The sequence below is a fragment of the Cydia amplana genome, chromosome 19, assembly GCF_948474715.1.
Source record: "Cydia amplana chromosome 19, ilCydAmpl1.1, whole genome shotgun sequence".
In the NCBI taxonomy this organism is placed as follows: domain Eukaryota; kingdom Metazoa; phylum Arthropoda; class Insecta; order Lepidoptera; family Tortricidae; genus Cydia; species Cydia amplana.
Window position 1 is genome coordinate 2935491 of NC_086087.1, and position 231826 is coordinate 3167316.

At 38.5% G+C, this 231826-nt stretch overlaps 10 protein-coding genes and 2 non-coding genes across 15 annotated transcripts; 6 read left to right on the plus strand and 6 right to left on the minus strand.

The window, feature by feature from the left end:
• Positions 1-5164: 5164 nt before the first annotated feature.
• LOC134657278 (carboxypeptidase D-like) lies at positions 5165-61013 on the minus strand. The gene is made up of 26 exons (XM_063512860.1): positions 60379-61013; positions 51657-51898; positions 50933-51102; positions 50316-50512; positions 48455-48567; positions 47597-47688; positions 38016-38075; positions 37037-37240; positions 33105-33299; positions 32215-32300; positions 29727-29927; positions 29220-29302; positions 28689-28845; positions 28000-28166; positions 26246-26356; positions 23705-23861; positions 21979-22212; positions 21413-21563; positions 20704-20854; positions 18542-18666; positions 16490-16662; positions 13887-14022; positions 13105-13316; positions 11116-11215; positions 8460-8597; positions 5165-5351 (listed from the first exon to the last, which is right to left on the minus strand). Exons 1-26 carry the CDS (start codon positions 60826-60828, stop codon positions 5227-5229), a joined length of 4230 nt encoding a protein of 1409 aa, XP_063368930.1. The 5' UTR covers positions 60829-61013; the 3' UTR covers positions 5165-5226.
• A 5671-nt stretch (positions 61014-66684) lies between these two features.
• On the plus strand, positions 66685-66792 carry LOC134657341 (U6 spliceosomal RNA). The gene has a single exon (XR_010097602.1). It is a non-coding gene; the product is annotated as a U6 spliceosomal RNA (small nuclear RNA).
• Positions 66793-81591: 14799 nt separating this feature from the next.
• On the plus strand, positions 81592-83737 carry LOC134657030 (uncharacterized protein KIAA2013 homolog). Its single transcript, XM_063512584.1, has one exon. The coding sequence runs from the start codon at positions 81774-81776 to the stop codon at positions 83649-83651; it is 1878 nt and encodes a 625-aa protein (XP_063368654.1). The 5' UTR covers positions 81592-81773; the 3' UTR covers positions 83652-83737.
• A 6025-nt stretch (positions 83738-89762) lies between these two features.
• LOC134657224 (merlin) lies at positions 89763-104289 on the minus strand. Its single transcript, XM_063512794.1, has 13 exons — positions 103954-104289; positions 102591-102720; positions 101680-101885; positions 100858-100982; positions 98527-98629; positions 98103-98309; positions 97397-97501; positions 96419-96550; positions 95145-95291; positions 93423-93623; positions 91573-91748; positions 90429-90533; positions 89763-89868 (listed from the first exon to the last, which is right to left on the minus strand). Exons 1-13 carry the CDS (start codon positions 104038-104040, stop codon positions 89763-89765), a joined length of 1830 nt encoding a protein of 609 aa, XP_063368864.1. The 5' UTR covers positions 104041-104289.
• A 312-nt stretch (positions 104290-104601) lies between these two features.
• Positions 104602-138350, plus strand: LOC134657277 (RRP12-like protein). The gene is made up of 20 exons (XM_063512859.1): positions 104602-104897; positions 105823-106075; positions 106500-106626; positions 107616-107912; positions 109206-109289; positions 110153-110305; positions 113116-113258; positions 115268-115360; positions 115978-116092; positions 116538-116699; positions 117502-118149; positions 118779-119242; positions 120642-120814; positions 121573-121784; positions 122913-123169; positions 124074-124297; positions 134396-134572; positions 135296-135455; positions 136823-136960; positions 138239-138350. The coding sequence occupies exons 1-20, from the start codon at positions 104762-104764 to the stop codon at positions 138327-138329; spliced, it is 4107 nt and encodes a 1368-aa protein (XP_063368929.1). The 5' UTR covers positions 104602-104761; the 3' UTR covers positions 138330-138350.
• A 2688-nt stretch (positions 138351-141038) lies between these two features.
• LOC134656797 (ataxin-7-like protein 1) lies at positions 141039-143987 on the minus strand. The gene has a single exon (XM_063512320.1). It carries the CDS (start codon positions 143501-143503, stop codon positions 141467-141469), a length of 2037 nt encoding a protein of 678 aa, XP_063368390.1. The 5' UTR covers positions 143504-143987; the 3' UTR covers positions 141039-141466.
• Positions 143988-144210: 223 nt separating this feature from the next.
• On the plus strand, positions 144211-145090 carry LOC134657044 (mitochondrial inner membrane protease subunit 2). The gene has a single exon (XM_063512597.1). The coding sequence runs from the start codon at positions 144346-144348 to the stop codon at positions 144838-144840; it is 495 nt and encodes a 164-aa protein (XP_063368667.1). The 5' UTR covers positions 144211-144345; the 3' UTR covers positions 144841-145090.
• Positions 145091-146233: 1143 nt separating this feature from the next.
• LOC134657205 (threonylcarbamoyl-AMP synthase) lies at positions 146234-146980 on the minus strand. Its single transcript, XM_063512761.1, has one exon. The coding sequence runs from the start codon at positions 146978-146980 to the stop codon at positions 146246-146248; it is 735 nt and encodes a 244-aa protein (XP_063368831.1). The 3' UTR covers positions 146234-146245.
• Positions 146981-147013: 33 nt separating this feature from the next.
• LOC134657207 (DNA-directed RNA polymerase III subunit RPC10) lies at positions 147014-147645 on the minus strand. Its single transcript, XM_063512762.1, has 2 exons — positions 147367-147645; positions 147014-147199 (listed from the first exon to the last, which is right to left on the minus strand). The coding sequence occupies exons 1-2, from the start codon at positions 147505-147507 to the stop codon at positions 147014-147016; spliced, it is 327 nt and encodes a 108-aa protein (XP_063368832.1). The 5' UTR covers positions 147508-147645.
• Positions 147646-149644: 1999 nt separating this feature from the next.
• On the plus strand, positions 149645-183416 carry LOC134657243 (ceramide synthase 6-like). Of its 4 annotated transcripts, XM_063512814.1 has the most exons (10): positions 149645-149972; positions 150617-150737; positions 154807-154827; positions 173191-173412; positions 176667-176888; positions 178223-178264; positions 181948-182066; positions 182445-182589; positions 182881-182972; positions 183137-183416. In XM_063512814.1, exons 1-10 carry the CDS (start codon positions 149794-149796, stop codon positions 183144-183146), a joined length of 1173 nt encoding a protein of 390 aa, XP_063368884.1. In that variant the 5' UTR covers positions 149645-149793; the 3' UTR covers positions 183147-183416. The 4 variants fall into 4 exon arrangements, with proteins under 4 accessions (XP_063368884.1, XP_063368887.1, XP_063368886.1 ...); XM_063512817.1 differs by lacking the exon at positions 178223-178264; XM_063512816.1 differs by lacking the exon at positions 154807-154827.
• A 9194-nt stretch (positions 183417-192610) lies between these two features.
• On the plus strand, positions 192611-223413 carry LOC134657292 (ceramide synthase 6-like). Its single transcript, XM_063512874.1, has 8 exons — positions 192611-192898; positions 193852-193966; positions 198517-198738; positions 206332-206553; positions 207349-207467; positions 220697-220841; positions 222395-222474; positions 223392-223413. The coding sequence occupies exons 1-8, from the start codon at positions 192720-192722 to the stop codon at positions 223396-223398; spliced, it is 1089 nt and encodes a 362-aa protein (XP_063368944.1). The 5' UTR covers positions 192611-192719; the 3' UTR covers positions 223399-223413.
• Positions 221271-221342, minus strand: Trnat-cgu (transfer RNA threonine (anticodon CGU)). The gene has a single exon. It is a non-coding gene; the product is annotated as a tRNA-Thr (tRNA).
• Positions 223414-231826: the final 8413 nt, after the last annotated feature.

Sequence of the window (231826 nt, forward strand, 5' to 3'; positions counted from 1 at the left end):
CTAGAGGTTGGATTGTCTGTGGCTAATAGCCAAATTACAGTAGGTATAGTGTGTAGCTTTCTAATAGAGCCCGACGGCTAATCCTATTGTCTATTGTTAAGTAAAACCGCTCGTGCCACGTGCCACAACCACCTGCATAAAAAATCGTTCGTTCACTTTACCCAGGTAATTGAATTACAACTCCTATGGAAATTGCAATAAGATTCAAAATGAACTAATGGATAAATATTTTTGTTACGATGTGTGTGGTCCGTTCAACTCGCCGGCGGTCAGTACTTCGGTTACTGAGTGCCGGCGAGTCGAACGCTATAGAACCAGTCTAAAATGTGTCATCGAGATGCGTAACAAAGGCGCGTTATCGGAGAGCGCACCTACACTGGTTTTTTGAGCGTTGGACTAGCCCGCGCTCAGGTGCCAAATAGAATAATTAAGACCCTTTTTTGCAGGTAAGTAGCACGTGCGGTTTTACTTAACAATAGACAATAGGATTAGCCGTCGGGCTCTATTACAAACCTACAAACTATATAGTCCGTAGATTTGAAACGGGCCCTGAACGGCTTGGTCTATTGTGTTAAGTAAAACCGCACGTGCCGCTACCTGCGAAATAAGGCCGGGTAATTCTAATTGACACCTGAGCGCGGGCTAGTCCAACACTCAACAAACCAGTGTAGGTGCGCTCTCCGATAACGCGCCTTTGTTACGCATCTCGATGACACATTTTAGACTGGTACTGTAGCGTTAGACTCGCCGGCACTCAGTAACCGTGTAGTTTTTAGGTGGTCCCTGCCACACAAAGTGCAAATTATTTCGGGCTACATTTGAAGTAATAACGTCCTAAAAAGACCAGGCAAGGAGACGATCACTTGCGCTTCGTCATCGAATCGCTTTGTGTCTCCATCACTCTTACATATTAGTCCGTGACAGTTGCGTTATGTTCGCTACGTAGCGTTAGCGATTGTCATGTTGTGTACGGGGCCAGTAGCCTAGGAGCCCGTGTAAATGGTTGTGGACCAACGGTGCTTTAGACACAAGGTTTATTTGAGTCAGATCAGTGCGAAAGTACAGTTTTTAAGTGATTGTAGTGCTAGTTATTTATATGGGGCATTATCTATGAAAAGGGACCTTATTGTCGATGGCGCTTACGCCGCACAGCGTCGCGCGGCATTGTATTTATATCGGCGCATCGTTAATAATGGCGTAAGCGCCATCGACAATAAGGTCCCTTTTCATAGATAACGTCACATATGTGAACTCTAAACAGCATGACCGGTAAAAACTCTTAAGTATATCCTAATCTAGCAACGATCCTCGATAAATGTAAAGTAAAAGTTCTTTTTAAAGCTATTTTAAGTTCTATCGCTATTTTGTTTTAAAAAAAAAAGAGTTAAAAAAGGGATACCTACTTTAATGTTGCCTTCAAAATTATCTTTAGAAAATATCGAGCATTACGTGTTCATGATTGCCTTATGAGAATGAGTAGTAATTCACTGTCATTCTATAACTTCTATGTATATTTTGGTTTAAGATTACCTTATTAGTATTTAATAGGAATTAGAGAATCGCGAAATGTCGTTGATTATTTATAGGCTTTTCAAATGGTTTAATTTTATTTTAGGATTCTTTTTATAGGATGTCAATTCGACATTATAGTAGTTAACGAAAGACAATTTCAGGCGGCCTAGCCAAGGTGACAATCGCTATCGCTTCGCCATCGAATCGCTTCGTGTCTTTTTATCACTTTTCCATATTTGTGTGAAAGTAACAGTTGCGTTTCGTTCGATACGGAACGTTAGCGATTGGCATGTTGGCTACGGGGCCTGATTGTCTTTTCATATTTTATATGTAAAAAGCTTTAATAGTTTGCTAGAATTGAAGTAAACGTTATAATATTGATGGAAAGAATTCAATACGACATTGAGTGCCTTATTTCATTTCAATATCTTTCTATTGCATTTTGTATGTTTTTACATGTTTGTTATATTGTTCCTTATATGCTCAATGTCTTTTAAGTGTCTATATATATGATATAGGTATAGACGAATATCATTAGGGGCTAGTTACTATATTTAAATAAACTAGTAATGAATGTTGCATATAAATTATTAGTATTCCGCCCAATTTAAGGAGTTTCGGTAAAAATATGCTTAACTTTGGCAAAGCCTACGCAGTTGAAGTTTCCATACTGATATGTATTTAGTAATTTATAAAAAAAAAATGTTTTAAATTCACTTTGATGCCACAAATTTCCATTTTTTTATTAGAAAGAGAATTCCGTCATTGTATTGTATTGTAAATGGTATAATAGGATTGTATACAAGTAAACTTACATACAAAAGGGTCTATATTCTGAATTATATCTCCATTGTATATTCTCTGATTCATTTATACGAAGCTGTGCCTTAAGTGTCATATTGAATATAATGAAAATGAATGTACATACTTCTGTTATTATTATAAGCTCACATGTGAAATCGTATATTCCCCTTAATATGTATTACGTCAATATCAAATAAAATACAGTTGTGCCACTCATACCTCATATTCAATAGAATATTTTGTAGTTTTGTACATTTTTTAGGGGCTAAAGAGAACGATTTCATAAAGTCGAAAATAACAGTGACATTTTAAAATTTGTACGATTTAAAAAACGTAACGTGGTAAATATTCTTTTGCCCAACAATATGAACTAATCTAAAAAAATATTTTTAATTTAACTTTTTCAAATATTCGCTTTTGACCAAGAAAAAGAAAGAAGAGTTGATTTTAGAAAATGTAAAAGAAATAATAAAATGAAAGGAAGCTTATATAATGAATTTAATAAGATTTAAATGTTTTGTAATTAAGTAAGTCATGGTGTATTTTTAAGTTCCTGTATGTTAGTTAGTTATGTGAAACATGCACAATAGGAAGTTGTGATAAAAGTATTTTAAAATAAATGCCATTTATATTACTTCTTGTCTTTCAACCGCCCAATAATGTCCTAAAGGTGTATAAGCTGAATAAAACAACAATTCTTTTGATCATATTTTAAATATAACCATTATATTTAATTCTTATACAATAAAACTTAGAATTAATCACAATATACTTCATAAAATTTTAGTAAATATCAAAAATACATGTATAGAGCACCAAATATATGTAGAATATTTATAAAACAAAATATTATACATTTTTATTCTATTAATTTCTTTAGTCTTCACATCAAGACTAATTTACCGATTTACATTTTATTTTTCTACAATATAATCCTTGGAGATTCTTCAGTAAATTCGTTATTATAATTATTATCTTAGTCATTGAGTAAGAATGTTTAAATGTTGTAATAGCTAGTATGAATCAATAGAAAGCCGTTTCAATTATAACGATACGTGTATAATTATTTGAAATGGATCGATTTAAGGCACATCATGACATCATAATATCAACTTAGGATATGAATTCCCTACATGTAGGCATTTTGATTTATCCGTACATCATTCGTTTGAACAAAATTATACACTTTATAATATTATAAACAATATACTTAAATTAGGAACAATATTTTTCGCTAAAGTTGTTAAAATAAATGCACCATAGAATGTATACATAGAAAATATTCAGGCAAAACGACAATTTATAAATTTAATGTCATTTAATAAATTCGCGTTATATCATGTTAATTTACAATATAAAATGCATTAGATTTGGAATAACAGTTTTATAGTAAATAGAACATACCAAATTAGAAATACAAATATAATAAAACTTCTTTTAAAATAATATACCGATGTCCGAATTTAAACACATCGTCAAAAATTAATAAAAGTTTAAATCTTATTAGTCTTAATACTGCTACGTAAATCGACAGTAATGGAAATAAATAGAGATCTTTAAGTATACATATGAAGATGAGTTAAAAATAATGAATTAGAACTATATTTAAAATTAATTACACTATTATTCACAGTGCCTAGTCAGGCTTATATTTCATATACTACATTCTGGAAGTGACAATAGTTAAATGAAAAAACTTTATGTTCATTACAATTTAGATACATGTTCTACAACCGGTTAATTCTTTTTATTGTCATTATTACATGAAGATTAGCATAGCATGTGATGTAAAATGGACCTTAACAACTACTAATTAGGTAGTATTTCACTTGGCCAATCGTATTTTTGAGCCATTCGTAGCAGATGTCTTGTCTTACGTGTTAAGTAAAAGTAATATTCGATATAAAATATTGCTAAAATATATAGAGTATAATAAACAAGATTTATTAAGGGACCAATTACGATGTCGTTATAAAAAGTATGTTCCATAGAAAACACCTCTAATGTTCTGGAGATTTGAACCCATGTTACCCTAATAATTTTGAGTTCTGGTAACATAGCACTATTTTAGTCGATGAGATTGAGATTACACGATGTAAAATGAACCCTAATCCCTACTAACAAGGCACAATTTCCTAAATCGATAAGGTTCTACTTCACGGGTTATCTATGTTACATTATACGATGTAAAATGGACCCTAATCCCTACTAACAAGACACTATTTCCTTAGTCGATGTGGTTCTGTACGAGTTTAATGTCTTATGTAACATACGATGTAAAATGGACCCTAACCCCTACTAACAAGACACTATTTCCTTAATAGATGAGGTTCTGTACGGGTTTAAAATGTCTTATGTAACATACGATGTAAAATGGACCCTAACCCCTACTAACAAGACACCATTTCCTTAGTCGATCAGGTTCTCTACGGGTTTAAAATGTCTTATCTTATGTAACATGATACGATGTAAAATGGACCCTAACCCCTGCTAACAAGACACCATTTCCTTAGTCGATCAGGTTCTCTACGGGTTTAAAATGTCTTATCTTATGTAACATGATACGATGTAAAATGGACCCTAACCCCTGCTAACAAGACACCATTTCCTTAGTCGATCAGGTTCTCTACGGGTTTAAAATGTCTTATCTTATGTAACATGATACGATGTAAAATGGACCTTAACCCCTGCTAACAAGACACCATTTCCTTAGTCGATCAGGTTCTCTACGGGTTTAAAATGTCTTATCTTATGTAACATGATACGATGTAAAATGGACCTTAACCCCTGCTAACAAGACACCATTTCCTTAGTCGATCAGGTTCTCTACGGGTTTAAAATGTCTTATCTTATGTAACATGATACGATGTAAAATGGACCTTAACCCCTGCTAACAAGACAGTATATCCCTTAATCAATGAGGTTCTCGACGGGTTTCCAGTCGCGGTCGTTCCTGAGCAACACGATCTCCTCTTCAGAGTCTGTCTCGGAAGGCGGCAACTCTTCCACGTCGTAGTACGGCTTGGACACTATTTCTGTAAAAAAATAGTACATTATTGTCGAGGTTCGGAAGTAGCTACTTGCAGGCTGAGGATTCGTTTTAAACGGACGACCTTGGGAGTCCGTTTAATTGAATCCGAAGCCAGCAAGTAGCCTTCCAGCCGAGTCATATATAGTGCTTTTCTCAAAAATGGTGCAAGAAATAGAAATATTTTACAGAACTTACAGAAGCAACGTTCTAATTTTCCATTAATTTTCACAGAAAAAAATACAACCATTTAAAAAATAGCTTGCCGCCTTAAAAAAAAAGAAGTGTATTTTTCTGCTGAAAATACGCCAACCTATTTGAGACACCTAAATAGTCGCGGTACCAACATTAAGCCTGTAACAGACTATCGCACCGCACCGCGACCTTGGAGCGTCGCACCCATAAGTGAGAGCGAGAAAGAGATATCTGTTTCTCGCTCTCACTTATGGGTGCGACGCTCCAAGGTCGCGGTGCGGTGCGATAGTCTGTTATAGGCTTTATAATAATAAGTGCTGATCATCTGTTTGGCTGTTTAAGGGACCTATGCCTTCATTTGATATGGCCATTTGAAGTTTTAAAAAGTTTGGAACTCGTTAAATAATGGAATTTGTATGCGACATTGCAGTCCCGAAATCGAGACTGCAATGTTTTTAACTTTTTAATTTTTTGAATGACCATAAACTACGCACTTCGCGACCTATATTTTAACCGGCAACGTCGACTTTGCCGTCCATTTTTGAGAAAATGTTATTTACTTACTAGTTTTACTACGGAGCTTCGACCAACACGGAAGGGACGCGGCATTCGCACTATTTCCCCTCTGCCGAGGTACAAGATCAACTGATCTAGCGCGGGTAATAAAACTAGTTGCGCTCGGATTTTAAACTAGACCGAGTCCAGACGCGCGAGTGAACACCGCAGCAGAAAAAATGCCAATTGCTCGGTTTTTTGTAGTAAAAAGAGGTCGAGGACATCAAATTTACAAAAAGAAGGTGTTACATTTCACATGTAATATTTTTTTTTACATATCATACGTTTAATTACATTTAAACACAATTATTATATTTTAGTCTCATGTAAATGTTGGATTTATCGATTTTGCTCGCCCAGTACAAATTGCAGATCCGTCGAGCGACAAATCCGACTTCTTATCTCTCAGAAAACAATAAAATTCTTCGACGAAAATGTGTTAGTGTGCGTGTTGTGACACCGTATACAAAAACAGATCGAGGTGTGCAAGATTCGTCTGTGTAGGGTGTCATTTTCTATGTATTTGTGTCGTCATTACAGATTGGATTTTGTACGTAAGTGTGTGAGAAGTGCGACTGTGTGCACGTTCCCCCCCGCGAAAAATGGCAGAATGATTTGAATGTCAAGATATCGCTTGGGCCTATCCCTTCCGACGTGTCGGAAGCCCGTGTTGATCGAAGCTACGGAGAGTTTTATAATGCGATAGAGTCTGTGCGGAAAGAGAAGAGTCGTGGAATGTATGGGGCCCAATACATTTCATGACTCTTCTAATTCCGCACAGACTCTATAAACAATGTTATTTGCAACTTCAATTTTAAAATAGGGTTTTTTCACCCGCGATAAAACAGAAACGGTGGGTGGGTATGTACGTTTAAGCTCACAAGTTGTTTGTGGGCTACAGACCCCATATCGTACATGAACTAAAGGAGGCAGAATAGGAGCCGTCAGATTTTTGGCGCGAGATGTAAATGTGAAGTTTATGCTTCCGATGTAGCCCACAAGATGGCAGAACCACAAGAAAAGGTACGAAAACGTTAGATGATAGTACTTGCTTTGGCAATGTACATGTTAATGTTTCCTATTCAGACCACAAGATGGCAGACCCTCCAACGCGCACGGTCCATATAGGTAAACACTTTGAGCGCTTGTTTGGCAGGGTCACTATCGACAAGGCTAATATCGTCGCTGGCTAGCTGCGTGAACATGTACTCGCGTCGCGGGTCGCGGGTGCGACGGCAGCTGAAGACAGACAGACAGACACACATACCATATTTCCCGTCGTCGGTGAACGGTCGCTTCTCGTCGCTGGCTAGCTGCGTGAACATGTACTCGCGTCGCGGGTCGCGGGTGCGGCGGCAGCTGAAGACAGACAGACAGACAGACACACATACCATATTTACCATCGTCGGTGAACGGTCGCTTCTCGTCGCTGGCTAGCTGCGTGAACATGTACTCGCGTCGCGGGTCGCGGGTGCGGCGGCAGCTGAAGACAGACAGACAGACAGACACACATACCATATTTACCATCGTCGGTGAACGGTCGCTTCTCGTCGCTGGCTAGCTGCGTGAACATGTACTCGCGTCGCGGGTCGCGGGTGCGGCGGCAGCTGAAGACAGACAGACAGACACACATACCATATTTCCCGTCGTCAGTGAACGGTCGCTTCTCGTCGCTGGCTAGCTGCGTGAACATGTACTCGCGTCGCGGGTCGCGGGTGCGACGGCAGCTGAAGACAGACAGACAGACACACATACCATATTTCCCGTCGTCGGTGAACGGTCGCTTCTCGTCGCTGGCTAGCTGCGTGAACATGTACTCGCGTCGCGGGTCGCGGGTGCGGCGGCAGCTGAAGACAGACAGACAGACAGACACACATACCATATTTACCATCGTCGGTGAACGGTCGCTTCTCGTCGCTGGCTAGCTGCGTGAACATGTACTCGCGTCGCGGGTCGCGGGTGCGACGGCAGCTGAAGACAGACAGACAGACACACATACCATATTTCCCGTCGTCGGTGAACGGTCGCTTCTCGTCGCTGGCTAGCTGCGTGAACATGTACTCGCGTCGCGGGTCGCGGGTGCGGCGGCAGCTGAAGACAGACAGACAGACAGACACACATACCATATTTACCATCGTCGGTGAACGGTCGCTTCTCGTCGCTGGCTAGCTGCGTGAACATGTACTCGCGTCGCGGGTCGCGGGTGCGGCGGCAGCTGAAGACAGACAGACAGACAGACACACATACCATATTTACCATCGTCGGTGAACGGTCGCTTCTCGTCGCTGGCTAGCTGCGTGAACATGTACTCGCGTCGCGGGTCGCGGGTGCGACGGCAGCTGAAGACAGACAGACAGACACATACCATATTTCCCGTCGTCGGTGAACGGTCGCTTCTCGTCGCTGGCTAGCTGCGTGAACATGTACTCGCGTCGCGGGTCGCGGGTGCGGCGGCAGCTGAAGCACCAGGCGGCCAGGGTCACCAGCGCCACGCCCACTACGCCTGAAGATGATAAGTGTTATATTTGTCTACCGTTCTTCATCAATTCTCATCTACTCAAAGGTTAACTGGAAGAAATCCCTTAAAGGGATAAGTTCGCCTTTGTACTGCCTATCCTGTGCCATACATTTGTGTTTTGTACAATAAAGAGTTTATACCTAAAGTCTATTTTTTTATTCCGTAGACTGAAATGACAGTTAATTGTATGAACATGAAATGTCATTTCATACTATTAACTGTCATTTCAGTCTACCGAATAAAAAAATAGACTTTACATACATACATACATAAGTAAACCAAGTGTTTATAATGGACTAATGACATTCAAAGTTCGAACATCTCTCAAAAACAAGCAATTCGATTTGCCCGCCATTCTAATATCAGTAGAGATGACGTTTTATTCAAAAAATATCTGGGAGCAAAGCTCGGAAAACATATAAAACTCAAAAATGCGCGTTTTCCCAGAGATAAGACCGATCTAGATCAATTTTTCGCCCCCGAAAACGCCCATATAGCAAATTTCATCGAAATGGTTAGAGCCGTTTCCGAGATCCCCGAAATATATATATAAACAAATAAATATACAAGAATTGCTCGTTTAAAGGTATAAGATAAGATGAAATGTAGCAACACTGGATTGGGTAGTTTCCCACAGTGGCCCATTTAAAATATCCACCCAGTGTATCTCTACCGTTCAACTTAAAAGTTTACCAAATTCCTCGCTAGATGGCGTGCGAAATCATTTAGAACTAGCTAACGTTTGTCGTTCTCCGTTTCTAGGGGATGCCTACAGACATAGAGTTAGTCGATACATAGACACTTACCATGTGCCGTATGCTTGTTTGTTTCTATTTTTGAGCGCTCACGTGTACTATGTACGCATTGAGTGTGATATTAGTTTAATCAAAGATAATAGATAGTATTGGGACCGTGCACGATGGCAGCGCCGCCTAGCGTTCACAACGTGGTCGGCGCTGTCAAATAGCGAGCGCAACAAAATAAAGATTATTCCTTAAAAATATTTACTATAATGTGCGGAATCTATTCGTATTTAATGTTAAATACACCTGGTTTTTGCTTTAGTGAAAACAGTAAGAATTATCTGTGTATTTTATATTATTCGGTCAATTTCCTTCGTTGTTGTTTCAATGAAAAAACGCATGTTTCACTTTGTTTTGATGACTCACTTAGTGATCCTCTTCCTGGGGATACGTACGATGCTTGCAATTATAAAAACTTTGACCTTTTTCACAGGTTTTAATCAACACATTTTATGTTAAAAATTTATGTTCTCCCGCTTAATAGGCACAATGTCTGTTGTGACACTTGTGTGACTTGTGACAGACGACAGATAACCCTACATGCCAAAAGTGTGCTTTTGATGGGCTTTCAATAACTAATATTACAATCACTTAATGTTGGTACACTGTATTAGCCATACTATTTTATTAACATACAAAAAAAACTCTGTGTTGACATAGACTAGATAAAATGTTTAGCCATTACGTTGTTAAGCCTGGAATAGTACTATATGGTATAAAAGGCTAATATCTAGCTCGGCGTTGAAAATATATAAAATTTACTATTACTGTTTCGTCCAGTATTATTGCAGTTTACCACACAATAGCTATCGTGGCCCATTTTTAACGTAAGTATGATTATAAAGCTAAAATAACTGAGAAGTATGGGAATTGACAGAAACACGGTTACCAATCTTGTCAATATTGGCCACATCAAGCGCTGCGATCGTTTCGGCTTCCCCAACCACCCGCTTTGCACGGAGCGAATACACTCTATTCACTTTGGTCTTTAGTTTAGTTTACTAAAATCATAGAGAAATAAAGACAAGAGTGCTCACTCCATACATCAGTTCAGACTATTAATTTCAGTATCTACATCTAGCATCGAGTAGCGGAACTATCAGTACTGCTACTTGACAATAGATGTAGCACCGACCGGAAAGTCTTATGCTGTTGAGATAATAGTCTTTTTGGTACTAAAACTGATGTATGGAGTGAGCACTCTATGTATTTTTTTCTCTATGCTAAAATGTAATTCTATGGAACTTGCTAACTATGTAAACAAACCCCCATATTAAAAAATTAAAATTGTCTCTGAATGTCAATTTACTAGTGACTTTTGTCATAGAGAAAAAAATACATAGATTACTCACTCCATACATCAGTTATGGTACCAAAAAGAATATTCAATAGATAAGATAAGATAAAGATAAAAGATAGTTTATTCAAGTAGGCATAATTACAATGCGCTTATGAACGTCAAATAAAGCTAGGTAGACCGGCTCCAACCCTACACCTCTGTGTACAACCTACAATTCAGTGTCTACATCTAGCATCGAGTAGCGGAACTATCAGTACTAAAGTCTTATGTTGTTGAGCAGTCTTACTATATTTCTCTATGCTTTTTTACATAGCAAGTTCCATAGAATGACACTTTACCACCGGTATGACGTACTTACCGGTGACCATGACGTACTTACCGGCGACCATGACGTACTTACCGGCGACCATGACGAACACGAGGCGCGACATGCCGAGGACCTTGTCGTCGGATTCCAGCTTGAAAAGCACTTTGGGGGTCATGTTTTCGTTCTTGTTTATCTGAAATAGTACATTATTGTCGAGGTTCGGAAGTAGCTACTTGCTGGCTGAGGATTCGTTTTAAACGGACGACCTTGGGAGTCCGTTTAATTGAATCCGAAGCCAGCAAGTAGCCTTCCAGCCGAGTCATATATAGTGCTTTTCTCAAAAATGGTGTAAGAAATATAAATTATTTACCGGAGCAGCGGTCTTATTATCACAGAAAAAAGTAAAACCATTAAAAATATTTGCTTTGCTGCCTTTAAAAAAAAAAAGAAGTGTATGTATTTTTCTGCTTAAAATACGCCCACCTATTTGAGACACCTAAATAGTCGCGGTACCAACATTATAATAATAAGTGCTGATCATCTGTTTGGCTGTTTAATTGGACCTATGCCTTCATTTGATATGGCCATTTCAACTTATAAAAAGTTTGGAACTCGTTAAATAAATTGCTGTCCCGAAATCGAGACTGCAATGTTTTTAACTTTTTAATTTTTTGACTGCTTCGCGACCATTTTTTAACCGGCAACGTCGACTTTGCCGTCCATTTTTGAGAAAAATAGATTTATGATATCAAATACACGATATTCGTTGATGTGATCTTAACTCTAAGGGCCGTAATAAACAGGTATTCGTACGAACGAAATTAATAACGGTTTAAGAGCGATATCAAATGGTTTTTGAGAACCGTTCCCGATCAATGCTTGCACCATTAAACTAACCCCGGGTTAACCGGTTAAAACCTGGAGTTACCATGGTTACCAGTACAATTTGACACTGGGTTAAGAGGTTAAACCGTGGCGCTAAGAGTTAGAAGATATTCTGATACATTTACATATTTTATTTTCTCTTCACTGATTGGGCTTTTGGGGCCATTGTAATAATTGTGACTTGTGTCATAGAGAACAAAATACATAGATTGCTCACTCCATACATAAGTTTTTGTACCAAAAAGAGTATTCATTTCAGTGTCTACATCTAGCATCGAGTAGCGGAACTATCACTACTGCTACTTGACAATAGATGTAGCAGTACTGATAGTTCCGCTACTCGATGCTAAATGTAGACACTGAAATGAATATTTTTTTTGGTACCAAAACTGATGTATGGAGTGAGCACTCATATCTTACTATATTTGTCTATGCTTGTGTACGTGTAGCTATGACTATGTTGACAAGTAGCCGTTCAAATATTAGGTATAATGTAAATTATGTAAATAATATTTAGATGTGTAAGTAAAAATTTTGCGAGCGGCGAGATGTGCTGAACATATATGTATATAGAAAATATAAACATCTAATTTGTTCTACCACATTTCACGCAAATAAATATATTTCTATTTCAATTTCAAATGTGTTGAAAATTTCGGAAAAAATACGCATTATAATGCTTCTTTAGATTAAAGAAATATTTTGAAAAATTGCAAATAATTGCTTCCAGCGGTCACGAGCATTGTGTTCTCTGGCCATATAAGGTTGGTATTCTTCATGTCCAATTTCTTTGTCCAATGTGCATTGCATCTCACTCTCTCATTAAACAAAATGTGAGATGCAAATACACATTGGATATAGTATATTAGACAGATGGAATACCACCCTAACATTTTGGACTTTATAGTTATCCTACCGAGTGCGCCAGTAGTCTAACTACAAAGATAGCTAAACTTACCATGACGTGTCTCTGTCTAGAGATATATCCGTCCTTCTCAGCGGTCATAAGCACCTCTCTGCCCATATACGTCACCGGTAGGGACACTACAAAGCGTCCACTAGCGTCACTGGTGTTAGTAGCTACTGGGTGGACCACAGCTTTTTACAAACTTCCATACTGTATCTCTAACATTTTGGACGTTATAGTTATCCTACCGAGTGCACCAGTAGTCTAAATACAAACACAGCTAAACTTACCATAACGTGTCTCTGTCTGGAGATATATCCGTCCTTCTCAGCGGTCATAAGCACCTCTCTGCCCATATACGTCACTGGTAAGGACACTACAAAGCGTCCACTAGCGTCACTAGTGTTAGTAGCTACTGGGTCGACCAGCTTTTTGGAGCCGAGCGGGTATACTAGTAACGTAGCTGTGTTTAGGGGTACGCTGTTGTGGTCGAGAGCTAAACCTGAAACAGATAGGTTATAAGTTAGGATACGGGATGTTTTTAATGACTAGCCAAAGAGGTTAATGTGTCTCATACTAAACAACTTTATAGGTCAACGATGAATAGCAAGAAAATGGACTATTCCATAGAAAACAACAAAATATGAGTAGCTGAAATGTGCGAGATTTTTTATTGGCGATTTTATGGTTTACCAAATAGTTAAAGTTCAGTATAGCCTACATATTCACTTGTCAGAGTATGGCTAGTCATTGAAAATCAATATGTCGTGTCGACTTACTTATACCTAGCTGAAAGCTTCATAGCCACTTTATGAATGAATTCCATTCATAATGTGTCCATGCAATTTTGCAGGTCGCTGGTCGTAAATCAAATATATTTGTACATATTTTCACGCGGCTTTCACCTATCAACAGTATCAACAGAGTGATTCTTGGGGAAGGTTTAGATTTTTTAAGATTTTGGGTAATACGTGCAAAGCCGGGCCGGGTCGCTAGTAACTAATATATATGACATCTTTAGCTGACTTTATTATTTATAAAAAGTTTTTTTAAACCGTTTTTAATGCTTTACCTGAAATATAGACCATGTTGGGGTCATTGTACAGGTCCTTGTCGTCGAAAGTACCTCCCGGTACCTCGGTGTTGGTACGGCGCAATATGATGTCTTTCTGTTTCACTTCCCCTTCGATAATCCGCCAAGTCAGTGCCTGTCGGTCATGAAATATAGTTTGTCAAAGGACTGTCTCATTTCAAACATATACAAAGAGAATCATACTATCTTTCTCTTACACTAGTACTAGCACCCAAAAGAAAAGGATGAGTATAGTTTTCCTGGTTCTTACTGACTGACAAATTGGTTTGACCAACTATAAGTAAATTACAGTTTTGCCCTCACTAATGTCTAAAAACTTTATGGACTACTTTATGGACGTGGTTCTTTGTTTTGTTTGGGTACTCTAGGGCAGTGGTTCCTAACCTGGGGGTAATTACCCCCGTGGGGGTAAAACTGGTATTTTACGGGGGTAATAAGCTAACCTAATATAACAATCCAACAAACGTACACGTTTTATTTTTTTATTACCATTGGGAGGAGGGGTAAAATCAGGTTCCCTAGTTAGTCATAGGGGTGACCGGAGTGAAAAGGTTAGGAACCACTGGTCTAGGGTCTCGATTTTTCGAAGACGGGTGAATTGATGGGTCACTAATATAGGTCGATTTTAGAACATGATCTGGCCCCTATTTCACCAAGCTGACAGGTACGACAATTGTCAAAAAAATGACAGACCTTTGTTTCACCACGCCGACATTTGTCAGTGACATATGTCGAGTGACAATTGTCAAGTGACAGGTGACAGATGACAATTTCGTAAATTGTTTTGTATAGAACTTCATATAAACATGACAGGTAGTTTGGTACAATTGTCCATATTAAATTTTATGACAATTATTTTGTGAAACAAGGGTAATGTTTACTAGTCGACATATTTATCAATTCTTCACAAGAGATCGTTAATTTTTTTTCGATATGCCGTGTTCTCATCACTAACATGATATTGATTGAGATCCCATCTGTGTCCCGACCCCATCTAATGCAGCGTATACCTACATTATTTGTTGACAAGGCGTCAAAGCATTATTTTTTGTTTGTTTTAAGTAATTTTTTCTGCAAATGCAAAGTCAGTGACGTCAAAGTAGGAATCTATTCGTACTTTATATTCCCTTGTATAAGAATATCACCACTATTGCTTTCGCGGAGATTCATTTTCTAACTAACCAAAACCTTAACTTTACTGTTAGTGCCCAACTTCGCCTAAGTAAATTATTAAAAAAACAATACCTACTTAAACATACCTAATTACGCTACGGGTCCCCAACTTCGCATTATAATTTTTTTAAATTATGAAAACTTTACTGAGACTTATTCCAAATCCTAAATGTTGAATTACTAAACGCCTTCATAGGCAACAATTACAATTTATAATGGAATTATGATTTAATGCTAGTACATAAAAATGTAAAAGCGATTTAAAGCCATTTTTATTTGTACCCTAAAGGCGAATTTAGGGTACACAGTTTTGCTAACGTTTATTTTCAATGAACTGCAACATTGATAACGGGGTTTGCTAACAACGAAAACACTACAATTGTCACCCAAGCCTGACACAGCTCCGATCTCATGTCAAGAATTACCGACAAATTGACAAATATGTCGACTTATAAAAACTACTCTTGTTTCACCAAATCATTGTCATTAAATGAAAGATGGACAATTGTAACTAAATGCCTGTCATGTTTATAAGCACTTCTATACAAAAACAGTTTACGAAGTTGTCACTTGTCACCTGTCACTTGACAATTGTCACTCGACATATGTCACTGACAAATGTCGGCATGGTGAAATAGGGGCCTGGTCAAAGTATCCTTTAGCAGAGAAAACGGCCTGGGGCCCGTTTCTCAAAAGCTTGTAACTTGTAATACAAGTGGAAGTCCATTTCTAACAAAAGCTGTCAAAAAGTGACAACCGCTTGTATTACAAGTTACAAACTTTTGAGAAACGTGCCCCTGGTATTCAGCAGGCGGTAGTGAGCAGCGTTGCGGCTGGCGCGGTAGGGGCAGTAGAAATGTGGACTTTACCCCGTCGTAACAAGGTTGTACTTTGTAGTCTTTTGTAGGTCGATCTTTACAAAGAGTTTTGGCCCGAGTAGTCTATAGAGTAGTAATTACCTGGTCCACGTATCCCTTAGCAGACACAACGGCCTGGTACTGGCCGGGCGGTAGTGAGTGACCAGCGTTGCGGCTGGCCCGGTAGGGGCTGGAGAAATGTGGACTTTACCCCGTCGTAACAAGGTCGTATTTTGTAGTGTATGTGCGATCTTTTACCAAGAGTTTTGGTCAAAGTTGTCAAGTCACACCTATACCTAGAGCAGTAATTGTAATTACCTGGTCCACGTATCCCTTGGCAGACACAACGGCCTGGTACTGGCCGGGCGGCAGGGAAGCCCGGTAGTGGGCAGTGTTACGGCTAGCGCGGTAGGGGCAGGAGAAATGTGGACTTTACCCCGCCGTAACAAGGTCGTATTTTGTAATGTGTATTCCAATCAGTATCTAGCGATCTTTTACCAAGAGTTTTGGTCGAAGTTGTCAAGTCACACCTATACCAAGAGTAGTAATTACCTGGTCCACGTATCCCTTAGCAGACACAACGGCCTGGTACTGGCCGGGCGGCAGGGAAGCCCGGTAGTGGGCCGCGTTGCGGCTGGCCCGGTACGGACGAAAGAAACCTTTCACGACGATGGAGGCATCACGCACCGGGCCGCCGGACTCACTCTTTATGTACCCCTGGATACCTATAATCAGAAAGTCAATGAGTAAAAATATCTAGGAGACATAAAAACTCAGAAATGCAGCGTTCCTAGAGATAAAGACCTAGAGAAATAACTTATTTTAAACTAGCGACCCGGCCCGGCTTCGCACGGGCACAGGGCGGACACGCCATACATCAAAAATGATTTGCGTTTGCGTTGATGTGTGCGCGGCACGTCTGTACACGCGTGATTGAGTTTCTGACGGAATCCTGACATGTTCTCAGTAGAGCGACTTACGCACACATTCATGTCGCGGCCTGTCGCGGGCGAGGTAATCCGAATCGGGGCGGGGCGGTGCGTGTCCGTTCTGTATGATAATACTATTACTTATTCTATGGCACGGGTAATTTATACATAAAACCTCTTCTTGAATCACTCTATGTATTTTAAAAAACCAGCCAAGTGCGAGTCGGACTCGTGTTCCAAAGGTTCCGTACATTACACAATTTTTTACAATATCAAAAACTAATTAAGTCCGACTCACGCTTGACTGCATAGTTCTAATAGGTTTTCCTGTTATCAATAGATAAAGAACTATTTTGTGTATTTTTTTTCACAATTTTAAACCCAGTAGTTTCGGAGATAAGGGGGGGGGGTGGTCATAATTTGCCTATTTTCTTGAATTACTTCTAAATTGTTTATCCTAAAATTATAAAAAAATATATTTGAGATTCTCATAATGAGCTCTTTCATTTGATATGTAACATGATATAGTTCCAGTAGTTTCGGAGAAAATAGGCTGTGACAGACGGACAGCCAGACGCACGAGTGATCCTATAAGGGTTCCGTTTTTTCCTTTTGAGGTACGGGACCCTAAAAACGCATCAAAATCCGTTGCGTAGTTTTAAAGATCTGAGCATACATAGGGACAGACAGACAGCGGGAAGCGACTTTGTTTTATACTATGTAGTGATCAATAAGGAATAGTAGTTATAGTTTGTAGCTTTCTAATAGACCCCGAAGGCTAATCCTATTGTCTATTGTTAAGAAAAACCGCTCGTGCCACGTGCCACAACCACCTGCATAAAAAATCGGTACTTCGGTTACTGAGTGCCGGCGAGTCGAACGCTACAGAACAGTCTAAAATGTGTCATCGAGATGCGTAACAAAGGCGCGTTATCGGAGAGCGCACCTACACTGGTTTTTAGGGTTCCGTAGCCAAATGGCAAAAAACGGAACCCTTATAGATTCGTCATGTCTGTCTGTCTGTCTGTCCGTCTGTCTGTCCGTCCGTATGTCACAGCCACTTTTCTCCGAAACTATAAGAACTATACTGTTGAAACTTTGTTAAGTAGATGTATTCTGTGAACCGCATTAAGATTTGCACACAAAAATAGAAAAAAAACAATAAATTTTTGGGGTTCCCCATACTTCGAACTGAAACTCAAAAAAATTTTTTTCATCAAACCCATACGTGTGGGGTGTCTATGGATAGGTCTTCAAAAATGATATTGAGGTTTCTAATATCATTTTTTTCTAAACTGAATAGTTTGCGCGAGAGACACTTCCAAAGTGGTAAAATGTGTGTCCCCCCCCCTGTAACTTCTAAAATAAGAGAATGATAAAACAAAAAAAAATATATGATGTACATTACCATGTAAACTTCCACCGAAAATTGGTTTGAACGAGATCTAGTAAGTAGTTTTTTTTTAATACGTCATAAATCGCCTAAATACGGAACCCTTCATGGGCGAGTCCGACTCGCACTTGGCCGCTTTTTTGAGCGTTGGACTAGCCCGCGCTCAGGTGCCAAATAGAATAATTAGGACCCTTTTTTGCAGGTAAGTAGCACGTGCGGTTTTACTGAACAATAGACAATAGGATTAGCCTTCGGGGTCTATTAGAAAGCTACAAACTATACCAGTATTAGCCAGCTCGACGAATTTCATGATCCCGCGCAAGTTGCTCTTCCAAACGTAGGCTATGTCGCCCTCGCTCGGCATCTTGCAGCAGCTCAGACCCAGAGACACCACCGGCGTATCGTACCTGTACACATAGTAGTTTATGTGACTGATACATAATGAAAGGCATTAAAACACGAGTGTGGGTTTATAGTATTTTATGCAACCGTTGTTTAAGAGAGGTCAAAAAAGGCGAGTGGCGTGAGTAACAATTTGAGGGGAAGCCGAAAATTGTTAATAAAGACGCCACGAGTATTTTTTGACTCGGTTAAACAACGTTGCATACAATACTTTTTCTACGACCAAGCACTTTGAAATAAAATTGCAAATTTAACAAATATTTTTAATTCAAGACAAATAAAAGTACGGGAGTAGAAAAAGAAACGAACGTTAGTGAGTTTCTTAATAGGATCACACGAGTGTTTCAATGCCTAATTATGTACAGTTACATACCATCAAATATATCGGAGCGGCCGAAGTTCTCAAAAATATCTGAACACGCACTATAACGCCTTGACAATAGAGGCGTGTTCAGATATAAGTGAGCGCGTCGGCCGCTCCGACATATCTGATGGCGACTGTACAAAAGCAAGATGTAAAAATGATAAAAGAGTTTGTGGGTGGTTTTCACATACCCAGCCTCTCTCTCCGGTACGATGACATTAGATAGGGACAGACTGACCTCTCGCACAGCACATCGAGCAAGTTCCCGTGGTTGGAGGGGGTGCTGCGGCACTCGTATTTGGCCATGGGTGTCGTGTTGTCCTGGTATGTTTGATATTAGAATGAGACAGCATCTCACCTCTCGCACAGCACATCGAGCAAGTTCCCGTGGTTGGAGGGGGTGCTGCGACACGCGTATTTGTCCATGGGTGTCCTGTTGTCCTGGTATGTTTGATATTAGAATGAGACAGCATCTCACCTCTCGCACAGCACATCGAGCAAGTTCCCGTGGTTGGAGGGGGTGCTGCGGCACTCGTATTTGTCCATGGGTGTCCTGTTGTCCTGGTATGTTTGATATTAGAATGAGACAGCATCTCACCTCTCGCACAGCACATCGAGCAAGTTCCCGTGGTTGGAGGGGGTGCTGCGACACGCGTATTTGTCCATGGGTGTCCTGTTGTCCTGGTATGTTTGATATTAGAATGAGACAGCATCTCACCTCTCGCACAGCACATCGAGCAAGTTCCCGTGGTTGGAGGGGGTGCTGCGGCACTCGTATTTGTCCATGGGTGTCCTGTTGTCCTGGTATGTTTGATATTAGAATGAGACAGCATCTCACCTCTCGCACAGCACATCGAGCAAGTTCCCGTGGTTGGAGGGGGTGCTGCGACACGCGTATTTGTCCATGGGTGTCCTGTTGTCCTGGTATGTTTGATATTAGAATGAGACAGCATCTCACCTCTCGCACAGCACATCGAGCAAGTTCCCGTGGTTGGAGGGGGTGCTGCGGCACGCGTATTTGGCCATGGGTGTCCTGTTGTCCTGGTATGTTTGATATTAGAATGAGACAGCATCTCACCTCTCGCACAGCACATCGAGCAAGTTCCCGTAGTTGGAGGGGGTGCTGCGACACGCGTATTTGGCCATGGGTGTCGTGTTGTCCTGGTATGTTTGATATTAGAATGAGACAGTATCTCACCTCTCGCACAGCACATCGAGCAAGTTCCCGTGGTTGGAGGGGGTGCTGCGACACGCGTATTTGGCCATGGGTGTCCTGTTGTCCTGGTATGTTTGATATTAGAATGAGACAGCATCTCACCTCTCGCACAGCACATCGAGCAAGTTCCCGTGGTTGGAGGGGGTGCTGCGGCACTCGTATTTGGCCATGGGTGTCGTGTTGTTCTGGTATGTTTGATATTAGAATGAGACGGCATCTCACCTCTCGCACAGCACATCGAGCAAGTTCCCGTGGTTGGAGGGGGTGCTGCGACACTCGTATTTGGCCATGGGTGTCCTGTTGTCCTGGTATGTTTGATATTAGAATGAGACAGCATCTCACCTCTCGCACAGCACATCGAGCAAGTTCCCGTGGTTGGAGGGGGTGCTGCGACACGCGTATTTGGCCATGGGTGTCCTGTTGTCCTGGTATGTTTGATATTAGAATGAGACAGCATTTCACCTCTCGCACAGCACATCGAGCAAGTTCCCGTGGTTGGAGGGGGTGCTGCGGCAATCGTATTTGTCCATGGGTGTCCTGTTGTTCTGGTATTTTTGGGCGAACTGCTCGAAGAGACGGCGAGACAGGTCCGGGTATGCTACGTCTTCCGTGCCTGGAATAAAACGGTTGGTTAAACACTGAGTTCCAGAAAAAAAAAACGGGACCAATCTGTATGCATATACATACAATCAAAAAAAAAAATTTCGAAATCGGTCCAGTGATGACGGAGATATGGAGTAACAAACATTAAACAAAAAACACAACCGAATTGATAACCTCCTCCTTTTGAGATTTGGAAGTCGGTTAAAAAAGAGTAATTTGACGATTGCGTAAACCACGGCAGTGTTTCAATTTTACGTCAGACATTAAAGGTTCCATCACACAGGCGCATTTTCCGGGCGGGGCGTGAGCGGGGCGCGCCACTTTTACATATAAAACGCTCACGCCCCGCCCGGAAAACGCCTGTGTGACGGAACCTTAAACAAGATGACGTACGATTCTGCCGTTTTAAATTTATTTCGCTTATAATTATTTTTCTTCGAAAGTAATGGATGTTGTTTAATTATATCATTTCTCGTGAATAGTTGGTCAATGGACTGAGGTTGGATTTGGTGATGTAGTACAGGCTATCGCCAAACTCTTCTAGGGGAGATAGAAAGAGACAACATACCTGAAGACAGGTCCAACACGATGTCATATTTCTCAGCCTTGAGTAGCTCTACGAAGGCCTTCTCTCGAGTGTAGTTGGTTAGTGGACTGAGTTTAGTTTTGGTGATGTAGTGGTACAGACTATCGCCGAACTCTTCTTCTAGCGGCGATAACTGAGACAACAAAACAACAAGTTATATGATTGACAATTTGTACGGAGTTTTACAAAAAAAAACTCGGGAATTTTGGGAAATCATTACAAGAAATAAAGGTATTTAAGAATAAAAAATTCGTCCCCCATAGCCAAGCTGACAATCGCTATCGCTTTGACAACAAAACGCTTGTGTGTCTCTCTATCACTCTTCCATATTAGTGCGACAGTGACAGTTGCGTTTCGATCGCTACGGAGCGTAAGCGACACGTTGGCTACGCGGCCTGTTTATTCAATTCACTAATTTATCTTTAAATTAAAACTAAATTATATTTGTTAGAATTATCGTAGCAAAATCTTGGTTGCTACGTTTGTTTGGTGGCTCATGAGGGGAAGGTGTGGCTAATTGTTTGTGGAATTAATGTAAAAAAAGCTACCTGGCATTGTTCCCCGCTAAATTGGCGCAGAATCTTTTCATACAACGGATCCAGGTTAGGTATAAAGTGCAATACTGCATTTTCAAGTAGTCTCTTGTGTCTTGGTTCGCCGAGGGAATACGCTGTTGCTATGTGGCGGGCGAAGTTTAGAAGCATTTCTTGTCCGACCGCGTGGGAAGCGTACAGGTTGCTGATTATAGCCATATGGAGCTTGGTCTCTTCGGGAGCGCCGACCTGAAAGTATTTAGAAAATTAGATATTAAAATAGTGTAAAATAGGCAACGAAGAGAACTGGAAAAATGAAGTTGAATTGTTTTAAATCAATATTTTTGTTTTAGAGGGTAATCGATCTTCGGTGCGGTGCTAAAAAGATCTCTCAAAAAATGTTAATGTTCATACTATTAACTGTCTTTCAAAAAGCCATTCGTTCACGATCGAGCGACCGGATCGATTGCTTGTCAATATTCCCTCTCACTCAAATCCGTCATCTCTCAGAATTCAAGGCGAACGCACGCTTGTCACCGTCGCGGGTGATTCATTTGGTATCGGATTGTAGCAGCCATATTATTAACCGCATGTAGTAATGCAAAATTAAGTTTCGCCATGTCGTAATCAGACGGAGTTGAGCCGTGTTGTTTTTATTGTATTTTAAATTATCAATTGTACCTGGTGAACGAAACACACAGTTTAAGGCCTGTGCACACCGGCTTGCGTGTGCGTGACGTGCACGTGCGCGTGCGCTAAAATGTTGGAGCCGCACACGCACACGTCACGCAAGCGGTGTGCCGTCTCTCATAAGGATCTGCATACTACAACGCTGCACGCACACGTGCACGTCACGCACACGCAGCCGGTGTGCACAGGCCTGTATTGTCAAGACTTGTGTTAAATTCAATAACCATCGTCCACGCCTGATCAGTTGGAGCTAAACTTGCCGCAAAATTAAGTGGCGAGTCAGACCATAATATAATGCCATCTCTTTCACTCTTGGTTGGTCTTATCAAGGGTAAATGAGATAGCATAGTCATCACACCTTCAGGTCTGTGCAGCGGAGGCCAGTCTTGAAACAATGCTGGACGGAGCGCTAGTGCAACTACATACGTTACCGGGTTGCAGGAAGATTTGGTAACATTTTTTGGTGGCCCATGAGGGGAAGACAAACTTAAAGCACAAAGATCTAACTCACATCACGATAATGACGATTAGGGTTTGCAATCCGGATCCGAAATGTATGACATTATATATTACCATGGATATTCCCATACATTTCGAATCCGTCGTGCAAACCTTAATGACGATTGAAGACGCCATCGAGAAGCTTCGAGATGCCATCGATAAGCCGTCTATAAAGGAAATACAGGGTTGCAAGGAGATTTGATAGCACTTACGTTTTCGGTAATCTTGAGCTGGTGCAGCGAGGCGGTGAGCAGGCTGTCCCCGGCCCGGAACTCCGCAATGCCCGGGAACTTGTTCTCCAGCTCGGCGTACAGCTCGAGGGTGGAGTGGTACCGCGTGTGCTGCATGTTGTCTAGCTTGCTTCGTTAATGTATCACTTACGTTGTCGGTTATCTTGAGCTGGTGCAGCGAGGCGGTGAGCAGGCTGTCCCCGGCCCGGAACTCCGCAATGCCCGGGAACTTGTTCTCCAGCTCGGCGTACAGCTCGAGGGTGGAGTGGTACCGCGTGTGCTGCATGTTGTCTAGCTTGCTTCGTTAATGTATCACTTACGTTGTCGGTAATCTTGAGCTGGTGCAGCGAGGCGGTGAGCAGGCTGTCCCCGGACCGGAACTCCGCAATGCCCGGGAACTTGTTCTCCAGCTCGGCCAGCTCGGCGTACAGCTCGAGGGTGGAGTGGTACCGCGTGTGCATTATATTGTCTAGCACGCTGTCGGGTTCGGAACATCATAATAAATATATCAGTTCACGAAGCTGGTATATGCGATCATAAAAAAATAACTTATATATCTAACATTAATTAATAAACTACAAAGCTAAATAAAATATTTGAATCTAAGAGAATTAAGAGATGTACTGGGTGCAAAGGTGCCCATCACGCTTGCCTCGTTACCACGTTGTATAGCGTGGCTAGGGTTTGCAATCCGGATCCGAAATGTATGAAATTATCCGGATCTGGATCGGGATCTGCGGATATTCCCATACATTTCGGATCCGTCGTGCAAACCCTAAGCGTGGCCATCGCTATTATTCGAAAGGTACTTAAATACAAAATACAGTTAATAGCGGCCCCTTTTTTAAATATCTATCGTTAAATTTAAATAATCACAATTATTTAGCAGTGGCGCTAGAGAGTACGTTGATGGGCTCTTAAGCTTATAATACTCCTCTTTTGGAACTAACACAATTTTACATTCATAAGTTTGCTTTCTTATTAAAGTTGATAGATAGCAAACAGAAATATTTTATAAAAAATAAAAGTTATATTAACATTCTGGGTTGATGGAGCTAATAGTTAAAATCTTCTTAAGTCTTTACGACTTAAGAATATTTAATAGAACTTTTCTTCTAAGGCATTTTCATAGATCTTTGGGACAATTATAGGTCCTATTTTTAGATGAATATGATAGGACAAATAGACGTTAGTAAGATTAGACAGTTAATACAATAAATAATACATGAGATGCGTGCATACATATTTATTGATTAACAGTATACAAGCGGTGCGTCTACTTATATAAGTGCGTAAAACATGTGTAAGTGATGAATGAGTATTATAAGTTTAACAAAAGATAAAATGGTCATTAATTGTACTTTTACCAAATAGGAAAATTACCTATCTTAAATGACTTAACCTCAAGTATTAAGATTTAGAAACCGAAAACATTGCTCTCGCTTCTTCAACAAACATGGCATGTGTGTTAATTTTGAACCCCTGATTTGCAAAGCTATTTCTGCTCCTGACTGTCCTCAAAATTGAAAATTGACGATTTTCCATTCTCAAGTAATGACCACTTCACAATAAACAAACGTGATTTTCTGAACGGAGGTAAACAACGAAACATAAAAACTAGTTCTTGATACTCTTATGTGGATCTATTTTTGACGTTAATTGTCAAAATCATTAAAATCATATATGAATGTTATAAAACATCTATAATGTTTTTAACTCTTATCATAAATGTACAATTTAACTGTGTAAAATGTAATAATTATTATTTTATTACGTAAGGCCAATGTGGCTAATGCCATCATATTTTGGCTTATATTTCTTTGATTTTCAATCGTAAGAAAAAAATTCCATCTGCGTTTGATTGCTGAAACTAAAAGCAATCGCTGTTTTGTCGATGAAATTATCAATTTTGTTCGTTGTTGAGAGAAAAACGCTAGTAGACGGAATGAGCGACATTGACATTACCTAAGAAAATTCCGTATAATTTTAAATTTCGTAATTTACCCCATCATAAAACATAAAACCTTATACAACACACACATTACAAAGCTACATACGAAACGTGACGTATACATGAAAAGCAAACATAGAAAGCATTAAGTAACATTAAAGTATAAAGCAAAAATCAATCTTATCCGTGAGTCAATAGAGTTTACTTTTCACAAACCTTATGTTTATGGCTTTTAGGTATGCATGAAAGAAGTAAAGAATCTTAATAAAATAAATTATAAATACTAAAGGTACATATACACATAATAATCTCTTGTTATATGTCAAAAAAAGCCGGTAAGTAAGTTTTAATCAGAAAACCTTAGTCAGACTCAGAGTATTTACTATATTTTATAGATTAGAAAAAACTTATTTTATCGTTTTATCAGTTCATATTTTTTATAATAAAAAAACACACCCGCATTTTTTCCAAGGATCAACTCAGTCAAACTTATTATTTAATATAAACAGTTTTATATCGAATTTCATCAAAATATGTTTATTCGAAAATTACAATGTGTTTCCAATACTTTTACATCCAATACTTTATGTAGAAATATAAAAAATCGAGATCTTAAAATCAATTCGAAGAAAGTATAAAAATAAAATGCCAATTTTATATTGAGATCATACAATTTGAGATCAAGAAAGAATAGATAATATGCCAATCGAATACTCGGACCACGCTAACTCTGCAGGGCATTTGCAATGACAACATGTAAGGTTATGATTAATATCAAATTTCAATGAAAATATGACACTCCCACACTTATGCCGGTACAAATACAATTGTCATGAAGAAAGAATAGTAAAGAAGTTGCCAATAGAATATAGACCGTATCGCCATAAACACAAGACTGGTATCAGCTTACCGGAAGTCGTAGGCCGAGGACCAGTGTTGCGGGTCGTCGGGCATGAGGGTGAAGTTGAGGCTGACGGAGCCGGATTCTGGTACGACCACCTCTTCTGTCACGCTCTCGTAGCTGTTGGAAAATTAATTGTATTTAGTTCGCGGTAAGGTCGCTTTTTGTTTGGAGAAGAATGAGATCAGCCACAGTTTATTCAGGGGCCCGTTTCTCAAAAGCTTGTAACTTGTTAGAAAGGGACTTCCAATTGTATTACAAGTTACAAGCCTTTGAGAAACGGGCCCCAGGGGGCCTCAATTAAGCCAAGGCCAAGTAACAATCTGGGGGCACGGTAGTGCCCCCGCCAAGACGAGCAAGGCGAAGCGCAAGGGCACTACCTACCTTTTCTCGAAGCGCTTCGTCGTTTTTTTGAACCCTCTTAACTTGGGGTTGGATTATACCAGATAAACAAAACTCTCGGGATATGATGTCAATAGTGGACTTATTAAGCATAAAAAAATTCAATTGCATAGCTCTTATACTTTAGATTTTATTAATGTCTAAAAAACCCCGATTTCGTCACTGACTCACTCACTCACTGTTGATCATCAAAATCTCTAGGGTACTTCCTGAAGTCCTAGGAAGCTGAAATTTGGTATGTGAGATAGTATTAGTCCACAAACAACAAAACAATTCAAAATCTTGAAATTATTAGCCCCTAAGGGGGTGAAAAGGGGGGTGGAATTTTGTATGGGAAATCAATAACCGCGGAACCGATTTTGTGAAATTTGGTATGTAGATAGTTATTGTTATGGGGAAGGATTTAAAATAGTTTCAACCCCAAAATCACCCCGTAAGGGTGAAAAGGGGTGGTAAAAGGCGTTAAGGGAAAAAAGGTGGAAGTTTGTATGGGGAATCAGTAAAAAGCAGATAATATATAAAAGATGTCCCCAGGTACGTATTTCAGGATTTTTAATAGTAAATCACCCGCAACCCTTTAAATCAGAAGATTGTCATAAGCAGCTTACAAAAAGATGTGAAATCCCACCAAAAACATTTTCATGTAAAATGTTGCCAAGACGAAACCATAAGGCTCGCACTGACAAAAAGTTATCAGATCTCTTGTAGAGCCAAGCTTCTAACTCTACAGGCCCTACCTTCACAGACTCTACACCTTAGTCAAAATATGTGGCTTGGCCGTTTCATTATTACAAGCACTACTACTACTAAGTGTATACATTTTTCACCTTACGCCCATGTGACGAAACGGTCAAGTCACATATTTTGACTAAGGTGTAGAGTCTGTGAAGGTAGGGCCTGTAGAGTTAGAAGCTTGGCTCTACAAGAGATCTGATAACTTTTTGTCAGTGCGAGCCTTATGGTTTCGTCTTGGCAACGTTTTACATGAAAATGTTTTTGGTGTGATCATTTTATAGAAAAAGAAACTCAAAGTTCAACTATCACGTGAATATTCATTTGACCATAAACAATTGTGATTTCTGCTTCAGCCCTGTTCTATCACTCAATTCGTCATGTTGCCATGTGTATGATGGCTGTTTGCGTGTGCATGTGTGTGTGTGTGTGTGTGTGTGTGTGTGTGTGTGCGTGAATGCGTGCACGCGCGTATATGTACACCGTAGCTCTTAAAGGGATGAACCCATTTAGATGCGGTTTCTTTATTCGATAGCAGTTTTTCTAGCGCTGGTTCGACATATTTTATCAAACTCGCTCCATCCGTTTCATTGTGCTGAGGGGTTGATTTTAATTTTTTATTGACATACCCGTGCCTGCTGGCAGTGACATTATAGCGGCCGGGCACGAGCAGCCGCCAGTAGTCGCCGTCGCGCGCCGTGCGCACGTTGTGTCGGACACCGGACACGGACACGGTCGCGTTGGACAGGTTCCCACCTATATGACTGTGAACGAAGCCGTGGACACCCTTGTGGACCTGGAAAAAAAAAGACTGGTTGATGGATATTTCACGGTCGGTTGAATTGATGTAACCTCAATGGTCCACAATGTAAGTAAAATCGTATACGAGTTCGCGCGCCGTCTAAATGAGCCCCCTACCAAGTCGCAGGGCAATTTGGTAACATTTTCTGGTGGCCCATGAGGGGATAGAGCAAAATCTCGACAACTTAATAAATAATTAGTAAAAAAACTCAACAAAGTTCACACAACACTCCCACCCGCTTTCTCTGTTACAAATGCCTCAAATTTGGAACACGAATGTCAAATACATTAGCGTCTCTTTTAGTCTCCAACAACATTAATAATTAAGAGTTTTTGCGCTCTTTGAGATCCCTATAACTGCTGATGTCTACTGCGGTTGGGTTTTTTCAAAATTTACCCTGCGCTAATGTATTGTATTACCTACTAGCTACCTAGCTTTATTTGACGTTCATAAGCGCATTGTAATTATGCCTACTTGAATAAACTATCTTTTATCTTATCTTATCTTATTCTTTACCTCTTCAATGTAGGCCAGTAACGCCTCCCGGTTGTCCGCCCAGTAAGTAGGCAAGTCGGAAGCGGGGGGGAACTTGAAACAGCCGAGCTCCAGTGTGATTTCCATGTCGTTTGTGTGTAGGTAGTTCCAGTCTTGCATGCCGCCTGCCAGCACGTACCTGGGAAGTTCAAGAATTAACAATGACCAAGATAAAAATAACCACCCTATAACTAATTAATAATAATTAATTAAATTAATTAATTAATTAATTTAATTTAATCATAATTATTATAATTTATTATGTAATTAGTTTTAAATATTTTAAATATTTTAATCACATATGGAATATTTCTGGAATACATTTATTTCATTCATAACATTATCTTTTTTGTATTTTTTCTTATATATTAACTTTTAAGACTTTAAGGAGGCGATGAGGCAATTTTTCAAATTTCTGTCATGCGAGCTGCAAAAGTGCATACCCACTTTATTAATGAATTACATTCAGAAAGTGGGTATGCATTTTTGTTTTATTATTGTATGTAATCTTACCATTTAGCACCATTGGTAATGCCCTCAGGGAACCGCTCAGGGTAGCTCTTGCAGGGTTGTCCCAAGTGCATTTTCATATGGGTCTGAAACAAAATAAGTATCATACTTATAGGCTTTAGGGCACCATACGACGCTGTTATAATTTCCCACGTTGGCGTAGACCGCATAAAACGGCGAAGAACCCATAGGGGCGTCGTAAGAAGTCGTGCCCGTGGCGCCAAGAACGCTTAACCGAGGTTTAGACTCATAAGAACTTTATTATAAGATACGATAAGATACATACTTTATTGTCATAACAAGGTTTTTAAATAACAATTATTTTTACACACTTAAGCTATACTTATCCTAGACAATATATGTATAAATAAGCTCAAATTACAATCTACGTGACAATAGGACAGTCTCAGCTAATTTGCTGGAAGCCCCGCCTTTTAATGCGTGGTTTCAGCGCTGGTTTTTTTAATAATAAATATTAAGACATATTATACAACCTATTGTAAAACTTACGTCAGAATATGTATGGGCAAGATGCAGAAACACATTATGATCAGGTGCCAGATATTCGTCCCCACTGTGCATGGCTGGGTTGCCGTCGTAAGGGTAGTTGGCGACCAGGGAACCACCGTGCAGGTTGGCTGACAATACGAAAGGAATGGAGAGAGACCAGTCCATTACTGCCTTGGTCTCTGGCTCGGCTACTTGGTTGTCCTGAAAAAGGCAGGGTTTTTTGGAGTGCAATTCAAAATGTAATTATAGAATAGAATAGAATAGAAATAATTTTTATCTACCCAAATATCATAAACCCTCCATGATGCGTCCAAGAACCACACATTATGACCACCATAAAAATATACTGTTTTGTTAGAACAAATTTCTTATCTGTAACAATGTTATTATTGCTAAATAATAACATCGATTTCGATAATATTATGCATTCAAATTTCGAACATCTTTGAAAAACAAAGAAATTTGATTTGACCTCTATTCTAATATCAGTCGAGATGACGTTTAGTTCGAAATGAATTGTTAATTTTCAAACAAATTTGACAAATGTCGCACGTAAGTAAGATATCGAACGATATGATAGTTGGGGCCGACTCTAGTTTGTCTCTGAATTAAAAAAAAACTATGACAGCTGCCAGAAAACTTTTCAATACTGCCATTACAGGTTAAAATTTGTTTTGTTGCATAAAATTGTTCAATTTGTTGAATTTAAACCATAAAATGAGCGATCAAGGTGATATAGATATTTCGGCGACGCCTCCTGATATCCGTGACAAAGCAACTAACGTTATAAATGACTTATTACCAGCTAAGTCAAGGAAACAATACAAAGGAACATACTTCTGTCCGAGCTGGGCAAGTGAATTATAATAATTGCACCATCCAAACTGTAGGTAAATAATTATTATTCTTCTAAATCAATTTCTTCATTTTCGCATTTGTTTTCTGTTTTATTTTACTAATAATTATTGTTAGTGGCTCTGAACAACACCGCGATGCCGGTCATAATATGCGGCTCCTGAATGCATCATGAAGGCTTATGATATGTGGGTAGATAAAGTAGTGTATGTAACTGTACATAATTAGGCATTAAAACACTCGTGTGATCCTTTTAAGAAACTCACTTCGTTCGTTTCTTAAACCCACACTCGTGTTTAATGCCCTTCATTATGTACAGTCACATAAACTACTAATTGTTTACCGTGTACAATAAGGTGGAATACAATGTTATGCACATACAGTCACAACGGCAACCCATATCGGGTATACAATATTATATTTGCTAGGTACTTAACTAATAATTTAACTAAAACTGCATGCTTATTTGTTGACATGCTAATTGGTTTCATACATAAAGTATTCATGCAAATCATAAAAAACACGATCAATCAACCATCCCTTTAGCTGTAGCTTGAATTTTTTCCCACTTAACATTTTTATGCTTGAGGGTAGGTGATTGAAAACTTTAATTGCTGTTATAAATGTGCTCCTACAATAAGCTGCATTTCTGACTGCCGGGAGCAATATGTTGTGTTTGTATTGCGACCTCACATTATCACGTTATTATGGTATTAACTAAAGTTATTGGAGGTAGAGTTTGCATTTCCAATGCAAACTCGAGAATCGCAAGCCCTACAAGTCGACTTCTAGGGTTTGACCTCCCAAGAAAACAATGGGGTCGGCTTAATAGACTCAGAACGGGTCACGGCCGATGCAACTACTTTTTGCACAAGTGGGGGTGGAGGGATTCAGCTCTGTGTGATTGCGGAGGATCAGATTATGGAACATATTATCCAGCACTGCCCCCTCCATTCATACCAAGGGCCACCAGAAGATCTGCTGTATCTCACACCCGACGCAACTGTTTGGCTCAGCACCCTGAATGTTGACGTTTAAATTTTCGTTTTAATTTTTTTTCCGTTTGTATATTATTGTACAAATATGCCTATTTTTGTATTTATGCCATACGATTAAATAAATTGGAGATAGAGCAAAACTACACTTAGACGCTGAATAATTCAGAAAATACTACGAGATCTACCCGACTACAGAGAGGTTCACGAATGTTACGATTGTAACAGACTATACGTACTTTTGTATCGTATATTCCTCTGTAGGGACCACTGAGCTGATTTTAGGCAATGAGGTGTCATTAGTAGTATTTAGTAGTGATATTTTAAACTGACTTTCCAAAAGGCGGTTGTACATAGAAATATACTTTAACCTATATGAATTAGAACAAATTAAATTATTGTCAGAAAATATTTTTATTTGTTTTTATTTCAAGTAGAAACACTACTACCTATGCCGCAGTGGCCGTATGGCAATAGGCACCTGCCGCGATAGCAGAGGACGCTGGTTCGATTCCAGGCTGGGGCACTTGAGGCCTGGGTCACTTTTTCTTAGTATATGACATTTATTTCAGTTTATACTTTAACCTAGCTAAAAATTTAAATATTTACTTGTCAAAAGCAATAATGATAGCACTCACCGGGGTTTCACCAAACTGATCGGGGAAGTTCCTATTGAGATCGACATTGTGTGCATTCTCACGGCCGTGCGTGCTTTTGTAGTCACCTGAAATAGGTTACTCATTTACACATCTTGCTTTAACTATACATATAAATAAATAAATATTATAGTTATTCTTACACAAATTGACTGAGTGTCACGGTAAACTCAAGAAGGCTTGTGTTGTGGGTACTCAGACAAAGATATATATAATATACAAATACTTAAATACATAGAAAACACCCATAACTCAGGAACTAATATCTGTGATCATCACACAAATAAATGCCCTTATCGGGATTCCAACCCAGGACCCAGGACCCGATGGTCCGCTCGTCAATTATAATTATTATAAATCCCACACCAAGTATAAATTAAGTTTAATTTCCACCCGGCGATAATTTGTAAAGTGGTTAAGGGAGATGCATCATGATGTCTTGTGAACGCCAGCTGTGCCTCCGTTTGTATGTTAAGGTTTTTTCGTACCTGATGTATCCTGGTGTTGTTCAGCATCTTCTGTATACGTTCGTTGTCGTTAATGTATTCTTGGCACAGATATTTAGTATATTGGCACACTTACCTACGGTACTCTTCTCATATCCGTCCGGGTTTATAATCGGAATGAGATGTATCCTGGTGTTGTTCAGCATCTGTGTCATTCACCATTTTCTGTAAACGCTCTTTGTCGTTGGTGTATTCTTGGCACAGATATTTAGTATATTGGCACACTTACCTACGGTGCTCTTCTCATATCCGCCCGGGTTCATACTCGGCATGAGATGTATCCTGGTGTTGTTCAGCATCTTCTGTATACGCTCTTTGTCGTTGGTGTATTCTTGGCACAGATATTTAGTATATTGGCACACTTACCTACGGTGCTCTTCTCATATCCGTCCGGGTTCATACTCGGCATGAGATGTATCCTGGTGTTGTTCAGCATCTTCTGTATACGCTCGTTGTTGTTAGTGTATTCTTGGCACAGATATTTGGCCAGTAGGAGAAGCAACTCGCGACCAATCACTTCGTTCCCGTGCATGTTGGCTACGTATTTGAATTCCGGTTTTCCTGTTGAGAAGAATTTTTGGTTAAATCTTGTTTGAACATCAGGTACATTGAATTAGGCAATGTTGAGATATCCAAAACTATATAAGATTCAGGTGAACTGCCGATTCTATTTTCATTTCTTATGCAAATATTTTGTTGGTAGGATTTTCGAATTTTAACACTTAAAAACTCTCGCGTTTTGTACACACCATTAATGACATATATATTTAACTAGCTGTTGCCCGCGACTTCGTACGCGTGGATTTGTATATTGGTGGTTATATATTCTACATTAGCTTAGAACATTATGCAGCAAAAGATAGCAGTAGGGACTGTTAATCATTTGTTAATTATTATACACAACCTGGCTACGAAGTTTCTAGCCCCTGAGTAAAATTGTTCTCGATATAATCCCTCTGAACCCCCAGCATATTTTCAAGTCCACTATTTAGTAAAACCTACTACCTAGAAGTACCTGCGACGTCCCACGGGTAAAGGTACCTTATGGCGGTTGGCGCCTACGCTATTATTAACGCCGCTCCAATACAATTGCGGTGCTATGCGACGTAAGCGCCAAGTGCCATAAGGTACCTTTTCCCGTGGAACGTCACCAAGGTCCTATTTACGAAGTTAGAAGTTCCTAGCTTTAAATACAATTTGAACTCTCTACCAACTTTCAACCCCTTCTTAAACCTTTTAGGGGATGAATTTTTAAAAAGCTGAAATTACTTTTCATGTATTCTAATAATATGCCTTTATACAATGATTCAAGTCCCACACTCAAATAAATGTTTGACCTCCATACAAATTTTCAACCCCTTTTTTACCAACTTGAGGGATGAATTTTCAAAACTGCCGAAATTACTTTTCTTGTATTAATATGCCTTTATACAAAGATTCAAGTCCCGCACACAAAAACATGTTTGATCTCCATAAAAACTTTCAACCCCTATTTAATCCTTTTAAGGGATGAATTTTTAAAAACGCTGAAATCACTTTTCTTGTATTCTTATAATATGCCATTATACAAAGAATCAAGTCCCGCACTCAAAAAAATATTTGATGTGCATACAAACTTTCAACCCCTTTTGCACCACCTTGGGGGATGAATTTTCAAAAACGCTGAGTTTACTTTTCGTGTATTCTAATAATATGCCTTTATGCAAAGATTCAAGTTCCGCACTCAAAAGAATGTTTGATCTCCATACAAACTTTCAACCCCTATTTCCCACCTATAAATTTTCAAAAACGCTGAAATTACTTTTCTTGTATTCTTATAATATGCTCTTATACAAAGATTCAAGTCCCGCACTCAAAAAAATATTTGATGTGCATACAAACTTTCAACCCCTTTTTCACCACCTTAGGGAATGAATTTTCAAAAACGCTGAAATAACTTTTCTTGTATTCTTATAATATGCCTTTATAAAAAGATTCAAGTTCCGTACTCAAAAAAATGTTTGATCTCCATACAAATTTTCAACCCCTATTTCCAACCTTGGGGGATGAATTTTCAAAAACGCTGAAATTACTTTTCTTGTATTCTTATAATATGCCCTTATACAAAGATTCAAGCCCCGCACTCAAAAAAATATTTGATGTGCATACAAACTTTCAACCCCTTTTTCACCACCTTCGGGGATGAATTTTTAAAAACCCTGAAATTACTTTTCTTGTATTCTTATAATATACCCTTATACAAAGATTCAAGTCCCGCACTCAAAAAAAGATTTGATGTGCATACTAACTTTCAACCCCTTTTTCACCACCTTGGGGGATGAATTTTCAAAAACGCTGAAATTACTTTTCTTGTATTCTTATAATATGCCCTTATACAAAGATTCAAGTCCCGCACTCAAAAAAATATTTGATGTGCATACAAACTTTCAACCCCCTTTTCACCACCTTAGGGAATGAATTTTCAAAAACGCTGAAATAACTTTTTTTGTATTCTTATAATATGCCTTTATAAAAAGATTCAAGTCCCGCACTCAAAAAAATGTTTGATCTCCATACAAATTTTCAACCCCTATTTCCAACCTTGGGGGATGAATTTTTAAAAACGCTGAAATTACTTTTCTTGTATTCTTATAATATGCCCTTATACAAAGATTCAAGCCCCGCACTCAAAAAAATATTTGATGTGCATACAAACTTTCAACCCCTTTTTCACCACCTTCGGGGATGAATTTTTAAAAACCCTGAAATTACTTTTCTTGTATTCTTATAATATACCCTTATACAAAGATTCAAGTCCCGCACTCGAAAAAAGATTTGATGTGCATACAAACTTTCAACCACTTTTTCACCACCTTGGGGGATGTATTTTCAAAAACGCTGAAATCAGTTTTCTTTTTTTTTATTATAATACCTTTTTACGAAGTTTCAAGTTCCTAGCTTACAATAAAATTTGAACCCCAAGACAAACTTTCATCCCCTTTTTAATCCCCTTAGGGGTTGAATTACCTAAAACGTCGCAATTCCTGTTTTTTGTCATCGGCTATTATGTCTTTCTAAGAAGTTTCAAAGCATTTTTAATGGATTCAAACTTTCAACCCCTTTTTAACCCTGTTAGGGGATGAATTTTCAAAAACGCTGAAATTACTTTTCCCATCTTATAATAATATCCCCATATACAAAGTTTCAAGTCCAACACTCACAAAAATATTTGATCTCCATACAAACTTTCAACCCCTTTTTCACCACCTTGGGGGATGAATTTTCAAAAACGCTGAAATTACTTTTCCCGTCTTATAATAATATCCCCATATACAAAGTTTCAAGTCCAACACTCACAAAAATATTTGATCTCCATACAAACTTTCAACCCCTTTTTCACCACCTTGGGGGATGAATTTTCGAAAACGCAGAAATTAGTTTTCTTGTTTTTTAATTTAATACCTTTTTACGAAGTTTCAAGGTCCTAGCTTAAAATAAAATTTGCACCCCAGGACAAAGTTTCATCCCCTTTTTTACCCCCTTAGGGGTTGTATTACCTAAAACGTCGCAATTCCTTTTTTTTTGTCATCGGCTATTATGTCTTTCTAAGAAGTTTCAAAGCATTTGTAATGGGTTCAAACTTTCAACCCCTTTTTAACCCTGTTAGGGGATGAATTTTCAAAAACGCTGAAATTACTTTTCCCGTCTTATAATAATATCCCCATATACAAAGTTTCAAGTCCAACACTCACAAAAATATTTGATCTCCATACAAACTTTCAACCCCTTTTTCACCACCTTGGGGGATGAATTTTCGAAAACGCAGAAATTAGTTTTCTTGTTTTTTAATATAGTACATTTTTACAAAGTTTCAAATTCCTAGCTTAAAATAAAACTTGCACCCCATACAACCTTTCATCCCCTTTTTAACCCCCTTAGGGGTTGAATTTCTCAAAATCGCTTCTTAGCTCTTATACATTTTATAAATGCAACCTAGTGTCCAAATTTCAACTTTCTAGCGTTTGTAGTTTCGGCTCTGCGTTGATGAGTCAGTCAGTCAGTCAGTCAGTCAGTCAATCAGTCAGGACACGTGCATTTATATATATAGATTTCAAAATTGTTATCAAGTTTGAGTTGTCATAAAAACTTCAAAATCAGCATGAGCATAAATATTTTAAATGTTGAAAATAATTCATAAATAATTTCATTGCATTGTAGGAACGATAAACAAAACATCAAATTGTGACTTTCGTGGCCGATCCAATTTCATTTTACAAAACATGAACATTTTATGACAGATATCTAGGTACAATTCTTACCAGGAATATGTCTCCCAGGATCTCTCGTCACCTCCAGTACATACAGCTCTCGTCCTTCCACACTCTTCCCAATGCTGCGCAGCTTCGTAATCTTCGGATACAAAGCTGCCAGGTTCCTGAGGAAGCTCTCCATCTTCAGGTAGTCGTGGTGGGTGAAATCCGCTGCAGGGAGATTGGGCACGTCACGGCGGTGTTGCTTTTGCTCTGGAGATTTGCCCGGGAATGTGGACTTTATTTTATGGGGCGTTGGGTTGATTTTTTACTGTGATTGTTAGCTGTGAGCTAGGCCGAATTTCAAACGAATGTAGACTATATTGTAGGTCTATCTGTGAAAGCTACATATACTTTATAGTGCTGGATTTGAATTCTGAAATTTAATTGTGACGCCACTTCATGCATTTGTTATATATGTGCTATATATAGGTAGAGTTAGACCAAGACAAGTCTGCAACGATTTTGATAGCACAGGCAGTGCAAGTGTTATTTTAAACGTCAAACTTCTATGAAATTATGACTTATAAATAACACTTGCACTGCATATGCTATCAAAATCGTTGCAGACTTTTCTTGGTCTAACTTTAACTACCTAATATTTTATTTATTGCTATCAAAATATAAGGTGCAATGTGCGATTATGTTTTTTTATATGACACAAGAACCAAGTGGTTTCTTTTACGATATTTTAACAAATAGCATACACCATTATTTATTTTTAATTCCAACTGTGCCTATTGTTCGGGACACAATTTGTCCTCCAGACACTATTGCCTATTGTTAAACGGATTTGACAGACATATGTGTACCCTTAGTGTAAATTTCATTCGATAGCGTGACGTGACGTACGCGTTTACACTATGGGTTCTGCACAGGTTCTGCACTTATATCCCCAATTATAAACTTCAACATTATGAGTTTTATCAAGTGAAAAATGTAAAATAGTGCTGTAAATGAATGAATGTTTAAATAATGAATGGTTTACCCGGTTTCTCTTCAGTGGTGACTACTTCAGGGACTTCTATGTTTTCTAACTTTACTCTCTCTGTAAAGATAGGGTTCGCACCTTAATTGCTGGTATGTTATGTTTCATTTTATGGCTAATTAATATGTACAAATTTAGTTATTTAGAAAAGGAAGTTTAGTGTGTAAAGAAGTTTTAGATTAAGTGTTGTACTTACTGTAACTCCAGATTAGTAGGAAACAAGAGGAAAATATTAATTATGTTGCTTTGTATGTTTATTAATATTTATGCACCTATTAATGTTAATCAAGTTGTTGTCTCGGTAACCTATAAGATAAATTGTGTTTTCTGTGCATACATACAAGCGAATGTTCTAATTTATCGTCAAAATGGATTAACCGATTATTGCACACATGAGATACTTGCGTCTCATACAGATTTCGTAATTATTTTGTAAATGTTCTGTATGTTGTAAGGTTGTAACATTGTCAGTACACAAAATTGTCTAATCTCAAATTGAACCGCACTCATGATATCAGTTTTATGAAAATACACAAAAATACCTTTTTGTGGTTGGGTAAAATAACATTTTTAATTTTTTTTTGCACTTTCATTCATATAAAAACTGGCAAAATTCTCTTATATTCATCGTTATATTCACTGACGTCACTGGATACAGAAAAACACATTCTGACTTTCCATTAAGTGATTTTGACTAGGTATTAAAATACCTTACTTGTCTCCTGACGTCTGTTATTATTATCGCACACATTTTCGACAAAATTATAAGGGGAAAACTAAAAAGAAAACAGAAAAAGGATTACTAAAGGAAAATAAAAAAGTCCAGGCAAATCTTCAGAGCATGCAAAAAAGCAAAAAAGAAAGAAAATAGAAAATTGTTAATTAAAACAGCGTGTAAGTAGGTAAGTGTAATCATAAAGTAAGTATAGTATAGAGTAATCGGCCCATACAAGCCTCGCTTAGTTCCACAAAAATCCAAGAGATGTCACTCAGAGCACCATTGGGCCTAAATATATATTTGTGTTATTTCAAATCTTGCCAATTTTTAAATTAACATGTATAGTTCTAATTTATTTAGCATATTACAACAAAAACCTTTTAAAACATCCATTTACACATAGTAAATCGACGCAGAAAAAAATAAATAAATAATGGCATGAACTATTCTAAGCGCCATCTATCGCATTACTAGACAGTTAGTTTCTTGCCGTTGTAACACACTAAATAGCTCGATTGTTTGAGAAAGACTATCAATAGATGTCACTGTAGTAAATCCTCATACTTTATGATCATATCACAGACAACATATCAACATTATTAAGTAATAAATAATATAATTTTTCTCAAAAATGGACGGCAAAGTCGACGTTGCCGGTTAAAAAATAGGTCGCGAAGTGTGTAGTTTATGGTCATTCTAAAAATTAAAAAGTTAAAAACATTGCTGTCTCGATTTCGGGACTGCAATGTTGCATACAAATTCCATTATTAAACGAGTTCCAAACTTTTTAAAACTTTAAATGGCCATATCAAATGAAGGCATAGGTCCATTAAACAGCCGAACAGATGATCAGCACTTATTATTAATATAATGTTGGTACCGCGACTATTTAGGTGTCTCAAATACGTTGGCGTATTTTCAGCAGAAAAATACACTTCTATTTTTTTTAAAGGCGGCAAGCAAATCTTTTTAATGGTTTTACTTTTCTCTGTGAAAATTAGAACGTTGCTTCTGTAAAATATCTCTTGCACCATTTTTGAGAAAAGCACTATATATGACTCGGCTGGAAGGCTACTTGCTGGCTTCGGATTCAATTAAACGGACTCCCAAGGTCGTCCGTTTAAAACGAATCCTCAGCTTGCAAGTAGCTACTTCCGAACCTCGACAATAATGTACTATTGTTCTTAGAAACGTGATAATAATTAAAATATATTAAACCTACATGGTATCATCAGCCACACTGTTAAGTGTTAACTGTACCGATGTACAGTTAGGAGTGTTGCTGTTTGTATATTAATTTACTTAACCTTACGCATTACAAAATTGTCCTCATATAGCTATACATATATTTTAGGACAGTCTTACACTAATCGACCTACTTGGTAACAAAACATTGTAAATTCTTGAGTAGTTTGAATAGCAGGGCAGGTGACAAAAACTTGCTCAAAAGCATAGAAGGTAGCATCCTATAGAAGTGGTGTACGCGTGCCTCCGTGAGGGACAAAACATGTAAATTCGACCAATCATAGCGTCGCATTGCGCCGCTATGATTGGTCGAATTTATTTGTTATGGTGGGCAACAAATGAATTCGACCAATCACGGTGGTCAATTTACGGTGGGGAATAAAACAAGATGTGAGACTGTGACAAGGACAAACAATAATAGCGCTTTCGCTGCTACTCCTACTGAAAGATACATAAGACTATCCCGTTCTGTCAGTTATCCCCTGCTTCTATTCATGCTCAAAAGAGAAGAGACATCCGACATTTAAAAAAATATCCCTATATGTATGAGAGCAATAATACAATGTGTAAATGTAAATACATACATATCTTATATTTTATGATCATATCAAAGCTGGAAGTCCTAGGTTCGGATCCCCCTAAAAGTGTATTAATATGGTGTCCCATGGTGGTGGCCCATTTGTCCCCGCCGCCATACAAGAGGTGTGGACAGATGGGAATAGATATAGACCATTAATATATACACACACAATTAAAAAACAAATAAATGTCCTATGAGGATTTGAACCCAGGACCTCCTACTTCATAGCACATAGCAGAGCAGGGTCACTGTCACTACTGACTAGCTAGGAGGCCGTAGAAATAATATACAATTTATATATATTTAAATTAAGTACAGTCAGCGTCGTATAGTAGGTCGCATCCAAAGTATTCAAATAGTTCAGTACGCCATACAAATAATATGGTGTACCGAACTATTTGAATACTTTGGATGCTACCTACTATATGACGCTGACTGTACTTATATAACAATTAACAAATCAGACTGGCAGCCACAGTTTAATGGCTAATCTAGGATTAAAACTTTTTAGTGGCTTGCCATTATGTTCAAAACATTTAGCTTCATACCACATCAAATATTTAAGTTTACCGCCATTGCCCGCCAGCATTGAACAAATTGGTTGTTAGTGGGTAGACAAAATAAAGTCACTATCATGTTAAACATTGAATTTATTAATTGTATTTTATTATTTTTAAGAGAATCTTCATAGCATGTGTCTGTCCGTTGAAACAGGAATCAATCTCAACCATCTTCCACTCAAAATATTTTACTTGTGGTACAGTCGCCATCAGATATATCGGAGCGGCCAAGGCGCTCACAAATATCTGAACACGCCTCTATTGTCAGGGCGTTAGAGTGCGTGTTCAGATATTGTGAACACCTTGGCCGTTCCGATATATCTGATGGCGACTGTACAGAGATGCATTGACTATTTCATCTTCACTCTCTTGTTGCATACATTGTAACTTCTAGTGGCTAGAGGCTGGGTCCTGAAATCAGAAACATATTTTTTATATATAAAATGTAATAATATCACAATAAAGTTTAATACACATTGCCTTCACATTGGAGTCTGTTTGCAAACACTAACCATTGTATAGATTTAGACCAAGAAAAGTATGCAGCGATATTGATCGCCTGCGCAGTACATGTGTTATTTTAAATGTCAAACATCTTTGAAATTATGACGTACCTTTCTTCTTTCTTGCTCTAACTCTAAATACTTTGGAATCTTTTGCTTGCTCGGGTATCAATATTAGCATGGGGGGTTAAAATAAAACTTGACAATAGTTATTAGTGGGCAAGGGGGCAAAGCAGTTGTTTAACCGCTCATGCTAATGTTGATTCCAGGGCAAGCAGAAGATTTGAACTATGAGCGTAGCGAGTGGTTCGAGAAGTGGAATCTTGAGCGTTGTGAGAATTCAAGGCACGAGGGTTAAACAAACATTGCCACCTAATGAAACACAGAATTTATCACCATGCCAATGCAGGGAAAATACCAACTATAAAATACCAAAAAAATCAAATCCACATGAACATTATAAAGAATTTATAATTCAAAATCATCATTTAAAAGTAAATTCTACCAGCTAACATAAGGAAACTCAAAATTTAGATCTGATTACTTTGCCCCACATGTGGGATAAATCATAAATGCAATTTTCTCATTAGTATTTGAACAATCAAGGGGGCCTTTACCAGTTGGTGTGGTGATAAATTATTTAATTAACCTTTGTATTCAAAACAAACTTACCTGAAGTGTTAATTTTTTATCAATTTTATCATTTATTGGCAAACAGTAGACACTGTCAGATTAATATGTAGGTTTTACCATTAGTAGTGTTCCGTTACTACATCGGCAATTCACGTCATCATCACAGGTCTTTTCGTCTATTGCAGACGATTTATGCATTGCTGTTTAGACAACGGGTTTGGTGATTGTGGAGGCCGATGCGTGAGCGGCACGACCTCCCACATTTTGGGCACATGTCACGCTTAGCACAGTCTTTAAAGCGCCACATCGGTCTTCCAACTTTCCTTTTAGCATACCTACGCAACTGCACCAAGCAAGACACGTCTAGGTATTCTATTCACGTACTTGTACTATAGTTCAAATGAAGCTATAATATGAAATTAATAAGTTTGTATAAACAGAAACAAAGCAAAGGCAACCAACAAACGCGGTGCCGCTTTGTGGCGACTTGACTATTTGACAGTTTATTTTTAGTGTTGCCGTTGAAAGTTCTTTCTTGTCCCTAAATAGAGCTTTTATGATTTATTATTATACAATATTATTAGTTCAAATAAAATATGATATTCCAAAAGACTACAAATAATATTATATAGTACTTAAATTCCAAAATAATGATAATTATGCCTCAGTGTCCATTTCTGAGGGCCTACCGCGAACCACGTTCGACGTGTTGCCTCTCTGTCGCACTTGTAAATTCGTACGTAAGTGTGACAGGGAGGCAACACGTCGAACGTGGTTCGCGGTAGGCCCTCAGCTTTTTTAAGGAACAGGCGTATAACATTACCCTGAAGTAGGGGACTAATTTTAAAATAGCAATAATCATTACTTGATGCCGTTTTTGACGTTTCTGTGCACGCTGTTGTCTGTCTATACTTATAGGTCACATAATTAGTGATACAAACACCTGCCTGGTCAATATACGCAAAATTAGATATATTTATTCTAATTATAACAGAAAAAGTTTATTAAAACAAACATTAAATGCTTTTGTATAATAATTTCAGGTTTGATAGGTACGGGTTTTGCCATGGGAGAAGTTGAAAAGGAACGTTATGAAAACATATCTTTGTATGTATAGGTACTAAGATGGTACAAATCATGTACAAATCTGTTGCTTAAAAATAAAAGCACGACGCGACGTTGCCAAACTGCTATGAGTTACTGCGAAGCGAGTCCAGTTTAACTCGACAACGTCGCATCGTATTGTTACAATAGGGTATTTTCGTACTAGTCAAATCAGTTACTTTTTTATAGTTATTGCAATGCAACTTGTATCGTAAATTTTTAGAAGGCACGATAAGAGTGAATTGAGCATGAATTGAGGTATTTTATCTCATTAGGATCGAAAGAGCTCGTGAATTTGAGTACAAATAACACAAAAGTGGCAAAAAAGATCACAATATAAAAAATGGCAAAAAATAGTAGTTTTCGATATAAGTGCGAGAAGTATGTCATTTTGCACGAGTACCGAGCTTTCGATTTTTCCGGAAATATACTGAGGGGCTACCGCCAAAACCGAAATTCGCAAATTGCGGGGATCTTTCTCTTTTACTCCAATGCAGGCGTAATTAGAGTGACAGAGAAAAATGCCCGCAATTTGCAAAATTCGATTTTCGCGGTTATAGCCCTGTCACTTACAACGGATGCCTTTGCTTTGATATCTGGTGGCGTTAAATTAACTCCAAAATCGTCTGAATCACTCATTTTTATTTAATAACTTATGCTTTCTTGGCAATTACTTACAAACATAAATCACTTTAAATGTTGAATAAAAAAGGCGGGAAGGGAATAAAAAAAGTTTTACTTTTAATTGCCATTTTTTTCAATGTGGATTCTGTTGTCACTGTTGTCAGCATTATGCCAATTGAAGAGAAATTGTATTATTAAAATTAATAAAATTAATTTTCAGAACATATAATTATACATGGTCAACCAGATCTTGACAGTAGAAAAAGGCGGCAAATTTGAAAAATGTAGGCGCGAAAGGATATCGTCCCATAGAAAATTTGAATTTCGCGCCTTTATTTTACTGACAAGATTTGATTGACCAGCTATATGTAAAAAAACATGAATCTTTTGTTATTTCATTATATTGATATATATCTAATTAATTACATTTATATTAAGTGTATAAAGTGTATTGTACGAACGTCAGCTTCATTCTGTCGCGCGTTTTTCAAGTAATACTATTGGGTCTCGAATAATACTCCTTTATGCCCAATCGCGCGTTGTTCAGGTGGGTCATTTATAAGCGGGTCTCGCATAATACTCATTTATTTAAAATGTATCAATCAGATTACTTTTTAGCACTAGTGTAAAAAAATCAAACTTTACGCACGATTTGCAGCTACAAAAACTAAACTTTTTGAGCAATTGGATTAAAAAAATATAAAGAAACGCTCAAGTACCAGTGGCATGGTGGCATATAGACGGACTTACGCCAGTAGTAATGTCTAATCCTTTTGCCATGCACCAATGGTAGCATGCGCAAAATTATTATGACAGGTATTTATTTTCAGCCGGTTTAAATAGTTTCGGCAAGACTTATGTAGCATTCTTATAATATATAAATATTATCATCACCACAGTATCGTTTTCCGAAATTACTTTATGGTTATACCGTTTGGCTACGCTATTTCTCTGTACCCTGCCTCTCCCTTCCCTCCCTGTACTCCTTAAGTGCCCGAACTCTCTTTACTCATACTGAAAGATACATAAGACTATCCTGTTCGGTCATTTCCTTCCACCCCTCATGCTTGATCCAGTTTTAAACTAGATTCATGATTTATTCAATACGCTATAAAGCGACATCTGTTGATTACTTCTAATCGTTGGCAACGACATATGTCTACTAACTTTCAATGAAGACGTATAGATGTCGTTAGGAATTCTATGATTTGGATGTGACACAGCGCCATCTTGTATCCATGATAGGCAACAGTGCTTTTTCAGTGACGCCATCTGGTAATGGTGCGCTTTTAGGCGGTCACATTTGAATGTATGGGATAGCAGCGTCTGTATATATGTAGTCTGTGGTGTAATATTTACATTTGTTTTATTAGTATAAGTATCTTCTATTCAATATTTGTCCTATTTTTATTTATAGGTGTTTCTGTCATAGAATTTATAACGACTGAGTATACACATGACGACTGACATACTAAGACTAAGACACGTAGTCATAAAAAAATTGTACGTATGTACATTGCGATCTAGTTTAACTTTCGAATAAGCGCAAACAATATTTTGCACTTGGTTTTACAATTCACTAATAGAAACACCCACAAATTTCGGTAACATCCTTTGCAAGCGCGTATTTTGACATTGAAAAGTATACCGTGTTTCTTCAGCTTAGAGATCATTTTAGAATATCAACAAAATATAAATGCTTGCAAAGGTTGTTTTCCTATCTACGAGGGGAGGCTGAAATATTCGCGGCCTAAGCTAGAAAAAAAAAATAAGGTACTTTTTTCCCCGCCTCGTTGGCAGTTTAAATATTGCCGCCATTACTATCGATTATTAACAATTAATAATTTACATGTACTTTAATACTCTTTCATTTTTTTTCTAAGGCCGCGAACTATTCAGTCGTATATTATTAACCTGTGGTCAATAATGATGTATTGTGACAATTATAGAAATATCTTAACCTATAAAATAAGTAGGTACCTAATAACATTTCGTCACGTGACAACCAGAATTCACTAATTACAATTTTTTTTTTACCTAAAATGAAACTTATTTTGGTTCACTATAGCTCTTGACTTTGTGATAGTAAATAGTGAGTTTTGATTGTGACTTGACGATTTCATTCGTCGGTATTAAAATATACATAACTGGATGTAATCCCATTTTTTTTCCAAAATTGACGGTAACCTACTGTAACTCATATTGCCTATAATTTGTACTGTTCTAAAAATGTTTTACCCTTAATAATTATTATTGCTTTGATTATAATAATTGATCTACACAAACTAGTCTTGGCACAAAATTAGGAATGTAAAAAGTATTTCCTAGGTGTAAATAAATGCATAATTATTATCACGAAAACTTAAACAAATCTATACAAAATAATCTTCCAATGTGTTAATCTTAGTATAGACTTGTATGATCTCGACCCTGTTCATGAAAGATTGTAAAATTGTAATCTAGTTAGGCAGTTGACTAGATTTCTAGACATTAAAGTAAATATTTGACACGAAAATTGAGCAATAATTAATAAAGTTAACTGTAGAAACACTTTTTCTCACTTAAACATTACATTACATACATTGCCATAGATTTTTAAATATGAAGACAAAACATATTTAAAGCCATATCACACTACCGCACCGCGCGAAGGACGGTGCGGTGCGGTAGTGTGTTACGGCGATTACCTTGGTAAAGTTTATATAATAGTATCAATACACAATCCGTTGCAATCTAATTAGAATCTTTCATAAACCAAAAGTTTTTTTTTTGTTTTATCGCTTTTTCAAACGATATTCATCCCAATTTACAAAACAACAAGGTTCATATTTAAAATAAGAGATATTTGTATGGAGAGCCTTACGAGGATATGAATCAATTCGATGATAAAGCCTTAGGCCTCCGTTTTCTAATCTAACGTCAAGTAATAACAGCAACAACCCACTTCACTATACATTGGTAGACCTTATCTCCTTGATATAAGGTTCATCTTCGGTCAACTAACATTTCCAATTTGTCAACGATGGTACAGTCGCCATCAGATATATCAGAGCGGCCTAGGTGCTCAAAAATATCTGAACACGCACTTAAGTACACATGTTGCCATACTAATTGTAAAGAAAAGTAGATACTTATGTTAGGGACCCGACTGTATTATCATTATCAATGACAAATATTTGTAGTAGTATGTTGTCAATATGGCAATGTTAATAGCTCTCTTGTTTTCTTCTTATTATGAAGACAGAGACAGAACTAGAATGTTAAAAAACAGGCTGTAGGTATAGCTGGTCATGCAAATCTTGTCAGTAGAAAAAGGCGGCAAATTTGAAAAATGTAGGCGAGAACGAATATCATCCCATAGAAAATTAGAATTTCGCGCCATTTTTTACTGACAAGATTTGCTTGACCAGCTTTATAATACATTAATCTGTCAGCTCCCACGGCTCATATATGAGCCAGAACGCTTATGGTGACGTCATATCGTGGGATTCGACAGGTTAATCCCAAGATTTAAGTTTTTATAATATAAATAAAGATCGCATTGAGCATCAACACCCAACACAGGCCTAACGAAGAGGCCGCGTTATCGTATTTGTCGATGCGACGGGACTTACCGACGGCGCGGCGGCGGACCACCAGCTTCAGCGGCACGGCCTCGGTACGGTCAGCCGGGACCGTTACCGTGGTCGGGGCCGGGGATTCGAAGCTGGAAAGATTAGGGTAGTATGAGTAAAAAAGTAACAAATAAAATAGGTACAAGTATTAAATTATGGTCAAAGGGTCAAAGCCAAAAGTGTAGGTATTTTATATCAAAATCAAAAGAATTTTAAGTGTTAACTATTCATAAGTGCTTGTTGCTATGCCTACATGAATAAAGAATATTTTAATCTTGAATGTATTTGAAACAACCTTTCGACTTGTTTGTCTTTTTATTTGCATTGTAACGAATATGGACAGTCGATAAATCGAATATCGTTAGGGTTGTGTGTCGACAGAGTGACATCCCTAGTGCGCAAAACGTGTAAGCTGATAAACAAGACCAAGTGCGGTTAGTTCGAAAAACTCGCGCGGCTAGATGTTGATGTCAACTTTAGCCAGTCTTCTCCGAGACCACGGGGACAACGCCGTCCTCGAAACGTCGGAGGTAAATTTTAAAACTTAAATACGCAATTAAGTCCCGTTGTACAAATCCGCGTTCTCTGCCTACCCCTCCGGGAAATAGGCGTGATTATATGTATGTACGTATGTACAATTGAATAATGTGTAAAAATCGTAGAAGTTTAAATCAGTGCATTGTACTCGTAAAGTCATAGGACAATGGTAGATAAAAAGACACTTAAGTCTATAAATAATTTCGTTTGCGTCTTTATGCCTTTGATCAAAAATACGAGGCCCATTTTGGCTTCACAAGGCAGCATTTTAGGGATCTTAACAGTACCTATGGATAGGAAAAACAAATGTAAATTATATACCCTTGAGACAAAGCGGTGATGTTGTACTGCCCCGGCAGCAACAATCTCCAGAACTCTCCATGTTCTGTTGTCTTCACGAAATGTTGAAGGCCTTCCACTTTTATGAATGCGTTCTGAAACGTAAATATACAAGATTGAAATCCAAGATGGCGGATATGTACTTTTCCACAGAATAAATAATACGAGTAGTACTACCGTACAGAAAGGACACTTCCTACAAAACCGAAGTTTGACAGCGGTTCAGGGACGAATCACGCTGTCCCTTTTTCTAATGCATGGCACTATCCCTTTCGGCTATTTAGGGTTGTCAAATTTCACGTTATTATCTAATCTGTGGTCGTGCACGCAAAGGGACATCAAGTTGTGTCAACCCTAATAATTGCTCGGAGCAATGCTGAGCCGAACGGAGCCGAGAAAGCCCGAAAGTAGGAGTAACCCACTGCTTTTTCGTAAGTCATCATGGATATCATTTTCTAGGTTTCCGGGGGTGCAGATTACGAAAATGATGACGATTTTGGAATCCAAGACGGCGAAAATGTTCTGCACAGTACATATGGTGCTACTTTCCCGCACGAGTGCAGGAATGAGCACTTTCCGTGCCTATGTCGAAAATGTTAAGGGCCATATGACTGTAAAACGTTGTACGATACATGTGCGAAGAGTAATTCGCAACTCGTGTCGATTTAAAACACTTCCTTCGGTCATGTTTTAATTTATCACCACTCATTGCGAATTTCCTATTTTTCGCACTTCTATCGTAATGTACTATTTTTGAGTACTGTTAAAACAATATTTTGCCAAGAATTTCATGCCATTTGCCATGAAAATGTTACCTTAATAGGCTTTCCATCTTCATCCACCACAAAACCCTTGACGCCTGTGTGTGTCTGCTCAATGAATGACAGCATGGCATCCTTGTTAAGCCTCCAGAAGCGAGGCAGTTCAACGACAATAGGATACTTGCATTAAAATCAAGGCTCCCTTCGATGCGGTTGAAGTGAACGTAGTTGAAACAATTGAAATGAAAGTAGTTGAATACCTTAATAGGCTCTCCATCTTCATCCACCACAAAACCCTTGACGCCTGTGTGTGTCTGCTCAATGAATGACAGCATGGCATCCTTGTTAAGCCTCCAGAAGCGAGGCAGCTCAGCAGCAGCAGGATATTTGCAGCATGACAGCTCGAAGGTCACTTCGATGCAGTTGAAGTGAATGTAGTTGAAATGAAAGTAGTTGAAATGTTACCTTAATAGGCTCTCCATCTTCATCAACCACAAAACCCTTGACGCCTGTGTGTGTCTGCTCAATGAATGACAGCATGGCATCCTTGTTAAGCCTCCAGAAGCGAGGCAGTTCAACGACAATAGGATACTTGCATTAAAATCAAGGCTCCCTTCGATGCGGTTGAAGTGAACGTAGTTGAAACAATTGAAATGAAAGTAGTTGAATACCTTAATAGGCTCTCCATCTTCATCCACCACAAAACCCTTGACGCCTGTGTGTGTCTGCTCAATGAATGACAGCATGGCATCCTTGTTAAGCCTCCAGAAGCGAGGCAGCTCAGCAGCAGCAGGATATTTGCAGCATGACAGCTCGAAGGTCACTTCGATGCAGTTGAAGTGAATGTAGTTGAAATGAAAGTAGTTGAAATGTTACCTTAATAGGCTCTCCATCTTCATCAACCACAAAACCCTTGACGCCTGTGTGAGTCTGCTCAATGAATGACAGCATGGCATCCTTGTTAAGCCTCCAGAAGCGAGGCAGTTCAACGACAATAGGATACTTGCATTAAAATCAAGGCTCCCTTCGATGCGGTTGAAGTGAACGTAGTTGAAACAATTGAAATGAAAGTAGTTGAATACCTTAATAGGCTCTCCATCTTCATCCACCACAAAACCCTTGACGCCTGTGTGTGTCTGCTCAATGAATGACAGCATGGCATCCTTGTTAAGCCTCCAGAAGCGAGGCAGCTCAGCAGCAGCAGGGTATTTGCAGCATGACAGCTCAAAGGTCACTTCGTAACAGTTGGAGTGGAGGTAGTTGAAATCTTGCATGCCACCTGCAAAATGGAGATTTTGAAATAGTTAAAACAGTAGGAAATATTAACAACTTTCTGCTTTATTAACCAATCGCGCATTTTTAAGCGTTTTATCACGTCAAGTCGTCGTTAGTGTTCCCGTCCTTGAATTTCTCCGGCGGGCACTTGTTGCCTTTGTGCATCACCTCGTTTGTGGACGCATATATATACCAACAAGGTATTTCTATTCTAACATATACTCTACTAGCGACCCGCCCCGGCTTCGCACGGTTTAACAAATTATACATAAGCCTTGCTCTGAAATCACTATCTATTTAAAAAACCGCATCAATATCCGTTGCGTAGTTTTGAAGATTTAAGCATACATAGGGACAGACAGCGGGAAGCAACTTTGTTTTATACTATGTAGTGATTATAATAACACATATGATTTAAACTTACCTTTAACAGAGTACCAATCGGCACCATTAGTGATGCCGTCCTTGAATTTCTCCGGCGGGCACGTGTCGCCCCGGTGCATCACCTCGTTCTTGGATGCGTATACCAAAGCAAGGTGCTTGAAGAGCTCGTCATCTGGCGACTGGCTTTCCTCACAACAGTCTTTACCTGACCTGGAAGAAATAAGCAAATTATTGTGACAAATCTGTGGCCCTAGCCAATAAGGGAACAGTACAAGTCTCGGGCAGCGCAGATGTAAAAGGTGTAAGTTCCACGTAACGCCTATGCCCTTTTACACCTAGGCTGCGCGAAACTTGTACCCTTATTCACTAGTGTTACTAGAGTATTAGGACCAACCTAACTCTGCAAAGACTTTGCTGTAACAAAATTTGAATGTGCCACAATAAAAGTGGATTTTTTTATGAAAATATGACTATTAACGTCATATTTCCACAATCCACACTTTGTGAATTCATCGGCAAACCGATAGGCATAGTCTGAAAGTTTACCGTCTAACTGTAAAAAAATCTATTATAGTACTAACTTCAAGTCATTATAAGAATAGCTCGCGACCACAGTGCCTCCATGCAGATTGCCGGACAGCACAAACTGCTTCCCCGTGAGCAACGTCATGAGTGCTACAGTCTTAGGATGGTTGCCGATAGGCATCATCTAAACTTTTAGACTTTTACCGTCTAACTGTTAAAAAAAAAGTATGTTTACTAACTTCAAGTCGTCATAAGGATAACTAGCGACCACCGTCCCTCCATGAAGATTCCCGGACAGCACAAACTGCTTCCCCATGACCCATTTCATGAGCGCCACTGTCTCAGGCTGCCGGTTCCGGAACAGGTAAGCTTCATCCTCGGAGCGGTGGCGGTCGAACTGGTCGGGGAAGTCGCGGTTGAGGTCGATGCCGTGGGCGTTGTGTCGGCCCAGGCCGTTACCGATGGAGTCGCAGCTGCCTTCCTGGGATTGGAGAAGATATGGATAATAATGAACTTTAGTATTGAACATATAAAGCACTACAATAAGAATAATCACCATTCGTTACATGGAAATAGTGGTGACCCAAAACTGTAGCGTAAATAAATGAATTTTTAACATGAGGGATAAATGAGAAAGTTAAATAAGTTATTGGCAAAAAAAATATTTTTGGTACAAGCTTTTATCGCTGACTGTACTTTTCTTACGACAGACAACTAATACTCATCGAGACAATTTTAAAAACCCCTAACACAATTAGTTTGCGTTGTTTCATCACAGAGTTCCTATGGCCACCTCCTGTCTCCATCATCAGATCAGTTCGACAGTACCATATTATTGTATTGTCATCAGAACTACATACAGCTGCCAATTTTCATGAGGCTACGATGCTTGGAAGATGGTTAAATTAGTTACCTTAGATTCCATTACATAGTTACATACAGGTCGAGCTAATAAAAGCTTGTTAAAAAGAAAGTTTTTCAAACTATATCGTGTTACATATCAAATGAAAGAGCTCATTTTGAGAATTTCAAATATTTTTTAAAGTAAATAGGTTACAAGTTATTCAAGAAAATAGCCAAATAATGACCTTTGCCCCTTTATCTCTGAAACGACTGGATCTAAAACTTTGAAAAAAATACACAAAATAGTTATTTACCTATAGATGACAGGAAAACCTATTAGAAATATGCATTAAAGCGTGAGTCCCTTGGAACGCGAGTCCGACTCGTACTTGGCCGGTTTTTTATTTAGAAATGTAACAATTAAGTCATAAAACTATAAATGTATTTCTTCCATTATTGTTTTAATTAGGTGTATCCAAAAGCTATTGTCATAGGAATCATCTTTCGCCGCATCAATAAGTAGGTACAGTCAGCAGCAGAAGTTGCTAAGCGGGCGAAGTGTTTAAAATGATCTTGATGCGACTTTATTGTTAAGAGAATAAGAGCTTGTCAAGGTAATTTTGAACACCTCGCCCGCTTAGCAACTTCTGCTGCTGACTGTACCAGTACCCACGTGTTTACCTATACATATATGCTGTACGCAAAGTAAGTTATAATGACAAAGTTTAAGTAGATATACCTACCCACTACCTACTCGTGAGGGTGACCCGTTAGGTTAGATCCGTTAGATCATTATAAATACTTATTCTATTCCAAACCTTACCCCCTAGACATAAGATCGACAACGAATAGGTACATATACAGACATAACAAACAAACCCAGTGCGTTATGTTATCAACAGCCCCTTGCACTTTGCGAGCCTAAGTGATAACAACTACCTATACAGCTCAATGCACTCTTGCATGCATACGATAATGGCACTTACTCCTTTATCATAAGGTGTAATATCCGTTTTCTACTATATGCTTTGCCCTAACTTAACACAATCGTGTGTTAATAACTTCGCAAATGAACGCCATAGATCGAAGTAAAATGCAAAACATCCAATTTTATTAGAGGCCGAACCACAACGGATCGGTAATGCAAGGCTCAACACCATGTTTACGTCTCGGCCACGACGTTGAGCGACTTGCGACGGCGACAGCGACAGCCATAAGTGGGAACGAAAGGTCCGTTCGCTGTGTCTCGCTCCAACCTATGGTTATCGCTGCCGCCGCAAGGCGCTCAATGTCGTGGCCGAGCCGTTAAGCTTCCGTTAACGTGATTTCTACTGCGCTTGGCTCTTCTCAAAAGTTTGCCGACCCCTTAGCGCAAACTGTTGTCACCTTGGCTAGGCTTCCTGACCTGGCGGTCTAGCATGAGTTGCGCGCGACTCCATACATCTTGCGCGACTTTAATTATGGAGTCGCGTGCGAGAACGCAACTCATGCTAGACCATCTGATCGTTACAACGTGGGCGTTACGCTACAATCACGTGCTACTCCGATATCTGGATCAGCGTACTTGTGTAACCAGTTGCTACTTTCACTGCCAGCAATAATGCTTATGAATGAGCGTTGCGGGTCATTTATGCATGCCATTAATGGTTACCTATACTTACTGTGCTCATTTTCATAACCTTGTGTTTAGAGTCACACGAATCCGCCGCGAAAAAGTATCGCGATATAATATAATCGAAGTTAAGGCTTTGTCACACAGGCGCGTTTTCCAGGCGGGGCGTGAGCGGGGCGCGCCGCTTTTACATACAAAACGCTCACGCCTCGCTCACGCCAAGCCCGGAAAACGCGCCTGTGTGACGGAACCTTAAAAGTTTCGTATGCAAAACTTCTATACTTGCTCTAATACTATTTGTTCTAACTGACAGACTGATGTCGTCCGGCGGACGGATAATCAGTGGACCTCTTGAGAAGTTCAATTGTAGCAGCAGTCTTAGGGCCATGCAGTTGCACCAACCACAATTAGTGGACTGATCAACGTGACTTAGCAGTGAACTATGAAATTTTCCATACAAAAAAGTTTAGCGAACGCTTTAACCGTGACAGGCGGTCTGGTGCAACCGCGGGCCCTTAGTGTCGGAGCAAAACCGTATTTTTTACCGAAACAGATGGCTCAGGACCGCTTCGGCCTCAGTTTCATTTCGGCAACTTCTTAAGTAGTTCTCATTCGCATTTGGTCTACTGTTCCGATTCGCCAGCATTCCTATATCGTCACTTTCTTATCTCGCCCGCTTTCTTACGTGGGCCACTGTAGTAACTTGGTTATATTCCTAATTAGACTACAGTGCCGATTCGTCAACACTCCTAATTCGTCCATAGTGCTTACTCGTCAACATTCCTATTTAGACCACAGTGCCAACTCGTCAACTACATAGCAGCCCTAATAGTACATCATCATTATCATCAAAGTTATCTTTATGGTTAAGGACAAGTGTGACAACAGCAAATACTAATTGTAACTGTGCCACGATGTACGTACAGGTCAGGTGTAGAATCGGTTGATCTCAACCTGAAAAACTCTTGTGTTTCAGCTTGATAAGCTTCCTCTACAAATCCAAGTAGTATTGATTGGCTATATTCGTTGTCCATCTCTGAAAAAAAAAACACTTGTAACTACCTATTTATCTGTCTTTCTTAGATACCTATTGAGCTAGAAAAAATATTTTATTTGAATAAAATGTGTGCTGCTTCTGACAGTTTAAGTGACAATCAGTATTAATTCTACATTCTCAATTCAAATAAAAGAACGCGGACGAGTTGGCACTTTGGTCGAAATAGGAACGTAGACAAAAATGGTATATTGACGATATCAGATATTGGACGAGTTGGCACTATGGTCAAAATAGGAATTTAGACAAAATGGGGTATTGACGATATCAGAAAGTAGGCAAATTAGGAAGGTGACGATTTAGGAATTGTAGGCTGACGACATGGCACTGTGGACGATTTATGGAGATGACGAAATGAAACTGAGGCCGAAGCGGTCCTGAGCCAAACAGATTGAACAACAATGCTCTAGCGGGACGAAAGGGGACCTTCGGCAGAAACATGTTTTTTCTAGCGAAACCGAACCGAAAATAGAGTCTCTGCAGAAAGAGAAGAGTCGTGGAATGTAATGGGGCCCAATACACTCCACGACTCTTCTCTTTCCGAACAGAATCTACAATCTTGTAAGTTTCACCGCAGTCAAAAGTGAACCTTAGGTCGAAAGGTGATTTCGTTATGCCGAAACATCAGTCGGATACTAAATATTTGAAGAGTTCATGTATACGGTACCACACCGTTCACGCAGCCCTCGCACCAATTCTTTACTGTTGTCAGAAACGACGGTAAAAGGTGTCGTTGACTTATTTGAATTCTTAATATCTATTGGTAACAAGAGCGAAACGGTATCACGATTTTTATAACGCTTTATCGGATCAATTCACATTCAAATTCGGTCATGTGAACGACCTATAAATAAGATTGAAGGCCACTGAGATTGGACTATTACCAATTTACCATTATGTTTTGTTATCGTCTCAAACTTGCATTCGATTGAATTGATTAAAACCTTTACTATTTCTGCGTGCCGGATTGACAAAAACCTACCGTGAATAAATTACTGATTTAGGTACCTTACCTATACCTACCTGCAGGCTCAGCACGGTTCCATTTTTATCGACTATCACTATGCCCGTCACTTTCGCACTTACATACTTGTTAGAACGTGACAGGCATGGTGATAAACGATAAAAATGCGACCGTGCTACTAGGGCTGATGAACATGATTAGGCATGTCGGCCGCGGGCCGTAAGTTTAATCACGAATGTTCATCAGAAATTAAGTACAGTCTAACCTCAATTATCCGAATTGATTTGATTTACTGGACCTACGTTTACGAACGAAGCATAAACTAATTTTGCCAAATGAATCGGATGCAGGCCGAGTTTGTACAGCCGGCAGCAATAGTTGCTAAGCGGGGCGAGGTGTTCAAAATTATCTTGACGCGACTTTATCGTTAAGAGAATAAGAGCGCGTCATTGGTTATTGATTTGCGAAAAATGCCTAGAAAAACTAGCGCTATGGATGTACAGTCAGCAACAGAAGTTGCTAAGCGGGCCAGGTGTTCCAAATTATCATGACGCGACTTTATTGTTAACAGAATAAGAGGGTGTCAAGGTAATTTTGATCACCTCGCTCGCTTAGCAACTTTTGCTGCTGACTGTACTTACACCAACTATAATAATAGCATTAATATCCAATGCTGTGGCCAATTTAATAGCTCTTGACCACTCTAATCGTCATTACCGCTCATAAGCTCATAAAATGATCATGACACAGGTATTTGATGCAGCAAGCGTAAAATAACAAACCAGAAAACAATAGTAGATAATGACCCGTTTCGCTTTTAGACCGTAAAAAAATGTTGTTACTTAAACACTGTTAACAGAGGGCCTACCTACTAGGGGAAAATAATTATCTGCCTCTCTATCGCTCTTGCTTATTCGAGCGACAGAGATGCACGTAGCGTTTTTCAATTTTTCGATGTTGGCAGTAGACGCTTTGACCTTTGGTGCACCTTATGTCTTAGCAATAAGGTTTAAAATCAGTTAACAATGTGGACGATCGCGATCGTACAGACAAGTTCATTAACATGTATACATTTCTTCACCTTTATCCATTGCAATAAAGTGAAAAACTGTATTCATATTTATGATCACGACTGTACAACAGCTAGTGGTAATATGCGAGAACCTTATGTGTGTGGGATAGAGTCCAAAGTTGTTTGATGTTTAGAGAGTATAACCTTGAATAATTAAATGATTTGTGTGCTTTGTTTGTATGGTCACGCTTATATTTGATTTGTTGGTATAGTCATGCATTTGTGTTTGCATAATATGTTATTGTAGGAAGAATTTACTTACATTGCAAATATTTCAACAAAGAGATAGGCATATTTTTTGAAAAAATAATCATTATGCTCATATCTTCCTCTTCTACACTTATCTTAAGGCTTCGTCACACAGGCGCGTTTTCCAGGCGGGGCGTGAGCGGGGCGCGCCGCTTTTACATATAAAACGCTCACGCCCCGCCCGGAAAACGCGCCTGTGTGACGAAGCCTTTATTCTCACTTATTAGTGGACACAGACAATCCAACCTCTAGACATAGCATAGTCGCGCTACCCCCTCTGCCACACATACGGTAGCGTTACTCCATCTTCGAGTCAATCCCGTGCCGTGATTGGTCCGTGTCTTTGAACGGACCAATCACGGCACGGGATTCGCTCACCTCGTCCCCCCGCACCCCCGTATTTTTGGCAGCATCAGAGGATGGATTGTCAGTGTTAGTGGACAAAAAACTGGCCCAATCGGAGAAGGGTAAGAGTGAGATGAGAAGGGAACAGCATATTATAACGTAGTGGCACTTCTATTTTTATCAAGAAAATAAGGGTAGGAAGCCGATTTCTTAAGGCAGGGACACACTTATCCCACGTACGCAACGTATGCAAAGCATTATGACAATCTGAACCCTGAAAGTTGTATGCTTAGAAACATACTTGTCATGCGTTGCGTTGAAACAGGTATGTTTCTAAGCATAAAAATTTTAGGGTGCAGATGTCATAATGCATTGCATACGTTGCGTACGTGGGATAAGTGTGTCCCTGCCTTTAATGCGGCAATGCTGTGCAGTAGCTGTACACTATTGCTGTATTGGGAGATTGGTTTCCTACCCTTATTTTCTTGCATAAAAATTCAAGTGAGTGAAACCGTTGTCGTATAAACGGCATACAAAACATTAATGTCAATGACCTTGCATCATAAAACAGTGGATGCTTAAAAAGAGAGATAATATATTATTAATATTCCAGCGCTTTCCTTTGTATGTTAAGTATACATAATTACATATATTGGGTATCTTTTTACTATCAAAACAGTGAAATCGTGCTAAGTGAACTATGATTTAGACGCACCAGCATCAGCTGCCTGTCAAAAACGGAATAATAATAATAATAATCTTTTTTACCTGCTGCTATGAACAAAAAAGGAAACATTTTAAAAGAAATCCTACTTTATTTCCATTGCAAAAAGTTGAAAGTAGTTTAAAATCCATCAATGTGGTTGAGACTATAATAATATATTGATAAATAAAATTATAATTGCTGATTAATGCCTATTAGTTTTACTACCGTAAATTTCACATTAAATAAGTCAATTAGCTGGTCTTCACATTAGATGTAAATACACTCTGGTGTGTGAGCAGATCATAATTATTCATGTGCATAGTGCTGTCTTGCTCATTCACCGAAGGAGTATGCCTATCCCTGATGACTAAGCCAATTATTTGCAAAATATTAATTGACATAGAAAATTCAACTCTGGGCTTTAAATGAGTAAGGGCCACATGCACTATTCCACTAACCCAGGGTTAACCGGTTAAACCTGGAGTTACCATGGTTACCAGGAGTGTATACTGTATGTTCCGAAAATCGTTATTTCCTAATTGCAGTTAATACCATTCGCATTATTTCTCACTTTATATTTTTCTCGTAATATTCCTTTCCCTATAGCAACTTTAGTCATTCGCATATTTTTCCATTCTATTTTTTTTTTTAAAACTTATTTTCCCGGTATGTTTTGTAACCATTCGCATTATTTTCCATACAAACGTCCGGAACACTTATTATATTTTATATAAACATTTCCTTCACAACTTAAATAGAGAAGCGGGGCTCCTATTTCTGGGCGGTTTGCCCTTCGGGCATCTGAAGCTACCTAACGAACCTAACCTACTTACCTACCTACGCTTTTTTCCCCAAAGTGTAATGTTTTCACAGACGTCTCACTAAATCAATAGCTAGGTAGGTTAGGTTCGTTAGGTAGCTTCAGATGCCTGAAGGGGCAAACCGCTCAGAAATAGGAGCCCCAGTCTAGTTAAGTTGCAAAGGAAAAGTTTTTTGAAAAGAAACAGTCCGAACTCCAGATTTGATGGACACCCCAGCGTTTTTCATAGTTTGTTGTTGTTATGTCAGGCAGAAAATAAGCTACTAATAAATACATAGAATGGGTAAATATGAAAACGGTTCAAAAACATATCGAGAAAATAAGCTACTAATAAATACATAGAATGGGTAAATATGAGAATGATTATAATTGCTATTGATAAATGAAGCTTACGAGAAAAATAAAAAGTGGAAAAAAATGAGAATGGTATTAACTGCCATTTAGGAAACTACAGTATACACTCTAAGAATGCTAAGCACAAAGAATTTTGAGCACTGACCTGCCATTTCCTGTCTCTATCGCACGCGCATAATTATATGACTGTCTCGCTTGCACAGTGGCATTGACCACCAACGAAATTGGCAGGACAGCAATATAGTTAATTATATGAGTGTGATAGAGATAGGATCAGGTGGGAGGTCATTGACATGTATGACATTCTTCATACTTAGCATCCTTGCTTAAAACTATAAGTTCTTAACTATTATTATCTAAATCAGCGGTCGGCAACCTTTTAGCAGCCAAGGGCCACATAGTAGTTAACGAAGTTGATGCGAGCCGCACTTTGTTAATATTTATGACTTTATCAGACATTGTCGTTTGTCAATATTACATACAAAATAGCCAGGGAGGCTCGCGGGCCGCAAGAGACAGGTTCACGGGCCGCATGCGGCCCGCGGGCCGCGGGTTGCCGACCGCTGATCTAAATGATTATCTTAACTATAAGTTAGAAGAGATTTACATTATGAGCTGCATGATTTGAAATGTTTATAAAAATGTCCCTTGTTATGAATAGGTACCTAGTGGTTGTCTATTTCATATTTTATAAACAATAAAATATGAAATCATAACATGGTGTCATATAACACATAACAAATACTGAAATATTATAATTATCTACTTTCATTTTTCATATATTTATAATTTTACTGTGCTTGGTAACACTAACATAATAAAATAAATTGTCCAGAAAAATCTATAAGGAAGTTATGAAGGCGCAAAAAATGTAGATAATATTTTATATGCTAATTTTCCTTAAGCAAGCTGGCAAATTTTAGAAACAAAAAAAATACTCACAACACTGCTCTCAAATCCATCAGGGTTGAGCGACGGCATCAAATGGATCTCCGTGTTGTTCACCAGCTTCGTGACCCTGTCACTCTTGCCGTAGTTCAGGACCAGGTACTTCGCCAGAAACACCATCAGCTCCCGGCCTACTGCCTCGTCTCCGTGCATGTTCGCCACATACTTGAACGCTGGCCGGCCAGCGTGAGCCTTCTTCACATCCTCAGATATCTGGATAACCAACAATTCACGACCTTCTACCGACTTCCCAATAGAATAAACTTTAACGAGATCCGGGTGCGCTTTTTCTAAGTCCGCAAACAATTTTACTAAATCTGCATACTTTGTATATTTCGGTACACTTAGAAATGATTCATCATCTTCTTCTATAGAACGCGGCACACATACACTGATTAATACAGAAAATAAAACCAACACGAAAGTATTGGAACAGGTAACCATGTTTGCACCGAGAGCGGTCTGTAGGGATATTCCCGACACAAAACACTGACTACACGATAATAACACTGGGTTCGCTTATCGTTGTAACATTGCTGACTTATGCTTAATTACGGCCTGAGAGCAACTATAAAAACAAGAGATAAGAAAGAAAACGGGAAATGACTTTATACGACAGCTGAGCTGACGTCACGGGGAGCCACTAATACACAACCAAATAATGCTCAACCCAAGAATGTACAGCCCAATAATTGGCGTCCATGATGGACGCGGATTATTGGGCTGTACATTCCTGGGTTGAGCATTCTCGGTCTGCGCAAGTTTGGTCCGGGGCGATAATACGAAGCCACTATTTTCACAGGGCAATAATGTACGACCCCATAATTCGCGTCCACTAATTTGAGTCCCTTGGCTTTCAATTATTGGGCTGAACATTATTGGTACAGGTCGAGAAAGCCCGACCCAATAATGTACGACCCAATAATTGGAAGCCAAAAACCAGAGATATTCTTTTTTTTAAGGGAGCTGTCAAAATTAGTAGTGACGTTCTGACATGAGATCTTGACAGCTCAAAAATAATCGGTTTTTCCAGTGACATCTATCAGTGACATTGACAGTATTGACACTTGTTGCTTAGGTTGCTTTGGTTATTCGTCGACCGCCATTTTGGTAACATCGCCTCGTGATTCATTTCTTTGTTTTTGCTTATTAATATTGTTTAAAGTGTAATATTGATAGCGTATTATGCAGTAAACTAATGTGGAAGTGTGCAGATAATGAAAAAATAATCATGAAACGCGTTTAACCACCATTCTGGCGTCAACGCCGGGTAGCCCACGCGGGTTCTTGTAAAGTCCAGCTATCGCCTTACAAGAACTGAGAACCCAACTACTTACCGAACAACGTCGTGCTCTAGAGCATTTATTTTGGTATTTCTACCTCTAACCGTGGCTGGCTAGAGCCCTAGAGGCCATAATTTTATACTTTTATACCGTACACTGGCTGAATTTTATTACAAATAATCAAAATAATAATAATTCGATCCCACGTGGGATCCACTTTGACGTTGGCGAAATCATCGACAGTATCGATGGAGCCATATTACCCAAAGATTGATTGATTGATTAGGTTGCTTTACAATTTCTGTATCAATTTTTATTTTTCATGTATTTTTGCGAGGAATACAGAAGTACGGACGTGACTCGAACGAAGACGGCTAAGTGTAGACGTGGCCCATTTACTTGCTGAGCGAAACCAGAATAACCAATGGCGTCTGGAAGAATCACATAACCCACGGCGAGCTTCAATCATATCAGTACAGATGCAAGAACCCTGTTCTGAGTCTCTGATCCATAAGTGTGGCCTGCTTAGGCCTTAGGCCACGTGTCGGCATCCTCGATAACATCAATCAATCCCACAGTGACTTGTTACCTGATACGACTGTTACCTGATACGACTTGCAGGTAGTTTTTGGCATTTGAAAAGATGGTAACTTTGGGAATTTTGTGGGACTGATATGTTCAGCCTATACTTGGGACAAACCATGTAAAAAATATGTGTCAATGAAATTCAAATATTGTGAAGAACATTACAAGTTGCTCAAGTTGTCGTGTCGGCAGTACCACTTCTACGACCGAGCAGTCTTGATACGTTGTGTCTACGAAGAAAGACTCAGAAAACTTCAAGACGCATCAATCACATGCAAGTTAGAAGAGCCACAATTAGAGCCCAAGTACATCGCAGACCTGCAGGATTTGAAGGCACAAATAGAAGAACGCTTACACTACATGCAGATCACCCAACCAGCACCAGCAGATGACGTCGCAGAATTGGCCAGGGTGGAGTTAGCAATGAGAAAACATTACACACAGAGATTCTGCATTACTAAAGACAACAATCATGACATGTGGGAAGACCACTTGAAAAACATTATAACAAAAAGTGAAGTGAAAAACAAAGACAATAATGATCGCGAGTTATTAGAACAGTATGCTAAAGAACAGTGGTTATTAGAATTAAGAGCCATAGTCTATGATTATTCACCAGACTTGACATCACCGACTACTCACTTAACAACTAATCAATTAGGATTAGAAGTAAATTTAGAAAAAATTAAGGATACACCGATAGTTAATAAGCTAAACTTAATGTCGTGTTTGCCAATTGGCGATAAGTATAATACATTTTTAGAAACGTATGTAGATTTTAGTAAGACTAGCATTAATGAAATGTATTATAATTATCACTATGGCTACCCCATATTGCCTCCAGGAAACATGGGCATAGATCGAATATTATAGCCAATAGAATTTATTCGTATGATGTTGTAGAATATAGCCAATAGAATTGTATCTCGATATTGTAGAATATACTTGTTATTAGGATTTACTTGTTATTAGCCTATGTACTTATTAATTTACTTGTTTTTAGGCTATGTACTTATCAATTTATTTGTTTTTAGGCTATGCACTTATTAATTTACTTGTTCCATATTAGGTTATGCACTTATTAATTTACTTGTTATTCACTTATAAACGGTGGTGGCCGAGTGGATATGACGCCCGACTTTCAATCCGGAGGTCGCGGGTTCAAATCCTGGCTCGTACCAATGAGTTTTTCGGAACTTATGTATGAAATATCAATTTACCACTAGCTTTTCGGTGAAGGAAAACATCGTGAGGAAACCTGCAATACATCTGCAAAGAAATTCAAAGGTGTATGTGAAGTCCCCAATCCGCTTTGGGCTAGCGTGGGGACTATAGCCCGAGCCCTCTCGCGCATGAGAGGAGGCCTGTGCCCAACAGTGGGACGTATAAAGGCTGATTTATTATTTATTATTATTATTAACACTTATAAATAAAAATTATGCTATGAATACATGTTTTTTTTTTTTCATGATGTTATTACCCGACTACGGCAAAGCAAAAGGAGGGTTATGATTTTGACCTTTATGTATGTGGGTATGTATGTATGTATGTTCATCTGTTCCCTCATAACTTCAAAAGTACGCATTATAACTTGACAAATCATGTGTCATTCGAATTGTCTTGATTGTCCGCTGGTTATAGGCTTATAACGTCACATTAAATTGATCATGGCGCCCTCTAGAGGTCATAAAGTCAGGAACAAAAAAATTAAATGAAGTACAATACAATACTCTTTATTGCACACCTCACATGCACGTAGTTTACAATAAATGTACAATAACATAAACAAAGACAATAGAGGTAACAACAGGCGGTCTTATCGCTTAAGAGCGATCTCTTCCAGACAACCTTTGGATATCGGAGACAAAATAATTAGAATATACGGTAGGTGGCGCAAATAAAAAATATGAAAAGTCGAATTGAATATAACCAAACAACACAAAACATTAATAAAGATAAACATACTTAAATACATACAACCATAAACATACATCTAGACATACATACATACATAAAAACTACAATATATACCTATTAAATAAAGAAACAACAGTGTCAATTATTATAAAAATAAAAACTAAGGTAGGGAAAGATAGTATTCCTTAAGGTTATGATGCCGTGTCATATATCATTTGAAAGAGCGTAATTAGCACATTTCAAATATGTACATACATACAATATCTACAGCTTTTGCCCCCGGTTTTGCTTGCATGTACCCAGTGCCGGCCCGAGCCCTTGATCAGGGTAGAGCGAAATCGGGTTTTGGCGCCCTTCGTTGAAGTTTTCAAGCTTATTTTCCACCCCCCTCGCCACGCTCGCGTCTTTTAAAACTTTTTTCTCATTTGCCATTTTTGCGCCCCCCTTGCCATCCGGCGCCTAGAATTTCGGATCCGCTAGCGCTCAGGATTCTATAAATGCTGCGGGCGTAGCTCGACGTACGTGGCGCACTACAATGCCTACCATCTAAATATGTCGGGCGTAGCCCGATGTACGTGGCGCACTACAATACCGGGCACCGAAGGTGACCTCATACTAAATGTGTCGGGCGTCGCCCCACGTTCGTGGCGCACTACAATGCCGGGCACCGAAGGTGCTCTCATAGTAAATGCGTCGGGCGCAGCCCGACGTCCGTGGCGCACTACAATGCCGGGCACCGAAGGTGCCCTTCATACTAATGCGTCGGGCGTAGTTCGACGTGGTGGCGAACGACAATACCAGGCACCTCATATACTAAATGCGTCGGGCATAGCCCGACGTACGTGTCGCACTGCAATGCCGGGCACCGAAGGTGCCCTCATAGTAAAATAAATAAGTTTTTGGCAAAAATTTCATTTTTGGTACAAGCTTTTATCGCTGACTGTACTTTTCTTACGACAGACAACTAATACTCATCGAGACAATTCTAAAAACCCCTAACACAATTAGGTTGCGTTGTTTCATCACAGAGTTCCTATGGCCACCTCCTGTCTCCATCATCAGATCAGCTCGATGGTACCATAATATTGCATTGTCACCCGACTTACAATGTCAAATAACATTGAGTTTTTCTTTATTGATTTAAAAGGCATTTAAATTATGAGTGGCCACCATAAATTACGGGGCTTACGGTCACGTGATCGCCTTACGCCCCTTACGGTCACGTAATCGCCTTACGCTCTGTCTCGAGTTTATCATTTTTTCCCCACCTCAAAAAGTGCCCAGCGCCGCTAAAGAAGTTTTCACTTCAAAAATAAGTTCAAAAACTAAAACCCGACTACTGAAAAATTGCGCTCTTAAAAGTATGAAACAAGAAAAAAAATCATCTCGAAATCGCATTTAGAAAATATTTTATATTTATTATCTTTAAATTATAGATATTCAGAGGATAGCCGTGGTCGTATGCCACTATTCTTTAAACTTTAAAGCTTATGTTAGCTTAGTTATTTAATGTATTGTGTTGTTAAATGGGTAAGTGGCAAGTTTGATGCCACGAATATTCGGCATGTGTTCCCGATTCCCGACAAAGTGGAAATTAATGTCCCGAAAAATAGCTGCACGTTATAAAACATTAAACAACTGTACCGATATTCGGAACCTAAAGTAATATATTGAGAGTGGCAACACTGTAGTTAGTCGTATTGTCCTTTTCTAGCATATACGTCCATCTCTCTCTCTCACACCCCCACCACTTCAGGCAGTTGCGTTTGACACTTTTGACAGTTACAAACAACCGCAAATTTCGTCATTGGCTTGCTGTTTTTCCATCTGGAAGGTCGTGAAGCTAAACTGCTGGTGAGTTTTTGAATTTGTACCCCAGTTTAGCTGACTATATTGAAAAACAGTTTCTAACGGCTTTTGCCGTTCGAAATAAATATTTAAATTTAGTTGTCCGTTAAACTATCTAGCAAATAAAAATGATCCGGAATAGTGATGTGAAAGTGTTTTCAAAGGCTGCCTGCGCGCACCGTGGCTATGCCAATGAAAATACTAAAACACATGGTAGAAAACACATAGAGATGGTAAAGCGAGCACGTGTCACCATTTTAATTTAACTTTATTAAGTCTCTTCCGAGTCTTGTTAGTTTAAATCTTTGTGTGTGTATAATAACGGTTGAAATTATATAATACTTAAATGGTGATGTGTGGAGGTATACCCTTCAAGTGATTTGTGTTTTCGAATACGAATGGATCGGATAGTTAATACGTGTTACGTAGAACCTACGTATTAAGGTTTAAGGTAGAAGCTTATAGACGTGTAGGTTTTTTATCTGTCCAAGTATCTATCAGCAATTTATCTTTTTATCCCGTTCCGGGTTAATATAATATTGCAAAATTAAGTTTTTGGTAATAAACTTGCTGATAAATAACGTGTACCCGATTAGGAGTCGACGAAGCCCCGCGAAGCGAGCTTCCGCTCTAAGGGACACAAGGTAACGAACAAACCTACATCGCAGTACTTGCTTCGGCAGTACATATACTAAAATTGGAACGATACAGAGGAGAGATTAGCATGGCTCTGCGCAAGAATGACATGCGAATTCGTGAAGTATTTCACTCTGTATCTACCAGCTTATATCTCTCCAACTAGATCTTTGATTTATGTAGGTAGGTACCTACTCCAATATATAACTTAGCAGGTACTTACAGCTTAAAAGGTTAAGGAAAAGAACTCTTGCATGTAGGTGCTATATGTGCTTGTGTTATTTTGAATTTGAATAACTTGATTATTAATTCTATACGTAACTACATACAAGATGGTCAATTCTTAAGCCTACCTACCTACCTACATAAATAGTACACTTGTAAACGTTTCAAATAAAATCGGAAGCCTGTGACATGGAAGGGCATTAACGATACGGGAATCTTTAGATTGATTCATTGACGAAGACGCATGGTTTGGTTCATATTGTCAAATTATATTAGTTAACTTTAAGTTTAGTTTTGGCAAATCTGAGCGTCACCGTGAATGACACTTTCTAAAAGTGCCTGTTAAAGCCTGCGTAAAGCCTTTCACCTTGTCGAGCAAGGAACCCGCAACTTAGGGAATATTACCCATAAACTCAGGGTATTTGATTTGAATGATACTTATTCTTAAACTTACGTCTGTTATGGTTCCACCTGCTAAGGTGCGCCTAAGAGAATCTTTTATTCGTTCACAAACTAACGTCAAGTTATTTGTGATGAAACCAATATATTATGTACCTATCTAAGCCTGCGCAAGGCTGCCATGTTTCCACCTGCGTAAGGTGTGCCAAAAGAATCTTTGATTCGTTCACAAACTGACGTCAAGTTATTGATGATGATATTATAACCTATGTAAGCCTGCGCAAGGTATGTCAGACATACTCACAGAAATATAAATGATATGATCATAACACAGGCGTGCGAGTAGACCACAATCACAAAAATATTACAAAGATTAAGTTGTAAATATCTCTTTTTAGAGAAAGTAAAAAGGGTTTAAAATAATGTTTTGGGTAAAAATCAGTCGAAATAGGCAAGGCTTCGTTATTAGAGTTTTCATTTTTGTTTACCAATCTATTTCAAGGGTCCCGAACACCCTATTGGCTAAACCCAAAATTGGGCTAATTAACTGTGGTAAAAGTGAAAACTGCTTTCCATTTACATAACATTTCTAAAATTATAATAGGTAAAATAAAAACCTAAGATTCCAGGCCTATCTCGACTCATTTTTATTTTAAAGATGAAAAAATCTTTGCACCCTAATACAAAATTGTGGTCTGGAGACGCTAAGCCTCATAACTTGGGCGGCATTGATAATACTAAGAGATCTAGTCACCTAATTTCGACTATAAGCCCAGGCAGAATATTGATAATTAGAATAAGGAGTGGTCAATCCTCCTAGGTCCAGATAATCTGTGGACTCTAATTAAATCAGGCTCGGTAAGCTCACGACACGACAGAGCTTACGATTTCATTCTGAAATAAGCTATGTTTACAATATATATTACCCATGGTGTGAAACAAACAGCCTGCTCAAGGTGTACAAAGGGTCTGTTTAACGGCCCTATAAATATCTAAAAACCTTTGAAGTCTAGGCCTGCTATGGCAGACTAGAAATAAATACATATGATCCCAATGTAAGAGCAGCTCACAGTTGCATAAATTATATTTGGCTGGAGAGCACTTGTCTTTCAGTTAACATGTTTACGAGTACCTACCTATGTACACGACATGACCAAGGTTACCTACCTTTTTTTTACATAATTATTATATCCCTGACTGGCATGGTATATTAGGAAAATTATCATGTGCTGGCGGTGCTGCACAAGCATGTTTGAAATAAAATATACAAAACTGGCCTAACGGGCGTTTATGAATTATGTGTTTTACACCCTTGTGTCTGTATTGTGACCCTGGAAGTTTTAAACCACCTGTATCGTAAGTGCTCCTATGCACGGATTAAGTTTATAATAAACTATCCATGCCCTAACCTCAAGGGCAAGTGCTTCTATGCACGGACCAGATACTGTTATCACTTATTTCACTTATCATGACTTGTCATAGTTTGATACTACACGTTTAATAAATTTAAGACCGTGGAATGTACCCACTACAAAAAGGTTTTTAAAAATAGTGACTGAATGGTTTGCACGAACGGTTCTAGCACAGTTTCTGGGCGGTCACGTCTAGGGCATGACCCTCTAGTTCTCAATTTATACAAAATTATAGCATTGTGATACTGTTCGCTTTGCACAATAAAATAGGGAAACAGGAGCACGCCTTGCGAAAAGGCGCAGCTATTTTGAAACGCAAACCCTTCAAAAATACATTGAAATATATAAATAATTATGTTTTTGGTGTGGAAAATGTAATTGTACACCCAAACAAATGCAATCATTTATTATATGTTAGCAAAACTCTGCCAAAGTGTTAGTCTGTCTCTACAGTGTAACCTGAAGGCATCAATGCACATGAATCACTTGAAACATGGTGGATTAACTAATTTACACCCCGTCTGTGTCTTGCTCCTACCAAATCCACAAGTTGAGGACCTCAACCTATCTAGGCACCCTTCTTGCTCGAGACCTGAAAAATAATCTCATGCAGTCATGTGTCGGAAAACCTGGTCCACACTCTTAGCGCTACCGTGAATATATCTAAGAAGTCTGTATACTGCCTTCCAGGGGGCGGGATGTTAATAGACTAGCCTATATAGTAGGCCAGAGATATAGTATACAAAAGCACACTGGCCCGAATCCAGTAATATTATATGCATTTCAGAATACAAAATAATTGACAAACCTGCGTATATTTGATATCAAAAAGTTACAATTACCTACCCTTAGGTCATAAGGAGGATAAATATACATAAATATCAAATAGATTCGACAAAGTGTCGACTCTAGCATTGGATGAAATAGGTTCCTCTTAAACGGCCTCTGCGCTGTTGGCTTAGGGCCCACGGGTGCCCGGCAAAAGGTCGGGGATCCCATGGTTCCGCACAGTTATTGCAAATAATGTAAAATCACAAAATAAACACAGTTAAGGAACGCTTCCCACGTATCCCCGACCTCCAGCAACACACCGACGGCAAAACATTAAAGATTATCTTCAGCGTCGATAGAAGGAATGCAGACGCACCTAATGGAATAAACAAACGCACCCTTTGATACAAGTACAGGCGCATGTAATGCATCACCTATTTTATGGCGGTTGTCAATTAATGCCGGTCCCACGGGATCGACTCTTCATTATCTTAATGGCAGCGACAGCATAAACGCTCCAGAAACTTCTCATGGCCTACGTGACTCCAGACAACGCATCCCCACGGTTTCGGGATGAATATAAGCGGCCATCCCGACCAGCGGAAGACAGTTCTCATAGAGTTCTCATCGAGTCCTCATCTAGTTCGCATCCAGCGACCAGGCTACACGTGAGCTCCGAATCGCTCGGTGTACCGGTACACCCTCGCGCTTCTAAACTATATTGAATTAAACTCGTAATTGTAAAATCAAATAAAGTAAATACCTCCTCATCGGTGTTTTATAAGAAGACCTCCGTTCTCTCAAGACACTTAACTGGTGACAGCGACGGGCGAGTCTCCCAGCGAGCAGCGGCTACACATCGTCGGCGCGAACTGGAAGGTTTCAACCTGAAGAGATTCGACCACTGCCTTATGAAGACCACAGTACTCATCGCACTGGCGGCTACCCTGTGAGTTTTCCTACATTTTCCTTTCATTTTCCTAATTATTTTGTACGCATTTCCACCATTTTTTTTTCTTTAAAAAAAAAAAGAGACAGTTCTATTCTGTGATAGGATTTAATTAATTTAATATCAAAATGGCTCTGAATCATACTACGATCGAAAAATATTTGCCCAAATATGAAGGTGATAGACAAACTTTAGATTTCTTTTTAAATCAAGTTACTATGTTAGCTAGAGCAGCAGACGCTGACGCAAGGGCCCTGTTTCCAATTATATTAAAAAGCAAGTTACGCGGGGAAGCAATTAAAGCAATTGCTCACATGCCAAACAACACGGTAGAAGAAATTGTAAATTCCTTAAGGTCTAAATTTGGTGACACTAGAAGTATAGAACAAATTCTTTCTGAAATCACTCGCATTAAACGGTTCCCTAACGAAAGTGCTCTAGGATTTGCTGATAAAATAAAAGAACTTTTGTACGCAGCGAAAAATAAAGCGGATTCACCGCAAGCAACAGCCATTTTGGAGAACGTTTGCATCGACCAATTATGTAAACACTTGGATATCGCGACTGATCGATTAATCCGTTCCGCGCAACACACCACTTTTGATGACGCGTATAATCAATTAAAACACGAGTTAGAAGTCCACCCCGAGTACTTCCAGAGAAAACAAGAAAAATCATTTAAATCTAATCCAAGATTTAACTATAATAATAAAAACTATAATCAACATACTATACTAAAACCGAATTTCAATCAAAACCGCGTAAATCAACACCAATCTAACCAATTCGCACAAATATCTTATCCTAATCTGCAGTTAAATAACAACAACAATCAAATGCATTGGGCCAACCAACCGCGACCAACTCCGGAACAATGGCGACAAACATACCCGCCAAAACACCAACCTCAAAGATTAACTGACCATTTAGATAGTGATATTTCAATGAGAACCGCGACTAGTAGGCGACCTGTAAATCGTCCGCCAAGACCGCGACCGGTAGAAGTTTTTAATACACAAATAAATACCAATGAACATAATGGTAATTACGAACATAATTATGACCCCAACACGTATGATGGCGATGATTTTTTTCAAGAAACAGGACCACAAAACGAATTGACGTAAAATTAAATTATTTAGATAAAGATCATCTCCCATATATCACTATAGATGAATGGGGAGGAAAAATCTTAATAGATTCTGGTAGTAATAGGTGCCTTATTGGATCATCAATATTGAAGTCTAATAGGAATTTTAATAATAAAGTTATCGATAAAGAGTTTACAATTACGACTGCTCATAGTAAAACAAAACATCGAGGAGCTATTAATTTAAAATTATACCCGTTAGGCGAAGACATAGAACATGAATTTTTGATCTATGACTTTGACCCCAAATATGCGGGAATGATAGGATGGGACCTGATTTTAAAGCTTAACGCAATAATTCATCCAAAAAAGTGTGAACTTATCATGCCAAACAAAATAATTCCAATTAGCATAGACTATCCGGAGAAAATCTCAAAAATCGATCCGCTCTCGGATAATCTAATTACATGTGTATCTAACAAACCGGACGGCGAATACTTTATCCCTGAAATCGGGACAAACACCGTCCTCATTAATTGTGCATTAGTGTCAGTGATAGATGGCAAATATAGATTAGGTGTCACAAACCTAAGTCCTAGGCCCCAAAAATTCAAAAATAATTTTGATAATTTCTTACAACCAATACCGAATGGATTAAAATCTGTATCGGAAGTATTAGACAATGTTAAAATAAACAAAACGGAAGCTAGCAAATTAACGATTCGAACGGATCACATGAATATGGAAGAAAAAGCTAAAATTACCAAGTTAGTACACGAATTTAAAGACGTGTTTCATACGGGTCAAGAGCCACTTACCTTTACCCATACAGTTAAACATAAATTACGTTTGACAGATGATACACCCATTTATGTGCGCAATTACAGGAAACCACCAAAACAACAAGAGGAAATAGACAAACAAGTTTACGAGTTACTTAAAAATGGCATTATTCGTGAGTCTAATTCCCCTTGGAGTTGTCCTGTTCACATTGTACCTAAAAAACCTGACGCATCCGGTAAGGTTAAATGGCGCATGGTCATAGACTACAGGCAATTAAATGCAAAAACAATCGAAGATAAATATCCTCTGCCAAATATAGAGGAAATATTGGATAAATTAGGTAGAGCTCAGTACTTCACTACGCTAGACCTCGCGAGTGGGTACCATCAGATAGAAATGCACGAGGAAGATATCGAAAAAACTGCGTTTTCAACTAATCACGGACATTGGGAATTTTTACGCATGCCTTTTAGTTTAAAAAACGCTCCGGCTACATTTCAACGATTAATGGATTTAATATTACGCGACCTCTTATATAATACATGCCTCGTATATCTAGACGATATAATCATTTACTCAACTTCGTTGGACGAGCACATACAAAAATTACGAAAAGTATTTGAACGCTTGCGACAACATAATTTAAAAATACAACCAGATAAATCTGAGTTTCTTCAAAAACATGTAGAGTACTTAGGACACGAGTTAACACCTAACGGTCTAACACCTAACCAACGCAAAGTACAAGACATAGTTAATTTCCCAGTACCAAAAACCGAAAAAGAAATACGATCCTTTTTGGGATTGACAGGCTATTATAGGAGATTCATTAATAACTATGCTCAAATAACAAAACCATTGACTAAATGCTTAAAAAAACGCGCCAAGATTATAATAGATGATGAGTTTTTAAAGTCAGTACAGAAGCTAAAAGAATTAATTACCAACGAACCTATTTTAAAGTATCCAGATTTTGATCAACAATTTATTGTTACCACAGACGCTAGTGACATAGCGTTAGGAGCGGTTTTGTCTCAGAAAGAAGATAATGTCGAAAAACCAATCGCTTATGCATCTAGAACTTTATCTGATACAGAATCTAAATATTCTACAACTGAAAAAGAGCTACTTGCGATAGTTTGGGCTTGCAAACACTTTAGACCGTACTTATATGGTCGTAAGTTCATCATTTACACCGATCATAAACCTTTAACTTGGTTAATGTCTTTAAAAGACCCCAATTCTAGGTTAACTAGGTGGAGACTTCGACTAGCTGAATTCGACTTCGAAATAAAATACAAACAAGGCTCTATTAACTCGAACGCAGATGCTTTGTCACGGGTAAAAATTAATTTTAACGATAATGAATCAATATTAGCTCAGAACGGTAGCGACATGGATGAACAAATTAACTACAATGATAACCGCGAAGAAATCCAAACACAGCACTCACAAGATGACAACATACACCAGGGAATTCCTATTATGAATGATGTCATAAATAAAAAGCCACATCAAATTTATTTTAAACTACACAATAAATTAGATAATATAAACGTGCGAAAGGAAGACGGTAACGAAATCATAGAAGTTAGCCTGTATACATCTAAACGACCAGGAGAAGCACTCAGGAAACTTGCACGCGAGTATTTAAAACCAGGTATTCACTATTACGCTTTCTTTTACGTAGATGAATTATATCAAGAAATGGTAAAGATCCTCACTAAAGAACATAATCCTCAAATTCGTATAACTCGTTGTACTGAAATAGTGGAAACCGTAGTTGAAAAGGAAAAGCGAATCGATATCATAAAAAGTTATCACGAAGGAAAAACGAATCATCGCGGTATTACCGAAACTTTAATGCATATTAGTAGGAAATATTGGTGGAAAAATATTATGCCCGATATCCGCGAATATATTAATAACTGCTCTATTTGTAAGGCAGGCAAATACGAACGGCATCCAATGCGTCCACCAATGTTATTGCCACCAATAGCTTTGCGACCACTTAATCATATTTTTTGCGATGTTGTTGATATTGAAGGCAAGCTTTACTTATCTATAGTAGACGGATTCTCTCGTTTCGCAGTAGTTAAAAGATTAAAAGATAAAAATAGCTCAACAGTTATGTCAAAACTTCTTTCTTACTTTGCACACTATGGTGTCCCTGCAGAAATAACGACTGACGCAGGAAAAGAATTCGCACTACTTAAGGAATTAGTTAATTTATATCACATTAAGATTAATTTCACTACGCCTTATAATCCAGCATCACACGGGATCGTCGAAAGATTCCACTCAACGTTGAGAGAACATTGTCGATTGCTTAGTGAACAATATAAAAATAAACTACCGCACGATGACAAAATGAAACTCGCATTAATAGCATACAACAGCTCGATACAATCAGACACAAAATTAACTCCACATGAAATCTTATTTGGACATATTGAAACGGAACCTTTGTTTAACTTTCTCCATAATTCACAGTTGTTAAATACTCTATTGGAAAAACATAGAGAACATTTAAAAACGGTTTACGATTATATATACAAAATAAAACGGGATGCTCAAATAAAAAGAACAGACGAATATAATAAGAATACCGAATTACCAGCCCCAATAGTCGAAACTCACGAAAAACTCCCAACCACTAATAAACAAGCTAACGTATTTTGTACTCGCCGAAAAACCTACATTCGCGACACAAAAGCCCCAAAAATATATTTGGATAGTCGAGGTAAACGACGAGCAGCAAATAAATTGAGGCCTGTTGTTGTTACAGGTTCCTCCAAGTCCAGGGTAGTCCACCCTACCAAATCAAGAAGTTAGAAAATCCCAATGGCGTGTACCTCGAAAAAATAGGACCAATTGCAGAAATAGAAGGCTACAGATATCTAACCAAAAGATGTAATCTAACCGAAATCCTTAACATCCTTAACAAATTAATGTCTAATAGAGTTCAAACTGATAATTACCACATTAACAGTCTATATACCCATTTATTAGGAAGATTAAAAGGATTAATGAACCAAAACGTTGGTCGATCCAAACGCGGCCTCATTGATGGTCTTGGAACAATAGTTAAATTTATAGCTGGAAACCCTGATGCGAATGATTTAAAAGAAATTAATAACAACATTCAAACCCTTACAAATAACCAAGAAACATTACTTAACAACTTAAACGAAACTATTAACAAAGTTGACTTAAGGCTTAAAAGCATTACAAAGCGTTTAAACACTATGTACAACATAAGTTTTACTAATAAGGCAAATATTGATATTTTAACTACTTTTATATTAATGGAAGATATAATTAATATCTTAGAGTTAGGCATAACATTAGCTAAGCCAGGAATACCTTGTAAAGACATTTTTGAGGAGGCAAACAATGTAGAAGTCGATCGTATTATGGTTTACACTGTTAGTAATGTCATACACTTTGTTGCAAAAATAGCGGAAATTAAAGCTAAAAGTGGTAATGCATACAACCTCATCCCTTTCCCGACTCATGATGGTCTAATCCTCGAAATCCAAAAACCTTCAATCCTCATTAAAAACTCATGGTACGCCTACCCAAGTGCTGAACAATGCAAAGCTAAGAAAACCATGATGGTCTGCAAACACGTTTGGTGGAAGGACTCCAATAAAACACCTGACTGCATCCATCAAGCTCTGCTTCTCAAAAACAACCACACGTGCCTTACGACGAAACTAGAAGAAGAGGAAGCTATCACAACAATAAACGACGGCAATTTCCTGTTATACTCAAGAGGACCACAACGAGTAACCATCAATTGCAATGAAACGTTTTACGAAGTCATCCAAGGGCCATATAAACTACACCTTAATCCCGGCTGTGAACTACAGATGGCGAACCTATATACTAAAGTGATCTCGAAAACCAACAATCTATTCAAAGAAGAAGTCCAGCAGATACAGATGCACTTAGAACAAAAAACAGATAAGATCCAATATACGGATGAAGATTTACAAATACACCTGAAGCCATTAGAATCAACAATCAAATCAAACATACATCAACATATTTGGATACCCAGCGTGTGGAGCATAAGCATATTTATGTGCCTCATCGGGTGCGCCATATACCTCAAGTGCACCCAACGCCGCAGCAGCATCGAGAACACAGGCGTAACAAGCTACACCCTTAGTTCTCTCTTAAGGGGGGAGGAGTTAAGGAACGCTTCCCACGTATCCCCGACCTCCAGCAACACACCGACGGCAAAACATTAAAGATTATCTTCAGCGTCGATAGAAGGAATGCAGACGCACCTAATGGAATAAACAAACGCACCCTTTGATACAAGTACAGGCGCATGTAATGCATCACCTATTTTATGGCGGTTGTCAATTAATGCCGGTCCCACGGGATCGACTCTTCATTATCTTAATGGCAGCGACAGCATAAACGCTCCAGAAACTTCTCATGGCCTACGTGACTCCAGACAACGCATCCCCACGGTTTCGGGATGAATATAAGCGGCCATCCCGACCAGCGGAAGACAGTTCTCATAGAGTTCTCATCGAGTCCTCATCTAGTTCGCATCCAGCGACCAGGCTACACGTGAGCTCCGAATCGCTCGGTGTACCGGTACACCCTCGCGCTTCTAAACTATATTGAATTAAACTCGTAATTGTAAAATCAAATAAAGTAAATACCTCCTCATCGGTGTTTTATAAGAAGACCTCCGTTCTCTCAAGACACATAACTACACACAAATTTGCATTTTGGTTAAAAACACATATGCGATGAGCTAAGGTTTCGAATTAAGTACCTTATTCTTAATCTGGAAAGAGAAAACTCAATATTCAGAATTAAGCTATGTCTATGAATGGTTTACATAAATTAAGCCACTTTAGCGTTCAGAAACAATCAAGTTTATGTCTACTAGTAGGCACCAGATAAGGTAAACTACTCATACTGCATATATAGACATTAATGAGTACAATTAAGGTCACTTGATGATAGCTAAACATGAATATAAGCAGAATGAGCTGCACCTATACAAATATAATTGATAAAACTCTGTGGCAATTCTACATTTACCATTTGAACGCTAAGAGCACCAAAAAGCGTCGTAACTAGTGCCCACATGAGTATTATGATATGGCTTAAGCTCTCAAAGTAACCTTCACAATTTTAAGTAAGGTTTGTTTAGGTCCATTAGCTCGCGTTCGCGTTAGTAAAGCGTACAAACGATTAAATGCATTTTATAGATATAACCAAGTATATAGCTCACACTGGCTCACAGTCATTAAAAGAATACAGTAAAATCATTAAAAGTATTCCCTATGACATTTTATTAAGTACCTACCCAATATTAACTTTGTGGGTAGTGAGTGATATAAAGAATATTTAAAATATTCGTCTACTTAATCCAGAGGGATTCTGGAAATAAGAAAGGTCTTGTCCTTGTTATATCCTGCAACTGCTTACCTTACTAGATAATTATTATCAAATTTGTCAATAATTGGGAGTTATAAATAAAAACTACTCGAGTACTTTATGATTTTTATCTTTTCATATTTGAATTACATCACTCCATATTACAGATGTTGTATGCTCCCTGAAGAGTAGACTGACTTATCTTATCTTCTTTTTCATAGTTTCACATACATATAATTAAGTACTATAGCACCCTTGTGGTGACTCACTTATTTTCGTTGAAAATTTATAAGTACCTACATTAAGTACGTATATAAAATGTAAAGTTAGTATCATAATATAATGGTATATAAAATTGTATGCTTTACTAAATACCTCTCTCCTCACAGGTGTTAAAATAAAGGGTGTACTACATAATTAATTAATTAATTAATCACTCATAATATAATAATATTATATATACATAATATGTAAGTACATGTATAATCAGTATAATCACATTGGCTTGGCGTCTTCCCACCACCAGGCGATAACAAACACGTCTCAATATATTACTTTAGGTTCCGAATATCGGTACAGTTGTTTAATGACAGCGTTTTACACAAAAATAAAACGCTAATTAAATAACTTACCATATTCGGAACCTAAAGTTTTAATCCTGCCTGGGGTAAATATGTATAATTTTGAGACAATGACGAAATTTGCGGTTGTTTGTAACTGTCAAAAGTGTCAAACGCAACTGCCTGAAGTGGTGGGGGTGTGAGAGAGAGAGATGGACGTATATGCTAGAAAAGGACAATACGACTAACTACAGTGTTGCCACTCTCAATATATTACTTTAGGTTCCGAATATGGTAAGTTATTTAATTAGCGTTTTATTTTTGTGTAAAACGCTGTCAATAATTTCAAGTTCCGAACTGTCGTCGAGCGAGCGAGCGACCCGTGTCGAGCGCGTCAGCGTTATAAAAACGTCTATGGACAGAGCAGTTTACGTAGTGCCAATAATGTAAAATATCGTTGTTTTTAATACAATTAGGTACTTTAATTTGAATGTTTTCTTTTTCCCGGCTTAAGTCTCAAATCCCGAAAAATTTATATTTTTTCCCGATAATAGCGCCTTTCGATCTGGCAACCTAGCTGGGACCAATAATGTAATGTACCTGAATGTACCTAATCATGGACCGCCTCTAAAGCCCCCTCGACACTCGCGTTCGTGGCTTCGCATCGCGATTCACGCACATAGTCTGGATGGGGCTTAAAACAACCAAAATGGGAACCACATTCATGCATACGCCGACGATATCCTCCTAAATTGCACCACCACATCCAGGAGCTCCGAAACAAGACCATATCCTTCATAGACATGTATCCATTTGTGTCATTAAAACGCTTTTTTAACGCGCGTTGTAAAAGCGCTTGAATCTGTCCGCACTCTAAATTCGATTTAACAACCAAGGCATAAAGTTTAAAATCCAATAACGCTTGATAAAAAGCGCCACCGCTGTCGTGTCAATAAATACACATGTATCCATTTGTGTCATTCAAACGCTTTTTTAACGCGCGTTGAAAAAGCTGCCGTGCGAATGGGGGCTTACTTCTTTTGCTAAGCCACCTCCATACTCTGGAGTCTGGAGGGGGCTATAGCTTGGCCGCACACCCACGGAATTTACATGTGCAAGCGAGACAGCGCTATGCATTTGTAGAGGGACGTCCCGTTCCCACCTGATATTCCGTACGGAAACCGAATGAAAATTCCGTGCTTGTGTGGCCAGGCTATCATATCCTTGAAATCTTTGCCGGAAAACATAATAGCCATAACACACTACCGCACCGCACCAAGGCCACGTTGCGCCGCCGCCGCAACAATATGTGAGAGCGAGAAAGAGATATATGTTTCTCGGTCTCACTTATGGGCGCGCAAAAATCGGTGCGGTGCGGTAGTGTGTTACGACTTGGGCTCAGTGCTGGGACCAATAATGTAAAGGCCCCAGTCATGAATCTAGTATTAAACAAGATTGGGCAAGAGTGGTAGGGATAACTGACAGAACGGGATAGTCTTATGTAACTTTCAGTAGGAGTAGCAGCGAAAGCGCTATTATTGTTTGTCCTTGTCACAGTCTCACATTTTTTTTTATTCCCCACCATAATTTAGTTTGGATTATGGTAAGCAACGAATAAATTCGACCAATCATAGCGTCGCATTGCGTATGTTTTGTCCCTCACGGAGGCACGCGTAGACCACTTCTATAGGATGCTACCTGCTATGGCCCCAGTACACAATGGGCCATCGCCGGCCACTCCAAGGGACGCATTTATGCGTTAGAGGGAGCAAGTGATATTGCTATCTCATTCTACCGCATGGCTGCGTCCCTTGGAGTGGCCGGCGATGGCCCATTGTGTACTGGGGCCTTAAAATCTGGACCGCCTCTAAAGCCCCATCCACACTCCCGTTCGCGTTTTCCCGCCGCGATTCACGCACATTGTCTGGAGGGGGCTTAAAACAACCAAAATGGCAACCACAATCATGCAATACGCCGACGACATCCTCCTAAATTGCACCACCACATCCAGGAGCTCCGTAACAAGACCATAATATCCTTCCACCAACTTCCACCTTAGGCCCCCTCCTCACTCTGCGAAATCGACTCCGCACTCGCGTTCGCGCCTCGATTCGCGCATGAGTGTGGAGGGGGCTTATGACAAAGAAATATATAGTTGGTCAAACCAAATTGTAAGTATATAAAAGTGATAACACACTATCGCACCGCACCGCAACGCGACCTTGGTGCGTCGCACCCATAAATAAGAGCGAGAGACAGATATCTCTTTCTCGCTCTCACTTATGGGTGCCACGCACCAAGGTCGCGGGCGGTGCGATAGTGTTACCACAAAAAAATACTCATCCTATAAACTATACTCATCCTTTTCTTTTGGGTGCTAGTACTAGTGTAAGACAAAGACAGTATGATTCTCTCTGTCTATGTTTGAAATGAGACAGTCCTTTGACAAATTATAATTTATGTACTTGGTCAACCAGATCTTGACAGTAGAAAAAGGCGGCAAATTTGAAAAATGTAGGCGCGAAGGGATAACGTCCCATAGAAAATTTGAATTTCGCGCCTTTTTTTACTGACAAGATTTGGTTGACCAGCTATAATACATCATAATACCAGTACAGTATTTGCTTTATTTTTTGCGCATGACAACATTATTGAATCGTAAACTTAAAAATCGTCGTCCCATCCCTAGAATATCACTCTTCAAATATTTATAGTCTGTGGTATGCAGCGAAAAGTGGACGCCAATTATTGGGCTGTACATTCCTGGGTTGAGCAATCCCAGGTCGAGCATTATCGGTACGGGCCAATAATATGCGACCAATATTCGGCGTTCACTAAATGGATTCGTATTATTGGGTCGTGTATTATTGGGTTGAGCGTTATCAGGGTGTACAAGCTTGGTCCGTGCCAATAATATGAAGCCACTGTTTGGACAGGGCAATAATGTACAACCCAATAACTCGCGTCCAAAAAAGTGGACGCCAATTATTGGGCTGTACATTCCTGGGTTGAGCATTAACCGGACTCACGTCACGTAGGCTGCACCGCACTTGACGGCTGCGTGAAGTGTTGCCCTAAACTAAAACCTTTTTAGAATAGCAACCCGTTTTTAATTTATGAACGCAGCTGTAAGTTCGGATTCCCAGTCATGTGACATTCAATTCGTATATTAAATTTAAGCAAAACGTGGATTTTAACAAAGTTTTTGTAATTTATGTAAATGGAAAATGTTTATTTATTAAAATATATTATATTGCACTAGATTTTGTCAATCTTAAACACAAAATTGCTTAGAAGAATTAGTAACAACAAATGGCAAAACACTGACCATCCGGGGAATCTCGTGTGACAGCTCGATATCTCGTGTTTTATTCGTGAATTTGATTAATTTGATAATAAAACAATAATTAAAAATCCTCTTCTATGAGTATATTGACAATGGTTATTAACGAATTAACTTAAAGTTTAGAATAGCTAAGTTTGTGACGGGCAGTGAGACAGTAAAACGTCCTTTTTGTGATGGATAGTGCTAGCGGTAACGTTGGTGAAATGGGTCGGAGAACCGGAGAACTTTTAAGGCGTATCAACCGCTTCACAGACGGCCCCATGACGAGGAAGAAGCTGATAATACTCTTCCTGGTGGTCATCTTCCTGCTCCTCTACGTTGGTCCATCTTTGATGAGCTGGTTCTTTAACAGTGAGGATTCGGCGACGGGTCAGAGTTTTTGCCAGCAGCAATTTTTAAATCCCTTCCAAGACGCTATCGGCGATTATGACACTTATATGAGACCTGAGAGCGAAGCTACATTATCCAGTGTACGACACAACTATGTGCCTTATGTCGGTAATGGCCTATTAGGCCTAGCTTTAGACCATGATAGTCATATTAATATCAAACATGGGCGGACATTATCGCTCCCCGTGAAATATCATCCTCTATACATCATAGAGGATCCAGACATGAAGGAATTTACTGTTGCAGAGTATAAAAAAGGTATCATAAACAGATTTCAATGTAGTAATAGTGGCTTACAGATTACTTATCAGTATTATGCTCACAGAACGATACCGTCACTGTTTGTGCAAGAAATTTGGGTCAACAATCCATCAAATAAACCTAGAAGTGTAAAAATTTCAACACCCAGGGTGTCAGACTGGCCCACAGCTGTCAAACAAACTGTAAAACTTCACCAAGGTGTTGACACAAAGGAGTATGAGGTAGTCACTGGAATGCTTGAAATACCAGACAGCAATAATGTTATAGCCATCGCTATTGTATGCAGAAAACTTGGAAATACATTACAAATTGATGCTCGTGACGGTTTGGATTTACTTATTTTGACAACCGTCCAATACAGTCAGCCTATTAAAAAATCAGAATACGCAAAACATAAGGATATAGTTGAAACTAAAGCTATTTCAGAAATGGAGAAGGTGATCTCTCTAACCGGAGATAGAGCTGCCGCTAAGAAACTAAAAGAGAACCATGTCAGAGTCTGGCAGGGGCTGTGGTATACAGGATTCTACATTTCAGACTCAAAAGTACAAGGCATAATTAATGGAGACCGCATTAATGCTACTATTTACTCCATTCTGTCCCAAGTGCAGAGTTATGAACATGAGGAACATATAAAACCAAGGGAAAAAGCTGAAATACTGCGTACACTAACTTATTCTGAGGGCTGTTATGGAGGACATTCAACTTTAGATGCATTCAATTTATGGAAACCTTTAAATAACCTAGAAAACCTGAATAATGTTGCTAGTGTTTGGTTGTTGACATTAGAAAAACATGGCTGCCACAAACTCCTCAAAGCTGGAGCTAGTGGAGTCAACCAAGCAATGATACTAAGTTTTGGAAGCTTACGATTCAGCAACCAACATCTTGAATACAACATCCATCCTTCTAAACTGCACAGAGACTTTTTATTCCGCAGAGTCAACTATGGAAACATGACACATGTTAACATAAGTGTAATAGTCCAAGAAGACAACAAAGCGGCTATTTTTGTAGCATTAGATCGCTCCGACAGAACTTATTATGCGTGTGACGCTGGTTGTCTCGACTCTCCAGTGCAACTCGGTCCGTACAGGAAATATTTCCCAGTGAAATTGACTGATCCGTTAACAGCTATACTATATGTAACAGCAGACCAGCAGCATATGGAAGAACTGAGGCATGCTATTCATGTGGTGGAAGTAGCGGAAGCCCCTGCGCATGAAAATCATGTAATCGCCATGCACAAACATGGTCACAGTTTGGGCGGATTAAATCCTCTATTCTGGATATCTATTATAGCTCTAATCGTCGTCTTCCACTTGTTCTTATGCCGGATAATCATGAACGAATTCTGCGGCAGCGGCGTAGCCTACAAACGCTTGTATAATAAGCCTTGAAGTTGCCTTATAAAGTGCTTAGCTTGACTGATTGATCCTAGTTATAGGAGACTGCGCACAGACACAATCAAAACAAATGACTATCTAATCTTTATGACAGTTCCCTTGTCTCTGATGACAGATAAAACTGTAGTCATGAAAATGTGCAGTTGTTTAAATAATTTACAGTAACCAATTGTGACATCACAACACAAGTAAAGGCTTCGTCACACAGGCGCGTTTACCGGGCGGAGCGTGAGCGGCGCGTGAGCGTTTTATATGTAAATGCGGCGTGCCCCGCTCACGCGCCGCCCGTAAAACGCGCCTGTGTGGCGAAGCGTTAAGGGCCCGGTCATACCTCGCCAATATTGTATGCGTTTTTTGATACATTGCGGTATTTGATCTATCCATGGATTTCGTTGTATATTAGTAGCCTGTATTGGTAGCCTAGTACCTGGCATTGTATTGTATATCGCATGCAATTATTGATGTGGTTTGTCATAAGAATTCTAATGATGAAATGTATAATTGTTAAATGTTATGAAAAAAATATTTTCTGCCGCTTTTTGCGTTACAATCGCTTATCGCTTGAAAATATCAAGGTCTTTTTTTGTATAAACCTATAATATACTGCCACATTAAGCATAAGTGCAATAACTCATTTTGAAATATGATTTAATTGTTTACCTGGTTCTCGCACTGCATATTGCAGTAGTTTATGTGACTGCTACATAATAAAAGGCATAATACGAGTGTGGGTTTATGAAACGAGCAGAAAGCGAGTTTATCTTATGCTGGCCGTAATTTGCGGTTTTTGAATGCATCAAGAGGCTTTATGATATGTGTGTAGATAAAATATGTTATACAGTATACTTACAATAGTTACAATTGAAAGAGGTAAGAGATTTCAAAATTAGTAATTGTACTTATAAATGCTTAGTGCGGCACTATAATTTGTCATAATTTTGATTGTAAAGTTATGTAAAGGCATGTTTACAATTGAAAATCGTCCTATACTTGGGCTGGCACTCAAACGTGTCGTTGACCGGCAAAAAGTCCCACTTTGTCGCTTGCCATAAGGACGCTTTGACATGTTATTCGTATAAAGACACAAGCAAATCTCGTCCTTATGGTAAGGGACAAAGTTCCTTTGACTAGACTTCGACACGTATTGTTAAATGTGTATACAGATTACAGATTTTAGGCACATTTTCCAAATAGATATTCGATATTGAATACCTTGACTGTACCATCGTCCACACTGTTAGATAGGTACCTGAAAATTCGTAAGCCTTATTGCAAAGACATAAGGTTCACCGATGGTCAGTCTGTGTTGCTATTATTAATACAACACAATTGGAGAAACTCGAATGAAATATGTTAAACTTTTAATAATTAATTCACTCTTCTGTACGTAACTGTCCCATTGTCGACACAGTTGGGTGAATCAACTTTTTCTATTCATTCAAATGTTCATTCATTGCCATGGTTACGGTCTCTGGGGTCACTCTAAAAAGTCTAAAACATGATATTTAAAATATCCATACAAGGACATCCAACATCGAAAAATATTGCCAAACGTCGAACCTCGTCCAGCTTTTCTGAAAACCTATTAATGATTTTTAATTATCTATTTCAAGAATTTTCAAATAATTTTTTTTACGAGGGATGTTTCTAGAGAATAATGGAAATCTATTTAAAAAAAGTGTTACACTCTTAAATATTAAAAATATTTAATTTTAAGCAAGTCGTCTTGCATAGTCAGCCCTTGTACTATTCATTGTTGTATAATTAAGTGTAAATAATTTATTAATATTGAAGAATGCTTGTTTAGTTGACCGTATTATTTTATTGCATGATCTCTTACTATGCTACAAGAATGTCAATGTAATGACTCAGCACGAAATGTATTGGACTTCATGGCCTCAACACACTTAGTTATTATACTCTGGCACACTCACTTAAGTCAGTAGAAAACGTCGGTAAATGTAAGAATTGAAAGCGCGAAAGGTTATTGACCTGCCAAATATATTTTTTTGCGCTCTTTTCTACTGAAAAAGTGGGTGTGCCAGAGTATACATTTGCATATTTTGGATAATAGGACGAAATGTGCTCGCTTTAAGGTTCAACATTAGGGGGTTCATTGAACTGAGATTCAGTTCTGTTTAACAGTTTGTTACCGAGTGTTCGAGAGTTCAAAATCAAATCTGAATCAAAGATGAAACAGATCTGTTATTTCTAATCTTTACGAGGAAAACTGTTATGCACAATTAACCAACACTTAATTTATAATTTCAGTGTATTTCGTGCTGACTGTACTTTTTCTATAGTAAAGCTGTAAACGAGATGAATAGAAATGTTTTTGTTATAAAAGCTTTTTTTTATTGGTACCTCAAATGTGTTGTTGATTCCTAATACTCTATTGCTTGCCTATATTTTATGTACTTGTGCCATACGACTACATACATAAAAACTCTACCCGCTGAACCGATATAGATGAAATGGGGATAGTTTGAAGGCCATAGGATAGTTTTATCAATTATCAGACATACCACGCAAACGAAGTCGCGGGCAGAAGCTGGTCATTTATATGTAGTAAGGATTAACAACTCAATAAAAGACATTAAAAAAATCTATAAATATATTTACAAAATATGGCTTCTAAAATATTAAGGCACGTATACATTGTAACTTGTAACATAATTATCATTCTGATCACAAAGCAGTTCATGTTATGTACAATAATTTTGATCAGTATTATAGAAACGGTGTTACGTAAAATATATCGAAATAAAATTTTAATATTTAAAAAGGGTAATTATATGGAACTTGCTAACTATGTAAACATACCGCCATATCATATAGAAATTACTGATGCTGAGCCAGCGCCAATTCTCTGCCACGACACATGGTTATGTCCTTTTATGTTTTCTTGTTCATATCGTGTAATTATATTAGTTTTTCTTTTAATTTAAGCTGCATGCCAATGTTTAATAATTTTGTAATCACCATGTAAGTTGTGGAAATGAATAAAGTGTTTATCTATCTATCTATCTAAATTGTCAAATAATATGAATTTACGAGTGACTTTTGTTTACATAGTTAGCAAGTTCCATAGAAAGACACTAAGACTTATTTTTTTATTGCGAAGAATTATTTATATTAATACAACTGTATAGACAAATAACGACCTGAGGAAGTTTCTGTCATCATATGAGAATAAAACAGAACGGGTAAACTGGTATCTTTCTAACCTATTAGTTTATTTTTCTAACATGAAATAGTATGTGCATATATTCTGCATAACACCATCCAAGTTAAAACCGTCTAAAATATCTAAATAGAACATTCCGTAGACTCGTTTTGTTTAAAATCACATACACCTTTGTACATTGTGTACTTTTACTACACATAACGTTTGGGACATAAGAGAGGTCATATGTTCACAAACACTCAATTTGTAACTTATTCCAATGAACGTAGGTGACATTTAGATCGATATGAGAAAGTTATATCAATACATACATAGTAATTTGTTGAAAACATTTGAAACAATATTGAGAGTAGGTAAGTATAAATGTGCAAAAATAAACTTTGTGTATCAACGCATTAAGTTCAAATTTCAACGGACGATACGAACTGCACGACAATTTTCGTGAAGAACGATTGTGAAGCTTCCATACATTTAATTAAGGTGCATATTTGCTTGATTTTACTAATGATGTTAGCATATGAGTGTCATTTTTGGTTAAATGTTCGAAATTTTAAAAAGCGCTCTGTAACTTACGCGGATACAATGCAATGCAAATTACCTAAGAAATACTTCATTTTCAAAGTAATTAAGTGCGTAAGAAATACAATATTACATTATAATTTATAAAATATATAAAGTCATGTCAACGCATATCCTCGTCCGAAATCGAAACTAAAAAAATGCCTTGATTGCCTAATGAAGGTTTACGTATGGAAAAATATTATTATTTGTGAATATACTTTATATTACTACTTTATATTACTTTTTACTTTATATTGCCATCATGATTTTGAACTTTATTTCAAAATATTAGGGTTACATTTTATGTCATTTCCAGCTCAATAGAACGAATCACGAAATAGCTTTTAACATGGGTTCAGCCGTTAATGGACTTAAACTAATACAACATAAGGTACATAACAGAATGGTTTGGTTATATTTGAACTAGTGACGGGGCGTGAGAAGCGTAGTTTTTGATTGACAATTGTTTACCTTACTACAAACGTAATAAAGGCCATATTTAATATAGTTATATTATAAACGTTGTAATACAATAAATATTAGACTTTATGATTATCAAGATAAAGTAGAAAATCAATATACTTAAATTATCGGGCAACCACAAACTAGAGGTAACATAACCAATATATTTCGTCAGATAGATTTTACCATTAAAAAAAATACTAATCCAGTATTCAGGGCCTTAGGCCCCATTTACTCTTCAACACATTCATTGCCGAAAACCCGACTATCGGGTATTTTATGATTTCGTTCCCAGGCCGGACGACCCGATAGTCGGGATCGTGGTACTACACCTTTATATGAAGAAATTGCTGTGGCCTGGTGCGGATGTCTTGTTTGGCCGGGTGGCAATGAATGTGTTAATTAGTGTTAAGTGCGAGTTCAAATATGACCCATAAAGAACTCTGAAACTTTATAATAAAAAAAAACAAAGTAGACATTATTTAGCTCCCCACGCCAGTCTTGCAATTTATAAACTTAAATGTCTATATATAAAAATGGAAAACTAACTATCCAGATCTCGATTGATACTTACAATTATTATGTTAAATTGATTATAAAAAGCGTATGAACGTTATTTTATTATACAATCGCGTACAAATAAAAAAATACATTGTGCACAAAAAATATTCTGAGACAATTAATTATGTCAAAAAATTTGGCAACATTGTCGATTATATAAGAGATCAACAATAAAAAATTGATTATACCTATATACATTTATTGTCATATATACGTGTGTGCGTGATTTTGACCATCTATATATGACCATCTGACTGACTTAATCAACGCGCAGCCCGAACCGCTGGGACTAGAAAGTCCAAAATTGGCAAGTAGGTTCCTTATAAGATCTAGGGGTCCACTAAGAAAGGATTTTTCAAAATTCATCCCCTAAAGGGGTACAATTAAAAAAAACTCTCATGCGCGTGCGAAGCTGCGGCGAAAAGCTAGTATTGTATAATCACGCACACAACGTTAAATTATCTAAGGCACATTGTTAATTTTATAAAAGGCATCTAAATCACTAATCAAAAATAGTGTAATTGGATCATACAAACAAATTAACATCTCTCCTGCTGTGGACATAACATACTAAAATCAAAGTAAAGTTAAGCCTGTCTTTTTGATTGACAGGGTCGCTCCTTTTCTATGAACGCATATCATAAGATAAGATAATTACTTACACACGCTGTTAACCGTTGTCCACAGGAGAGACAAATTTTGTGTTAAAATCTGTGTATAACCCAACTACTTTCAATTAACTCCCTATATAAATTTTGTAGTGTACCAATGGTAACTTCTATGGTATACAAAATTCTGACATCCCCCATCTTTGGACGCCATATGTCAACGCTACCAAAGATTCTCACAGCGCCATCTGTCGGCATAACAGACAAGTGAGGCCATCTTAGATAAATCGAGACCGAAAAACAGTCAACGCCATCCCAAGACGTACCTAATTCAAAAGTGATACCGCCATTTCTGATCAGTAACAATGACTGACTGGTCCAGAAATCCGGCTTGATCAGGCGTGGCTCACTCCGCCATTACATCGCGTCGCTACAAGTACATGCGGCCCACACCAATTTTGGTGTCTAGCCATAGTAGTTGCCGCGCACCGCTACGGAACGGACGCCTGCTCGCGCTTGCGCCACCTAGCGGTCATACCTGTCGTTACAGACGCGTTTTGTTAGAGAGTGACCCTTCTGTACGTAGTAGGTACTATTATTTATTCTGTGGCTTGATCGGAACGACGATGCTTATCAAACGATTACCGTATCTGCCAAGGTTCACAGTTCTTTGACTCATTCGTTCAAGAGCTGGTATTTATAAACTAAATACGGAGGAAAAAATATTTATAGCTCCTCATAGAACGCTAGTCGAGTATTGGTGGAGCCCTGCCTTAACCTCCGGAGCGTGGAGTATTTAGTGTCACCAGCTTTCGCTTGCGCTTCGTGTATCCTGAAATAATATAAGATAAAGATAAAATATAGTATATTCAAGTAGGCATACAATGCGCCTATGAGGGTTATTCCCACTAGTTACCACCAAGTTGTTACCAGTGGTAACTACTGGGAATTTTTTTCCCACCTTTTACCACCGGTAACTACTGGGAACTATCCCAGTAAACACTAATCGACTTAATAATGATTTATTAAATCACTCTATATTTATTTTTAATTTTTTTGTACTGTTTTTATTAGTATTTAACCCTAACAAAATTTTGGTGGTAACTACTGGGAATAAAAATTCCCACTAGTTACCACCAAACCGAGTTGGTGGTAACTACTGGGAATTATAATTCCCTGTAGTTACCAGTGGTAAAACGTGGGAAAAAAATTCCCAGTAGTTACCACTGGTAAGAACTTGGTGGTAACTAGTGGGAATAACCCGCCTATGAACGTCAAATAAAGCTGCACCGGCTCCAACCCTACATCTCTGCCTCGGGAAGATTTAAATCCCCCCTCAATTGGAGGAGGGTATCCCAATATGGGACCGGCAACAAATAAATATATAGTTACCTGTCAAGCGTCGCCGCGTCGCGCTCTACCCGTAGTACAGAGAACTCGCAACGTAGCGACTCGAGCTGCTGTTGCAGGTGTTTGGACTTTGCTAGATACTCCACTCTGAAAATAATTAGTTATTCGATTAGTTCTTACATAGATTGACTAATCCCACAGTCCCACAGTAAGCTCAAGAAGGCTTGTGCTGTGGGTACTCAGACAACGACATATATAATATACAAATACATAGAAAACACCCAAGACTCAGGAACAAAATATCTGTGGCCATCACACAAATAAATGCCCTTACCGGGATTCGAACCCAGGACCGCGGCTTAACAGGCAGGCCAGACCAGTCGTCAGTCGTTATTAATAGTTGGGCATTTTAGATTTTGGAAATTTTATGTTATTTCCACTCAGAATCACGAGCTCTTTTGATCCTAATACGAGAAAAAAAGTGTCTCTTTCAATTTCATAATTTTTTTGTCCGTTTTGTTATGCGGTTATAGACCAAAAATGTCGGGGACACTTTTTTAGGGTTCCGTAGCCAAATGGCAAAAAACGGAACCCTTATAGATTCGTCATGTCTGTCTGTCTGTCCGTCTGTCCGTCCGTATGTCACAGCCACTTTTCTCCGAAACTATAAGAACTATACTGTTGAAATTTGGTAAGTAGATGTATTCTGTGAACCGCATTAAGATTTTCACACAAAAATAGAAAAAAAAAAAACAATAAATTTTTGGGATTCCCCATACTTCGAACTGAAACTCAAATTTTTTTTTTCATCAAACCCATACGTGTGGGGTATCTATGGATAGGTCTTCAAAAATGATATTGAGGTTTCTAATATCATTTTTTTCTAAACTGAATAGTTTGCGCGAGAGACACTTCCAAAGTGGTAAAATGTGTGTGTCCCCCCCCCCTGTAACTTCTAAAATAACAGAATGATAAACCTAAAAAAAATATATGATGTACATTACCATGTAAACTTCCACCGAAAATTGATTTGAGATCTAGTAAGTAGTTTTTTTTTTATACGTCATAAATCGCCTAAATACGGAACCCTTCATGGGCGAGTCCGACTCGCACTTGGCCGCTTTTCTTAGTAAAAATGGAGAAAAGGTGATTCTGAGTACATCTAGGGTCATAGGGTAGGACTCACCGCTCTTTCTCGATCTCCCTAGACAGACGGTGTATGTGCGGGTCGTCCGAGTCATCGGGCACGAGCAGGCACGAGTTGAGCTCGGGCTCCGCTGACCCGTTGACCGGAGGCTCCCCGAGCTCGGCGGGGAGGGAACACGTTGAGGGGAACAGGCTCGATGGGACTGTGCTTGACGACTGTAAAAGTTACAGGATTTTTACTTTAGCCACTTGACCGACGACAGCATAGTATCCGAAAAAAATATGCTCTTAACCGTCCGCGGGAACCATACTACCCAAAGGGGTGGAAAGAATTGATTTCAGAGCCATCTAACGGAATATTTCGGCATTATTTACTAATTCTCTTGATGCAACAACGTAGCCTAACTAAATAGTTAGCTCTAAAAAAATATAGATGGCAGTGTACGCTAGGGTTTTGTAGAAAGTTGTGGATGCGCAGCGCGGGGCGTGCGACGCTAAAAAAACCCGGACGGTTGAGAGGAAAACAGTCTCGCGGGCCGGACGGTTAAGTGGATAAGCAATCAATAAATACGGGTCTCTATTGTTTCACAAATAGTTCTAAGCCATAATGTATTGTTTGCGAATTTTCGTTAGTCATAATTCACTTGGTTCAGAAACGCGTCACTTTTCAGGATTGCCATAAAACAAACCTAACCTAACCTATCTATAGGATAACCTAACGAAAGTCCTGAAATGTTAACGGTTTCAGTTTTATGACTAATGATAATATGACAAACAATACATTATGACTTAAAACATTATGGGAAACAAACGGACCCCCAATAAATACAGGTTGTAAAAACAAGCAGAAACGTCTGCGAACGACGCTGTTAAGCTTAGAATAAATTTTAAAGTGGAAAAACTACTGTCTCCATATGTGTCTCTTGAGCCATATGGTGGAAAGATTTGCTGGCTATGGATGAGGTCTTGGTGGCTCAGATGGCAGAGCGCTAGGGTATCGATCCAGAGGCCGTGAGTTCAAGTCTGACCCAAGACAGTAATTGTTCCACTTTTAAATTTATTCTAAGCTTAAATACAGGTTGTTTTTTAAGTTGTGAACAGTAACCACATTTCTCGATAAAGCTTCTTCAAAGTAACGCGGAGTGCTAGTTAAAATCATAATTAATTAGCTCCTTAACAACCACTGTTTTTCTTCGGCATCTCTTGTCTTTACATGGCGACCCTACCAAGAGTCGAACCTGGAATCTTTCTACAAAGTATTATACTCACATTAACAGTAGCGACCCACTATCCAGTCTCTCAGCTGCAACTAGCTCTGCTTTCAGTCTGTCTGCTTCGGCGGTGCGTTTTTATGACTCTTCGACTATAGTTACAAGTTGTAGTTAAGTATAGTATATGTGACCTTACATGGCGACCCTACCTAGATCCAAACCTGAAATCTTTTAACAAAGTATTATACTCACATTAACAGTAGGTGTATATGTGACCTTACATGGCGACCCTACCAAGATTCAAACTTGGAATCTTTTAACAAAGAGACCAAAGAGTTATACTCACATTAACAGTAGGTGGCGGTAGTGACCCGGCACCAGCTCTGCTCAGGAAGTTCAGCAGCTTATCCTTAGCCTGTTTCTCGGCTACTCTGGCTGCGACTAACTCTGCTTTCAGCCTGTCTGCTTAGGCGTCGCGTTTAGACTCTTCGACTAGTTACAAGTTGTATTAAACGATAGTGTACCTTACATGGCGACCCTGCCAAGATCCGAACCTGGAATCTTTTAATAAAGAGTTATACTCACATTAACAGTAGGTGTATATGTGACCTTACATGGCGACCCTACCAAGATTCAAACTTGGAATCTTTTAACAAAGAGACCAAAGAGTTATACTCACATTAACAGTAGGTGGCGGTAGTGACCCAGCACCAGCTCTGCTCAGGAAGTTCAACAGTTTATCCTTAGCCTGTTTCTCGGCTACTCTGGCTGCGACTAACTCTGCTTTCAGCCTGTCTGCTTCGGCGGCGCGTTTTTCTGACTCTTCGACTAGACGCGCTGTGAGGAATTCCGCTTCGCGGGTCTTGCGTTCTAGGTGAACCTGTAATGAGTATAGTATTTTAGAAAGTTTCTACAGAACATAATTATAGTCTGACTAGCAGTGTACAAACAGCAACACTCTTAAGAGGCCATCAACGTGCACACTAGCGCCACTGCTAAATAATTGTGATTATTTAAATTTAACGAAATATATTTTTTCTACTCCCGTACTTTTATTTGTCATTTAAAGGGTCGTGCACACAACTTTAAAACCCTACCTTATAGTTGTCCAGACAAGTCTTTAATCTATTCCCCAAAAAAAGAATTTGTGCATACACGCAGTATCTCTTTGGCGATTTTACGATACTTTGTGTAATGACCACTTAAAAAATATTGAATGAAATACAGTGTTGCCAACCTTATTTTAAATGTCATCTCTGACAAATAAGTGAACCATAGACATGACAATTTTATTCATTAATTCATCCTTTTCCCGCCCGTACCCTCCATTTTTGCTACTTCTTGAATTAAAAATATTTGTTAAATTTACAATTTTATTTCAAAGTAAGTGCTTGGTTGTAGAAAAAGTATTGTATGCAACGTTGTTTAACTGAGTCAAAAAATAATCGTGGCGTCTTTATTAACAATTTTCGGCTTCGCCTCAAATTGTTACTCACGCCACTCGCCTTTTTTGACCTCTCTTAAACAACGGTTGCATAAAATACTACAAAAAAGGGGGCCGCTACGTACTGTATCTTGTATTAAAGTACCTTTTGAAAACATCAAACTAGTTTCTATGTTGCTGGATTCGTCAATCTATAAACTCAAAACAAAAACGGCCGTTTTAACTTTGGACGCATAGATTGGCGAATCCAGCAACATAGAAACTAGTTTGATGTATTCAAAAGGAACTTTAATACAAGATACAGTACGTAGCGCCCCCCTTTTTTTAAATATATTTCGTTAAATTTAAATAATCACGATTATTTAGCAGTGGAGCTAGTGTGCACCTTAATGGGCTCTTAACTGTCCATTGGTGGACCTAATGCCTTTTGTTATAAGGTCCACCGATGTACAGTTAACAGTGTGGGCGATGGTATGTCATAAAACTACTGATTTAAACTTTCACGATGTTTACACATTATTAAATTGTACAACGGGACTTAATCGCGTGTTCAAGTTTTAAGATTTACCTCCGACGTTTCGAGGACGGCGTTGTCCCCGTGGTCTCGGAGAAGACAAAGAACGTCGGAGGTAAATCTTAAAATTTAAATACGCGATTAAGTCCCGTTGTACAATTTAATAATATTGCATATAACTGTCGGAAGTATCTTCAGATCTCAATTTATTTTCTGAAATATACAACGTGTCCCAAAATTCAACGATAAGCTGGCACCAGAAGATGGACCTGCTCATGACTACTCGAGAAAAAAAAAGAAAAAATATATATCAATTTATTATGGATTTACAAAAAAAAATTAAAATCGACACCCCTAGTGGTATTTTTAACGACCATGTCTACAATTTTTAATTATTTTTTTTTAATTTTTGGGATACGTGGTATAGACTAGTGTGCTTATACCTTTTCCTCTTCAGTGCGTATAGCAGATAGCCTGAGACGAGCGTTATCCCGTTCCGCGTCTGCTGCCTTCTGTGCTAGTAGAGAAGCCTCTTCTTCAGCCACGCGACCTTTTTCCGCTAATAGCTCTGCCGTTTCTTCAGACCGGCGCTGGGTATGAAATAATATTGGATGAAATAGTGTAGGTAAAAATGCCATAGGTCTATACACAAAATTTCTAATATTTAAAAGCGATTTTATTGTAAGATTAACAGTCACCTCGAAGCTATATATCATAGCTCATAATGCACCAAGTTACTCATCCTATTTCTCTACGTTTACTAAGTTTCATTTAAATGAGAACCTTACTATGTACTTTTCGCGACCAAAGGGGCTACCGCGAAAACCGAATTTCACAAATTGCGGGGGTCTTTCTCTTACTCCAATGAAGGCGTAATTAGAGTGACAGAGAAACATGACCGCAATTTGCGAAATTCGGTTTTCGCGGTAGCCCCTCTGGTTTATAAAGGAACCATTTAAAATTTCGCTACGTGCGTCTCTTGTTACTGTTTATTTCCTATCATGTAGCGAGTAGATTTCATTTATTGTTTATTTTGAATCTAAAATTAATTTAATATTTATCGGTTATTCACAAACCGAAATCAAAGATCAGCACTGTTTGTTTTAAGCTGGTCACATTATTTCTACGTTTGACATTTTTGGTTGTCATTTTAGTCTGCGGAATAAAAAAACATACTTTAGGGTTTATGCTATAGGTTAACGTATTAGGAATAGGCTACATGACTAATTTTTTTTTATGGTATCAATCGATCGGGTTTGTTTTTAGGATCAAATGTCTATATGGGACCCCTTGCATTAAAGTAACACAAAAGTCAGAAATTGTAGTCAAAGTCCGACAGTCGCACTTCACTCGCGAAACGCCCTATACAAAACGGCCAGAGGCCGTGACGTCATCGCCCATCTTGTAGTATGGACAAAACAAGAAAATTGCGTTTTTGTCGGTGAAATATTGCGTTTATGTATATAGTTACTATACAATATTTTTTTGGATAAAATGTAAGGAATCGAATGGTACCCTTACTTTTATCGTTATTGGAAGTTAAAAAAAAAATTTTTTTTGAAACTTTCATGTCCTGTAATTTTGTAATTTTTCAATGTTTTATTTTAATATCCACATTATTGTGATAAATTGCTCGTTTGCTATCTATTTTACTCGATTTTGTTATAAAATTCAACATGTGTCATCATCCCTATTCTAGCTGCTAGCAAGTGCTTACCAGTGCCTCGTTGGCTAACCGGATCTCTTCCTGATACTGCAACAGCCTCTGTTCCATCGCGGCTCGTTCCCTTTCGGCAGCCTCCCTTAGTTGCTTTTCTCGCGCCAACTTATTTCGCTCTATTTGACGGCGCTAAACAAAAATAAATGATATTTAAAACTTACTCACATTTATAGACGTCTATGGCGATTTTATTTTATTAGGTACCTTTATTTAAGTTAGCTGCGACCACGACCAGTGAAAACTGTGTCGAAACGTAGGTAAATAAAGGTAATACAATAAATTTCGCGATAGACCCGCCTATAAATGTGAGTTTTTGAAACCTACTGACTGCGCCAATACAAAAATGTATCTAATAATTTACCTAGAATTAAAAAAAACTTTCTTGAAAGAAGAGAAACTAAAATCATTGCGTGTTTGTATAAACCAATGTAAAACCTGCCCTAAACCGCAAACCAGATATTTTGAAGACTGTTGTGAATTAAAATACACTTTAGATAATTAATTCTTAGAGACCAAGATAAGTCTACAACGATTTTGATAGCACACGCAGTGCAAGTGTTATTTATACGTCATAATTTCATAGATGTTTGACGTTTCAAATAACACTTGCACCGCGTGTGCTATAAAAAAAAGTTTATTACGGTACAACATAATCCATAGATGTGTTCGTACAATAGCCTAAAGGTTAGTACACAAAGAAACACAATGCAAAAGAATGTAAAAACAACAAAATCAAAGTAGTTGCAGACTTAAGGCTTCGTCTGTGTGACGACGGCGGGCGGCGAACATAGAAAACTTTCACGCCCCGCTCACGCGCCGCCCGGAAAACGTGCCTGTGTGACGAAGCCTTTATCTTGGTCTAACTCTACCTGTTTATTTATTTATTTAAACTTTATTGCACAAAAGAAAAACTTATCGTACAAAAGGCGGACTTAATGCCAAAAGCATTCTCTACCAGTCAACCTTAGATCTGACCTGTTTCTCTTCTTTAGCCTGAGCTTTCATCTGCTGAACCTCCATGGTGTCCGGTTTCCGGCGACGCATGTATAGATCGTGATTTCCGATACATAAGTCAAGGATCTGCAATAATAAATATATATAATTGTTTTGTTATAAATATCTGATCAATGTATAAGGGCCTTAGGATATAATTTGTTTACTTTTAGGGTTCCGTCCGTACCTCAAAAGGAAATAAGTTTTTGGCAAAAATTTCATTTTTGGTACAAGCTTTTATCGCTGACTGTACTTTTCTTACGACAGACAACTAATACTCATCGAGACAATTCTAAAAACCCCTAACACAATTAGGTTGCGTTGTTTCATCTCAGAGTTCCTATGGCCACCTCCCGTCTCCATCATCAGATCAGTTCGATGGTACCATAATATTGCATTGTCACCCGACTTACATGTGTATGCAAAATTTCAGCTCAATCGGAAACCGGGAAGTGGATTTTAACTTGCAAGATTCCATTACATGTTAGTTACATACAGGTCGACCTAATAAAAGCTTGTTAAAAACGGAGCCCTTATTTATAGGATCACTCGTGCGTCTGTCTGTCTGTCTATCCGACCACCGAGTGGACAGTTTCGACAGTTCGAAAAAAGAAACTGATTTGTGATTTGACTAGTAGTCAAATACCCTATAATATCAGTATCAAACGAATGTTTTAATCCAACTCACCAATTTATTCATTCCCTTAGGCGAGAAAAATATAAAATTGTTAGCCGCCTTGTCGACAAACTTGATGATAAACTTCTTGTCGTCGAACGAGATGTGCTTTATCTCGGACCAGGGGAAAGTCGTTTTTGGCATCAACTTGTTGTCTTTCTCGTATATGTTGAGACCTAGCGCCGTCACGCCTAGGTACAGGTCCGTGTCTTTTTTGTTCTGAAATATACAGTGTGGAAAGATAAGTCGGGCCCTGGAGGGAAACTACCTTAAATCCTTAAGCTGGCTCATTTCACTTAAAGGAGACATTCCTTTATTTTTAAAAAGAAACAAGTAGATCAAAGTCAAATGGCGTACTAACAGTTTTAATCTTCTGTCAAAAGGTGGCAGTAAATTTATTACAATCCGCCTCTGTTTTAAATTCACTTTGACTTACATTGATACAGAAATAGTTCACACCATACATGTCCAAGTCTTGTGCTATTTTCAGGTACTCCATTTCGGCTTCGTCCCGCGACATTCCTTTGTGGTCCGCGTACCTAAAAATTAACGATTGGGATATCAGCATTTTCATTTTTAGGGTTCCGTACCCAAAGGGTAAAAACGGGACTCTATTACTAAGACTCTGCTGTCCGTCCGTCCGCCCGTCTGATACCGTGATAGCTGGACAGTTGAAATTTTCACAGATGATGTATTTCTGTTGCCGCTATAACAACAAATACTAAAAACAGAATAAAATAAAGATTTAAGTGGGGCTCCCATACAACAAACGTGATTTTTGACCGAAGTTAAGCAACGTCGGGCGGGGTCAGTACTTGGATGGGTGACCGTTTTTTTGCTTGTTTTGCTCTATTTTTTGTTGATGGTGCGGAACCCTCCGTGCGCGAGTCCGACTTGCACTTGGCCGGTTTTTTTCATCACACTTGCATATTCGTCGTTTGGTATTACACAGGGACGGGAGCAGGCGTGTCTCACTCCGCGATTTCGTCGCTTTGCTACAGGTAGCTAAAAGTACATCCGTTCGGCCCCAATTTTGGGGAAAGCCATAAGCCGCGCGTGGCGCTGTCGCCACCTAGCGGCCATATCTGTGCTGATCGTAACAGACGCGTTTTGTTAGAGAGTGAGTCTTCTGTACTTAGTACTATTATTTATTCTGTGACGGGAGTAATAGCGAGTGATATGTCACTAAATCTTACCAACCAAGTAGATTAAAATTCAAATACTAAATGAAACAGTTTGGACGATATGTATCGCTTATAAACAACTAATGCAACATCAGAGGAGCCACTTATGCGTTGCTGACCTTTGAGAACCCTAAATACCTGGTTCTTGAAGAACCCCATGGCATACCGCAAGGGAAACACCTCGGAAGGTTTAATTGTTTTATTTTATAAATAACTGTCGCGGTAACCGGAGACACCATTAACCTTTTGGACGCCAATGACCGATATATCCGCACCGTAGGTTCAACGCCAAAGACCGATTAATCGGTCACATATCACAGAGCAACATAGAACTACGTGCATATGCATAAAGTTCAATTTCAGTTTTGACACTTCGGTGACGTGGCGTCAGCGTGACAGCTTTTGTGTTTGACACGGCGTCGAAAAGGTTAAGTACTCAAATACTTTTTATATTAAATCAAAATTCTTTTAATTTAAGGTGTCAGTGTGACTCATATGTACATAATTTAAGTAGTATATGAAGCTGAAAATTAGTTTTACAATAAAAAATTACAATGATAATGACAAATAGCAAATAGGGTAAATATATGTAAGTGATACTGATATGTATATCGATTCACAAATCGGTAAGTTGTAAATCAGTATCGTTGCGAGGTTGCGGTAATATATACAGATTTATTCCTCGCAATCAGAATAGGAATGCGCCACGCGTATATTGCAGTGATTGTATGACGATATTATCGGACGTCGTGAAAATTGTTATCATAGAAAAAAAACCGGCCAGGCGCGAGTCGGACTCGGCCACCGAGGGTTCCGTACAAATTTAACTTTTGATTCTTTTTTTACAAATTTACAGTTTTCCCTGTACAAAGGGGCGTAGGTAATTAGAATGACAAGAGAAAAATGCCCACAATTAGCGAACTTAGATTTTCGCGGTAGCCCCTCTGCTTCTAGGGACTGTAGGCCTGAGTGTATGGTTTTAATTTCAACTCGATATCTCCACGCATTCCCGTGATAAAGGGTCTTGACAGACAGACGGACGGATAATAAAGTGATCCTATAAGGCAGTATTTTTCAAACTTTTTCATAACGCGAATAGTACGAAACAAAATGTTTTGTTCATGTATTATTTTAAGGCTAGCAGAGGCTTCTCGACCCCCCGTTTGAAAAACACTGGATCTTTTATTCCTAAAAAGATCGTATTTTTAGGGTTCCGTACCCAAAGGGTAAAAACGGGACCCTATTAGTAAGACTTCGCTATCCGTCCGTCCGTCCGTCTGTCACCAGGCTGTATCTCACGAACCGTGATAGCTAGACAGTTGAAATTTTCACATATGATGTATTTCTGTTGCCGCTATAACAACAAATACGAAAAACAGAATAAAATAAAGATTTAAGTGGGGCTCCCATACAACAAACGTGATTTTTGACCGAAGTTAAGCAACGTCGAGCGGGGTCAGTACTTGGATGGGTGACCGTTTTTTTGCTTGTTTTGCTCTATTTTTTGTTGATGGTGCGGAACCCTCCGTGCGCGAGTCCGACTCGCACTTGGCCGGTTTTTTTACCATATCGTATTTTTTTACCATATTTTAATCCTGTCCTCCCACATCTCTGGGGTCATCTGGTACTGGTCGATGACCCGTTGCGGCAGTAGGTCTTCGCTGGCCAGCATACCAGGCTTATAGGCTGTCTCGTCGTAGTCCCCATACTGTGAACAATTAGAAATGGCGGCGTAACATTGACGTATATCTCAGGACGAGTCTTACGGGCACTAAAAATGGTACTAGTTCAGCAATCTCACTCTCGAATTCGAGCCAGTCTTGCGACCAATCGAGAGCGTAATGCGAGCTCATCAACCAATCGCGTTGTAGCGGTGTCACACCGCTGTACTGGCCCCATTCATGCCCCATTCTTATTGCCCGTAAGGCCAGTTCTGAGAAATACTTCAATGCGGCGTAAATATTTTACTAGCAAGTGCGGAACCCATGTTTACATGACCTATGTAAGGGGGGAAAGAGTTGAATACAAGGTGGATTTTTTTGGGGCACTCAGGGCAGCTACCAGTTCCCATGCTGATACGCCAAAATGGTCTTAGGAGACCTTCCTAAACTTTTTAATTAACAATTATTGTCATTTACAGATTTTGGAAGAAATGTACAGATAGCGACAAAATCGTAAATTTTGACAAAAAAAATATTGATGCCAATCCATTCCATTTCTATCCAGGATCAAAAGCTTCTTAGAGGCCAGCCTAAGTTAGGGCACTAGATCCCACTGGCCCTTTATCAGTGTCCTGGACTGTAGTGGTTCTATCTTAGGATTTAACTTTACAATGTCGAGAACCCTAGACGAACACGTCAGTCTACAGGTTATTTTATTATCCTAGCTAGCAGAATAAGACTTACCTTAGCCTGCACAGCATAGCTAGCGAGCAATACTGACGCCTCCGGCGGGCAGTATATATCCATGCTCAAGATCGCCTGTTTGACCTGCAGGAACAGCAGATGCTGTGTGACCTCCTGGATGAGTTCTTCGGCCACATCCTCGGGGTAGAGCTTGCAGAGCAGCATGAATGGTGTGCCCGGCATTTGGGAGACACATTGGTCTTGTACTGAAAGAGTAGTAATATGATTTGATGTGCTGAGTTTACATACTTATTTAGTTGATTTTTGAGACAGAGAAAGAAAAAAAATATATAGAAGTTATTTCAAAAGTTAGTATGAAATGTGTAATAAGGTATCTTCCTAACAAATTCCCAGCTTTTTGCCATCTAATGGAAACCATACCTATAAAGAGACAGCTATCTATTGGAGTCTGGGCCCTGCATTAGCAACTCAATCACAATTCCATACATAGATAACCACGCACAAATTCCGAAAACTAAAAATAATTTACTTTGTGGTAGTGTAGCAGCATGTGAAACTGTGACATCTGGTTTTGAACTCACACAATTATCTGCATAACCTCTAGCCGCCGCATACGTCAAACCTTGCCAAGCAAAATGAAATTTTATTTTGTCAACACAAAGTTCAAATTAGAATGGAACAGGAAACCTTTTTATAGGTCTCTGGGCGGCTAGAGGATAATATTTGTTTGTTTTAGGTTCCCAGCCTATCCTTCCACAAAAATCATAATTTAACCGAACATTCTTATCTCACAAGTCAAAAGTCTACACCTCGACATTGGCAGAATCCACCTTGCTAAATTTAGCAAGGAGTAAAAGCCATTCATTAAAAAGCCAAATTAAAAAACAAAAATAAACATCTGCTCTAGGAATGATTATAATAAATGTATTATATCTCTAATTTTTACTTACCTCTTTTGTCTAATTTGAGCCAGCTTATGAAATGTTTGGTATCCTCGAACTGTAGCCCAAAGAACCATGTTTCCCGTAGCCCTATGGTCCGGCAGACTAGGTCAAACAAATCCCTTCCCGTTGCTCGCCACTGCATAAAAAAAAAATATGTAGGGTTTTTTTTTTATTACACACAGTGACTATGTCACCCCTGTAGTGAGATCAAGTAATAATGTAGAAGCGTAGCATTACTTACACCACTACATTATTTTTAAGTATAGGTTGCACATCATCCTGGCCTCGTCCATATGTAGGGTTGGAGAGAGAAATGGCATTTTTTTTTAATTATTTATTTCCAAAAGAGACAGTACAGTGATCCCCACACTAGGCTAAGCCTGTAACGTGGGAATCTTAGAGAAATTGTAACACATTTGTAAACAAATTTAGGTAGTGGGGTTGAGCCTCTGCCTCCCGAACTAGGTCCAAGCCTGTGACTCGGGAGTCAGTGATTCCTCCTCTCCAAGTTGTGAGCTCTCAGTGCGGTGAAACATCATGCTGAATCGAGGACTATTGTGATATTCAAATTATTGTTTGTGTCTTTCTCAAATGTACCTATTGTCTTGTGTGACAAATAAATTGATTCTGACTCAAATTTGACCCTAAACGACAGAATGTGCTGACACCTTCAACACAATAATACAAATTTGGATGAGAAGGCTTAATGAATCATTTATAAATCAATTATAATTCTTTCTATTCTATTCTATCTCAGTGGGAAGGTTTGGCAGCACAGTGTTCTGATTGGCGCAGGCTGGTCAGACATCTTCGGGCGCACAAGAGCTGAGCAAACTAGGAGTCAAAGTGGTTGCCATGACCGAAATCGGTCAGAAGGATCATCATCATCATCTATTCTATTCTATCTATAGAACTCAAATACTAAATGGTATGCTGTTGATTTCCAGGTGTTCAAACATAATCATACCATTTTTTTCTGTAGTCTAGTATAATTTATAACATGTCAACTTCAAAAAATAAATTTCTATGAAAAGTTAAATTGCATGGTTATTTACAAAAATATAGATAAAACCAGTACCTAGATTATCTGTTACTGAACCCTGTTGCCAGAAACAGTGACAAAGCATGTTCCCCTAATGTAAACTATGTTTGTTTATGTTATTCATTTTCATCACATATTGTGACGATTTGATGAAACTGATGAATAAACACTGTCCTGTTTTCGCCCTGTGCGTAGGTGTTTACCCGATAAATTATCACTCCTGTGCACTAATTCACTCGCACAGTGACTCATAGTGAACCTATTGTATTAATTCCTTAATTACTAAATGACCAAACAATAACATAGGCCTAAAAGTTGACATCTCACCTCAAGGTTGAATTCCAATTCGGCATCCAATGTACACACCTTCACTGGAAAGGATTTAGACGCCTTCTTTCTTCTGAAAGGCGGCATTTTTACATCACATAGTTCATTTACTCTCTAACAAAACATCAACCGATAGGTTAGGAGTTCTACGGCGGATTAACTAATTGCACGGCAATGGTTACCTTTTACGTAACGAGCACTCGACTGAGGAATGCGTGTAATTTCACATTACGTACTATTTCCAGCGGTTATTATTTACAAACAAGAAAAACGCAATGAAACAGGGAGTACATACGACGTACGAAAGAAAAATTGGGTACTTTACGTTCCGTTCCGGGTCACCATTTCCTGTCATTACAACGTTAACGCCTTTTGCGTGATAAGGACCTTTGTAAAATGACTTTATAGCTGGTCAAGCAAATATTGTCAGTAGAAAAGGGCGGCAAATTTGAAAAATGTAGGCGCGAAGGGATATCGTCCCATAGAAAATTTGAATTTCGCGCCTTTTTTTACTGACGAGATCTGCTTGACCAGCTATAATTCATTAAACAATCATTATTTTCTTGTATGAGAAATTGAACAATCGGTTTTGAATCGGTTTATGTTTGATTAAGTGTGATCACAGCTTAAGTAAAATCTTTTTCTTTATTGTTTTCTACATGTTGGCGAACCTGAAAACTGACAACTTAATTGACAGCTCGTTGACAGCATAAATTGACAATTGACAGCCATTCGCTTCAAAACTTCATCGCCACGTGCGGTGCAGTTTAATATTTTTCTTTGAAAATAGCTAAAAGCATCTGGGAAAATGGGGAAATTTAGATCAAAGCTGAAAGGTAAAACAAAAGGGAAAAGATGGAACAAAGGCCATTCTTCAGATTCCAATCCAAAGACCCAAAAGTACAGGGAAATGGCTAAATCCCGGTTCTTTCAAGAAAATTTGGGTAAGTTTCCATAATTATCCGTAATTATGTCGTAGGTCGCCTTTGTACATTGTATACTTTCTTTTAATTGTATCTTAACCTGTCTTATGTACAAATTGTACAATAAAGTGTTTACATACATACATTATTCAAAAACCCATCCGTTTTAGGGTTCCGTACCCAAAGGGTAAAAACGGGACCCTATTACTAAGACTCCGCTGTCCGTCCGTCCGTCCGTCCGTCCGTCCGTCCGTCCGTCCGTCTGTCTGTCACCAGGCTGTATCTCACGAACCGTGATAGCTAGACAGTTGAAATTTTCACAGATGATGTATTTCTGTTGCCGCTATAACAACAAATACTAAAAACAGAATGAAATAAAGATTTAAGTGGGGCTCCCATACAACAAACGTGATTTTTGACCGAAGTTAAGCAACGTCGGGCAGGGTCAGTACTTGGATGGGTGACCGTTTTTTTGCTTGTTTTGCTCTATTTTTTGTTGATGGTGCGGAACCCTCCGTGTGCGAGTCCGACTCGCACTTGGCCGGTTTTTTATGATAATTAGTTACTAGATCAACAAACTCTTCTTAAAACACAATTAAAATACTTATAAATGCAATTTTGCAATATTTGAAATATTGTTACTTCTAATTTTTATCTTATAATATTTATCTTCGCCCTGTTTTATAATTTTATTGACTTTCCTCTAGTCTATTGTACTCAGTGCTATATTTGTCTACGTTCTTCATCAATTCTCATCTACTCAAAGGTTAACTGGAAGAAATCCCTTAAAGGGATAAGTTCGCCTTTGTACTGCCTATCCTGTGCCATAAATTTGTGTTTTGTGTTTGTACAATAAAGAGTTTATACATACATACATACATACATACATACATTTTAGACTAAATACTGTGTAACTAACCATTGCCTAACTTGCTTATTTTTTAAGGAAACACGGGTTTAACTCAGCAGGCGGTCTCAAAGCACGATGCCATGATCACCTACGGGCACTCAAAGGGCAAACAAAAGTCTGAAGCTGAAACAGAGCTATCCATTGCGAAGGAATTTGAGAGCATGTCCGTCAGATCCGGCGAAGATGACTCGGAGAGCCAGTACTCGGGTTCTATGAAGTCTGGGACTTTTAAGACGTTCCAGACATTTGCTTCTGATTGGAGTCAGTGCTCCAATGTTAGCTTTAGCAAGTAAGTGACTGTTATTTTGTATATTAAATTTTTGTAACAATTTCATAGTTAGTTTCTCCTGAAAATTGAGGATAGCTATTTGTATACTGAGCCCCATAATTGCCTAGCCACTTTATGAATGAATTCATTCAATGTGCAGCTTGCCACACATATAAAACTGAAAATGGTAATTTTAGACAACTAAATCGCATGTTTCCACCCCCCTTTTCACCCCCTTAAAGGGTGAGTTCTGGAATAAATAGTATCCTATGTCTTTCCCTGGGACTCAAATTATCTGTATACCAAATTTCAACTAAATCGGTTCAGCAGTTTAAGCGTGAAGAGGTGACAAACACACACACATTCACATTTATAATCAGAGCTTGGCGGGGGTGAGCTCTGTTTATAATATTAGTATGGGTATAAACAATATTTTGTATTCCAGGCTGCTAAGCCGGTTTGACTCAAACAACTCTATCCAGAAGGAGATGTTGGCAGTATTGGCAGCCGTCACTGAAGTGATCAAAGAACAAGGCGGAGAGGAAACTTCTACGGAATACTTTGCTGCTCTGGTTAGTATAAATAATAGGGTATTTGACAGTATTTAAAATAAATTATTTTACACAGTGCATGAAATTAAGCTTCATTTGTTCTACAGTCAGGATTGTTATATTATTTTATTAACTTTGTTTTGGGGCTGACTGCAGATCCCATCTGCTGAGTGAAAGCCTCCTCACTTTTTCTCCACTCATCCCTGTCTTAGGCTTTTTGGAGCCAGTCTTTTCCTGCGACGGAGGAGATGTCGTCTATCCACTTCTTTTTGGGTTTTCCTGGGCGCCTCCGTCCTACAGGTCCGGTCCATTTTGTTGCTTCTAATGTCCATCTTTTGTCCTTATATCTGGATACATGACCTGCCCATTGCCATTTTAGATGAAGAGCTTGTTGAAGAGCATCTGTAAGTTTGGTCTTTTGACGTATTATTTCACTTCTAATTTTCTGTATTTTTGTATTGCTTTAATGCAATGGGTCCCATATAGACATTTGATCATAAAAATAAACCCAATTGATTGATACCATAAATTAAAATTTGTCATCTAGCCTATTGTATGGAATACCATCCTACTATGTGGGCTAGAAAGGCTTGTTGTACTTATTACTGTTAATTTCGTTTTTAGGGTTCCGTACCCAAAGGGTAAAAACGGGACCCTATTACTAAGACTCCGCTGTCTGTCCATCCATCCGTCCGTCCGTCCGTCCGTCTGTCACCAGGCTGTATCTCACGAACCGTGATAGCTAAACAGTTGAAATTTTCACAGATGATGTATTTCTGTTGCCGCTATAACAACAAATACTAAAAATAGAATAAAATAAAGATTTAAGTGTGGCTCCCATACAACAAACGTGATTTTTGACCGAAGTTAAGCAACGTCGGGCGGAGTCAGTACTTGGATGGGTGACCGTTTTTTTGCTTGTTTTTTGTTGATGGTGCGGAACGCTCCGTGCGCGAGTCCGACTCGCACTTGGCCGGTTTTTTAATAATTATAAAATTAATTATTTTCAGATGGAAACCCTGAAAGTAGCTGAAGACGACAACCTGGTGGCAACTCTATCCCTTCTCTCCATGGGCATAAAATCCGTTCCACAAGCTGTCCTCCGGAAACAATTCTCCGACTCCGCTACCACCTTCACAGAGATCTTGGAGAAGCACGCTCAGTCGGAGAATGGGACGCTGTTGCGGGGTGCTATTGGATGCTTGTCGGTGCTGCTGAGGGCTCAGGAGTATGCGGCCTGGAGTGAATCTTCCACGATGAGGGTTTTTGATAATGTTCTGGCGTTTGTGCTGCATTCTAAACCTAAGGTGACTACATTTTTATTTTGGTAATTCAGCTTTGTCTTTTTTTTTTTCATTTATTTATTAACACAAAATATTTACATTAAAAAAATTATGACAGCGAACAAAGCCCCCTGAGGCTTAACTGCCGCTGTAATCGCTCTTATATTTACTCTTAATATATTATATTAAACTATGGAGTATTTCATTTCACGAAGTCGGCATTCATGTCTCTTATAATGAGGTGTTAGAGTCTAGATTCCGCATGCACCCCGTCTTCGTGATATGAGACATTCCTATAAGTGTGACGTAATATAAATTTACTTAACTAAGATAAAGGGCTTTCAATATTTGTTTACACTTATGTGGGTTGTTACTAATATTATTATAATGAAATAACTATGAAATAATAAATAAACTTCTTAAAAGTCTTACTATGAAATAATAAATAAACTATCAATACAGACTACTTTTTCCAAAAATACTACTGGGATACATTTTGAGACACTTTTTATAGTTCCAAATCTTATAAAAATCGAAGTTGGTGGTTTTTAGTAGACCCAAGTGTCCTAATATCAGGTTCCTAGTTTCAGGATTAGGCTGTGCATAATATAAATAATAAAACACTAGTCTGTCTCGTTTTAATACTCCTGGGGTCCACGAAAGCTTGTATCTTGCATGAGCGCTTGCAAATTCCATTGAAAAAAAAAGCGGCCAAGTGCGAGACGGACTCGCCCATGAAGGGTTCCGTATTTAGGCGATTTATGACGTATAAAAAAAAAAACTACTGACTAGATCTCGTTCAAACCAATTTTCGGTGGAAGTTTACATGGTAATGTACATCATATATTTTTTTTAGTTTTATCATTCTCTTATTTTAAAAGTTACAGGGGGGGGGACACACATTTTACCACTTTGGAAGTGTCTCTCGCGCAAACTATTCAGTTTAGAAAAAAATGATATTAGAAACCTCAATATCATTTTTGAAGACCTATCCATAGATACCCCACACGTATGGGTTTGATGAAAAAAAAATTTTTGAGTTTCAGTTCGAAGTATGGGGAACCCCAAAAATTTATTGTTTTTTTTTCTATTTATGTATGAAAATCTTAATGCGGTTCACACAATACATCTACTTACCAAGTTTCAACAGTATAGTTCTTATAGTTTCGGAGAAAAGTGGCTGTGACATACGGACGGACAGACAGACGGACAGACAGACAGACAGACATGACGAATCTATAAGGGTTCCGTTTTTTGCCATTTGGCTACGGAACCCTAAAAAATGGTTGTAAATAGGTATATTGTGTATGTTCCTAGGTGCGAAAAGCGGGGCAGCACGCGGTGACAGCTATTCTGCGCGGGAGTTGTTTCATGATTCCCACTGATGACGTCCGAACAAAGGTAAATGTCAAGCAAAGGTATTATTTCATGGAACCGGAACTCTATTTTCAACTCCTTCCGCTTGTAATATTAAATTGATGAGCAATACATTTTTCGAATTCTAATTTCTTTTCTAATTTAAGATCACATCAATGTACCATATTCTGACAAATAAATACATTTGATTTCGTTAGTCGCGACCCTCGTGACATCTAGTGTCAAGTAGCGGTACTGATAAATCCGCTATTCATCGCTAGATGTCCACTACGAAAATAAGCAGCGTTTTGATTACGCGCAAGTCAAGGGGATTGGCGGTCTAGTATTATTAGTCTATCAGTAGGTATACCCAGCCGAAAATTTTATTGCCATTTTAAAAATGAATTGATTTATAATTTGCCCATGCAAATATTGCAGCTCACTGTTATAGTTATAGGCAGCGTGCGTGAACTGTAGAGGGCAGCACCTGCTTAGATGTGAAGCGTCAAGTTTAAGCTTTCAATTTATGCCACAAGGTGGCACACCAGGGGCCTTACCATGAATGTCTTTTTGCGATTATGTTTAGGATCTAAACTGAATTGCTAAGGGACGGAGTTATGCGACTTATGTCGCTCCGTCCCTTAGCAATTCAGTTTAGGACCTTAACAGAATCGCAATGAGACATCATTGTAAGGCCCCAGCTCTTCAACCCGGTCTGTATATCCCCAATAATGCAATTATAGCTGGTCAACCAAATCTTGTCAGTAAAAAAAGGCGCGAAATTCAAATTTTCTATGGGACGATATCCCTTCGCGCCTACATTTTTCAAATTTGCCGCCTTTTTCTACTGTCAAGATCTGGTTGACCAAGTATATTTTGAATGAATGTCACCATGAATTTATTTTTAGGTCCCCAAAGTGCACCCGGCTTCCAACCGCGTCGCAGAGTTCTGTCAGTCCCAGATACAAGCCGAAGCCCTATTGTCCGGACACAGGACCGTGCTACACACACTCACTATGCTGAGGGATGTGCTGCCTATCTTCAGCAAGGAGTATATTAAGGTATGTCATATATTTAACATTTCAGCTTTTTAACTTTAACTAGAGTACGCTCAGACTGTTTTCGAGTCCACCTGTCCCTGCACTGAGCTAACTACGTATGTACACCCAGAAGAACCTAGTTTACTTGACATTTTGAAGCAAAATATTAATTGTGACGTTATCTATGAAAAGGGACCTTATTGTCGATGGCGCTTACGCCATTATTAACGATGCTCCGATATAAATATAATGCCGCGCGACGCTGTGCGGCGTAGCGCCATCGACAATAAGGTCCCTTTTCATAGATAATGCCCCAATTATTCCATAATAACCAGAAAAAAGCCTTCATAAGCATACATCGGGTTTTATGGTGCGGAAATGTTAAACACTATAAAAAAAATAGGTAAAAACTGTAAAAACCGATACTATTTTAACATTTTTAGGCACATTTCATCATCATCATCATCATCATCATTTATTCAATAACAATATTACATTGTGTTTGAAATCTTAAATCTAGGCACATGCATACAAAATATATTTACAAAATAACATCATAGCTACCAATTTAAAAATAATTAATAATACATCATCAAATAAAAATAAAAAGTCAAATAAATTAAAGTAAATATCTCCGAAATTAAATAAACATGAATTAATAAATTGAACATAATAAAGAAAAATGTCAACAAGTAAAAAGTAAAATTAATAGAATAATATCATTCAAAATTAATTTCATATCGGAATAACAAGAAAAAAAAATTAAGTAAGAAAAAAATGTCAATGAGTAAAAAGTCAATAAAAAAATTATAAATAAGGTATATCAGCATTAAAATATTATTATTAATTCCCTATATCACAATGAAAAAATTCTTCAAGAGCATACAAACATTTTTGAAGTAAAAATACATGTAACTTAACTTTAAATGTATCGGGGTCACAAATAATTTGGACCTTACTACATATTTTTAATTCATAGTTTGGTTATTTTACAATAAATAAAGTTTAAATAGGTACACGAAATGTTCATAAGGCGTAAGGGTGTCGAAAATTATGCAAAATCGAACCTTATAACTTTGCCACAAAGTTCATAGTCATGTGGGAAATATATTCCCTCTGCTTGCTAAAGCTTAATTGACTGTGAGATTAAAACTTAAGACTATTTAATACATCTACACGTTACAAGTGTCAAACGGCGCTTGTACTTGTAAATTGTAACTTGTAGTTTTATAAAATGTTTGTCCAATTTTTTATATTGTATTTATATTTTTTTCGTGTTTCATTTCAGTCCGTCTGTGAGTCTATTCTTTCGCTAATGACACACAACATTACGCGCTACACGCCTTATTCGCAGCCCCACCCGGCTTTAATATCCCTTACAGCCATCTTACCTCTCACTCACGCGTCTATTTCCCTTTCAGTCGGTCTGCGAGTCTATCCTGTCGCTAATGACACACAATAACGTGTACATCAAGACATGCTGCCTCCACACGCTACACGCCTTGTTCGCAGCCCCACCCGGCTTTAATATCCCTTACAGCCATCTTACCTCTCACTCACTCGTCTATTTCCCTTTCAGTCGGTCTGCGAGTCTATTCTGTCGCTAATGACACACATTAACGTATACATAAAGACGCTGCCTCCACACGCTACACGCCTTATTCGCAGCCCCACCCGGCTTTAATATCCCTTACAGCCATCTTACCTCTCACTCACGCGTCTATTTCCCTTTCAGTCGGTCTGCGAGTCTATCCTGTCGCTAATGACACACATTAACGTATACATAAAGACGCTGTCTCCACTCGCTACACGCCTTATTCGCGGCCCCACCCGGCTTTAATATCCCTTACAGCCATCTTACCTCTCACTCACACGTCTATTTCCCTTTCAGTCGGTCTGCGAGTCTATCCTGTCGCTAATGACACACATTAACGTGTACATAAAGACATGCTGCCTCCACACGCTACACGCCTTATTCGCAGCCCCACCCGGCTTTAATATCCCTTACAGCCATCTTACCTCTCACTCACGCGTCTATTTCCCTTTTAGTCGGTCTGCGAGTCTATTCTGTCGCTAATGACACACATTAACGTGTATATTAAGACCTGCTGTCTCCACTCGCTACACGCCTTATTCGCAGCCCCGCCCGCAATATCCCTTACAGCCATCTTACCTCTCACTCACACGTCTATTTCCCTTTCAGTCGGTCTGCGAGTCTATTCTGTCGCTAATGACACACATTAACGTGTATATTAAGACCTGCTGTCTCCACTCGCTACACGCCTTATTCGCGGCCCCACCCGGCTTTAATATCCCTTACAGCCATCTTACCTCTCACTCACACGTCTATTTCCCTTTCAGTCGGTCTGCGAGTCTATTCTGTCGCTAATGACACACATTAACGTATACATAAAGACGCTGCCTCCACACGCTACACGCCTTATTCGCAGCCCCACCCGGCTTTAATATCCCTTACAGCCATCTTACCTCTCACTCACGCGTCTATTTCCCTTTCAGTCGGTCTGCGAGTCTATCCTGTCGCTAATGACACACAATAACGTGTACATCAAGACATGCTGCCTCCACACGCTACACGCCTTATTCGCAGCCCCGCCCGGCTTTAATATCCCTTACAGCCATCTTACCTCTCACTCACGCGTCTATTTCCCTTTCAGTCGGTCTGCGAGTCTATCCTGTCGCTAATGACACACATTAACGTATACATAAAGACGCTGTCTCCACACGCTACACGCCTTATTCGCAGCCCCACCCGGCTTTAATATCCCTTACAGCCATCTTACCTATCATTCACGCGTCTATTTCCCTTTCAGTCGGTCTGCGAGTCTATCCTGTCGCTAATGACACACAATAACGTGTACATCAAGACATGCTGCCTCCACACGCTACACGCCTTGTTCGCGGCCCCGCCCGCGTCTTCTAACGCGCCGGCAAGTCTCGCGGCACAACTTATCAGGTATCTAAAAGGATTAGTGACTCCATGCTCTAACCGTCGATTTTTCAGTTAGTATTAAGCCCCGTCTCCATATTGCGCGGCAAGCTATCGAACATTGGCTCGCGATCGCAATCGATACGGGGCTGGCTCGCGAGCCAACTCGATCATTCGCTCGCTCGAACGGGGCTCGCGACGAACCATTCATTGTCGGTGTTTCGGCGCGCGGCAAAGGAATGTTCGCGCGCAGTTGGGACGGATGTGTACATATAGCGCGGCAGCAGAGATGGATAATGAAAAGTGTCGTACTTTAATTAAATTATACGGAACTAAACAGTTTCTATGGAATAGTACATAGTACAACAGATCATTAAGAAGTGATGCATGGAATTAATGCTTTTAAAAGTTCGTAATCTTCTGATGTCATTCTTGTGAAATTTTGTAATGTAACATCAACTTCATATCTCATGTCTTCCATAAGTCTCACACCACCATGTAGTATTCTATTCATAAACATCTTTTTCATCCACCATCGAACTTTCCGTTTAGGTTTCTTGTGAATAATATGATAAATAATTATAAAAGCGGCAGCTGCACGACGACGTACGTCCATGGTTCCCGAGTACAAACTGGTCGATCGTCGGATTCGTCGGATCGCCTGCCGCGCGAGGCCGCCGCGCTATAGTTCAAGATGGCGCCGAACTTGGCTCGCGAGCCAAAATACAGGTTTGCCGCGGTCGAACATTGCTCGCGCGGCCGCCGCGCGATATCGAGACGGGGCTTTAGATCTCTTCAATGTTTCCTTCATACTTCATATTAGAGTTTTTTTTTTCAAACCTTGTTTTTAAATCTTTATTTTAGATAAATTTATTTAAGTAAGAATATATTTATGTCTAAACTTTTTCTGAAAAGTGCCCATGCCCGGAGATATAGTTGGGCAAAGCATTTGTCAGTCAGTAAGAACCGGGAAAACTATACTCATCCTTTTATTTTTGGTGCTAGTACTAGTGTAAGACAAAGATAGTATGATTCTCTCTGTCTGTGTTTGAAATGAGACAGTCCTATGACAAACTATAACTCTGTTTTTAGGGTTCCGTACCCAAAGGGTAAAAACGGGACCATACTAAGACTCCGCTGTCCGTCCGTCCGTCCATCTGTCACCAGGCTGTATCTCACGAACCGTGATAGCTAGACAGTTGAAGTTTTCACAGATGATGTATTTCTGTTGCCGCTTGTTATAGCTATACAGGGTGCTTCCTGTAACAGGAGCAATAAATTAAACTGTAGGCTGTACTCCTCAAACTGACCAACATTTGTTCAGCAACTTTTGAAAATAACTCATGTTTTGATTTTTATTACACTTTAAAGTTTATTCTAAGACGCAATGTATTGCAAATTTTGTTATTTTTAAAGCGTGACAAGCAACGTCAATCACACTGATGTCAGCGTACATTGAAGGCAATATTTATTTTGTATGAAAAAGAGGAACTATAAAGGATTCATATTTTTTAAAAGTTGCTGAACAAATGTTGGTCAGTTTAAGGAGTACAGCCTTTAGTTTAATTTATTGCTCCTGTTACAGGAAGCACCCTGTATATATACAAATACTAAAAACAGAATAAAATAAAGATTTAAGTGGGGCTCCCATACAACAAACGTGATTTTTGACCGAAGTTAAGCAATGTCGGGCGGGGTCAGTACTTGGATGGGTGACCGTTTTTTTGCTTGTTTTGCTCTATTTTTTGTTGATGGTGCGGAACCCTCCGTGCGCGAGTCCGACTCGCACTTGGCCGGTTTTTTCCCTTACAATGAGGTTCTGAAGTAAACACAGATTAACATAATTGTTATGGTTCGCTGTTCACCATAAAAAATAATTATTTCAAAGAATATATATTCTGATGTCATACTAGACTAGATTTTTAATATTGTTGCTGAACAACAGTACAAAACACTCTAATAAAACGTGATTTACCTCAATGAAATAAAACAAATAAATAAATAACAGAAGACAATATTTTGATTTACCTCGTCAGGGCTTTGATGGCGGCTCGGCCTCCCGCGAACGACACAGGCCAAGTCCTGGCCTGGGCTGCGGTTATGCAGCAAGGATACGGGTGTTTGGCTGCGTGAGTACAGTACACAGACAAGACATCCTCTAGACTGAGCATAGTAGCGATACCCTGTCACAAATATACGGTAGTTTTACTCCATCTTCGAGTCAAAGTGTCTTTGTGTGACGTCCGTGTCTTTGAACGGACCAATCACGGCACGGGACTCGCTCACCTCGTCCCCCGCACCCCAGTATTTTTGGCAGCATCGGTTTCATGAAATAATTGCTCTAAACTCCGTCTAGAGGATTCCTAGTCTATGTTGCAGTATCAATACTTTCATATTTATACCTTTAAGAGGAACAAAGCATTTGACGTGACCTTGTTACTGCACTGCTATTATGATGTCACAAGAATGGCGGCTGCGATTTTGGCGCGAACACTTATCGTTTAAATTTTTAACTATAGCTGGTCAACCAAATCTTGTCAGTAAAAAAAGGCGCCAAATTCAAATTTTCTATGGGACGATATCCCTTCGCGCCTACATTTTTCAAATTTGCCGCCTTTTTCTACAGTCAAGATCTGGTTGACCAAGTATATTTTAGTTTGCATATAATGATACTAATTTATTTTCTTAATTTCTTTTTTTCTCCTCACTATTATTTTTATTTGTTAATAGTATTTTTTGTTTACAGTCTGGACTTGAACCTGTGTATACCTAACCTGCCCGGGTTCGTAACCATCTGCGTCACCGAGCTATGGCAATCGGATGTGCCAGAGATCAATTCTGCATCTACCAATGCACTCAAGGTAAGTACTACCAAAGAGAATAGATAGTATAGAGTGGTCCTTTCATAGTAAATTTTGTAGTCACAGTAAATTTACTGCCATCTATCGACACACGACTAAAACTCAAAATGAATACGTCAAAACTATAAAAAAAAATTATATATATGGATAAATTATTTTTTTTTCTATCATTTTGACTCATGTTCTTTCACTGATACCTATGTGTTAACTACATCACTACATAGTATAAAACAAAGTCGCTTCCCGCTATCTGTCTGTATGTATGCTTAGATCTTTAAAACTACGCAACGGATTATGATGCGATTTTTTTTTAATAGATAGAGTGATTCAAGAGGAAGGTTTATGTATAATTTGTAAACCCGTGCGAAACCGGGGCGGGTCGCGGATTTAGTTATAAAATTCAACAAGTGTCAACAACCATATTGACTACTTATTTTCTTGACAGGCGATACTTCAGGACTGCGTGAAACCAGCCGTGGAGTCCGAGCTATTCCTGAAATACAAGCCTCACGTGGAAAATATCTTCAAAACTATTGGCACTGGCCTGGACAACCCGTTCAACCAGGCTATCAAACATGTCATCATGACTATTGCTGTCTGTTTTGAGGTAAAACTATTATTACTTATGTATGTTTTGTATATATTCTTAGGACCTCAAAATGGGCCTCAAAAACAAAAACAATATTGTCGCGCATATTTTTCAAACGTTTTCTACTGGCATTATTTGTTTACATTCATTTTACAAGCTTTTATTTAACTTGCAATGTACCTAACTATGTATGTTTGTACGGGTCAAATCTTGCAAGTTAAATTTGACCCACTTCCTAACTACTAAAGAAGATGAGAATTTTGTATACATATTTAAGTCTGGTGACAATACGATATTATGGTACCATCGAGCTGATCTGGTGATGGAGACAGGAGGTGGCCATAGGAACTCTGTGATAAAACAACGCAACCTAATTGTGTTTGTGGTTTTTATTTAGAATTGTCTGCATGAGTATTAGTTGCCTGTAGAAAAAACCGGCCAAGTGCGAGTCGGACTCGCGCACGGAGGGTTCCGCACCATCAACAAAAAATAGAGCAAAACAAGCAAAAAAACGGTCACCCATCCAAGTACTGACCCCGCCCGACGTTGCTTAACTTCGGTCAAAAATCACGTTTGTTGTATGGGAGCCCCACTTAAATCTTTATTTTATTCTGTTTTTAGTATTTGTTGTTATAGCGGCAACAGAAATACATCATCTGTGAAAATTTCAACTGTCTAGCTATCACGGTTCGTGAGATACAGCCTGGTGACAGACGGACGGACGGACAGCGGAGTCTTAGTAATAGGGTCCCGTTTTTACCCTTTGGGTACGGAACCCTAAAAAAGTGCAGTCAGCGATAAAAACTTATTTTCTTTACAGATTGGAAACGAAAACGTGGTCTACATCCTAGGACCACTCCTCAAAAAACTTAATGAACGCCGCGAAAGCCACAATTTCGATAACGACCGAGAAGTGGAACATGCCACAGGCTGCGCTGTCAAATCCTTAGGCCCAGAATTCGTACTCACACACATATCTTTACGAAACGGACCCGAAAATATAAACTTAGACAGAAGCTGGTTACTACCGGTTTTGAAAGAAAAAATAACACACTCCAACCTAAAATTCTTCGCCACAGACATTCTAGAAATGGCCACGTTCTGCAGAAAGCGTGCCAGGGAATGCGTTCAAGAAAACAACATAGCTCTTTCACATACTTTCGATTTACTTTGCAACCAATTCTGGTCTTTGCTGCCTAGTTTCTGCAACAGTCCTAAGGATGTCAAAGATTGTTTTAAGAGCATGGCCAGGGTTTTAGGTAATGTTTTGAAGGATAATCCTGAATTCAGGTTGCCTGTGATGCAGGGGCTGAGGAAGTTGATTGTGAATGCGGATAATGATGATGATAGGGTGGAGTTGGGTAGGTTTGCGAAGAATTATTTGCCGATTCTGTTGAATATTTATATGTCGCCCGCGAAGGGCAGTATCGCGGAAGGACAGAGGCTGGCCGCTTTGGAAACTATTCAGGTGAGTTTGGACTATAGTTCAGTCAGCAGCAGAAGTTGCTGAGCGGGCGAGGTGTTCAAAATTACCTTGACGCGCTCTTATTCTCTTAACAATAAAGTCGCGTCAAGATCATTTTGAACACCTCGCCCGCTTAGCAACTATTGCTGCTGACTGTTCGTTTTTTTTTTGCATTACAAAAAAGGTATAGAATCTTGAAATGTCTGTTATTAAAAAATGCTTTTTAAAAATCAGTAACTATTACTTATGAAAGCAAAAGATTGTAAATGATCGTATATGATTTATAATTGTCACATATTTGCCGTGACTTATTTTTTAAGTTTTTTTCAATAAAAAAGACACGTCAAGATGGCGTAGTCTTTTTCTAATGCTAAAAACTATAAATATTCACAAAAATATTAGTTATATTCTATTCTATACATATATTCACTAACTTTTTTGGTATATTGGTAAGATTGATCGATGTTTCACTCTATAACGAGGAGCTTTTTCTAGAGCTATGTGGAAATTTTTATGGGGAATCAATTAGTCTGCTTTAGTAGATTGGATAAAAAAATACACAAATTACTGATTCCACTAAGACGAAATCGCGGGCAAAAGCTAGTATTTTATATTTCTGAAATCAATTTCAGGTATACCTAGCAATAAGCGACCAATCGCTCCGCGAAGAACTATTCAAAAACTCCCTCCAACAACTAGAAACTTCCGCAGACAACCATTTCCAAAGAGAATCCATACTCGACATAGTTCGCCTACTCGTCCTATACCAAAACAGCGAACGTATTACCCTTCTATTCGACAAATGGGTATACCCATTATGCGAGACCGTATTAGAAAACCCTAAAAAACATAAGAAACCTAAGAAACAAAAAACAGAATCTATGGAAGATGAACAGAAACCGACTTTGAAATATAAAGATAAGGTTAAATTAGTGGAAATGGAGCATAAGAAGGCGTATAGGATTTTGGAGGAGTTATTTAAGAGTGAGGAGGAAGGTTGTAAGGAGTTTTTGAGGAGTAATAGTAAAAAGATTAGGAAGCTGCTGATGAATTCGTTGAGTAAAGCGGCGGATAGCAGTAAAGCTGCTAGATTAAGGTAAGAGTAGTAGTAGTAAACTCTATATTGTACAAAAAGATATTAAAAATAACATACAAGTAGTGAGAAGTACAAAGGCGAACTTATCCCTATGAGGGATCTCTTCCAGTTAACCTTTGAGTAGATGAGAGGAGAAAGTGAAAAGAGGGTGACGAATGCAGCAAAATGTACAACAAGGTACCAAAAAGATAAAGGATATAAATACATACAACATTTATAGGAAAAACATACATATATTACACTAAAAGGAATGGGGAAAATACACTAAAGATTGGAAAGAATTAGAAATATATAAAGCAACTATACAATAGAGATATTGACAAATTAAACAGCCAAATCAGATAACCATAGCTTCTTTTACGTCTCCTTGAACGACGCAACCGAAGAGTTTTTAGGGTTCCGTCGTAGATGGTAGGGTTCCGTCATAGATGGTAGGATCCTAATAGATGTGGTATACTCGTGCGTCCGTGAGTGACAAAACATAGGCAATGCGACACTATGATTGGTCGAATTTATTTGTTGCCCACCATAATTTATACTAATTTATGGTGGGGTGTTTAAAAAAATGTAAGACTGACAAGGACAAACAATAATAGCGCTTTCGCTGCTACTCCTACTGAAAGATACATAAGATTATCCCGTTCGGTCATTTCCCCCCACCCCTCATGCCTGATCCAATTAAACTACTCCATTCATGGGTTCCGTACCCAAAGGGTAAAAACGGGACCCTATTACTAAGACTCCGCTGTCCGTCTCGCTGTCACCAGCAGTATAGTCACCAGGCTGTAATGAACCGTGATAGCTAAACAGTTGAAATTTTCACAGATGATCTATTTCTGTGTCCGCTATACTAAAAACAAAATAAATATTTTAGTAGGGGAGCCCTACTACTTAACCCTACTAATACAACAAACGTGATATTTTTTTTTCGTTTTTTGTGTAATGGTACGGAACCCTTCGTGCGCGAGACCGACTCGCACTTGGCCGGTTTTTAACTGCGGAATCCTAGTGTGATATATCACTGACATATGTATGTCAGAAAGGGTGTGCTAACTAAACATGACTAAGTATATGATACTATTTGATGATATATTATGTGAATAGGTATAGTCAGCTGCAGAGATAAGTGACCCCCTCTGTTATTTTTGTAGGCCTTAACGTAAAGGCTCTATCACAACTTAATTGTCCTGTCTCGCTCGTCAGATTTTTTTATTCAGTCTAACTTTTATAAACATACAGTGAACTAAATGAAAATACTTGACTACTGCGATTCATCGTGAGAATATAATAAAATGCGTCTTTTTTCCTTGTTTCGATGTTAAAATATGTCCAAAATTCCAGCTTATTTAAAAAAATGACTGTTATTTTGACTGCATTTAATTTTGAACCCTATCCCCAGATGCATAGAGCACCTAATCACCTCATCACCCGGCCTGACCGCAGAAAGCAAGCTACTAAAGAGCGCTATAGCCGAATCCGTGATTTGCACGAGAGACATCAACTCCAAATGCCGACAGTGTGCGTTCAACCTTATCAATTGTATTGGAGACGTACTGAAAACTCAAGAAGGAGGTTAGTTTATAATAAATAGTTCAAATATTACCAAAATACTGTTATGTAAGTCCCTTATGTAATAATTGTTTAAGTTCAATTTCGACTGAGTTATATCGGGAGTTTTATCTTGCTATATCATATTTTTTATTCCTTAATTCTTCTAAACTGGAAAGAAATATTTAAATAATGAGGATAAACAGGTAAAGCTTAACGCAGATGGCGCTGCATTCGTTTATAAACATGTCATTAGATGTGTCAAATCCAAAGAAACGTAAACTACAGACTTTTAGACCACAGAGTTGGAATCATTTATAAAGTGTGAGTTTTTAACCTCATTGAGTTGTCTATTGATTTTGATAGTACTTGTATAGACTGACTAGGGTTTGTTGCTTAAAACTTTTCAAAACATGGACAATAAGATATTTTTTTCTTCATTAACCCCCGACGCAAAAAGAGAGGAGTGTTATAAGTTTAACGTGTCTGTCTAATCTCTCTATCTGTGTATGTCTGTGGTATCGTAGCTCCCAAACGGATGAACCGATTTTCGTTTAGTTTTTTTTTGTGTCATAGATAATTTTATCCCGAGGGTTCTTAGCCATGTTTCATGAAAATTTGTTCAGCCGTTTGAAGATCATCAGCTCTTATAATATTATAGTCAGGGGGTTTATAAAAAAAATAATTTTGGATATTTTATTATCAGGTTAATAATTACTATCAGGTTACAGTATGATGATTATTACTCATACTTTTGGTACAAATCTACATTTTTTCAACAGGAATGCGAAGCTTCCTAGACCTAATTCTCTCTGGTCTTTCCGCCCCTCTGCCCCGCATCGTGAGCGCCACCCTTAGGGCTCTAGCATCAGCCCTGTTCCATCTCTCTGAAGACATGTCTTTAGAGATGGTTCAAGAGTTACTGGAGACAGCGGCCAGTCAGATCATGTCAGGGAATCGGGAGGTCGCTGCTGCCGCTCTGAGTTTCTTGAAGGTTAGTTTCTGTCTCTTTTGACCAAGTTTTTTCCAGAGAGAAGAAAGAATAGCCACAATATAGTACGTAAAAAAGAAGACATGCAGACATAAAAAAGATTTGGACGCTAAAATAGGGTCCCCACTCAGCATAATGGTGCGGCATTATATGGCGCTGGTTTTCAGTGGTAGTAAAGCATCTTATAGTGTCTGAATCATGATGATGATCGATCTAACTGCCTCGTATCGTCAAGGCCACCCTTAAAGCCCTAGCATCAGCCCTGTTCCATCTCTCTGAAGACATGTCTTTAGAAATGGTTCAAGAGTTACTGGAGACAGCGGCCAGTCAGATCATGTCAGGGAACCGGGAGGTCGCTGCTGCCGCTCTGAGTTTCTTGAAGGTTAGTTTCTGTCTCTTTTGGCCAAGTTTTAACTAGAGAGAAGAAAGAATAGCCACAACATAGTACGTAAACAAGAAGACATGCAGACATAAAAAAGATTTGGACGCTAAAATAGAATCCCCACTCAGCATCATGGTGCGGCATTATATGGCGCTGGTTTTCAGTGGTAGTAAAGCATCTTACAAGGTGTCTCAATCATGATGATGATGGATCTAACTGCCTCGTATCGTCAACGCCACCCTTAGGGCTCTAGCATCAGCCCTGTTCCATCTCTCTGAAGACATGTCTTTAGAAATGGTTCAAGAGTTACTGGAGACAGCGGCCAGTCAGATCATGTCAGGGAATCGGGAGGTCGCTGCTGCCGCTCTGAGTTTCTTGAAGGTTAGTTTCTGTCTCTTTTGACCAAGTTTTAACTAGAGAGAAGAAAGAATAGCCACAACATAGTACGTAAACAAGAAGACATGCAGACATAAAAAAGATTTGGACGCTAAAATAGGGTCCCCACTCAGCATAATGGTGCGGCATTACATGGCGCTGGTTTTCAGTGGTAGTAAAGCATCTTACAAGGTGTCTGAATTTAGTAAGTGCAGTACTTGCATGAAAATCGTCGTTTAAATAAAGAACTCATTCAAAGAGAACAAGATAAACAATTGCATGACTTTTCAACTGCAATTACTGCATATGTTGTTAGCACGGCAGATATATCGGTCATTGGCGTCCAAAAGGTTAAATAACAATTCCTTCAACAGGTATACACCAAGGTCCTGCCTACAGACGTCCTTGCCGGCTCTCTCCCCCTCATTATAAAAACCCTCTCATCCATGCCCGAAGACTGCAAGCGGCATTCCCGTCTAGAAATAGGATACTTCCTGACCAGGATGATCAGGAAATACGGGGCCGATACCGTGGAGAAGCTGATTCCTCAGGAGGATCAGGTCATGTTCAGGAGGCTGAGGAATCTGAGGAAGTTGGATAATAGGAAGAAGAGGGCTAAGGATAGTCAGAAGTGAGTAATTTAACCATTTGCCTTAACTTCCCAGCCATACAAGGAAATAATCCAAAATTTGTCAGTGAAATTTGAATCTACAGTGTAAGAAACAGAGTTGATATTGCTGTGTTTGAAAATGGGGTTGGCAACTGTCAAAAATTTGCAGATGGCGCCATTTTTTTTTATATTATAAATGGGCTTACTCATGGCCACAGACTAGCCGAGGCGAAGACGTGACTTACGATGGAGCGAGCCTGCCCAGAAGGTGCCTGTTCACCCTTGATTTGAAGGCCATCATAGCTTGCCGCTTTTTCAAAAATTTGGCTTAAAGGGCTGGCATCCAGGGCATTAAAAAAACATAAATTTGACACAATTCTAGGGGTTGACAGGGCAAGCTATGCTGGCGCCATCTGCTAAATACTTCGACCGGCCAACCCCATTGATCGAAAGAAAACAAATACAACTCTGTTCCTACTGAAAATGATTTAAATTTCATCGAACTTAATAAGTCTTACAGATAGGACCGTGAGCCTTAGGAGGATATCTTAAAACTACGTACCTACATAAAAGTAGTTTTTGCGCGAATATACTTATATGCTGTTGTCAAATAATTAGTGCGCTTTTTTGTAAGTTATTTAGCTAAAAGAAAATGTTACCAAAAGATTAAACTGTAAATAAAATTATATTGTTGTAATTTTTTTTTATAAATACCATTTGAAGTCGATTATGTCTTATGTAATTATGTATTGTATATTTAAACACGTATTTATCGTTATTTCTTATTTATTAATAAAGAATACATGTTTTTGGTGCAAATCTAAATAGAAAAGTCACATTCTTATAATATGTCAATGTTTTAAATGTAGAAAATCAATATAACTAAACGGAGAAGGTTTTAATACCGAACACCATTTTCATCCAGAGACCAAGTCGACTCCGAAGACGACCTAGACGAAATCCGCGGCACATCCAAGACCCTCGAAGACATCCTCAAGGACTCGGACTCCGAGATGGAGCTCATGGAAGAAGATGAGAGGCCTAAAGCTAAGTCCAAGGCCAAGGGCAAGAAGAGCCAGGCCTGGATACAGGACGATCCGGAGACTATCGTGGACTTGGCTGATGTTTCGGCCTCTAGGAAGATAACAGGTATCTATGTCATTTTATCAAGCTCTGGGGCAATAGTTATAAATATAACATTCAACGTGCTTTTGTCTCACAAAAAAGAGCAATACGAACGATCGTTCGAATTCCATCATGGGATAGCTGTAGAGAGCATTTTAAAAAGTTGGAGATACTAACAGTCCCCGCCCTTTATATTTTAGTCCTATTGACGGATGCAATCAAGCATAGATATCGCTTCGAATCGGATGAGCAAATGGCTTTAAGATTAAAATCTAGGACAAAAAATATTACTCCTATTATTAAACCCCATCTTGTGGTGAGCACACTACCAGAGTTCAAGCCGTGCGACTATTTAACAAAATGCCAATCGAGCTGAAGGGACTCGTTAATCATAAGATCTTTAGCTATAGGTTAAAAAAATACTTGCTCGACAAATGTTTATATAATATTGACGATTTTTGAAATTACAAATTCTTTCCTTTTATTTTTATTAATGTTTTATTGGTTCAATTTTAATTGCACTCTAGACTTTATCTAATTTTTTATGTTTTTATCTTCGGTATATTTATAATGGCAAATTCTTTCCTTTATTTTATTAATGTTTTTTTTTTGTTTTAGTTAAATGGACATTGTATTTCATGAATTTATTTAATGTTATGCTTCTACTGTATGTGTTGTGTACACAATTGACATTGTTTATGAATAAATATCTTGTATCTTGTATATCTTAATCCATCCATGGTGTTGTTATGTTATTCGTAGCTCATCCAAGACACTCGAATATATAATCAACTAGCGACCCGCCCCGGCTACGCGCGGGTTAACAATTTATACATAAACCTTCCTCTTGAATCACTCTATCTATTTAAAAAAAACCGCATCAAAATCCGTTGCGTAGTTTTAAAGATCTAAGCATACATAGGGACAGACAGACAGTGGAAAGCGACTTTGTTTTATACTATGTTGTGAAGAGATAGGCCTAAAGCCAAGGTCAAGGGCCTGGATACACGATCCGGAAAATATTGTTTAGGTCGAGTTGGTATCTATTTACCAAGGCTCGGAAAAACGCCCGTCATTTTGAAAACAAATCATAATTTAGGATCCATTTGCGAGTCGAAAATGTTCGTTTACGGCACAGACAAGACATCCTCTAGACTGAGCATAGTAACGCTACCCCCTCTGCCACTCATACGGTAGTTTTACTCCATCTTCGAGTCAATCCCGTGCCGTGATTGGTCCGTGTCTTTGAACGGACCAATCACGGCACGGGATTCGCTCACCTTGTCCCCCCGCACCCCCGTATTTTTGGCAGCATCGGTTTCATGAAATAATTACTCTAAACTCAGTCTAGAGGATTCCTAGTCTATGGTTTACGGTGTACGTCTACGGATGTCATTGGGGCATGTTTAATCGTTGACATTGGTATAAAGAAGTCTGTGTTGTACGGAACAGGGTAATGTTTTCAAAATGACGGGCGTTTTTCCGAGCCTTGCTATTTACTTTCCCCCTTATTCATAAACGCGCTACAAACCTTACTTAGCTAACAATCGTCTGTCCTTATCTGTAATTTTGACTTATGTATTTGTAAGAAAGGGATAAAACATAATTTAACAAAATCAGGCGGTAAAGTTTTATTAATAATGTTCCTATCTTCCACACTGTTAAGGTGACGGTAGAGGTGGGTAAATTTTCAGATTCTGTCAATTTACCCCATTTCACACACAAGCGCACTTCACGCACACTCAGTGGCGTAGCTAGAGGATATGGCGCCCGGGGCAGGTACCAAATTTGCGCCCCCCCCCCCCCCCCCCAAACGAAATGAACTAACGAAAGGGTTACTTTTTACTTATTAAAGTTTACTTTTGATTTAGACAAAAAAGTGTTTTTTTAGTCCATCGGTGGCTAACAAGCATACGACACACCTGATGGTAAGCCGTCACCGCATCCTATGGACGTCTACACTCCAGGGGCGTTACATGATGCGCGTTGCCGACCCTTATGCACTTCTTTTTTTAAGGGGTGGGGCAGAAGTAGCAGAGGCTGGGGACGTTGTAACAGGGTACGGTTGAAACAGAGTTTCTTAGCTTATGGTCAGAGACCAGGGTGGGACGACTGCCCCACCTTGCCCCACCGTGGGTACGCCTATGGATCTGTCTGCCCCAGAGTAAAGTATCGCCTCCCTTTTGAGCACACCGCGTATTGAGCACACCGAGTTTTTTGGATACGAGCGCAGCCTACCCAGAAAGGTGGCTACGAAATTATTGGACGTCACTGATGGAGATGTCAACACCGAGGCTCCCAATACTCCCTGACATGGGAAGGGTTGTGCCTTGAAAAATGAGGTTTTCTTAGCGGTAAACGCGCAAAATTGAGCCTTGGTGGGATTGAATTAGACTAAATTCTCCCGATCCCACACCGAAACTCTGGATAGAATGCTCTCAATACCTGACACAGGTTTTTCACGGCATTCTAGTATCACAGAACGAGCGATGTTGGCACGGCATGTGTTATACATAGGGTTTGTAATCCGGATCCGAAATGTATGAAATTATCCGGATCTGGATCCGGATCCGCGGATATTCCCATACATTTCGGATCCGTCGTGCAAACTCTAGTTATACAGGTTGGTCCAAACCTTGCCGTCCAACATTTTTTTTTAGATTCCTCATGCTGTGGGCTATCAGAATATGTATGTTAGCCGACTTTTCGTAGTTTTCGAATTATGATTTTTATTACTTTTAACTTTTGTTCAGAAATTCCGGGGTGAAGCAATTAAATAAATAAATAAATAAATAAATAAATAAATATTAATGGACATTTTTACACAAATTGACTAAGCCCCACGGTAAGCTCAAGAAGGCTTGTGTTCTGGGTACTCAGACAACGATATATATATAATATACAAATACTTAAATACATAGAAAACAACCATGACTCAGGAACAAATATCTGTGCTCATCACACAAATATTTGCCCTTACTGGGATTCGAACCCAGGACCGCGGCTTCACAGGCAGGGTCACTACCCACTAGGCCAGACCGGTCGTCAAAATATTATTATTATTTATTAAAAAAAAAAACTATTGAACTTTTTTGAATATTTCTTTTTGTAACATAATACTTTACAAACGGCGCAGTTGCTAAAAAAAATCAGCTTCCTCACTTGGCTGAGTTGGGAAAAAAAAGCGGCCAAGTGCGAGTTGGACTCGCCCATGAAGGGTTCCGTATTTAGGCGATTTATGACGTATAAAAAAAAACTACTTACTAGATCTCGTTCAAACCAATTTTCGGTGGAAGTTTACATGGTAATGTACCTCATAATTTTTTTTTAGTTTTATCATTCTCTTATTTTAGAAGTTACAGGGGGGGGGGGACACACATTTTACCACTTTGGAAGTGTCTCTCGCGCAAACTATTCAGTTTAGAAAAAAATGATATTAGAAACCTCAATATCATTTTTGAAGACCTATCCATAGATACCCCACACGTATGGGTTTGATGAAAAAATTTGAGTTTCAGTTCGAAGTATGGGGAACCCCAAAAATTTATTGTTTTTTTTCTATTTTTGTGTGAAAATCTTAATGCGGTTCACAGAATACATCTACTTACCAAGTTTCAACAGTATAGTTCTTATAGTTTCGGAGAAAAGTGGCTGTGACATACGGACGGACAGACAGACGGACAGACGGACAGACAGACAGACAGACAGACATGACGAATCTATAAGGGTTCCGTTTTTTGTCATTTGGCTACGGAACCCTAAAAAGACAAACTTTTACGTTCAAGCATGTCAAGCTTAGATGTTGCCCTTACCTAAATAAATAAAAAATACAAGCGATTTCAAGGACTTTTGGTTATTTTAGAAACTGCTAGACCCTACGTTTTTTTAAAAGGTCAAAAAAGTGATACTTAATAGTCATAATTTGTCAGAGTCGCCGGTTAAAGGAACTGAGGTGGAAAGCTTCCAAATTAGTAATTCATTACAAAAATCCTCTTTTGTTATTTCTACTATTATTTTATGGGGTCACTTCCCTAACGCTATTTCATGTTATCAGTGCAAATACCACGAACAATTATTAGAAGGCATAAAAGCAACGCAAAGCTTCACGCCGGAATTTCTTAACAAAAGTTAAAAGTTAAACTCGAAAACTACGAAAAATCGGCTAACATACAACGACGAGGACTCTAAAAAAATTTTTTGGAGGTCAAGGTTTGGACCACACTGTATACAGGGCACAGGGTGGCTAAAAAATAACTGCATTTCCGTTGCCAGGGAGGTTTTGGGATTATACTGAGCAATTTTTACTATGAGACCAAACCCATAGTCGCGAAAAAAAAAATTGACTGTTTCCTACATTTTGGCTGGTCCATTTTCTATGGGAGGTCTTTTGCCCATTTTGGCGCCCCCCCTTGGACGGCGCCCGGGGCACGTGCCCCCCCCAGCCCCCCCCTAGTTACGCCACTGCGCACACTACCTCACTTTACTGGGACAGGTCACTGACCCATCAAGTTTTTTTTTAAGATAGCGTTTTGAGTTTAGTGGCCTCCTTTTAGGAAAAGCGTTCCATTGAAAGAAGAAAGAGAAACAATACATTTAATCTTGCTTTCCTTGTCTGTTCATGTCACACGTGACGTATTTAAATTCTAATATTTCATTTGGTTGTTGACAATTTTCTACATTATGGCTTTGTCGAGATACGCGTTTTCTAAAGTTAAACCGAATAAAACCAGATGTCATTAAGTCAGATGTAAAATTTTATTTACTACTCTATACGACTTTTCATAAGGCTCAAAATCAATTAAATGAGAATTTAAATAAATAAAGTTCCGGCAGGGTGCAAAATTTAATTAAGGCGGACAAAATAAAATTTGAAAATATATGGAAACAGTGTTGGCTAATGTACCCCTAATATCTTTACCGATTTACTTTTATGTGGTATATTCGCCTTTTGTTTCACTATTTAATTAATACAATTAAAATAAAAAATATTATACCGGTATTCCACCGGTATTATTTCAGTGCTGAAGCGATTATCTTCGATCGTAGCCTTGATAATGTAGGTGTTGATAGTTACTTACGGCGGTAGGAGCGGCAATGAACCCCGTGCAGAGTAGAACGTGAGGTGCGTTGGGATAAGTGCATATATCTACTTATAATTCTTTGGCTGGTTGGTAACCCTCTATATTTTATTTTTTGTTTTACTGTTATTAGGTTAAGGGAGTTTTAGGGAGTGAAAAAAAATGATTTTCGTTTTATGCGCTCGCGTGATTGCCGATGGATTATAATTAGACAAAAGAACTTGTTTTCCACGCATCGAATGTAGATCCCTATGACACTTCCTCCAAGTCTTCTCCAATAATGTTTATACCGTATTTTAATTACCTACCTTAAATGTTACATTTCTAAATATTTTTTTGTGCTATACATACTTCAAAAAAATCGCTGGAGGCCTAGCGGTAAGAGCGTGCGAATTGCAATTCCGGCTCGTACCAATGAGTTTTTCGGAACTTATGTACGAAATATCATTTGATATTTACCAGTCGCTTTTCGGTGAAGGAAAACATCATGAGAAAACCGGACTAATCCCAATAAGAGCCTAGTTTACCCCCTATGGGTTGGAAGGTCAGATGGCAGTCGCTTTCATAAAAATTAGTGCCCACGCCAATTTATGGGATTAATTGCCAAGCGGACCCCAGGCTCCCATGAGCCGTGTCAAAATGCCGGGACAACGCGAGGAAGATGATGATGATGTGACACATACTTCCAAAAAAATCTACAAATATTTTACGTGACAACTGCTTATAAGTAAATATTATGTAGGTACACTTATAAAGTAGAAAATATCTTATAGGTACATAATATAAAAACCGATCATGTACGAGTAGGATTCACTATGGGTTCCACAGTTACACATTTTTATTGCATATTTTTTGTTTAAGACCAACTCACCTATTATAGGACATAGGTCTTCCATTAATCTTTTGGCGTTGAACTATTTTTTGTATATGTATTTATGTAATACAATTCTGAGTTAGGTTATGGTACATTTTTGCTCACCTACTTATAATTATGTATTATATCTGATATGTCACATGATACCAAAAATCGCCGCAAAGTTAAAAGTTCATTTATTTACGTTACTCATCTTCGGATCACCGACTTACTACTTCCTTACTTGACATATGTGTACTAAATTTCAATTGAACTAGTCCAGTAGTTACGGTGAAAATTGGCTTTAACAAAATGGCAGACACACGAGTGATCTTATAAGGGAGATTATTTTCCTTGAGTGAATGGTATGCATTTACCCCAATGCACCTCACGTTCCACGCGGCGCGGCGTAATCTGGCCCCTATTTCACCACGGTGACAGGTAAGACAAAAACATCACTGTTATTGACGCCATAGGCATCCATGGACTACAGTTACCGCTAACACTGATTTAAACTTTCACGATTTTTACACATTATTAAATTGTACAACGGAACCGCAAAACGTTCAAGCGGATAAACAAGACCAAGTGCGGGTAGTTCGAAAAACTCGCGCGGTTAGAAGATGCTGATGTCAACTTACGCCAGTCTTCTCCGAGACCACGGGGACAACGCCGTCCTCGAAACGTCGGAGGCAAATCTTAAAACTTAGATACGCGATTAAGTCCCGTTGTACAATTTAATAATACAGTTACCGCTTACCATCGGGCGGGCCGTATTCGTGTTTGCCACCGTCATTGTACCTATTATTAAAAAAAAACTTTATTATATCGGATAAAACAGACATTTCTCTCGCAAAAAAATCTTGTGACAATTGTCACAAGATTTTTCAAAGAATTTTCGGTAAGTCTTGACAGGAAATGAGTTCTGTGTCGCAATTTCGATACAGTTGCCGTGTTTCTTGTGACAATTGTCATTAGCTTCGCAAAATAAGAATTTTTTAGTGGCAATATAATGGAGTTTATTTATTTATTAAAATGTTGGTGGCAAACAAGCACATCGCCCGTCCGATGGTAAGCGGTTACCGTAGCCTATGGAGGCCTGTGACGTCAGCAACAGTGATGTCGACAACTGTCGCACCTGTCACCGTGGTCGTGGTGAAATAGGGGCCAGTAAGTACCTAATAATCGCAGTGGTCTTAAGTGTCACAGACCCTACTGGCGCTTAAGTCCTTTATGACAATTTCTGCCTATTTTAAATTGTTCAAAAAAAAAAAGAAACCGAATAATTATATCGGACTACCGAATTTTCACGAGAATCAGTTGAGAAATGTGATATGCAAAGGAGAAGAATTCGTACATACGAAAGCATTTTTGCCCAAGTTGAAACGGAGACCTTCGCCAACGCTCGGTCAATGATGGTTTAGGTAGAGCTAGCTGCAGAGAAAAGGTACCACCCCTGCATACAATTATCTATCTGGTCGTACCTTTTCTCTGCAGCTGACTGTACACCTATAAAAATGGTTGTCCCTGCTGTAATTTTATACCGATACCGTACTTTGTATTTCAACCGGTATAGTTTTACCTTCAAAACGAACCGGTATTGATAAATAATAACGGTACCATACCGCTTATACCGTAAAGAAAGCATGATGCAGTCTCTGCTTTGCACAATTATTGTGTGGACAAAATTCTTATAATCACCGAAACATACATACCTACGCACATAATGTCATTGAAATAAATAGTAGTTTATGCAACAGTGATATAATAAGGGTTCTTAAAATTCAAGGGTCGAAGTTACAAAACGAGACGTAGTCGAGTTTTGTAAAAAAAGACCCGAGAATTTTAAGAACCAATTATGAGCTGTTGCATACATTACTTTTTCTATGACAGCTGCAGCAAAAAAAAAAAAAAAAAAAAAAAAAAAAAAAAAAAAAAAAAAAAAAAATTATTATTAAAAAAACAGTTATTATTAAAAAAAAGAGTTATTATTAAAAAAAAGAGTTATTATTTTAAAAAAATTGAGTTATTATTTAAAAAAAAAAGAGTTATTATTAAAAAAAAAAAAGAGTTATTATTGTAAATGAAAACATACCTCTTTCAATCAAGATGATCGGAACTTGTATCTTTAAAAAAAATAAAGCAGTTGTATTATACTCATAAGATGACTGCTAGCAGTCATCTTATGAGCCTATAGACAAAGCATTCAAATGACATTGCTTTAGATATCACTGTCAGTCATTTAATTGACACATTTAAGTGCTGGAGTAGAAAAACATTGTTATTTTATAGTAAATTTATATAATACTCGATATATACACATAACAATAACCAGACCGCAGCGGTATTAGCCTGTAAGCTTCATCTCTTGTCTCCAAATCCGCAAAAACTAGTTAGTACTAAATGCTGGTCTTGCTGTTATTTTATTCTTGAAGATTATGGCTTGTTTCTTGATTATTGAGAACAGCACGTAATCGCACACATATAGACGGAACGAACGGCAACAAAGTAGGTGTAGACACTAAGACTTTCAGGTATTAAACGAATTACGCTTCGTATTAATAGGTAAGTAATATTTAAATGAATATATAATATTCTCTAACGTAAATACAAGATTACAATTGACATCAAATGTCATTGACGTACAGAAGTCATATACTTTTTTTTAATGACGCAAAATTGATACCAGCATAATGAAAATCAATCCCAATCAGTAAAACGAGTCTTTAAACTTTTTTCATTTTAAGCGGGTTTTGAAGGAACAAGTTACTTAAATTCAATTGTAATCGTATTGTTTTAGGATAGTTTACTGCTGTTTTCGATCGTTACGACCTGTAAATAACAACAAATCAAATTTTAAATAAATTTATTTACCCTATTTTTTGAAATACAATTTATCTACTGGTATACATTTTCGTATGCGTATATGATGAAATGTCTAAATAATGTCAAAAACGAGCTACAACGACGTACACGTCTGCTTCGATCCAAGGCCAGCGGCCATCTGACTCGAAGAAGAATTTTGAGTGATGTCGTCAATGTATGGAAATTGTACGAAAGTTTACATTTGGGATTGAATTTCTGTGTTGTATTTGTGAGTAAAAATATAAGTAGATAATAATTTACTAGTTTAGTTATCTAGCTTTCAAAATCACACAACAACTCAATTACTGTTAAAGGCAAAACTGTAATGCGTGTTGCTCAAACGGAACTCCATATTTTGATTTTTGGATACTTTTAGTGTCGATTTGTAGAGAATTACAGCAAATAAAAAATATTATGCCGTGAAGAGCCGGTACACGGCTTCTTCGTGAACAAATTTACGTATAATTTAATGCAGTTATTAAACATTTCTTGAACAAATTGATTGCACAAAGTGAGCTCTAAATCGAAAACGTCATATACCGTCCCCTTAACCCTCTGATCGCCACGCCTACCGTGCGAGGCGCGTCATCGTGAACCTTGTCGAAATGCACGAAGATTGATATTGGGCTGAGGCCGCTCACGACTGTTGACGTCTTTGGCGGGCAAAGGGTTAACTGACAATTCGTAAACCTTATCTCAAAGACGTAAAGTCCATTATCAGTAAACAAGAGTACTATTGTTAGTTCATTTTATGTACATTGTTTTATCTCAATCCCCCGCGATGTTCTGATAAATAATTAACTAATAAGATAACATGGTGTCTGACAACAGTGATTAAGAGGTGTAGATAAGGATAAAAACATTTGTATACGAGTTATGTATGAAGGCAAGGTTACAAGAAATAGGCTTAAGTATTTATTTATTTATTTATTTATTTTAATCTTTATTGCACAATACATGAAGGTACAAATGGCGGACTTAATGCCTTAAGGCATTCTCTACCAGTCAACAACCAGTATTGACCTTAAGGGTAATATTGTAAATATATGGACAGGAGATTAGAAATCACTTGTCCTACATGTTGATTGTAGCAATTGTAATGAGACAATAGTTATTGTTGGAAGTGTAACGCTGGCCATCGTTAGAATATAGTTTGAATCTGAAGATATCAAAGCCTGTGTTCGTTCTGATTTTCACTCGACAATAATTTTCTGTGTAAATATGTCATGTGTCAGTACCAAATTTGCTCATTTTGGGGCTAGGTCAAGCCGTGTAAGATTCTTGTCCTCAAATATTTATTTATTTATTTCATTTTTTTTTTTCTAGCAACGGACCCATCTCAAAAGAGGAAGCAGATAGAGGTGAAACAGAAAAAGAAAGATGGCGGATTCAAGATGGCGCCCGACGGACGACTTATCATCGCCGACGACGCCTTTGACGGCGATGATGATGATGAACCGACTAGGCCGAGCGGGGAAGTTGACAGCGACACGGATGATACTGGTATTTATTATTTGTTTAACGTTTTTACGAAATACAAAAAAAATACCCACGTAGGGTTACTTCTCAGGAATGTTACTATTTTTTAAATTAGAACAAAACTAAAAATAAATTTCAAACAAAAGTTATTTCCAATACTTAATCCGACAACAAAAAGAAATATGTATACCGTATTATATTAATCATTAAAAAAGATAATCAAAAAGGTCGAAGAATGTTTCGTACTTATTCTATGAGGGTGTATTACTTCAGGAGCTACTAACACATTACAGGCTGCTTCCAAGTAAAAAATCGTAATTTATTAACTTTTTCGTAACCGCTACACCGGTTGTACTTTGATATGATACTTTGTATACTAGTTCTAAATACCGTAATGTATAATGTACATTTCAGCTTTGTCCAATAGCTAGCTTTATTATCTAATTACGCACTTTATTATCTAATTAGCTAATATCACAGACAAGACATCCTCCAGACTGAGCATAGTAGCGCTACCCCCTCTGCCACAAATATACGGTAGTTTTACTCCATTTTCGAGTCAAAGTGTCTTTGTGTGACGTCCGTGTCTTTGAACGGACCAATCACGGCACGGGACTCGCTCACCTCGTCCCCCGCACCCCCGTATTTTTGGCAGCATCGGTTTCATGAAATAATTGCTCTAAACTCCGTCTAGACGATTCCTAGTCTATGGCTAATATAAATAAGCTAATCTAAGTTATCTAACAGACAACGAAGAAAAGGACACAAAATCGAACCTGCTAAAGCCTGGCACGAAGCGAAAGTTCGATGACATACTCAGCATCAAGAGCGGAAGGTCTAATAGGAGCAAGGCGTCTACTTTAGCTGTCGGATCCAAGTACAAGGCCGGAGGGAAGGGTATTCACAGGTAATATATCTTATACCATAGAGAAATATAAGTAAAGAAAGAGTGGTCACTCCATAGACAAAGAAAGAAAGGAAGAAAGAAAGAAAGAGTGAAAAGAAAGGAGTGTACAGGTTTTTAAAAAAAGGTCGGCAACGCGCATGTAACACCTCTGGAGTTGCAGGCGTCCAAAGGCTACGGTGACTGCTTACCATCAGGCGGCCCGTATGCTTGTTTGCCACCTATGTGGTATAAAAAAAAAGTTATTTCGTAGTCGACATCTGGCGGTCTAGCATGAGTTGCGTTCTCGCGCGCGATTCCATACATCTGGCGCGACTTCAAGTATGGACTCGCGCGCGAGAACGCAAGTTGTGCTAGACCGCCAGGTCTACGAAATAACTCGCGACATCCTTGGACTTTTTGCCCTCAACTACAAAATACCTAAATTTGATAGCCAAATAACGACTTTAAGTATTTAAATTTAAAATTGATTATTGATCGAATCTCTGGAAAGCGAGAAGTTGAATATGTTTGGTTAGTTACATTTTGTAGATGCGCACACTCACAAACACTAGCGTACATACGTAAATGCACACACACTCTGACATCGAATCATTTTTTTTACAAAATACAAAATCGTTTATTTGTCCAACACAGGTATTAATAGTACATAAGTACAGATCTTATAATATTACTGTTGTATCACTGTGTTGTGCCGTGAGGCGTACAATTTTTTGTCATTAATGGACTGTGACTATACAGTGTGGAAAGATAAGTCGGGCCCTGGAGGGAAACTACCTTAAATCCTTAAGCTGGCTCATTTTACTTAAAGGAGACATTCCTTTATTTTTAAAAAGAAACAAAACTGCATTCAAAGATTTTCTAAAACTCGCTTGCCTCGCCCGGGACTCGAACCGACTAAAAATTCCAAAAAATAAAAACTCGCAATTTTATTCTACTAGTCGATACAGTTAATGTTAATGATAACATTTCTCCAAGAAACATTAGGTCTTAAACTCGTCTGTCGTACAAAATTTCCATAAAATGTAATATTTAGTACTCAAGATTTTTTTAGACAAGCCAAATCGAAGAAAAAAAGAAAAATACTTTGAATGCAGTTTTGTTTCTTTTTAAAAATAAAGGAATGTCTCCATTAAGTAAAATGAGCCAGCTTAAGGATTTAAGGTAGTTTCCCTCCAGGGCCCGACTTATCTTTCCACACTGTATACATGCTGTGGTGCACAGTTACCATTAATTATAGTCTAACAAAAATTCGCTTACACTATAATATGTTTTGTCAACTAAATATTTAAATACTTTACTTTTAAAACTTGTCATATCTTCTAAATACGTATTACGTATCTCGGTCTTACGTATTTGCATATTTTCAGACCGCTAGACTCCGCATCAGTGGCGTCCGGTGCGGGCACAGAATACAGGTCTAAAAAGGCGAAAGGGGATGTCAAGAAGAAGGGGAAACACGACCCGTACGCGTATATACCGCTGTCCAGGAAGAATCTGAATAAGAGGTGAGTAACAGAGAAAGAGACATGTCTTAGTCTAACTCGGAACACAGGTGTAAGAAGGCGAAAGGGGACGTGAAGAAGAAGGGGAAACACGACCCGTACTCGTACACCGTTGCAGGACAGGGTGCCTAGCCAAGGTGACAATGCGTTTCGTTCGCTACGGAGCGTAAACAATTGGCACGCACCCCGAGGGCCTACCGCGAACCTCGATCGACAACACGTCACACTTAAGTCCGAATTGACAAGTGCGACAGAGAGGCAACACGTCGAACGTTTCGCGGTAGGCCCTCTGGCGGTCTAGCATGAGTTGCGTTCTCGCGCGCGACACCATACATCTGGCGCGACTTCAAGTATGGACTCGCGCGCGAGAACGCAAGTTGTGCTAGACCGCCTGGTCATAGGAGACTTGAAAAAGCAGTCTGAAAGAGAGGATCAAACCCAAGAATTGTGTCTTCCTTACACAAACATATTCGCATATTAACTTATTCACATGTCGAACATATTAATTGTCAAATTAAGTTGTTAATCCGGTAATAAAAATAAGATACAATTCTGTAATTTGAGATCTCTTTCGGTCTAGCCTCGTGCCGCCCTCCATACAAAGTTATAGCTAAAAGAGTTTGAATCTAGCTGTATTTTTAATTGGGTTGAATTTTATTTGTTCGAAAAATTTACGAGTGTATGAAATGCTACTTTGTTTGTAATAGGATAATTCGCCAGTAACTGGCCGCCTGTTAGTAACTGGCCACCCTAAACTAATAATGAATTCTATTCACCTATAAACAGAATCCATTTTAGTATAAGGTAGTTATTGAAGGCTGGCCAGTTATTGAAACCTTATACTAAAATGAATTCTGTTTATAGGTGAATAGAATTCTTTTTACAAGCTTTTATTTAGTTTCACATGTCCCGTTGTCTGTCTGTAATCAAATCTTGCAAGTTAAATTTGATCCACTTCCCGACGTTTCCGATTGAGCTGAAATTTTGCATGCATGTATAAATCGGATGACAATGCAATATTATTATGACATAGAGCTGATCTGATGATGAAGACAGGAGGTGGCCATAGGAACTCTGTGATGAAACAACGCAACCTAATTGTGTTTGGGGTTTTTAGAATTATCTCAATGAGTATTAGTTGTCTGTCGTAAGAAAAGTACAGTCAGCGATAAAAGCTTGTACCAAAAATGAAATATTTGCCAAAAACTTATTTAGTTTAGGGTGGCCAGTTCCTGGCGAATTAACCTATCTCTTTTATTAATAAATACATATTTGTTACAGAACAAAAGCGATCACTTCGAAACAGTTCAAAGGCATAGTCAAAGCGAAGAATAGAGGGGTTAAAGCGAAGCCTAAAGGAAAGAAGAAGTAACATAAAGATGTATGCTTAGTAGTTCCTATAAAGAACCTTATTATCTAATCACTAAGGTATAAAGTGTATTTGATATTTTCCTTGTTGAGAAATAAAATTTAAACTACTTTTTTTATGTTTACTTTCGAAATGACAGATAATATATAGAATGCATTAAAAAAAAACAATGTTTTAATTTAAAATGTTAATATGTATTTTCAACAAACCAACCTGTAACCCTTTGAACGCCACGCCTAAAGTGCGCGGCGCGTCATCGTGAACCTTGTCGGAATGCACGAAGGTTGATTTTGGGCTGTAGCCGAGCGCGTCAGTTGACGTCTTTGGCGGACAAAGGGTTAAATTAGTGGAGTGATGAGATTTGTCTCTTTTTACGGAACAACAAGTGATGTATTTTACAGCACAATAATCAAATACAGAGTAGGTAATTAATTTTAAACCTTTTTGTAAGGTGATAAGATCTATTATTACTTGTATGAGTGCAGTTATGTTTACACATGCAATAATACTGCTTATAAACCTTTATGGTATACAATTATACATACCTTTATGTATATTTGAAACTTTGTTAAGTGTGATATCTTGATTATTATTCATGTTAATAAAGTAAAACGTAAAATACCAGTGTGTTATTATTTGTTCCTGTAAAAATCCCAAAATTAGTACCTACAGAGGTAAGCTGTTTATGTGACTGAATTTCCATGGCTCATAGGTATAGTTGGTCAAACCAATTTGTCAGTCAGTAAGAACCAGGAAAACTACACTCATCCTTTTCTTTTGGATGCTAGTACTAGTGTAAGACAAAGATAGTATGATTCTCTCTATGTTTGAAATGAGACAGTCCTTTGACAAATTATAAATAGTTACTATTTTTTTTATTCGTCACGTTTACCATTCTCGGTATGAAGCTTCAAGATCGAGTAAAGAATGTAGACTCGAGATTCGTTCCCGCACCAAGGTGCAAGACGTAAATACCGTTGCGTCATTACCAAACTAAAATGGAGTTGATTTTTTTTAAAGTGGAAAAATTACTGTCTTGGGTGAGACTTGAACTCACGGCCTCTGGATCACCCAAGACAGTAATTTTTCCACTTTTAAATTTATTCTAAGCTTAATAGCATCGTTCGCAGACGTTTCTGCTTGTTAAAAATTAAAATTAAAATGGAGTTGGGCGGGACATGTTGCTAGGCAGAGTGATGGCAGGTGGACTAAAATGTTAACAGAATGGTGGCGGTTTTCGGATGACAGAAGCGCCTGGCGTCCGTTGGCTCGTTGGGTGGACGACATCCGGAAGATTACGGGTCACTTCTGGATGAGATTAGATCAGGCCGCGTAGCCAAGACGCCAATCGCTTACGCTTCGTAGCGATCGAAACGCAACTGTCACTGTCGCACTAATATGGAAGAGTGATAGAGAGACACAAAGCGTTTCGTTGTCGAAGCGATAGCGATTGTAACCTTGGCTAGGCCGGCAGGACCGGGACAAGTGGCGTACTAGGTGAGAGGCCTATGCTCAGCAGTGAGCGATAAAGGGCTGATATGATGATGAGTGCAATACATTTTTAGGTACCTATCTGGTCGTAGAAAAGTACCTTGAAATTAGGTAAGCTGGTGGTAATCGAGTTCTATGAACGCTCCGGCGCTAATGTTTAGGAAAAGCTTAAAGATCTTTGTAATGGTTGAACATACTCGTACCTTTAACACAATGGGAATGAAGCGAATAAAATTTGTGTTACTGGAGCTGGGCTGGACATCTCACATGAAATTAAAACGCGGTCGTAAAGCTAAGCCCGATATCTGTGCCGAAAATCTAACCACGTGGGTTTAAAGCAAAGTTATTGATTGTAAGAGATGTATTCGATAAAATCGTGCCCTACCTATATATATAAATATTATAAACTTATCGTAAACTTTACATGTCATTATAGTCAATGAATCTTTGTCTTATTAAAGGTAAATGAATGGTTATGAATGTTCCTTCGAACCGGAGTCATTGTTTCATTCCGTTCGAAATAAACTTCGATACTTTCCCACGAGGTAATTACCTTGCAACAGTTACTAAGTAACTGCCGTAAAAACCAGAACTGGGTATGGGCAATATTCGTATACGAAACTGAGTAAATTTGCTACGCTCTGGTGAATGAGATATTTATCTTTCTTAATCATCAAGGAAACTGCTAAGTTTTGGCATATTAGAATTTTAATAATGTATGTAAAAGTTGACCGAACGAAGGTCTCCGTTTTAGCTTGGGCTAAAATTGTTTCATGTCCGGATGTTCTTGTCTAGAGGTCGCATTTCTCAAACGGTTGTCCTGAAATTTTGTGAGAAGGTTCGATATTCATAAAGATTTTTTGTCGATAGTTTTTGGAAAATTCTAAAAACTGCGGAGCCATGGGGGTTCGCGAGGTCTACAGCCCACAAAGCCACTAGTATTGTAATAGGTAAATTTAGTTTAGGCAGGCGTGTCTCACTCCGCGATTTCGTCGCTTTGCTACAGGTAGCTAAAAGTACATCCGTTCGGCCCCAATCTTGGGGAAAGCCATAAGCCGCGCGTGGCGCTGTCGCCACCTAGCGGCCATATCTGTGCTGATCGTAACAGACGCGTTTTGTTAGAGAGTGAGTCTTCTGTACTTAGTACTATTATTTATTCTGTGGTTTAGGTTTAGTTCAAGGTGACAGTGAATTAACTGAAATAAGTAAAACAAAGAGAAGTAGAACTGAGGTATTCCTTTATTTCAAAAGGAGGTGATTTACTATTACGGATATACTTATTCAATAGTATTTATATTTTTACATGGAAATTTTCATCACATTAACCATTATTAATCCTAGGCCATTTATCAGTATTCAATTCAGTATCAACAATGAGTAATATGTCATTTCGAAAAAATACAACCATTCTGTATAATCTATTTTTAATTCTCATTGACACATGCCGACGACGTCGGAAACGATTTAAAAAATCTTATAAATAATATACAAAATAATAAAAACATTAGTTCGTTTCTTGAAACCAAATGAGATTTAACATTATCATAATCATTATCTGCGGGGTATTCGTGTTAATTATTTTACATCGTGATCGTACAGAAAATAAATACACATATGTGACTACACAACCGGTGATTGCTTATAGGTGCTCAGCACTTCTCGTCGAGGAGAGGGTCGAGGCCGAAGCCCAGGTCCAGGGCGGGGGCACGCTTCCCGTGCTTCAGCGGCGGGGCACGCTTGTGCCCCTGCGTGCTGTGCCCCACGTGCCCGTTCACGTGTCTAACGTCCCCCCCGAAAAGCTCACTAAGAGTCTGCTGCACTTTTCCACCTCCACTACACGTCACTATCAGCTTTCGCAGTTCAGGCTTATTAGTTTTACTAGCATTATTCATATGTACAGTTTTCGACAACGACAGAGCGTTCTGATTGTAATAATAATTGTTCGTCGCGCCGGTTTTGCACTGAGAACGAGAGAGCGAAGACTTTATGTTACTCCGGACCGTCGCGAATTTCTTGCCTAAGGTGATGGCGCCACCGGCGTGTGAGGCGTTGAACGTGCACAGCGCCAGCGGCCGCGGACACGTCGAGTACCAGCACACGTCTCCCGGCACCAGCGGGGGCGGGCCCTCGTCTGGTCTATCCAGACGTTCCACCCTCTCAATCTTAGGTACTAAGGGCGGTGCCGGCGACTCCGCGGGCACCTCGAGCGGGACCTCCGCATCATCGGGTAACAAGAACGGCTCGGTCGGCAGCGGCAGGGCTTGGCTCAGCAGCGGCGCGATGGCGGACGTATCCGGCAAGACACCGTGCGACTCTTCCAAGCTGACGAGACTCGCGTAGATGTCGTTGACTTGTTGCTCGGGCGTGAGGCCGTTGAACGCGCTGAGATCCAACGAAGCGTTGACGAGTAAAGGCGTAAGGAGGGGAGCGGGCGGCGCGGGCGCGGCGGCCGCCGCTGCCGCTGCTGCTGCCGCCGCCGCCGCCGCCGCGTTCGCCTGCTGCCCCGCGTCCCTCGCTGCTCGATGCTCAGCCAATAACGTATCGAATGGTTTAATTCTACCTTCAACTGTCCGCCGTAGGGACAGAGCGTGCGCTTTACAAGTTAGCGACCGCGTGCACGGCTTAGGGTTGTCAGCGGTGACAACTCCACAGTGCTTGTTAGGGTCATACTCTCGGAGATTAAACTTGGATTTCGCCTTCGGCCGCGCTTTGCTGGTCGGCGTGGCTGGCGCCGGTTTTAAAGCTTGAGCGTTGAGCACGCCCGTGTCTATCACGGACGCCAGCATGGGTGAGGTGTTCGGTGCAAATTGTAAACTAGATAAGTCTGTGTCAGTCATGGTGTGGTAAGCGAGGGACCCGTCCACGGGCGCGAACAGGTCCGTTTGTACCGTATCGGTGGTTTGGGGAAAGTTGAGATCTTGCATCTTCCCTATATCTCTAATTATATTCTTCCAGTCTGCTGCATTTGTGATGTCGTCCGCGCTCTGTATGCCTTCAGAGTTCATAATATCCACTATATCATCAGTGATGTTCTCACCGAGAGGCAGGTCCTCTGTATCTTGTATACTAACCACCGGCAGCTCCCCTGTCTCCACACATACTTGGACTTCTCCGCTGACGGCTGATGAAGTCCCCGGCTCTTCTAAGTATTGCAAATCAGGCTGCGGTATCACTATCCTTGAAAGAGGAGTTGTAGCCGTGTAAAGAGGTGATGTCTCCATGGGGACAGGCAGGATGTCTACAGGGGGAGGGGGTGGAGGCAGTTCTTTTTTATGTCGACTCCGACTGTGACCACTTTTGAGCTTGACTGTGGGTGCGGGAGGTGGAGGTGGGAGTATGGGTTCGGAGCCCGTGTGGGACTCGAGTAAGTGTCTGTAAGCCGCACTGCACTTCACTACCACTCCGCACATGTGGCAGATGGCCGCGTTGAGATTGTCCATTTGCGGGAAGAGGCCGTGGAGGCTCATGGAGTCGTGGCGCAGGCGGTGCAGGCCGGCGCGGCGGTAGCGCGGCGCGCCGGGCTTGTAGGGGTGCTGCGGCCGCGCGGGCGCCGCCTTGCCGTCCGCCGCGGGCTCGTCGCGCCGCGGCGACGAGTGCCCGATCTCGCTGACCCAGAGGTCCCATGGCTTCTCGTTGCACTTCACGGGACTCACGATCTTCGCCGGGAACGGGAAGTCACCGGACATGATGCGCGTGCTGGCTGCCGTCGAACGGACGCGTGACCTCACGGGAGACCAGCCATGGCTCGGCCGAGGCTCTTAGGTTATTATCCCATTTCTGTTCTCAGGTCGCGGCGATCCACCAGGCGATCGAAGTCACATCTTAGCAGGGCCGTTTACCTCATTATTTACACTCGTTTAACTGAAACGTGTTATGATTGTTTTAGCTTTAATATTTACAGGGACAGATGATCTATCTCACTGACAGCTGATTATGCAGATTGTAAGTTTTTCTCGAGGACGGAACGCTTCCATCTGTACACGATTATTTATTTTATGCTATCCAGGTTCCGATTGTTAAAATCTTGAGGTCTTTTGTCGTCATTTATGTGATATTAAACTCACTACACGCAAATAAGATGTCTAAAATTTCTGTTTGGTTGTAATTTACTATAGAAAGCATCAACACTTTTTTTTTAAGTATATGTGAAGACCGAGACTCTATGGTCATTCATTCATTTCATTGTAGTGACGTGACACGTTAAACCAAAACCGGTTTCAAATCCACGTTGCAGATTGTCATCAAAAACAAACATGCACTAGCTTATAACTTTGAATAACGTCTCTGTAATTATGTTTGAAATATAATTTAAAACGCGCAAATTTTAAGAGCAATGGTCTCAAACGTAATCGTTGACAATTTTTTGACAAGTTGTATAACTTCAACAAAAAGCTCAAATCAAAAATGTCAGTGCCGCAAACAAATTTTGTTTAAATATTTAATAAAATCAGTATGTTCTAGTGAAAACGTTATCGCGTGACTATGCCGGGCTCGATTTGCTGCCTCAAAGAGTCGCTTAACCACGCTCATGTTTCTAAAGAGTATGTTTAAGTCGATTCTAATTGGCCTCCCCGTCGGCCTAACCCTGCTGGACACCGTGGGGTATGTGGCGCGGGTCGAGGGTATATCTATGCAGCCAGTGCTCAATCCAGAAGCGAAGAACATGGACTACGTGTTTTTATCGCGATGGGCGATCAGAGACTTCAGTGTGAAGCGAGGTGACGTTGTATCGCTGGTGTCGCCGAAAGATCCTAACCAGAAGATTATCAAGCGCGTCGTAGCGCTCCAGGGCGACGTAGTGAGTACGCTAGGCTACAAAAGCCAGTACGTGAAGGTTCCCGAAGGCCACTGCTGGGTGGAAGGCGACCATACAGGCCACACGTTAGACAGCAACACCTTTGGTCCCGTGTCATTAGGTCTGTTGAACGCTAAGGCTGTGGCCATAGTATGGCCTCCCGATCGATGGCAGCAACTCGAAGCTAAATTGCCGGCACACAGAAGACCAATCAGCACTCCTGTGTAGTGGTTATTGTTATGTTAGGACCACAAAAGTTACGTCAAGGTTTACAAGTAACTGCTGAATGTTTTATTACAACTTGATGTTTATAGTGGTTCTATAGTGGAAATTTTAGCCTGTATAAAATAGGTGATAGGGTGAAAATGATTGTGAAATCTACCTTCAGTTACTTAAATTAGTGGAAATTTGTTGCTGTATTATAGACATAAGTTCCAAGCCATTAGTTGTAATGTTTTACTTGTCTGCATTTGCTAATGGTGTTATTAATAAATGGCTGCTAACTTAATCAGTTGATGACCCTATCTGTCGTTATGCCATAGAGAGGGACAAACAACGATCATCAGCTGATTTACTTAGCAGACGTTTATTAATAACACCGTAAATGTTTATGTTTCTGGGCTATTCTACTTAGTTGTATGCTACACTTTTTTGTAGTTTTTTTATGTTATTTAAGAATCATAAGCTCTTTCAATCTTGATACGATAAAAAAGGGGTCCCAAGATGTATTTTCCTTGATTCCGTTACCATTTTTTTTACTTTATATGATGATAATGGAGTTAAAGGAAAAAAAAATTGCGAAAATTTTTAGACACTAGGATTGAAAGACCTTGTTGTAGAAATAACATAAAAAATCCCAAATCTGAAAAAAAGTGTAGTTTTTGACTTTGATGAACCCTGATGCATCATTAATGTTTAGCCAATGACCAAGTAACCATATTTAACGTACTGCCAAATTAATAGATCTTGCTTTTAGATCTCTTAACTAGTCTATTTGTTTCTGTTTTGCTTACTATCATGAATGATAAGTTTCTTATTATATTTTAGATAATTTTGTTTTGTTACAACTTCAATGTCAAACTAGTCTTTGTAAACAGGTTTGAAAAGGTGACCTAGCTCAATTGTTTTTATTGTTGAACTGAAGGAACTCTATTCTGTTATTCTACCTACAATCAAATTAACTTATTTAAATTACATTGCAACTAAATACTGCCTAAAACCATACTTTCCATCAAAATACGAAAATAGTTTCTGAAAAGAGGCTAAGATAAAAAATTGTATAATTAACTGTAATGTAATAAATCAATGAAATTAATGGTACAAGTTTCAAGAAAGTTAACTGTATAGTAATTATAATGGTTGAATAAAAAAATTGAAATACCTGTTTTGCTTTATTTAAATAAACAATTACCAAATAGTACCTATTATAACTTAGTGTCAAAGATAAATATATTTAGCATACAGGAAAGGAAACATTTAAATATCCCTACTACAGCTTTATATGACGAAATTTTTGTGGCCTGGCGCGGATGTCTTGTTTGGCTGGGTGGCAATGAATGTGTTAATGGGATAGAATTGACTGCTCCAATCTCAGGGATGGAAACTTTTGACACTGATGATGTTTGAAACAAAATTAACAAGTGGTTAAACCATTCTCTTCTAAAACTTTTACAACATGTTCATATGATGTCCCCCTTCTTATAATACTATAACATCCAGTTTTAGACAGGTCTACTACAGTGGAACCTGTCCTGTTTTGGTCTAAGCCCTGACTTAGCACTCCTCCATCAAAAACTGCCCCCAAATGACAGTACAAGTGTTGAAACTCCTTTACTGACAGTGTAGAAGGCTCATTACTAAAGTTAGCACTAGTCAGTGCTATGGGCATATCAAACTTCTCAGTAACTTTATTGATGAAGCTGTGATCAGGTATCCTAATACCAATTTTCGTAGTTTTTGGGTTGAGATATGGATTATTTAACTCTTTAGTCTTTTCTAACACTACTGTCACAGGGCCAGGTAGTAAACTGTTCAGTAAATCATTGCTTAGATGTTCTGCATTGCCCCATTTACGTACATTATCAATGTATGTCACACAAATTGCTACTGGTTTGGCAGAATCTCTGCCTTTAATACTATAGAGTTTCTTTATAGCTTCTGGACAGTTAGCACTGCAAGCTAAACCGTAGATGGTGTCTGTAGGAACAGCTATTACTTGGCCCGTGGCAAGGTACTCTGCAGCTTTTGAGCTGGAGGTTTCTAGTGAGATGGGAATGACAGGAGCCATTTTTTCAATCTTCATTTTTGGTGAAGCACTTCTACTTATTAACAAACTACTAAATATATTAAGTCTTTTCATTAAATTCATGCTCAAACTTTGTCACACAATTGTTTTTTTTATCTAATCACGCCAGTTGTGAGCACACTTGTGGTTACAGCAGCGGTAGAATGTGGTCATAGGTTCATCGGCAGATCGGGTCTGAAGTTGCATGAAGTATGCCTTTCCGTGGCTACACTTTGGACATACAGCATCTGTTGAATCTACATTCTCCCAGGCAGCGGCGCCGCCCATAATATAATCCAGCTCCTGAAACGTGATATTTATTTGTTTTTACTCAATGGCAAAAGTACCTCAATGTTTTAAATTTGTAATTAGAATACTACTACTAATAATCTACTTTCATACAGTGACAACCGATTGCATCATTGCATCACGTCAATCATCTACAGTATTCTGTAATTTAATGGACTTACCTTGAGTTTAGGGAACGTCCGTGACGAAACCTTCTTCCTGACGCTGTAGACATATGGACACGAGTTGCACCCGTACCTGAGGCCCGTCTCCGGTGCCTCTTCCACCATAAGAATGTTAGCACACGTCGGGCAGAATAACATTATCAGTCTTCACCATGCTTCTAGCACATAAGGTAAACCTAACAGGGCGCTTTCTCTCTGAGGTTATTAGGTTGAATTAACTTTATTACAATCAATTCGTAATATATTTTATAATTTTTATCGAAGGAACGTTTGTTATCAATATTTTTAGGTTATTTTAATTCTGACACGCATGACAATGACAAGTAAGCTAGTGTTGTGTTGCAGGTAATTTTAACCTTTTGGCCGCCGGACCTAGTCCTTGCCTAGTCCGCAAAGACCAAAGAGTAGTATAATATATATATGAGAGCAAAGACGCTCACTCACACGCCAGAGTAAATTTTAAGTAAACAACTAATAAAAAGTTTAGGGATTGCAAATAGTGATATCGATATTTACAATTTATGGTAAAAATCTTCTCAATTTGGCTTTGTTCTTACCCAACTTTAATTTATTTCGAAAATGCCAAAAATTTACATATTTTTTACACACGACAATGTTAAAAATAAAGGTCTTTATCATTAAAAACAACCACTAAACAATATCGATTCATGACGTAATATCACTGCACTAGGCTGTACGAGAAGTCTTTTATACATGCCAACGGCGCGCATGGACTGGCCGCAGTGCAGACCGACAAGGACTGTTTCCGCGCGGATTAAGTAATAATAGTCTCTAGGTCAACGGCGTAAGCGCTCGTCGGTACGTAAACTTCATAAGCGTAACGTTAGAGCCGCGCATAGTATGTCGATAATATAAATGTACCGGAACTGCATTGGGGAAAATTACACGTGGGTTGAATTGTCAATGAGTGAAGAACAAGAATATTTATTCAGTCATTTATTAATGTAATAGTTTGAAAAACAATTTAATAGTAGCATACGTAGCTTTACTTTATATCCTAACTCCTTATCGACGAACAATTCGGAGTTTTTTTACTTTCCATCCTAACTTCTTATCAAAAAATAATCAGCTGTCCTTTTTCGGTTTGGTTCCTGTGTTTTTCGGTTCGAGTGAACAAAGAAAATTTTAAGGGTTATAAACCGTCACATAATAAACGCTCGCCGCGCGGCGCGTCCTTTGTTCCTACGTGTCATTTAAAACAGTGTGGTATTTTTATACACTTGAACACGTGTGCGTGACTAAAAATATGCATGTGAAAATTGTAATCATCTTTAATTTAAAATGACTCACTGCAGGGGTATCACTCCCCACTACACTATCATGTCAAAATTAATCATTTGTTCTGCAATTAGACCACAAGGACAGATTTACTTGTCTGACTCTACTATCTACAGCTGAAGAAGCTCCCTGAACTTCAGCTATAGTTATGCCTCTCTCTTGTTTTACGTAATCTAGTTATTAGTTACCACCAATTGGCATTTAACAAGTGTTCAAATGCTTAAATAAAACGAGATTTGCGATTTGATATTTATTTTGAATATTCTCATATCGAGTTAACATTCCCATCCCTAGCTGTCTTGTATACAAGACAACGGCGACGAGGAACATGAAAAACGTTGAAAACTGGAGCAAATTTTTTGATAGCCTTATTATAAAAGAATGGATTTACATATAATAGCTGCTTTAAATGCATTTTTTTAAACAAAGACCTAAAACATTAAAAAGAGTGTAAAAAAATTACAATTGATTTTTTTTTTCACATTTACCGAGCGGTTGAATTTGTGTCTTGTATACAAGACAGCGGCGCCAGTGTACCGTTCTATCGTTGTCTTGTATACATGCCAACGGCGCTCAAAGGGTTAATGTTGTACCAATAAATTGGGGAATTATAGATGGTCAAACCAATTTGTCAGTAAATAGGAACAAAAAAAACTATACTCATCCTTTTCTTTTGGGTGCTACTACTAGTGTAAGACGACAAAGATAGTATGATTATCTCTGTCTGTTTGAAAGGAGACGGTCCTTTGACACACTATATTTATGTACCAAGATTTGATTTAAAATATGTAGATGCCTAGCTGATTGAATAAGATACATGTATTAAAGACTTTTTTATAGATCAAGTTTTGATTCCTTAATTCCTTTAAAATATTTAAAGAACCGTATTTAGTGATTTCGCATCAATTTTGCATTTTCATTAATTCTCATCACGTGAATGTCCCGCTTTAACAATCTGATTGATTGAAATCTGGCAACACCACACTTTTGTGTCATGTCGGCTGACGGACGGTCGTGTGCGGTTGATTTTTCTCTAAGGCGTGTTTATGACGTGATTTAATTGTTATTAGCATATAACAGGACTTGTTCGTAACAGTAAACAGTGGTGATAAACAAAGTGTTAAAATGTTGCGGTATTTAGTGGATACATTTTGGGATGAAGATGTGTGGTTGCCTCCAAATACTACCTGGGAGGATTTGGCCCCAGGGCCCGATAAACCCGTGGTTTATAACGATCACAGGCACCTTCTGTATCCCCTGCCTTTAGCAGTGGTGCTAATAGTTCTGCGGCACATACTAGAGAAGTGAGTGCTCCTAATAATTATGCATACTTTAGTACTCTAGATAGGCGGCATAGGCGCAAAAGTTAGTTAATCAGATTTCTAATTCGACAGGTATTGATAACGTCGCTACCGGCAATGATAGCATGGATAAATGTAACATATCTCGATTAACTTCTGATAATATTTATGGGGTCAAGTATTTGTGAAGATACTTTATCAACTTAGTAATTTTTATTACTTATTTTACTTAGAAAATGAATTAACTAGCTAAATGTTAACTATATACTGTTAATTTAAACTTAACTGATAATTGCTACTTAAGCATACACGTAACATTGTTACTGATAAAGTTATACTTTTGTTGTTATTATCTTTTTTTTTAATTTATTTTATCACAAAGTACACAACCGTTTATAACAATTTATATTCCTCGCCAAACTGCGATTGCAGTTTGTTGGCGAGATCGCGCTCATTTTTACGTTTTAAACATACATATTTCGCCTCCTTAAGCCTCTCAAAAACAAAAATAGTTGAAAATGGAATTATAAGATAAAGAATTTAAAGTATATGTTTGCAATAAATTTTGATTTGAGATACCGCTAATTGGCTTAAGGGGGCAGTATCATGCTATTACAAGTTATTTAAAAGTATATTTTTCGTTTTAGGTACTGGTTTGCGCCCTTCGGAAAGTCTTTAGGCATTAAGAACACAAGACCAAAGAAAGCACCCATTAATCCTAAACTAGAGTTGGCCTACCAGACATCACCTAAAATTAAACATAAACAGGTAAGATTTGTTTTATTTTTCATAAACACACACACACACTTACACAGCTATAGATGTGCAAGTTTTCGAAAGTTTCCAAAGAGTTAGAAGAGTTGACAGTTGTGACGTTATCTATGAAAAGGGACCTTATTGTCGATGGTGGTTACACCATTATTAACGATACTCCGATATAAATACAATGCCGCGCGACGCTGTGCGGCGTAAGCGCCATCGACAATAAGGTCCCTTTTCATAGATAATGCCCCAAATATTTCAGTACTCATCACATAACAAAGAAAACTTTCATATTGTAAATGGAAAGTTTTGATTAAAACCCCCATACAAAAATAAGTCAGATATTGCCATGTGGAAATTTCGCAATTTTGGAAGGTTTCCTATTGGAAACTTTACTGGTACATTAGAGTTATAGCCTTTTGGAAGTAAAAGCCTTAAATCATCAAAAACTACAAACCAAATACTAATTACTGCTAATTATTATTCAGTGTTGCATGAGCTTTACTGAACACAGACAGCTGAAAAATCTATGCTACTATTATTACTAAATGACTGCCTTCGTTTTAGCCCTTTGAAAATTAAAAAAAAATGTGGCTAAAAAGCTTTTTTGCCTAAAAACACAATAATATGTGACGTTATCTATGAAAAGGGACCCTATTGTCGATGGCGCTTACGCCATTATTAACGATGCTCCGATATAAATGCAATGCCGCGCGACGCTGTGCGGCGTAAGCGCCATCGACAATAAGGTCCCTTTTCACAAATAATGCCCCATATTAAAGAGTGAAAAAAAAAACAACATATTTTTAATATACAATAGCCAAGAAAACGGTTAATAAACCATAAAACTTTAGATTTTATGGGTATTTGTAGCTTACTGTATTACTGTACATTAAATAAACACCCGTTTCTTTTTTCAAAGTTAACAGATACCTCAAAGTCATTGTTATCTAAGTACTAATTAATTAAGTTTAAAGTACAGCTATCTCAGGTCACGAGGAATAAGAATAATAAATGTATAAGTACCTATTATTAAGTACTTATGTATAATATTATTTTACACAGTTTCATTCCTTTTTACCACTAACTGGATGTGTCACACTCCAATTTGAGGTATATGTTACCGTAAAATTGTAAAACTCGTCAGTTTATAATCTCGCTGGTTAAATTATAAACTGACGGTAGGGAGATTATATACTAACCTAACCTATGCTAGATTGTAAACAAACAGGTTCACAATCTTACGGTGTCATATACAATATACTCCATTTGTTTGATATGTATTAATATTTATAATTTTCTAATTATCATGATATTATTCAATAGACTCTATAGGCAAGCATTAAGTCAGGCACTCATTATGCATGTGTGTGAAGTGAAACAAAATTAGATGCATGTTCTTTTTAGGGTTCCGTACCCAAAGGGTAAAAACGGGACCCTATTACTAAGACTTCGCTGTCCATCCGTCCGTCCGTCCGTCCGTCCGTCAGTCCGTTCGTCCGTCCGTCCGTCCGTCTGTCACCAGGCTGTATCTCACGAACCGTGATAGCTAGACAGTTGAAATTTTCACAGATGATGTATTTCTGTTGCCGCTATAACAACAAATACTAAAAACAGAATAAAATAAAGATTTAAGTGGGGCTCCCATACAGGGATGTTGCGAACATCCGCATCCGCAACCGCGGAACTTCCGCATTATTTTCGACATCCGCATCTGCATCCGCATAAAATCGATGCGGAGCTTATGCGGATGCGGATGTCGAACAAGTTGGTACAGGAACGTCTTAGCGGCGGCGTAAGTGCTGGGTAATTTCGTCATTACCTATAACGAAATCGTCTAGATCCAGAAAAGTCGGCCAAGTTACTGTTTATTAAATATAACGCACCTATATTCTTGCTCAAATACTAAACGTTTCGTTTTTTTTTTAAATAAAAAAATACTAAAAATTTAATATTTGACGTTTTCTAAGTACCTAATCTTGACATCCGCATCCGCGTCCGCGGATGTGAGCCTTTAAATATCCGCATCCGCATCCGCATCCGCGGATGTCAAAAAATCTACATCCGCAACATGCCTGCCCTAGTAGCACGGTCGCATTTTTATCGTTTATCACCATGCCTGTCACGTTCTAACAAGTATGTAAGTGCGAAAGTGATGGGCATAGTGATAGTCGATAAAAATGGAACCGTGCTGAGCCCGCTGCTCCCATACAACAAACGTGATTTTTGACCGAAGTTAAGCAACGTCGGGCGGGATCAGTACTTGGATGGGTGACCGTTTTTTTTGCTTGTTTTTTGTTGATGGTGCGGAACCCTCCGTGCGCGAGTCCGACTCGCACTTGGCCGGTTTTTTCGTGTTTTAAGTGATAATTAAATCGAGATTGTAGTACCTGCATGGAAATAAATAATGGAAAACCCTAATGTTGATCAATGGGCCCGTAAGCATTTTTGTACAGATATTTTTTATTTTTAGGGTTCCGTACCCAAAGGGTAAAAACGGGACCCTATAACTAAGACTCCGCTGTCCGTCCGTCCGTCCGTCTGTCACCAGGCTGTATCTCACGAACCGTGATAGCTAGACAGTTGAAATTTTCACAGATGATGTATTTCTGTTACCGCTATAACAACAAATACTAAAAACAGAATAAAATAAAGATTTAAGTGGGGCTCCCATACAACAAACGTGATTTTTGACCGAAGTTAAGCAACGTCGGGCGGGGTCAGTACTTGGATGGGTGACGGTTTTTTTGCTTGTTATTTTCCTTGTTTTGTTGTATTTTTTGTTGATGGTGCGGAACACTCCGTGCGCGAGTCCGACTCGCACTTGGCCGGTTTTTTTTTAAATATTATAGTGAGCTATAGAAAAGGAGAGGGGAGATCTTTGCCTAACAGTGGGCGAGACAAAAAACTAATAAAACAGGGCATTTATTACAACAGTTAAACTTTAGGCATCCAGATGTACTCTATCTCTACATGTATTCTATTCTGTTACACTTTTGAATTCAGGATATAAATTTATAGTACTTTGAACGCTAGTTTATATTTTTTATTTCACTAATTTTGTCACAGACAGTCAACTGCAAAATGTATGGAGAGTAATTTACATTTGCAGCAGTTTGTCTGTGATAACCTTCCCCTGCTATTAAAATAATCCAAGCAGTGCTATGTATGATTAATATGATTATAATAATAGTGCATTTTTGTAGTTATAGCTATTGCTGTATTGTTAGTGCAATTTAAACATGCATCTTAATCAGCTTAACCATCTTAGGCTGCATTTACAAATGTTTGGCTACCTGGCCGCGTAGCCAACGTGCCAATCGCTTACGCTCCGTAGCGATCGAAACGCAACTGTCACTGTCGCACTAATATGGAAGAGTGATAGAGAGACGCAAAGCGATTCGATGGCGAAGCGATAGCGATCGTCACCTTGGCTAGGCCGCCTGATTCGACAGATACAGATACAGAGGTAGTACCTCATTCGACTGTCGCACAATACCTACTTCGTATCGATTTGTCTCTCTACGGTTGTCAAGTTTACGCTCAGCGCATCGTTGCATAGAGAGTAATAATAGATAATTACCCTACTGACAAAGCGAGTGCCGAACATACACAAAAAAGTATGAAAAAAAATCAAACCGAGGGCCAGGAAACGCGCGCTATAACCGTGCACGCAGCACGCTCGACGCTGACGCCGACCGCCATACATAAGTTCGACTTGCGATGGCAGCAGCGATAACCATAGGTTGCAGACACACTGATCGGACCCTTCGTTCCCACCTATGGTTGTCGCTGCCGCCGTCGCAAATCGCTCAATGTCGTGGCCGAGCCGTAATCCTTTGAAAAGCCACGCCTATCGGCGCGTCATCGTGAACTTCGTCGAAATGCACGAAAGTTGATATTGATACTGTGGCCGCACGCGTCAGTTGATGTTTTTGGCGCTCCACGCAGCGTACGGCGTCAACCAGAAATTTTAAAATAAAACCATAAATGTATATGCATTATGCATGCCGTAACATGAACAAATGGAGTGTATTAGTCGGTGTTAGCTAATCAATTTGTGCTTTCTTTTCAGTTCTTTTTGAGCAAGGAAGAGGTAAATGTAGCACAAATTTTATGCACTTACCTTTCATAGAGGCACGTTTCTATTTACTATTCTACGATTAGAAGTATCTAGTAGGAAAACCTTTTGAAACTGCACTAAAAGAATACCTAGGAAGTCGTTAGATTCCTTTCTTCCCTTCATTCCTTTAGATTCCTCCGGCTCTGGCCAGACTAAGTGAACGCTTGAGCGGCGGCGACCAGCGGGGCGTTGGGCGCGGCGTCCATAACTAAACTAAGCAAACATATGCGAGAGGCCACATTGCAAACTGTGGGGCTACCGCGAAAACTGAAATTCGCAAATTGCGGGGATCTTTCTCTTTTACTCCAATGAAGGCGTAATAAGAAGAGTGACAGAGAAAAATGCCCGCAATTTGCGAACTTCGATTTTCGCGGCTATAGCTCTGCTCAAATCCCTTGGACGCTTAACGCAATGCTGCAGGCCTCGCTGGTCGCTCGCCTCTGAGGCCATACAGTTAAAAACTCAAATGGCACGTAATCCTAAAGTGCCAGAAGGCAGATTCGAGGTTTTCTTTCTATTTTAAATTTTTATTAGTCCTATATGCAGCATGTTTCTCGGTTTTCATTGTATTGATGTGGTTTAGTGTTTGTGTAGTTGTAAAATAAAGTATTTGTAATGAATAGCATTGTGCACCGTGCACTTAATAGTTTTCCTTATTACATAGTATTCATTACAATGAATATCATAATTTTCCTTGTACCTTATGAATTATGATAGATATTTTTTTTTACATTGATGTAAAGAATTCCTGTAGTGTAATAAATATGTAGTAAGTATAGGAACCATCTTATTGGTTAGAGTCGGAGATGTTTATGTAAAGTACAATTAGGCTTCTCTTTGAGGGCTGACTGCAACTAGGTTTGCCATATAAAAATGCGTTGTCCTAACAAAAGTCCCGACATCACTCTAAAAATCCTAACATTCCCTGGACAGTCATTTCACCTAAAACCCTTCAGCCGACTCCAAACTTTAATCTACCACTACAAGTGGTTAGCTGAGGTTTTTAAAAAATCCTGTCACACACCAATTAGGTACCCCGACAATCCTGACGAAGGACCAATAATCCTGACATGTCAGGGGAAATCTAACTACACCTACCGACTCCATACTTAGTAACAGTTGTATTGTACCCCGCCCTTAGCTGACTACTGAGACTACTCACAATCAGACATTATATCTACATACATATTATCACGCCTATTTCCCGGAGGGGTAGGCAGAGACCACGGATTTCCATTTGCTACGATCCTGACATACCTCTTTCGCTTCCGTTACTTTCATAACATTCCTCATACACGCTCGCCGGTTTAGGGTGCTCTTGACCTGGCCTTTCTTTTTTTAGGGTTCCGTACCCAAAGGGTAAAAACGGGACCCTATTACTAAGACTCCGCTGTCCGTCCGTCCGTCCGTCTGTCACCAGGCTGTATCTCACGAACCGTGATAGCTACACCGTGCTAGACGTGAACCGTGACAGTTGAAATTTTCACAGATGATGTTTTTCTGTTGCCGCTATAACAACAAATACTAAAAACAGAATAAAATAAAGATTTAAGTGGGGCTCCCATACAACAAACGTGATTTTTGACCGAAGTTAAGCAACGTCGGGCGGGGTCAGTACTTGGATGGGTGACCGTTTTTTTTGCTTGTTTTTCTTGCTTGTTTTGCTCTAATTTTTGTTGATGGTACGGAACCCTCCGTGCGCGAGTCCGACTCGCACTTGGCCGTTTTTTTTTATAGGTATCTACAACAGTTATTATATGTGATTTGATATTTCGTCACTTACGTTATCATATCGGCCACTCCCTCTGCCCTTCCGCTTTTACGGAAATGATAGGTTATCATCGTGCTATCTGATTATTACACATATATCGGTTTATGGTAAACTTTTGAAGCTTGTATCGAAGTTACGTAACTAAAGTTTACATTGTAAGTTTATAAAAAAATATTAAATTATTTAAAGCGGCGTGACGCGCCACGCACGCACGGTAGGTAGGTTTCAAGCTGATCTGTATCTAGTCTTGTCACGATCAACAACCTTTGACATAATCCACCCTTCTGACGTCGGTAAATCAATGGCATTTGGTTTTATTGCTACCAGTCCGGGCTCCGTAATAAGTAATGAACGAGATTACAATGGTGGCTTTAACATGACTATCACTTATTTCTTTTATCAATCGGTGCTATATGTATAATTTATACGGAAGAGGACATTACTTGCACATACATTTCTGCACTCACATTTCTTTATTTCTTACTAGCGACCCGTCCCGGTTTCGCACGGGTAAACCGTAACAAATTATTGAAATTATATACCTTCCTCAAGAAATTATATCAATAGTGATATTGATATATACCTATGTGAAAACCACATGAAAATCCGTTCAGTCGTTTTTGAGTTTATCGCGAACGTTACCTACGTTACGTAGTATACCTATACATACAGACAGACGCGGTGGGGGACTTTGTTTTATAATATAAGATGTTAGTGATGCATACATTGACAGATTGGTCCGCCTTAAGCTACCTATAGAATCGTTTGGAAAATAAAGCCTAGAAACTCGATTCCGTATTCCGTGCGTGAAACGCTCTATATACCTATTGTCCATCGTATACAGAGACTAGACCTACATACTAAAATCTCCATATATTTGGAGTTTTGGAGCCCACTTCAAGTTGAAATTTCGGTCTGACACTACCGAAAAGACAGTTTCGGCGCTGCCTAAAGGTTCGGCACTTCTTTGGCTGTAACTGATCCTTCGGCCGAAATAATGATTTTTTAATTTTATGCTGAAACCAAAACTGCCATTTCTGTCGGACAATATTAATGATAGACTACTCTAAAATGTACCCTGGCTAGAAGTTACTGATGACTTAATTCATGCGGGCCAGTCAACAAAATGTATAAAGGTCAATCAGTCTAACGACATGGCAGATTTAACATGAGCAGCTGACTGTCGGACGACTGATTTTATACATGTTACCTAGCCGTACAGCACGTATGCATATTGCATAGAGACAGATGGGCAATAATAATTAATATAATATAATACAGGGTGTTGCCTGTAACACGAGCAAATAATTAAAACATATATTATACTCCTAAAACTATAAAGGTTTTGTTAAACAACTTTTAACAATTATGAATCCATTAGACTTCCTCTTTTTCATACAAAATAAATATTGCCTCCAATGTACGCTGACATCAGTGTATTTGACGTTGCTTGTCACGCTTTAATCATAACAAAATTTGCAATACATTGCGTCTTAGAATAAACTTTAAATTGTAATAAAAATCAAAATGTAAGTTATTTTTAAAAGTTGCTGAACAAATGTTGATCAGTATGAGGAATATAGCCTATTACTGTTTAATTTATTGCTTCTGTTACAGGAAACACCCTGTATATCACTACACAGTATAAATAAAACAAAACAACCCTTCCCGCTTCCCGCTGTCTGTATGTATGCTTAGATCTTTAAAACTACGCAACGGATTTTGATGCGGTTTTTAATAGGTAGAGTGATTCAAGAGGAAGGTTTATGTATAATTTGTTAACCCGTGCGAAGCCGGGGCGGGTTGCTAGTAATATAATATAATGCTTTTGACTTTGACTTTTGATATAACCACCCTACCTAGATAGATTTTGTGAAGATTGGCGGGAGTGTGCATTGGATGGGATAGGACATAGGACCAAATGGAGGAAAAGAGGCCTTTGCTCAGCAATGGGAAATTCTTATAGGCTAACACACGTCAGTGCTAGTAACATAATATGCTTGCAATTAACAAACTGGGTTAGTGGTTCATTTCACATTGTTTGAAAGATATCTTTACAGGTATTTGAAGTTAGGATTATCCCGCTGTAGATAATACGTTAAGGAGGGCAAGCGTATGGTTTTGCTGTCTTCACAAAGCACACATGTATATTCTTCATTAAAAGATCGAAAGTTTCTAGAAAAAGCTCTTAAAAATAATAAAAGATATTATTTTCACCAGAACTCTCCGAAATTAAAACGTTAGGAGCAATGGGGTTGGCCGGTCGAAGCATTTAGCAGATGGCGCCATCATAGCTAGCCCTGTCAGTCCCAAGAATTTTATCAAAAAAAAAGTTTTTATGCCCTGGATGGATTTTATGCCCAGCCCTTTAAGCTCAATCTCATAGAAAAAGGGGCAAGCTCCATCTATGAAAACCTTTGACAGTTGCCAACCCCATTAACGAAATTTCGATTTTCGTCAGAACTTTGTTCATTCGGTCGTCTATTTGCCTATCCCTCGAATATGCATGAGTGAGAGAGAAGCAGATAACGACATTTCGATTTTAATTATAATTTTTTCATGAGGGGTATACTTCAGTATGGGAGCACAGCACGACAGCTCTCTTTTCCGCAAAATAATCGGAATTTCATTGCATACTTTTTTCTACCGACGTTAGGTGTGATGTAATTCTGTGTATAATGTAAATATGTAATATACTTAAGGTCCATGTGGCTAATTCCGTCATAGGGACTATTCCGTCTACTAGCGTTTTTCTTTAACAGCGAACAAAATTGATAATTTCATCGACAAACCAGCGATTGCTTTTAGTATCAGCAATCAAAAGCAGATGTTTTTTTCCCACGATTGAAAAAAAAGAAATATACGCTCGTGGACGGAATAGCCCCTATGACGGAGTTAGCCACATTGACCTTACTCGTCTGCATGGACGTGGCCAATCAAAGTAGATTGCTTTGTGAGCAATAAGTCCCAGAGGTCGGATTTTATAGCGGCCTTCGTTCGTGCTCAGCTAAACATTGTGCGTCACAATAGTCGCGAAACATATCTTCAAGGGTATGGAGAAATGAATATTTATAAAAACAGGTACATCCTCAGTAGTCTCAGTACTGCCACCGGAAACATCTAGTGACGTCAGTTACATAGTTGTGCCCGACCAAAACCGCAGTTTTTGCCAAAACCGAAAGTTCGGTTTGCTCTAATTTCGGCCGAAAACGAACTTTCTGTCGAAACCTGAGTCCCCGCCGCGTCTGTCTGTTTGTGTGTTTGTACGTTCGCGATAAACTCAAAAACGACTGAACGGATTTTCATGCGGTTGTCACTTATCGATAGAGTGATTGTTGAGGAAGGTTTGTGTATGGTTTGTTAACCCGTGCGAAGCTGCGGGTCGCTAGTATTATATATTCATACTATCTATTGACACCGATAATCATTTCACATGACATCAGTTCAATCATGCCTCACACGCCAGGCCTAAAAGACTCCGTCTGACCAGAATCAATTTGTATCACTCCACACTTATTGATCCGAGCGATACGCGTGCCTTGCCTACATTCCGTGACGTACGGATAGTAAAACGCTGGTCTATGGTAAATTGTTTTACAGTGATTTTGATCTTTGCTGTCTGTCTGGTCGTTTGGTTAGTCGATAACCAAGCCAGCAGTGCCAGCTAATTGTTGGATATGTAGAAAATAGGACGTTGATTGAACACGGACTGTATTTTTTTTTCTTTCATAATATTGCATTGTCTGAACTTGTAGACGCCCTTCCCTACATTCTACATTGACCTTAGCTATTATAGCTCTCTCATATGCAAATTACTTATAGTATTGAAATTTAGTTTATATATTCCTTTGTAGTAAATATTACAATAAACGACAAAACCGTATAGTACCTTTAGTTGACGACACGCACTTGACCGGTTTTTAATCCATATATCAGTCAGTGCATCAGTCATATGATTAACCTTTCCTCCCTATTAAGTATTATCAATGATTACAAATTTACCTCGCCGGTCAATGACCCCATTCCCTTTACAGCCCTGTACAAATATTAGTTGACTAGCCCATATAGGGGACCGTCATAAACTCTATTTATCTTGCTTTGCGCTATTATGATAGTGACAGGTTTTTGTGAAAAATGGAATGTGTCGGTCACGTGTTAAAAATGGTAAAGAATATGTGCCTATGTTTATTTTATTTTACTTTCGATTTTTTTTTGTCTGATATTGATAAACTTTTGTGTACCTGTACCCAGGGCCGGATCTAGGGTAGAGCGAGTGGAGCGGCCGCTCTAGGCGCCGGATGGCAAGGGGGGCGCCAAAATGGCAAAAAAAAAGTTTTAAAAGACGCGAGTGCGGCGAGGGGGGGGGGGTGTGGAGAATACGCTTGAAAACTTCAACGAAGGGCGCCAAAACCCGATTTCGCTACTGTACCTATAGATAAAGAGTTCCCTATTCTGTAAAATATAAGCGCAATTTCATCGTATGTATGTGCATGGGGCCTGTCGACCCCCTACTGTAGTGAACGTGTTAAAAAAATGCCTAAATTAATTACCTTTCACCTCTTAGTGCTCATCTTGAAGTAGGTCCTGATGTTTAAGGTTTCTTCAGTACAACCTGTATGTCAAGTCAATCAGTAAATGTTTTGAGTATGACGGTAGGTATAGTCGTCATCAGATATATCGGAGCGGCCGAGGTGCTCAATTATATCTGAACTCGCACTCTATTTTTTGGGCCAATTTGCAGTTGGCGATTCAACTTCTATCAGTACGAAAAAAAACCGGCCAAGTGCGAGTCGGACTCGCGCACGGAGGGTTCCGCACCATCAACAAAAAATAGAGCAAAACAAGCAAAAAAAACAAACAAAAAAACGGTCACCCATCCAAGTACTGACCCCGCCCGACGTTGCTTAACTTCGGTCAAAAATCACGTTTGTTGTACGGGAGCCCCACTTAAATCTTTATTTTATTCTGTTTTTAGTATTTGTTGTTATAGCGGCAACAGAAATACATCATCTGTGAAAATTTCAACTGTCTAGCTATCACGGTTCGTGAGATACAGCCTGGTGACAAGACGGACGGACGGACGAACGGACAGACGGACGGACGGACGGACAGCGGAGTCTTAGTAATAGGGTCCCGTTTTTACCCTTTGGGTACGGAACCCTAAAAAACACTAAAAATCTCGCTGTCATTACATGATTTTGTTGTTGTGTTGTCTATTGCATTGACAATATAGAGGCGTGTTCAGATATTTGTTATCGCTTTGGCCGCTACGATATATCTGATGGCGACTGTATATAAAATAGATGTCCTACCTAACGTGATAATCGTGATATTCGTTAATCCCTTTGTTGTCACGCAATTAATGAGTTATACTTTTTAAACATGAAATAAAGTACATGCAAATAGTAGAGACAGCACATAGCAACACAAAAATAAATCATTCATAAATTCTGAATGCTGCACCCGTCCTTATTTCCATTAGGTGTTTTATGTTTCCCAAATAAGAGAAGAAGAATCCAAAAGCAGCAACATCCATCTCTTTCTCCCACATTCCTTCTCTGTTGCAATAAAAAAATCAAGTGCACATCTCGCCAATTAGTGAGTTACAAAAGCCGGAGTGAGAAACTGGGGCGCGCCAAGGCCTGCTTTTGAGCGATAATTGGTGCTCAATGAACGCTTATTGTCTCTAAACACCACTGATTGTGTGTGGTGGTGTAATTGAAGTTTGAATAGGCGAGGACGAACACATAAAAATGTTGTAGAAAAACGTAACGTCGTTGTGTTGTAGTCATAGAAACGTAAGAGGGCCGATTAGTAGATATTTTTAATAGAGAGTGATTCAAGAGGAAGGTTTATGTCAAATTTTTTAACCCGTGCGAAGCCGGGGCAGATCGCTTGTATTACATATAGAAACTAGCGACCCGCCCCGGCTTCGCACGGGTTAACAAATTATACATTAACCTTCCTCTGGAATCACTCTATCTATTAATCTGTCAGCTCCCACGGCTCATATATGAGCCAGAACGCTTATGGTGACGTCATATCGTGGGATTTGACAGGTTAAAAAAAAAAGCGGCCAAGTGCGAGTCGGACTCACCCATGAAGGGTTCCGTATTTAGGCGATTTATGACGTATAAAAAAAAACTACTTACTAGATCTCGTTCAAACCAATTTTCGGTGGAAGTTTACATAGACAGGTGGAAATCGGCCTGTTTCGAGAAAAGTCGTCGATATCTCTTCTAAATACCTAAAACTGGTATGGATGTGTTCCTCGTGATCTCTAGAATACGAAATGACCGGTTTTAGTTTATGGAGTGGGGGACGGGTCGAAAAAAAGGGGGGCAAAGATGGCGGCCGACCATTATTGATATTTGTTCACATCTTGAGTCCTATGGGACCGATCGGTTCGTGTGAGGTGTCGTTTGAAAGAGTATTAAACGTGCTATTATTGTTTCATAATAACCGTAGTCATAACTGTAGTCGTTTACAAAATATTTTAAAATATTTGATTTTATACCGTGCATGGATGGCATAAGTACTGATTAAATATGCGCCTAACTCAATAAATTACAACAATACCGCAATTATTTTATTACAAAATATACGAGACATTTCATTAGCTTACCAAAAACATAAGTTTTATTGGCGTATGATATTATATAACCAATTAATAACGAATTTTGTTCAGCATGGGTCACTACGCACCGTCACGTAAATGGCGGGCGACCGACGTAAACTTTTCATTATTTCTCGGGTTCTATTTTATTGATCAATTGCTGATAGGTACCATTTGAAAGGTTATTAAACGTACAATAAATGGTTTCTAATAGCCGTAGTCATAACTTTAGTAATTTACAAAATATTTTAAATTATTTGATTTTTTTACCGTGCATGGATGGCATAAGTACTGATAAAATATGCGTCTAACTCAATAAATTATAACTTTACTCCAATAATATTCTTACAAAATGTACGTGAAATTTCATTAGCTTTCCAAAAATATAAGTTTTATTGGTGTATGATATTATATAACCAAGTAATTACGAATTTTGTTCAGCATGGGTCACTAAGCGCCGTCACGTAAATGGCAGGCGATCGGCGTCAACTTTTCATTATTTCTCGGGTTTTATTTTATTGATCAGTTCGTGATAGATAGCATTTGAAAGAATATTAAACGTACTATAATTGGTTTTCAATAACTGTAGTCATAACTTTAGTCATTTTCAAAATAATTGAAAACATGATTTTTTACCGTGCATGCACATAAGTACTGCTAAAACATGGTTCTAACTTAATAAATTATAACTTTATCGCAATTAATGTATTTACAAAATATACGAGACATTTCATTAGCTTTCCAAAAACATAAGATTTATTGGTGTAAGATATTATATAACCAAGTAATAATGAATTTTGTTTAGCATGGGTCACTGCGCACCGTCATATAAATCCCAACAAACAATTAGGCGACACTTAGCACCTATTTTCTTACCTAAAGACAGCCTGGCTCTAGAATAGCTACATCTATAGTCTTAGTTTACAGTTTACAGGCTCTGGTGAGATAAAAGTGTTTAAAAGGTTCATCTAAAGATTTAAGATCTACAGTAGCTGTTTTGGGCGCTATATTGCATGTTAAGCTGCTAGTATTATAGCTTATAGCTCAAAGTGAATTGAACAACCTTAACATCTATATGAGTAATAATCTGCAATTTGCACTTAAGGTTCTAAACGTGTGATAAAGCCTTCTACTTATAGCTTTTTATATCGCAATCGCTACTTAACTCTCTTGTATGACTTACAGTCGAACAGAGAAGTTATGAGTCGCTATTATAGATCTAAGATCATGTAGTTACAGACGAGCGTTATTTAAATACCGTAGTACATCTTATAACTGTCAATAGAGTCATACTTACAAGCTAAAACTACAATGCCAAACGCCAATGAATCAATAGGTAAGCAAAAACTATAAATTAGACCGTAAAATAAAATAGTAAATAAATATAATATAGATAGTTTACTCAATATTGACCTTATCTTACTATTACTATACTTAAAACCGGACTTCACGGATAGTTATTATGTGGACATACGCTGCTACTCAAATAGTAGTCACTTATTTTGCATCCTGGAGCGTGCGGCGACAAATATCTCTTTAACGCCACAAGCCTCAGATCTCACTAAAAAGGTGATTTTAAATTATTAACTACGGAGTGGGTTTGAAAACGTTTTACGTGTAGACGCGTGAGTCAAATAACAACACAGATATTAAGTACTTCATATGCAGTGGTTTTGCAATCATGAAAGCTACGAACTTAACGATGTTATGAACCTAGAACTGGGCTTTTGTCAAAAGAGTCAAAATATACTTAAGTTTCCTGTGATAAAAAAACAAAACAAACAAACCATCATTTATATCGATATTTTATCATTTTGGATACCTACATTATAAAATGTACTGTCAAACAATAATAGAATGCTGCTGGTCTACCAGGCGCTCGCCGCGCCGTGTGTTTGCTTGCTTGGCGAAATTGGTCCTGGCATACCTATATAGTTGTACGGTAACTAAACAATATTTTTGGAAAGTTAATAAATAGTTTGCTGATTTTACTCTAAAAATTTCACGCTATATTTACTACATTATCTCTTTCTCAAATTATTTCAGTCACAAAGCAAACCTCTAAGGTAAAAATTAAACATTTTCTTTAATATTTTTAAAATGGTTATTTTGGGCCTCAGATTTCAAACAATCGAGTATTCACAGAAAATTTAATATGCTTGCAAATGGTATCCACCATGTATCAGAAAAATAGAACCTGAAATATAATGAAAACTCAACGATGGCCGGGCTCCATTTACGTGACGGTGCACAGTACCCATGCTGAACAAAATTCATGATTACTTAGTTATACAACATTATAAAGCAATAAAACTTATATTTTTGGATAGCTCATAAAATTTCCCGTATATTTTGAAAATATTTATTGCGGTAATGTTATAATCTATTGAGTTAGAAGCATGTTTTACCAGTACTTATGTCCATGCACGGTAAAAATCATATATTTTCAATTATTTTGTAAATGACTACAGTTATGACTACGGTTATTAGAAACCAATTATTGTACATTTAACATTCTTTCTAATGGTATCCATCACCAATTGATCAGTAAAATAGAACCCGAGAAACAATGAACAGTTGAGGTCGGTCGCCCGCCATTTACGTGACGGTGCGTAGTGACCCATGCTGAACAAAATTCATCATTACATGGTTATATAATACCATACACCAATAAACCTTATGTTTTTAGAAAGCTAATGAAATTTCTCGTATATTTTGTAATAACATTAATTGCGGTAAAGTTATAATTTATTGAGTTAGACGCATGTTTTGTCAGTACTTATGCCATCCATGCACGGTAAAAAATCATATATTTTAAAATATTTTCTAAACGACTACAGTTATGACTACAGTTATTATGAAGCAATAATAGCACGTTTAATACTCTTTCAAACGACACCTGAAACGAACCGATCGGTCCCATAGGACTCAAGATGTGAACAAATATCAATGCTGGTCGGCCGCCCACATTCCCCCCCTTTTTATCGACACGTCCCCCTCTCCATAAACTAAAACCGGTCAATTCGTATTCTAGAGACCACGAGGAACACATCCATACCAGTTTTAGGTATTTAGAAGAGATGTCTACGAAAATCGTGAAGGAGACGACTTGTGTTTAATTTAACTCCAGACTAACATGGTAATGTACATCATATATTTTTTTTAGTTTTATCATTCTCTTATTTTAGAAGTTACAGGGGGGGGGGACACACATTTTACCACTTTGGAAGTGTCTCTCGCGCAAACTATTCAGTTTAGAAAAAAATGATATTAGAAACCTCAATATCATTTTTGAAGACCTATCCATAGATACCCCACACGTATGGGTTTGATGAAAAAAAAAATTTGAGTTTCAGTTCGAAGTATGGGGAACCCCAAAAATTTATTGTTTTTTTTCTATTTTTGTGTGAAAATCTTAATGCGGTTTACAGAATACATCTACTTACCAAGTTTCAACAGTATAGTTCTTATAGTTTCGGAGAAAAGTGGCTGTGACATACGGACGGACAGACAGACGGACAGACGGACAGACGGACAGACAGACAGACATGACGAATCTATAAGGGTTCCGTTTTTTGCCATTTGGCTACGGAACCCTAAAAACTGCATCAAAATCCGTTGCGTAGTTTTAAAGATCTAAGCATACATACATACATACAGAGAGCGGGAATCGACTTTGTTTTATACTATGTAGTGATGAAGTCATGCCTGTAGGCATAAAAAGCATTGGACGCTAAAATAGGACGCCCACTCAGCATTCTGCCGCGGCAATCCGTGGCGCTGGTTTTCAGTGGGGACCTGACTTAAAACTATGAGACGACACACAACACAACAAGCTTTTATTTAACATGCCCTGAGGACTTGAGGGGCCCACAGAATACCGGTTCGTCGGACGATATCAGGCTGTCAGTTCTTCGGAACTGTCACCTTTTGCGTTTAAAGCCCTTGCTACACGGTCGCCGACAAGCCTTCTAACCGTCTGTCCTTGGTCTGACCTTGGTCAGTTTTGGTCAAATTTTGTTGGAAACATCTGTCTACACGGTCCGTCCAGACCAAGGCCACGCGGTCTGAGGGGCTTGTCGGCGACCGTGTAGCAAGGGCTTAACTGACAGGCTGATATCGTCCGGCGAACTGGTAATCTGTGGGTCCCTTTAGTACCTATGTGGTTAATAGTGTAGGTGAAATCTTGGAAGCTAAATTTGAGCAACTTCCCGAATTCTGATTGAGCTGAAAATTTGCATACTTATGTAAGTCGGGTAACAATGCAATATTATGGTACCATCGAGCTGATACGATGATGGAGACAGGAGGTGGCCATAGGAACTCTTTGATGAAACAACGCAACCTAATTGTTTTTCGGGTTTTTAGAATTGTCTCGATGAGTATTCGTTGCCTGTGGTAGTAAAGTGCAGGCAGCGATAAAAGCTTGTACCAAAAATTAAATTTTTACCTAAAACATATTTAAAATTCACAAATCTCAACGAATTGAGTATTGAAAACCTTCGAATTCTTAGTCGAAATCATCAAACCCGCCTCTGCAAGGTCGTTTTTAGATTGAAATCATTGGATCCTACCTACGTACTTACCTATCCGCACGCCGCTCCGATGTGCGAGCGGAACATCGTTATACAAGCTGTCTAGCTTACACATCAGCGCTGTGATAACCGAGTAATCCCGTGGAACCACTCAAGCGTCCCCTTAGGTATACACAATTACACATGCGTCTGCGGTGAGACTTACATATTCATTATGTATTACGGTAAATAAAGCAGTGTTGCTTTTATACAGTATTAATGTGGCGAATGAGATATGCAATAAAATAACTGTCATCGTTTGAATAAAACTAATTAAGACTTACCTAGTTTATTTCATTATTCACGAAGTGCTACTAAGATTTAGTCTTTAAATTAAATTTTACCCAGACAGTTTTAATACGTATTAGACCAGTAGATCCAACATTAATAATATTATATATACAAAAGTGAAAACATGGGGTTAAGGTATGTTTCCCAAAATATATATACCTACATATAAGCCATTATACTAATTCTTGTTGAGATACAGATGCTTACTACATATTAATTATTAATTTCAGCAATAAATGCATCCAAAGAGTCAATAATACTGATCCAGTGACCCTAAAATTACATGAACTTACAAACTACGCGCTTTTCCGAAACAAAATATTCTATAATTCTTGCACTACTGGAACATTCTACATTCCTGGAACTAGACTAGACAGTAGACCGATCGAAACACAAAACACGTAATTAACATTGTAGAAACTGTAAATTAATTAGTAATGAAGACAAGCGTAACGGAACAGATAGATCGAGTGTAAGCATCCAAGTAATACGCTGGCACAATCAGCAGCTAAAATCGGCAAGGTATCTATTAATTTAGTGTGAAAAAATCGTAAGAGAGTCATGCAGAAAAGAAAGTTGAAAAAAAATTACCTGCTGGAAAAAACTCATGTCATGCGATACTGGAAAAAACATCATTAATAGTTATTTGTACAACAAGAGATCAAAGTTTGATATTTCTTCGAGTGCTTATTTTGAGTCCCGTGCAAGCGAAAGATTCTATAATAGATTCACGTCGCTACGCTCGTGAATCTAATTTAGAATCTTGAGCGCAGTAAGGGACTCAAAAGCGCACGAGATGTAAATAACTTTGATCTCGTGTAGTACACAACATTTTTCACCTCAGCAGTGAGAACATATTAGAGAACCCGAAAAATTTATTCCTTCTTCATCACTTACCTATTCACTCATGTTTTCTTAAGATATACGGTCAACAATTAAGTTTAATTACCACAATCAAACACAAAAACAAAACGTAGTCAGTAAAATAGGTAATAATATGAAAACAACGATCATCAATTGAATGACACTTCAATCGACAACTTTTTTCTGTAAAAAAAAAATCATTGTAAGATACGGTCCGAATTGCGGATACTTACTATTTGTAAACTATGGTAGAGATTCTTAAAAGTATAATTATTTATTTTACGTGATATTCTGTGTATTTTTTGAGTTCCTTATTTTAATAAAATATAGTGTTTTTATTAGTTTTTATCAAGTCTTAAACTTTATTTCCATTAATTAATTATTAAGAATTCATACTCGTAGTATGTGTTTTGGACCGATGCGTTCTGAGTGTTCTGACGTTTTTCGGGGGTCTATTATAAACCGTCAATACACCGTTGAATGTCGTTTGAACTTTTTTTTGTCTCTTTCTTTTTGCTAACGACGTGAAAGGAACAGAGATAATAAAATCCAAGTATTTCGAACTTGTATTAGACCCCGCATGTTGAAATGACATTTGAATATTAAGGTCACTTGAATGTCATTTTGTCTCACTCAGTGAGCAAAATGCGATTTTGCTCACTGTTTTTAAGTAGCAAAATACCCTTGTTCGAGCTGCTGAGGTGAAAACAGTATTTTCACTGTATTGGAGGAACTGAATATTACAGTCACCGCATTAGGTACAATCTGGGGAAACCAGCAATAAAAAGCGGCCAAGTGCGAGTCGGACTCGCCCATGAAGGGTTCCGTATTTAGGGGATTATTATGACGTATTAAAAAAAACCGGCCAAGTGCGAGTCGGACTCGCGCACGGAGGGTTCCGCACCATCAACAAAAAATAGAGCGAAACAAGCAAAAACACGGTCACCCATCCAAGTACTGACCCCGCCCGACGTTGCTTAACTTCGGTCAAAAATCACGTTTGTTGTATGGGAGCCCCACTTAAATCTTTATTTTATTCTGTTTTTAGTATTTGTTGTTATAGCGGCAACAGAAATACTTCATCTGTGAAAATTTCAACTGTCTAGCTATCACGGTTCGTGAGATACAGCCTGGTGACAGACGGACGGACGGACGGACAGCGGAGTCTTAGTAATAGGGTGCCGTTTTTACCCTTTGGGTACGGAACCCTAAAAACTACTTGCTAAATCTCGTTCAAACCAATTTTCGGTGGAAGTTTGCATGGTAATGTACATCATATACTTTTTTTAGTTTTATTATTCTCTTATTTTAGAAGTTACAGGGGGGGGGGGGCACATTTTACCACTTTGGAAGTGTCTCTCGCGCAAACTATTCAGTTTCGAAAAAAAAATTATATTTAAACCTCAATATCATTTTTGCAGACCTATCCCCCACACGTATGGGTTTGATAAAAAAAAGTTTCAGTTCTATGTATGGGGAACCGCCAAAATTTATTGTTTTTTTTTCCATTTTTGTGTGAAAATCTTAATGCGGTTCACAGAATACATCTACTTACCAAGTTTCAACAGTATAGTTCTTATAGTTTCGGAAAAAAGTGGCTGTGACATACGGACGGACAGACGGACAGACAGACAGACATGACGAATCTATAAGGGTTCCGTTTTTTGCCATTTGGCTACGGAACCCTAAAAAGCAATTAGTATTATTAGTCCTGTGTGTCGAAAGCTGAATTTTGCTGTCATAGTTGGCTGGACGCTTTTAGGCAGCTTTGATAAATCCCAATGTACTTGCTGTTGCCATAGTAACAGCAAAATTTTCATACCCTGTTTTAGTTTTAAGGCTGCGTTTCGGCCAGAGATATGCGAGGATGCGTTGCGCGATATGTGTTCTTAAGAACCAATAGAATCACTGCACGCTGAGCGTGGAAAACAAATGAAGTGATCCTATTGGTTCTTAACAAACACATCCCTCGCACACCTCTGGTCCAAACGCAGCCGTAAATGATTGTCTAGGTTACAACAAGATATGGTCAAATTGGGAGTGCGGAGTGCGAATTAACGGAGCACGATTGGCACAGACATTAGTATAACATACTGTTCCTAATATGTTTGAATGCTCACAAAATCACACACAGAGTAGCATAAAAGGAAATAATTAGCAAGTCCACTGAATGCAATTACTTTAATGCGTGAACTTGATTTGTCATCTGTCCACTGAGCCGGATTAATTTATCGCGATTAATTAATTGAACAGTTTTTAATTACTTTTAGCGGTTGCGCGGCATTAAACACTCGTGTGATCCTTTTAACCCACACTCGTATTTTAATGCCTCTCATTATGTTGCAGTCACATAAACTACTATTAAGCCCCATTTAGACGGTTCTAGTATTTGAATGAGATTTTCTTTACATTGCGGTATTTGGACGATTGACTATTATATCTTGTAGTCTGTAGTTAATAATAGCAATGTAATGAATATTGTATGCAAATGGGACTTTACGCTTATAAAAGACACGTATCGTGGGAAGACCACACGTGGTAGCCGATGGATAAAATATAATAGGAAAGGAAGTAGGTATAGGCTGAGTATAGGCGATACCTAACTGGGTCAAAGTCGATATTCGTGTTTTTTCTACGTCACGTGCCGGGCAAAAATATAGGTGCGGGGTGCGGTTTTGTACTAAGTATATTGTGGAGTGGTTTAACTAGGGTTTTTAACCTTTCGTGCCACCCAAATTCTACATTTTTATTATTTTTTGTGAAAAATAAGTTTTTTTTAATTGCCATCCGTTGATCTGCGCCCTTAACCCTGGAGTACCACGGACACGATAACGCGTCGGTAGAAAAGTTTCACAAACAAAATGCATGAATAGCCAAAATCCCTGTATTTTGGTCAAAATTCTTTTCGTCTTGTTTCTGACCCCTCTGTCACGCTTCTATTTATGTCTTTTATCAAATAAATAAATAAAGTTGAGTGCTATTCCATGTCTTTCTAGCTGTAGATTATGATTCTCATGAGAAATATTAAAACCGAAATTGCACACCATACAAAAAGCTCCACTCCGTCACATTTTTTTACTTTTGGGGACCAAAAACAAGAAAATGAAAAGAATTATGACCCAATTAGAGGTTTTTGACATTGTTTTTGGCTGGGACTCGAGCAAGGGGTTAAAATAAAGCGCTGCACAATTTTTCACATATCAATTTTAGTTTTCCATTCATCGTAGAATTAATGACGAATAGAAGTTTAGACTGCAATCTGTAGTGCATGCACACATATTACTTTGAAGTAAACCATGTGGTATTGACTCATTATTACACTATTTATTTATTTCACACACAAACATACATTGGAAACAACAATTGTAGTAAGTATAATATAGTATTACAATTTGTGACACAATTACAATCATTGTACATACTCTAAAATATATACGAAATCGTTGTTTGTTCTTTAACTTAGTCGTACGAGTATAACAACATACTTATATATCTCGAGAATTTAACACATGTAAACAAATCGGAATAGAATAAAATGTAGCTTTTATTTAGTTTGACCATGACCCTTTCGTTCACGGATGGTAGAGGTTGTCATTGAAATAAGTAAAAGTTGAAAAAAAATGTACTTAACTTTATTGAAAGACCAGTGCCCTGTTTATCAAAAGCTTGTAACTTGGATATTACGGTAAGGTTACAATTCACGTGACCAGTTGTGCAAATATGTTCCTACATATCTTCATTAAGAGATGCAATGCATATATTTGCCCTAATTGAGATATGCTGATGCCGGCCTGAGTCCTTGGCCTACGGTTGACGTAATCCGTTGCGAACTTCGCCCTATTACCTGAGAACAACATTTTGATACAATATAAATTTATCGCAGCAATGTCAGCGTACAACGTCAACCTGAGACCACGGCCCAAGGCCGCCTTTCCACTGAGGAGAAGATGAGAGGAATCAACAATCTGCTCGGCTGGATAACAACCATTGCTATTGGTTGACTCCTCTCACTCATGCTCATCTCGATCTCAGTTCAAAGGCAGCCTAAGCGCGGTCTTCACATTGGATGCGGATTGGCACGCCGCTCCAAGTGTGCAAGTGGGACATCTCTATATAAGTGCATAGCGCTGTCTCTCTCACACACTAAAGCGGCCTGAGGATCTGCATAAAAACTGAACCAGCAAACTCACAGTTGCTTACAATGTACCATCTTTTTCCAGATATGCGCGCTAGCCAAGCAACTAGACATGTCAGAACGGCAGGTCGAGCGGTGGTGGCGCCTCCGTCGCTCCCAGGACAAGCCTTCCACTCTCGTCAAGTTCTGCGAGAACGCGTGGAGGTGTACCTTCTATCTGTACAACTTCTCATTCGGAATGTTCATCCTTTGGGACAAGGACTGGCTGTGGGAGATAGATAACTGCTACATCGGCTATCCCCATCAGGTGAGAACTGTTTTGTGATAATATATCAGCCATGGCGGCCTCTAGCTTGTAGTAACCGTGCCTGCGAATCTGATGGTCCTGAGTTTAAGGAGATGGTTAATAGACGGTTCGACTCTCGAACAAAATGGAAGTTCAGAGCGAGGTAACAGGACAAGCCTTCCACCCTCGTGACCCTCGTCAAGTTTTGCGAGAGCGCGGCGAGATGTCTATATCTGTACAGCTTTCTCTTTCGGAATGTTCATTCTTTGGGACAAGGACTGGTTGTGGGAGATAGATAATTGCTAGGTATATAATATAGGTATAATATATCGGCTATCCGCATCAGTGAGAACTTTTTTGTATAATGATAAGTTTTTGCCATTGTGGCCCCTTAGCCGACGGTACTGATCCTGCGAAGCTGGTGGTTTTAAGTTGAAGTCTATACGCAGTCGAACCACTCCCGATCTAAATAGTAGTTCAGATTAGTGGTAGCCTGACAAACCTTGTTCTTGGGAGTGTTCGTACTGTTCTTTGTGTGGGAGTGTGGGGACAAGCCGGACAAGGATTGCCTGCGAAGCTGTTGGTTCTAAGTATAAGTTCAAACGGATGGGTGTTAGAGACGCGGGTTTGAACCACTCCTGAACTAAATGGAGTTTCAAAGCGCTAACTATACCTAATTGTCATGATGATCTATAAAAAGAGTAGGTAGGTATGAAAAAAGTACTAGGGCAAGAATTATAAAGAAAATAACGATTTATAGAGACAAAACGTTAAGACGTTTTTCTTTTAAGAACATCTAGAGTAGACGGTAAGGTTAAATCAATAAAATACGATTGTATCCATAAATATGTATAGCCAATTGGACATTATTAAAATGAGATAGCCACCTGGTAAATTATTCTTGCCTATTTACCTATTTTGTTGATATTTTTATCATAACGAGTCGCCACTGACCTTGACTCGGTATTCTTATATTAAAAACAAACGTGTTTATTTGTGTACAGTATTATTAATTGACAGTTTGTAAACCTTATTGCAAAGGCTTAAGAACTATCATTAGTCAGTTTAAAATGTTGTTAGTACATTTGCACTGAATCAATCTAGATCTAGGTACATTTGCACTGAATCAATATTTTTGACGGTCTCCTAAATAGTCTAGACTCTAGTCGGTACTCTCGGTAGTGCCTCAGCCTACGAAATTAGAGGTCCTGGGTTCGAAATTCGAATTCTGGTAAGAGCATCTATTTGTGTGTTTATCACAAATATTTGTTCCTGGGTTATGGATGTTTTCTATGTCTGTATATTAGGTATTGACATAGGTATTTATATATAAATATATAATATATATCCTCATTTTAGAGCTTACTGTGGCACTATGTCGATCTGTGTAAAATTATCCTATAATATTTATTCAATAGTGGAAGTAGATACGTATCAGTCGCCATCAGATATATCGGAGCGGCAAAGGTGCTCACAAATATCTGAGCACGTCTCTATTGCCTTGTGGTGATAGGTGCGTGTTAAGATATTATTGAGCACATCGGCCGCTCCGATATATCTGATGGCGACTGTACTTACTTTTTTACTATAAATATTTAAATAGAATTTCAGGAACCGTTGGAGATTTACCGAGGCATAACCGGTTCTTTTCCGTTACAACGCGGTTTTCCCCTTGTTTACAAACAATTTGTTAACTGTTATTTTCCTTTTAGATTTAAAAACGAATACTATATTTTCCGAAATACATTAAGTATGTGATTTATTCGTTATTGCGAAGCCTGCGTCACAACTTTTGTCATTTCATTTGAAATCAATATTATTTAAATTAATTTATTTACGCACTACAAACCTTAATTAGCTAATAATACTTGGTCCTTATCTTTCATATTGGCTTATGTATTTGTAAGAAAGGGATAAAACATAGTTAACTAAATCAGGCCCGTAAAGTTTTATGAATAAGGGGGTTAGTAACAGCCCAAAAAGACCGAAGCCTGTGCTACAAATTTAAAAAAAATTACAGTTACAAATCTTGCGACAGTTATAACCCGTTGGAGTCGTTGGTGATTATTAAAATCTTTATATTAATTATTGTTTTAATCGTTATTGTATAATTCATAGTTTAAATACTAACCGATTTATTTTTAACCGGTTAATTTGAAATATATTTTCTATAATTACTATGAATTTTAATTAACAGTCTGATATAAACGATAATTAAATTAAATTAATTACTCATTTATTTGCACTACATACTTGGACTTACAATCTACATATTTGGTTGGAGTACCAAGTGACTCATAGTGATTTTACGTACACGTCGTACACTTTATACTACTTACGCACTAGTTAAATACATAACGCTTGATAAGTTGATGACATTTCAATATAAAAAAAAACATGCCTTAGAATCTACTACGAAGTGCATCAGCTAATGCCAAGTAAGATAAGCTTATATCTGTTTGTAAAACGATAAGAATGGTGATTGAATTATAATTGAATTTTATGATTGCTGTTTTATATTGGCCTAAAGTCACTTAGTAATACAATCGTGGTATGTCAATTGACGAAACGTTAAGAGTGATTTATAAAACGTTTTTGGCAAAAATAAACATTTTTGGTCCAAGCTTAAATATAAAGTTGGACCAAGCTATTTCTTCCTTATCTCATCATTAATGTCAAATTTCTATGAGACACTTGGATAGGAATAAGTTTACTGAATATAATAATTGTAATTTGATAGATATCGAACCTATAGTCTGGCAAAATAGAGTAGAAATTAAAAAGTGGCAATACTGTAGTGTCGTCCCTTTCAAATCAATCTAAGAATAACGGGCCACCTTTTGCCACTTTTTAATTTCTACTCTTTTTTAGGGTTCCGTACCCAAAGGGTAAAAACGGGACCCTATTACTAAGACTCCGTTGTCCGTCCGTCCGTCCGTCCGTCCGTCTGTCACCAGGCTGTATCTCACGAACCGTGATAGCTAGACAGTTGAAATTTTCACAGATGATGTATTTCTGTTGCCGCTATAACAACAAATACTAAAAACAGAATAAAATAAAGATTTAAGTGGGGCTCCCATACAACAAACGTGATTTTTGATCGAAGTTAAGCAACGTCGGGCGGGGTCAGTACTTGGATGGGTGACCGTTTTTTTGCTTGTTTTGCTCTATTTTTTGTTGATGGTGCGGAACCCTCCGTGCGCGAGTCCGACTCGCACTTGTTTGTCAGGCTGTAAGTACCTACACCCACTAAGCTTGAACAACCCCCATTCCAGGGTCTAACGAACGACGTGTGGTGGTACTACATGATCTCCTCCGCCTTCTACTGGTCGCTCACCATGTCCCAGTTCTGGGACGTCCGTCGCAAGGACTTCTGGCAGATGTTCGTCCACCATGTGGCCACCATCATGCTGTTGTCCTTCAGTTGGGTCTGCAACCTTCACAGGATTGGGACGCTGGTGCTACTGTCACATGATTGCGCGGATATATTTTTAGAGGTACTTACATTTTGTTAGCTGTGGTGGCTGTAATAAGCGATGGATGTATACTTGTATAGCTCAGTTTAAAGCGTTTCGCGTTGATTTATGATTTGTAGTTGGAAATATAAAATATACTTTTGTCGAGATAGTGGTAAAAGTAGGTATATCAATATTGGGGTAAAATAAATATCGAAGCTGATTTAATGAGATTTAAGTGCATTTTGTCTCTGGAATATCTTAAATGTTAAAGACATGCTAATATAACACAGAATCTATCAATGAACATTTTATTAAAAGTATGTCATTCCTTTAATCCTTTGGTAGATGTGTGCGCGGCTACAGGCCAAACTCAACATGATCTGTTGACGTCTTTAGCAGTCAAATTGAATTGAATTGAATTGAAATCATTTATTTCGAACAAAACTCCATAATGTGTTAGTAACATAAATACAAAGGGTTAACGGTTCAACCTATAAAAGTCATATTATGGTTGGAAATTCCTTATTCTCATTGTCATAACAGAACAGTAGCCTTCATATGTAGATCATCATTACACAAGTAAAAATAGTAACATCATCCAAAATAATAAGGCGTATAAAAAGTGTTAATGTTCAATTTTGAAAATGTTCTTGTAATGCAAAAAAAATGCTTTTTATTCCTTTTTTTCCCAAATATAAGAAAATATGTTTCCTTCTGAAATGTAGAATAGCTGTTTTAATTGCTTTTTCTTTGTCTATTGGCTTCTAACACTTTTTAATACACCTTGTATAAAATAAGCTAAAGTGCTTATAAATAAGCTAGAAACTCTTGTGTTACAGACGAACACAGACTTTTCGCTTTCAGGACATATGTAGAATAGATCATTCATATGCCATTACCGTTTTATGGAATGCCGAATGGCCATAGCAAGTATCCACCAGGGGTCGAAACCGGTTAATATTATTTGGAAAAAACTTTTTTTATAGCCTACTTTAGTATCCCACTGGGTAAAGGCCTCCACTCGACTCTGTCGTTTATTCCTTCCCACCAATCCGGATAGAATGCGTCCAATGTGTGTCCCGCCATGTCCTTTTCGGTCTGCCTGCAGCTGCACCATCTATAGTGTTCCGTGGGTCACCCTCGGTAACCATTTTGGCCTACATTTCTTTTTTCATGCGGCAGACATATCCAGTCCATATTTCGAAATATCTTCAGAAAAACTTCCCAGCAATTTTTTTTTTATGAAATATTTGTTTTACTGTAAAAATAAATTATAAAAACCAAAAAATGTCGTTAACCGGAATTGCCTGAAACCGGTTAATACGAAAATACCCGGTTTGGACCCTTGGTACCCATGAGATGTTTGATTCCAGCAAGCGACCATTGCGACGCGCTTGTGGCGCCGGCGAACATTTGTGAGTGCTCGACCCCATGTGACATGCCACTTACCGCCAGTTACATGTACAACCGATTTTATATACGTTTAAATGTAGATTCAGCGCGGCATCGTGCAAAAATACTGTATTAGAGCGAGATAAAATACTAAGAATCTGCTTTTCTCAGAATTTTCGTTTTTGGTAATCCCAGTCGTTAGCATTTTGGATTTTGATATGAAACAAATATTTAGGTGTTATTTTTACTACTGTTATAATACCTGAGGACATAACAATCGTACGTCGACAAACGCCAAACGGGACTACATATGCTTTGAAAAGTCACGTGACTATTTCCATACATATTTAATTTTTGGTTGGTGTTTTCTATCAACGATTGTCATCGTGGCTAACCTAAGCCACTTCTTCTGTATAGGAATTGAAAATGATAGCAATCTTGAAAAAGATAATCCCAAAAAGTCAAGTTCTGAGAGAAACCGGTTTATATATTCAATAAAGCCTTTATTTTACCGATCTGACATAAATGACAATGACAATTTGCCCTACTTACACCTGACATGTTACTGCTGTTGTAAAAACAGTAAAAAAAGCATAGCAAGTATCGAAATGTTGATGACATTTTGAACTGTTGCAATGAGTCAGGTTCTTAAGTAAGAGATAAATGAAACTTGAGCTTACAAATGTAAATACTTATTTAATAAATTTAAAATATCTGTTTAACAAACCAATAAACGGTGGCGTAAGTAGAAGTTAAAGAAAAAAAAGTAAAAATTTAATATTTCCGAAAAGCCACTTACACAGTTCTTCTTTCGCAGTCTAAAATTCTTAGAACAAAATATGTAAAAATAGAAAGATGCACTTAAATCAGAATGTAAGATTTAACAGACGGAGGCAAACACAAAAAAAAGAAAATGAAAATAAACAAAAGAAAAGAAAAGAAAAAACAAAAAGTATTCGCGCGGTGAGGATCGAACTCGATCGATAATTCTGTGACGAGCACGTCTTAATCGTGTGTCTGAACCACTAGACCATGAGCCCGTTGTGAGTAGCGGCGAATCTTGTGTCCGTATTAACAAGCTCCTAGTAACAGCCTTTGTAATCAAAATTTGATTCCCGTTCAATGATTTGCCACACAATGATCACCGTATGCATAAGGGGCGTTCCTCAAAGGCTGCGAACAACATAATAGCAGTATGTGAATACAAGTTAGGTACACTTGAATTGAACGAGTTGCATTCACATACTATAACTAACAATTGCTGGTAAAAACACTTACCCCCTGTCTGGATAACGTTTATGCACTTATTTCATCAATTAATGTACAATATTTCAATAAGTTTACAACCAAATTGCACCAAAAACTGAATTATTTCGTTATAATTTTATCCGCGGACACAGTGACATTCACTCGCCGGACCGGATTTTCTCTCGCCACCCTCATTTTGTAAAAATGTCAACCTGACGTAAAACCATGCCAGATATAAGCGATTTCTGAGACCCATAACGCCATCTATCCCAAGATTGAGTAAACAACCATTACACTGTCTTCTCATTTATTGACTCCCAATGTCAAGAGAATCCAAATAGATACAGTCAAGTTAAAATAAAAAGAACAGAATCTTATTTGCACTAAAATTTATGTACTGAACTTCTAACGTTAAATGTTGCTTTAGGTATCATTTACAGAAAGACCTAAGTAAATCGTGTATATGGTATACATACGATATATTTACGAAATCCATAAATGACAAACAAAACAACGCCATTTTTCAACGTTTAGCGTGTGCGTGTTGAATATGTCGGGCATATATAACTTGAGCAACATTTGTTTTGCGAATTCGAGTTTGACGCAATTTTTCCTCGCTGAACGGTGAAAAAAAAACAACCATTTTCTGTTATTACCGGTGCCCGTCCATCAGTCACAAAGACCTCTATATGTCGTAGCTTTTCTCGTTTTATTTGTAGTTGATGTGTAACGTCGACCGAATTGTCATTGTCAACAGTCGACCGGCGAAATAACTGGCCAAATTGAGGATTCGGTTGAAAAAAATCGATGTGGTTTGTGATATTTTGTCGCTTTGCTTGTCTTGTTGCTGTGTCTGCTGAACGTTATCCCTTTCACTTCCTTGTCAAGTGACACAGACAACACGAACGTAGTTAAAGATTTGGTGTATGTAAGTAGTTATATGAAATCGGTTGGAATCAATCATTTGCCCAATAACCTCACCTAATGTTACTTAGTAACACATGTGGTGGTTTTTTAAAGTCTAATCATTCATGCAGGTGTTTTTTTTAATAGGGAGAATGCAGTTTTTACACAGGGAATCTCTTCTAACTAGTTCTGATTTACTTGCCTTTACCGTCGTTTCTATAGTTATTTTAACATTGATAGGGAAAACTAACCATATTTTCGGATGACTTATTCTAATGAGTTTTTTTAACCTTACTTTCTCTTAGAAAATAAGGAAATGCACAGGGGTGAAATATATGCTTCGAAAATTACTGAAAAGCAAAAATCTACCGACTGTGCCAGTAAGGTTACTAATATTACTAACAATTATATCGTTTGAAGTAAAATGTAACTTATTGTAGGTTGTCAATAAGGTGTTTAACGTTCATGCAACAAGAAATTGTCTACATATTATGCTTCATAATTAAAATGTCACAATTAGCGTAAGTAATGACAGAAACCGATTCATACACAATTTCTGTTATTTATTTTGTAAATTATTTTTTACTGGGTTTCTATTGTAGAACTCCATTTATTATATGTTTATTTATTATATATAACTAAATTAACGCTTATACTGAGTTTACTGGGTGTATGATTGGATCATTGGACCTAAGGCAGCCCTGCTTGGATCTAGGTGCGGAAGAGTGTGCATGTTTACTCACATACATATTCTCGTAAGGCTGAACTATAATAATTTAAACGATTAAAGTCAGGTTCATTACACTTTTCACGACGACTGGTTTTCTTTTTTGCTTCCATCGAATACAACTCTAATCTTAGTTAATATACTACTGTAGTAAGTTCATGTTATGGTGGAAAATAGGAACTGAAAGTCTTACGAGAATATGATGCCAGTGATGAGACTGAGGCAAGGTTAGCATGCCTTTGAGCCGCGTCTTGAGGGAGAGGAACGGACTGCAATGCATGTTAGATTAGAGATCCTTGCGGAATGCTTGAGACAACTAAAGTTTACCTGTGGATTATTTTTTTGATAAGGGTTATGAAGGCAGATTAAATCCCACTCTCGTGTTCCGTGCCTTTGTGCCAGTTCCATAAGTTATAATATGATCTTGATTAGCAGTTTTACTCCTCCTTTTTTTGAAGAGATCCCTCGTTTTTTCCAGGATATTATTATCAGATCTTAATGACATTGATAATGGCACGAACGAAAGATCTTTTCAAACTCGCCCAGCTGTCTTTGAAACACTGGGAACAAACATAAATAAAAAACATCAGAGCTCCAGACTAATTAAAAATCTCACCCTTGAAAAAAATGAAACCGGTTATGAAAAAACATCCTTCTTTAAAAGTAGACTGTATCTTGCAATAACGTTTTACTAATGGTCTGCAAACGTCGTCAATACAATACTTGTTCTAGTAATAAAACTAAACGTAATCTAGCAACCCGCAAGGATCTCTAAAGTCCCACCACTACAGCCTTTCCCTCTTTATGTAACTCATCTTTTTACAGGCGGCAAAGGCGACGAAGTACGCCGGCTACCAAAGGTTCTGCGACTGCGTGTTCGCTGTGTTCACTGTGCTCTGGATCGTGACGAGGTTGGGGATATACCCCTTCTATATTATTTGGAGGTAAGACAAATGTGTACTTCAGTTAAAGTATTTTTTTAATCAACCAAAATTTAAGGCAAAATGAAAAGTTCACCGTTTCGGTCAAGATTGCAAGTTCGTAACCTTTTGGAACACCGGTCCAATCAATAATGGTCAAATCGGTAAATTCAAATTTAAGCTCAGTTGAGGTAAACGCCCTCATGGTGCTTCATTGGGGTTGGGTTTGCATAGTGGATTGGCGCCACTTTCGTTTGTCATATCGAGGAACAAAATTCAACTTGAATGTTTGAGCAAGCACTAATAAAAAACTACGAAGATGAATTGGCGCCTTAACGCAATTTTCAAGGAAACATTTTTCAACTGAAAATTTAAACTTTCAATCTTACCTTATAATTTCAGTACAGTGATCCGCGCGCCGATGCTGGTCCCAATGTTTCCGGCCTACTACATCTTTAACTCCCTACTGTGCCTACTACTAGCCCTGCATATGATCTGGACGTGGCTGATTCTCCAAGTCGCATATAAGACTATTAAGGCTGGCCAGGTGAATAAACCGGTTATTTTTAACGTCTTGCGCGATTTGAAGTATGGAGTTGCGCGCAAGAACGCAACTCATGCTAGACCGCTTGGTAAGACATTAACTGACGCGCGCTGCGACAGCCGAATATAAACCTGCAAGCATTCCGATAAGATTCATGATAACGAGCACTATAGTTGTGGCGTTTAAAGGGTTACCAGTTTAAAAAAAGAAGTTTACTTTACCTTTTTTAGAACGCGATAATGGTATCAATCAAAACAATGTTGTCATCCAATAATATTGACGTTTTGTTTTCAGATGGAGGGCGATATTCGCAGCTCGAGTTCAGACATCAGCGACAGCTCGCATTACTCCAATCACAGCACGCCCAACCGGGTCAACAATAAAAAGTAATTTTCTTTAATTTGTGACTTTTCTATATCCTTGCGATACATAAATAAGTAATCTTAGAGTCCTCACTCTGTAGAAAGATAAAACACCATTTTTAATGAGTGACTGAGTTTACATTTAATTTATTAACAAATTAGCTAATTTGTATGTTTGTCTGTTGCAGAGACACATAGAGCACGGCGCGCAGCGGGCAGTGCGCGCCCCTGACTGCTGACGACAGGTTGTACTCGTACGTACCGCATACCGGCTACTCTTGACACTTAAGATTATTTCGACACCATACTCCTGACTGCTGTTAACGACACGGTTGTACGTATCGCATACCAGCTACTCTCACGATTATTTCGATACCGGTTTACAAACAAACCGGTTAAATTCATATACCATAACAAAAACCGGTTTACTATCTTAGCGAATTAAAAATGGGCTTAAAAAAACTAGATTAGTAGATCTATTCTGACTTTGTTATGTTATGTATCTAAAAAGAGACTGACGAACTGTTGTATTATAAATGTAATATCGCCACTACATTCAAAAATTCTCGTATCTCACACTGCTACACAAAGTTAAAACGTAGTGACGATTTATGTGTTATGGACCAAGTGATTAATGAGGGCATTATGTATAATGCCCGGGCATTATGAATAATGACAAGCTATATCGGGCCAAGTGATTAATTATTATCTAAACTTCATTTTTTTCTTTTCTTTTAAAGATAGAATTATATACGAGTTTTTTTTTTCAAATTAATGGCGATATACGACAGAAAAAGTCACTAAGGACCATGCCTAGTCAAGAGTTAACACAAATCAGAATATTTGATCAAATAATTTGATTTGTTCCGTGGTTGTATTGAAATATTGTATTTTTGCTATAGGCCTACTACTCGCCGCTCCCCTACTTAGGAAACCGATTGAGTTAAGCATTAGGGCTGTGGGATTAAAAATAGAGTTGCAAAACGGTTTTTTTGAGTTTATTGGATCCGTGCCGTCCGTATTTTTATTTGTTATTTTATATGATTCTTAAGAAAACAATTTGAATTAAGTACCTCAGTATTTTTCATTTTCGTGTACATATAATTTTATCGTACTTAAATTACATCTTTTTATTTTTTATCTTAAATAATTATCAATACAGAAGCGTGTTTCTTAATATACGTACATAATTATATAATTATAAAAAAGGCTATGACATTATTCTAATTGGACAAAACGTAGGCATTGATGATAAAAGAACAAAATGGTTTAGTAGGTTTTTAATAACGTCGGTGAGAGATAATTAATTATAATAAATTTAGTTTTTTACGTTACATGTTGAAAGGGTGGGGATACAGTAACTTTATCGATAAAAACTGACCCTCATTGGTGTCATTACTTTATCTAAATTATAAAATTGTAAAGTAAACATAAATTTATCCTAATATTAATTATACATAAGAATTCGCACGATTGCCTGCCTTACCTTGTTAAAGGTATTTCGCATATAAATATAAGTCATAATAATATTATGCAATGGATAGTTAGCTATTGGAATTGGTACTAAATAATATATGCTAATGATTAATATAATAAAGTCATGGTGCATTAAAGTACAGTACATTTTAAAAACTACATATTATCGTGACTATGTCAATATCATAGAGACGATGCCATAACATTTAATTTATCGCTTTACCTGTACAATCTTTACTTATATAAGGCCACGCAAATCTATGACCAGCAAATTCATTGCCTAAGAAATACGACAATTTTCTAGTTATAAAGTTATTGTTAGATTAGAGTTGATTGACTGGACGAAATCTGTACAAAACCGGTTTCAGCCGTTTCAGGTCTTACTCAGATGTTCTGCACCGGTTTTCCCTTTAACCGGTTTTAGATACTTTGTGTTATATGACATAATTTAAATTATAATTTCATATTACTATGTCAACAACGAAGCCGAATTGGCATGTATATACAAATAAAGTGTACATATGCCATCAGACCATCACATGTAAATACTTATTTTATTTACTCGTTTATATATTCTTAACTTTCTTCATCGCGCCTATTCATTAGTATTAACCTACTGTTACTCTCTACGAAGTCACAAATTACTGCTATTGCACAACTACTCTGTGATTATTTAAAACTACGTGTCTCAATGTCTTATTGGTTAAGTGACTTAAATTGTTATTAAATCCGTTGCCTTCTGAAATTTAAAGTACCTACTATGACAGTCTAATAAGTTACTCACTGGCAATCAAACTTTTTCGAGATTAATGATAAAATTTTAAAGAAAAAATATATAATCTATGGTTTATGTGATATTTTTTCGGCTTATAATGATTAAAGGTAATATTTTACCCGTTTATAAAGTCGATTAACAGTTATTTTAAGCCAGATTTGTAAATATTCTATTGGATGGGACCACGTAGTTGAAATTAGCTACACGCTAGTAGCTAAAAACTTCATAATTTAATATTCTCTTAGACAAATTATAACTATGAAAATCTGTCTACATTCGCTTATACGTACAAATTAAAAGCTAAAATTTCATTATTAAAATTATCGATCAAAAATGTATAAAATATTATTGTTTTTATACTCCGCCTTCACATTAGATAACCTCTAAGAATATCATAGATAGGGTTGAGATTATTGTGTATGTGTATCATTAAATAATAAATAATAAATAAATAAATATGATAGGACTTTATTACACAAATTGACTAAGCCCCACGGTAAGCTCAAGAAAGCTTGTGTTGTGGGTACTCAGACAACGATATATATAATATACAAATACTTAAATACATAGAAAACAACCATGACTCAGGAACAAATATCTGTGCTCATCACACAAATAAATGCCCTTACTGGGATTCGAACCCAGGACCGCGGCTTCACAGGCAGGGTCACTACCCACTAGGCCAGACCGGTCGTCAAAATTCATAATCATTAATTCATGCCTTTTAGCTACTTAATGATTGTTTTCGTAAACTCACTAATTGTAAGATACAATTTGTCGATGGCGAGAGACTTACAACTATTCATAGAGTTACAGTCCAGTTCACAAACATCTTACAAGCCAAAGTTCCAAAATTATATTTATACGCCTCTAAGACACTGGCAATAAGGTCCGGTAAATATATTTTTGGAACGTTGGCTTGTAAAGAAGATGAACTCGACCGTACAAACACAGTGATTATATCAAATTCTGTGTAGGTTCCACAGAGGTTCGTCAGTGTCAAAAGTGGTACATTCGTGCCTTTTCTCACCTGGTTGTATATTATATAATCCCATTAATTCCAAAGAGTGAGATAATATTTGGTATGTTATAATATTCGATTTAACTATTTTCGTAGAGTACCGTTTTGAACTAATAGAGTTTATGACATTTAATGAGTAATGAAATTATATCCCTATCGAAACGGTTTTCTTGGAGCAGTAGAGTTATCTTGGACTTGCTAGAATAGATAGAAGTGCTTACGTCATATTATATTAAAACAACTGATATAAACTTTCGAAGTAACAGTGAGTTATTTTTTGACGAATGTGTGAGCTTATGAACAATGCATAATGGGCTTCTCATGACTATATGATATGATTATATCAATTCTTTTGGAAGGAGTACTTGTTGTATCAAACGTTTTGTTAATAAATAATTAGACTAAGATGTTTTGTGGTCTCTGATACTAGATAGTCAACTTGTAGATAGGTAATTTTATTTAATTCTTAGTTAGTGCCTTTTACACACGCAACACTACAAAATCATTCCTTTAGAATACGACGGTGATAAAAATTGTTAGCCTTTCGATAAATCTAAATTAGTCTATGGTTTTTAGGTGCGTGTGTGAAGCAGAGATATAATTGCTTGTTTCGCATCGTTTAAATAATGTGTTCTATATTGATATTCAGAATTATTTATTTATTTATCGCATGGCTTTTATTTTACACTGTTCATACATAGTTACAGAATTAAAAGGACTAAGTAGTTTGATGTTTTCGCGTAAGCATTTAACCTCTTATCCGCCAAAGACGTCAACTGTGGCTAACATTCACATTGGGCCCATTTATTTACACATTGGTTAGTGTTTATTGCGAGTTCATTCATACATTTGATACTTGCATTTAGTGGCAAATGTATGTATGAACTCGCAATAAATACTAACGATGTGTAAACAGACCCCAATGTGAAAGACCACACTTACCCTTACCTAATTAAAACCTTAGCCTGAAACCTCTAAATAAAACACGGATAATTATGTTTTTCTATTCTTTCTTTTACCAATATAGTTTTTACCGGTTTTTCCTATATGATATACCGGTTTCGGCCACAAACCGGTTACGTTAATTATATAACAAATAACGCACCGGTGTTGTAACTAAACTGCATAAATTAATATGTGTTCATGTTGACATCAAATTCATATCATTACTATAAATATCTACATAGGCACATTGCTTAAGAAAAATGTTTAATTTAAACTATGCTAGTATAAAGTACAATTTTGCTTTTGATGAATTACGAAAAGTAGTTTCAACCACTATTTCACATTACGCCGTTTTTACATATTTGCCGTAAACTGTAAATTCATATTTAGTTCAACCAAGAACCAAGAAATTGGTAAAAATTAAGTAATGTGACAAATAAAATAACGATTAATTCATATTATGAAAAATCTAGGCTGTTTCTTGAGTAAGCTTATGCAGAAATTGGAAAAAAGTACATTTTTTTAAGTTTTTCCATCGCCAAGCTTACTACTAATACCAAACTATGTTTTTTTTTTTCGAAAATATAGTTTCTGGTCTTAAACGCACTTAGATTACATTAGTTCTACGTTATTTATTGTTACGCAAATAGAACACCCAAAGATATGCCTAAAGAAAGCTTAGGAATTGTTATAGAATAAGAATTTTATAAGTAAAAGTAGGTAAAATTGTGTCGTTCTTAAGCAAAAGGTACATACCTACCCTTTAAAAGAGGTAGCATGTTGGTCGATTGCCTGAGGCGCCCTACCGCGAAAACAGAAAATCAAAATTTCGTTATCTGCTTTACCTACTGCCTCTCGAAAGTCTCGAATAAGCAAGAGTAGGTAATAGCACAGAATAACTAATAGTACTACCGTATAGAGACGCGGAAAACGAAATTAAGATTTTTGATTTTCGTGTTAGGCCTCTGTATCTAAAAACAGATGAGGGAAGAAATTACTTATAAATTCCACGGTAAAGATGGAAATCAGATTTATAAAAAAAATCGTACCTTTTGTGTAAAAACGTCATATTCAAGTATGTATTATTAACAGACATGCTTTAGTCTCCTGTTGCCTAAAAGAAATTAAATATTTTTATTAAAAAAAAATGTTTGCCTATACTTTTTTGCAAATAATTAGAACAAATATTAAAAAGCACAGATGAACATAATTATTTTATGCTGTGAATGATATGTAAATATTTTTTAACAAGGCTACAGTTGTAGTGTATAATTATTTTCCATCGTATTTTCACGGAAACTTACGAACGTGTCTTGCTATTTCAGTCAGTCGCGGTACAAAAAGTACTGAGGGCCTACCGTGAACCACGTTCGACGTGTTGCCTCCCTGTCACACGTACGAATTTACAAGTGCGACAGAGAGGCAACACGTCGAACGTGGTTCGCGGTAGGCCCTCTGAGGTTGACTGAAGTAGCATCACAAATACGGCCGTTTCCGAGAAAATACGATGAAAAACAATTATGCACATCTGTACGTTAATTATGCTAATCTTAGCTCTAAGACAAATTTATGAAGTCCAGTATTTTCTTTTTTTAATAAAAATTATATAGTGTTCGGAATTGTATGAAATTATAGTTGTTTAGGTTTTTTTTTAATCATTATGAGTTATCAGTAATTGTTATTTGTTTTGTTAAAAATTTATTAATGTTTTAATTATGGCCTGTATAGATAATGCCTATTTAAATAGGTACAGATAAATGCTTTATATAGTTTATATCAATGACATAAGTTAAGTACCTTGACATGAACAGTTTGCTCTGATTAACTGTATGCATAAGCAGGCGTGGCTCACTCCGCGATTTCGTCGCGTCGCTACAAGTACATGCGGCCCACACCATTTTTGGTGTCTAGCCATAGTAGTTGCCGCGCACCGCTACGGAATGGACGCCTGCTTGCGCCATCTTGCCGTCATATCTGTCGACTCTGTCGTAATAGACGCGTTTTGTTAGAGAGTTAACCTTCTGTACCTAGTTTACTACCTATCATTTATTCTGTGGCATAAGTAAGTTTTTTTTAATGTCAAAGGCGGTTTAGACTCTCGCGCGAGCCACGAGACGAGCCGCGAGCCGAGCCACGAGACGAGAGTGTAAGCGGTGGGCTCGCGGCTCGTCTCGTGGCTCGCAAGCTCGTCGAGCTAATATAATTTAAACACTAACGGTACGGCATAAGGTTTATAACCGAATGACAAGCCGAACGTGAGTGTAAGCGGTGGCTCGCGCGAGAGTCTAAATTGGCTATCAGAATTGTATGAACACCTCTTAACATCAATCTAACTATACCACTACTAGTGTTTCTGTTTAATAATTCACTATACCTAAATACCTATGTAAAATTGCCGCTTTTTTCTACTGACGGAAATGGCCTGACAGACTATAGGTATTTTAGTCACACTACCGTGTTCAGACGCTTTAACCATGTGTCCAAGTGTTAAAAAAAGTTGAAATAATCTTTAATGGTTTCGTGCCTTTGATATATTATGTTGTTATTACGAAAGTTGATAATTATGATTTAAATAATAATGTTACTTATTGATAGAACGTACACTACATAACGGCGCTTTTTCACAACCGTTTTAAAACGCGTTAACTGCGCTAAAGCCCCCTCCACACTCGTGCGCGAATCGCGGCGCGACGCCGCGAACGCGAGTGTGGAGTCGATTTCGCTGTGTGGAGGGGGCTTAACATGCGAACAGCGAAGTTCGCAAATTTCGGACATCTTTCTTTGAAACTTAATTACTTTAATTGGAGTAAAAGAGAAAGGTGCCCGCAGTTTGCGAACTTCGGGGTTCGCGGTAGACCCTCTGGACTGGGGCCTTGTTCAAACTTGATTGATGCTGTGTTGCGTTTTGTTTGACACTTGTTTCAAGTTTATAGAGAAGTGGTTTATATTTTTACTATGAGAAGCGGTGTTTGTTTATGGTTAAATTGCATTTGTATTGAAATATTTATAATACACAATTCGACACCTATAAACATTGTTTTATTTAATGTGCTGGACTCACTATAGTTCGTTTTTTTTGCATTAGAAAGAATTTGAAAGAAGGTAAGCGATTTTGACATGTCTTTTAATTGAAAAACACTTTTTAAAAATCTTAAACTATTACTTATGAAAGCAGATGACTATAAAAGATCGTATTAGATTCATAATTGTTACATATTTACCGTAAGTAATTTTTAAAATGTGTTTTTCAATTAAAAGACACATCAAAATTGTTTACCAAATTTCTAATGCAAAAAAAGACGATACATAAGAGAAATTCGATATCTATAAAGAAAAAAACCCTTTACAAACTTTGTTTAAGTATAGAGTCTGTTCGGAAAGAGTCGTAGAATGTATTGGGCCCCATACATTCCACGACTTTCCGCACAGACTCTAGTGCCTGAAAGTGGAGTACCTAAATGGTTATTAAAAAAAGGATTACATCCATTACGGTGACTCGTTTTTCCGAATGATTTTCGATCGAAACACCATCCGGTCGGCCTCCTATGGGTTCCCACATTAGCCTTTTGGCCGCCGGACCTAGTCCGCAAAGACGCTCACTCACACGCCAGAGCAAATTTTAAGTAAACAACTAATAAAAAGTTTAGGGATTGCAAATAGTGATATCGATATTTACAATTTATGGTAAAAATCTTCTCAATTTGGCTTTGTTCTTATCCAACTTTAATTTATTTCGAAAATGCCAAAAATTAACATATTTTTTACACACGACAATGTTAAAAATAAAGGTCTTTATCATTAAAAACAACCACTAAACAATATCGATTCATGACGTAATATCACCGCACTAGGTTGTACAAGAAGTCGTTTATACAAGACAACGGCGCGCATGGACTGTCCGCAGTGCAGACCGACAAGGACTGTTTCCGCGCGGATTAAGTAATAATAGTCTCTAGGTCAACGGCGTAAGCGCTTGTCGGTACGTAAACTTTATAAGCGTAACGTTAGAGCTGCGCATCGTGTGTCGATAATATAAATGTACCGGAACTGCATTGGAGAAAATTGCACGTGGGTTAATTGAATTGTCAATGAGTGAAGAACAATAATATTGGAAAAGGGTGGGGATCGGGAATGTTCGGGAATGCATGTTTCACATTCAACATGTTCCTTAGATGAGCTTCTCAGTTCCCGTATTACATCCTCCCTACCATGACAATTTTTCGTCAATTTCAAATATATAACATTCTCATAGTTAGGCGACACTGACTATATATATATAGTCCTAGCGTCCGCCTGTACCATTCTTGTGCGAAGCGGTCACTGCAGGGTATCACTCCCCACTACACTATCATCTTAAAATGAATCTTTTGTTCTGCAAATAAACCACAAGGACAGATTTACTTGTCTGACTCTACTATCAACAGCTGAAGAAGCTCCCTGAACTTCAGCTATAGTTAATGCCTGTCTTTCTCGTCTCGTTTTACGTATTCTACTTACTAGTTACCACCAATTGGCATTTAACAAGTGTTCAAATGCTTAAATAAAACCAGATTTGCGATTTGATATTTATTTTGAATATTCTCATATCGAGTTAACATTCCCATCCCTAGCTGTCTTGTATACAAGACAACGGCGACGAGGAACAAGAAAAACGTTGAAATCTGGAGCAATTTTTTTGAGAGCCTTATTATAAAAGAATGGATTTCTATAGCTGCAATAAATGCAATTTTTTTTTAAACAAGGACCTAAAACATTAACATGAGTGTAAAAAAAAAATATAATTGATATTTTTTCCACATTTACCGAGCGGTTGAATTTTTGTCTTGTATACAAGCCAGCGGCGCCAGTGTATCGTTCTATCGTTGTCTTGTATACATGCCAACGGCGGTCAAAGGGTTAGGCGACATCCCCTTCTATTATATGTGGATGTCCCTTTCTAACAAAAGCTGTCAAAAAGTGACATCCGCTTGTATTACAAGTCTGCAGCGAATTTGATAGCCCACGCAGTGCAAGTGTTGTTTATAAGTCACAATTTCATAGAAGTTTGACGTTTAAAATAACACTTTCACTGCGTGAGCTATCAAATCCGCTGCAGACTTTTCTTGGTCTGACTCTACAAACTTTTGAGAAACGGGCCCCCGAGTAATCCCTTTTGATGAAATGAAAGTTATTCAAAGGAATTTTTGCACACTGTGAATGCGCAATAGACAGAGAGAATCATACTATCTTTGTCTTACACTAGTACTAGCATCCAAAAGAAAAGGATGATTATAGTTTTTTTTTGTTCTTATTTACTGCTTAGTTAGTTTGACCAACTATACATGCGCAACATGAACGTATAATCAACATGCTTGTTGATAAAATAAAAAATCGCCTCTAAAACGTCAAATTTGTCAGTGCTTACTTCATGTGTCAAAAAAGTCAATGAACTGTCAATTTTCAGTCCCTACTCCATCGCGTCGCGTGTCGTTCGGCCCGCATATCATTACCGCAAATTATCAATCATAGAAACCTTCCGGAGTGAAAACAAGTGTTCTGTTATAATAAGTTCGCGATGCTTCGCCCGTTTTTGGATGCATTTTGGAACGAAGATGTGTGGTTGCCGCCCAACACTACGTGGGCAGATATAGCGCCCGGCCCAGACAAAACGGTCACCTACACCGACCATCGGCATGTTTTCCTTCCGATACCCATGGCCCTGGTCTTTATAGCTCTACGCTTCGTTTTAGAGAAGTAAGTACCGGTTTATTTTTAACCTAGTTTTCTGAAAGAGCAGTAGCGTGGCCCGGCGTTAGACTAAAAACGAATGACACATTGATAATGCGAAATGAGTTAGAAAGGAAGTTAGCTCCAAATGTTTCCTGTGTAAGTGAGCAGTGGAATTGAAATTAAAATTCGACCTGTTCCAAAATTAAATAACTTGAAAATGTTAAAGGTAAAGAGATAAGCCCATAATCCAGGGATTTAAATTGGTAAAATTGCCATTTTTACATTATTAAATTATGACTTAGTGTTCAGATATGGTCACAATTTACTGGGTTCATAACTCTGCATTACATATTCGAATAAAAATATTAGCATATCTCCTATGCATATAACGTGTTTAGTCGCGCAATATCTTAAGGCAACCAATATATAATTATGCTTAACTACTTAATTGAAGTTCCGTGTCTGAAAGTATTAAAACTGATCTTGTTTTTCATAAAGAGACTGTCACTCCGGCCAACTTTTTAATATCCCTATACTAGTTTATGTGCAATAAAATGACATACATACAAACATATTGTGTTGCGACGATCTTTTTGTGAATGCATTTTATTTTGACATGTAAAATATAAAGTACTTCCATGAATCTAGTATTTTAATTGAATCAGGCATGAGGGTTGGGGGAAATGACCGAACGGGATAGTCTTATGTATCTTTCAGTAGGAGTAGCAGCGAAAGCGCTATTATTGTTTGTCTTTGTCACAGTCTCACATTTTTTTTATTCCTGACCGTAAATTAGTATGGGTTATGGTGGGCAACAAATAAATTCGACCAATCATAGTGTCGCATTGCCTATGTTTTGGCCCTCACGGCATGCGTATACCACTTCTATAGGATCCTACCTACTACACATTTTCAATGAGAAATAAACTAATCTAAAATCTAATCATACATACCTACATAATTTTACATTGTTTCAGATATGTGTTTGCTCCATTTGGCAAGTCCCTAGGCATTAAGGATGGTAGAAATAAGAAACCTGCACCCAACCCTAAACTGGAAGCCGCCTATAGGGCCAACCCTGCTTCAAGAAAGGTAATCCTTATAATGCCTATTATAGGTTAATTTACCACTTATCTCAGGCAGCTACAATATTGGCCGCGCGTATCTAATACCTTTAAATGAGCAATTCTTGTTTATTTATTTATTTATTTATATATATATATATATATTTCGGGGATCTCGGAAACGGCTCTAACGATTTCGATGAAATTTGGTATATAGGGGTTTTTGGGGGCGAAAAATCGATCTAGCTAGGTCTTATCTCTGGGAAAACGCGCATTTCCGAGTTATTATATATTTTCCGAGCGAAGCTCGGTCACCCAGATATTATATCTGATGGCAGCTGATATTTACAGAAATTATCATCCAGGAAATGTCAGGATTTTCAGACCGATGTCTGGAAAAAATGGGCTTTTGTTAGGATATTCCCATTTTTTCATGCGGTAACCCTAACTGGACCTAGAACATGATCAGGTGATAAAAGCAATCAAATAGTACAGGTAACCGGCCATTAATAAATCAACCTCTACTATCAACCTAGCATGATCAACAACCTAATGACATTCGGTCATTACTCAAAACAGCAAAATCGACCTTAAAACATAATCTCAAAGGTTAAAATTCGCTTTTACGCGACAAGATTACTTCTGACCTAGGTTAAAATATGACACTGCAAAAGCAACCTTAAATGGATAGGCATTCGATTCAAATTGCGTCATATTTGTTTTGAAATCACGTTATACACGACATAAAAACCATTGCATTGTTTTGTTTATATTTACAATTTTTATACGAACGAAAGTGAATCATAATGCTTTGTGTTAAGGTGCTATTTGAGATACGGTGGAAGATAAAAAAGCAATGTCATTTAAATTATATATTATAAATATTATAATCAGTGCAACATGTTTGCATATTAATTAATTTTGATGTTAAAGTAATGACATCTGGTTAATCGAGTTTTATTATATTATAGACTACTTTTTTTTTCAAACTTGCTTGGTAACTTTCTTACTTGCGTTTTAGATGCATCTAACTTAGACGCTGACAATAATTATACAAATAAATATCATTCAGCATAAGATCTATATAAGCCTGACCAGTAATATATGATCATTGTCAAGAGGGCGCTGTTATTCTCACGTATAGGGTGACAGTTCAGTATAGTATGAAAATACCTATTAGTTCCAGTGAAATTCCGCAACATGGCGCGCGATCATATATTCCTGTTGCCTTTGAATAAAGCTAAAAGTTACAATTTACAAGCGGAAGTCTCTTTCTAACACATAGGGTGTTTAATAACGAAACAGTGTTTGACCGTACAACCTATGTATTTATTGTGTACAGTCGCCATCAGATATACCGGAGCGGTCGAGGAGGTGAAAATATCTGAACACGCACTCTAACGCTAAACACATAAAGGCGTGTTCAGATATTTGTGAGCGCCTTGGCCGCTCCGATATAATCTGATGGCGACTGTATTACCTATATTCATTTTGTTTTAGATAAAAGCGAAATACATATCATTGTATCACTACAAATAATTAAGTAGGTATACTAATTCTCAGTTTAGTAGCTCACAATGATGTTTATAGGTTTCTCAGTTGAATCTGGGCTCCTGGAATAGAACGTTTAAGGCTTGGCCAAACACACAGCGCGACGCAGCGCCGCGTGATGCCGACGCGATGCCTGTTCAAACAGCGCTCGCGCGGATCGCGCTCTCAACACGCCCTCATCGCGCGCGCCACCGCTCGCTGCCTAACGTCCGATCCGACTGATTGTGACCCGCGCCGCGTGGACGCAAGGGGCCGCGCGGCGCGGGACGCGACAGAAGCGGGGCGTGATACCGGCGGGACGCAGTCTGTTTGACGTAGGTAACCTGTTAGCATGTGCCGCGGTCGCGCGGCGCGGACGCGGCACTGCGTCGCGCTGTGTATTTGACCAAGCCTTTAGTTGAATTAGAACACTACATTAAACGCCGTTCTAGATTCTACATAATCATAATAGCCTATTTGTTTCGGCAGCTGTCTGGTCGGTAGCAAGGAAACCTCTAATGATTCACTTCACTAAGTTGTAATTTCTCTGGCAAGAAATGTAGCTAAATACGTGTATTTCGAAAAGTATGAATATTATTCCATATAAGTCGAATTAGCCCTAAAAATTATATTAATCAGACTGAAAACTGTTCTGATGCTTAATGTATATGTAGAGCCAAATTTCTGTGAACATATCGCTTATTATCGCTGAAAATAAGGTCACCATTGGCCTTCGTATGATCAGTACCAATCGCGACACAGTATTAGGGTTTAGATGTCCTAGAATCTAGGACCTAGATGTAGCCAAAGCAAAAACGAGCAATTGTTGTGAAAGCGAAGAGCATTTTACGTATTTACGGCACTGTGGGTGCATGTATGTGGGCCGAGATCATTCGATAGCAGCCGTACGACTTAAAACATGGCACCCACGGTGAAATTATAGGTACATATAGATATTAGATATTAGATAGAATACTCTATATTGGCACACCTCAGTAGAAAGATACAAAAGAAAAATAATTGATTAAATGTAGAGGCAGACAACAGGCGATCTTATCGCTAAAGAGTGATCTCTTCCAGACAACCAAACAAATGTTTTAAGAAGTAGCAATAAGTTGTATGAAAGTGTCTGGATGTTTCAGTGTACCATCGCCACTGTTAACTGACAGTTCATAAACCTAATTTTCATTTATGGTATCAATCGATCGGGTTTGTTTTTAGGATCAAATGTCTATATACGCTTCTGGTCTGCTCAAGTTACAGTACTAGTTTCTCAGTTGAATCTAAGCTAGCACAGTTCCTAGTAACTTACCCCCTTATTCATAAACGTTACAATCAGTTGATGATCGTCGTTTGTCCCTCTCTATGGCATAACGACAGATAGGGACAAACGACCATCATCAACTGATAAAGTTAGCAGCCGTTTATGAATAACGCCATTAGTATATAGGACTCTATGTATTAAGTAGACATTCATTTACAATATCTTTCGAATGGCGAACAACGTGTCAAGGGCTTGTCGCGGGCACATTGTCTTAGAACGAGTGCAGAGGGCCTACCGCGAACCACGTTCGAGGTGTTGCGTCCCTGTCACACATACTTACGAATTTACAAGTGCGACAGAGAGGTAACACGTCGAACGTGGTTCGCGGTAGGCCCTCAGGTTGCCCATTCATTCGTTTCTCGTTGTACGGTGCCACCATTGACCTATATCTCAGGACTGACCTTACGGTCAATAAGAAGGGGACATGACCCCAGTACAGCGGTGTGACACCGCTACAACGCGATTGGCTGATGAGTTCGCATCACGCGCGCGATTCGGCGCAACTAGTTGCGTTAGACTGCAAGATTGGCTCGAATTCGTGAGTGACACCGCTGAACTAGTACCATTCTAAGTGCCCGTAAGGCCCGTCCTGAGATATATACGTCAATGGGTGCCACAGATATGTACCGCACATATTTACATCTGAAAACAGGCCCAGTTTGGCCTCTTTAGGCTGCCTTTCTTTTCTACTGAGGCGGAGAACGGAGATGAGTGGAGTATTTATCAGTATGCTGCCCGAAATTTGCGATTTTTGAACGCATCATAGAGCGTTTATGCGTGTGTAGATAATCGTTCATTGTCTACATGTCTCTAACCAAATAAATTGTAAAACTATCGGGAGTTTGTGAGAGATGCGACCGTCTTACAATATCTTGTGAATGACCGGTGTGTCAAGGGCGTGTCGCAGGCGTACATTGTCGTAGGACTGATGTAGGACGCCCATTCATTTCTTTCACGATGTTTTATAAGTTTCAAAGTCTGTTATAAAGTAATAGGACGTGAAAACTGAGGTCTATCGGAGTCTGTAAGAGACTACCTATTTCTTTGTTCTACTCATAAAATAAACTTACCTATTTAAATAAAAATAAACCTAATCACAAAAAGAATACCCCATCCAGCAGGTCCGCCTGTGGCATGGTGCCTCGTGGTTTCCTCGCTGAACCGCCAGGGCGATTCGTTGTGAGAAGAAAAATAAAATTAGATTGAACAATGTTTAAGCTCACAATTTCACTTAGGTACCTATCATTTCCCGTTATTCGCACGCGTTTTGACATAGATCTTACATTTTCTTATTCGAATTTCGTTATTTGATATCCATTTGGAAATGGGTGGAAGGAGTTATCTAAAGTAATATTATTACATGTTTGATAAGTTTGATAACGTTATACGTGCGATAATATTCCGTTGATAATTTAATAAGGAAGAATGTCTGGTTCGCATTTACAGTATATTTACTAATAGATTAATTATTATGATTGATCGTGGGAAAATAGGAGTTAGTGATAATGAGGCACGAACGTCGCCTAGTGGCTAAGGTTTCATTCTCATTACCAATACTTCGTTACTTAGTTTTGTTGCTAAACCCTAATAGGCATGTTCAAACCTGCTTTAAATCTGTTTTTTGAAGTACAGTCAGCAGCAGAAGTTGCTAAGCGGGCGAGGTGTTCAAAATGATCTTGACGCGATCTTATAATATTTATCTATTTAAATTAATTTGTCAACAGTTGGCAGCCCTAGCGAAGCAGAGCGACATGTCCGAGCGGCAGGTCGAGCGCTGGTGGCGCCTCCGTCGGTGCCAGGACAAGCCCTCCACGCTCGTCAAGTTCTGCGAGAACGCGTGGAAGTGCTCCTTCTATGTCTGCAACTTCATCTTCGGGATAGCCATACTGTGGAACAAGAAGTGGCTGTGGGACATAGATCATGCTTATATAGGATATCCTCATCAGGTAAGAAGGTTTGATGATGTTTTTATACTTATCTTAACTCTTATACATACTTTAGGGCAGCGGTAGGCAACAGGCGGCCCGCGAGCCTCCCTAATGGCTATTTTGTTTGTATGTAATATTGACAACCCCCTCCCGCTTGGGGGAGCGTACACTTGCGTGTGGGGCCGAGGGATCCTCTCTCGTATAGGGCTTTACAGCCACGAACACAAGTGTCGTAACCGGGATGCTGCTTAAATATCTGACACAGATGGTAATATTGACAAACAAAAATGTCTGATAAAGTCATAAATATTAACGAAGTGCGGCCCGCGTCAACTTCGTTAACTGCTATGTGGCCCTTGGCTGCTAAAAGGTTGCCGACAGCTGCTTTAGGGTTATTGCAGACCTATGATCGATATTAAAGCGGGAATTCTTGCAAGATGACACGGTACCTACATCTTTCTTGGCACCACTGATATAAGCCTCTTGAACTAGACAAACATTCGAAATCTAGAGCATTTTTTGCACTAAAGTCCGACTATGACATAATTGCGGTCGCGTGGATATCATTAATCGGTACTTTGTAGCGCATTAACCCGAATGATGTGTCGAAACGCGGGTCTGATCAATATCAACTTGATTGGAGAAAATGGTGGAGCATTGTCTGAAGGCAAAATAAATTTCGTAAAAAAATACCATTCGTCCTGTTACTTATTTAGTAATAGACACTAGAGGCTAGAAGTAAGGATTAACTGAAACACGTAAACATTCGCATTCGGTTTGCAACTTTGCATGCATGTAGTACATCTAAAGACACTAAAGTCGCTAATGTGTGTTAAAGTGCCCTTCAAACTGACCAATCCCTGTCTTCGACGCTCCATAAAAATGCACTAGAGATTTTAAATCATCGTAAAAACAGTAGCCATTTGCCAATGGTAAGTTTTCATTGGGCAAATTGTCAACAATGGGTACGTCCAATTCAACCGACCGATCAAAACCCGCAATGTAATGAAACTCACATGCGAGTTCTCGCATCGTCTAAGAAATGAGCCCTTATACGGGGCAATCTATCAGTCATAATGTCATTTGAAGTATGTAATTATTAACATAAAATAACTATTAATACTAGTACTAGTCAAGGGAGAAAAAAAATGTAATTAGAAAATGAAACTAAACGAAGGAATGACATCAATATTTTTCATGCCATTCTTACTGATTCTTGACTGCAATACGCACTTTGTCCCCTGTTTCTTAGAACACATATTTTCGATTTATGACTGCCTATTGTGTAAACGAAAACAAAAGTGCCTAAAGGAAAGCCTTATCACGTCCTGATAAGGTTCACAATAAACCAGTTAACTGTGTCATCGGTGGTGTAGCAAAACTGAAAGTATTCGGCGAAATGAACTTTGGTCCTATTGTCAAATGTTATGCCTATTATTCATAAACGTGTTTCAAATCTCTTTTCAATTGTGTTGCAAAGAAAAAGAAGCCTTTGTTAGTTACAATGCAACTTAAATTTATGGATAAGGTGTCGTTAAAATTATTCTTTGAAGGTTCAGAGATAACAAGGCCACAAAGGTTGCTTTTATTTGCAATATAAGAAGGCCTCGCGAAGATGAAAATCGTTCGTAGAATACGCCAATGCATCTGTCGCCCGACACATTTTTTCTATTTTTGAGTAATATTTAGGATATAAAACAGATTTTAATGAGTTAAGGTTCCGTCACACAGGCGCGTTTTCAGGTATGAGCGTTTTATATGTAAAAGCGGCGCGCCCCGCCCGGCCTGCGTGGAAAACGTGCCTGTGTGACGAACCCTTTAAAGTTACTTTGGCACGAATATTTCGAGGTTATATTCATTTATTCATCGAGGATTTACCGAAGTTCCATTGTATAAAAAAAATTGGGCACTTGCCTCATGGGACGGAGCCTTATTCACATAACATAACAATTATCTTAATTAATAAGAAGTGACGTCATTAGATAAGTGTCTCGAATGACAATAAAAACATGTCTCCGCCCTCCTTTTAAAAGGGGGCGTTAGCTCAACCGTCGGTAAATATTATGCTTTCAATTATAAAAACAGAATAGATACTTAATCAATAGTTAGTCTTACTAAACCGATGTTTGAAAACGCAAGGTCTCGTATTACTACGTTGTCCGTCCCTAACGCTTAGCCCTTCCAACGCCACGCCTATCGTTGCGAACGTTTGTCAGAATCCGCGAGGGTTGATATTGGGGTATAACCGAATGCATCTGTGGCTGTCTTTGGCAGGCAAAGCTTCAAAGAAAACCTAATACGCGACTTAAGGATAGCAACAGTCAGCCCACGTACCGCAACATTTGTCAATATTGCCTTACCATATCAAACATTGTATGGCTTGAAAAATAGTCGCTTCACTATTATTTAGACCATCCTTACACAGGGATAACTAAACATGGCTAGTACCTAGTTGGCAACTGCGACGCGATCAAAAATTTCAGTTCCCACATGAATTTATCGGAAACAGGTTGTCCCGTGTGGGAAATACCTTAGTGCAGGGCTTTCCAAACTTTTTGACGCCTGTGGGAATTTGCCATTTTTTTGCAATGCTCCTCCTCGGATCCAAATCTACCTACCATACAAGTTGTAGTTGTCGACACATGGCATAGATCGCCTCACGACGCCCTTGGGATAATGCCGCGACGCCCCGCGACGCACAGTTAGTGTAAGGCCTGAGTGGACGCTCGAGTTGGGCGTGCAGCGGGGCGGGGCGTGCGGCGTGCATGTTAAACAAATGCAAACGTATAGGAGCGGCCTTAGTGCACGCTGCTCAAATTACTCCTGACCCCGACGCCACGCTGCACGCCACGCTGCACGCCCCGCCGAACGCTCCGCTTCAAGCGTCCACTCAGGCCTTTCACTTAGGGAAGCCCTGCCTTAGTGCATCATTTTTTATCTGACCATACAATATTTGTCATGGTAGACAAAGTTTACGATACTTCTTATCGTTACACATTACACAATACTTTATTGTACTTTGTACTCTTCTAAACGATTACCGTTATCAAAACAACGCAAGTGCATCTTAAAATGCACGCAACATTAACAAAAAACAAACATTTTTATCACAAATGGAATAAAAAACTAGTTACTTACAGGGATTTTTTTACTGTGTTTTTACCTTTTTACGGTGGCCTTGCGCCAGTTTTACGATAGTGTGGCAATGTTCTAAAAAATACGTTTTGTTTAGCTATAATTCGTTGTGAAATCTACGGCAAAAAAATAAACAATACAATTTACATTGCAGACATCCTCAAAATCGTTGAGTTGATTTTATAAGTTGCTTTATATTTTGACGAAGCTCTTAGTACATTTTAGACTTTAATAAAGGGACATTCCACATTACAAACGTATAATAAGCAGCCCCGGACGCAGCTTTTAATATTACCCAATACACAATTTTCCCCGCTATTAAAAAAAGTCGCCATTGGTTACTAAAAGTTTTTATTGTCTATAATAAAACACACGATTCAAGCCTCATCTCCTTTATCTTAAAAATTCTGCACAAGAAAAAAGGGAAAAAAAGATGATGTTACAGGCAGAACCTTATAATATGGTGTGCCATGTAAACTTGTAAAGGCTTAAATCCATATCGATTCAATTGTTAAGTTTAGTTTAGACTAGAATGCTTTAAACTAGACTAAATAATGCATAAAAGCGTAGGCTCCATCGATTCTAGTAAGCAGAGTGACCTACTCATCGCTTGGGTAAGTAAATAAAAACTTGTTGTATCGGAAACGGTCAAGCGCGAGTCGGATTCGCGCTTCGAGGGCTCCGTAAATGTCATTTTTTTCTTCAATGGCCGCTTAGAAAGGTTATATCTGTTTCAAACTATTTGAATATTATTTGTACTATTTGTGAGAGATGTTTCAGCAGGTACAGTCAATTAATTTAGTTTCCTATCCATTTCGTACCTTGTCACAGTGACAATCAATACGAAAGTCGCTAAAGGCCTCATACTATTGTAACTGTGACAAACTACAAAATGGGTAGGAAAATAAATTGTTTGACTGTACCTTCTTATTATGATTACTTCGGTGAAATATTTACATAAGTGCGTATAGTTACCTATATTGTTTAGATACATAATGTAAATAAACTTTTAGAGGTTTTGCGAGAGGGCAATAGGTTAGGTAGGCTTAGAGAGAAGTTGTGGAAAATATCCGAAATGTTGGATAAGGTCTAGGAAATTTCAGGACAATTTTACAAGAAACAAGGGAATCTTTAATTATGATTCTTTTACAATAATATGAGGAATTTTCGAAAGCCATTTTAAATAGGAACTAGCTGCCTCCCGTTCCTGGAGAGCAATAGTTTGAATTAACACATTCAGTGCCGAAAACCCGACTATCGGGTATTTTATGATTTCGTTCCCAGGCCGGACGACCCGATAGTCGGGATCGTGGTACTACACCTTTATATGAAGGAATTTTTGTGGCCTGGCGCGGATGTCTTGTTTGGCTGGGTGGCAATGAATGTGTTAAAGGGTTTCATTAGTAGCACCCTTGTACTACGGAACCCTAAAGCGGCGTATTTGAACACGATTACCACTTACACATTTGCATACGTATTCAGGTTAACTGTCACCGGGTTAACGACCTGTCACATGTCTGAAAGGTCATTACTCATTACTAATGATATAAAGTGGTCGTGGAGTTGACAACTGACAGCAACATACTTAACTGACTTGAGGTGGACCTTAACGTGTTTGTAATAAAGTCTATAATGATACGATAGTCCAGACTATGCGTCAAAACTATGTACCGTTATCTGATAAAGAAGAAACGCTTTTTAGATAGATTTTGTAGCTTGACTCGCCTATTGCTATCTCTATTCCACGCGCATAATAATTATGCACTACATCGGTACATCGAATTTAAACTGTTGTGAGACATACTAACAGAATAATTTTTCTTTTTTTAATCTTTTTTTTAATTATTCAATACATCTGTACATATTTTTATTTGGAAAAGTATTCGAGGGTGACAGATAATTTTGGCGCGTTGTTTCATACGCTGCTATAGTTTGTCAAAGGACTGTCTCATTTCAAACATAGATAGACACATACTATCTTTGTCTTACACTAGTACTAGCACCCAAAAGAAAAGGATGAGTATAGTTTTCCTAGTTCTTACTGATTGACAAATTGGTTTGACCAACTATATTGATGCTGACTGTAGGACTAGGTATATAATGTACTAGCAGTGACATACATATGAAGAAAAAAACAATTTTATTAATAACAAGTTTTTTACTAAGTACTTTCGAATGGTAAATTTACTGTACCTATGGATATAAAAAAAAACATGTACAGTCAGCAGCAGAAGTTGCTAAGCGGGCCAGGTGTTCAAAATTACCTTGACGCGACTTTATTGTTAAGAGAATAAGAGCGTGTCAAGGTAGCAACTTCTGCTGCTGACTGTATATATTACGGGGTTATTAGTGATAACCGCTTGAGGTCTATAAGGTCCCTTATGATTGTGAAATTATACGCGACGATGTGTTGATTGCTTAATTGTTTACATTCTGTTGATTTAAGTGAAACTGGAAATTAGTTTTAACATAATTTAAATACCCACAACAACAATATAACAACGCTATTACGAGTATTTCTTACGAGTGAATTAAAACATACATATCTATAACTTAAATTTTATAATCATTTTAAACTTATACGAGTATATCAATAGGGTTTTAACCTTCAGAAGACCGCCCTTCAGATTCAGACACGTGAATCAAAAAGTAAAATTAAACATCTTTCATATTTTATGAAATGACTCATTATGAAACCCTTCAAAAACTGCACACCTGTAGTAAAGACGCATAATCGATTAGCATCTAATCTACACATGACTCATGCCAGGGAACACCGATCGTATGACCATTTCTGATTCATCGTGTCAACAGAATAAATACACAATAATAGATAACACGTAATAGTCAGTTTGAGTTGTTACTGGTAATCGTATGAAACCATTGATAAGCAGAACAGAGGGCCTAGCCAAGGTGCCAATTGTTTGCTCTTCCATAAAAGTGCGGCAGAGACATTAGCGTATAGTTGGCTATGGAGGGAACGATTGGCATCTTGGCTAGACATCCTGATATGCATCATCATTGTAAATATTAATTTAAAACTCAAATTGTTATTTATAATCAGATCGGCGGGGGTGAGCTATTTTCCTTATAATTTGACGAGTCTTACGTCATATTATAAGGAAAATAGCTCACCCCCGCCGATCTTTGTTTATAATACTCAATATAATCGGTGGCAATGTAGCCAATAACTAATAGACATATGAGGTCCTATACCTATTAAAAAGCATCATCATCATACTCAAGTATTTCTGACTGATTAGATTTAGATAGATTTAGACAATTCTTGCTGCACCCAATCTTATTTTTATTTAAACATTGTTTTGCTTTTGCAAGAAATATGAATGAGAGAAGTGCCGCATGTTGTTATCAGTGGAAGCTACTGGGAATTTTTATCCCACTTTTACCACTGGTAACAAAATTTTAGTGGCAACTTTTGGGGATAAAATCCCACCTTTTATCCTAATGTTGGTGGTAACTAGTGGGAATAACCCGAAGTGCCTGACTGTGAAGGTATAATTGTTATACCTAAGTACGTCTGCGAAGCTGTCTTAACTATTATCCTAAAAAGTACGAAGTACCTATAAACAGATAAACACGCTAAACATCATTCCACTCTATTTCTAGTTCCAAGTTTAGTGCATACGCTGCAAGTCGCTATCAACTGTCAATAAGCACAAGCAGTATTGATTTATCGCTAATCGGATCAAACTTTACAAGTTACAACACCAACAGGTCGGCAGCGGTCGGTGTTTACTCTGTTTACATTCCGCTCTTGACCTTTCTGATGCCGGTTCGTAAACAAATGTTAGTCATGCCTGATTCCGCGATTAACCTGCATTCGGGGATTTTGGGGTAAGCGGAAATATGATTGAAATTATTCAAAGTATACGGTAAAATACGTACCTATGTGCGAATTGGGAGGAGAACTCATGTCTACACAGCGCGGTACAAATGGAATATGGACTTTTGCATCAGACTCAAATCGCGTCCAAAAACTATACTTACAGCTACCTGCTGTTTTCTGATGTGGTCTGCTGATTCGGCCCGAAAAACGTGCCAAATTCCACACAATTCGGCCCAACAAAACGATTGCGAAGGCCTGGCTCGGGTCAAAAAATTTGGAGACACCTAAGTCTGGTAGGATAGAGTCAATGAATGGTTCTCTATAATATAGATCAGTGGCTCGATTTTGTACAAATTTTGCCTTATCACTAAAGCCTTAAAATAAGGTTGATGAAGTCAATCATGGGCGAAAGTCGACATGACATTTATACATTTTTAAAGCTGTCAGTAACACTACAGATGTAATGCATAATTGTTTTCCATCGTATTTTCTCGGAAACGTTCGTATTTGTCATGCTAGTTCAGTACTTTTTGTACCGAGACTGACTGAAATAGCAAGACACGTTAAGTTTCCGTGAAAATGGGATGGAAAATAATTATGCACTACATCTGTAATCTCTTTCGTTCCAGGGCCTAACGAACGACGTGTGGTGGTACTACATGATCTCCTCAGCCTTCTACTGGTCGCTCACCATATCGCAGTTCCACGACGTGAAGCGGAAGGACTTCTGGCAGATGTTCGTTCATCACCTGGCAACCATCATGCTGTTGTCCTTCAGCTGGATCTGCAACCTGCACAGGATAGGGACGCTAGTTCTGCTGGTGCACGATTGTGCTGATATATTTGTAGAGGTGAGTGTTTTATAGACTTCTGGCAGATGTTCGTCCACCACCTGGCAACCATCATGCTGTTGTCCTTCAGCTGGATCTGCAAACTGCACAGGATAGGAACGCTAGTTCTGCTGGTGCACGATTGTGCTGATATATTTGTTGAGGTGAGTGTTTTATAGACTTCTGGCAGATGTTCGTCCACCACCTGGCAACCATCATGCTGTTGTCCTTCAGCTGGATCTGCAAACTGCACAGGGTAGAAACGTTAGTTCTGCTGGTGCACGATTGTGCTGATATATTGGTTGAGGTAAGTTGTATTTGATCAGCGTATTGCTAAACAAAACACTGGTTACTCTAGCTAGACGATTAAGGTGTCTTGGTGTATTGTCCTCGCCGGGCAGAGATGGGATAGGAGCATTCCCATCTGCTTCCGCCTCATGTATGGCAGCGGTCACGTGGGGTAGGGACAGATGGGAATAAACCGTTGTCTTTTACGGACTGGTTTCAAAGAGCCTTCCCGAGTGAGTAAAAAGGAAAAGAAATGTTCCCTATTTTATCTGTTTGGTCCCAACGCCCACATTTGGCTAGCAATGGGTATATTAAGGCAAAACCCTTTTTGTACAATAAGGCATTCCTCACATTGTATGCGGTTCATCACGCTGCTCCAGTGTGCAAGCGGGCCACCCCCCTATACATCCATCATACTCGCTCGCTCAGACCCTGGGGCGTTATGCGGTTCCGCATCAGCTTGATAAGTGATTGATAAAGTCTGCTGATCATAAAATGTCGATAATAATTTAACCGTGTCGTTTTCAGGCGGTGAAGGCCACAAAGTACGCCAACTATCAGAGGACATGCGACACGCTGTTCCTGGGGCTCATCGTCACCTGGATCACCACGAGGATCTTCATCTACCCCTACTACATCATCTGGAGGTGAGTGCCCCACTTATTGATGAGCGGTCAAAAACTTTCAGAAACGAATATTATCTTCGGTTACTCATGATATAAAACTACCCCCGGTGTCACCCATTGACCACGAACGCTGTAAAGAGTGTAAAGTGTTTGAAACGTCGGGATGTATTAAATAAACATTATACTTACGCGATTTAATCCCTTTCTTGTGAAACATTTCACATGGAAAAAATCGGAGACTTTGTAACAGTTTAGCTGTTGTTTAGAATTCTAGAAAGTAAAACAACTAGTACATAATAAAAAAACTATATTAAAAACAAAGAAAACGATTTTGTAAAAATAACTAAAGTTGAGGGTAGGTAGATTAGCAGATCTCAGAGGTGGTTCTTTATACAATTTAAAGCGAGCCCGTATTCACTTGCACGCACTTATGAACGAGTGCCACTTCCCTGCTGTGCGCTTGGTGCTGTGGTGGTTGCGCATGTAAGTGGTGGTGACGTCACGGCCTTGAGGTCTTCACGGGTCAGCAGGGCAGCAGGTGGACTCCGGAGCCAGTGTTGGTAGTGTAGGTGGTAGGACCCCTGGAATTTATCATTATTGGACATTTAGTAAAATGTCCGATTTTGCGTTACTGCCTGCAACATTTCGCCGCGTGAAGGAATAGCGCAAGATGAAAGTGCAGAAAGCAGGAAGGCAAGCTCAAAGCATTAAATAGTGATCAGTGATGTGGTAGAAACATACAAAATCAACTCAGTACTATGGAGTAAGTACTTATGCAATGAAAACTATTAAATTCAAAACATGTAAAGTGGAATTTATATTGAAAAACAATAATGTTAGCCTATAGCAATTAAGTTTTACTCTAGTTGTATTTAATCTACACATTTATTTGGAAATTGCAAATCATGATTTCACTTTTTAGGCAAGAGGGTAGAAATTCATTACGTTACAAGGAACAAAGGAAACCAATTGTACAGAATTACAGCGGCGAAACGTAATAAAGGATCTTAACTACAAATTATGCTAGGCACACACCTTATTAGGAAGAAATAACTATCTAATGATATAATTAGCACATAGTAGCTATAAAATATAATTTTGCAACACTCACCCGAGCGGGGGAAAACACTAACGCACAAAATAAATTTAGAACATGATAGTTTCTGATGCAATTAATTAATTTTCCGACGGCACATTTTGGAAAGATTGCATGAGCCCATTATTAAAAATTTAGCTGGAGCGAACACATCGCGCCGCCGCGGAAGTCCAAATGGCCGAGCTCCATGCACGTGTGTATCAGGATGGCGGGTGTACATCAACAAATGGAGCTGCGGTATACGTCAGGAGTTAGTGCTAGCAATGTGCCAAATGTGCGCCAAAATTGGAGCAATGTGCTCTTTAAACTCCAGAGATATTTAAGAAATAGATGACGCCCGCCATCCTGACGTCAGGTTGGCGGGTGCATTTCCAGATCCAGCTAACGGCTGCCTACTCAAGGGTGAAAGTACTGCCTAAGGTTAGTGCTCGCAATGTGCTTCCACATGTATGAAGCACAATCAAATTCAGAGAGCGGTTAAAGAGAAATATGGAATTGAGTAAATATATATATAGACGCCTGCTCATTTTAAATAGCAATATTACATCTTCATTGCAGGCAGTTCAGGCACACACAAAACGTGCAGGCGCTTTACACAAAAAGTTTTTTATTTTATTTTTTCAATAGACGTGTTACTTATTGAACTTGTGAGAAACACGCAAAAAACTCGTTTAGGTACTTACCGTAAAAACGAACACTCGGTAAAATATTTATATTACTCTACGACCAACTATTACACATATTAAGTGTTACTATTGCTTGAAACTGCAACATTTTCTACAAATGTGTCTACGTTAACCCATTCAAAGCCAGCGACTCTGCGTATGTGGGTATTAGTCGAGTGTGCTTAGAGCATAAAAAGGTCAATAGCGCTGGCGGTACACCGCGAAAATCAGTAAAATCCTGCAAATGGTGTTAAAGGTATGAAAATCGGTACGATTGATCTTTATTATTATTATCCCTTTATTTATTTTTCCTCTTACGTTAGGTTATTTATAATATGAATATAAAAGTAAAATATAAAAACACTTACAAAACAATAAAAAATACATATAAACACATTATAAAAAACCTAACCTAGGATGCCGCCGGCAGCGGGGCAGGGCCCAAGCTACCGGTGGTCAGGGCCGCAGAGAGAGGAACCGGCGGACTATCCGCGCCGTGTCCAAGATCACCGCCTTCTGCATCTGGCCCTTGATCCAACCACCTAGCGAGAGTCTCTCAAGATGTTGGTCGAGACTCTTCGCTATTAGACCGTTCGCTGAAACAACTATCGGGACAATGATCGTCGAATCAACATCCCACATGGCGGTTATCTCGTGAGCCAAGTCTAGGTACTTACTGGACTTGTCCTCGGCTTTAACGAGATTCTCATCATGGGGGATGGTGATGTCAACGAGCACGGCCCGGCGTTGCGCTCGATCTATTATCACAATGTCAGGCTTATTGGCTACAATAGTCCTGTCAGTGATAATAGATCGATCCCAATAGAGCGTGGCACGGCCATTCTCGAGAACTGGCACAGGTGAATACTTGTAGTACGGTACTTCGCGGTCCACAAGACCGTATAGAAGAGCAAGCTGCTGGTGAATAATCCTGGCTACGAGATTATGTCTGTGCAAGTACTCGCCGTTAGCAAGATGAGAACAACCGGAAATGATATGCCTGAGTGACTCTCCGGGACGGCGGCATGCCCGACAAATGTCGACCGTACCGTCCCTCAGGATATATTTCCGATAGTTGTTCGTCATCATTACTTCGTCCGCAATTGCACAGGCAAAACCCTCTCTCCGAGGGTTTTGCCTGTGCAATTGCGGAAGGTTTCTCCGAAGAGGTCCCCGAATCGTAACCAGTTCACCGACGCGAGCAGGTCCACATCGGGTCCCGTGAGGGCCTTGTAGAACCGCCCGTGTAGCACCTTACTCTCCCATGCCACCTTGCGATCCGCAGTACTTAGTACCACAGGTTTGCGCCAGTTCTCGTTTGCCAAGGAGAGCGGCGTGAGGTTCCTGTCTACTGCCACCACATCATTGTTAAGGAAATAATTCCTGAAATTGTACACCTCGCGGTTGTGGAGATCCTTGGCGTTTAGGAAGCCTCGGCCTCCACATTTCCGTGGGATGTACAATCTCATAACCGACGAGCGTGGGTGTAGCATGCGATGTGCGGTGAGCAGTGATCGGACCCTCCGATCCAGGGCGTCCAGCTCGGTCTGAGTCCACCTTAGTATGCCAAAGGAGTATGTGAGTAGGGGCATTACCCAGGCGTTGAAGGCGTGCACTTTGTTGCCTCCTGACAAAAGACTGTTAAGGACTTTTGTGAGCCGACTGAAAAAGCGCTCCTTCACCGACCGTCTAATACCCTCGTCCTCAATACCCAACCCTCCAATTATATAATTATAGGCGAGCAGCTATTGAGCTGATGAGCCTATGTCACACAGTGTCCAGTGTTATATAGATCAAAGTTTGTATAGTCATATCACTTCACTAGTAATCATCAGTCTAACTTATTGCTTAAAAGCCAATTGTCCAATCTGTTTTTAAACACATTGACCGAGGGGGCAGTCACAACACTATCCGGTAAACGGTTCCAAGCCGCCACGACACGGTTGGACAAGGAATGATATGCAGCTTTAGTAGTAGTGGGAGTGCGAACAATTCGTAGGCTGTGACCTCGGGTCTCGCGGCTGACAGTTCTCTTATTGATTATTTTGTGGATGTCAGGGTGGTTGTAACAGTGGGTGACAATCTTAAAACACTCGATGAGGTCTCCTCTCACTCTCCTAGCTTTGAGTGTGGGCAGCTTCAATACCATTAGCCTTTCTTCATAAGGCAAGCGTTTCAGCTTAAAAGGAATCTTGGTGGCTCTTCGCTGCGCACTTTCTAGAAGGTCAATGTCTTTGACGAAATAAGGATTCCATACTTGAAAAGCATATTCTAGCAAGGGCCGGACATATGTTTTATAAATTTTGATAAAAGCTTCAACAGATATGCATTGAAATGAGCGTTTTATAACATACAAGAACGAATTTGCCTTTTTGACTATGTTATTTATGTGCTCACCCCACTTCAGGTTATTTGTAACTGTCACACCGAGATCCTTTTGGGACGTCACCGCTGCAATTGGAGAGTTCCCTATCATGTATTGGACCATAGGGTTTCTTTTACCGAGGTGCAGAACTGCGCATTTGTTAACATTCAATTTCAATATCCACTTCGAAGTTAACCGATTCAAATCAGCTTGCAGCTGGCCCGAAGAAACATGAGGGTTGGCAAAGAACTTGCCATCGTCAGCAAAGAAGCACGACTCTGACTCTATTAGTGCTATTAAGTCAGTCACAAATATTCCAAACAGGGTTGGAGACAAGACAGATCCTTGAGGTACTCCACTCAGCACGTTTAGTGGCTGAGACAGGCAGTCACCGACTCGCACACTGAAGGTTCTGTCTGACAGGTACCCTTCTATCCATTTTAGTAGCTTTCCACGGATTCTAGTACATCGTACATTGCTAGTACATCTTCAGAGTGAGTCTTCTACTACAAGACAAACAGTAAGCCTGTCTGAACAAGCAAATGCGAATGCCACAACACCATCCCATAATCCTATACTATCACCATTTTCAGGTTTATCATTCAGCTTCAGTGCTCCTTCCCCTGGAACAGCTACTTTTTATTTGGCTTATTTTTTACATATTTTCTGTGACTACTGTCCTTTCGAAAACTTCTGCCCAAGGAACACTGAAACTGCAGAGTAGGATGTAGGATGATAAACCTGAAAATGGCGATGGTATAGGATTATGGGATGATGTTAGAGCATTCGCATTTGCTTGTTCAGAGTGGCTTACTGTTTGTCTCATAGTTGGAGACTCACTCTGAATGTACTAGCAATGTTATCTGATTTGGCGATGGTGGTGGTGGCATGCTGGTCATGGCTAGCAGTGGTCGCTGGGCTGAGGTCGCTATCTGTTGTTTCATGATCGCTGTTTGATAACAGGTGTAGGTGCTCTAGAGAAGATGGTAAAGATGAAGGCAACTGCTGCTGTCTATTTCTGATCTGACCCAGGGGTGAGGAACAAGAGCCACCAGATTGCGAGCTCTATTTTGTTGATGTAGCCTTAACCTTATCTGTAATATTTGTGGCACTTGAGTAATATAGTTAAATACTTTTAATAAATAGAATATCGTAATTTGTCCTAAAATCCTAATAATTTCTTACACAGTAAATATTCTGCAACCTCCTTTAAAGATGCATTTAAAAAAGCATGTTGTTAGTAGAGAAGCTGGCGGTGTGCATTTGTAGATACATACAATAAAACGAGTTCATGCTATCTATAACAATAGTGCAATGACTAATACGATGCGTAGACGCAGCTTTGCATAAGAATGCACAGTGTCAAGTTTAGGGTACGAAAGGGCTTTCTGAGCCAATTCTAAAAATATATCACATCATTCACATCATTACATTTCAGTATTTTTTTTTAATTATAATAAAAATAATTTTCAAAACATACCAAGTTTGGGCTTCTCGTTCACAGGGACCCGCCCGCTATCCCTTATAGAGGGTTTTGTAAGGGTATTGCATAAGGCTTAACTCACCATACCCTTTGCCAGACGATACCCTTTCATTAAGCCTTTAAAACCCTTATATAAAGCTAGCCCATTTGAGTAATCGGTAGCCCAATACCCTTACAAAACTCTTATCATCCGCTCCGCATATGGCTTATAAGGGCTACCCTTATACCCTTATATAAGGGAAGCCCTTTCAGCATATAAGCGTGCTAATTTAAACCGTCTACCTTGTTCATAAAACACACATTACTTCGAATCCGAGCGATCGTCGGCGACGGCGGTTTGATGTGAGCGGTTTTCACGCGCTTCCAAATAAATGATCGAAGCCGCTCTTGTTGAAATACGGTTCAATTTTCAATGGCAAAGAGTTGTGATTGGTTGTTGCTTTTCTCGGGTCGAGCGCATCGTCACGGTGCTTTAGTCTTAGACACGTGCCGATATTATCAATAACTCCCGTTACAAATAATATACCTATTGCTACTGATTACGAATCAAACTTAGAATAAAAAAAACCTAAAGTTGACGCCGTTCACCGGTATTTTATATATGACTATCTGTTACCCGCGACTTCTTACGCGTGGATTTGTATATTGGTGGTTATATATTCTACATTAGCTAAGAACATTATGCAGCAAACAAAAGATAGCAGTAGGGGCGGTTAATCATTTGTTAATTAGGTATTCTTCAACGCATGAGATTTGTCTTTCACAACCGGGCTACGATGTTTCAAGCCACAAACTGAATAAAATTGTTCTCGATATAATCCCTCTCAACCCCCAGAAGATTTTCAAGACCACTATTTAATAAATCCTACTAACTAACTACTCATTAACCGCTTTAAAAAAAAGGAGGTCCCCAGTTTGACCCGTATGTATGTATATTTATTTGTTCGCGATTATCTCGCGTTTGGCTGAACCGATTTTGATGCGGTTTTCAGAAAAGTGTTTGTTACATTCTGGAGGAGGTTTTAGTATACATAGATCTGAGCTGATGCTGAACCCTGGCTGTTCCTAGTGGAACTCAAGTTTGGTGCAACATAGGCAGGCTGTTTTGGTCATCCGACACGCCTTGATGAGAACTTGGGAGAGCAGTACCTACCCAAGATAGACCTGATGCTGAACCCTGGATGTACCTAGTGGAACTCAGGATGTACCTAGTGGAACTCAGGTTTGGTGCAACATAGGCCCACGCTATTTTGGTCATCCGTCACCTCTTGATGAACACTTGGGAGAGCAGTACCCAAGATAGAGGTGATCCTGTACCCTGGCTGTACCTAGTGGAACTCAGGTTAGGTGCAACATAGGCCCAAGCTATTTTGGTCATCCGTCACATCTTGATGAGCACTTGGGAGAGCAGTACCCAAGATAGAGCTGATGCTGAACCCTGGCTGTACCTAGTGGAACTCAGGTTTGGTACAACGTAGGCCCACGCAATTTTGGGCATTCGTCACATCTTGATGAGCACTTGGGAGAGCAGTACCCAAGATAGAGCTGATGCTGAACCCTGGCTGTACCTAGTGGAACTCAGGTTTGGTGCAACATAGGCCAACGCTATTTTGATCATCCGTCATATTTTGATGAGCACTTGGGAGAGCAGTACCCGAAATAGAGCTGATGCTGAACCCTGGCTGTACCTAGTGGAACTCAGGTTTATTGCAACACAGGCCCACGCTATTTTGGTCATCCGTCATATCTTGATGAGCACTTGGGAAAGCAGTACCCGAAAAAGAGCTGATGCTGAACCCTGGCTGTACCTAGTTGAACTCAGGTTTGTTGCAACATAGGCCCACGCTATTTTGGTCATCCGTCACATCTTGATGAGCACTTGAGAGAGCAGTACCCAAGATAGAGCTGATGCTGAACCCTGGCTGTACCTAGTGGAACTCAGGTTTGGTGCAACATAGGCCAACGCTATTTTGGGCATTCGTCGCATCTTGATGAGCACTTGGGAGAGCAATACCCATTATAGAGCTGATGCTGAACCCTGGCTGTACCTAGTGGAACTCAGGTTTGATGCAACATAGGCCCACGTTATTTTGGTCATCCGTCACATCTTGATGAGTACTTGGGAGAGCAGTACCCAAGATAAAGCTGATGCTGAACCCTAGCTGTACCTAGTGGAACTCAGGTTTGGTGCAACATAGGCCCATGCTATTTTGGTCATCCGTCACATCTTGATGAGCACTTGGGAGAGCAGTACCTAAGATAGAGCTGATGCTCTACCCTGGCTATACCTAGTGTAACTCAGGTTTGATGCAACATAGGCACACTTTGTTTTGTTTAACCGACTTGTCGTCGTGTGCCTATGTTGCAGAGTTCCACTAGGTGGGTCGATCAACTTTTTTCAAACCGCCTGCGGTTTCCAGAAAAGTGTTTGTTACAGTCTGGAGAAGGTTTGAAAAACCAATCGGACCCGGTAGGTGGCGATGCTATCTGTATACCGACCAACAAATTTTAGTTGCTGAAACCGATTTAGATAAAATAGTGGGAGTGAGAGTCGGACTCGGACTGGGACTGGGAATGGGAGTGGGACTGGGACTGGAAGTGGGAGTGGCAGTGGGAGTGGGAGCAATATATGTACATACAAATCGTTTGGCACCGAAATGTCATATTGTGTTTTGTCGCGATTATCATCGAGTTAGGTCATCACCAACATTAGTAGGTAGTTACTTACCAGCCCAAAACTAAATGGAGAGCTTAACAAACTATTATGTTAGCCTAAAAACTGAAGTAAATGAAGTACCTTTCACTAAAAAGTAAAAAATAAAATAAAATAAATAAAAAAGAATAAAAAATTAAAAATAAACAAAAAGAAAACTAAAACAAAATAATTTAATAGATACCTACTGAATTACACTAAAACTAAGTGGAGAGCCTAACAAACTAGTATTTTAGCCCAAAACCTAAAATAACTGAAGTACTTATCACTAAAAAGTAAAAAATAAAATAAGTAAATAAATTAAACAAAAAGAAAACCAAAACAAAATAACGTAATATAATTTCTTAAAAAAAAGCCTTCAAAAAACCAACCCACTGAAAAGCACAAAATAATTTTTATATGGCACCCCTATACGTGTCCAGTCCCTATCCTGTCGTAAAGCAAATTTCTGCCAAAAAGTAATTAATACCAAAATAGTAGGTTTTACCAAACCTGAGTTCCACTAGGTACATCCAGGGTTAAGCATCAGTTCTATCTTGGGTACTGCTCTCCCAAGTACCTACTCATCAAGACGATTCGGAATTTCGGATGACCAAAACAGAGTGTGCCTATGTTGCACCAAACCTCAGTTCCACTAGGTACAGCGAGGGTTCAGCACCAGCTCTATCTTGGGTACTGCTCTCCCAAGTGCTCATCAAGATATGACGGATGACCAAAATAGCGTGGGCCTATGTTGCAACAAACCTGAGTTCAACTAGGTACAGCAAGGGTACAGCAACAGCTCTATCTTGGGTACTGCTCTTCCAAGTGCTCATCAAATGACCAAAATAGCGTGGGCATATATTGCACCAAACCTGAGTTCCACTAGGTACATCCAGGGTTCAGCATCAGCTCTATCTAGGGTACTGCTCTCCCAAGTGCTCATCAATACGCATGGGATGACCAAAACAGCGTGTGCGTATGTTGCACCAAACCTGAGTTCCACTAGGTACAGCCAGGGTTCAGCATCAGCTCTATCTTGGGTACTGCTCTCCCAAGTGCTCATCAAGACGTGTCGGATGACCAAAACAGCGTGTGCGTATGTTGCACCAAACCTGAGTTCCACTAGGTACAGCCAGGGTTCAGCATCAGCTCGGATCTAGGTATACTAAAACCTTCTCCAGGAAGTAAGAAAAACTTTTCTGAAAACCGCATCAAAATCGGTTTAGCCAAACGCGAGATAATCGCGAACAAATACATATACATACATACGGGTCAAACTGAGAACCTCCTTTTTTTTTTGAAGTCGGTTAAAAATAGCCAGGGAGGCTCGCGGGCCGCAAGTGACGGGTTCACGGGCCGCATGCGGCCCGCGAGCCGCAGATTGCCGACCGCTGGGTTAGGGGCTTGAAACTGCGTAGCCAGGTTGTGAAAGACAAATCTCATGCGTTGTATAATAATTAAATTAACAAATGATTAACCGTCCCTACTGCTACCTTTTGCTGCATAATGTTCTAAGCTACTCTGTAGAATATAAATAACCACCAATATACAAATCCACGCGTACGAAGTCGCGGGCAACAGCTAGTTTATATATATATATATATATATATATATATAGATGTGGAAACGAACAAAAGCTAATGTAAATTATGCGGCAACAAGCTGACGGTAAGGATGTTGTATTTTTATTCTTTTACAAGTTAACATCACTCACTCTCGCATTAATTGTTTCTTAAACCTTAAACCACGTCGATAACCTATACAATAATTCCATTCCATTTTCTTTCCTTTTCATACACTAGCGTAGATATATACTAATCCTGTCTCTTTCACGCAAGGCTAAACTACGACAATACTAAAGGGAAAGCTTTATAAAAAGCGCTTAATGATAAGGGTAACCCTTATTAAGGGATTGCAAGGCGTATAGGCTAGCGGTAAGCAATTGCAAAGGGCTAGCCTTATTTTTGGCTGAGCTTTTCGGTAAGGGTAAGTCAAATGAATGGGCTTGCAGTTCAAAAGGGAGAGTCTTATAATGTGTTAGCCGTGTGTAAGGGACGCCCATTGAAAGGCTTTTCTCGCGGAAAGGGTTGATCGGTCCCTGCTCGTTCAATATTTTTTGTAAATTATACCTCAAATTATAGCTAATAGCTAAGATATATTTTTAGAATTGGCTCAGAAAGCCCTTTCGTTTATTAATACCACACACGATAGGTTTCTAAACATTTTTTTTTAATTCCATACAAAAAAAAGATGACGTCATAACTTCTCTCGTTTTTTTTTATTTGTTGTTGCTTCGGGTCAAATTGTTTCAAATGTCCTAAAGATCAATCGTACTGTTTTTCATACCTTTAACACCATTTGCAGCGTTTTTTGGTGAACCGCCAGCGCTACAACTACGGGGTTGCGTGAACAAGAGATTTCCTTTCGCAGGATTGGTCCTTAGGACCCAAGGATGGATTTAAAAAGTGGCGCCACCCAGATTTTAGGTGTAAAATTTCAAAATTTATCTAGTTATCTATATTATTTAAGCTACTAGGCTAAGTTTGATATCGTTTTCTATAAATCGGGGATGCGGAATTCATTTATGATATCATATTTCTACCATTCCGTAGTAAAAACACATAAAATATGAAGATTTTTTATTTAAATTCCTCTTGACGTTTAAACCGCTGAACCAATTTAGTTGAAAATTGGTATAGACATGACTTGAGTCCCAGGGAAGAACAAAGATACTTTTAATCTCAAAAATAATCCCTTAAGGGTGTAAAAAAGGGAGGTGGAAATTTGTATGGGGATTCAATAATCGCTGAACCGATTTAGATAAAATTTGGTATAGAGATAGTTTGAGTCTCGTGGAAAAGCATAGGATAGTTTTTATCCCGAAAAAATATATGAAAGGTAAGGTGTAGGGTTGTATGGGGAATCAATAAACACTGAACATTGATTTAGTTGAAAATGATACTAAACTTGACTTAGAACCTAAACTTATTAACCTCAGACGTCGCAGACGCTTAAAACCCCCCCACGCTCCACCTGCATCAAAAATCTGGGTGGCTCCTCTTCGTAAATCCATCCTTGGGTCCTAAGGACCAATCCTGCCAAAGGAAATCTCTTGTTCACGCAACGCCGTAGTTGACCTTTTTATGCTCTGAGCACACTCGACTAATACCTACATACGCAGAGTCACTGGCCTTGAATGGGTTAACGTAGACACATTTGTAGAAAATGTTGTAGCTTCAAGCAATAGTAATCCCATCAAAAACATTACATGTAAAAAAGTGCCAGTCTCGCACCGCTTTTATACCGCACAAAAAAGTTTTGAGATATAATGTGAAACCAAGTCGGTTATTTTAATCAGTGCCAGGGGGTGTTAAAACCCTATCAATAAGATATCTTTAATTTGTAATACGTATAATGACTTGGCAGATACTTAATGTGTGTAATAGTTGGTCGTAGAGTAATATAAATATTTTACCGAGTGTTCGTTTTCACGGTACCTAAACGAGTTTTCTGCGTGTTTCTCGCAAGTTCAATAAGTAACAAGTCTATTAAAAAAATAAATAAAAAAATTCGGCTTAAGACGCGTTTAGTATCCAGTATCATGTTATTAATCACTTTTTGTGTAAAGCGCCTGCATGTTTTGTGTGCGCCTGAACTGCCTGCAATGAAGATGTAATATTGCTATTTAAAATGAGCAGGCGTCTATATATATATTTATTCAATTCCATATTTCTCTTTAACCGCTCTCTGAATTTGATTGTGCTTCATACATGTGGAAGCACATTGCGAGCACTAACCTTAGGCAGTACTTTCACCCTTGAGTAGGCAGCCGTTAGCTGGATCTGGAAATGCACCCGCCAACCTGACGTCAGGATGGCGGGCGTCATCTATTTCTTAAATATCTCTGGAGTTTAAAGAGCACATTGCTCCAATTTTGGCGCACATTTGGCACATTGCTAGCACTAACTCCTGACGTATACCGCAGCTCCATTTGTTGATGTACACCCGCCATCCTGATACACACCCATGCACGGACACCCCTCGCGCCCCGCGATGTCGATACACACGTCACATACGTGTTTCGCGCTGGATAAGCGCCTACATCACCACACGAGCAAATATTACTATAGAATTATTTATTTAGTTAGGCACTTATATTTTAGTTTTACCTAATATAATTTATTTAGTTTTAAGATTATTCTTAGTGTATTTTTATGACAAAATTGATCATTCAAGGAGCGTCAAGACGCTAACGTTACAACTTATCATATTTGTGTAGTGTATGGAAATCGAACGAAATTTTTGTAATTATTTTTTGAACTTTAGGACGAGGACTCTTTTAATGAAAGTTACTTCAGTTAGGGCCACCACATGTGTGTGGGCTCGTCGATTCTTGTAACATGTTAAACGGCATTGTAGTATAAGTTGATACGTCTATTTTATGTTAATATCGTATGGGATCATCGAAATAATAGCTACACTTACATGTTACGTGACTGCCTTTTGACCTCTTGTGAAATCGTTAGGATTAAGTGTCGCTCTTCTGCATCGTACACTATAATTTTATTATTGATGTTGTAAAAAATGCATGCATCCATAATGTTGTCTGTAACAATAGATAAATAAATTCATTCATTCATAATCAAAGTTCTTAGCAGATAATATTAGCCATTGGCATATAGTCGAGAAATTGGGACCGGTTCCGCAGTGGCGGGATGGCCTAGGGGTTCAAGGCGTTAGCCCGGATTGCTAACTTAGCAATGCTAAGGACGCCGGTTCGAATCCGGCCTTCACCACTGGAGGGCTTCGTCACTTTTTCTTTAATATATGACATCTACCTACCTACAATGTAGATTAGTCATGTAAGCCTGACCTGTAATTTATATTATTAATAAAATATGAGTATGAGTATTTCAGTTTATAATAATTTTAATGTCTGATTTCAGTACACTGATTAGAGCGCCGATGCTACTACCCATGTTCCCGGCATATTACATCTTCAACTCGCTGCTCTGCTTACTGCTGGTGCTGCACGTGGTGTGGACGTGGCTTATACTACAGATAGCCTACAAGGCCATATACGCTGGAAAGGTAGGCTGTTGTGAAATATATATCCAATATTTTAGGTTATTTTACCGTATTTCTTCTTCCTCGCGTTGTGCCGGCATTTTTCCACGGCTCATGGGAGCCTGGGGTCCGCTTGGCAACTAATCTCAGGAATTGGCGTGTGCACTAGTTTTTACCGTATTTATTTAAGACTAAAGAACATAGTACTCGGGCCAGTCTGGCGCGCGCCGGGAGTTTGTATGGCAGATTTTGGACTTTATTGCTAAGTCAATAAGGGTCGTAGATGATTTTACTTTGTGCACTAGAGCTTAAAAAGCGATTTTATGTCGTCTGCGCACGACTTAAAGTCGAACTTTACGAGCATGCAAAGTGAAAAGAGTATTTACAAATACTGTAGTATTATAAACTGAAATAGATATCATACACAAAAGAAAAAGTGACCAAGTCCACCGGTGGCTGAGGCGGGACTCGAACCCGCGTCTTCAGCTTACGCGGCTAACGTCCTGACCACTAGACCACCCGGCCACGGCGGTACTCGTCCCAAATTCTCTGGTGTAAGCTATCTTTGAGAGGCTAGGCACCTTTGACAAACTCTAAGGGCGAGCAGTGTGTGCTTGCACCTACTATACGAATCCTTTACTGGATTACGGTATAGCGAGAGAGGTGGTGCTGCCATCTATCCAACTAAGGAACAAATCAAATTATTTAGATCAGGGATGTTGCGAATATCCGCATCCGCATCCGCAACCGCGGAACTTCCGCATTATTTTCAACATCCGCATCCGCATCCGCATAAAATCGATGCGGATTTAATGCGGATGCGGATGTGGAACAGGTCGGTACAGGAACGTCTTAGCATCGGCGTAAGTGCTAGACTGCTAGGTAATTTAGTCATTAACCAAAAAAACCTATTAGAAATGGGCAGTGAAGCGTAAGTGGGACTTAATGTACGGAACCCTTGGAACGCGAGTCCGACTCGCACTTGGCCGGTTTTTTGAAATAAAAATTACTAAAATGTAATATTTGTCGTTTTTTATGGTACTATCTTGACATCCGCATCCGCATCCGCATCCGCGGATGTCAAAAAATCGGCATCCGCAACATCCCTGATTTAGATTGTATTGATGTTTTTAATTTTTAACAAGCAGAAACATCTGCGATCGATGCTATTAAGCTTAGAATAAATTTAAAAGTGGAAAAATTACTGTCTTGGGGGAGACTTGAACTCACGGCCTCTGGATCGATACTCCAGCGCTGCGGTGCTTGTTAAAAAATTAAAAATAGTATGGGTAGCGCATCGTAACTGGTGAATTTCCAACATGACTAGGAACTCCGGTAGCCGTTCAAGAAGTGTAACGCTCTTACGGTAGATGTCGCTCGGGTCCCCTTGACCCATATGGTGGAAAGGTTTGCTGGCTATGGATGAGGTCTTGGTGGCTCAGATGGCAGAGCGCTGGAGTATCGATCCAGAGGCCGTGAGTTCCAAGTCTCATCCAAGACAGTAATTTTTCCACTTTTAAATTGATTGTATTGATGTTGTTTGTAGTGTTTGTATTGTATTGTATTATGATTTCCAGATGGACGGAGACATCCGCAGCAGTTCAGACGAAGTGAGCGACAGCTCAAACCGCTCAAACGGCACGGCGCGACCACACAAGTAATACAAATACCTACCTATTTTCAGGGTTCCAAATTATCCAGATAATTAGTCTTTGATAATTATCCGATAAATATTTAAACGAGCAATTCTTGTATACTTATTTATTTATATATATTTCGGGGATCTCAGAAACAGCTGTAACGATGTCGATGAAATTTGCTATATGGGGGTTTTCGGGGGCGAAAAATCGATCTAGCTGGGTCTTATCCCTGGGAAAATAATTAAACTCTGACACAGCCTCTTTGTCAGCAGAAAAAGGAGCCTATTTAAAAAATATAGGCGCGTAGGGTTGATTTCCTATAGAACATTTTAATTTCGCGCCTTTTTCTACTGACAAGTTGGGTGTGTTTGAATATACAGGGTGCTTCCTGTAACAGGAGCAATAAATTAAAATGTAGGCTGTACTCCTCAAACTGACCAACATTTGTTCAGCAACTTTTAAAAATTATGAATCCTTTAGACTTCCTCTTTTTCATACAAAATAAATATTGCCTTCAATGTACGCTGACATCAGTGTGTTTGACGTTGCTTGTCACGCTTTAAACATAACAAAATTTGCAATACATTGCGTCTTAGAATAAACTTTAAAGTGTAATAAAAATCAAAACCTGAGTTATTTTCAAAAGTTGCTGAACAAATGTTGGTCAGTTTAAGGAGTACAGCCTACAGTTTAATTTATTGCTCCTGTTACAGGAAGCACTCTGTATATGTCGTCTCTTTCGTACGTCAATTTTTGATTTAGAAATTGCCTTCTTTTAAGTATAAAAATTTGCTTCATTTCATATTTTTAGAGGTCTTACATTGGAAAGTATTACTAATATTTTACTTCAACCATATTTTTATTATTTAACCTCAAAGTATAAAGCAAAGTTTCTTTGTCTTTGCCAAAGTAACACAATCTGTTATATTTTCAGAGACTAATCACCCAAGGATCACGCTGAAAACCAGGAAATACTGGACTGAATATTATGTACAGTTTCACTTCACTACTATTGTATTAAGTACTGGTCATACTGCCCATTTGCTTGTAAATTTAAAACCGGAAATCTATTCAAAAATCTTTTGAAAAGACTTCCACCTGTATTAAGTTACATTTCATTACAGGCCTGTGCTAAAATAAATACGTCCAGCAAAGAGAATTAGAAATAGAGGCGAATTGCCAAAGTAAATTATGGCGCCATCGATCGAAAAGATTGTACCATACCTTTGGCCTACAGTCGGGTAGATGGCGTTAATTTCAATATTTAACAAATTAACACATATCACTGAAGGAGTAAGGGTCAAATTCAAATGGCGTTCTAACAGTTTTAATCTTTTGTCAAAAGATGGCAGTAAATGTACTGGGGGTACATAATTTACCATGACGGTAACTCTTTATTCTCTTTGCGTCCAGCGACGTGGAACAAATGTGACGTTCCATGCCTAAAGGGTTATGTGCATAAGGACCCTTTTCTGATGGAAACCCACAAATGTCGAAGGCAGTAATTCATTCTTCCACAGTTCCACTAGACTGTCACTTAAGTTAAGGCAACTCTTTTATTATTTAAAAAAATGCCGCTGGTAAATGTGTTAAAAATAGTATGAAAAGATTGAAAAGCTGATTCGATTAATCGTTATACCTGTTACTTACAACAGAAAAATCGAATAATTAGAAGATATGAAACATCGATTAGTTCGCTTTCAATTCTCATTACTAAATAGAAGTACCTATTAAGAGTACCTAAGCAATATTCCACCTTAAACACTTCCCAGTTACAACAATTGCTAAATACAGGGTGACATTTAAGTCGTGATCAGTAAAAATGTTTTTCTAACTCCATAAACAACGAGCAATTTATTGCCCCTACTCTTACTAAAATCAGACAAGATTTTTATGATTTTTTTGTTTATTTTTTGTCATTTATTTTACTTTTATAAGTGGATTTTGGATATTACAACGGCTTATTAAGATATTTAAATTAGTAAATTGAATCGCCTCTTTGAATCGGAACTGTCACTGACATCAATTTTGTCATTTGTCCCAGTTAGAAATAAAATTTACTTAATTTTTCATTTGAAATATCATACCAAGCTGTTTAAATACCACATTGCCACTTGTAAAAATAAAATAAATGACAAAAAATAAACAAAAAAATAAAAAAAATCTTGTCTGATTTTAGTAAGAGTAGGGGCATTAAATTGCTTGTTGTTTATGGAGTTAGAAAAACATATTACTGATCACGACTTAAATGTCACCCTGTATAATATTTTGCGACACAGATCTACTTACATAGGTATATACAATAATTTGTAATACCTACTACAACTAAATATTGTGTGCACAGAAAATTATGTACACTAATAGAATTTTGTCACAATGACAAGTATAATAGTTATTTTGTATCATTCTACGTTCTTTATAGATAACTTTTTCGCATGTCTTTCCAAATAGACTTGACAAGTCATTACAAAATGGATGGATTATCAATACTTTCGTAAAATAATTACAGGTACTTGTACCAGTTTTGGATGCTTTTAAACCGCTCTGTAGAGTCTCTTCCACGATTTCCTTAAACATATTTAATTACACAAGCGGCTCTACGCGATATAATTTCATTGTTTTTACCTTAAATTCCGACGTTTCAGCTGAGTTGCACGAGCAGTGGTCACGGAAGACTGGTTTATATAAATGGAACCAGTCTTTCCGTGACCCCAGCTGGTGTAACTCAGCTGAAACGTCGGAATTTAAGGTAAAAACAACAAAATTATATCGCGGTAGACCCATTTGTGTAATTTCTTAAACATGTACCGATTTAGTCTACAATGGTTTTCTAAATGCATTTTTAGGACACGTAGTTGATACTTGAGAGTATAGTTTTGTACAGTTATGGAATTGCATTTTTGAAGGCGACTTATGACAATTTACAGTGCCGCTGATTTATATGGGACAGGCAATTTTTTTTTCGCGATTTTTGCATTGGTCCCATAATAAAAGTTGTTCAGTATGACCTATAAATTCACTACGCAGAGTATGGCTGGTGAAAAAAAATCCACCCTGTATATATTTTTTTAGTTTTTTCTTTAAGTAGTAGCGTATTTGAAAATGCAATTTCGTCTACTAAATATACCAAATGTAAGAGCTAGCTATATTTATCGCGGCTGGGACCATTTAGTCGGTTTTAGTTTAGTAGTGTTTTTCTACTTATATGTAGCGTCCACAATAGAAGTATTAAAACGTACAGCAGATTGTTTTCAAAATATGCATTACGCATACGTGAACTTCATCTATGCATGCTGTTTAACCCGTGAGTTCCCACGTGTGTGACGTCACCATAAGCGTTCTGGCTCAAATTTGAGTCCTTGGGAGCTGACAGGTTAACCCTTTGAACGTCACGTCACGTCACTCACACGCCAAGGTCACGGGCGCAAGCGAGCTAATGTAAACCTTACTTGAAAGTGTGAAGGTTACTTTGACAGCGTACGCCATAACACTTACTTGGCGCTGTGGACACGACTAGTTACGACGGTTTACTAATGAATGGGCCAAAAACGTTTCCCAAAGTATCACATCCCAAACTATGTTTCCCAAATTATCATTTCCCAAAAAAATTTTTGGCAAAACAACTTATCGCAATTTTTCAGTTAGCAATAGTCTTTTTTGGCAAGTTATTGTTTAGCAAATAATTACTTGGTCAATTTTCATTTTACCAAGTATTATTTAGTCAAATGTATCATTAAGCATAACTTACATGTCCCAAAATATTACATGGCATACCATTTACATACCAATAGAGGGCCTGCAGTATTTTTATTTTTGCTTTCATTTAAAATACTTTATCATTTTGGTTATGTTTTACGCAAACGGATATTATTTGTTGAACCATGAACATATCTGCAATAATATTTTAGAATTATATAAGGACCTAAAATAAAAATTAAGTAATTAAGATTCGGTAATCAATGGGATTGGCCGGTCAAAGTATTTAGCAGATGGCGCCAGCATAGATTGCTCTGTCAATCCCTAGAATTGTGTCAAATTCTTGTTTTTTATATAGAATTTTATGCCCTAGATGCCAGCCCTTTAAGCCAAATCTCACAGAACTCAACTAGAGAAGGGGCAAGCCCCGGCAAGCTATGATGGTGCCATCTATGCAAACCATTGACAGTTGCCAATCCTATTCAGTGTAGTGTAACTGGTAAAGCGGTATCCAGACGGGATGATCAAATCGATCGATTTGATCAAAAGTGAAATTGACTTGATTTTGACATTTTGATGATTAAAAATTTAAAAAACATAGTAATTTTTTTGGTACTGCATTGTACCTACTATAACTTAATTTATGAAGATTACCCCCAATCTGCATTACACAGAACTGTGATTTTTTTGTATTATTTCCAGTCAGAATCACGAGCTCTTTCGACCCTAATACGAGAAAAAAAGTGTCCCCAAAATTTCATACAAATGCACCAAAAACTTGTGGACATTTTTTCTCAGTTAGAATGGAGAAAGCTACTGATTCTGAGTAGAAATATTATATCAATTCAAAATTCTAACAAAATGAAATTAGGTTCAAATTTAAATAGACATGCCTATTTGCCAAATTTGCGAAGTGACAATTTGAGCAAACATCTTTTTGGAATATAATATTAGCCAATAAAAAACGTTTGCTAAATAAGTTTTTGTCCTTATAACATTTGACAAAGTAAAATCATACCAAATGATAATTTGACCAAATAAGTTATATGCGAAGTGTAACTTTGCTAAAGGTTCCTTTGGGAAATGAAACTATTGCGATAAGTTTGTTGGGAAGTGAAATTTGGCGAAATGTATTTGGGCCAAACGGAAGTACACCAGTTACGACGCCTTTAGACGTTCTTGGCGTTCAAAAGGTTAAACAGTGAAGCTACTTAAACCGTTAACTGTTGAAACAAATGCGTTTTAAAACCTCTAAACCTCGTTGCAATACTTCTATAGTGGTCCCGTCAGATTTGCTCCTAAAATAGTGTTATAATTTCCAAATAATACGTAAATTTGTATATACAATAGGCGACTTATACGTGGTATCATATGGTTATTAACATGTAGATTTTTTAATTCTGTTCGGTATACTAACATTTTATATTGACTCTTTGAACGCCACGCCTTGTGGGAATGCACAAAGGTTGATATTGGGTTGTAGCGGCGCGCATCAATTTACGTCTTTGGCGGTCCACTGACAATCCAACCTCTAGACTGAGCTTAGGCCAATAATTTCATGAAACCGATGCTGCCAAAAATATGGGGGTGCGGGGGGACGAGGTGAGCGAATCCCGTGCCGTGATTGGTCCGTTCAAAGACACAGACCAATCACGGTACGGGATTGACTCGAAGATGGAGTAACGCTACCGTATGTGTGGCAGAGGGGGTAGCGCGACTATGCTATGTCTAGAGGTTGGATTGTCTGTGTGGCGGTCAAAGCGTTCATGTTTTTTAAGGGCAGGGCCAAAATATTATTTAGTTGTAGTCATCAATACAAGAGTATTTACGGTTTAAATTAAGCCTTTATAAATAAGGCAGAGGGAATATATTTCCCACATGATTTTGAACTTTCTTTCAAAGTGGTAGGGTTAAAGTAAGTAAGGTAGGGTTCAATTTTGCATAATTTCTGACACCCTTGTGTCTTATAAAGGGTTAAAAGATTAGCTCGAAAGGATATAATGATACCACGATAAAAGTCGCCTTAATAAAACAACACAGTATTGTAAGTGTGCAAATTGAGATTAATTTATTATATTTTAATACTATCTCTACTATTGATATTATATTTTGATAACTACTCGATTATAACATGAAAATTTATATGTACTTATACATATATTTATATAAAAAGTGAAAACGACCAGAGCGTCGCAATATCGACCTTACTATAACCAAAGAGTCATTAATTGTAGAAGAAACGTAGTCTTAGAAAAATCGTGGCCCTGAGTTTGACAGCAATACTAGATGGCGCTATTAGACATATATTTTGCGGTATAGTGCGACATAAAATAGTAGAAAAAAAATCATACTAAATTGTTGCCATGTCAAAAATGTGCCAGTTACGTAGAAAGTGGCGCCCTCATTCATTTAAAAATAAATGTTTTTTTTCTACAATTTCTTGTCGGACTATGACTGAATTGTCGAATGACTACTTTTAAAAGATATGTACACATGTATATCTACAATTAATGATTTTAGGCTATAACAGTAAGATCTCAAATAATATTACTATAGTGCGACATTATATTGTAGAAACTAAATAAAGTGGAACTAGAAATATTCCATATTAAATTGTTGCCATGTTTAAGCATTTTACGTCAAAAATGTGACTATTACGTAGAAAGTGGCGTTTATTTCATTTCTACTATACTTGATGTCGCACTATACTTGAGGAGTGTCTTTTCAAAAGGGTTTATTTTTTTCTTAGCGGTACTTCTAGAGAGAACCTTGCTCAAGAAAACTTAAGGTCCAATTTAGAAATAGATTCCCAGAATAAATAAACCCTTTTGAAAAGACACTCCTCACTTATACTTTATACTCACATTACATCCTGTGTTAAAATGTTTGATGAACCTTGCTTTGAACTACGTTCGAAATATATTTTGATTAATGTATATTAGATGTACCTATTTATATATATGTACACGCATTTTTTTGTGTAAAATAAAATTTTCTACAAATTATTTTTGTGTAATTTGTAGATATTATATCAAAATTGAATGTAACGATATTTTCGTGTTTTTAATATGTTTTGGCAACGATCCCGAACAAAAAACATATTGTTTATTTTAATTGAATTTGCATTGCAAAACTTGTAAGAGCATTTTAGTTTTACATGAGTAAAATTGTCTATTTATTTTCACCTAGGGTGACAGCTATAGCCTCGTGCCGCCCAATGTACATAAGGATGTACATTCAGTTTCGATGGAATGTCAACCTTAATTAATAAGTAGGTAGCATTTCATTTGTCTCGTAAAATTTTCGAACAAATAAAATTGAACCCAATTCAAAATACAACAAGATTCACACTTCCTTGGCTATAATTTTGTATGGTGAGCGGCACGAGGATAATTATTGGCCACTACATATTAATTGCAAATCAGAAAGAAACAAGCGAAAATAATTCTTATTGTTAGGAGTGGCCAATGAACCTGTGTGTTAATTTGAACTAGATGTATAGTTGTATAGTATACAGCATTATTTTTTAAATTTTTCTTGGGTAACTGTATATAAAATAATTAGGTAATTATGGAAAACAAGCAGATATGTATGGGAGCTTGTGGTTTGTTTCTTATTACAGTGGAACCTGGATAATTGCAATCTTAAGGGACCGAATTGCATTTAACCAGGTTCCGAAATTGCAATTATAGAGGCCTTTTGTCGTCAAGGGACCGGGACCGGCCATTTGGTTGCAATTATTGAGGTTTTGCATTTATCCAGGTGTCAATTAACCAGGCTTCACTGTATTTACAACATACAATAGATTAAAGTACGTTCACAAAAAATGACTCGTGTCAGGGGTAGGGACAAATGGGAATACACCATTTACGTTTAATACATACACGCCGAGGGGCAGATGTGGCCATCACAAATGCAGATACCTAGTTCTAGTTTAAACCCCTTGAGTCCCACGGACGCGATATCGGGTCAGCAGTGACTGACAAAATGCAATTCTAAAATGAAAACCTTGAGGTCGTTTTTCGATGGCAAGTTCTGGAACTCAAGGGATTTGTGTGGCTGAGTTTTTTAAATTTAGAATTTAATAATATATTGGTTTGACCCCGATCCTGTAGATAGTTGACTAATACATTCCAGAGAGTACGGGTCGCCAATGATATTCTAAAAGAAACACCTGACTAACGATGGACCTTAGGTTATTGCAATAAGGTTTATTTTCAGGTAACAGTGTGGACGATGGTTCATATTCATATTTACTGTTATTTACTACTTTTATTAAGCATTTGGAATTAGCGGAATCATATAAAAAAATAGTCCTTTATTAGTACGGAAAAGAGAATTACTAGTTGCTCTTATAACCTCCTAAGTCCTAATGTCCTTTTAAAAGGACTAATTAAAATTGGATTTTGAATACCTACGGATAAGGAATAAAGGTTCCAAATTAAAAAAAATGACTGGGGGATTATGGCTAATGTTCAGTTTTAAACAAATTATTCTTGTTGAAACTTATGTTAGTGTTGTTATATGTGTGTTGAAACGGATGTATTTAACTTACTGTTTGGCCGTTACCATGTTATCTAAAGCTATTAAATTAAATGATGTATAATACTGTGAATAGAATAAGTTATTTAACTTTTTTAACGCTGACTTGTTGCGATACCTTGCCAGGCAAAAATAAACCCTATTTTATAGTGTGAAGGTTGTTTTGGCAATGTAATGTCAAGGAATTTGATTTATGTACAATTTCGGTTAATTCCCGTTTGTCTCGGCCGGACAGAGGGCCTATCGCGAACCACGACGTGTTGCCTCTTTGTCGTACTTGTAAATACGAACGTAAGTGTGACAGGGAGGTAACACGTCGAACGTGGTTCGCGGTAGGCCCTCAGATGGGAAAAGGTGCATTCATATGAATCATTCCTATCTCCTCGTGTGTGGCGGCAGTGACTTGGAGCGGTGTATTCCCATTTGTCCCAGCTGGGCACAGATGGGTATAGGCGCTGCATACAATATCATTCCCATCTGGCCCCGCCTTATGGCGGCGGTCACGTGGGGCGGAGACAAATGGGAATACACCCGTGGAGGCTAATGGGTGTATACACCACAATTTCGTACTATGTCACACTGACAGTCAAAACGAAAACCGCTAGAGAATTGATACTATTGTTTTTATGACAAGGTACGAAATGGTACATAAATTAAGAGGGGTAGGCCCAACAAGAAAATCTAAATTTTAGTTGGCGTTACAATAGTTTAAGTAAAATGTCTAAGAAATATGTTTTGGCGGATTAATCGAGTTATTTCTTTAATTATGGCCGAAGATATAAGGTAAACGTACTGGTGCTCGACGCGGTTCCAGTACATGTCATTTTGAAACTTAAGTCATTGTCAATATAGGTGACAGCAGGGTGCCATCTATTGGGCATTAGCATGTCGAGCTCTAGTAAGTTTACCTTACCTACTTAATTTGATTTATGCAAATTGAAAGTATCTCATTACAGACTGTCAAATCATATTTCATGGACCGGGATCGGAATTTTTGTACATGTTGAATTCGTTTCTAAAGAATGCTTGTCATGTGAAGATGTGAATACATTTAACTACCAACTAGATCTTAGTAACATCGGTGTTCGTGTGGTTTGAGAAATAAAACTACGAATTTATACTGTGAATGTC

What these genes read in the sequence shown, in the direction of transcription:
- LOC134657278 (XM_063512860.1), bottom strand. Translation starts at nt 60,828, where the DNA reads ATGGTTACCTGTTCCAATACTTTCGTGTTGGTTTTATTTTCTGTATTA. An exon ending in TCCTCGGCCTACGACTTCCG is followed by an intron (nt 23,862 to 26,245) that starts GTAAGCTGATAC and finishes CGAACCCGACAG; the next exon opens with CGTGCTAGACAATATAATGC. An exon ending in CACCGACGACGGGAAATATG is followed by an intron (nt 5,352 to 8,459) that starts GTATGTGTCTGT and finishes ATTTTTTTACAG; the next exon opens with AAATAGTGTCCAAGCCGTAC.
- LOC134657030 (XM_063512584.1), top strand. Translation starts at nt 81,774, where the DNA reads ATGGATAGTGCTAGCGGTAACGTTGGTGAAATGGGTCGGAGAACCGGA.
- LOC134657224 (XM_063512794.1), bottom strand. Translation starts at nt 104,040, where the DNA reads ATGCCGCCTTTCAGAAGAAAGAAGGCGTCTAAATCCTTTCCAGTGAAG. An exon ending in AGGCTAAAGAAGAGAAACAG is followed by an intron (nt 96,551 to 97,396) that starts GTCAGATCTAAG and finishes ATTTTTGTTTAG; the next exon opens with CGCCGTCAAATAGAGCGAAA. An exon ending in GACGCGGCGACGCTTGACAG is followed by an intron (nt 89,869 to 90,428) that starts GTAACTATATAT and finishes ATATTATTTCAG; the next exon opens with GATACACGAAGCGCAAGCGA.
- LOC134657277 (XM_063512859.1), top strand. Translation starts at nt 104,762, where the DNA reads ATGGGGAAATTTAGATCAAAGCTGAAAGGTAAAACAAAAGGGAAAAGA. An exon ending in CGGAATACTTTGCTGCTCTG is followed by an intron (nt 106,627 to 107,615) that starts GTTAGTATAAAT and finishes AATTATTTTCAG; the next exon opens with ATGGAAACCCTGAAAGTAGC. An exon ending in GGAGGGAAGGGTATTCACAG is followed by an intron (nt 135,456 to 136,822) that starts GTAATATATCTT and finishes GCATATTTTCAG; the next exon opens with ACCGCTAGACTCCGCATCAG.
- LOC134656797 (XM_063512320.1), bottom strand. Translation starts at nt 143,503, where the DNA reads ATGTCCGGTGACTTCCCGTTCCCGGCGAAGATCGTGAGTCCCGTGAAG.
- LOC134657044 (XM_063512597.1), top strand. Translation starts at nt 144,346, where the DNA reads ATGTTTCTAAAGAGTATGTTTAAGTCGATTCTAATTGGCCTCCCCGTC.
- LOC134657205 (XM_063512761.1), bottom strand. Translation starts at nt 146,980, where the DNA reads ATGAATTTAATGAAAAGACTTAATATATTTAGTAGTTTGTTAATAAGT.
- LOC134657207 (XM_063512762.1), bottom strand. Translation starts at nt 147,507, where the DNA reads ATGTTATTCTGCCCGACGTGTGCTAACATTCTTATGGTGGAAGAGGCA. An exon ending in GGACGTTCCCTAAACTCAAG is followed by an intron (nt 147,200 to 147,366) that starts GTAAGTCCATTA and finishes ATCACGTTTCAG; the next exon opens with GAGCTGGATTATATTATGGG.
- LOC134657243 (XM_063512814.1), top strand. Translation starts at nt 149,794, where the DNA reads ATGTTGCGGTATTTAGTGGATACATTTTGGGATGAAGATGTGTGGTTG. An exon ending in CTGCGGCACATACTAGAGAA is followed by an intron (nt 149,973 to 150,616) that starts GTGAGTGCTCCT and finishes TTTTCGTTTTAG; the next exon opens with GTACTGGTTTGCGCCCTTCG. An exon ending in CCCTTCTATATTATTTGGAG is followed by an intron (nt 182,067 to 182,444) that starts GTAAGACAAATG and finishes TTATAATTTCAG; the next exon opens with TACAGTGATCCGCGCGCCGA.
- LOC134657292 (XM_063512874.1), top strand. Translation starts at nt 192,720, where the DNA reads ATGCTTCGCCCGTTTTTGGATGCATTTTGGAACGAAGATGTGTGGTTG. An exon ending in CCAACCCTGCTTCAAGAAAG is followed by an intron (nt 193,967 to 198,516) that starts GTAATCCTTATA and finishes ATTTGTCAACAG; the next exon opens with TTGGCAGCCCTAGCGAAGCA. An exon ending in CCCTACTACATCATCTGGAG is followed by an intron (nt 207,468 to 220,696) that starts GTGAGTGCCCCA and finishes GTCTGATTTCAG; the next exon opens with TACACTGATTAGAGCGCCGA.